Genomic DNA, 243,793 nt, shown 5'->3' with positions numbered 1-243,793 from the left:
CGCAGTGCATTCTGGGAGTGCTCTGAGCCATGATGGATATTTACTTCATGCCGCAGTGAAAAGCTGCACACTTTTTGCTCAGTGTTAGATTCACGGTGCTGAGGAAAACATGCTTTCCAAACCTGGTATGCGGTCAAGGACATTTCTTCTGGGAAAGCTAACTTTGTTATGGTTTTATGGATTGCTACTGTTCTCCGCGGAGCGTGTTTTTAGAGGAGGGAGGCACTCTGCTCCTTGGGGGTGGCTGTCGATTGACCCAGCTGGCAACCGACAGCTGCTCATCAACTGCTCAAGTGCCATTTCCAGAAGGTTCGAGAACTGCCACCCCTTTTTGGAGTGTGTATATATGCGGAAACCAGGAGGTGGTCAGGTGAGACTTCAGCTGGAGGAGGACGCTTACGTTTGGCACTCCTGTGAGCTGTGGTGCTCTCGGCCTGGCTGTTCCCGGGGTCTTCCAGCCGCTTCTGGGCGAGATGAGGAATCCAGTTACGCTCACGGTGATGTATTTCCTTTTAAATTCTTTGCTTCTTCTGTGATTTATGTCTATATTATTTCTGTGAGTTATTTCTAGGTTATCACTGGTTGCTTCTAAACTTTGAATAAATAGCCATATAAGTGCTGATTATCTTCTAAGAGTGTGTGGTTGCGAGTTATTGCGTCTTTCTGCGTTCAAAGTATTGGCTCTATAATTGCATTGGTGATTTATGTTTTTCCGTGCACTCTGGGGAGAGCAATACATTTTTTGGTGTCACAAACAGGATACTTGTGATGAGTTGTTCCGAGTATTCAAGATTCTGTTTGAACGTAGATAGGATTCGGTTATCTTGCAAGTGAAAGTGGGTAGTGAAGTTTTTTTCCTTTGCTGGTGTGTGCGTGCCTGTGGGTGTGATTGTAGTGTGGAGAGAAAAATGTATAGATATAAAGAGGTTTTGTTTTGTTTGCGATAATGAGTAGTTTGTTCAGGAAGAAGAGCGTTACCGCTGGCGGTGACTGTTCTGATGTTGTTATTCCAGGCTGGACTAAGAGTCCATATGATAAATTGGCCCAGGCGTGGGCATGTGGTGCAGGTCTAAGTGAAACATGGGATGAAGGATTGGGAGATGCCGATCGGTCTGATGTAATGGCAAGCTTGCAACAAGTTCCAGTAGAACGTGGCAGAGAATGTGCGGCATTGGGTAGGCGAGGTTTGGTTCTTTTGCATGCTTATAGGAAAATATATCAAATGAAGGTGGAAATGAAAAATGAGGTTTCGCGATTAGAGAGAGAGCTGGCTGCAGAAAGGCAGACTGCGTTAATGGAGCAGATTCAAATGCAACAGTTTAAAGATAAGGCTGACACATATCAGGCTGTGGCCGAGAGATAAGCAATCAGAGGAGCCCTGTATAAGTACAGGAAAAGACGGGGAGGGGTCAACAAAAGAAAGGTGGCAGCTGTAATCGCTACCGCTGGTGTGGACTGGGATCCAGATAAGCGGGATGGTGATATTTTTGATTCAACCAGTCTAGAAAGTAGTTCCGCAAATGAGTCTGACCCTAAAATGGTAGTGAAACAGAAAACAGTGGCGGCTAAGCCCGTTAGAAAACGGCGAGCCGGACCCCACCCGCAAAATCCTGCTGGCCGAATGGTGGATTTAACCACGCTGGAGGATTACACACAGAAGGAGGTTGCAGAAATTATTACCCGTTTGAGGCAAAAATCAGGGGAAGCTTTATTGACATGGATGGTGAGATTGCTAGATGGGGGTGCTGCAGGGTTGTTGGTAGATTCTACGGATTCACCACGTTTTTTACCCCTGTCAATTGACACCAATGTACAGGAGGTCTTAAGGGCAGGACCACCCCCCTGACGCAAATGGTCAAGATACACAACTGTCTTTGTTGCACCTGGTAGCCCAGGCATGTAACCGTAAATACCCCATTACACAGATTGGCCTAGCGAAGAAACGAAGTGGTATATGTTGAGAGAAGCAATTCAAAAAGTCAGAGAGCATCCTATGAAAGAGGCTATTCACATAGATGCTCCTGATCCCATGGGAGCCGTGCCGATCTCAGTTTTAACTCGAAACATGGTGATTAGAACCACGCCACCCGCATACAAAAGTGTCATTATGACTTTGCTCGTAGGTATGACGGGCAAAGCTACTGATGAGGTAGCGGATGCCATTGGCAACTTGCAGATTTAAGGGAGTGGGATAAGAGCAATAACAAGCCATGGGAGAGAGAGGGGCGTAGTGAGAGAAGAACCGAAGGCAGGCGGCAAGATAGCAGAGACCCCTGAGTGTGCCGAAAAGACATGTTTTTGGCTTTGTTAAAAGGTGGTGTGCCACATGAAGAAATTGATGGCATTGAAACCAGAGTAATGTATGAATTATACAAAAAACGAGGACTTGCAGCCAAAGAGCGCTATAAACAGGTTAAGAAACAGGTAGTTACCACGCCACAGGGGGACACCTCACCTTCTGCTCCCCCTGCGGAAGAACAAGACGAAGGGTCCATGGGGACACCTTCCTCGTACCAGTCAACATAAGCTGATTTGAGAAAGGTGGTGAGTGCAATGTTAGAGGTGGAGTCGAGTCACACTCATTTGAAGTTTGACTAGGGCTTCGGCCAAGCTCCGGCAGCGTCTTCCCGCATAAAAGTTGATAGGCGGCCTCATGTTCATTTTAAGATTTTTTGGGGGCCAGGAAATACACAAGGGGTGCGGGCATTGATAGACACCGGGGCGGAGGCCTCTTTGATTCATGGCAATCCAACACGATTTAAAGGCAAACAGTTTACTATTACAGGTCTATGGGGAAAGGAGACCCCCGCAGTACAAACGAAAGTGGAGATGAAAATAGGCAATTTGAATAGGCAGAAATACCAAGTGTTAATTGTCCCGATACCTGAATATATAATTGGCTTTGATATTTTGGAAGGGTTAACCTTGCGACTTGGCGGTAAAACGTACCAGTTTGGGGTGAGTGTATTGATCTGTACACCCATTACCGTAGGCAAATTGAAGATGCCCCCAGTGCAAGTGCCGGTGGCAACCAAGCGGGTAGCAATGAAACAATACCGCATTCCTGGGGCGCACAAGGAAATTTCAGACGCCATCAAAGAGTACGTGGAGGCGGGTGTATTACACCCTATTACCACCGCATGGAACAATCCTCTCTGGTCTATTAAAAAGGGATGGGTCGTGGAGATGACGGTGGATTACCGGGAGTTGAATAAACACACTCCTCCCTTAGTGCCCGCAGTGCCAGATGCCATTACCTTCATTGAGAATGTCCAAAAGTTTGAGGGGACTTGGTATGCAGTGATCGATTTAGCCAATGCATTTTTCTCTGTGCCAATTGCAGAAGAGTGTCAAGAGCAGTTTGCATTTTCGTGGAGTGGACGTCAGTACACTTTCACAAGGCTTCCTATGGGATACATACATAGCCCGACTATCTGTCACAGGCTGGTGGCAGAGCACTTAGACAAGATACAGTGTAAACCTGACATACAAATCTCTCATTACATTGATGATATTTTGATTCAGGGTAAGGATGAGCACAGTGTGCAAAGCCAGTTAGATGTCATTATGGAAGGATTGAAGGAGGAAGGGTGGGAGATTAACCCGAGTAAAATTCAAAGTCCAGCTGAAACAGTGATATTCCTAGGGATTCAGTGGCATCATGAGCATCGAGAAATGGTGCCAAAAGCCTGACAGAAAATACTTGAATTCACCACTCCAATGAACAAAAAGCAAGCTCAGCAGTTTATAGGGCTGTTTGGGTTTTGGAGACAGCACATTCCCCATTTAGGGCTGATATTGGCCCCCCTCTACAAGGTGACACGAAAGAAATATGAGTTTCAGTGGGGGAGGAGCAACAGAAAGCCTTTGGGCTGGCGAAAGACACAGTGCAGCAGGTGCTTGATTTATGGCCATTGAAGGAAGGCGAAGTGGAATTAAATGTGTCTGTACAAGACAATTATGCTAACTGGAGTGTGTGGCAGAAACAAGACAGGAAACGTGTGCCATTGGGGTTTTGGAGTCGTAAGTTGCCCGATGCTGGTAACTCATACACTCCGTTTGAGAAGCAATTGCTGGCGTGTTATTGGGCCCTTGTTGATACCGAGCAAATGACGGTGGGCCATGATGTATTAATGAGACCAGAAATACCAATCATGCAATGGGTACTGAGCTCTCCTAAAACGCATAGAATAGGACATGCTCAAGAAGCCAGCATAATTAAGTGGAAATGGTACATTCAAGACAGAGCCAAATCAGGGAAGGGTGGAGTTGCAAAATTACATGAGCAAGTAGCCAACATACCGCCCTCAGATTACATACCACCGCAAGTGCCTGAAAAACATGAGTCTCCCGTGAAATGGGGAGTACCTTACAGCGATTTGACCGTGGAGCAAACAGAGCATGCTTGGTTCACGGATGGCTCAGCTCGATATGTGGGAACTGAGCGGTACTGGAAAGCAGTGTCGTACAATCCCAAGACAAAAAAGATGTTGACAACGTCAGGGAAAGGGAAGAGCAGTCAGTTTGCAGAGCTTTACGCAGTTTACCAAGCATTGAAACAAGAGACCCCTGGTCAATGTTAAGTGTACACAGATTCATGGTCAGTGGCGAATAGATTGGCAGTATGGTTGCCAACTTGGAAAAAGAATGGGTGGAAGATTCATTCAAAAGAGTTGTGGGGAAAAGAACTGTGGCAAGATATTGTAGAAATGTTGTCACAAAGTGAAGTCACTGTATATCATGTGGACACGCATTGTGCCACAGACTCATTAGAACGTTGGTTTAATTCTGTTGCAGACGAACACACCAATATTTCATCTGTGGATGCAGAGGCTCAGGAAGACGATTTGGAGGGTTTGGCCAAATGGGCCCATCAGAAATGTGGGCACCTTGGAGAAAAGGCTACTATCAGGTGGGCACAAGCTCGAGGAATCAGTCTTCCTTTAGAAGTAGTGAAAACAATCATTTTGCAATGTCCAGTGTGCCAACACCAACTGCATAGACCTATCCCTCAGATTGTTCGAGGTACATTGCGAAGAGGAAAATTACCAGGTCAACATTTGGCAATGTTGATTATATCGGTCCCATGCCAATCAGTAGAGGTTGTCAGTATGCATGCACTATTGTGGATACATACTCAGGATATTTGATGGTTTTGCCGTGCAAACGTGCAACACAACTGAACACCATCAGGTTGTTAGATCAGATCATACTACATTATGGAGTGCCTTTGCAGATTCAAAGTGACAATGGGTCACATTTCAAAGGCAAACTCATTCAGGAGTATTGTCAGGAAAAGAGCATTGAGTGGTTGTATCACGTACCTTATTATCCCACTGCTTCAGGGTTAATTGAACGAATGAATGGGCTATTGAAAGAACAATTGCGCAAATCTGGAGACGGCAATCTGGCAGGCTGGCGTGATCGTGTGTTTGATGTGGTGCAAGTATTAAACAATAGACCTGTGAATGAGCATGAAACTCCTTTAATGCGATTAACGACTCCTACTTTACAGCTTCAACCCAATTCAGTCAGAGAAACACTATTGTACTGGGAATTTACTCCGGGTTCTTTAGCTCCCTATCGAGCAACTCCAGAGTCAGCAGGGGTAGACTTGCATTCCCATGAAGAAATCAGAGTAGGCCCGAGAGGGATGGTTGTAATTGAAACAGAGATTGGAGTACAAATTCCCCCAGAGCATATGGGATGGATTGCCCCTAGATCTGGCCTAGCATTGAAGGGAGTTCAAGTGTTGGGAGAGGTAATTGATGCTGATTACCAAGGCGAGATTAAAGTCATCATAATGAATAGTGGGACCAATTTTTATCAATCCACAAGGGTGATCGAGTGGCCCAATTGATCATTATTCCCGTTCAGTTGTCCATGATTAAGAAGGGGGAGCCTCCTACAGTGTTAACTACCCGTGGGGATCGCGGTTTTGGCTCTTCAGACAGTATGGTACCGGGTGCAAAGGTGTGGGTGGAAAAGCCAAGTGGCCCACAAGTGCCCGCAGATGTCATTGCATCAGGCAAATATCAAGTAGTTTTAGTCATGGAGCCGGGTAGAAAGAAATGGCAATATGTGCCCGCAGACAAATGTTACCTGAGAGAGTGATGTGCAACACTGATATCTCTTTTCTGGGTTTGCCTTGTAGATCCTGTGTATTGCTGGTGTAATTGTGGTACTAAATGGACTCCTTTTGGGAGAGTTAAACAGCCTACTGCTACCCGGAAAATGTCACATCTGTGCCAGTGACCAAGGGGATACTGATAGTGATGAATAATGTTGTCCCAAAGCAGCCTTATGCCGATGCCGAAAAGCCAGCCAGACCGAAGACATGGATTTGTGAAATGCGGCAAACAGGACAGGAGCAAGTGATAACAACCTTGATGTCAGTCATGCGAGAAGCATTTTCAGGACGGCGAAAACATTCTCCTCTGATCACCCAGACGGAGAATATGTGGATATATCTGGCACAGCAGGTGCTCAACATATCGCACTTCTGTCTTACTGATGTGCCCAATGCTGAAGCTTTATTGACTACGTGTTTAGTAGCAGTGCCGATGCCTGTTCTGGTTTTAAAGCATATCTTCGGCGTCACACACAATGATTCGGTGGTTCAAGATTCGGATATTAGGCAACCTTTTTTCGTTTATGAGTACTGTAGGTTTTGCCAAGAAACCGATCGCAAATGGAGAAATTTGACACGTGTTATTACTTATAATATAACCCAAGGTGATGTATGTTATTTTATGACCTGCAATGCACAAGAAATTGGCAAATGCCAACAGATCGATTTAACCAAACAACACAATCATACAAGGTTTGAGCAGCGACTGTGTTCGCGAGTGCCACGCACATGCACCAGTGTAAATAATACTATGTCTTGTAATCATACAGTGATAGCTGCCAGTCATTTGAATCATGTGAAACTTCCAACAGGATGGCTCTTTTCATGTGGCAACATCACATACACTTATATTCCAGCTAATATTTCCGGAGGTCCATGTGCTTTAACTCGATTAGGACTAATGAAGTTTCCTTTACACCCAGCGATAACTCGAGGTAAACGGTCAACTTTCGAATCTGTGGGTCTATCTCCTGATTGTGATTCACATGTACACTTGTTATCAGAAGCTGAGGTTCTAGCATTAACCCTTTCATTAGTGGGAGTTTGGGGTTTAGCTGCTGGGGGTTACAAATCTATGATGAAATTAGCATGTTTAGTAGTTAAAAGTCTGAATCATACTTCTCAGGCATTAGAAGAATTACTCCTTGATAGTCAAGTTATTAGAAAAGGAACTTTGCAGAACAGAGCTGCTGTTGATTATCTATTGCTAAAGCATAATTTAGGGTGTAACGCATTTGAAGGTATGTGTTGTCTCAATTTAAGTGACCATTCACAATCCATTGAAAGTCATATTCGAAGTTTGAGGGATCTCATTTCTCAAGTGTCTCAAGATCGTACTGGGAATTGGTGGGATTGGTTATTTTCATGGATACCTGATATTGGGGGTACACTATGTTACGCTTTTGCTTGCATTTTCATTATATTAGCTACCATAATAGCTTGTTGTTGTTGTATTCAATGTATTCCCAATTTAGTTTTAATGTTTCGTAGGTTTCAGAGATTGGCTCCTTTGCCACCGGGCTATGGAAGGTAAATATCCAAGGGTGGAATTGTTATGCTTGAACTGAAATGGCGCTGGTGCGCAGTGCATTCTGGGAGCGCTCGGTGCCATGATGGATATTTACTTCATGCCGCAGTGAAAAGCTGCACACATTTTGCTGAGTGTTAAATTCACGGTGCTGAGGAAAACATGCTTTCCAAACCTGGTATGCGGTCAAGGACATTTCTGCTGGGAAAGCTAACTTTGTTCTGGTTTGCTACTGTCCTCCGCGGAGCGTGTTTTTAGAGGAGGGAGGCACTCTGCTCCTTGGGGGTGGCTGTCGATTGACCCAGCTGGCAACCGACGGCTGCTCATCAACTGCGCAAGTGCCATTTCCAGAATGTTCGAGAACTGCCACCCCTTTTCGGAGTGTGTATATATGCGGAAACAAGGAGGTGGTCAGGTGAGACTTCAGCCGGAGGAGGACGCTTACGTCCGGCACTCCTGTGAGCTGTGGTGCTCTCGGCCTGGCTGTTCCAGGGGTCTTCCAGCCGCTTCCGGGCGAGATGAGGAATCCAGTTACGCTCACGGTGATGTATTTCCTTATAAATTCTTTGCTTCTTCTGTGATTTATGTCTATATTATTTCTGTGAGTTATTTCTATGTTATAACTGGTTGCTTCTAAACTTTGAATAAATAGCCGTATAAGTGCTGATTATCTTCTAAGAGTGTGTGGTTGCGAGTTATTGCGTCTTTCTGCGTTCAAAGTATTGGCTCTATAATTGCATTGGTGATTTATGTTTTTACTTGCACTCAGGGGAGAGCAATACAGCGTGACTTTGCAAGATATTCAGAAAGCAGCTGATTGGGCTAGTGATACTATGTTTAGAACGTTTTATTTTAAACCAATTAACACGTTAGCAGAAGCAATGGTAAGAATCTTTGAACAAACATAATGCTCGCCTCCGTCTTGACATAGAATCAAGATTCCCCCTGCTAATAGCGCAGTGAGCTCTTGATTCTATTAAAGACAAGGAGGCGGGCATTACTTTCCCACCATAGATACACAGGAGAGCTAATGTACTAATGACAAATGTATTGTGATATGTAGCAAATAACTCACATGTTTTTGTCCCAGAATAGGGTGTGTATCCGCCGCCCTAACATGTACTGTTATTTCTGCCACTAGGAAAAGAGCAGAAGAATAGCTGCAACCGTACGAGAAAGGAACAAGACAAGTTGTCCGGAATCGCAAGTTGGAACGCGAGGGATTGTCTCAGCAAAGCTCTACAGTTCAGAGACTAGGTTGATCAAGCTGACAGTTCAGCTTACGTTGGAGATTGCAGTTGGAAGCAGTCAAGAAGAGGAGGGTTACAGGAAGAGGAAGGACTAGGTCACATGACCAGGACACTGGGGTTACAGGGACCCAAGACTGATGGAATATGAAGTTTTTTTTAAAAAAAAAAGGAAGAAAAAAGGAAAAAAAAAGTTATTTCAATGAAAAGATTGAAAATGTTAATATTTGGTTGAAACTGCTGAGAGTAATAAATAAGAAGATGAAGCATAATGCTCGCCTCCTTGTCTTTAATAGAATCAAGAGCTCCCTGCACTATTAGCGGGGGGAATCTTCGTTAGCATCTTTGTGGAATGAAAAAGCCTCTGAATTGGGTTGAAAGATGCATCTAACGTACAAAAGGAAGTCATAGCTCTCAACTCACACGCTTTTGGCGGGTGTTACCCGCCTTGTAAAGAGCTGACTCACCCACCAAGCCTCCTGCACGCCCATTCATTTCAAGGGGCTCTCACCCGCCAAAAACAAAATCCAGTGTTTTAACCTGCCTGTGACAGAAATGATTGAGAGCTATGGGAAGGTGTAATAGCAATTCAGCCTCCTAAACTCAGACAAAAGGGGAAAGGCAACAGCGCAGAGGGTTTAATGGCACCACTCACTACCAGCTTTCGAAAACTGCCATCAAGCCCTTCAAAATGTGGCTCGCTCCACTCCTGTTTAGGTTTTCCAAATGTTGCTAATTGCTCCTTATAAAGATTTTCAAATAGCCGTGATTGTGTGAAACCAGTTGGTCAAAGGGGGGGTTTTAGTAGCTGTTGTTGTCAAGTGAAACCAGCGGTTCTATGCTACAGGCCTGAAGCTGAAGCGCTCCAAGTAATTTCCAACCCTGTGTTGACTTTGCATGGTAAGGTGTCCCTGGCTCAACCGAGCAGCCACCCCGTGAACGGCTTGTGCTTTCTCTCTTCCGGGTGCCCTACGCTCTCGACTCCTCCTCTGCTGCTCCCCGGTGTTCAAGGCAGCTGCCTGCTGAGCTGCACAGGTTACAACATGAGCGTGGCTCAGGGCGTCTCATAAAAGGGGTGCCGACGACTTCTTGTCTCAGGGGCGCGTATCAGGGGATGAATGGTGTTTATGGGGAATGTGTGCACCGTCCTGCAAACGTGTCCACTACTTCTGGGGCAGCGTATGGGTCTCACTAGTGTCGAAATGTCTCCACGCGCGACAGGGGCGCCGACTACATTATAGTAGCAACTAGTTGAAGGACATGCTGTGGAGTAAGAAACGTCACCGGCGATGTTGGTACGGTGCACTCACTGCGCAGCCTCTGGAGTGCCGGGTCTCTGCTTTGCGCAGGCGCGGTGATTTCTCCTAGCAATGCTCGTAGCTCTCACAATAGAGCCGCGGCAGCTTTAGACCATCCTTGGTTGTCGTTACTCAGGGGGTAGCCTTGCCTCTGGACAAGCTGCGGACCCACTCACGCGGGTCACTGAGAGACCCGGACTCTCACTGGCAGCCATGGGGCGGGAGCAGGCGGCGCCGGTGAGTAGTTAACAACTGCCCCTGTTGGTAGTCATCTTCATTCAGTTCTGCATTTTAGCCGATAGACCCTGTATGCTGGCCCTTGCAGCTTCGTGTATTGACCCCAGCTAAGGAAAAACAGGACTGGATAAGTAAATCTTGAATCGCGTAGGGTGTTATTGACATGTGTGACTTGTGAGTGCCACCTGAACCAGGTGAATGAGTACCTGCTCTGTGAGCATCACCTTGGTAAGCACTACCTGAGTGATTTTCACCCTGGTGAGTACAAAAAGCGAATGACGCTGGCGAGTGGTGATTAGCCTGTGAATAAACCCTCATCCAAAGATGCCTTCGCCTAAATGTACAAATCCAAATTGTTCCGCTTTGCTAAACGTGCCGGCTGTGATTAGCCTCTGATGCCCCAAAGGAACTTCTATCCTATGCAAAGCCTGACGAGAGCGCAATGAAACTAAAGTGGCGCTAATCTCTAATTTGACCACATTTTGTGAACCATTATGCGAATCAACCTTGGTCTCACCCCAAAAGCCTGAACTGCTAGGTCACACATCTTCTGTATGGAAACAAAAAGTCCCATGTTCCTTTCCCCTGCCCCATTTGTTCCCTGTCACCACCGCCGATAAGATATCCTAATTTAAATAAATGATTATTGGACATGTGCTTTAAAAGGTGGCATTATTTAAAGCGTGTGTGTAATCTATATATATCTTTTCACTTTTTTATTTATTATTTTTTTTTTTATGTTAACTGAGTTTCAGTTTTTACAAAGTCTTGTTTCCACTATTGTTTTATAGGTGTTTTCCATTTAAAGTTTTCCAGATGAAGTGGTTTGGGCTAAGTCCTTTAAGGTTGTGTTTGTTGGAAAGGGGAGGCCAGGTCCAGACTATGCAGGAAGTTTACCAACGCGATGACTGGTCTTCGATTTAGCCCGTTCATCAAGAAGGACCACCAGTAGTCTTCGTCCATTCTTGAAAATTTGGAGTACAAATGATCTAGATGAATTTCCCTTTTGCCAATGGTGGCAGGACAGTGGAGGATCAGATGTTTTAAGCTTTACTTCGTGTCTTGTTCCAAACAAAAGCGTTAGGAGTCCGTCCTAGTTTTACCTCGGATTTTCAAGACCTCGTTTGTTTTTAAAATGTTCAATCTAGCTCGCAAGAACGTCGAACGAAAGGTCTTGTTGGGAAACTTCAATAAGTAACTGATGGGCTCATTTATTTTTTGAGCGAAGAGCGGAAGGTGGGCCGCTGCTTTGAAGTTCAGTGCTTTCAGCTGGGTGTCGCACCAGTCATTTTCTTTCAGTTTTTTTGACGTCTTTGTCGGATTAAATGCGATCTCCTCCTCAGTACTTCCTATGGTTTTTAGAAGAGTTTGGTTTTTGTGTACCCAGGCTTTGAGCATTTTGTTGTGACCTTTCTCAATTTCTTCTTGAATTAATACGTAGGTTTTTTCTTTAGATAGTCTCACTTCCCTGTAGAACATCAGGCTGTTGAGGGATACCGTGCCTTCAAGTGAGATTAAACAGAGTTCTCTTCTTATAAGAATTAATGGTGTGGAGATTGGAAGTCAAAGTACTTTTTCCCAAAGAAAACCTTCCAATTTAGGCCAAATTGAGTGTGGAATATTTGTCATGGCTGCCACACCGTAAGAGAGCGCAGGGACCGCTTTCATCCTATAAAAGTTTATTGCAGCCTTAACTGAAAAGTGACCATATTTTTTTGTCCATGATGATTAGTTGGTTTGTTAAGGTTTTGTTTTTTTGGACCAAGAAATCTTGCGTTGGTGATTCGTTCTTCTTGTTGCTAAACATGGTGCCCAGATATCTGAATGTTTCAACTTCTTCGAGACGTGCATTGTTGAAAAACCATGCCTTTTGATGTTTTTCTTTTAGCCGGATTTATAAGGCACATCACTTTGTTTTCAGGCTGTTATGTTCCAGATCGTTTTCTTTTAGGTGTTCGTTCAAATTGTCCAATTTTCTGTGGAGCCCTATCATTGTTTGATCAATCAGAATGTCATCTGCGTAAAGCAGTCTACTGATCTTTTCGGAGCCCAGCGAAGGTGGGAAGGCTTTTACATTTCTTTCAGATTGTTGATAGTCGCCCGTGTAGGCATTGTACAGTACCGGTGCCAGGGGGCATCCTTGTTTTACTCCGCAGCTTGTACGAATTGACGAAGAGAGAAGACCTGTGACATTGAGTCTAACTCTCATTGATGTTTCGGAGTAAAGGTCTTGTATTGGATCTAGCAAGGCGGGGGGACATTTCCAGTTGGCGAGTTTGCTCCATAGCTTCTCTCGATTTACTTTGTCAAACGCTTTAGACAAGTCGATGAAAGCCAGACAAAGCGGGAAGCCCCCTTCCTGTACTCTTGCCTTGAGGATGTCAAGAGTAAATATATAGGCCATGGTGCTTAGGTTTTTCCTAAAACCTGTTTGGAAATTGTCCCACCCTCTGAAGATGGTATCCACGTCTTAAAGCTGTCAAGGAGGAAGGAGCCAAAGAGTTTCCCGATGCAATCAAGGAGTGCTATTGGTCAGTAGTTGTTTGGATCGCTTTTATCTCATGATTTGTAAATTGGCACAACTTTAGCTGTCTTCCAGGACAATGGAATGGATCTGGATACCCTGCAGGATTCAAATATTTCCGCTATCAGGATGGACCAGCTTGTAGGGTCAGATTTTAAATCCATGTTTGACAAGCCGTCTGGCCCAGGTGCTCGAGATGATTTTAGTTTTTTGATTTTGGATTCGATGCAGACCGGATCGAGTTCGATGTCCCAGTGTGTACTTCGATCTTTGTAAAGTTCAGTCTTTTTTGAAGATGGATCGAAAAGAGCTGAAAAGTGAGAGATTCAAGTTTCTTCAGGGACACTAGATGTTAAAGTGTCTTCACTTAGTGCCTCTTTTGAAGTAATCAGTGACCAGAACGCATTTGTTTGTTTCCCACTTAATACTCTCAGCATTTGCTCAGAATCATCTTGGTAGAGCTGGAGTTTGAAGTCTTTTAACCAGTTCTTGTAGCTATTGGTTGCAATCCGAGCTGCTTCGCTGTTAATGGTAGAAGGGAAACATCTGGCTTTTCTTTGGGCTCATCTCATCGTGAGTCTTTTGAATCTGAGTGTTGGATTGTTATAGTGGTTCGTCTTCACTTTCATACGGCTACCCAGATTTGGGACTTGGTATGGCTGTAGTAGTGGACAGTAGTCCGTGAGGCTGGATGAAGTTTTTGAAGTTTCCAGAACTTTGGCTTGACGGTACTTTGTTGTTAATGTCGTGATGGTTGAGGTTTTCAATCTCAGGCGTGTGGAGTTAGCATAAGTCTCGACATTAGTTGTTCTGAGGGCACTCAGAATCTTGCGGACTGGTAAACGGGGGGCTGACCACTTCAGTTGCAGGAGATTATGGTCACTGTTAAGAGCGCGAATAACCTCGAAACCTGTGACCTGCGTCAGAAGATCTCTGGAAAGGTAGATATCTTTTCATTATTGAGTTACTTTTGGAGGGGAGTGGTATCAAATTTCATCCTCTATGGCAAGATGGATGAAGCACAATGACTTTTGTTTTTACAATTTAATAGTGCATATGTCAATACCTAATAATACTGCACTTTAACTGTCCTTTGATGATTGCATTCCCAGCTAGCCTTGTTTGTTCTATATCCCTTGGTTCCAGTAACGTCAACTTCACGTGGACGGGATGACGTGTTCTGTGACAGAGTTCAGTTTTGTGCGAATTATATGAATAACCATGGATAGTGGAAGACTGGTCCTGAATGATTGCTGAGGCACATTTAAACATTTGATGGCTGCTGTGACCAGTCAATCATCTAGCTTTGACATTTTTAAGAAGCCCATAAATAAGTTTCTCCTGCCACATAGGGAGTATGATTGTGGCATTATATTACACCCGGCTGTTGAAGTGCTCTATGATCACATGTATAGATCATCAGAGAACGAGAAGGACTACTTTTGTGAGGATGTTTTAAAATCCCATCAAAATCTCCTCCTGGGGCATCTTTGTTTTCCGTGACAAATAAGGACATTGAATTTCAACCATGTATGGACTACAGGGTTCCATGTCAAAAATTCAGATTTTTAATTGCGAATCCCAGTGTTCATCTGCCTAACAGTCAACTTTCTCTATAATGAAATGCCCTTCATATTGCTTTTTGAAAGTCGACCCTGCCATGCGTCGACCATAAGAGCCTCTTGAACCTCTCCCATATTCCATGTTCTTTTCTGTTGGAAAGCTTCTACTTGCACAATTAAACAATTATACTTTTTACTATGGATATTAATTTGATTATTATTACAATAACACAATGCTGTCATTGTTATAAGTCTTTTAATATTAAAATTGTTGTAAACAAAAAATGCAGATTTTTAATATTTATTAAAAACTAGCTGGGTTACCCAGCAGTGCCTGTGTACTGATCGAGTGATGTCTCATGTGCCCTGGATGATGTTGCTCTTGTCCTCATATCAGCAAGTCTTGCTTAAGTTTTCTCTGGCATCTCATTTTCCCCTGGAGAATGTTGCTCTTGTCCTCTGGTCGGCAAGTGATGCTGCTGTTTGTTGTTGTGTTTCTGAAGCTGTTGATATTGATTTTCTCTCTGCATCAGATGGAGCTTCTCCAAGTGATATTCGTTTTTTGCGCAGTATGTTTCAGCCACTCAATGGCTTCAGCACATTTGAGAAAATGTCCAAGAAAGATGGATTGATTGTTTTCCTCGTGAATGAACTTAAGTAAACTGTAACCTTGCCATTTCCCATATTTGCAGTGGCGTAATAAAAAATATAAATTCTTTATTTTTTAATTCCCTTTAAAAATGCTTTAATAAAGGGTTTTGAGACTGGAGTTGCTTCTGGAGTCAGAAATGGAAGTCGGACACAAAGTTGCTATGTTTTTGGATAAATACTTTTATTAACATAAAACGGGTTGGGAAAAAGCCTCTCTGACCCTGATCTAAGAGGAATTGCCGTACCTAAAACTAAGGATCTGTCAGTGTCAGGATGTCCAAATCAAAACAGTCCTTGTTTCCAGATGTTCTATCCTGACCCTCACCCTACAAACCAAATTATAAGGTGAAAAGGGAAATCTTGAACGTGGTGATTGCAAAAAGAGTTCATAAAGGAAAAATAGAACAGCTCCAGCATAAAAGTTCTCCAAAGGTAAAATACCCTTGGTTACAGAGGGTGATTCCCTTCCCCTGGATTCTTCAACACTATGCCAACAATTCTTGGTTTAACATCTCTTTTGTGTTTTACTTGACGCACAACAATCCTTTTTGTTCCAAAGCTCCTTAGCCTTATAGTTCCTTCTTTCAAAAGTTCCTTTTTTCAGAAGTTCCTTCTTTTATTCAACAAACACAGCCCTTTTTTGTAACTTCCTGTAGATTTGCAACTGCATGCTTACTCCCCTATCAAGACTTCTCATGCACTTGTAGCTGCCTGGTTTACTCGCCTGCCAGGTCTTCTTACATTCATAGGTAACAGTTCCTCTTTTAATTCCACAATTACACAGAACCAAAGAAGATATATGTATCTGTTTCAACATTCACCCTTTGTTCCCCCCCATATCTGCATTCCATACACCTCTTATATTTTATTTATTTAATTTATAGTTTTATAAGACGCTGAAGCCTGCGGTCATCATGGCGCCAACATGGAGACAATAGACAAAACAAAAGTGACACAGGACACACAGAAAGAGGAAGAACCAACCGTCTATCCTAGTGATTACTTAAAGACAGCATTTTTTAAGCACGGCAGAAGTTCAGGTTATTTTTTATTTTTGTATTATTCGTGGTTTAAACAAAGTCAAACCTTATACTATATACACATACAATTTCATTCCAATTCAAATAAAATATATTTAAAAAAGAAGAGAGACACATCCTTTGTGATATTTCTTACCAGGGGGACGATCCCAACCTAGTCCTGCTCAAATGAACTGCACTTAATATAAAATTATTCCTCTGTTTTCCTTTAGAGTGGGACCACCTTATCCAGCATACAAAAGGCATCCTTCAAGTATGCAAGCAAAGCAAGTGTGATAGAGACTCGTTCTCATGTTAGAATAAGGCCTCACCAATCCTCTGCTGACAAAGTTGTCAGGAACCATCCTAACCACCTACTTCTTTGTTCGCACAAAGACAGATATAGGACATATTAATGTCAGATGGTACAGTGTTTCACTGGACGCATTGCAAAGTCTACATTCATGTTTCTTCATACAAAATCTCATTAATTGATATCTAAGCGGGCGGCTTGGAAATCTTTCAAGGTATTTAGGAAGTGTTCCTCTAGATCTGCACTCCAAGTTTAGATGGCCATAAAGGTTCTTTATGGTCTTATTTTCACAAATGTCTATCTAGTCTTGGTCGTAAAGTTTGCACTTCTTTTCCTGGTGAAGATTTCAACGAGTCTTCAGACGAAACCAGGTGGTGGAGTATTGCGAGACAAATCTGTTTCCAATCATGTAACACTGATTCCGTGGTCGACCAAAGTGCACTGTTCAGGACTTAAAACCCACCTTCTGGGTCGCCCAATAGGCATTTCCTGTAAAAGGCCAAAGTTTTCCATACTGTGATGGCATATAGAGATGTGAGGCCTAATTCCCGCCATATTATTTGGATAGGTATGCACTGCGGGAAGAGGAGAACCCTTCTCCAGAAAATGGCCTCCAGTTTAGGCCAAGCAGAGGCGGATAATGTGAATGAGGTCTCTGCTCTATATGTGAGAATTGGAGTGACCTTGAGACGGTAGAATTCAATGATAGGCTTCAGTGAAAACGTACAGTATTGAACTGCTAGAAGAGAAGCCTGTGAGGCCAAGTTACGGGTCTTAATTCTGAGAGTGACCTCCTTTTGAGCGTGTACTGCGCTGTTGTTAATAGTCATTCCCAGATAGGGAATAGATGAAACTTTGCTTAGTTTTTCTCCTTTCAAGAACCAAGCCGCGATCCGCAAAGATTTGTTTTGGGTTGTTTTACCTCCCAGCGTCAATATTCTTGATTTAGACACATTGATCTTCAGCCCATTATCCTCTACATATAGCTCCAGAGCCTTCAATTGTCTTTGTAGACCGACCTTTGTTTGATCTAGCAGAATGACGTTGTCTGCATTTAGCAGACGACTGATTGGTGCACCTGCTATTCGCGGAGGAAAACAGCTAATGCCTTTAAAGGCATTACCCATGTCAGAGATGAATAAATTAAATATTGAAGGCACTAAGGAACAGCCATGCTTCAGGCCCTTTGATGTGTTGATAGGCATAGACCGAGAGCCTTTTCTATCGAGACTGACCTGCAAAGTGGTGTTCGATTGGAGGGCAATCAGAGCTTCCGTAATATCCTCGGGGCAGTCCCATGATTTTCATTTCTTCCAGAGATGTTGTCGTTCGATAGTATCGAACGCCTGGACCAGATCTATTGACGCAAGATAAATCTTGTCCATACCTTTCCGTTTTATTGTTGATTTAAAGAGATTGATCAAGAAGAGGTTAAGGGCTGTCCCTATTCCCTTGACAAAGCCCGCCTGCCACTTATCATAGCAGACCCGTGTTTGTGCTCCAAGATGTAATAGCCTTCAGTAGTAAGGCTCTGAATATCTTGCCTGAGACATGCAAGAGGGCAATGGGCCTGTAGCTTGCAGGGTCTGACCTATCGCCCTTCTTTAAAATAGGAACTACAATCGAGGAGCACAAAGAGATCAGAATAGTCCCTGATCTTTTAATCTCGACGGAACGGGGATGCAAAATATGGGCCCATTTATCAGTGTATTTCTTCAATGTGATGTTGTTTATTCCATCAGGGCCTGCCGCCCTAGAATTACTTGCTGCTTTAATTAGTGACTCTATGGCCTCTCTATCAGTTGGAAATGACCAGCCTCCTTTCATCTTCCCCGCGTCGGATGTTCTCTCTTTGTCTGATGTAAAAATGACACTAAAGTGTTTTATCCATGCACCCTCAGTAACAGCACTAGAAATGATAGATTCCCGGGGAACAATTTGATTGTAAAATAATCTCCACATTTCTGATGTATTCTTTGCTGCTACTATTTTCAACATTTGTTCCACGTCCCGCTGCTGCATTATCCACTTGTGTCCTTTCAGACAATTTTTGTATCGATGGGTTGATGGTTTCCTAGCAAGTAAGTTGTTAGGGTCCTTTATCACTCCTTTTATTTGCGTTTTCAGTTCTTTCTTCTTGAGAAGAACCGCCATATCAAGAGTGTTGTTTTACAAAAGATGAGTGTGGGCCCTCGGCCCCCCTTCTTTAAACATGAGTGTTTGACTGGACTTTTAGATTGCGATTGAGTGGGTCCTCGTGTTGAGTGCTAATAGGCACAGTCTGAGAGATTTGAAGTCTGTTGCCCCCTTGATTTACAGTAAGCTTAGACTGTGTCTTCTTTAGATGGGTGTTCCTCCATCCCTTACTAACACATACCATGCCATGGTCACTAGCTTTGGACTGCTTCACTGTCAAAGAGGTCAAGCCAGAGAACATGTTCTCGGATGTAATCTAGAGTTTTTTTGTCCTCCCCTCTCCTCCACATACTCGCAGCAGGGATATCTCCTTTCATCTGGCCATTGGCCATATAAATATTCCTATCCTCCAAGTCGCCCCTCCAGGTCATGCCCCTGATTTCCTGCAGAGTAGAGGAGTCGGAACAGTATGATATAGGCTTGGCGCTCGTATCGAAACAGTGAATATTTAGGTCACCACAGATTAGAATATACAAGGTCGCCCAGAACCCCATTGCCCCTTCAATTAGAGACAGTACAGAACTAACAAATCTCTCTGCGGCTGGAGAGGCAGTGTTCCAGTAGAGATTTAATAAGAGAAGTGGTCGTACAAATCTTCCTTCAGTCACCCCTGTAATTATTACGAGGGCTTGAATCAGGGGGCAGGGACACTTTTCCATAATAACTCTCATCGCAGAAGTATTTTTCAATGCCGTAAGAAGGCCTGCCATGGGACGGCCAGAAGATCCCTCGATGGCAGGGTTTATGCAGACAGTAAAGTCCTCTTATCGGTGGTTTGTCTCTAAGCCAGGTCTCCCGAAGACGGACAATATCATGATCGTCGAAGTTCAACTCGCACCCATTAAAGAGGTGGGAGAAGCCTCTTGTGTTCCTGAAGACTAGAGGAAATATCATTGGGCGGTTCTTCCCAGGAGATGTCAGCATCGCCAGGTGGCGGCTATGCTGATCATTAATTATCTAAAAGAGTAGGAACAAACAGCTTCCGTTCCTGGATGAGCTCAATCACAAGACCCTTTCCGGGGTTCCAAACAATATTCAAATCCATTAACTCGCTTTCATATATTAAATTTGCTTCTAAATCATTCACGATTCCTTGTGTGATTTTTCCAAATATCGTTATTTATTCCCGACTCGTCAGTGTCACATAATATCAGCCAATGCACTTCGGACATCCGTCCATCATCAGGGCTATTAACACTGCTGCTTTTTCATCAATATGGATCCCATCATCACAACATTATACGTTGATGTAATTCATTCCCAATTCATCATTTTTGAGTAAAATTCAACAGAAATCAAAATAAGTAAATTGCACATACCCAATGATTGTTGCAGTCCAAGGTAATATTTAGAATAAAACGAAAAAAAGAGAGGAATTCATTGTAACACATTATCTCATCATCTGACCACTGTATTAAACTATATAAATATGGCATCAGTTCACAGACAAGTAATCAAAGATTTAAAGAAAGTTTCATTTAAACAACCAAGGCATGGTAATCTGAAACCTAATGAATTCAATTTGCTTAAAGGTTTGTTCGGAGATGAAAACATAACGATACGACCAGCGGACAAAGGGGAAGCACTTGTTATTATGAACAGTCAAGATTACCACAACAAATGCATGGACCAATTGAAGAACACTGACGTATATTCAGAACTCGACAATGACCCTACAGTAGAGATACTTAAAAATCTAGAGGAACTATTGCAGAAAGCTGAGGAACTAGGTTGGATAAGCGAAAAAACAAGATCTTTTCTCACCAACAAGCATCCGAGAATGCCTAACTTTTATACTCTGCCCAAGATACACAAACATTTAACCAAACCACCAGGTAGACCGATAGTCTCCGGTGTCGATAGCTTATTACAACCGCTAGGGCAGTATATAGCTCAATTCTTGAAACCACTTATCCAGAAAACTGATACCTACATCAAGGACACCACCCATTTTTTGGAGAAATTGAGAAGCAACAAGTATACAGCGCACTCGATTATGTTTACCATTGACGTAAAGATCTTATACACATCTATCCCACAAAACCTGGGCATGGAAGCAATAGAATGGCTACTCCTTAAGGAAGGTGATCTGAAGGCAATCAAGGTATTCATTTTGGTATTACAATTTATTTTGGAAAACTCTTACTTTCAATACAGGAACACATTTTTCATACAAACATCTGGCACAGCCATGGGGGCCTCTATGGCGCCCACATGTGCAAACACTTTTATGCATAAATTCGAAAAGGATCACGTTCTGGATCATGCGGTGTGGGTGAGGTTTATTGATGGTATTTTTGGGATATGGATCGGTACCGAGGAAACCCTAAATGATTTTTTCATTTATCTAAATAGCATTGACCAACGGATACAATTCACGCATGAAATCTTTAAAACACAAATACATTTTTTGGATGTGGATATTCGAATTCAGAATAAGTTTTTCAACCAATATCTACAGAAAAGAGACTGACCGTAATAATCTGCTACACCGCTTAAGCTTCCACCAGCCGAGTCTTATCAGAAACTTACCATTCAGCCAGATGAGTGAAACGAATTGTTAATGATCAAACAACATTTGAAAAAGAAATTGAGAACATGGGTGAAAGATTTGAAGCAAGAGGGTACAAACCCTTAGAGATAGAGGCAGCAAAATAACGCTTGATGAAACCCCAGAGTAGGGTAATACAGAAGAACAAGAAGGAACCTAATATAGTCTACGTTTCATGTTACTCTATACAAAGTAACAGGATCAAAAATGCGATTTTAAAAGAACTGGTGTAAGTTGACAAACAACATGCGAGTGGAAAATCTGTTTAGAGAAATGCCCACCTTAGCCTATGAAAGAAGTGCGAATCTAAGAGAGAGACTGGTGAAAACAAGTCCTGGAAAGAAACCGCCAGAGACAACAAGAAAAGGGACATATCCATGCTTGCATTGCAGTAACTGCAATTTTGTAACAAAAGGAGATGCCATAAACCACCCACGTACGGGTGAAAAGATCGGACTAAAGCATTATGCGACATGTGACACACCAAATATAATTTATGGAATCCAATTCCCATGTGGCATGTACTATTTAGGCCAATCTAAGAGACCAGGAAAGCTACGCTGGAATTGGCACAGGTCATGCATTCGGAACAACAATATAAACTCAGCAGTGGCAAGACATTGGAATTCAATGAAACGCAACATCAGCCAGATGAGGATACAAGTTCTGGAAGTTATTAAACAATATAATGCTCATGAAGACCTGGGGAGAAAACTGAATCAACGTGAGTCGTTTTGGATAGATCGACTTGACTCCCTGAGACCAGGGGGTATGAATGAAGAGATCAACTGTATGTGTTTTTTGTAGTCACCTGTTGAAAATGAGTAACACACCTGATGGAACACCTTTAACAATTTTGCAAGCCTAATGTACTACCAACATAGGGTCTACGTGATGTCCCGCAGGGAATCAACCCCCTGTGGGACGTAAGGCAGTGCCCTTGACTGCCAACCAGTGGATCCGTGATGTTGGAACAATTGAAATGTGATTCGAGTTGATGGACAATCGGAATGTGATTGTATATACATGCATACACGGTATATATAGTTTAAATGTAAGAGGTACACGGGTAAAAAAGAGATTGTAACACGATTAAAGAGAAACATAGTAACACTTAAGACAAACCCATAATATCCGATTGGGGAATGAGATAGATCAGAGATAATATTTATGTGAAAAAACATGAAGCAATGCATTAATTTCCACGATTAGAAACACTACCATGTGGGTCTACATGCATGCACGGTACCCGTAATGTAGTGTTTTCCCAACACGCATGCACGGTAGAGATTTACATCCTCAGCACACATATGACCTTTAGAACATCTTTTTTGTCACCAGTAACATTAAAATTAAAGAAATAAAATGCCCGCAAGTGCTTATAAACGTAAGGACTGAGGGAGGCCCTCTAGAGAATAGAATGGTGATAAAACACGAGATAGAAGCTTACGCGCATGCACGGAAAAGATTAGCGTTTTATAAACGCCACCAGTGACGGCGGCAGCTCCTTTTGAGCAGCCAGCGCGTCGGCACAGCACGTAGAGTAAGAGGTAAGGACCGAATGAGGGTGATGGAAGTAGATCTTTTGAGGATAAGTAGAATACAATAACATGAGGTCCTAAACCCGAGCTTTTTAACCAACAGAGAAGCGTGGTGCTTAAGAGGAAACATAGCAGAGTGGGAACACACTCTGGATGATAAAGGCGACCAGGTAGTGAACTGATGCCATATTTATATACTTTACTACAGTGGTCAGATGATGAGATAATGTGTTACAATGAATTCCTCTCTTTTTTTCGTTTTATTCTAAATATTACCTTGGACTGCAACAATCATTGGGTATGTGCAATTTACTTATTTTGATTTCTGTTGTATTTTACTCAAAAATGATGAATTGGGAATGAATTACATTAACGTATAATGTTGTGATGATGGGATCCATATTCATGAAAAAGCAGCAGTGTTAATAGCCCTGATGATGGACGGATGTCCGAAATGCATTGGCTGATATTATGTGACACTGACGAGTCGGGAATAAATAACGATATTTGGAAAAATCACACAAGGAATCGTGAATGATTTAGAAGGAAATTTAATATATGAAAGCGAGTTAATTGATTTGAATATTGTTTGGAACCCCGGAAAGGGTCTTGTGATTGAGCTCATCCAGGAACGGAAGCTGTTCGTTCCTACTCTTTTGGATTATGCTATAACCTTTTGCCTAGGCTAGAGGTTGAGCTCCCATACAAGTGTGAGAGATAACTGAATCGGTGAACTACCTAAAAGACTTAGCGGTGCCCACCCTACCCCAAAATCCTGATCATTATCTGCCAGCGCCCCTGGTAACCAGGCCCAAAAGGGTTCTTGAGAGCCTCTCCTTAAGTTTTCCCTGCCGTTATGTGGATGCCTCAAGGGCCGAGTATTTTCAACTGTAATCTGCAGGTTCCCTTTCTGGGCCCTGTGGGTTTGGTTCCACTGATCTTCACTGCTCGTCGATTTCTGGGCCACCGGCATCCGGTTTGGCATGCTGCGCTTGTTCGCTCTTTTCCATCTATGATCTTGGAAATTGTCTTGTATTCAGGCAAGTCATTCCCCCCCCCCTATCGTAATTTGATAGGGCAAATCCCAAAGGCAGTGATCTTTTTCCCTCTCGCATTAGAAGATTTTTGTTCTGTAGTGTAGAAACGTACAGAACGACTTTGTCTAGTCGTTCCTCCTCTGGGAACTCGATCAGGTGAAAGTCTGATGATTTTTAAGATTTGAAAGGATATACGCAATGCAGGAAGCGTAGTGTATTCTCCCAGTTTAGAATCGGTTCATTCTTAAATAGCATAATTCTTTGAAGGAGCAGGTGGCGGTTGACAGTATGATCTTTGAGTTCTTCCTCTTGAATTCTCTGCCTTCTACTGTACGTCTTATGGCCTTTTTGGGCCGACCAAGTCTCCCGATTTCCACTAGAACCTTTGATGCTGTTTCTTTTTTGTTCTAATGTTTGAAAGCAGCGAGGGGGTGTTCTGGCAGGCCTTCGGCACTTTAACGGAATAAAAAGGGATGGTGGTTCATCGACATCTTCTTCCGTGGCCGACGGCAGATGCCTCCTTTTTTTTTTACCATGTGTTGCAGGGGAATGATCAAACTCAATGATTTTCCTTTTAGGGGTGCCCCTCCTGGAGGCGACCCCTTGGACTGGTGATGGCTCTTCCTCTTCCACAAAACTCTCCTCCACTCCCACATATTCGGTTTGTTCATCTTTATGGGAGGTGATAGTCGTTTTGCAAATATCTACATCCACAATACTTGCATCACTTTCCGTAATGGTATATGTCGAAAGATTGGTCAAGTCTTCCATATCGTCTCCAGCATTAGTGTGGTCAGTCGGGAGCTGTTGGTTGAGATGAAGGACCTCCCGGGTTCCTGCCTGTTCGGGAGGACCTTTATCCAAGACTCTAGCTTGCTTTAACAGTCCACCTGTGTTGGTATCCATGATATTTCTGATTGCTAATCTGGGCCTGCATGCACTTTTCGGCTGCCCCCTTTTACAAGGCGGTTTTTGTGGTTTTTGTTACTTAGAGTACTTGGTCAAAGCCCCTTTTAGAAGCGTTCTTTTGGTTTGAGGTGAATGTCCCTTGTTTGCCTCCGGTCCTAGTTTGGAGAAAAACTTGTATTTCTTCTGAGGAACACATGAGCCTGTGACCTTATTACTCCCGACCTGCTCCATTTCATTATGTTTAGGGACAGATGAGGGCAGGGCCGGCATGAAAGTATTCTTATATACACCGTTCCCCTCCTGGGGCACGGTATCCAAGATCAGTGGCAGTATGACTTCTCCCCCATCTGGTGCATCGATGGACAATTGCCCTTTCTCTTCATTGTGGATCCTTGTTCCTTTGATGTTTAATTGCTCCTTCACCTGCATAACCAGGTCCCAAAAAGGACATGCTGCTGCGTCTACTTCTTTTGCCACTTCTCACAGCTTTTCCAAGTCAGCCCATCTCTTTATTTTATCTTCAATGATCGGGCCTATGATGCTATGAAGGATCTCTGTAATATGTTCTGTATTTTTGTCTAAATTGGATTGTATAGCAGTTAAAAAGCCTTCTAGGAACACCATCTTGGAGTTAATCATCGCGAGGAGTGTTGATTGGTCCCTGATCTGTTCGTTTAGGGACTCGTGAAATTTCATATATGGGGCGAGTGTTAAAGTAAGAGTCGCTATTAGGCTAGTATCAACCTGCACCTTACTAGATGCCTGGTCCTCCATTTGTGACGCAACCATGTCCATTAAGAGATCTTCATCAGCTAAAGAGTTTTCCCGCTGTTGGTTTAAAGATGGGTTCTTGGGATTTCACAGATTTACATTTGTCTTTGGACACATCAAGTTCACTGGCTGCTCTTGTTGTGGGCTCTCGTCTTCCCCTGTCAATATTTCTCATGGCCCTCCCACTTTGAATAGTTACTTTTCCCTCCTTCCTACCGTCATTGATCTATCCGAATCCCTCCCCGTTGTCCTACCGGTTGACACTTGTCTCTCAGTCGTGGGAACTCGGTGGGAAGGTATCATCTGTCCTCCGATAAAATAACCTTTGTTTGGAGACCAAGGATGCTGGAGTGAGGCCTGAGGGTTTCCAGATTGATTTAAAGGAGGGTTGGTTCGACTTTTTTGTGGACAGATCATCATGGGGTTTGCCAAACCTATAGATCGTGTGAGGAGGGTATTCAACCCCCCTAATTGAGAGATTTTCTCCCCCAATACCTCTTCCCTCCACTTCTTTTCCCACATCGATCCCTGTGTCTTCGATAGGTGTGGGGCAGGGCGGCAGCTGATCTTGCCCATACACCCCATTGAAGATTGCAGTGTCAGTTGGAACCTCGAGAGGGGTAGAGCTGTGGGACGGGTTGAGGATATTAACCGACTGCAGTATGTGGTAGGAGGAGGTCGTTTTGTGACCTATTTTCACCACTATAGCAATATTAGGAATCGCAGCCTCTGTCACGTCCAACGGCATCCCAACCGCCACAGCTCCCTCTATAATACAGTCCGAGCCTAAGAGCTCATAATTTGTATCTGCCTCCTGCCCCCATGTGATGTGGTATCTATGTCGTCTCCCTCCGCTAGTGACATTTCCTTAATACTTACGTCAATTTTACCATGATTGTAAGCCAAGGCTTCTCGTGGCACTTGGTTACCGTGGCGGAAATGGAGGTTCCAAGCAGCGATTGAAGATGCCAATTAACACCACGGTCTTTCTGTCTGTGATGATGATCCCGGGTTGATTTAGTATCCTGTGTGAGTGTACGCTTCTTTTCCGACCCCAAAGTCGGGAGCGCTACCGCTAGAATCAAAGGAGCTAACTCCTGTAGTCTTCCAGGAGCGTGTCTTTCGCCAACAGTATCATGTATTTCAGACACTTACTTGTATGACAATGAGCCAGAGGCAGGCGCTCCAAAGGTTCGTAGGCGCAGAATGGCTCCCTGGATGGCTCCTCACACCGACGCCTGTACGCCTGTTGGTATTGACCTGGAGGACCCTTGAAGGCTCCCAAACTCGTTCTCCCGCGAAGTCCAACAAGAGCCTTGCATGAGGCGGGTGCCTTAAAAGGAATATCGCCCTTTGTGTACAGGTCTTTGATTTTACTGCTTAAACTGCAGTAATTGCTCCTACTTAGCCAGCCATTTCGTTATTTCATTCCAGTCTTAGAGTAGTTGGGAGTTTGTTCCCGATTTTGGCCGCTCTAAGAGAGCAGGATCTACCCACTCCATTGGACCGTTTGTGGTTAATACTGTTGATCTGGCCCTGGTTTCCTGAACGCAGGGATCTACTAGGCATGTATGGACAGATTATTGTTTTCAGATACAGAGGAGCTGTACCATCGAGACAATGGTGTACAAGTGTGCTAGATTTGAAAGCAATCCGGTCTTCCACCTTCAGCCAGTGTAGATCCCTTCTACTGGCCAAGATATGCTCTCCTCTCTGTATGTTTTTAATAATGCGCACAGTGCTGTTCTGGATTGTCTGACATTTAGTCATGCAGTGTTTGTCCCTATTAAGAGCGCATTGCCATAGCCCTTGAAAGTATAGTGGCTCGAGCAATACTAGCGCAATTCTCTTAGTTGATCAAATGCCTGATGTGTTTCAGCAGGCGTAGATGATATTGACAATTTTTGTTTATTTGATTGACATGGGCTTCAGCACTCTTTGAGGATTTCAAAGTGATGCCTGGAGTTTTTACTTTGCCTAGGACCGGGATGGCATTGTTCTTGTTATTAAAGGTGGTGAAATCTTCGCTCAGCTTAGCGTGAGCCTGCCCGGAGCTGAAAATAAGGAGTTCGGTTTAACTGCCATTTAGGCACATCCAGTTCATAGTCATCCATGCTTTGATGATGTCCTAAATGCCTGAGACTTAACGAGAGTCCTCAGAGTAGTTGCCGCTCAGTTCTAGGACTAGCTGAGTGGCATAAGCGTAGTAAGTGAATACTGTGCCGGAGTTCTCCAACAGGGTGCGGAGGGGTCAGAGGTAAAGCTTAAAATGCACGGATGACAAACTGGCACCCTGTGGTACTCCACAACTAATGGGAGCTAGAGACGAGAAAGCATCTCCAGAATTGATTTTTGACATTACGTTGGCAAAGAAGGCGTGAATACATTTGACTGCCCCCTTTGAGCAGTTTCCTGCCTGTTCGAGAGCTTGCAGTAACCTGTCGTGGTCCAGCAAATCAATAGCAGCAGACACGTCAAACAAAATCAGTACACCAGCTTTTCCTTCATCCATTATCGTCCACGTATTATCCTGGAAGCCCCATGGCAGATGAGTGCTGTGCGATTTTTCAGTTCCCCGCCCCCCAGACCTCCCAGCCAACGTGATTGGTGTCCTGCACCAACAGTAAACGCAGGTCTACTGACCTGGTGTGTGCACGCCTCACCAGCGCCATTATCCTGGAAGCCCCATGGCAGGGGAGTGCTGCGCGACCCCCTCCAGCTCCCCATTTTGAAAAAAAAGAAGGAAAAAATGTGTGCTCTAAAAAGCATGTGGCGGGAGGCCGTAGCGGGCTCTCCCCCATGGCCCTGTGGCTTCCTGGGCCTCCGTTCCCCGCCCCCAGACCTCCTAGCCAACGTGATTGGTGCCCTGCACCCTCATTAAGGTCACCCCAGGGCAGCCTCTGCCCGGCAGCCCCCAGCGGCTAAGGGCCCCAAGGCCAAGGGCGGCTCCTACATTGGCTTCAGGTGTCCGCAGGGGAAGCCAGCAGTCAACAGACACCAACGAAACCTGTGAGTGTGGCATGGGTGGGGAGTGGAGCAATTACTCTGCTCCAGAAAACCCCTGCCACTCTCTCTTACCTCCCATTAACATAGACTGCCATAGACTCACACCAGGTGCACTCAGTAAGTTTTGTGACCACTAGACTGAACTTATTCATGACAGGATTGTCGAAGTTACCTTGCATTACATACTAACATACTTGTCAAGGTCAACAAGCGCCACACTTAGATGAAACTTCAATATTAGCATGCCCACACTCAGAATTGTGAATATTAGCCTGCGTCACATCTAGATAGGACTTTGAATGTTAGCATGTCCACACTTAGATAGAATGTCCAGACTTGGATAGAATTGTGAATGGTAGCCTGCGTCACATCTAGATAGGACTTTGAATGTTAGCATGTCCACACTTAAATAGAATTGTGAATACTAGCATGTCCATACTTGGATAGAATTGTGAATATTGGCATGTCCAGACTTAGATAGAATTGTGAATACTAGCATGTCACACTTAGCATTGTGAATATTGGCATGTCCAGACTGAGATAGAATTGTGAATATTGGCATGTCCAGACCTGGATAGCATTGTGAATATTGGCATGTCCAGACTTGGATAGAATTGTGAATACTAGCATGTCCATCTTTAGATAGAATTGTGAATACTAGCATGTCCGCACTTAGATAGAATTGTGAATGTTAGCCTGCGTCACATCTATATAGGACTTTGAATGTTAGCATGTCCACACTTAGATACAATTGTGAATATTGGTATGTCCACACTTAGATAGAATTGTGAATATTAGCCTGCGTTGCATCTAGATAGGACTTTGAATATTAGCATGTCCAGACTTGGATAGAATTGTGAACATTAGCATGTCCACACTTAGATAGAATGTCCAGACTTGGATAGAATTGTGAATGTTAGTCTGCGTCACATCTAGATAGGACTTTGAATGTTAGCATGTCCACACTTAGAGATAGAATTGTGAATATTGGCATGTCCAGACTTAGATAGAATTGTGAATACTAGCATGTCACACTTAGAATTGTGAATATTGGCATGTCCAGACTTGGATAGAATTGTGAATATTAGCATGTCCAGACTTGGATCGAATTGTGAATATTGGCATGTCCACACTTAGATAGAATTGTGAATACTAACATGTCCACACTTAGATAGAATTGTGAATATTGGCATGTCCAGACTTAGATAGAATTGTGAATACTAGCATGTCCACACTTAGATAGAATTGTGAATATTGGCATGTCCACACTTAGATAGAATTGTGAATATTAGCCTGTGTCGCATCTAGATAGGACTTTGAATATTAGCATGTCCAGACTTGGATAGAATTGTGAATATTAGCATGTCCACACTTAGATAGAATTGTGAATGGTAGCCTGTGTCACATCTAGATAGGACATTGAATGTTAGCATGTCCCAACTTAGAATTGTGAATATTGGCATGTCCAGACTTGGATAGAATTGTGAATATAAGCATGTCCACACTTAGATAGAATTGTGAATATTGGCATGTCCACACTTAGATAGAATTGTGAATGGTAGCCTGTGTCACATCTAGATAGGACTTTGAATGTTAGCATGTCCACACTTAGAACTGTGAATATTGGCATGTCCAGACTTAGATAGAATTGTGAATACTAGCATGTCCACACTTAGATAGAATTGTGAATATTGGCATGGCCAGACTTAGATAGAATTGTGAATACTAGCATGTCCACACTTAGAATTGTGAATATTGGCATGTCCAAACTTAGATAGAATTGTGAATGTTAGCCTGCATCACATCTAGATAGGACTTTGAATGTTAGCATGTCCAGACATGGATAAATTGTGAATATTAGCATGTCCACACTTAGATAGAATTGTGAATGTTAGCCTGCATCACATCTAGATAGGACTTTGAATGTTAGCATGTCCACACTTAGAATTGTGAATATTGGCATGTCCAGACTTAGATAGAATTGTAAATACTAGCATGTCCACACTTAGAATTGTGAATATTGGCATGCCCAGATTTAGATAGAATTGTGAATACTAGCATGTCCACACTCAGATAGAATTGTGAATACTAGCATGTCCCCACTTAGATAGAATTGTGAATATTAGCCTGTGTCGCATCTAGATAGGACTTTGAATATTTGCATGTCCAGACTTGGATAGAATTGTGAATACTAGCATGTCCACACTTAGAATTGTGAATATTGGCATGTCCAGACTTAGATAGAATTGTAAATACTAGCATGTCCACACTTAGAATTGTAAATACTAGCATGTCCACACTTAGATAGAATTGTGAATTTTGGCATGTCCAGACTTAGATAGAATTGTGAATACTAGCATGTCCACACTCAGATAGAATTGTGAATACTAGCATGTCCCCACTCAGATAGAATTGTGAATATTAGCCTGTGTCGCATCTAGATAGGACTTTGAATATTTGCATGTCCAGACTTGGATAGAATTGTGAATACTAGCATGTCCACACTTAGAATTGTGAATATTGGCATGTCCAGACTTAGATAGAATTGTAAATACTAGCATGTCCACACTTAGAATTGTAAATATTGGCATGTCCACACTTAGATAGAATTGTGAATACTAGCATGTCCACACTTAGATAGAATTGTGAACATTGGCATGTCCACACTTAGATAGAATTGTGAATGGTAGCCTGCGTAACATCTAGATAGGACTTTGAATGTTAGCATGTCCACACTTAGATAGAATTGTGAACATTGGCATGTCCAGACTTGGATAGGACTTTGAATATTAGCATGTCCGCACTTAGATGAAAACTGAATGTTAGCATGCCCGCACTTAGATAGAATTGTGAACATTGGCATGTCCACACTTAGATAGAATTGTTAATGTTAGCCTGCTTTGCATCTAGATAGGACTTTGAATGTTGGCATGCCTGCAACTGGGTAAAACTTGAAAGTTGGCATATGCCACACTTAGAGTTGTGGATATCGGCCTGCACCGCATCTGGAGGGGACTGTGAATGTTGGCATGCCCACACCTAGAAGGAATCCTAAGCATTGGCCTGCGCCACATCCAGATAGAGTTGTGAGGGTCAACAGGTGCCACACTTGGACAGAACTGTGAATGTTTGGATGCTAAAGGTCAGGTACCCCACTAACCAATAGAAGCTCAAACTCAGCATACTTATCTCACTCAAAAACTCGCACAACCATCTCTCGCACAACAAGCTGCACGCACATCACAACACTGCAACAACACATAAGCTGGAGAAACAGCACATGCGGACTGACACCGATCCAATACCCGCACCAAAGCTCAGAATCTGGTGTAAACCGAGTTGAAGCTGCCAACAGAACGCCAACAGAACACCACTCCTCTCACTATCCTACTCCCTCTTCATCTTACTAACCCATCCCACCTTATCATTTACAGATCCGCCAGAGCGCCTGGGGACCAGTTCCGTTGGTGACGGTGCGCGGTACTTATACCATTAACGTTTAACATATGGGTGTGCAAGTTGATAAGTGATGTCTCTGTGCTATGGGCTTGCCTAAAGCCTGATTGTTGTTTGTGTAGAATGTTTTTATCCTCCACGAATCGTTGGAGTTGCCCTGTAGCACACTTATCAAGGATTTTCAACAAAAAGTGGCAGTTTGTGATTGGTCTGAGGTTACTTCGATCTTTCGGGTCCAGACCAGGTTTTTTTTAGCAATGGGGAGACTGTTATGATTTTAATAGCTTTGGGGATGTAGCAATCTCTAAAAGAGGCATTGACCATGCGGGTAAAGAACTGAACAAACAGTTCTTGGTGATCCAATATATGGCTGAGGCTCGTATTTGCAATATGCCTTCTTAGTTTGCAAACAATCCCTTTAATGTCTCTGTAGCTTTCAAGTTTATATATCTTTTTGGCGCGGTCACTGAAATGCCCTGTGGTGCCCACTTTGCTTGGGTTGACTCACCGGCTCTGTAAGGCGTCTTCGGTCCAGTTCGTGCTTAAACCGCACAGCTTTGCTTCCTGCTTTCCACTCTTGACAGCTTCCATGTCGTTCCTGTTCCTAACGTGGCTTCCCATCAGCACGCCTGCCTTGCTTCAGGTCCTGGTTGGTGAAACGGTGCTTTCTCTGGTTTCCGAACGCCAGGAATCTTCCCTCAGTTCCTGACATGTCTACGGCACGTCATACTCGTACAACGTTTCTTCACCTCCTTGCTGGTGAGCCCTTTGGCTCTGCCCCACCAGTCCATGCTTCCAGGGACAACACGCCTCGCCGAGAGGTACAACAACTTCTCCCAAACAGCAGACCTCTTCCTATAAACTTAAGTGGGCTTCACACCAGTTTGGCAAATAGACAGTCCTTCTCTAGTTTCCCCCTTCAGTGAGTGAAACTGCAGTCACTTCTGGGTTCTGGCACTCTGCTGATGCCCAGAGGTTACCCTCCTTCCTGGAGGCGTTAGGCTGGCTTCCTTGCCAACCCCAGTGCTTTCCAGCTCCCCACAGGTAGTGGGGAGGTAAGGGTTCCCCCTTGCTTCTTTCGGCACAGCAGTAAAAAGCCTTTCTCTCTCCAGCACAGGATTCCTGAAGCCAGGTCCTCCACGGAGAACCTCTCTCACACTTCCTGAGGCTTTCCTCCTTTTTTATATTGACTCTGGCCAATAGGATTTAGGGATGGTCCAGACTGCTGACAGCGGGAAGTGATCATCATTACTCCTCGCCTCTTCCTCGTCCCAGTTTTGTGGGGATTGTGGGAATAGTCCCTTTTTGAGAATACTGTATGCATGTTTGCAATAGGTTTGAAAGGCAAACTGTGTTTGGAAGAAAAGTCTGTGGAACTGACAAAAGTGTCTTTCATAATTTTACAAGGCCGGTTAGTTGAGAGTTGGCCTTTGGGATGTGACCAAAACTTTTCACTACTCTCCATGGGTGGAAGAGCAAAGACACCATAATGGGACATAAGATTGTTTCAAATGGGGGATTCACCCTGTAAGGGGAAAGGGGGATACCGCGTCCCACTCGATGTCAGGATATTTCCCCGGAGGTTGTCACCCCCCATGTGATCCTCCCTTATACAGCCGACTCCAGGGTCAGGCTCAGGTAGCGGCTGCCATCCCCTGGCCACATGGGAGGAGGTCACAGCCAGAAAAATAGTGATGACTCCATCGGATTCATCACAATTCCTTCAGCACCATCTGGCGCACCTACCAACTTTGTGACTTGGTGTATTTCCTCAGGTTGACTCATAGAAAAACGATTCACCATGCAATTCAAAACACAAAATGAAAGGGAAATCCCATCTACATCTTCTTCCTTGCCCTGTAAGCAGAGATGCCTCCTGGTCAAGAGAGGGTTGATAAATCATGAACAACCTAGACATTACGGCCCTTATTGGAAAAATAGTCTTTACGTCTACTAGTCTTTACGTCCCTCAACATGGTCCAGGCCACAATCCTCCTGAAAAAGAATTTACCATATCATTCATCACTTACTCGAACGAGCTGTGGTGTTTCACTTGACTTCGGCACTATGAGGAAACATTTAATCTCCTTTCTCTGATTTTGATGCCATCAAACTTCATTTCCATTGCGATTCTGCTCCTCTAATGCCTTAGTACTGACCCATATTTAATTTTAGTGATGTTGGCACCGAGTTCATCATTTTTCACAACCTCAAACCTTTCCGTCACTGTCCATTTGAGCTCACCATTGGTGGCTTCGACATTGTGCCCTAATTTCTAGGATGATCTCAGCCACATCTGACTGGGTCGAAGGTGTCACCTGTCGGGTGATTCTCCCGGGGCCGGCAGAGCCGTCCACAGGTCTCCGGGATGGGGAGGCCTCAACTCCTCCCGTGTACCCAAAAGGAGTATGACACACACACAAGAAGCAAGATGGTTCTGCTGTTTATTAGAACAACGGCAGGGATGGGTCTCGGATCGTACGCGTCCGATGAGACTCTCAATCTTAGTGGGGCTCGCAGGCCCTTTTTACGGCAGTATGACGCGCTACTCGCATCACCTGGGAAAGTTAGCACAAAACCTATCGCCACTCTGGATTGGTTCCCCGAATGGTAGGGTTAGTATAGGTAACATATGGAAAGAAATATTAGTGGATGAGGATGGGTCAGGTGGTACACTTGGGTTGTCCCTTGCAGTTGTTACTTTAGAATTGTTACAGGGGGACCCTTGGTGATTGGTTAAGGGTAATGGCGTCAGTAATCAGCCCCCCCCTGGATTCTGATTGGTTCTCCCGCAAGCCCCCAGGCCTGGGACCATCGTCGTTCCCAGCTCGCGGTGTACCTGTAATTAGCAACAATGTGCAACTATGTGTTTGTGCAGGCAACGGACAGGTCTGCTCATGGCATGTGAGAGTGTCTTTCCCATCGCTGTAGGTGTCCATCTTGCCGCTTCGTTGTTCCCACATGTGTCCCAGACGTGGGACCCTGGCGACTTTGTCTCGTGAGCTTGGCACTTTGTCAGTCCGGCTTGGTGACGTGTGGAGAGACCGTAGCTAGAGCAGAGTTAGGAGCATTAGATTTGTATTTTGTTTCTGTGGGCTTGGCATTTTACAGGTATAACCTTGGTGCTGGGCTTGCGGCGTGCGGGTTGCAACATTGTGGCCTTGGCTGTGAGCTCTCGCCGGGGACTTGTTCTGCATGGTCAGCACTTGTACTCTTGTTCTGGGAGGATTTTCATTGCTAGGCTCCTGCCTGGGGACTCTTGCTTGTGGCCTACTCGGGCCTAGTTCATGGGTGGCGGTACATAATCCATAGTATGGAGGTCACTAGTTAGCAGGGTGTCACAAGCAGCATTAGATATACATGATGGTGTCGTCATAGGGGTGGGTGGCGGGAGAAGCGCCAGCAAGCATATACACAAGCTCTTCAGGCGTCTTGCATTTCTGCGGTACTGTAAAAAGGCCTATGTGAAAAATAACAACGATGCACGTCAGTGGGTGTGTCAGTCACCTACGTCATAGCACTGTGTATGTTCTTCGTGTAGGTTGGTGTGTGAGTGACCAGTGTGCATGGTGGCACGTGTGTTCTTGGCAGTTGGCTATGTCGTTATGGCATCTTTAAACGATGTGGATACTTGTGGCTGTTCTAGTCGTGTTTTGTTATCTGGTAAGTAGACAAACTCGTCTCGCGGGGAGTGTCTGGGTCATGATCCTCTAGGCCATGGTCTGGATGAGATTGGGGGAGGGTATTGTCCCATTCTCCCACTTCAGTCCCCCTTCTGGTCGACTTGTCAACCACAAACTCATCCTTTTCTCCTTTCACTCTCCATACTTTAGTTATTCCAGCCAAGTGCCCATAATGGTTGACATGATCTTCAAATGACCCGTACATGTAAACGCTGCCGCCGCCGCCGGGTTTGCAGTATACCCATCTTCCGATATAGCTTCTCGGGTTTCTTGGGTTCCTCACCTTCACAGATGGTGGATCCATGTGGTTGTCAAGAATCTGTTTGCACAACCTCTCTTTCCTGTATTATCATGTCGGTGTGCTTGCCATCATCGGCCGGCAGTAAGGCTTGCATGCCGACCATCTCCATCATTTCGTCCATTGTGCGTGCTTTTCTAGCTTTCCAGAACTTTATTACAATCAACACAGCTGCAGCTAATATTATACATCCTACTCTAACAGCCATGATGGCATCCATGACCATATGAACGAGAACCAGCTGGCATCTTTCTTTACTTCTTTACTTTCATCCACTATTTTGGAGTGCATTAGGGCCAGTTGTGATACTGCTTCAGTAAGTGTTCCATTGTCTGCGTCGTTAGCAGGGTTAAATGTGCAACATCATTGTCCTATTTTGGCACAAACTCCCCCTTCCATCACCGTGAGGAGGTCTAGCACATACATTTTTTGTAGTGCTACCATTCGCAACGCTCTCAGTTCTTCTTTTATTGCGTTGAATCCATTTACTGTCGAATTTATTGTCATCATCAGCTCCCATCTGGTTATCTGTAACCATTTTGCATTTGCATATGCTTGTAGTCCTGGGTGTATTATGGATGAGAAGAACATTGTTGCTCTGCTGAATAGTCTGTGTTCTGGTGGGATTGAGGTGAGGGCTGTTTCTGATCTTCCCCACAGGTAGTTTTCTGTTAGTGGTTCCCCTTGTCTTTTCGCTCTTGGCAAAACGTTATTGTTGTTATTCTTGTTGCCTTCTTATGATTGTGCAGATCTTTTCCTCCTCTTGTTCCATTCGTCCATCTTGGGGGAAGTTGGCTATGTTGACATGTTTTTGAGGCACAACCAGGGATGGCACATTGACGTGCACCATAGTGCATATTCCATTCCATGATGGAGTCAAGGTGTGGTACACCTTATCGCCGCAGGCCCAATAGTGGTCCATTAGAACTGCTGTGCCAGCACCCCCCTCGGGTATCTCTACCGTTCTTCCACAGTTAGTGTTGTATCCCACATCACCTTTGTGTTGATAGCACAGTGTGGGTGCAGTTAGTGATAGTATGCTTATTGGATCTTCGTCCTTCTCCATCCACGTCAGCATCGGTACATATTTACCCCACGTCGGCCAGCATCTGTCATTGTGCTCTTTCATGGTGGTAATATTTTCTCTTCTTATGTTGCTCCCAACCACTCCTATTTCCCATTCATTGTTCATATATATTTTCCCAGTTATTGTTATTAGCGGTCTTTCCCAGCACCCTTGTTCACCAGCAACTTCAGTTGCATACCAATCACACGGCAGGTATTCTAGCGTTACTTTCTTTGTTTCTCCTTTGTCGGGGCCATCCGTCATGTATCTGAAAGCTTCAGCATGTAGGCTTCTTTTATGGTAGCTCAAATATGTTTTGAGGAAATTGTTTTCGTATGGATATGTGTCCCTTGTTTTCCATTGAAGTGTCACCACCGTCCCTTGGAATCGTCCTTTTTGTTTGGAATAGCGCCAAATATATCAGGCATTGCACTGTTTTGCTGGCACTTCGGTAGCTACAAATGTTCTTGATGCGCTCATAGCGTACGGGATCAACGAGCACACATAGCAGTTGTCTGCTTACCAATTTTGGTCATGTGCTGATACCACATGTTGTTCGAGACGTGTGCTGAATCTGTGAGATATGTGTCAATTCCCTTCTCGTCTCCATATGTGCTGCGTTTAACCCCATGTCCCTTACCTCTAGGGTTGCTTGTACCACCTGACATCATACCTGTGGCAGCTGTGGGGGGAGGTAAGTTAGTTGTGGGTGCAGCCATAATCTTTAAAGCATAGTTTTTCTGCCAGACAGAGGCAGCCAATAGACCAGTGACAACCAACACGCCTATGATCTTTATTACAGTAGCTAATCTCACTGGCATTTTTGCTCTTACCTTTGCTGCGGTCCAGCAGCTTATTCCTGCGATGATAAAGATGCCTGCCTGAAAATTCTGAAGGTATGCGTTATTTCGGTTAGTGTTCTTAGTCAAGCTCTGCCTATCAGATAGTCGTTTAGTGCCCAGGCGAAAAGCTGTTTCCACGCTAATCTCAGTGACCTATCCCTTAGAGCTGGCAAATGCTCGTGGAGATGGGGAAATGATTGTTCTATGGCAAAAACAAACGCGGTGTAGTACACGCGTATTCTTCTCCTTTTCAGATATTTTGGCGTCTTTATATGGTATACAAATTGGTGTGATAGGGCCGCAGGGGTTTTATCATCTGTGTGTAGCATTTACTTCTGGGCAGAACAAAACCTTTGTTACTTCACCTTGTAACTAACACAGTGATATGCGGTACCTGCATGTGCGAGACAAAAAGGAAAGAGAACATACAAGTGTTTTATATGTGTGTGTACCATTCAAGTTTTTATACAATGTCCTTTATTCAGTGATGGCAGGGATGGGGCTGAGTGGGGCGGAGGTTTGTTTGCTTCGGGATCTCATGACCATGGGGTGAGCTACGGGCGATTGTCCTAAGTCTATGGCGGTGTTTGTGGCCGGGGAGGGGTCAGGGGCAGTGTCACAATTGTCCCTTTTTGCGGTTGCTGTGTCTTTATCTGTCGCTGGCGTTGCTGATGCTGTTGTTTTTACGGTGACCCTGCCGTCGACGCTAGGGCTGGTCTGGCCTTTGTAGGGCTTGACGTCATGCAGGTGATTCCAAGCTGGTTTGTCTTGTAGTTTAACGGCTCTAGGAGCTACTGCTTCTTCCAAGTGGGGCCCCGTAAATCTGGGGCTTTTCCACTTCCTGTTGAAATTGCAGAGGAGAACGTCATCTCCTTCCGCAATAGTCCACTCTTTTTGCTGCTCTAGTTGGTCTTTTGTGTCTTCTAGTTGGGTGATCTTCGACCCGCCCCGCGTGCGCTCGAGCTGTTGGGAGATAAAGGTGACACTAGTAATCAAGGAAGACACATATTGATATATTTCATCACCAAAGACATTTGCAGTACTTTCATAATCTGTGAGGGCCCTTGATGTTGGCGTGAGTGGAAGGCACATCTGGCGTCCAGTCACCACCTCGTCGGGAGTGCGGTGGTGACCAGACCCTTGCCTATTCCTCAGCTCGATTAGGGCCAAGGGAAGGCAGTACAACCAGCTTCTCTTAGTTGTCTGCTGTATTTTAGCTATCTCTTCCTTTAGCAGGCCATTCAGGCGTTCACAGATACCGTTAGCCTGTGGATGATATGCACATGCAAACTTGTGCTTAATGCCCAGCAGCGCTGTGATGTGCTCAAACATTTCGTTTGCAAAGTGCGGGCCATTATCTGACCGCAGCACTTCACAAACATCCCACCTGGGGAAGACCTCCCTCACTAAAAATTTAGCTGCTCTGAAAGCATATGCGTGTGAGCAGGGTCCAGCCTCAATCCACCTTGAAAATGGGCACACCACTACAATCATGAATCTTTGTCCTTGACATACGTTGATCATTTCAACGTAGTCAATATGCAAGTGTGGAATGGTCCTTCCGGCCGGGGTATAGTACCTTTTATCACTTACACCGTGTGACCGGCTGGAAACTGTTGGCACGTTAGAAAATTGCTGATAAAGTTTGCAACATGGGAATTTAACTCGGGACAGAAGCATGCTTCTTTAATTTGCGCTGCAATCACTTCCTTCCCTGTATGTGCCGGATGATGTAGCTGAGCCAGAGCTGTGTTCAACTCTGCTAGTGGCATAACCACCTTCCCTGTATTATTTTGACACCACAGCGCATCCGTGGGAGACATTGTACACCCTCTTTTTACCCATAGCTCCTTTTCTGCCATTGGTGCAGCTGCCTGCAACTCCATTATCTGGGCTGCAGGGAGATGGGTGTACCCATCCTTCATCAACCTCTGTCTTGCTACCAACCTCCTTCTGCCTCTCTCGGATTCTGGGGGGGATCCACATTTCGCCAAAATATGCAGCATGTTTGGCGTGTGCGTCTGCTGTTTCATTACTTCGAGATAGGGTCATCTCCATTAGTGTGGGCCTGACACTTAACCAAAGCTATTTCTTGAGGATCGTTAATTACTTCAATTAATTCAGCCAATAAAAGGGCATGTTGCACCGGTGTGCCATCAGCTCTTCTAAATCCCCTTCTTTGCCATTTTATTCATCCTGAGTGCACCGTTGATGTTACATATGCACTGTCACAGTATATAGTCACTCTCTTGTCAAAGCTTTCTTTTAGTGCCAAAATCAGTGCTACCAATTCTGCTGCCTGAGCCGAATAATGCTGTGGTAGTTGGACACACTTCACTGGGACATACATCAAATCCTCCGCCATTCTAACCACTGCTGCTCCCATTCTCCTTATCCCATCACTCTGATCAATAGTTGATGACCCATCAATGTACATTATCTCACCCCCTTTTAGGGCATCCTCCTCAACCTTCCTTGTGCTGGAATACATTTCAATAGCCTGTGTGCAATCATGGGTGTAATCACCTTCCTCAACTACTTCTGCTCTGAACCTAGCTGGGTTTACATTACTGCACCTGACGATTGTCAACTCCGCTCTGGATAGGATGATCTCATAACCCGATGCCCTCTGTGTGGTCAGGGTGGACTTGGGCTTGTTCAAAATTGCGAACAGTGCATGTTCCACAAATAGTGTGGTGGGGCACCCCATTGTTATTGATGATGGTTTTTCCACTGCAAATGCTGCGGCAATGAGACTCTGTGCGCAAGGGAAGTGACCTAACATTACAGGGTCCAAGTGGCCACTGTAGAAAGCTATTGGCTTGTGGCCCATGCTTGTTTTTCGGAGTCAGTACTGCCTTCATCACTGCGGAGTCGCAATGTGAAAAAATGAAAAATTGGTGCTCATAGTTTTGAGTGGCTAGCACGGGCGCAGTGGATATGGCGTGTTTCAACTCATCAAATGCCTCTTTCATTTGTCTTGTCCACCCCAACCTTTTGTCCCCTTTTTGTGCTTCTCTTAGTTCTTCGAGCAGGGGTCCTATGTATGAACTGTAATCAAAAACCCATGCTCTGCAGTAGTTGCATAGGCCCAGGAACTGCTGCAGTTCCCACACTGTTTGTGGTTGTGGTGTGTTAGTTATTGCTTGTGCTCTCTGTTGGGCAATGTTTCTTCCATGCTGGGAAATTAGTTGGCCAATGTATAGTACCTGTTCTTGACAGTACTGTAACTTTTCCTTGTCCACCTTGTACCCCTTCTCAGCCAACACTGTCAGCATCTTTACTGAGTCTTCCCTGCACCTTTCTTCACTGGTGCTGAAAATTATGTCATCAACATATTGCAGCACCATGCTCTCCATTTCAATGTTTCCTAAATCCATTTGTAATACTCTGTTGAAGATGGAGGGTGACTCACAGTACCCTTGAGGCAACCTTGTGTGCTTCTATTTTGTGTTCCTGTATGTGAAGCTTGTGATGTCTTGTGAATCTGGGTGCAGAGGTATCGAGAAAAAGGCATTTTTGAGGTCAATTACGGTAAACCGTGATGCCTCTGCTGGTATTCCACACAGTATTGTGGCTGGGTTTGCGGCTATGGGGTACTCTGCCTCTACAATGTAGTTCAAGGGCCTAAGGTCCTGAATGAAACGCCAAGACCGTCCCTTCGCTTTGCGCACCGGGTACACGGCCGTGTTGCATGTTGATTCGATTGGTACCAATATGCCATTGTTTATCAGGGCTGTTATTGTTTCGTATATGCCCTCATCTGCCTCTTTTGATAGTGGGTACTGCTTCACCCTAGGTAATATTGCTCCCTTTTTCAACTTTATTTTTACTCCTCCAATGCTCTTTATGCAGTCCACGTCGTATGGACTGGTGGTCCACAGTGATGCTGGAACTTTTGCCATGTCTTCCTCATAAAATGGTACTGGGGTAGGGGCAGGTGCCTCTAGTGCCACTGCCATTTTTAGGGCCACTTGCTTGTATGTCACTCTTAACCATATGTCAACACTCATCATAAACACCATCTCCTCTCCTTCTTTATCATCTGAGAAGAGCTCCTTATCTGATACCTGTGTGAGCCTGCACCCCTCAGCCAGTGCTATTACTGCTCTCCATGCCCTCCCCTCCCTGTCTTGGGCATGAACTGCGATGTAATCTGCAGTGGCCATGCTGCTCTCAATGCTCACTGAAATCACCTTCCCCTCTGGTTCGTTTGCTGGTGTCTCTGGCCTGAACAAATATGCTGCTGGCCTCCTCCAAATCTTGCCCTCGATCCCTGGCATCCATGCAAATGCCATGTCTGTTCCATATTGGAACATCTCTCCGTCTACTGGCTCAGCCCAAGCTACTGTTTGGCCACAGTAAGCTTGCAGTATTTGTCGTGCTGTGAGCATGTTTATTCCTGGTGTGGAGCAAATTATGCCATTCTCCGTGAAGGAGATTGTCATGTTTAACCTGCTCATTATGTCCCTCCCAAGTATGTTTACTGGCGACTCCTTCGAGTACAGGAGCGAGACAGACATATCCTTATCTCCTATAGATAAGGAGATGTTATCAGTAAAGGGAACCAACCCTTGAGCCCCAGAGAATCCTTGAGTGTGCATGGCCTCGCCTTACATCTTAAATTTACCCTCCCTTATGCAGGACTTAGTTGCCCCGGTGTCAACAAGAAAGGACCTTTTTTTTTTTTGTCACCTATCGCTACCTGTATGCGTGGTTCCTCCGCACTATTAGGTGTTACCGATAGGATGGGACACGTCAAGGACATCTGTGGGCTGTCCTATTGCGAGTACAGTGACTGGCCAACCCCTGTATAAGGGTTGTGCCCCAATATTGTCACCCTCCCCAATTGTGTCTGTTGTAGGGGTGCATCAGTTGTTGATACTGCATTGTCCTGTATCTGTGTGAGCTGCTGGACTGGTTGCATATGATGTTGTTGTGGTAGTGCATATGTTTGTACCTGTGTCGCTTGTTGCTGTGGTGGTACGTACGTTTGTATCTGTTGCTGCTGTGGCGAGGGTGTTTGCACTTGTATCTGCGGCTGCAGTTGTTGCAGTGGCACTTGTTGTTGTCGGGTGCACTGTTATGTTCCTTGCTGTTGCTGGTATACTTGTTGCTCCCCCATATGCCCTTGTTACCCCTGTTCCTCCCAAGCTGGTGGGGGTGGGTCTCATCCTACATGTGCGCGACATGTGTCCCACCATTCCACAAACCCAACATGTTGGTGGTTCTCTTGCCTGGCATGGAAACTTCCCCGTGTCATCCTGATACCCTTGTTGCCCGTTTGAGTAGTAGCCCCGGAACTTGTTGTTGTGCATGCTGGCCATACCCTCTCCCTCTCATCACCCCCCCCCCTAGCTCTGTAGCTGTTATAATATCCATTTCCCATTGGCATATATCCCCCCTGCGGTTGCTGTGGATGGTGGGGATGGGGGCATTTGCTGTGTCATCATTTGTGCTGGCTGCTGAAGTTGTGCTGCATGTTGTTGTGCCGTGCCTTGTGCAACTATGGCCTGAGCAGGTGCTGGTGTTGCTACCACGGGTGCTGTCAATAATGCTCCTTCCATGGCGTATTTGGATAGTTTTCTCTGTACCAATTTTGCCTCCTCTGCCTTCCTGTCTTCCTCCTTTTGCTTCATCTTTTCCTGCCACATCCTACAGTGATGTACTATAGTTAGTTGTATTTCTGGCCAAGGCTTTACCTCCATCCCCACAATTTTCTTCAGCTGTCTCTGCACTGGTTCGGGGAGACCTTGTATCAGTATGTGGTAGAAGATGGCTAGTGTTTTATCCCACAGTTCCCTAGTTTCCAAGCGCCACTTCTCCTGAATCTCCTGGATGTAATCGACAGGATCTTCATTCTCATGCATTTTGCGTGACGTAATTGCCCCTATGTCTGACGTGTCTGGGTACTGGACCCTTCATGCCTGCCATAGTGCATGCTTGTTATTGTGACCCCTGGGAAACATGCCCTTTTCCAGATGTCATCTGCAGCATCCCCTAGTATTGATATTAGGAGCCCTTTCACATCCCCTACCGCTAGTTTTTGTCCTGCAGTAGGTTTCTCCATCTCATATATCCAATTCCCTCCTCCACCACTTAGAGATGGGAGCCTGCACTTTGTTTTTTTTATCGGCATGCTTACATGGGACGTATTGTGGTCTGACCCCTCCCCTTTCTAGAAGTGGCATTAAGTTCCCCCTTCACTTCCCCTAATGCTCGTGGGGCTATGTCAGTGTATTCGTCCTTTTCCTCCGTGTCATGTGATCATATCATTATATCATTATGGTTATCTGTTCTGTTGTCCCCTTCACTCCTCCTCCCTCCCTCTTATGTTACCCTCGTGTTTCACTGCAGGCGTGCTCGTCCTGTCCTCCTGTCTGCGCCCCGGGAGATCTGAGTCTGTCGACATATGGAGTGTGTGCAGGGGTGGGTGTCTGAGGGCGTGGTGTTGGTGTCACTGGTTGTGGCGCTCTCCCTGCTACTGCTCTTACCTGTTCTTCGCTCGTCTTTTCCGCCTCCCTTTTCCTGCATGCCCAGGGTGATTTGCAATTCACCCGTGTAAGGTACAGTTTGTCTAAGCTTTCCCTGTTGTCATCTCCTCCATTCCTTCCCGAACATCCTTCCTCCTCGCTACAAAATTCATCAAGGAAAGACGATCTCTAGTCTGTTCGTTTTCCCCCCACTGTAACTGTCTTCAGATCGATCTAGTTTGCCTCCTTGTGTTCTCCTCCTTTAATGGTTGCCCCCGAGGTTGTAGGCACCTTTGAGTCCTGGCGAGTGTGTGTTCTTACTTCATTCTCTGTTCTCCTATCCCTCCTCGCTTTCCCTCATTTCCCAATATTTCACCCCCTATTTCCTCTCTCCTTTTGCGTAATTCTTCCATTACTTCGGCACTTACCTTCGCCAGTATCCTTTTGTCTTCTTCCCGTCTTCCCCATTTTGCCCCTCCTCTTTTCAATATGCTCTCTATTACTTTACCTTCTTCATACTTCCGCGTGCTTTCAGACAATATTTTCTTTTTCCACATTTCCATTTCTTTTTCCTTTTCCTCCTCCTTCCTTTTCATTTCCCGCTGCTCCATACGTGACACACTCTCTATCGCTTTCATTCTTTCCGCTTCTTTCTTTCTCTCCTCCAGTCTCTCCCTCATCCTCTCCTGCTCCTCCCTACTCTCCTTTCTTTCCTTCTTTCTCCCCCGCGTTGCTTGCTCGTACTGTCTAATCAGGTTGCTTCGTACTTCTCTTAGTTCAGCCAACCTTTCCTCCAGCATCTCTTCCTCCACCTGTGACAGCCGTCCTTCCTCTGTGTTACTCACCTCAGTCCCTGTCAGTGCATGTTCCTTTCCCTCCTCTTTCGCTCTCCGCACCGCTTCCTCTTCTTCCTCTGTTAGTGTCCCTCAGAGTCTTAGGAGTACCTGTGCTGCTATCCACTCATCTGGTCCTATGCTTGCAACTAGTTCTCCACTTTTCTTCCCTCCCCCCGTACCGGCCTGTGTTGTGTTGAACTCTGGCACACCCGTTGCTGCCGCCGCCCCCCTCTGGTAGCTATCCTTAGGGGCGTAGGGTGGAGGGCTGTACGCTTGCTGGGTTTGAATACCCCTCAGCAGCTGTTAATTGTGGCCTAGCGGCTTCTCTTAATTCCGTCACTGGGTATAATTCTCCCTCCCCTTTTTTTACTACCTTTGCTCGAGGCATATCATCTGTCCCTTCCTTCTCCATCTTTACTTCTGATACTGCAACTGGTCCTCCTTCCTCCTTCGTGCCCTCCTCCATACATGGGGCATTGCTGCTCGCCGTGCTCATGTCCCCATCTTCTTCCTTCACCTCCTTACCCCCCTTTGTTTCTTTGCTCCCCTTCTCCTCTGTTTCCCCTCCCATAGTAAACATCCCTGTTGCCCCTGGCCTGGATCCCTGGAACATCCTCCATAAGTTGAATATCTCTACATGATGAGCTAATTTCTTCCCTTTGTATGTGTTCTGTATGTACGTCAGCAGCGAGTGTTGGACGTATGGGTTAAAGCTGCCGTTAGGCGGCCATGGTGTCGTCATTTTGTTGTCTGTTCCTTGTGTCCAATCTATACTATACTTGATAAGCTTCTCCTTGTGGGGTGATAGTGTCTCACAGATGTGTTGGAGGGGGGTAGTAGAGTGTTTCCCCACCCTCCGGATCCTGACCCGTGAGACATTGCTATGTTATATTTCAACTTCTTCAGTAACCACCTTCTTTACCTGGCCCCGTAATTGGGGACTTCCGACCGTCCGCTGAAAGGTAAGGCAGTGCAAATGTACAGTTCTTTTCCTCTATTTGTTTTTCCTCGTGTTTTTTTTTTTCCTTTGATATCACTCGTATGGCCCCCTGCGGCTGCGTGCCCTGTGAGACGTGCTAGTACAGCTGCCCCACCTTTCCCCTCCCCTTTTCAACCACCTTGCTCACATGACCAGCGTTCTCCATGCGCGGCCACCTTTCCCCTTTTTGCCCTCCCCGTATCGAGGGGTGCCGGCGTTCTCCGTGCGCGGCCTCCCCACCTCTTCTACGCCGCCCCCTCCCCGATACTTATTCCCTGGCCATCCCTTTTATCAATACGGTGTGGCTGCGGTGTCCTATGGAAGCCCTACGGGTGACGAGACCAACTTCTTCAACCTACTACCGGTAAGAACCTTTTAAAACACCAGTGGAGCACGCAATATGTTTTACTCTGTCCCCCTCAACCCCACAGCTGTCCTCTTGCTTCGCCCGGAGCAAGGTATTCACCAAAATTCTTATAATCGTATTGCACACGTTGCGTCGCCTCGCGTGTGATGCGCCCCTCGCCAGGGAAGCTTAACCAGCCAATTATCTTCCGCACTTGGCAACAATCTGGCTACCTCCTACGGGAAAACATCATCTACCCAACGAGCTTCAACACTCAATTAGTAGGGATCCTCATCTACTCACTGATCTAAAAAGCCAATTCATAGGAAAGCCACACCCCTTCCCTACAGGTGCTCACGATCTAGACAAATCCGTGCCTTCGAGCAACCGTACCTGGTGCCTTTTTGGCTCCACCCACCCTGCTTCTGTGACGCGGTAGAAGACGGCCCTCGTGCCTGTCCCGCTACCGCTCACTCGTCTGTCAACATTTGTTAATCAAATCTTTGCAACACACTGTAAAAACACCTCCCGCTGCCCTTATTACAATTCCTCCCCCCTCCCTTACAATGTCACATTGCTTGTTGGGTATGTCATACTCACCAAGTTCCCTTGATGCGGGGCCGCTCAACTGCGTGCACCCCTCCAAGCGGCTCGCCACCTCCCCTAGTCTCGACCACATTTGGACACTTGCCAACCGCGGGCGGGATACTTCTCAATCGGCTCCCGAGGGCCAATATCCAGATTGCGCTGTCCGGTCTTCTCGCAGTTCCGCGATGGTCCTGTAGTCCTCAAAGGGGGCAACGGCAGAGGGGGCCGCGCTGCTGGGTCGCCTCGCTGAAAGGGCCTTGGAATGAAGTTCCCAGGAGATAGACCTCAAACAGATCTCAGCAGTGCCTCCAACTTGTCGGGGTGATTCTCCCGGGGCCGGCAGAGCCGTCCACAGGCCTCCGGGCTGGGGAGGCCCCAACTCCTCCTGCTTACCCAAAAGGAGTATGAGACACACACACAAGAAGCAAGGCGGTTCTGCTGTTTATTAGAACAACGGCAGGGATGGGTCTCGGATCGTATGCGTCCGATGAGACTCTCAATCTTAGTGAGGTCTGCTCATGGCTTGTGAGCGGGTCTTTTCCATCGCTGTAGGTGTCCATTTTACCGCTTTGTTGTTGCAACCTGTGTCCCAGACGTGGGACCCTGGCAACTTTCTGTCTTGTGAGCTTGGCACTTTGTCAGTTTGGCTTGGTTACGTGTGGAGAGACAGTAGCCTGAGCAGAGTTATGAGCATTAGATTTGTATTTCGTTTCTGTGGGCTTGGCATTTTACAGGTATAACCTTGGTGCTGGGCTTGCGGTGTGCGGGTTGCAACATTGTGACCTTGGCTGTGAGCTCTCGCCCGGGACTTGTTCTGCATGGTCAGCACTTGTACTCTTGTTCTGGGAGGATTTTCATTGCTAGGCTCCTGCCTGGGGACTCTTGCTTGCGGCCTACTCGGGCCTAGTTCACGGGTGACGGTACATAATCCATAGTATGGAGGTCGCGGGTTAACAGGGTGTCACAAGCAGCATTAGATATACATGATGGTGTCGTCATAGGGATGGGTGGCTGGAGAAGCGTCCGCAAGCATATACACGAGCTCTTCAGGCGTCTTGCATTTCTGTGGTGCTGTAAAAAGGCCTATGTGAAAAATAACAACGATGCACGTCAGTGGGTGTGTCAGTCACCTACGTCATAGCACTGTGTATGTTCTTCGTGTAGGTTGGTGTGTGAGTGACCAGTGTGCATGGTGGCACGTGTGTTCTTGGCAGTTGGCTATGTCGTTATGGCATCTCTAACGATGTGGATACTTGTGGCTGTTGTTCTAGTCGAGCTCATCCATGTCGCAGGCGTTGGCTTGAGCCAGGCAGGCTGGTGCCGGGCGTGCTGGTGGGCATACTCCTCTTATGTATAAGTTTCTGAACCAGGGTATTTTGTCATCTGGTAAGTAGACAAACTCGTCTCGTGGGGGGTGTCTGGGTCGTGATCCTCTAGGCCATGGTCTGGATGAGATTGGGGGGGAGGGTATTGTCCCATTCACCCACTTCACACCTCATTGGGATGATTGTGAGGCTCCATTTTAGCGAGAACCAGAAACTGAAATGCTGGGCACCTTTAAAGCCTACGGCTGTGAACGGCACTAAAGAAGAGCTGCTTTTATCATGATCATGAACAGGAGGACTCTGGTTTGATGCTGGGAATCCCAAAACCCCAGCAGAGGCTTAAACCAATGATTGCCAGGTACGGGGACCGTTCCGATGCCTCATAGTAGACCAACGCACCAATGGGGGAAAGAACTATATTCCCTCACAAGGCCCCTGCATTATCTGACTTCAGGCCACTCGATGCAGCTCCAAGCCCTTGCCAAGCCATCAGCCATGGCTCTTGATCTTCAGCTCTTCCTGGCTCTATGCAGGCTCCAGATGGTGAATGAACAATCTTGTCTCAATGGTGTGTCCAGGGAAGGGGGTGAAGCCACAAACCCAGTCTCGCACACTACAAGACTCCACTTGTACAGATGGATGTCTCATCCTCCTTCTGCATGTGCCCGGTGGTGCAGGCAAGATCATTTGCCCTCTGCAGGACCCCACTTCGAGACTCAATGGCACTGCTGAGTTCTGTAACCCATCCAATGGGCCCAATGAAGGTGCTTGATTCTCCTGCAGAAACCTTTTCTGGGTGTGGGTGGCAGGGAAGGCAGAGCTCTGAAGACTCTTCAGGGATCCGATCATGTCCTCCTTCCATGGCATTGCAGCCCTGAGCACTCCCCCCCTGCCCCCACCCCACCCTGATGATCTGCTCACCATTGGTGCTACACTATCTCTGGCTCTAGATTGGGAGCAGTGCAGATTAGGTACAGAAGTCTCCTCTGTCTCCCTTCAGCGCGGTCTCTGCGCTAGCACCAGCAAACCTCATCTCTCCACCATGGCGCCAGGACCCAGGCCTGTCCCAATCAAATGTCTCTTCTTGGGGAGGGAAGGACAGCAGGAAGCAAATGATGATAATGACAGGTAGTGGCGAGGCTAATGTGTCGCATTGTTCTTTCTCGCTCTAAGTCTGCATGCTACATCATGCAAGGCGTGGCAGTGTGTGAGATAAGACATGCGTGCAAAGGAGGAAGACCAAATGCGCAGATGGAGAGAAAATAGTACGGAGATAAGCTCTGGCATGTGAGAAAGGGTGTTTCGCTTCATAACGTTAAGCTGCCTCCTATAAGAATGATACTAAATAAAGAGTCTAGAAGAAGTGCAAGTCTTGTATGAGCAAGTTTCATTTGAAGTGGGTTCTCGTGACATGTACTTGAGAAGGCTCAGAATACTAGTGACGGAGGACTGGATTATCTGGCTGCTGCCATTTCAGAAATCCAATTCCTGAATCAACTCAGTCTGTGGAACATACTCTCAGGAATGGAAGTTCTGTGTTCAAACTCGCTCTCAAGTCTAGGGATTTCGTGGTCCGACTCCTCACCTGGACCTCCAGGAGTGCTCCTTCGAATCCGGTCCTCCTTCCTTTGTTCACAAGCAGTCTGTCTTTCGGTGAAGAGGTAAGGACAGTCTCTGCTGGAGGCCACCAGGCTTGGTTGAAACACAAGCCAAGCAGGATGGGCTCCCCGGAAACTGCCCGACATAGGGAAAAAGCCTTGCGGCACAAAAACTCCTGCGTGGGCTCAGATGATCTTCCGGTATTCTCCTTTAAGAGTTATTGAGGTCTGCAGGTATTTGAGAGAACTAACTAGGCATGTAGTCAGAAAGCAGGCTTGTAGATGGAAGGGTTGCCGGCACCGGAAGGGATACAGGGACTCAACAAAGGCATAAAAAAAGAAAAGCAAAGAGGGGTGAGTGGGGTTGGAAGGAGAGCACAAGTAGGCGAGGGCAGGAGCCCCTTTAGAAAGGCAAAGGCTCAGAGAGGAGAGAAACTAACGCAGCATATGACCAAAATGACAGGCAAGGGTTGCAACGCACGGAAGATGATTCTAGCGCCGTTGATAAGTGCTGCTCCGACCATCTTGGAATAAACTAGACCGCTCAGAATACATTATAGTGAACGTGACGTAATGGTCTTAGTGAAACCGCCAGCGTTTCCAAACACACCATCGGTTTCACATGAGACATTGATGGTACTTCCATGAAAGAAACAAAGCCCCCTACAGCATTTCCGAGCTGTCCAGGGACACCTCTTCTAACATGGAACAGCTGGATCAATCTATTTGATATACACAGAAGCATTACATGGTTCATAGTGAGCTGCTGCCAGAAAGAGAGCCATGCTACTGAACATTTGGTGGGTTGAAGGGCACCACATTTTCGAAAGTCTACTTGTACATCTGCCAACGACAGCTGATGCTGCATCTGTTGCATTCACAGAGGCCAGACTGTGAATGCAGAGAAGGTTTGCAGATGCCCAGAAGATGATTGTACACTAGGTGATCACCCGCTTAAGACGCCATCCACGACTTTGTAGTCGTTCTTAGAGAATTGGCTATTCCATGTATTTTTAGTATCACTGATGAAGATGGGATTACAGACATGCTGGTGACCAACTAAGGTATCGCACAATTCATGAAAAAAATGATTCACGCTAAAATAAAACCTAAACTAGACAAAGCTATTATGATTGCTCAAACATCAGAGGAGACAGCAGTTTCACATTGAGAAAAGCGAGCAAGCAGACGTCAAGGCGATAAAAAGACAGATAAGTGCCAATAAATACCTCCAAAATGACAAGAGAAGGACTCCAACATTTCCCAAATCAAGCGAGCGCATAGTAACTAGCCAATGATCCCAAATGTCCTGCGAGAGCGGAGGAGTGTTCCAACTGAAGAAAGGTGGACATTTAATGAGCAGCTGCACCTTAAAGAAAAATCTGAAATTCTGCATGATTGCGGGTGCTTCAAATGTTCTCGCATTGAGCAAAAAAGCCAGAAGCCCCAAACCCAAAGTATACTGCAATGTACTAATACATTAAACCAATGTGTCTATGTTGGTGGACTCGGGGTCTGATCATACTATACTTGGATGCTACTTCATCTTTTTTGTGGGGTTTTCCCTAAAGCACAAACTTTAATGGGATCAAAATGCAGCATATAGACCTGGAAGGTCCCAGCTGGACATACTATGGGCCTGATTCATGGAACGTTTTCCTATAGGATTGCACCATTATAAAACACTTCCATGAATCGGGCCCTATATCTTTTTATGCTTGCCTTTCCTGCACTGGATTTCTGTTGGAAAGGGGAGCATATAAAAACCTTTTTTTAATCATGTGGATTGTGTAAAGGTTCCCATAGAAAATCCATTGACCAAAGGGGGAAGGTTTAAAGCATTAAAAACCAAAGAAAAAACATCAGGAAAGAGTGGTGAGGAGGAATGTATAGGGTGGGTTGGGGAAAAGAGAAATAAACCAGATTGAAACAATCATTTTGTGGCAGCCTTGTTACCAAAGATGAATGTGAGTGTGGAAGTTGCAAAACCTGGGATTGTGATGGGGGAGTATGTGTCTATCACACCTGTTTTGGCAGGCATTTGTTAGCATTCGCTCTTGTGGGGTGCACCTGCAAAGCTGTTGCAGACTGCCATGGGGAGCTGCTGTAGGCTGACCTTGGTTCGAGCATAGGCACGTTCTGCATACAAATGCCACTGAGCTAGTTGTCATTGTGGCCTAGATCTGGATGTTTGTATTGACCCTGTTGCTGCCATATCGTGGGAGAGGGGGATGTGAGGACAAAGGAGTGCAGGTAGGTCTAAAGATGGATTTCCCAAATCAGCCCGGGTGGGAGGATTCTGGGAGACCACCCTGTTTATGGTAAACAGGGAACACACTCCAAGATTATCCAAAACCCAATCAATGTTAAGGTAGGCGTGCAGTCAAGGCTTAGGGCCTCATTACGAGTCAGGCAGAATGGGTTAATGGGTGCCGCTAATGGATGCAGACCTGTTAAACCCATTCCGCCTGATTACGAGGTCCCCTCGCGGGACTCGGTAAGGACGCCTGGTAAAACCAGGCGTTGTTACCCGGTCCCGCGAGTGGACCAGGGAGCTAACAACGGGCCGGTCATAATTGGCCCGTTGTTGGCTCCCTGCACCCATTCCCATTGAGCCCTGTGGGGGCTCAAATGGGAATGGGGAAGGTCTGGGCCCGGGTTCCCTGTACGGGGAATTACCGGGCCCTCCAAACTCGGAATGGCCCGGTAATACCCCATTCAGGGAACCCGGACCCAGTTTTGGTGGCAGCCATGCCGCCAATAGCGGCATGGCTACTGCCAAAGCTGTAATTAGGCCCTTAGTCTCAGAAAATGTGTGAGTGTGGTCTGGGTTATGAGTCCACACAGAGCAACACCAATAATTCAAGTTAGACAGTAAGTATGTCAGAAAACAGTTGTTTTTATTTTTTTACTTGTATATGCATTTTTATAGTAATAACCTATACATTAATACTTAATTCTCATAACTACATATTGTTAAAACATTTCCATATACACAAACCTATCCTATTTCACATTGACTTTTTTCCATTTTCGTTCTTTAAAAAAACCCAGTATCTCAAATCAATACCCGATAAAGTGCATTCTTCAGGCAGGATTACATCATCCTTTAGTACAGGCAATTTTAGGAAGCAGGCAACACTGAATCTATTAGTACTATGTTGCGAATTTCTGAATCTTTTTCACAGATTTTTAATATTTAAAATATAAAGAGGTACCACGAAGTAATGCCATATAAAATGCGGTTCTTCTAGAAAAATGACATAGTGCTCAAGTGCAAAGAATTTAGAAAACCAGACACGGCTAACCCGTTGAATGTTATATCACTGGTCAGGCACCGTTTCCACAAGTTTTCATTACGGCCCAATTCATGTTGATAAACAGTTTCTTAAAATATGCCAGTCTTTTCAACTTCATTTATTAATAGTAAATGTCTTGTAATTTCGATACTTTCTTAGTTCTCACAGAATCTATACAACGCATCCACAATACAAATCTTTACCCTCCTTGTCAGCAACAAGTTTAATCGAAATCGCATTAGAATTGCTCTATAAAAATGATTAGGGAACCAGTGCAAGTATGGAGCAACAATACCTCTTCTTTTTTTTTTTTTTTTTTTTTTTTTTCTGTTCCTCAGCGAGGTGCTTCAAGGACAGATATCCATGGAAAGAATCTATTGTGTTGATCCAATCCCTATTATAAAGTTCATTTTTTACATTTTCGGGGGTTAGCAATTAAGGCCTCCATACCAAGGTTGAGTTCGCTCAGCATACTTTCAGAGTGTTCCTTTACATTTCCAACGTACTCCGACCTGCCCCCCAAAGCATGCTTCATTTCCATGCAGATTTTAATTTCAGCATACAGTGACTCACTAATCGGGCATCTTATTTTGAGAAACAAGGACAGTAGTTGCCACTGAACTCGTGCCCAAGCGATAATAACCTCAATTCGAAGCGAATTGCCGCCAGTGGGACGGCACTAGGTACATTCAACACTCATCTCCACATAGCACCTTCTATTGTGCCCAACCAGCGGTAGGCAACTTTGGGCCAAAGTTCTATCCCATAGATCCATTTCTGGATGTTTCCTTCATAGATGTTGATCACAAGTTTTATTGAGAAGAGACCACATTTTCTATCAACTTTCAACAATTGGTTGGCCAAAGATGCAGCCTTCTGGGCAAGGGTAAGACAAATGTTAAGTAGTGACAGCTGTGCAGAGATGTGAAAACCGAGATATACAACACTTGTGGTATACGTTACCCCAGGGTTTTTAAATGACCATTTATAAAAGCCATGCATCTTGCCCCTCAACAACGCAGGAATTATTGTTCTACTTGGATTTATCATGAGCCCATCATCTTTAGCGTATTTTGAAAAGGCCAACAAGAGCCTCTGCAGCCCCATTCTCACATTGTCGAAAAGCAAGAAGCCGTCAGCATAGGAAATTCAGGGTGTCTTTAAAGAGCCAACTTTGGGAAAAATGAATGTGGAAGGTGTCAAGTGTTCTCAATATCCACTACGTATAGATTAAAGAGACAGGGGGACAAGACGCACCCCTGCCTCAAGCCAGATTTAGTTGGAATCCTTCTGGATAGACCACCTTATTTGTTCAGTCTCAACCATATTCTGAACGCCTCGTCGAAACCAATAAGCAAGCTCAACAGGCTACCCGGCAGCCCCAACTTGTCTAGTTTCGACCAGAGTCTAGCAAGTTTAACTCTGTTGACTGCTGCAGAGCGGTCTATTGAGGGTCTTATCTGCCCAGGCTCTCTCCTGGATAGCTCTTAAGATTAACCTGTTTTATATTAGTCGTATGGCCCTTTCGAAATCCCGCCTGTTGCCTGTTCAGCCTTTCAACAGCGCATTCCCAGATCTCCAAGTGCTGCAACAAGAGGGACGCAAATACCTTGCTATCCACGTCAATCAATGTCGTCGGTAGTTCTTAGCATCAGTCTTTGCGCCCCTCTTGTAAATTGGAACCACAAAAGAAGTCCACCACGAGTCTGGGAAGTAGCTTTTATCTACAAAACTCCTAAACAGTACTGTCAATTCTGTAGCCCAGGTAAAGGGATCCTCCTTTAAAATATTGTTGATTAAGCCATTTGGCCCAGTGGCTCTGAGACCTTTGCAGTTATTTATTAGGCATTTAGTTACACACTAAGCATATAAAACTCACAGCTAACTATTGTCACTCAAAACCATATATAACATGTATAAACATTCACCATTTGAAGAATAGAGTTTCATATGAATTAGTTCCCAGTGTTGAGGACTCGGATGCAAAACAATTGGTAGAAAATAGTAAAATAGGCACAAGTACAGCTTCACCCAATCTTATGAAGTCCAACCCTAACATGGTATGGGGACTTTTGCCCAAAAGTCACAAGTTCCAATATATAGCTCTCCTAAGGTAAGGTATTCGGAAAGGATGTAGTGGGCTGGTGGTGGTGCTTCATAAAGGTTTTAAAAGTTAGATAAATATTTACCACAAGACAGGCAAGATCCCCACCCTTTTCTATTCAGCAGGTATAACATAGGAACGGATCCATAGCCCAGGTTGGACGACCAGGGGCCAGGCCAGAGGAAGTTAGAGACAAGGACATGGCACCCAGTGTTACGCTATGGAGGACAGTGGGGACAGAAACATGTTTGTTAACTCACCCCCATTACTCTGATTCTTCCTGATACACTGCAGATGATACACTGCAGATCTTCTGGAATCTGCTGGGGATACAATCTTCTGCACTTGGTTTTGGTGGGGAAGGCAGAGGGGATTGCATGTGCAGAGGTCACTTTCCGTGTCGGGAGATGGCTGCGTTGCTCAGCAAATGGTTCCAGTCAGCTTCCAGAAGGAGACCCCAGATAAAGAAAGAGGCAGATTTATGCACCCATCCCGGACACCTCAGGAGATTGAAGAAAAATTGTTCCACCACGATCAGGTGGCGACGGGTGATCGTATATCAGCTTACCCAGAATCAGCCCCAGCAAAGCTTCCCTTTGAGTAAGATGGCTGAAAATGCAGGAGCAGGTGACTTGTGGCATAAGCTGAAGTTACGACACTGTCAAGGTTGAAATTATCAACCGTGTTCCCATTGTTTGACTGTTTTCCACTGTGTTACGAAAGTAACATGAATACCATCTACTGATGTGATAGAAAACATGTTAAACATTAAGTGAAGTAGTTCAGTCACTCGTTACTAAACCCTAGACACTTTAAGATTGTTAACATTTATACAGTTGTAATTGAAATATGTGAATTTTGACACATTTATTGATGAATACATTGTTTTTTATATAAGAAATTCTTCTGTTTGACTCATAGCTTCATGAAAAATACAGCTTTGGATGGTACATTTACTTATGTGATGGATAGGGAGGGGTAACCAGTTTCCATTTATATTTACATAAGCTAAAAATCTGCAAAGTACCAAGGCTCAACTTGGAACGACGACGGCTGCAGCGAGGTAGCCCAGGAGAGAACTGGCCACTCTGGCGGGTGAGCAAAGGGACCCTTCTGAAGGCCCTCAACGCATGGTTCCCAGAGCAGGGGTTGTGACTGGTTGTTCCCACTGGTCCAAGGGTTGAAGCACCAATGAGGGTCTTTTGAGATCAGACAGAGGAACATGGCTTCAGTTGGCCAATCACTTGAGTCCATGCTGGCCAGCTTCAAGGGTTGTCCTCTGGTTGTCAATGTGCTGCTCGTATTCGCAGAAGTCTTGACTCTCAAGAACAGCTGCAGGAGTCTTCCTTTTATTCAAGATTCAAGCACACCAATGGTAAGGATCTGCACCATGCAAACAACGCTGGGTTGTCCAATCCTGGACAACCACTGATCACCACATCCGTCCAATGTACCAATTGTGAACTCACCCACGCCTGCAATTTGTTACTGCAGTTGTTCGGGACACAACCCTTGGGAGGGTGGGAAAAGTCAGGGTGTTTTCAGATAGCTTAGAGTTGGAGTATTGGGGGTCAGTGCCACATATCCACGAGAGCCCCACACTGTGCCACTCCAATTCTTAGGGCCTCATTACATGGTAGGCGGTAACCATGGCGCTATTCGCGCCATGGTTCCCGCCTTTATTTTACCGTGTCCGCCTTGGTGGATGGCGGAATTACCACCCTACTCCAAGGTGAGCGGGGGGCGGTAATTCCCCATTCACCAAGGCTCTTCCCCATTCCCATTTTTTCCCCCATAGGGCATAATGAGAATGGGGAAGGCGCTAACTACGGTACCGCAAATTGCGGTAACGTAATTAGCACCAAGGTCCCTTCGCGGGTTTGTTAAAGCAGGCGTTAAAGTACCAACCCGCAAAGGGACCTCGTAATAAGGCGGTAAGGGTTAACGGTCACCGGTAGAATTACCGGTGACCGTTAACCCTTACTGCCTTCCGTTTAATGAGGCCCTTAGTCCCTGTTATGATTGACCTTTTGACTTGGTCCAGCAACTGGTCTCACCTTTCCGTGGATGCTAGATCCTGTCGGATTTGTATTCACAGGTCTAGTTATAGACCTTCTCGTATGTCAATAGAGTGGTGAACGATATCAAGGGAGATGGTATGAGGTGAGGACCTGGCAAGCCACCCCTTGCTCTCAAAAGCCCTTGACATGCGTGCCTCACTTTTTGCACATCCATATATCTCATGAGGTGATGGAAAGGAGGTGTCATGCCCTGCTTCCACTGGGATTACCCAGGCTGTGGGATGTCATGGCATTTTCTTCTGTTTCTGGATGACTGGAGGGCCCCATTGTCCACACCCTCCTGTTTATCCTGATGATCTGTTACTCCTTTGCCAGTGATATAACCAACCCCGACCATGAGGAACAATTGCTTCGTTTATGACCAGGTTTGAGACCAACACAGTCGTGTATTTGAGACCAAGGAAGAAACCGAGGAAAACTGATGCTGCAGATGCCATGAAAGTGTGGCAAACAGGATTCAGTAGCCTGACATTGCCCGGGTTGCACCGTCATGGATGCTCCAGGCATGCTAGTCTTATGGTCATTACTTTGTCATGAATACTCACCTATTGAGGGGCTTAAAGGCAAGAAGGATGAGCAGGTCTGTGGGCAGGTGAGCAAGAGAAGTACAGTTTACAGAAGAGTTCGTAGGAAGGCTGGCATCCCCTGTCTGGGGGCGGGGTGGGTTTCTTCCCACATTTTTCCTCTCCCATTGACATTTCTGCCATGGTTTGAATGTGTCTACTAGCCAAGCCTATGTCTCCAGAAAGCTAAACCGTCAGCCGGCAACACCTTGAATAGTCCAGCTTTTGTCCGCACACCCATCTGTTCCAAGAATTGTACCTTTTCCTTGGGCTGTTGCACCCCTTCTTAGATCGGCCATACCTCAGGGTTGGACTTTAAGATCTGATAAGCAGGAGCTGAAATAAACTTCTGGGTTTCTGGCATCAACCAGGAAGCAGGAGCTACCTTTTGGGAACCTGGAGTGAGTACCAAATCTAACTTCCACATGAAATGCACACTGGAACTGTTTTTCCATTACATAAAATACATGTTGCTCCAAATGTCTTCTAGATGTATTTGAATGTGTCTTTGTACACATTCTAAAACGTACAAACTTAATGTGACATAGGTAGCGCACATTGACCTGGGGAGCGAAACGTAGCTCCTGGTATCTGTTGGTGGCACGTTAACCAGGCTCTCTTGGGGTAGAAACAGGAGAAAATAGCTTCTGTGTAATTTTGAATCCTGACACCTGCTGTTGGAATGAGTGTACCCCCCTTTCCTTTTGGTTTTGGTGCTTTTTGGTGGTGTAACAATCCTAAAATGCTAGGAAAATATGCAGAGTGCTTCTGTTGACTCCATGAGCAGCAGCACAGCAGAAGCTGAATGGAAATGAACCATTCCTTGTAACCGGGTGTGCAGTTTCTTTTTTGAAAGACTTCTGAGAAATACATTCTGTTTCAGAGGCTTTTATCCATGGCTTGCAATTACATCCATGTAGGTAAAAAGAAGCCTTCTGGTTTCTGTCAAGTAACCTGACCTTTGCACTGCCCTCTGCTCTACACTTGTGTGTAAATATACACAGGAAAATAATAAAGCTGTCATATTTACAAGATTTTCATGCATAAAAAGGCCTAGTATGCATCTTATCTGGAGGCCCGCTAACGCTGGGATTCCATTTGCTTTGTACAGCTGAGCATGCTGGCATTTATTAACAGATACTTCATGCCTTACCCAATCCAAACCGTGTGATGTACAATGGCCGTCCTGAGCAGTATAGTTGCATTTACTGCTCCGAGAAGAGAGAATAGATCAGGAAGACACCTTTATTTTTACATCGCCAGAGACTCACTCAGCTTTAAACAAAGAACGTAATACAAGCATGACAGCTGCTTTACTCTGCTTTTAAAACGCTGGTTACAACACAGAAACAGGGATTGCAGGCACTTTTCAGCAGAGAGCAACCACAAATGTAATGGGTAATCCCTTCCCTTCTTGTGAAGCCTAATATAAATGTATATAATCACTCCCCAACACAGCTGCCATAATCCTAATGAGGCAAAACCGGCACTTATCAGTAGGTCTGCAAAAGTTGTGATAACATGATAAAAGTCCTTCTTAGAAGGACTGTTAGCTGCGATCTGTTTAATGGTACAATACTGCAGTTTTGCAGTAAAGCAAATATACTCATTTGATGGGACATCCATTGTCATTCTGTGCATGCTAGTGAAGTGCAGTAGTTGTCAGCAGTTCTGTCACACTTTTTGATACAGTACCAGAACTTCCAAGCAAAGCATGACTTCCCCACTTTGGATGGCCCAGTACCAGCCCTAACCTTCGGACATGCAATGCATTTTAGAACAGTGTTACAGTACCAGCAGTGCATTCTTAATGGGACACCGGGCTAAGCAGGGCTTCTATTTGCTTAAAGGCACGGTGTGGTCACTTCTTAGCAGGTCTACTTTACTTGTATATGCACCACTAGAATATCCGAGGAGGACTATACTCTTGGTATGTTTAGTTTAAGGGTTAGTGAGCATTTATTTTAACCACCACCAACCTTATCCCCACTCTCTCTACACCACCCTCTCCCCCCCCCCCAAAACCCCACTCTGTCTCTACCCATGCCCACCCACCCTGGCTGTGCTCTCTCTACCGAAGGCCGCGCTCTGTCTACCGACACCGACCCTCCCTAGCCGCGCTCTGCCTACAAGCCGCGCTCTGTCTACCATGGCCGGCTCACTCTTTCCCCACCCACCCTATCCCTGCTCTCTCTACCCCCACCCACCCTACCCTTGCTCTCTCCATGAACACTCTATCCCTGCTCTCTACTCCCACCCACCCTACCTCCACTCTCTCTACCCCGACCCACCAACCCTACCCCCCTCTCTACCCCTATCCACCCTACCCCAGCACCTTCTACCATCCCCCGGCTCTCTCTACCGCCCTAACTCTCTTTCTGTCCCCACCATCTTACCCCACCCTGCCCCCTCTATTACTCCACCCACATTACCTTCTAATCTCTATCATCCTACCTCTCGCACTCTCTTTATTTCTTACCCTATCTCTACCCCTGCACACCCACCCTAACCCCACTCTCTCTACCCCACCCACCCTAACCCCACTCTCTCTACCCCACCCACCCTAACCCCACTCTCTCTACACCCACCCACCCACCCTAACCCCACTCTCTCTACACCCACCCACCCACCCTAACCCCACTCTCTCTACACCCACCCACCCACCCTAACCCCACTCTCTCTACACCCACCCACCCACCCTAACCCCACTCTCTCTACACCCACCCACCCACCCTAACCCCACTCTCTCTACACCCACCCACCCACCCTAACCCCACTCTCTCTACACCCACCCTAACCCCACTCTCTCTACAGCCACCCACCCACCCTAACCCCACTCTCTCTACAAAACCCCCCACCCAAACCCCACTCTCTCTACACCCACCCTAACCCCACTCTCTCTACACCCACCCACCCACCCTAACCCCACTCTCTCTACACCCACCCACCCACCCTAACCCCACTCTCTCTACACCCACCCACCCACCCACCCACCCTAACCCCACTCTCTCTACACCCACCCCAGTCAATCCTCAGTCCTCCACTTTTCCTTGTGATTACGAGGGGGCCCTATCGCTGAAACCAGTGCTCCAGATAACATTTGGAGGTGGGAGTATTTTGTTCCTTATTTTTGGGAAACTCCCTAAATTGGGAGTACAATTATTTTTTAGGGATTAAAAATGCAAGTCCAATTTCCAGTAGGATTATTTTATAAACTGGTAAAAATATGTGTAAACTTGAAAACGGAAATGTTTTTTTAATAATGATTTCTCTGCAACTAGTTATTCATGCACATTACAAGGTACATGTTTACTTCTTCTGATGAGGCAGTAATAACAGAAGTATCTTCCTGTGATGCTACGTGCACTACTGGTCCAAACATATCCATGCAGCTGCCTGGGTGAAAGCAGGGGGACCATGTCCTACATGTCTGTTTCCTATTTTTCTGTTGGGAGTATATTTGTACTCCCTATAGTATTTGCATATTTTAGGGAGTGTAGGGCTGACTGAAACCAATGGCTTCTTCTCTTCCTTTTGCATGGGTGCTTTCAGTGCGAAGATTCCAGCAGAGGTAAACGTGTACTCACTCGACTTGGAAAGGTTTGTTGCTTGTGTGTTCACCTACTATGACGTCCTCTCCCGCTTTGTTGCATTTGACCGCCGTGGTGTCCATTGATTGGGGTGGTGAGGAACAACGTATTTCAACAAAAACAAACCTTTTGAAATGGTTTATTGGCTTCACAGAGTTCCATTTGGTGAATGCTGCTGCTCAGTTTGTCATATGTTTTCTTTCCCAGGAGCCGCATACGTTCCTTGATGTAGCTGCCTACTTTAATGAAGTGGAGTGGCGGTTGCTGCATGAATGGCAGAATGAACTTTACAACAACGTGATGAAGGAAATTCACCAGGCCTTGATTTCATTAGGTAAAGACATGCTTTATTCAAAAGTTACATCCGCCATAAAAAGCTAGGCATGTGTGTTTCAAGCCTGGGAACTTGTAATCCGTCTCCAGTTCTTCCGGTGTGTGTATAAACCAGTTATCCCTCTCCTCCTCTCTCTCTCTCTCTCTCTCTCTCTCTTTCCCTCTCTCTTCCTCTTTCTCCCTCTCCTCCGCTCTCTGTATGGGGTACATTTGCCACCAAAGCCTTTGTTGACAGCAGCCCAGTCAGAGAAGCAAAGGTTATCTGATGGGATACGTGGTGCTTTCTTTTATATGGTTAACATAGACATTCCCTTCAGTGGGGACAGGCCTGGTATTTAAAGACTGTGACAAAGTCCCCTGCCTCACTGTGAGGACATTAGTTGGGGTGACTGAGGGCGACAGTTACCTCTGCAAGCTGGAGGATGATGTGCTGGGGATAGTATGGGTCGGATCATCTTGCCGCCACCACTTAGTTCCCATCTCAGAACAGGACACACTCGCATGAAACTATCCAGAAACAGAGAAGCAGCACTCACACCTGGGCAATGAAGACCATGTGGGATAAGGGAAAGGAGACCCTCTGAGACCCTGAAGCACAGTGCTTTCGCTTCCACTGAAGCTGGGAACTCTGTAAATTCTGTACTTTTATGGGAATCAAAGATTGGTGGCCTGCAGAGCCCCCAGTCACTGCTTGCTCTGCTCCATTTGCACAGGTGTAGGAGTCTCATCTACACCTACAGAAAGAAAGAGGGTGCCCTGAATTGGGAAAGGAAACCTTACAGCCAACCAGTTCTCTATCATACAAGGCCTTCACTCGTATACATTCAAGAACAAATAAGTTCACCCTGGGGAGTCGGGGGTAGAGCCTAACCATCTGAGAGAGGACTGCTGAATAGGAGAGGCTAGCCAGTCCCAAGTCCCACTTCAGAACAGGAAGCCATCAAGGGTGCAGCCTACCAGCCAATCTGTCCATCAGCTGCCTGAAGTGACACAACTGGGTTTCCTTTCCCCAAAACAGGCCTGAAGGCGGAGCACTGTATGGCAGGCAGAGAGGGGACCATCTAAGGGGATGGACAAGCCAACCTCAAGTTCTACATCAGGGCTGTAAGCCATTCCAGGGTGCAGAGCCACACAGCCCATCCCAGCTAACACACGCAAGACCCATTTTACAAGAGAGCAGCTGGGAGGTGGGTTCAAGGCCCTTTTTAAAAGTCCACAAGCTCAGTCTGCCAAAGTAGGTGTTTGGAATTGGTGCTGGAAACTGGAAAGTGGAGACAGGCAGCTGTTTTGGAGAAGACTGGAGTTGAGGTCAAGAAGGCTGAGCCCTTTCATCTCCAAACCTACCACCCCACTCTCTGGGACCCTGGAGCTGTAGGAGAAACCCAAGAGACCAGAGACCAAACAGAGGAGCCATGAGAACTGAACCAGAGCTGAGAGAGAGAGAGCTGAGAGAGAGCAGAGAGAGAGGAGAGAAAGAGAGAAAGAGAGAGAGAAAGAGAGAGAGAGAGAGAGAGAGAAAGAGAGAGAGAGAAAGAGAGAGAGAGAGAGAGAGAAAGAGAAAGAGAGAAAGAGAGAAAGAGAAAGAGAGAAAGAGAAAGAGAGAGAGAGAAAGAGAGAAAAGAAAAAAAAAAAACAGATATGACCACAGAGAGAGATATGACCACAGATAGAAGGGGCAAGAAACATTTGCGAATTGGAGAAGATCATCTAAGAGGGGAGTGATAAATGTGTCCAATGGGCGATGATTAATTTGGAGAGTACCAAGAATAGTACTCGCAGTGGCAAAAGAGACTCAAGAGTTTGGAAACGATTACACTGATCAGGGTGGTTAAAGAACGAGAGGGCACTAGGTAAGAGACAGGAATGTTGTGGAAATAATAGAAGTAGAAGGTTTTGGAGTGTGGAAGAGGCACGCTGCCCAAGTGGGTGCTGGAGTGATAGCAAGAGAGAGAAGAAAAGGCAGTTGAATATACAGACCAGAGGTGGTCACAAAAAAAGTGTGAGCGTGTGAGAAAAGATAGGCTAGTGACGGAGATGGGCATCGTGCACAGGTATGTGCAGGTGAAGCCAAGCTAGTAGAAGACTCAAGGTGGGGGTGGGGGGCAGGGCGGAAGGAAGAAGGTGTCTTATGATATGATGGGTTATTTATAATGCACTTAATACCCAGAGGTTTCTAAGCATGGACCCAGAGATCGAACCTGTGTTGCTCCGTGTCTTCTTGCTTCCAAGGCAAGCATGTTGCCCCTGAGCTATCCTCTCAAGACGAGGAGAAAGAGGATAGGGAAGGGGGAGGGAGGAAGAGTAGGAGTGTTGAGCCTAAGGATGAAGGGTTTGAGCGGAAGAATTCTGTGAAGAATAGTTTTCACCCTCTCATTGTGCCAAGCCTCTCTGTTCCCTGTCGAAAACTCTGAAAAGTGGCACTTGTGACAGCTTGGCTCCTTCTCCCTTTAGCATCAAACCCAGATGATCCCGCAGAGGATTTGTGCCCCAAAAAAGACCACCAACCACAGACCAGTAAGGGGGAAGACAAGTATGAAAAGAAATTAATTGGGGTGGGGATCCCAGAGACAATAGCACTTGGTTGGGCTTTGCTTATTAGACTAGTCCTTAACAATGGAAATGATGACCCCAGGAACAATCTAAGACAGGAGAGATACAATATGTTCCTTGTGGTTTCACAAAATCTTTGGTTGCTAAGGCCAGCCGACTAATTCTGACACTGTAGTTACACTTTATACCTACTCTGTTTATTATTTTACCTGAGCGTGTAAAGGTTCCCTAATAAAACACATTAAATGTATGTTCTGGAGTGCCTAGTCTTTTGCAGGTGTGCAAATTATTTCACAATCAGGAAACCAGGTTCACTGTAAACTTCACACACTGTGGGAAATATTTTGCACATTCTGGCAAAAATTGAACTGTCATCATGGGAGTAGCAAAAGCCTTTGGCATATAAGTGACCCGAAGCATTGGAAGACCGTGCTCTGACCAACATGAAACCACTTTGTAACATAGGAAAGCACTGATTTGTATTTGTACTTTATTTATTTGTAATGCGTGGCCGATCCCTGGGGCAACTGGGCGCTGAATCTTACAAGTTACACAGGCATACAAGCAATATTACAAATTACACATACATAAAATATACAAACAATCCAGGCAGTTATAATACAATTTGAATATAAATACATATATACATAAGGAATGGCAATTGAATATGGAATTGATTAGATTGTTTTATGAAGCGGAAGGATTATGGTCCTGCTCATGGAACCAAGCTTCAACCTTGCTGCGGAATAGTGTAAAGGACGGTTCCTCGATTATGGAGATAGGTAGAGCATTCCATTTCTTTGCGGCCAGGACTGGGAAGCTGACTCCACCTGCACGTTGTTGGTTGAATCGAGGGATGACAACGCAGTGCGATTGCGCTGATCTGGTGGGTTGCGTCGATGTATGATGTGGGAAGGTGTTAGATAGATATGTGGGGGGGCCTAGTTGTGGAGGCACTTGTGGGTAAGTGAGAGTGACTTTAAGTCTATTCTCTGCTTAATATTAATCCAATTTATGTTCTGTCTAGTTGCGGTGATGTGCTGTTTCCTGGGGATGTTGCATGCTGATCTGATTGCGTTGTTTTGCATAACTTGTATGTTATTTGTGTTTTGTTGGGATGTACCCAGGTAGAGCGCATTGCAATAGTCAAGCTTAGAAAGGACTAATGCTCTTGCTACTGTGATGCAGTTAGTTGTGGTCAGGTACGGTCGGCACGCTGTAATGAGCTTGCATGTATAGGCTGTGGCGGATGCCAGGGCGTTAATCTGTCGCGTAAGTGTGAGTGCTGAGTCAATATAAATTCCTAAAGTTTTCACATTGTTGGCTACTTTGATAATGTTACCATTGATGTTGAAGGAGTTGAAGAGGGTCCCTAATTTGTTCAGTTTAGATGGAGAGCCCAGGAGGAGTAATTCGGTTTTGTCGTCGTTTAGACATAAACCATGCTTAGCCATCCAAATTTGTATGGTCACCAGTGATGGGGATGAGTATCTGGGTGTCATCCGCATAATTAGTGTATGTGACACCCAGATAATCAAGTATATCAAAGAGAGGTTTGGTGAACACATTGTAGAGAGTTGGGGATACTCAGGATCCTTGAGGGACTCCACAGGTGACTGTTGATGGTGAGGCAGATGCAGAGGGTGCAAAGACCCTCATTGATCTATTGCTAAGGAAGGATTTAATCCAGGTGTTAGCTTGGTCCGAGAAGTGTGCAGCAGATGACAGATGTTTACATACATTTTCATGATTCACGAAGTCAAATGCCGATGATAAGTCAAGTAGTAAGAGTAAAGCGGATTTACCCTTGTCTTTAAGGATCTGAATTTGTGTCTTTAAGTCAATGAGCGCCGTCTCAGTCCCATGTCTAGGTCTGAATCCTGACTGTCTTAGTCCTAGCAGATTGTCAGCTTTTAGATAATGCTGTATCTGGAGGTAGGCTGCACGGTCCAGTATTTGTTTTAGCAAGAACGGGACAGTAGTTATAGGCCTGTAGTTAGAGGGGCTGTTTGGGTCTAATGAAGGTTTTTTAACACTGGGAGTACCCAGGCAGCCTTCAGATTGGTGGGTACAGTGCTAGAGTCAAATGATGGATTAATAAATTAAGTAATGAAGGGGGCGCGTGCATTGACCGCCTCCATAATAAGCATGGCGGGGCAGATGTCACCCATGTAATTAGATAGTTTAAGTATAAACATCTCCACTTCTTTAATGGAGAGAATCTTGAAGTTGAATTGTGGTATATTAGGTAAGGGTGGAGAGGGCAAGTCCTGTGGTATAGCATTGTCAATGAGGTCTTTTTTAGTTTTTATTGTGTTTAATAGCAGGATGATTTTATCTTGGAGAGCATTCTATATGTTGGTACACCATAAGGGGTCTTTGGTACAGGAGTCAGGTACGGGGGCAGGAGATTCAAGTTCTTTCAATATGTTAAATAATTCCTTTGTACTGGAATTAGCTTTGGCTATGCGATCATTGAAGCTGTCTGGTTTTGCCTGGACGATGGCTAACTTGTAATTGAGTGAGGCTGCAGTGAAATTATCCTTGTTGGATTCTAGGGGGGTGTTTTTCCATGCAGTTTCTGCAGTTCATTTCACTTTCCTAAGAGTCTTAAGAAGGGGCGTGTACCATTTGTTGATGTGGGCGCGGGGTTTGGATTTCTGCATTTTAAGAGGTGCTATGATGATAGCCTTGAGGATAGTTTTGTTGTATAAGTCCACAAATTCAGATGGGTCCGAGTGCAATGTACCTGGATGTGTAATTGGTCGTAATAAAGGTAGTAGGTTCTCTACTGTGAGCTTCCATTTGCTTCTCATCATCATGGCCGGGGCTTGAGTTTGGGGAGTGAGGGGTGGGTGCTGCCTTGTCAATGGTAAATGTGATTAGGTGATGGTCGGTCCATGCGCATGGAGTATTGGAAAGAACATTGATACTGCAGTTAAGGTCTGCTAACCAGTCTAGCGTTCGTCCTTTGTTGTGGGTAGGGTTGTTTATGCGATGAGTGAACCCTAGCTCATTGATGGTATCCTTAAGGGCAGATACTTTAGAATCTTTGGGATCATGGAGGCCTAAGTTAAAGTCTCCCAGAATAATAATTTGGGATTTGCTTTTGGTGTTAGTGGACAATGAGTGTGCTACATCATTTTAAAAGGTAGAGGATGTACCGGGGGTCGGCAAATCAAGTGCATAGTAATAGTGGATAAAAATGGTTCAATTTCAAAGTGGGCAACCTGCCTATTCACTTTATCTCCTCATTTCCGTTCTTCACTTTCTTTATTTTTTATCAAAACTATTGCCTTTCTTTATAAGATAAAATAACAGCAAACTAGAAACTCCCCAAACTTAGAACTCCCCAAAACAAGTGGGAAAGACGTCCTCGTTCTTTTCCATCACATATCCCCCCTGCCTCATACCTCAGTATATCTCAAGGCTAAGATAATCCTATATCCAAATCAAATACATCAAGTGCTCTGAGTCTCAGCGGACAGGTAAGGTCTCAAAAACCTTTTTTTAATATATATTTAAGGCATGGCAACCAATTTCTTTAACAGTTTCTCCTCTTTTTCTCTTAAAGTCGTTGCTAATTTGTGCAATGATTTACCTTATAGTCCTTGACTAAACAGATAAGGAATGCACACAGTGCTGCCTCCAAAATAGACAGCAACACCAACCCTGTGGCTACCAGCAGTTGTGTTTCTAAATACTCTTGACCCAAATCTAATGGATGCCTTGCCTCATCTGCAGCCACCAACAAAGTGAGAAGATGCTCATTCAGGATGCCCAGATTAGTTGTCCATTTTATCTTTTCTCCTAATCTTGAGGCTGAAACTCAGAAGCCTCGGCTTTCTAACCACATGTATCCTAGGCCATAGGATATGTAACCATGTGCCTTTATGCCCATACCCCCCTCAAACATTTATCTGAGATCTTGTGATCGATATTATGTAACTGGTTTGGGGTCAAGTACCATCTATATAGAGTTTTAGTTTGCAGTTCTACATGAGTAGAACAGTTAGACATCTTCCACAGTCTCCTATGCCCCCATGGTCTTTCCCTAGCCCAAGTCCTAGCTCTTCTTGCCACTTCTTATGATGTGTCCATACTCCTACATTCTCTGTTTCAACTAGTACCTTGTATAGGTCTGAAATGAATCCTATAGTTTTAGCTGCCATTCAGAGGAATTATTCCAGTGGGGAGATTTTCCCCCGCCCTGTCCAATGCCCGGTTGAAGGGCACAATGTCTCACTGACCAATATCTAAACCAATCCTCTTCCTCCAGATTAAAGTTTCACTTGCACATTTGCACTTTCCAAGGGATTTATTCTCTGAAGTCTCCAAGCTTTCTACAACCTCCTGTGTGCCGTGTCTCAAATCCTTTATGTCTCAACCCCAGTAAAAACTCATAGCCTTCTTAGGGGCGTAAATAGAAACAGGAATTAAATCAGACACTCTATCCTGAATACTGAGTCCCATGCCTCCACGATTCCCTATACTATTCTGTTAATGTACAGATTAGGGGCTTGGTTGTTTTTAGGTAGAGGGGCTTGGTCCAAAAATGTTTCCCGAACAATGCTTGCTCTATAAACAGCCATTGCTTCACAGACCATATCTGCAATCATTATGCATTTGGTTTGAGTTGGGCCACAAGATATTTATAAATATTCTGAACTCCCAGAATCCATTGGGCTTTGATAGTGAAGAGATTTGAGGCTTGTTATCCACCTATATGTAGCCTATAGTGATGGTCTGCCATTGTCTGAGCATTTTCTTCGGGCTCAGAATAGGTTGGAATAGCTAAAGTAGCCTAAGCGGGATGTTCATTTTAATGACAGCACGTTTGCTGAACTATGACATGTATAGAATTGTAAGGTCCTGTTTTGTAGCCAGCAGTAAGGGAAAATAGTTTGCCCTATACAATCTTGAAATGTGTGTATGGGGGTGAGATAAACACGTTGTTACTTTACGGTATTGTCCACCCACTTAAATGCTGCTTTCTCTGATAAAACCCTTTTAATCTTTCCCACTACAGATAGTTAAGTATGGATTATTTAATATTGTTAATTGTGAACCCTGAAGCAACTCCCTGCCCTTCGAACTCCTCCTGGTGCTTCATAAATTGTGTGAGGGAGGGGAACGGGGTAATGTCATCCCTGGTGGAGTTAATAACCGTGTTGGTGCATGCACTGGTTGACCAACGGCACATGGCCATGCCTCTTGCACCCTCCACAAGTTCGGCTACTGGAAGTTCCCTTGCAAGCAGGCCAAGGCGTAGATCGGAGCGGCTGATTCGCCCAGCCTAAGGGCGCACCCCTCAGCCTAAAAGGGGATTTAAATAGGACACAGATTGGGTGTGTGTGGGGAGGGATCGTTGGGGAGGTGGTGTGGGGAGGGATAGGTGGGTGGTATAGTAGAGGGAGTTTAGGGCTTTCACTATTGTAAATATTTCATATCACAATATATTTGGTGTTGGCAAGAAAATCATGATTGGACATTGATCTTTCAGTGTGAGTGCATTTATTCATGTAAAGTGCCCAGTGTGCTCAATGTCTTGTGCCGTGTGTGTAACAGGTGTTCAAAAGTAGTAATCAATAAGGTCCCCATGTGTGGCACATCCATCCCTGCCATCGCAGCACTGTGCAATAGCCTCCTCATCATCAGTGTCGTCCTCAGCCTCTGGTGGCAGCATGCCCATGTCAGGGGGCAGGGGCACATGATATGATATGGCATTTATAATGCGTCCATACACAAGCGTTTCATGGCGCGACATGCAGCACAATCTTTCCAACCTTTTCTGGGATGTACATCAGCGCTCCCCCCGATCTGCTGATGCGGTAGAACCTGGCCTTAAACAGGCCAAATGTCTGCTCAATGGTGCAGCAAGTACATACATGGGCACAGTTGCACGCCTGCTTGTGCATGTTGTGGGGTTGCCTGATGGGGGGTCATTAACCATGGCATCAGGGGATACCCAGCCTCACCTGCACAGAAGCAACAAAGTGTACATGTCAATTGCATGTCTGCACTCTTTATCATACGTGTCTGAAAACCACTCTTGACATAGCCCCACTCGCCTCCAAAATATCACACAAACCCAAGCGAGGGAATTTCTGGTTTGATGAAGAACACATACTCTTACGCCATAACAAAGAGCAATGGAGCACCTTCACAAAAAGAAACCCTCCATCCATACCACTAATGCGCTTACCCTAGCTAATAAAACGTACAAATCGTGGTAGCTCACAAAGTTAACTCCCTTACACCTGCATTATTAATGATCTTCAAGTACTAAAGAACAATTTACCAAACTGAGGGAATTGGAATCACCTATCTCCACAGTAGCACATGTCCACACAGACAAATCCTGGCGCACTACAATTCAAAATGCACTGGCACACAAAATCTCCACCCTACAAGAGAAAATAAATAACAAGAGAAAATTACTATCTGGCAAAAGTATGCCCTCACACTTACCTGGCGCTAGTGAGGATACCACTGCGTCCCAATTCAAATTCAGTAAAGTATCCCAAGATCATGTCCTGGCCACCATCACTACCCTTAAACCTTCCAACTGCAAAGGTGACAGCTTCCCCGCCTGGCTGGTCAAACTCTGTGGACCAGCCCAAGTGCCCCTTATCACCGACTTTATCAATGCCTCCTTTACTTCTAACTCAGTCCTGTCCTGCATCAAATCGGCCTGGGTAATCCCACTAGTCGAGAAACCCTCCCTTGATCCCACCATTCCTACCAACTATCACCCTATCATTACCGTTCCATTCCTACTGAAGATAGTTGACTGAGTAGCCTACACACAAATCCAATACTACTTGGAAAGTAACCACCTGCTAGGAGCCAGACAATCAGGTTTCCGCCCCAAGCATAGCACTGAAACAGCGTCACTAGATTTAAAAATCAAGATGGACAGCATCCGAGATTCTGGTAAAATAGGTATCTTACTATTACTTGACCGATCAGCTGCATTTGACCTAGCAGATCATGACAAGCTATGCCTTGCCCTGCCCGAAAACTTCCACTTTCCACCCCAGAAGCTACCCTATGGATCAAATCATTCATGTCGGAACACATCTCCAGAGTCTTTAATGGAAATTAGGCGGCTGACCCCATCACAGTTCCTCTCGGTGTCCCCTAAGGTTCCTGCCTCTCACCTACACTTTCAAACACATACACTAAACTACTATTTGAAGCACTCAACACCATGGGCGTCATCTACATGACTTTTGCAGATGACACCCATATATTGATTCGTATCACTGGGGACTGCAAACAAGATACTGCCACTATCAACAAGATTTATGCAATCATCCAAAATTAGATGGCCACCCTTAGCCTATGACTGAACGTTGAGAAAACGGAGATCCTCATTGTAGGCTCCCCCGTCCGCCTACAATCTCTAGATAATAGCTACACCACTATAAATATTGATGGGACATCCATGCCAGTCTTGAAACAAGTCAAAATACTAGACGTCCACCTAGATGCTAGTCTCCATGACCAAGCACATCAACACCCTTTCATCTTCCACTGCCTATACTACTAAACTTATCTCCGCTCAGCCAACAATCTTCTCACCCCAGAACTGCCTCACACTAGCACGTGCCCTCATCCTCTCAAAACTAGACTACTGCAACATCCTTTTACTGGGTACCACAACAACAAATATTGCCAAACTGCAACTACTCCAGAATAAAGCCCTACGTTCTGCCTTTGGCTTAAAACGGAATGATCACATCTCCCATATTAGAGGAGTGTGTTGGCTCCCTGTCAAAGTGAGAATCCTCTTCAAGACGCTGATCACTGCGCACAAATGCATCCTCAATGACACCCCTTCCTATTTGAACAACAGCATAACCCAAAAGGTTTCAACCTGATCCCTAAGATCATGTACCAGCACACACCTGATTGTTCCCCTTTACAAGACTAAAAAGGCAGGAGGTTCTAGCTTCCCAGTAGCTGCTCCAATGCTCTGGAACACTCTACCGGCTCACATTAGAAATGAGCAATCGCACCAGCGATTGAACACAATTATTAAAACCTGGCTTTTTGACAAGTCCGATTAAAACCGTAACTAAATCTGTCAATTCTCTTAATATGTTGTAACTGAATGTATGTATGTAACCTGTATCCTAAACCTGTAATGAAGCAAAGTTTCTAAGTAACCAACGTCGTGATACTCTTGGGTTTGGGCGTGTAACAAATGCAATAAATAAATGTTAAGAAGTGCTAAAGCCACAACCCGTACCATGCGGTGGAGCCACAAACCTTACCATGCGGTGGAACATTCTCTCACCACTATACTGGTTATGAGTTATCTAAAGGTGATTAGGGCTTCACAGTGCCTTTTTGATGACTTGTGAGAGTCCATTTCTTGGTTTCTGTGATCCACGGTCTGGTCATCCTCACTTTGCTGGGCATGTTAGCGAGTTACGTCCCGACAGTCAGGTGTAATCTGAAGCCATAGTAGCTTTGTCAAAGAGGGTGGGTGGTGTAAGGAAGGCATGTTATCGAACAGTAAGACAGACACAAGTGACCACAGTTCAAGGGTTTTTGAAAAACGCCTATCTAGTAGGTAATCTAAAGATAGGAGCAAGCTATGACCATCAAATAATAACGCAGTCCTAGCCGAGTCTATCAAAATTCAAGGGTCTATACTAATAAACGGTGTCCGGTCAAAGGGTCGACAACAAAAGGATTGAATGCAATCTTGCATCTTGTACTCGTGGTGGCCCTGAATCATGCTGTTCCCACCTTCATATTGTAGCCTGGCTTGCAACGTTATGTGTTACTACTGACTTCTGCAATTGTATTCACTCTCCCCTCTTGCTTCTCAACTCTTTTGACTGCTAACTCTCTGTTCTCTCCTCCTTTCCCTTCTCCCTTTTCCTATCTCCTCCCCTTACTTTCTTCTATGCACTTACTCTATCTGAATTGTCCCTGGACCTAGTATGATAGAACCTTGTCTGTCTCCTCCTCCCTCCCCTTACTGTTTTTTTCCTCCCCAACCCCCCTTCAGCACGATCTGAAATGCCGTCAGGCCTAATATGATAGTCGCTTGTTTTGTTCCTCACCTACCTTTCGGCACCCTTCTCCCTCACCACTTATTTTTTTTTCCGGCTCTACCAGAAATGTCGTCAGGCCTAGTACGGTAGTCGCCTGTCTGTTTCCATTTCCTTCCCACCCCCCCCCCCTCCCTTCCTTATCTATGTTTTAGCTCTTGCACTATCTGAAATGTCATCAGGCCGAGTACGATAGTTAATTTCACATCCTTACTGTTCATGGCCTGTAAGAATGTCATTGTTTTTTCCCTTGTTCCCTCCCTTGCCTTGAAGCGCTTTGAAACACATTGTGTATAGGCGCTATATAAATAAACTATCATATCATATCAATAGGGTCGACACAATAGGGCCGAAAACAAAAGGATCAATTTTTTTTAAAATTATATATATTTTTTTCGGTTTTCGTATATGTAAAAAAAGTGGTTTTTACCACAAAAACAGGGGTTGGGGGGGGGGAACCCCCCCCCAAAAAATAAAAAAAATGTTTTCGATCCTTTGACCTATAACTCTAATAAACCTATTGCCAATCCTTACTTCTAAATACAAGTAGCGTGGGAAACAATGTTATGCAAAAAGAAAGATGATGATATGTCAGAATATTAAAGCTGTTGGCCTTCCTTCCCCACGTTTTCAGCACGGGACAAGGCGGCACACTCCAGGTTAGCACAGTCTCTGGCTTCTCTAGCACGAGGATGCAGTTCAGATCTAAGTATCAGGGCCTTCTATGTCAAAGTCTCTGCCATTCAAAGTCTCTTACTTCAGAGGACATGTTGCGACAAACCAAAAAAAGTTCCTTTCTCCTCAGGACTCTCATATACAACTTCGTGGGTGATTTTCGACTCACCCTGGGCCCCTTTCCACCGGGCTCAGACCCACTTTAACACAAAGCTTTCACTTGATCTCCCTCTGTTGAGCTCGAACCAAATCCATGTACTTTTCCAAACATTTATCTACTTCATCGAAATCAAAGACTTTTGACTGTGCGCAGGATTTGAATTGACCTATCGGGGACCACTTTGATTCACATTTATTCATTCTCTCTCAATTGATCTCCCTCTGCCGGGCTTGGACCAACTTTATCTACTTTTCTCACTTCTTAGCTGGCTACCTTACAGAGACCTTAGATTGAGCAGCCATGCGGTGCCGTACCACTCTGTCAAAGGTATTGAAGTTTGCTCTAAAGTTCAGTCACTCATCAGCAGTTTAAGTCCACTCGCGTCTCTTATTACATGCGTTTTAACAATGCTTATTCCAGTGCTCACCATACAATGTCGCTGCTTGCAAGCTTGGCTTCAACACAGACCGGTCCTGTATCGGTCTCCCCAACTTGTTCCAGGGTCGTCTTACTTCTGAAACCTGGCTGCAGCATAAACAAGATATCTAAATGAATTCGAAATTCTACAGTGATCAGGAAGCGATGAGAGGTCACTCCTCAAATATTTTATGCAAGACATGCAGAACAGGGCTTTTGCTGTAACTGCTTCATCCTCAGAAGTGGCAAATCGTTGTTGACATGCAACCTGAATAAAGACACATTTGTGCTTTTGCCTACTTTCTGGCCCCGGAGGCAGATTATGACAGATCCGCCCCCCCCTAAGGGCCTCCATCCTATCCCCACCCTCGCAAATCATGCCTCTTGAACTGTACCCAGAAATATGTCTCAGAGCCAGATTTCCCGAACAGCCCGAAGAGCTGCATTTGGATCTAAGACATATGACCAGTATTCAATAGGGAAAGACCTAGACATCTCAATCGCACTTGAAAGCCCACACAATGCATCTTATCAGAGTCAAGTATCGGGTAGCTGCGAGGAACCAGCATGCAGTGAAAGCTTGCCAACAGCACTGTGAGCTGAGCCTGCTGCAAATGGTTGGAGCTTGCGGTCTGCTTGAGAAAGCAAATCATGGCATGGGGGCACATGGGCTTGAACACACCCAGGCAGAGCCAGTGTGGAGCTAAAAATATGAACGAAAACTGCTAATAACCTAATCTCTGTGCATTCACAGGATGGAATTATAGACCACACAGACTTGGACCAGTCACATTAACTTTTCAGACCCTGCACAGAGCTGCTGCACATTTCACACTCAGGTAGCTAGTCCAAGCAGAAGACCGGCATGGAAGGTTGGAAACTGCAGGTGATCACAGAGAGAGGCAAACCTTGTGAGGGGTGAAGGCGAGTCGGGGAAGACATTGAACCCAAAAAAGGGAGCGAAATAGCAGAGCTGATGAGAAGCAGCAGATAGAAAAGGCGAAGAGGAGACAAAGAGGAGAGAGAGAAGTGAAGAGGAGCAGAGTGAGGTAGAGAAAGGATTATCAAATGGGTTGGAGTGCAGCAGGAAAAAGAGAGCAGGCTGAAGGAGCAACCTCACAGGAAAAAGAAAGTGAAAAAGGAGAAGAATTGCTATCAGAAAGGGGGGTGAAGAGAAGCAGAGCCTGAGTCAAAAGAGGGAGATATTGAGAGAAGGTGGCAAACCAAGAAGAGGAGGTGGAGGATAAATACTAACAATAAGAAAAAGATGAGGTAGAAGAGAGGAAGAATAGTTGAAGAAGAGAGCACTAAAGCAGAGGGTGAACGGGGGATGACACATGAAGTTCAAACGATGCAGGGGAAACCTCAGAAAAGGGAGTTCAAGGAGCAGGCAGGGTTAGATAGAAGATTTGCCAAGAGTTGAAGAAAGGTTGCTTCTAAGCTGATGGAGAAGGGCCAAAAAAACCAAAGGGCAAAGAAAGAATATTCAGGATGCTATAACAGTCTAGTTATAACTTGCACCACTGGAATGCAGTTGTCAACTAAGGAAGAAAGGGTAGGACTGGTGGGCTGCCAGCATTCCTGTTATACTGTTTACATTCCCATCAATGCTGTTTCAACCAACCTTAATTCCTTTTTGTGATCAAAATAAAACAACGATAGAACCTGGTCTTTAGTTATCTGTTAATCCCTTTGTTACAGGTTCCAACAGTACCAACCCTTTTGCCTAGGCTGTTTGATGCTTATATATAGCTTTATGCTGGAATTCATGAGCACCCACCTCTTTCCAAGTTTAGAAAATTGATACCTAATTGATTCTTAAGCTTGTTCCGGACCCTAACAATCCACACATCACCTTTGTGCCTGACAACAACCCAAGTCCAGATGAAGGGTAGCAATAATCTTTTTTTGATTGGAACATCCTAGAACCTTCCTATTCATCTGGCCCAGACCTCTAGGTCACCACCCACCCCTTAATGAGAGCACCCCTAAGTTAAGATGCCTACTCTGTACGCCGAGGTGCATCCTACTAAGGCTGGTCTTGCCAAATAAGGTTAACTTTGTGAGAGTGCTTATTCTATCCTGGCTTGACTATTGTACTAGCCTGTTTTAACCTTTTGAGGACCACCCCTCAGGTTCAGCATAATGGCCTGAAAAGTGCAACAAGTTAATGTTTCTGAACATTCACAAATCTGAGATTATACAAAGTTCCTTTGGCATTTGCTGTGCTATAAGATGCCAACTTCCAGTGTACTTTGTCCACATCACCCTCATCTTTTTCAAAGTGCTGAATGTCCAGAAATCTACACTTGGAAAACCACCACTTGCGACGATTATTACAACGGTCCTATGTTTAGATACTTGGGGTGAAGATTGCCAAACTTGCAAGGTTTTTCGTTTGGAGGAATTTGCTGTAAGAATAATGAGCATGGTTCTTAGTAGAATTGTGCTTTAAGCCGGGGTTGGATGTATTCCAGTCTGTGAAACAATTTTGTTTGTTATCCATACCTCTCATTTGTGTACGACTTTGCCATTAGCTGCCATTGTATATTTATATCCATATTTCTCTCATCCCTGTCCACCCCATACTCTGCATAGTATTTCTTAAACCCTTTTTAACTTAGTAGTCTCTTTTTTTTTAAATAATTTTATTTTAATGCTACCGATTTGTGCTGCATTTATCTCTTTTATTACTACTCTTCCTAATCGGAAGCTTTTTATTCAGCTCAGTGACTGGATATATAACAGCTTGTTGTCTTCAAGACATTACTACTTTATCAATTTAGAACAATCTGAACCTTCCTTTGGAGTCTCCGTGAGCATCGTCTGAAACCCGAAGTCGATTTTATGACTCGCATGTTATGGTGAATTCAGTTCATCACATGCTTTTCCGTGCTGCAGAATAAACTTGATGGTGCAGTTGTTAATAAGCAAGAGGCAATAGTGTGCTCATTGATTTCTGTTTACCTTTTATCCCAGGTCCTCTTATTGCCACCTCTGTATTTTCATTAAGAACAAAAGAAAAGGAAGATGTGTATCCCATGGACAGCCAGGACTCTGGAAGCGGGAATATCAGTAATCATTCTCTAAGTGAGTGTGTGCTGCATTTGCTTTATGAATTTGTTGAACAAGTGTATATGAAGGGCTTTTTATCATGACAACAACGAGAACCAAGAATTCAGTTCTATGTGATTTAATCTCTACTGTAATCAAGAAGAACCCTCTTGTCAAGTTATGCAACATGGATTAATGGCAATCATTTTAATGCCACTATGGTCCCATAGTACCAGTACTCAGCCAGACCCTTAATGTTTCTTTTGTGTTCAAAGGATATGCACTGATGTTTAATGCTCCTGTTATACAGTATGCAAGTAGTCGCTACAATTAAGCTGTCTGATGTTGGACAAAAAGTAGAGACAAACATCCATGAGAGGAAGACACAAAACATGTGTGAGCCATATTGACCTTGTAATACAAATTGTGGAACAGAAAGATCACATGATTCATATATGAAAAAAAACTAGCAGTGAGGGGTGTCCCTCTGCCAAGAAACGGCAGCACTCGCTCCAGAGAAAGTAAAAACTAAAAGGGAAAAATTAGACTTCAGTTCCTTCAAGTGTGGTTAGTCTTGGCTTTATTTATTCCATTGTGAAAACAAAAACAGACAACAAACACAACAACGCGTTTCACCCTGCACGGGCTTCATCAGATTGTACAGTCTTCATTTGCAAAAGACACCTTTTTTATGCTTTAAACGTCCTTCTTTGGTTTCTTGCTTGTGTTCGGTACATACCTATGTTTAACATGGGACAGTGCAATGCGCCATGTAACATGCCTAGAGGAGTGTATGGCTTAAACTGGACTAGCTTGATATTACTCTGATAAATAATGCAGTATATATATGCAGCACTTTGAATCCATAACAATGGCAGTAAGCCCTATACCAATATCAAATAACATTATATATATATATATATATATATATATATATATATATATATATATATATATATATATATATATATATATATATATATATATATATATATATATATATATATATATATATATATATATAGTTGTGCAAGGGCTTAATGAACAAATGCCTATTTATATGTTTTGCGTTTTCCCAACATGTTTCAGTAAACTATAAACAGTTTATGAATTCTTCAGGGACAGATCCTGTGATGACATTTGTCACATCAGTGGTAACATCTGTGACGTACAGCCTGTTAAGCACGCTAATTAATAAGAGAGTGTCAGTTATATTGTGCAAAAAATAATTCTACTCTTCCTTTCACTTGAGACCATGTCAAAAATACGTGGTGGTTAGTGTGGGAATTCCGGTACTTGCATGGATCAGTGGTGATGCTACAGATGAAAGGGCTCACTATTTAAGTGTTATTGCCTGCGCCATAGGCCAATATGGCTTCTTATGACCCATCGCAAAGTGAGGGTGCATAAGGAGGGCAGAGGGGTCAAAAAGGAGGCCATATTTCCCACTAATGCATTTGCACCCAGGCACTACGCGTACGCGACCTGGATGGGATCCGCTTTCTCCTTGGCTTTCCTGGGGCTCCATCTCAAAGCCATGGAAATGGAGAACCGACTTCACTTGCTCGAGCACAGAAGAAGTGACGTCAATTTTCTCTATGGCATGTGTTCTGGGCTACAGAGAAGCCAGGGAGAAAGGAGACCCACCGGAGTAGCGATGGGGCAGCTGGCTTCTTCGCCCATGTCTGATTCTTCAGTCAATACTGGAACGGGGACGTCTGCCACTTCCACATGTTCCTCTAAACATATATGCGGACACCCTGAGTCGACACCCCTATCTGCAACAATACTTTGAGATTGTGGAGTTGCTGCAGAAGAGGCTCTTCAGCCATTACACCACTAGTAGACACAAATACTGACTGACTGGCTGACTTGCTGAAGAACCTTTGCTGTCTGCTGCTGCTTTGCAAGGCTCAAACTCCCCAGTCTGCAAAAGATAACATTTGTCCCCACAGAGAATGATGCCTGGAGTAGTGGCCCAAAGGACATAAAGGGGAAAATGGTTGTTGGACTTGGCAGACAGTATCTCAATATCTAATGACTCCTCCAACTTGCAAGGAGACTAGAAGAGACTCCATAAGGAACTGGAAAAACATTGTTTGTTCAAAATCGTTCTGGTTTTCTTTTTACAGTTGTGCTGTTGGATTATTTCTATTGATAAGCAGTCTGTTAATCCTAATGCGAATGTATGGCCACGTGTAGCCATACCAAACTCAACTGGAGCCTATCTTAAAAAAAAAAAAAAAGAAAATGAAAATATTTTTATATTCATTTTCAAGAACTTAACAAACCATGTCTCATCAACATACACAATCGAGCTGTCAACAGTTACAGTGAGAAGCAAATCATGTTCCTCCTTGCAATACCAATAATCATTCAAAAACGTGTCCCTTCCCACTCTCCCCCTTTTCTCCCCTCTCCCATCTCCTAATTTCCGGCATCCCAGCCTCTTCCATCATCTTTTCACTTTTATCATATAACCCTATTTCCCCTTTCAAATGTCCACCTTCCCAGTTTAGCCATTCTAGTGCAAATTTCTCCCCTTCATGTAGTGTCCCTTCTTGTTCCTCTCGTTCTTTATCGCGTCTGTCTACAGAGGTTTTAAGTTTGGGAACAAATTAAGGTAATTCAACTCTTGAACCCAATCCAACTCCACCCCTTTTCCATCTCCGAGTTCCTGTTTTTCCTTAAGATCTCTACTTTTGCTAGTCCCCACCAAAATATATCCTTAATCCAGTTCTGTATTATCGATCCATTTGGACATTTCCACGATTTCGTTACACGTTTCTTGGCAAATGGCATCTTAAACTGTGCTATCCTTTTTTCAGGATTTATCTTTCTTTTTGCCCAGGACTAATCCCCATAAACACCCAGATAACATATATTCATAGTTGCTCCATAATAATGCTTTTGTTCGAGAGACCACTGCCCTCCAGTATGTTGTTATAATCGGACATGCCCACACAATGTTCCAAAGGCCTAAGGGACCCTCTCTGCAGCATGAGCAATTATATTTTATAGGGCCTCATTACACGGAAGGCGGCAAGGGTTAACGGTCACCGGTAATGGTACCGGTGACCGTTAACCCTTACCGCCTTACTACGAGGTCCCTTTGCGGGTAGGTACTTTAACGCCTGCTGTTTAGCAGGTGTTAAAAACCAACCCGCAAAGGGACCAGGGTGCTAATTATGGTACCGCAATTTGCGGCACCGTAATTAGCACCTTCCCCATAGAGCCCTATGGGGCAAAAATGGGAATGGGGAAGGACAATGGGGGAAGGGGGAATTACCGCCTCGCCAACCTTGGAATAGGGCAGTAATTCCCCTTTCCACCAAGGCGGTGCCAGTATTTTACCGGCGTGGACCAAGGTGCTAATAGCACCTTGGTCCTCCGCCTACCATGTAATGAGGCCCATAGTGTCATTCATGGCATGCAGGCTCTCCAGGGTCATATACACCCTGTGTAATAAATTGAATTGGATTAATTGGAATCTCGCATTTCACAAGACCTTCACTTGCTCCCATATCTTAGTCCACCCCCCTCCAAAATCGGAAAGCCTACATCCCTTTACCATGTGTCCCTTATGGCTATCTCCTTCTGTACTCTTGCTGCCTGCAGGGCGCTACTTAATCGTGAAACTCTCCTTTTCCCTTCTCCCAAATACCTCCTGCATCACTAGCCTGCCTTCTGGTTTCTCTGGAAATAACTTCCCATGTGTCCGCTAGTCGCTGAACTACTTTTGCATATAATAGAAAATAGCCGGTTGAGGCTTCATATGTTCATCTCCATTGTTCAAAGGACATTAATTTATCGTCTGTGAATAAGTCTTCCAGCACCCTACAGTTCCTTTCATCGAGCAAGGCCAGCCCTATCCCTCTCATTGCTGTATGGATGACTTTATTGAACCCCCATGGTAAATCCAAACTATACAAACCCTTTACCTTCAATTTGGTTAATAATGTCTTCCACACTACTTGCACCACCTGAAATACATTTGTTACCTTTCGTTTCCATGGAGTTCTATAATAACTCAATTCCCCTCCTATATTTCATGATGCGGCCCGACAACCTAGAGATTTTGGCCTCTGCGGAAGCATCCCAATCCGCACTGCCTGTAGTTGCGCTACAATGAAATATAGTTCAAACTCTGGTAAACGTAATCATCCATCCTGATATGACCGCTTCAACGTCGCTTGCCCACTCTGGATCTCCCGTTTTACACAATAATTCACCTATTTTCTCATCTAACATTTTGAAAGACTTTTTTTATCACATTTGTAAAATATAGCAGGTGAGGGAGGATCATCATTTTACACAGTGCAACTATCCCCATAAGCTTAAACGTAGTGGCTTCCAAAAGTGAACCGCTTCCCCAATTCCCAACAATGCCCGTCCAGTATTGTATACAAAGGTTTCCTACATCTCATGAGAAACCTGAATACCCAAATATTTAAAGGACTCCGACTCCCATTTCACTTCCCAGTTAGGAATATTGCGTATCCATACCTTTTTATATTTGCTGCTTTGAACAGAATCCCTCAACTGCATTCTGACCTCATTTGGTTCTTCTCCCCTAGACTCCAGAACACAGACTATCTGTTGAATTTCAATGAAATGGAACTACATCTGAGAAGAGATTTAAAGAACTGTGGACTTAAATACTGACACTCAAGCAGACTACAAATTCATGATAAAGTTTTTGCATTTTTTTATTCTGTCTTTCAGCATTCATGTCCCTACATTCAATACCTCCTGCCACAAAATGCAAGCTCCTGATGCACAACCGTGGAAACGCATCCTTTCATACAACTTGGCAATACGCCTGCATTCAGATGGTCTCTTGATTACTGGGTCAGCTCTCCTACATGATCTGGCTTTGGGGTTTCCTATAGGTCCTGTTCCTTTTAACTGTGGTGATGTCTGTCATGATTTTAGATTGGTTTCTGGAACCATGAGGTCCTAAGCCCTGTGTTGGTTGTTATTCTCAAATGGGATTTTCAGGTTCTCAGAATGTTTCCCTCCCCAGACCAGCTTACAAGGAAACCTGCCTCAATACATCTATCCACTCCTGCTACAAGTCTTCTCTGTTATACAAATTAAGGTTCTGTATTTATCGGCATACAGATACTATCTATCCACCAGTACTAGTATGTGTTAGGAAAGATTTCGTTATTGTAGGGAACTTTCCTTCCATGTGGCAACCCCTAAACTTTTTGCTATTGTTTTCAACCTGTTTTCTTGACTTTGCCAGAGAAGTACAGCCTTCTGCCGCACTTCTCTGGGCTTTCGCTCCTTTCTTATGGGGAAACTGACATGCCCTTAAGACAGTCAGTACCGGGGAGCGTGGTTTCCCGTAGTTTCTTTAATCGTGTCGCCATTTTAGTGCAACACGACACAAGAGGGCACTGTAAGCTAAGTTACAGCTCTCTTGGGTCTCTAGCCTTCTACAGACCCTAGACACTCTTGTAGGATGGTTTTTGGATCGGTGCAAGTCATTCAGGGACTGGGCTGGTGGCAGCGATCATTTGGTTTATTTTGAGCTCCTTTTGCCGTTCTGAGCACCTTTTTGCCGCGAACACAAAAGGGTGGCCCGGCTACCCAAAATGGCCGGACCACGAGGCTCCTTTGTCTCGTCCACTGTCCGTCTTGCTCCCTTTACCTTCCCCCGGGTCAGGCGACCCGGGGCCTTCCTTATTTGGGCATGTAGTTTCCCGCGAAACACGATTGCTTTTGCGGGCTTCTACATGTCGTTTGAGTGCCCCCAGGATGTGGGCTGGGCTGTCTGGTCCCAATACACATCCTGGGTGCCAGAGAGTCTAGGGTGGTGTGAATGCCTGGGACCACTGTGGTCCGTGATTGGTCCACGTATGGTATGTGTGTTGATGAGCGGATCTCCCATTGGCTCCCCTCCGTTTTGGCGCGAAGGGAACCGTGGATAAGAGGGAGCTGGAAACACCACTACCATGTCGATCTCCTGAGTTCTTACGAACCCAGGGATACAGGAGCCAAGTATCCTGCGAACACGAGGCTGGACCGAGGAATCGCTGGTGACCCCCTGAAGAACTTCTGCTCCTCATTGCTGTCGTCCGGTGAAGCCCTTTCCACCTAAGATCGAACAAGAAGGCCTGTACTGGCGCTTCGACCTATTGGAATAGCAGGACCAGCTATTCCCGGCACCTTCATCAACTCCTGCCGTAAGCCTTCGGAAGTGTCTCTGGGCCATCCAGTTGACTGACCAGCTTACTAAGGAGTCCTGCTCTGTAATCGCCGACAGGTTGGGTGGTATTCTGAGTCCGGGGCACGCTCACACGCTTCGTTTGCTTAGCAACCCTAAGCTAGAGGTGAACGGTGCTCGTTTGGCTTGAATACACCCGGCCGTTCCGTTGCCCTGCCGTGGCGACAAAACTGTGCAGGATTCTTCGATCGGGACGTCTTTTTACTCTGCACGACGACGAGACGTTCCCTGCTCTTCAGAACCTGCCAGAAGCTGCATCTATCGAGGAGAAGCTCGGGCCTGCTTGCTTCGGGGACCGGTGAGTAGATTAGCTAGGATCTGGTCGCCCTCCTGCAGTGCCCCTTGCTTTTCCCCGCTGTAAATACAGCTCCCCTTGTCCGTACTCGCGCCCTACTTCTGCCTCACAGTGGAGGCTGCGCTAGAGTCGCGGACCGTGTTCTCCTTCATTAGGGCACCCTACAGAGCTGTCCAACGTCCTCCGAAGAGCTTCACCTTCTGCCCATTGGCACCGGCGTGTGCAGGTACTTTTGAGCGCTAGGCTCCACTCTTCGTAGGGATTGGACTACCATCCAGTTAGGGGCCTCAGAAGGCGGACATATCACCCGCATTGGTTCGCACTGCCTGTTTTCCTTCCCCTGCAGGTGGATAACATATTTCGTGCTGCTAATGCTGTGAAACTGTGTATTCTGTATATATATTGGGTGGATAGTGTATGTGTGGGTTTAATATCGTTGTATATTGCTGCTTTTACTGTGGTTATTAGTTTCAAGGCCTTATAATAAATGTGTATCTATTTTTGATATAAACAACTGTTTGGAGTAGTTTGTAAGCGCTCTTGCTTTGTGTGCTCACTGCGGGCTTTCAGTCACCCTCACCCCTCTTGAGACCTAGTCTTGACCGCCGCGATCGCTACCTTGATTGGTCTGGCTTGTCCAGAGGTTACCCTGTTCCAAGTAATTAGGTTGGCCTTCTGAACTTCTGCGCCACCAGGACAGAGTTCAGAAATCCGTCTTAACAAATTGGTGTACAGCGGTGGGATACGACTGAAGGTATCCAGTGTTGCGCACGAGCCAAGGCGTTTTCAGGTTATTCCAACCAGGACACGCAGTAAAGTATTGAATATAACGTTAAAAAGGCCATAGTCCTATCAACAGTATGGAAACGAATACTTTATTAACCTTAAATGCTTCGAAATCTGAAACATTGAAGAAGATGTGTGCGGAGAGAGGGGTTTCCTCTCAAGGCACTAAATTGGAAATGATCCAGAGAATCGTGGCGTGGCAAGAAGCGCAGCTTGACGCTATAACTTCCGAGGACAGTGCAGAAGGTGGTGGGGCTGCTCTCACTGGCAGAACCGACGGTTCTGCCGCTGCACTGATCCATCACGACCACGAGGACAGGGAGGATGTAATGTCTAACGTTTCCTCTGCCAGTGTTGATGGGGAGGCTATGCTTGAATTCAAGAAGCAAGAGCTGCGGTTTAGGCAGCAGGAGCTTGAATTCAGCATAGCCAAACTGAAAATCGACCAGGCAGAAAAACAAAAAGACAGGGATCACCAGTTGGAACTGGCCAAGCTTCAGTTCGCAAATGGGTCCAAGGGTCCTGGACATGGTTCTGGGGCTTCCTCTCATCCACGGTTTCCAAAAGATCTGCTCAGTGTGTATGAGGAACGAAATGACATTATGGACTGGTTGAATGCGTTTGAGTATGCATGCGAGGTTCAAGAGGTTGATAATGCGGATAAGATTGCATGGTTACTCAGCAGACTGCCCCATTCTGGTTGCAGTGCCATTATGGAAATGTCGAAGGCTGAGCGCGCTGATTTTGCAATGTTGAAGCAGACTCTCATTTTAAAGTTTGGGAAGACTCCGACCCAATATTTGAAAAGGTTTAGAGAGTATAAGAAAAAGGAAGGTGGTACTTGGGTGTCGTATGTAGCTGAGTCCCTGAAAAACTTGACTGGCTGGGTTGAAGGTTATAAGGTTTCTACCTTCGAAGGCATGATCAATCTGGTCATGCTGGAACACATTTTTGCTTCTTCTTCCCCGGAGCTTAAGCAGCATTTGGCCGATTCGAAGGAGATAGATCCTAAGAAGCTGGCCATTGCAGCAGACTTATGGGTGTCACATCGAGTGTCCCATAAGGACAAAACTCATCCTGATAAGCAGGAGGAAGGGAAAAAGTACAAGGATGTGGTGGGTGGGGAATCTGCTAAATCTTCTTCCCAAAAGGGCCACAAAAAGAAAAATAAGGGTAAGCCATACGAGAACTCACAGGGTAGCGGAGGTTCGCCTCCGAAACAGAACTCTGGTTATAATAAGCCTCCCTACGTAAACAGACCCAATGGGGCTTGTTTTTCTTGTGGAGCAACTGACCATGTGAAGGGGGATCCCCGGTGTAAGGTTAAACCTTTGGGGGTCCACTCCGCTAATCTGGCCTTCTCCTCCTACGAGGAAGAAGAGATTACAGGAGCATCCTTCTCCTCAGACTCGTTTCCCAGCGGGATCGAGGCTGAGGTAGTTTTAGTGTCCCTGGGTTCCTGGGAGCCTAAAGTCGCAGAGGCTTATGCTAGGATTCCGGATAATACCAAGCACTACTTTAAAGACAGTGTGCTGATCAATGGAGTGGATACTCCAGCTCTTAGGGATAGTGGGTGCAGTCGAACTGTAGTGGATTCTACCTTGGTAGACTCAGAGGAAGTTGCCAGAGCTCCTCTGATGCCCACTAAGTTGGCTGACGGCCCCCTCCGTATGTTTCCCGTGATCCCTGTTAATCTAACTTTAAATGGTACAGCAGTTAGGATTCCAGTGAGCATTCAGAGAAACGTCCCGGGAAAGGTCTTGTTGGGCAATGATCTCAGAGCTCTAGGGCTCGTAGGAGACACTGCCGAAAGACCCTACACACGGTCTCAAGCACGGGCAGCATTGGCCAAGTCCAATACGCCGCCCCAGCCGAAGGGGAAACCCAAGGCGAAAGGAGTCAACAAGTCCCGACGGGGGAAAGAGAATATTCCCCCGAGCTCGCCTACCACTGCGGTGGAGGGAGTTGGTCAATCGCCCGAGCCTGACGAGGAGGTGGCGATGCCTGAAGTGTTCGACCCCAACGACCATCCTGAACTAAAAGACTTATTAGTTGAAGGAGGTCCTGATAGGGACGACTTCAGTAAGGGCCAACGTGAGTGCCCATCTCTGGAAGGCCTAAGGAGACAGGCCTGCTCCCAGCTTGAGGGTGAACCTCCTGGGAAGCATCGGATTTATTGGGAAGGTGGACTCCTGTACAGTGAGCCCACAGAGTCTACAGAAGGAGACCATAGGAGGTTGGTGGTTCCCCTTGCTGTTAGACCCTTCCTCCTGCAGTTGGCGCATGAAGTTCCCCTTGCTGGTCACCTTGGAATGAAGAGGACCAAGCAAAGGTTATCTATGCACTTCTACTGGCCCAAGATGGGGGTGCAAGTAGAAAGTCACTGCAGGAGTTGTGCCTCCTGCCAGTTGTCTGGTAAGGTTGGCGCGACAATCCAAGCTCCGTTGGTACCGCTCCCAGTTGTGGGGGTACCATTTGAAAGGGCAGGGATCGACATCGTTGGTCCCCTTGACCCGCAAACATCCTCAGGCAATAGGTTTATCCTGGTGCTGGTCGACCATGCAACCAGGTATCCTGAGGCCATCCCATTAAAGACTGTAACTGCCAAGTCAGTTGCAAAAGCTTTACTCGGCATATTTACTAGGGTTGGCTTCCCTAAAGAAGTTGTGTCAGATCGTGGCAGCAACTTTATGTCGAAGTATATGCAGGCTATGTGGAAAGAATGTGGGGTCACCTACAAGTTCTCTTCTGCATATCACCCCCAGACCAATGGTCTGGTGGAACGTTTCAACAGAACGTTAAAGAGCATGATTGGGGCTCTGGAGGAGCCCCAGAGAAGAAAATGGGATCTTCTTTTACCATGCTTGCTGTTTGCCTACAGAGAGGTACCACAGGAGGGTGTTGGCTTCAGCCCCTTCGAACTTCTGTTCGGTCATCCCGTACGGGGACCCTTAGCCATCGTCAAAGAGGGATGGGAGATGCCCACTCCCCCTGTTACTACCAATGTAGTTGACTATGTGCTAGGGCTCAGAAAACGGATGGTACTCCTGATGGGCTTGGCTAGTGAAAAGTTGAAGGCAGGACAAGCGCTGGTGAAACATTGGTACGACCAGAAAGCTTCCTTAATTCACTTTACCCCTGGTCAGCAAGTCCTGATCATGAACCCTATAAGGCCTCGCGCTTTACAGGACAAATGGTCAGGCCCTTACACAGTGGTGGAGCCCCTGGGTGAGGTGAACTATTTAGTGGACCTTGGAAGGCCTAGACAGGCTCCAAAAGTGTTCCACGTAAATAGGCTGAAGGCTTTCGTCCCAAGAGTCGAAATCGCAGCACTGCTACTGGCGTCAGACGTTGAGGAAGAGGAGTCAGAACCTCTTCCCGACCTGTTCCAAAGCGGTCCTTCAGATAGCTCCGTTGAGGGTGTCCGAGTGGCCCCTCACCTGACTTCTGATCAGCAGGCTGAGGTGAAAAGTTTGCTTAGGCAGTTTTCCCCCCTGTTTTCACAGTCGCCTGGTTTGACACCTTGGTGCAAACATAACATTGACACAGGAGACAGTGTACCTACCAAAAGTAGGGGATACAGGATGTCGGATAAAGTACGGTCTTATATTAAGACCGAGGTCAACAAGATGTTAGACCTTGGGGTGATTGAACCCTCTAGTAGTCCTTGGTCCAGTCCTGTGGTATTGGTTCCAAAGGCAGGCACCTCTGAATTGAGGTTCTGCGTGGATTACAGGGCTCTGAATGCTGTCACCAAGACAGACGCTCACCCCTTGCCTCGAACTGACGAGCTGGTGGATACCTTGGGTGCCTCCAAGTACCTCAGCACGTTTGACCTGACTGCGGGCTATTGGCAAATAGCTTTAGCAGAACATGCCAAGGAGAAGACAGCATTTTCAACTCCCGACGGGCTTTACCAATTTCGGGTAATGCCGTTCGGATTGAAGAATGCACCTGCCACTTTCCAGAGGCTTGTGAATCATGTGTTGAATGGGTTGGACGAATTCTGTCTTGCATATCTGGACGATATAGCAGTTTTCAGTGCCACCTGGGAAGACCATGTGAAACACCTCGGGATTGTGCTCCAGGCTCTTCAGAAAGCCCACTTGACCATCAAGGCGAGTAAATGCCAGATTGGACAAGGCTCAGTGGTTTACCTTGGGCATGAAGTAGGTGGAGGAAGGATACAGCCTCTCCCCAGTAAAGTACAAGCAGTACAAGACTGGCCTACCCCCACTACACAAACCCAAGTGAGAGCCTTCTTAGGACTCACGGGTTATTACCGCAATTTTATGGCAGACTATGGCACCATAGCTGCTCCGCTGACTGCCCTCACAACTCCGAAGAAACCCAAGAAGATAACTTGGACTGACGAGTGTGAGAAGGCCTTCAATGGTTTGAAAGACTCCTTGTGCCAGGCCCCTGTGCTCAGGGCCCCTGATTATCAAAGACCTTTTATCGTGCAGACGGATGCCTCTGACACTGGGATAGGAGCTGTACTATCACAAGTAGATGAGAAGGGTAAGGAACACCCTTTCGGTTTTATTAGTCGCCAGCTTAAGGACAGAGAGCTCAGATGGTCCACGGTAGAGAAAGAATGTTTCTCTGTTGTGTGGGCCCTAAGGAAGCTGCGGCCCTACCTCTATGGGACCCACTTCACTGTGCAGACTGACCATAAGCCGTTAAAGTGGCTAATGAACATGAAGGGGGAGAATCCAAAGTTGCTTAGGTGGTCCATAAGTCTACAAGGCTTCGACTTCACTATTGAGCATAGGCCAAGTGTCCAACATAGCAATGCTGATGGGTTGTCCAGAATGTTTTACCGACCTGAACAAGAGACTCATCCAGGGGTGGATTAGTTCCCCCTGTCCATAGTCTGGGAGGGGCGAGTGTTAGGAAAGATTTCGTTATTGTAGGGAACTTTCCTTCCATGTGGCAACCCCTAAACTTTTTGCTATTGTTTTCAACCTGTTTTCTTGACTTTGCCAGAGAAGTACAGCCTTCTGTCGCACTTCTCTGGGCTTTCGCTCCTTTCTTATGGGGAAACTGACATGCCCTTAAGACAGTCAGTACCGGGGAACGTGGTTTCCCGTAGTTTCTTTAATCGTGTCGCCATTTTAGTGCAACACGACACAAGAGGGCACTGTAAGCTAAGTTACAGCTCTCTTGGGTCTCTAGCCTTCTACAGACCCTAGACACTCTTGTAGGATGGTTTTTGGATCGGTGCAAGTCATTCAGGGACTGGGCTGGTGGCAGCGATCATTTGGTTTATTTTGAGCTCCTTTTGCCGTTCTGAGCACCTTTTTGCCGCGAACACAAAAGGGTGGCCCGGCTACCCAAAATGGCCGGACCACGAGGCTCCTTTGTCTCGTCCACTGTCCGTCTTGCTCCCTTTACCTTCCCCCGGGTCAGGCGACCCGGGGCCTTCCTTATTTGGGCATGTAGTTTCCCGCGAAACACGGTTGCTTTCGCGGGCTTCTACATGTCGTTTGAGTGCCCCCAGGATGTGGGCTGGGCTGTCTGGTCCCAATACACATCCTGGGTGCCAGAGAGTCTAGGGTGGTGTGAATGCCTGGGACCACTGTGGTCCGTGATTGGTCCACGTATGGTATGTGTGTTGATGAGCGGATCTCCCATTGGCTCCCCTCCGTTTTGGCGCGAAGGGAACCGTGGATAAGAGGGAGCTGGAGACACCACTACCATGTCGATCTCCTGAGTTCTTACGAACCCAGGGATACAGGAGCCAAGTATCCTGCGAACACGAGGCTGGACCGAGGAATCGCTGGTGACCCCCTGAAGAACATCTGCTCCTCATTGCTGTCGTCCGGTGAAGCCCTTTCCACCTAAGATCGAACAAGAAGGCCTGTACTGGCGCTTCGACCTATTGGAATAGCAGGACCAGCTATTCCCGGCACCTTCATCAACTCCTGCCGTAAGCCTTCGGAAGTGTCTCTGGGCCATCCAGTTGACTGACCAGCTTACTAAGGAGTCCTGCTCTGTAATCGCCGACAGGTTGGGTGGTATTCTGAGTCCGGGGCACGCTCACACGCTTCGTTTGCTTAGCAACCCTAAGCTAGAGGTGAACGGTGCTCGTTTGGCTTGAATACACCCGGCCGTTCCGTTGCCCTGCCGTGGCGGCAAAACTGTGCAGGATTCTTCGATCGGGACGTCTTTTTACTCTGCACGACGACGAGACGTTCCCTGCTCTTCAGAACCTGCCAGAAGCTGCATCTATCGAGGAGAAGCTCGGGCCTGCTTGCTTCGGGGACCGGTGAGTAGATTAGCTAGGATCTGGTCGCCCTCCTGCAGTGCCCCTTGCTTTTCCCCGCTGTAAATACAGCTCCCCTTGTCCGTACTCGCGCCCTACTTCTGCCTCACAGTGGAGGCTGCGCTAGAGTCGCGGACCGTGTTCTCCTTCATTAGGGCACCCTACAGAGCTGTCCAACGTCCTCCGAAGAGCTTCACCTTCTGCCCATTGGCACCGGCGTGTGCAGGTACTTTTGAGCGCTAGGCTCCACTCTTCGTAGGGATTGGACTACCATCCAGTTAGGGGCCTCAGAAGGCGGACATATCACCCGCATTGGTTCGCACTGCCTGTTTTCCTTCCCCTGCAGGTGGATAACATATTTCGTGCTGCTAATGCTGTGAAACTGTGTATTCTGTATATATATTGGGTGGATAGTGTATGTGTGGGTTTAATATCGTTGTATATTGCTGCTTTTACTGTGGTTATTAGTTTCAAGGCCTTATAATAAATGTGTATCTATTTTTGATATAAACAACTGTTTGGAGTAGTTTGTAAGCGCTCTTGCTTTGTGTGCTCACTGTGGGCTTTCAGTCACCCTCACCCCTCTTGAGACCTAGTCTTGACCGCCGCGATCGCTACCTTGATTGGTCTGGCTTGTCCAGAGGTTACCCTGTTCCAAGTAATTAGGTTGGCCTTCTGAACTTCTGCGCCACCAGGACAGAGTTCAGAAATCCGTCTTAACAGTATGGTCATTAAACATTTTCCTTTTTTTAACAAAGACTTCACCTTTGTCAATTCTGGTTATATCTCCTGTCGTGGAACCTATTTCAAACGCAGGGTCAGTCCTTACTTTATATTTCGCCTGCTATCAAAACATTTTCACAAATGTTCTCAGCTCTAAGAAGAAAAAGAAAATCAATTTGGGAGACTCATCGATTGCATGGGATACCTAATTCCTGAGCTGGGTGCAAAACTGAATCGAGATAAACTGACCTAGTTATCCCTATTGCTGAAGAGAATAACTAATGACACCACATGTCCCTTTCACTGATCACACATGAGTAAGTGGCTATTCGTACAGTAGTGATTATTTTGGTTATTTTGCTTATTTCTAACGCGCACCAGGCAGACCGAAATGCATTCAGGCGCAGTTGTTTACTAAAGATCGGCATTTAGCTGTGAGGAACTGTACTTGCCCTATTGTTGGATTCACTTAAATAAGGTTTTCAATTCTTTCCTGAAGCCTTCTAGGGACATGCATGATCGTATAGCAACGGGTAACTGGTTCCATAACTTTGGGCCAGATACAGAGAACCTCCTGTCACCTTTCGAGGTGCATTTGGTCCGTGGAACATCCACCAAAAGTTTATCTCCTGACCAGAGGTCTCTGGTTGGTTGATAATGGTGGATTCTAGTGGTCAGGTATCTGGGTGCAATTTTATAGTTTTTTATAGATTGCATTAAGGATCAAGTTCAGATACATGCCCACCAGGACTGGAGGGGACGATTATTGTAGAATTTCAAGAAGAGCTACCCCAGATGAATGTCAGACATCTAAGAGTCAACAGACAGAAACATGTTGGGTTATATATAGAATGCAACAAATGAATTTTGCACTGATGTTTGTATGTTAAATGTTGTTTTTTTAGTTACTGTGGTATGGTTGCGTTTTCATTTTACATTGATGTTGTGTATGTAATCGTCCTGTACAACCTGGTTTTAGGTTTGTTCCTTAATCTGTGTATTATTTAACACAGTTTTAATGAGAATCATGTCTTTTTTTTATAATAAAAATATTTGTCTTAATGATATAGCTTTTGTGTGTTACTCCTTGCCTTCCCATTAAAATGTGAATTTGAACTGTTTTCTTCTATACTATAAAATATTGTCTCGGTGTCCCCAGACAATGAAAACAGTAGGTTTATGTAACGGACCTTGCTGTGGGGATTGTATTGCTTTGATTTGACCTCATTTGTACTGCTGCAATTTTATAGTAGCATTTATACATAAGGCATGCCACTTTGAATTTTATTCGGTCCTCCACCATGAGCCAGTGGAGTGCTCTCTGGGATGTTGAGACGTGATTGCTTTTCTTTAAATGAGCAATAAGCCTGACTGCTGCATTCTGAGCCCTCTGTAGTCTCAATATCTGTTTCGCTGGAATCCCTGTCATCAGACTATTACAGTAGTCAAGGTGTGAGTTTACCAGCGCTCCTACAACCACAGAGTGATCTTGGGGTGCTATAAAGGGGAGTATGTTCCTAAGCATACGCAAGGAGTAGTATGCAGCTTTTACTTTAGCCCCTACCTGTGCCTCACTGGCCAGGTTCTCTTGCCATATACACCCAAGGTTTTTCACTTTCTTCGCAAACGGAATTTCTTCACCCAGAATCTGCAGTATTATATTTAGTTCTGTGCTTCTGTTCTTTTTCTCTGATCTAAACAATATCACCTCTGTTTTCGCTGCGTTAAGATGCAGCTGGTTACATGCCATCCTATTTTTTATATCTTGCATACACCTATTAATCCCTTCAAATGCTTCGGGCAGGTTGACTGTCTCCACATAGATCTGCGTGCCGTCGGCATAAGAATGGAATCGTAAGCTTTGTTTCCTCAAGATGTCAAACAGCGGTCGAATATACAAGTTAAAAATCAGAGGTGAGAGCGCTGACCCTTATTAGTTCCGAGAGAAAGGCTCCCAGGGTCACCTTTTGGGTTCTATCCTGCAAGAAGGAATCAAACCAGTCCACCACTACTTTAGCGGCTCTCCCTATTTTTCCAATCCTACGAAGGATGATCTTATGGTTGATCGTATCAAATGCCGCAAACGGGTCAAGCATCAAAAGTATAGTGGAGCTTCCCCTGTCTGCAGCTTCCAATGCTTGATGCAAAATCGAATGGCATTAGACACCATCTTGGCCTCTAAACAGGGCGTTTGCCCTCTTGTTGGATCTGAATGCCGTACTTATATTCCAAATTAAGGTGAAAATATCCCCAATATCTTCTATCACATCAAGAAAGTTGTGCCTATACTATACCAAGATAACCCTTGTGCCAAATGTTCCTTATGGTTTTGGTTAAAAGGTTCAATTGGTTGACTAGGAGTCTCTATATTGCATGGGATGTTGCTAGTACGTGTAGTCCTGCTAGTGGTATAGTGTCTATTCCTTTTAGCCACATGCTTTGTTACCTGCTTGGGAAATAAAACCGAGAATGACCTGAAAGTATGCGAAAGTTTGCTGTTAATGAAGACCTCTGAAGAGTTGAAGGAACGAGATATGAGAATAGTTGAGTTGCTTGCCCAAAAGATTTGACGGTATGAGACTTGTGTCATTGGGCCTTATTAAGAGCATGGCCATGCATACCGCCATGCTCGCCACCGGCACCGCCTCCCACGATTGGACAATAACCGGCCCATTTCGAGATGAATAGGCCCATGTTTTGGGCATGGGACAAGGTAGGACCTTGTAGCACAGCACACGCTCAAGCTTTCCTAGCACGAGCAGACAGTTCCGTTACAGTTATCAGGTTCTTCGATGGTTAATTCTCTTTTCAACAAAAAGTCTCTTGCCTTCGAGGGCCTGATGTATTCAACAACAAACAAAAGGTTCCCTTGCAAAATGACTTTGGTTGAGGACTTTTCACCTCTGGATTTCCCTCGACCGGGCTTGGACCCACTTGACAAGGGGGGATCATTCACTTCCCCTGGTCTTCCAATGCTTCTTACTTTCACAAGTCTTAATGTCTTTTTTTTTTTTTAAATTGGTTTTATTGATTTTAAACTAAAATAATACACATTACATAGTGTCTGAATATTAGCGCATGGTTACATCAGAAGAGCAAAGGTTTAGTTCCTTTTATACTTTAAATCGTCGTCATATTCTTCTCTGTACTTTAGTTGTAACAGGTAACAAAACATAACCCTTACCCATCACCCATCCCCCACCCCCTGTTGGTTGGGCGGACATCATAAAGTCATCTTTCCGTTTTTAATGTGTTTGGAAAAGGTAGTTGTAGATCTGCTGCTGTGGGACATCCTTGAATGCTGGGTCCAAATCATCTTGCTATGTCGAATTTGTAAGATCTCTGGCTTGCATTAAGATCCTGGGGCTTCCTCAGGTTGGGGGTCTATGGCCACTGAAAGATGTTTGTCTCGAAAGTCTAACCATAGGATCTCACCTTGCGATGCTTTGTTGTGTAGGGAGGCGGTGATCATTTCCATTGCTGTAACGCTCACCTGACTCCCACGGAGGCGCTGGCCTGGTTTGGATTGCTGTGGCCTCTTCTAGGGTGATGCGCAGGACTCGGAAGATGGAATGGACCGGACCCCCAAATCTGGCTTGTCTGGCTCGTAGAAATATCCTTCTGTGTGTGAAAAGGGAGTATTAACAATCTGCGGGATAATGCGTAGGCCTCCCACTCCCCTTCTCACCCTCCACGAAACCCTTCTGCGATTCCCCGTGAAGTCTCACCTTAGGGTCTGAAAGGACGAGCTCTCCATCCTGCTTCTGATGCAGGGGCGCGTTGTTATCCAGTTACTTCACTGGATCTCGGATTGGTGAGAGTTCAAGTTCGCTTGACTTTTCCGGTAAGGTAAGGTACACTAAGAATTCTGTTGCAAGTTCAAGCTTTAAATAACCATTGTCTGTTTTCTCTATTTCAGGTGCTGAGTGAAGATTCCGAGTTAGAGTAATGGAACCGTCGAAGGAAAATTCTGGTGAGTTTTTGATGAGTGGTTCCTCTAGTGTTCTTGCGTTAATGCACTAATGCTTGTCTTTTTCCCCTTGGGGGCCGAGGTTCGGAAATGCCGAAGATACGGCGCCGACCCGAAGTGAGAAGAGATGTCCCAATAGGTGTGCAGTCATAATGTCGACATCAATAATGTCGACAGTCAAAATGTTGACAAAATAATGTCGAAAATGTATAATGTCGACATACAAAAATGTCGACACAATACATTTTCGACATTATTTAGTCGACATTTAATAAAAGCATAAATACATTCTCTATATATATTTTGTTGATGGTAAGTTCGATATATCAGTATGTTTATTAAATTGAATGTAGTATATATAAGCAAATGTAACTGTACAACATAATAAATAAATAAAATTAACAATACTTTTAATTTAATAAATATATAATTAAATACAACACCTTTTTGTAATTCATTCTAACTTGTTATATAATAAACAACCAGTAGATGGCGCTTGAGAGCTAAAAATGTATGTTTATAATTATTAACTTATAATTGTTTTGACTTTCTACGTAAGGTACGTAGCACAACGTAAACGTGAGCGCCATTTTTAAAGCTCACTTTCGACTTGTTTTTACCGCGGTCGCGTCCTCGTCCCTTCGCTCCTTGGATTTGTTTTTTTTTTGGGCATTTCATCATTTTTTTCATGGTTTTTCATCTGACGGACCGGGTCTATGTGGATTTCAAGGATTTTGTCGTACGGATGGTGGATTTTTTTTTCGGATATGGCCTTTTTGGAAGTTTTTATTTTCATGGAGTAGCGAGATTACCCGGAACAGATTATTGGACTTTCGAGTAATATGGATTTTGGACACTTTTCGGTGAGTTTGGATACCTTTTTTTACTGAAGCTGTGGATTTCAACAAGGAAACGGTACTTTTTCACGGTTAATGCAACGTCATTTTGCACCTGGATTCATGGATTTTATGGGGGATTCTTCACCTTTTTAACACGGAATCTTGGCCACCATGAACTGTAAGTACTCTTTTTAGCATTTTAAGTTAAAAGCTATGGAATCTAAGTAAATGTCCATGTTCTCTACTGTGAATGCTTGTACTAATTGCACTAATTTACTATCATAGTCTCTGTATTTTTTGGTTTTCGGTGCCTGATTTGCCAAAGAAATTGTTTGCGAAATTCTCATTTCTTGGTGGTGTTCTTCTAACTTTAAGTCTCGCAAGAAATGCCACAAACTTGGATTTTGGGTATTGAAATTTTTACTTATGCGGCTATGCCAGCCTTCCAATGCGTTATTTGTTCAGGGTTTGTTCTCCATGGTGTTGCGGTAGCAGTTCCATAACTCAATTGTGTATTTTGGTCGGCGTCTGTTGCCACTCCGTGTTAACTGGCCTATCCATGTATTTTCGAAGTAGTCTAGTAAATTTGTTAATTCATCCTCATGATTTTTATAGTATTCACTGTCAATTAAATGTTCGTAATAATGAATAACATGATTCTCCGGTACAAAAGCCAATGCAAAAAGTTTTTTTATGTTAATCTGAAAGTAACTGTCCTCCGTATATTTTGCTGACAAACCTAATTTCTGTATTTTTCTCCAAACACTTTGAGTGAAATGAAAAAAACAACCCTTTATTGTAGTGTCTTTGTACACGCATGAAAAACCCTTGATTTGTGCTGTTTCAAAATCCATGATTATTGTCTCTGGTTGTGAATCTGGTGTAGTTTCCTTAATTTTATTGTATACGATTTTGTAAGCGTCCTCTGTTTTTTTTGGCATCAAAAAGTAAATCAGTGGTAATGTTTTGTCATTGATTGTTCCATGGACAGTATAAAATTGAAAAAACGGGTGGGGGCATACCTTAAACGTGGCGTCACTTTGCCAATATTTGCTTTGGCTTAGATGGCGAAAGTTTTCAGAGGTAGCGAACACCAAGATTTTTTCATTGTTTATTCCCATTTCGCCACAATAAAAATTTTCTCCTCTCGCTGTAATTTTAAAAATATCCGGAATACTTATATGTTCAAAGGATGTAGGTGGAGGGGGTAGGTTTTCATTGGTATGTTTTGCTCGGTTCATAGTGCGGTGCATCAACTTTTCAGCTGGTAATTGCGCTGTTACATGCGTTGGTAATTGGCCACAAACTTCCCTGAGTACCGATCCACTAGTTTCCCCCTCATGTTCTACTGCTTTTCTTTTAAGTTCCGTTAATGTTTTCCTGATGATTATATTTGTTTGATCAGGCATATGATTGTGTTCAGCGTTTCCCTTTACATCTGTTCCCACTGTTACTGCGCGGGCTGAACATTTATTTTTTGCATATTCTGTGCAGCGCCAGTATATTCTCTCTTTTCGCTGAAGTTCTTTACAGAATATGTGTCCATTCCATACCAGCTGCTTACTTCCCTTTTGGCTTTCTATAAACTCTATTTTGTTTTCCATTTTATCACCTGAAACGACACGTAAAAATAATTTTTTTGAGGTACTGTATATTATTTCTTTTATTGTAGACGTAATTTTTCATAATGGTAGTGCGTCTTACCTTTTCGCTAGTAAAAAGTACGAAAAAAATGCTGTCAATTGCCCGAAGTAACCTCTCAAGAGATGTTCTGTCAGGTAATGACGGTTTTTTCACAGCCGTTACCGGTTTCCTGCTATCAAAAACAAGGTGCTTTACTCAGGAATGTCATCTAGCGTGTTAACCATTTCGTAACCTATCTTTATCCAGTGTCACAGACAAGTGGGTGATTACGGACGAAGGGAAGGGGAGGGGGTGCTGGGATGGTTCGTGATGGAGGGTGAGGTTGGGGGGTTGGGGGGGGGACCCCCCCCCAATGATTATTTCTGGTTATTGTCTGATAATCGACCATTTTTTTTGTCGACATTTTTTTTTCGATAAAATGACTTCTTCCCTTGTATGTATAGGATGTCGACATTATTGTTTTCGACATTTTTTTTCGACTTTTTTGCATGTCGACATTTTTTTGTCGACATTTTGACTATAAACCGTCCCAATAAATATCAGGTAAGTCTTTGATGAGCGATCCGCTAATGTCCTTGCATTCGCTCACTAATGCTAATGTCTTTTTCCCCTTAGGGGCCAGGGTTCGGAAATGCCGAAGATACGGCGCCGACCCGAAGTGAACAGGGATTGACCCAACAGGTAAGTCTTATGGTGGAAATTAAGCCTTTCTTATTCTCTTCCCTAGCTCACCTTTGTTCTTGTCTTTTTCTCCTTTAGGCGCTGAAATGCGGCGGAAGATCCAGATGGTCGCTGATGGGCAAGAAGGCGCCTAGTAAAGGTGAGTGGAATGCTGCGCTGCAGCGAGCTATGCGATGTGCTTTTAAAAATGAATGTCTTCCCCGGATAAGCAGGTAATGTCTCTTCTTTCTCCTGTTCTCCTCTCTTCTCCCTTTACAGGTGTTCCAGGATGCTGTCGGGCGTGGCTGGAGTCCGGATGCAGGAGCAGACACGGTGAGCGTCCAGCTGCTAGGTGCAGAACAACGCGAAGCGTGAGTTGCTGCTTGGGCGTGGCTTAAATAGCCTCCAAAGTAGTTCCAGTTATGTATTCTTCCTCTAAGGTATGTATTCTTCCTCCGGCCACACCCGTGTGGTAAAGTAGTCCCATAGGTAAAATGGTCCCATTCAGGCCTCTAGGTGGCCTGGATGTTGCAGCACGGTCTGCATCAGGTAAATTCACACCAAGAACTTCTTAACACAAAGTCATCCTTTATGAGCCTGGCGCCTATGGCGCCTGGACTGTTGTCCAACATGAGCCTGGCGCCAAAGGCGCCAGGACTGAGTCCAAAGGGCCCCGACCTGGGGCCGCTGGGACTTCCCTCGGGAACATGTCTGCCTCTGGGGTTGCTGGGCCCGGTCTGGCTCCTTGGGGGTAGGCATCATGACAGTTGCAAAGATGTTAGTTGCCAAGTTGATCCATTCCTTTTTACTCGGTACTGTTTTGGATTTCCATTTTATTACCAGCAGCGCGCGGGCCGCTAGCAGTAGCTGTGGGACCAGTCCTTTGGTCCAGTCGTCCTCGTCCTTTTCCAGGCCGAACAGAATCAAGAGGGGGTTGGTGTCCCTTTGTATGCCATCAATTTCCTTAATCCCCCCCCAGGACCTCCTCCCAGAATACCTTTATGTGTGGGCAGGTCCACCACATATGCCAATAGTCGGCTACCTCGCCACATTCCCTCCAGCATCTCAGGCTCGTTGTCTCGAACATTTTAGACAGCCTGAGTGGATCGTATTGCCATCTGTGTAGGAGTTTAGTGGCGTGTAATTTATATTGGCTGGATATAGACATTTTGGATGCAGCTTTACACATTGTTTCCCATTGGTCGGGACTTACCTCATCTCCTATGTCTCTTTCCCATCTGCTTTTAAGTTGCTCCGTGGACCCGTACCCGGTCTCAATTAGCTCTTTATACATTACAGATATCAAACCTTTCATCTCGGACTTGGAGTCTAGGAGTTTTTCGAACGGAGTGAGATTCCTTATCAATTTGGCTTTCCATTCGGGTTTTGTAAGGACACCTTTTATCTGGATATATTGATAGGTGGATAGTGGGCCTATTCCTAGGGCTTCAGTTGGTTCCGGTAGTGGGATGAAGGCGTCTTTTTTTCTGCAGCTGCCCCACCCTTTCTATGCCTGCTTCGTACCAGGATTGGAATCTTCCTACATTGGGTATGTGGTCGTTAATGCCAGGGGACCATAAGTGGCTGAGTGGGGATGGCCAAGAGGTGATCTTATGCATCTTTTAACCTGGTCGCCATATATTCCAGATGGTATTCATATTGGGTGGTCTCTGATTCTGCGTTGGACTCTTTTGAGTGGAGTCCACAGCCATTCTGATACGGTGGCTGGGGAGAGGTAGTGATTATCCATGTGAGTCCAATGAAGGTGTTTATGATCACGTAAGTGTGGGATGAGGATACGTAATTGGGAGGCTTTATAATATCTTCGTAGATCAGGGAGGCCTACCCCTCCTTTGTCTTTAGGGAGTGTCAAAGTGTTGTACGCGGTCCTCACCCTCCTCCCCTGCAAGAGGAACCTTATCATAATGTTTTTAGCTTCTTGAAAGAACCCATTTGGTCTCTTGACAGGTGGCATCTGGAAGGGGTACAGGAACCGGGGAAGGCATACCATTTTAATGGCGTTGACCCGTCCCAACCATGAGATCGTAAGCTTATTCCACCTTTTTAGGTCAGCTGAGAAGCTCTGGAGGAGGGGAGGGAAGTTAGCCTCGTATAGGTCGGTCAGGGTTTTGGTGATCTGTATGCCTAAGTATTTCAGTGTAGAATGCTCAAGCTTGAGGCCTCGGGGTAGGAATTTGGTTTCGTTTTCCTCTTTTGTTTCTTGTAAAGGGAACAATATCGATTTGGTCTTGTTCACTTTGAACCCAGAAAGTTGGCCATATTCCTCTAATAAGTGGAGGGCACAGGGGACAGATTCAGAGGGGTTGGTTATGTGTAACAATGTCATCTGCGTAAAGTGCTATCTTGTATTCTGTCGTTCCCAACTGCATACCTTCTGTCCTGTGGTCAGTTCTCATGTTTTGGGCCAGGGGTTCCAGGGAGAGCGCAAATAGGATTGCAGAAAGGGGGCATTCGTGTCTAGTTCTGCGTTCCATTTTGAACCATCTGGAGTATTCTATGTTTACAAATATTGATGCCTTCAGAGCTGTGCATACTGCCTGTATTCCTTTCCTAAATTTCGGCCCTATTCCCACCTTTCGCAGAACCGCCCTCAGGAATTCCCACTCTACTCTGTCAAAGGCTTTTTCTGCGTCTATTGACAGTAGGGTGGGGTCACCAGGTAGTGTGTGCGCTGAGTGGACAAGATGGGAGTGTGTTGCGCATAGTGTCCGCCCCTTGCCTACCCAATATAAATCCGACCTGGTCATTATGTATGAGGTGAGGCACCAATACCTCCAATCGGGCGGCTAGTACCCTGGTGTAGATTTTAGCGTAGAGGTTGAGTAGGGAGATGGGGCAGTATGATCCACAGTATTTAGGGATTCTCCTTTCTTTAGGAATCACCGAAAGAGTTGGGGGCCTCTCCTGTTTCTATTATTTCATTAAATAGTTCTGTCAAGAACGGCGTTAGTAGTACGCTGAAGGTTCTGTAAAAAACGGCGGTGTAGCCATCTTCTCCGGGGGATTTACCCATGGTTAATCTTTTAATTGCATCTTGGACCTCAGTTTTCGATATTAGGGATTCTAAAAGTTCAGATTCAGGGTGTGATATTTTGGGCATATCAATCGAGAATAGATAGTGATCTGTATTTGTTTGCCCAAGATTCACTTCCTAGATGTATAGTGACTCAAAGAAGTTAGCAAAGCTCTCGGGGATGGTGTGGAGGGTATGTGCTATTGAAGGATTTTCTTCAATTATCTCCTTCACTTTTCGCTCTGCCCTTTGCTCTCTGAGTCTGGCAGCAAGTAGTGCATCGGCTTTGTCCCCCTTTTCGTAAAATTTTTGTTTGAGGAATCGGAGTTTGCGTACTATTTGCTTGTGCTCTAATAATCATAGCTCCTCCCTTTTGTACTGTGATGCATTTATTTTATCTTGATCTATGTCTGGGTTTCTCCTTATTACACTCTCCAATTGACATATTTCAGATCTGAGTTTATGTTCTATGATGTTTCGCTCTCTCTTCTTGGAAGACCCTTCGCGTATTAGGAGGCCTCTCCAGGTGGCTTTACCCGCTTCACATATTGTTTGTTTGGACACTTCGCCATTGTCGTTCAATTTGAAGTATTCACTCCATTTCACTCTTAAAGACCGCATCTTTCCATAGACTCTCATTACATCGCCACTTCCCTCCAGAGACGGGTAGGTCTATCCATTCTATGTCTATCATGACCATGTCATGGGTACAATTTCTGAGAGTGTTGTGGTATCGAGGAGTTCCTTAGTGAGGGATATATAGTCAATTCGGGTAAATGTTTTGTGCAGGTTGGAGTGGAATGTATAACCCCTTTCATTAGGGTGTTTGATTCTCCACACGTCTTTCACATCATACATCTCCATTATGTCAAATAGTGCGGTCACCTCTAATTTGATTTATCGTTTCGGGTTTGCCTGGGTTCCAGTCTTTGGTTGGATCTGCCCATTGGTTAAAGTCTCCTCCCAGAACAATATGGCCTGCGGCTTCCAACATTATTTTGGGTATTGTTTTCTCTAAGAACTTGACCTGCCCAGTGTTAGGGGAATATATCACTGCAATCGTTACTTTTACCTTTGCAATGTTCCCAGTTATCAAGAGGGCGCGCCCACTTACGTCAGACCATGTTTTGTCTACCTGTAGATTGATTCCCTTCTTGATCAGGATACCTATACCTCCCTTCCTGAGTGGCCCGGAGTCCCAAAGCTCCATTCCCCCTCTTTTCCCGATAATGCATCGTTCTTCGCCTTTAGCAAACTTTGTCTTTTATAGGAGAAGAATGTCAATTTGAGATCTACGAAATTCCTTGGCCACCAGCGACCTCTTGGTTGGCAAATTTAGTCCTTTCGCATTGTGTTCCTATCCTAAGGGAGTTCTTCCCCTTCTGCCCTTTATTCGGTGCCATTTTTAGAGTTTGTTAGGTGTGAGTTTGTGACCCATGCTAGGTAAGTAAAATGTACATAAAGTCCCACATTGTCATGAATGATCTGAAATATCACCGATGTTGCTACAACCTTAGCCCATTTCCCGTCCGCCCAGCCCTCCCTCCCCCCATCCTTCCTAAATTGGTGGCGTTCGATCGAACCAGATAGAAACACGGGTCCTGCATCGAACCACCCGTGGGGACTGTTACGTCACGTCCCCTTACTTAATGTAACATCTTACTCTTGGTTGAGCCCCATTTCAACACCCCCCCCCCCCTCATGTCCATGCTCTAACTTTATTTGAAGCCTACACATCTTTATCCATTCAAGTCATTGACATGTGTAATGGAATAAGAGTCTTCTTACCAAAGCTGTGGGGTCATCGGTTCTCTCCCCCCGGAGGGGTGTTAACTCTCTGAAATTTCCTCGAGCCCTTCACTCATTTCCTTCTGGGACCTTGTATTTGCCATCCTCGATCTCCTCGCAGTGGTTCGTCTCGATTATTTCCTTCAGTACATGGTCCAAGGAGGTCCGAGATACATGCCTTGATTTCTCTTTCTGACCTTAACTTGATTTTGTTGCCGTCGTATTCGAAGGAGAGGGAGAAGGGGTAGCCCCACCTGTATCTTCTGTCCTTTTCCTTCAAGTGTTTGGTACGGGGTCCACACATCCGTCGGAGTGCCAGCGTCGGGGACGATAGGTCTTGGTATATTGAGATCTGAGCACCTCCCAGAGTGATCGAATCATTGCCCGTCGCCCTTTTCGAGGATCCTGGTCTTGTCCTGAAAGCGATGGAACCGGGCGAGCACAGATCTCGGTCCACCTGGGGGACCTCCAGCTGTATGTATCCTCTCCATTTTGGGCTTGTCAATCGCGTCGTCAGCCACTAGGAGTTTGATGATATCGTGTAAGGTATTCCTCAATTCGCTTTCCGTCTCCCCTTCTCGTTCTGGGATGCCGTAAATTCTCAGGTTGTTCCGTCTTTCCCTGTTTTCTAAATCGTCAAGTTTAGTTTGAAATTCTCTTCCTGTTGTTCCAGTTCCGTCATCTGGAGATCAAGCTGTGCTTCCAGGGTGTCTATGGACGCTTGGTTGTTTTCGACACCTTTGAGTCTTTCTTCCATGGTGTCTAAGCGCTGCGTGATTTTGTCTATTTTAGAGCCGATGCTGGCACCCATATTTTTTATTTCACCTAGTACGGCGGCAATGTCTCCTTTGGTAGCTGCAGATTCACTCGCCAGGTTGTCTTTGTTTGCCATGTTAGAGTCACCGTTCTTTGTGGACGTCGAGACGTAGGAGAATGGGGCCAGTTTCTCTTTTATGTCCATGGGGCCTGTAAGGCTTCTGTGATAGCGCTGATGGTGTCCGGCGAGGAGATGGGGACCAGGGCAGAGGAGGCACATGCCCCTGAGACGGGGGCCCAACCCTCTGCACTATACGGCTTGCAGTCGTGACCAGTTTGTTGCACGTTCGGAGACGGGTTCCTGTAGCGTTTGGTGATGGGCAGAGGGTGCGAAAGGTGCAGAAGTATAGACGGGTCTCCAAGAGTCCTTTCAATTAGGTCTCGGGTCTGCAGGGGTCCCGGGTGTGTTTCCCTGTCTTGGGTGGTTCGGGGGTCAGTGTCCATAAGTCGTGACCTTGTGTTCCTTGTGGGGTAGAGCCTTGTGTGTCAGGGTTATGTCGTTTGGCGATTGTGGAGTGTGGTAGCACGGTGGAACACTTTCTCCCACGGTTGTGCGTATCCGCAGTATAGTCTCCAGGCAGATGTGTGGATGAGGGGGCTGTCTTTGAATTCCCTTCCGGGTACAGCAAGTATCCTCTTAGTGGGCAGCTTCAGTATATTATGTATGGTGGCATTCAGTCCAGCATGGGCACACGGGGCCTCTGGAAATTTGGGTATGCTTAGGTATGGCTGGGCATACCGGGGCGTTTGTTGGCTGTCTGTTGAACACACCCTCAATTTTGGTTATGTTATGATTAGGTGCGGGGTGCGCACCTGGGTGTCTGTAAATCCGACCTTTATTTACTGTGTTCTTCTGTGTCCTCCTCTCCTCTTTTTATTTCTCTTTTTTTCTCCCTTTTCATCGTTTAGTTTTTTATGTCTTTCCTTCTCATGCATGCACTGATTTCAAGTGTTGGAGGGTGTTTGGTGTTCGGGGCCTCCAGGGCGTGCACCCCCCTTTGGACACGGGCCACCGGTCCCGTGGCGGCAAGGCTTCGTGCTGGGAAGGCCGTCCGTGCCTCGCACAGGTCACAGCGAGGGGAGAGGAGGGGGAGGCTTCGGCTCGCGGCCGCGTACGCTGCAGAGGAGGGTGCTGTGAATGTGCTGGGGATGTATCGGGGGGGGTGCGGAGCGGGTGTGCGTTAGGCCAATCCCTGCGTCGGCCACGGAGGGAAGCACCAGGGGCTCGGTGGAAGCGCAGTGAGATTGCGGTCCATGCACGGCCTTACGGATGGCGAATGGGGGGTAGCCGCCTACCGTCTTCTAATGGAGGCATATTCTCCGCTATCTCTCGTGGAGGGCGCATCCGTCGCAGTGCCGATGGCTGTTTCAATGTGTGCAGTGGAAGGGATAAAGATGGTCACGCGGGAGACAAGGTGTTTCCGGATTCCCTTTGTTCCGCGAGCCCGGGATCCTCCTGTGATTGTTGCGCAGGCCTCTTCATATGCAAGGGGGCCGCAGAGCAGCTGTACGTAGGGTCTATCTCAGAGACGAGTTTTTAGGGCTTTCCCGGAACCGATTTCGATCGTGTTTTTTATCAAGTTGGGGGGGGGGGGAGAAATCTTCTGCCAGCACCACAGCTGGTTTGGGTCTCGTGGACAGGGGTGGGGGGTCAAAAGAAGGGGGCTCACACCATCTTAGGGACCCAGAGTCACGGACCTCACACGGAGTCAAGACACATCCGTGCACCCCCTGGTGGCCAGTCCCACAAATTCCCTTAATGTCTTTTAAACAGTTTTTCAGGCTTCGCCACTGATTGTCTGCTTCCCTCTGCTGGGTTCACTCTCGCCAACCTTTACACAAACAGTTCACTATGGGACTTTAGACTTCGCCCCATCTCTTTGGCATGCCGCCACCGGGTTCACTCTTGCCAACTTCTGCAACATTCTGTTCAAGCGCTCAATTCACCAATCGGGATTCATTTCCCTTTCTTTCACAATCATCTGTCGGTCAAAGACTTTCGATGGTACTGAGGATTTTACAAGATCCCTGTATGACCACTTTGACCTCTCTTCGCCTCTTCCCAGGGCCTTCAGGTTATGGTAGTCTCTTATCTTCGGGTAATCGCCCAGAGTTTCCTGTGTGAGCACCCGCGTGGTGCCAGACGCCTATGTTGTGGGTTTTATCCCTCTTTCTCAACAGTTCCTTTTAATCCTTTCAAAGTCGAAAATTTAGCTGCTTGCTACTTTTCGTTCAACACAGTTCGGTTTCTTATCGACTCTCCCCTCGACTCACCGGCTGTGATGAACCACTTGGCTTTCTTCTCCTTCGAGTCAAGGTTTTTACCACAGAGACCAGCGTCTCTCCCCGGCTTGGTAATCAGCAGAGGAGGGTCTCATGTACCATTGACATCTGCTGCAACACACGATGGCCTTTATTCACGGTCTCCTGTTTCCGTCTGCAGATGTTTCACGGGCCTGGATCGGAAAGTGCAAGATCACTTCTCTCCTTGTCATCCTCTCGGTATTCGCTGTGCGGTATGCCTTGCTCATCCTGTGCTCTCGTGCTCCACGTTTTATCCCTGTGGGGAAGGAAAAGGACCATCAGGTGTGTGTGTGATTCTGGTAAATTGCCTGACTTTGCCTGACCCTTCTATTGGGACATGTCAGGTAAACGGCTCCGGTGTTAGTCCGTTGTCTTTCGTGTTTGTGTCGGAAAAGGGTGGGGGCACTGTTTTAGAATATCCTACGCGGTAGGATGGGGAAATGGTGTTGAAAGAAGGGCGATACCGCAACTCGCCCGCCGGTGTCCCACTCCGCCAGGACCCCCCATCTAGGTGATCCTCCCTCACTGGCTCCCCCCAGGAACTGGATCCAATATCGATGGCTGTGTCCTAACCACAGATCCTCCTGGACCAGCTAGGGATACACCTTCAGGTTTCTCACACAGCTCATTTAGGTAGAGGAATCCATCTTGAAATAATGAATGCTTGCCTACAAGATGTGTTTCCGCTTGGCATGCTAAAGTGAGAATATTTGTTTTGCATTACTAGGTGTGGCGTTCAAGGAAGCAGGATACTGACCAAGAGAATGCATGTTCTACAATATTTTATTGTTACACAAATAGAAAATGCCTATATATGCCTATTCTAAGGTGGTTTCACTTCCTAGCAAAATACAAACTGGGACGGTCAGGCCAGTTGAGTTCTTAAACTAAACAGTCCTGGTCATAACTCTGCTATGCCTAATGCTACAGCAAAACATAACATAAATATAAGATCCCCTGTGCTCTAATGGGGATGACTATCTACCCCTTAGCAAAATTGACAGTTTTTTGGGATAGAGGTAAAGTGTCAGAATACAGTTCTGATAAACACAGGAGGATGACTCCCTCCTCCCAGCTGACTCCTCGTAGAGACAAAAGGGGCTCCTTGTGACGAAACAAAAAGTTCCAACGAAAAGTAAGGTTCAAAGTGTTCTGATGTAGAAAACAAAGTATAATGAAAATCTTCCAAATCAAACAAACTCAAACGTCTATGTGGTCCCGTCTGAGACAATAAGGATTTTAGTAGTAGTGGATCTTCCTCCAGTCCCTCAAGTACTACCTCCTTGTGATATTGGCCCGGTACTTGAGACTGAAAGTGATCTACACTGGAGGGTATTTGCTGGTTATTAGGTTCCCGGTCCCATCTGGACTTAGCATCTCCCCAAATACCTTGGTTCAGGGAGTTCTTCCTCGGGTCTTGGAACCGTAAGACTTGATAATGTTATTCTTCTCCGTCTTCAAGTACTCGGTTCTTGTATTCTGGAGGCCAAGGCTGTACTGAGACAAAGAAGAGTGTGAGAATACCTTTTGAGTTGCGGTTTGTTTGGTGTACACTCAAGGTATCGGGAGGTGGGGGGGTTCCCCAGCTTCTTAGTTGGTCTGTTTTGTAAGGAGTCTGAAGCAGGGCGCGGACATAATGGTGGCATTTTAATGGCTTAAAGCCTTTTTATTAAACCGCAAATGAAAATCCTAGCTTTCCCTAAATCTAAGAGGGGTTCCCTGCATTGAACAAAACTAAGGAAACTGTCAGAATGTCCATCAAAACAATAGTCCACTGTCCTGTATCCACAATGCCTATTTCCGGCCCTTACACTTAAACAAATATACAAAGGGGAAACTGGGACTCCTAACTGCAGAGAAATTACTCCATTCCTCTGAGTAATGTCCAGTGTTCATGCCACTGCTCGAGATGCAGAGAAAAGTAAAGTTCACAGTTTCAAAACAAAAAGGCACTTCAACAAGTAGCAGAAGAAAGGGCTGCTCTCCTTTTGTCACAATGTTAAAAATAAAACAAGAGGTAGTTTCTCCTTCTCTTGGCTTTTCCAACTCCCAGTCAACATCAAGGTACTACCACCCTTTCCCTAGTTACAATAGGCACAAATGTTCACAAAGTCAAGAGGTTGTCTTGTCGCTCTTAATGTTACAAAACTCCCAGTCAATATCCGGATACTGGCTCCCTTTCTCTGAATACTAAATGCACACATTTTCACAAGGCCAAGAGGTAGTTCCTCTTCTCCTGGCCTTTCCACGTTCTCCACAGGACCAGGGGGAATTACTCCCTTTCCCTGTTTTTTATATGATCAAGAGAATAAAGATTTCTTGTGGTATCTTTCTCAGTGCGCCAGCTTATTGCATAATTTATTATTTAGACAGGCTTATATCATGTAAGGGTTTTTCAAATGTCACAATTCCACTTAACTTTCTTTTTTGTTTGTTTATTTTAATTTTTGTTTCATGTATTTCATCTCTTTTCGGCATTGTACATCTTTCACACTTTAATTTATTAGAATTGTATACACATTTTTCTTATCTTTCTCTCTACACGTGTTTCTCCATTTTTCTATAATGGGTCATCAGGAGAGAATCTACAGAAAAAATCATGGTTATAAGCATTAGCATTATTTATTCTGTTAATACATTTAGCCCTTATTCCTGAATAGTTCCTCTGATAGTTCCCTGTTACTCTTGCTTATTCTTACTGTCCAGGGTTGTAAACCTTTTTTAAAGTTTAACACCTCACTGTATTGGAGCACAGTGGGAATGAGCTTCATCTTGATGTCACCATGAATATGACATTTCAAACAAAAATGGGTGTGAGTCCCAGACTCGCAATCTTCCTGCCTGCTATATATTCCTGCCAGGACTTTGGCTACTCTCTTTCATACGTTTGGGTGCGGGCCCACGACTTGCAATCTTCCTGGCTGTTATACTCTCCTACCAGGCCTTTATCAAGATTTACAGTGTATTGAAATGTGAATATCTTGCCTCTGCCGGCTTTCAGTACATTTGCTTCCTCATGTATTTAATGCCACAAAGAAGATATCTCCTTTTCTGGGATCGGGATTGGGTTTTCAACCCAGTTTCTCAACACATGCGGTTCCCCATACAGCACCCTGTTGTCTCACCTTTCTTCGATGGGCTCACCAGCTTCTCGTGGCGGCTTCCAGGTCTCCCATGGTCTCCGTCCGGCTCTGCGGTTTTGCTCTGTACTCTCGTAGCATTTCTCCCCCTTCCCAGTCCGTTCAATCCGTCGGAAGGCTCAGTCCTTCCTTCCGCTTTGACTGTCACACAGCGGAACCCTTTCGGAAGTGACCCTCGTGGGGACTCTGTCTCGCTGAGACTTTCTGCTCCACGGTTCTGCCTGCAGATCTCTGGTTCCTCGACCTGCGTCAAGAGGAAGAAGACTCCATGTTTCTCTACGCTCAGTGGATTTGAATGTCCCAGCACCAATAGGATTGGTACAAAAACTAGAGCGCATAGCTTGGTTCCTCCAGGTATTCTTCATCGCTCTGGGCCTCATCCCAGCACTTTGAGTCAGTGTCAAAGGGGTGTATTTAGGAACTACCCTATTTGTCATAAAAGGATGATCTTTTTCAACATGAAAATAGGATACGGAGGATTGGGGGAGTTGGGTCCTGGGTGTCAACCTCAGATGGGTAAGGGAGATACCATGTTCTCTCTGGAATATCATCCCTGAGTCCATAGGGAACTCCCTCCCCATGAGATCCTCCCTCATATTGACCCCCAAGGGGGTCTCCTGGACTGTGGCCACACCACTCATGCCACATGAGGGGATATTTTCCCCAGGAAAGTAGTGATAACATTGCCAGATTTGTCACAGTTTATAATCGGCTGTCTGGGGGGCACGTGCCTTGTTATGATGTGAACAGAATGTTGGTGTCACTGTGCTCCCACCTTGTGTATAATTTTGGAGGGGCTATCCCGTCTTGGGATGTGGCGATGCTTCCAACTCTTAGGGTCCCTTTGTATGGATTTCTGTATCAGAGGGGACCCTGGCGGTTCTTTGTTAACACCTTTTAAAGACACAAGTCCAGATGGGTTGTAACCCTTTTGAGGTACCCCTTTTTGTTCCAGGCGTCTCGGAGAAAAAAGGAAGATAACCCCTCCCACAGTGTTGTGGAGAGGGGCGACCAAACATGTTGCTGTCACCTTGGATTTCACGATCGGTAAGTGTTCGGTGGCTCTGCAGGGCGGCCTTCATTTCTTTTGGGTCACCTCTCCCTTTAGTTGCGGTAGGCCTCTCTTCCGAGGTCCCACTTTGACCAAAGTGCTCTCTTATTACAACTGTTTACCCACAAGGTCGGTGGGATTGGTCGCCGTACCTCACGTCTACTGGCTGTCGCCTCCTGGACAGACCTCCTGTCTCGGGTCGGGTAGTATTGTGGTTCAAGTCGATACCAGGTCTATGGTATCCTGCTGCTGAATCCCAGGTCTGGTCTGTGGCTTCGGGATAGAGAAGGGAAGGCAGTCTCTCTCTCCCTGCATCCCTGTCCTCTCCTTTGCCAACTGTCGGTCAGCTACCTGGACCCACATTTCCCTTTTGGATCATTTTCACACCTTTGCTGGCCTGGGTTGGCTTACCAGGCCAGGATCTAGTGGTTGTATTTCCCCATTGCTGGTCTCTCCGTAACCCTTCGTTGGGTATTGGCTCGCCTGCCAGATTGCGGTATTGGACCTTGCGATATTCCATATGCGTCTCTGCTGCTACTGCGACTTCCACTCATCATCTTCTCCTTTGGTGCCGTCGTCCCTTCCTGTTGAGCTTATATAGTGAGCTTGCCCAGGCATATCATTACCTTCTTGACCATTGGTTTGTAAATGTTCTCTCATGAATCTTGTACTTTTCCCCCATGAGCGGTTGTTAATATGAAGGGGAAGACATGACCACCCAAAGCATTATCATGGTTATCGGCTAAGGAATGTTACTGGACGTTTTTACAACAGGGAACTATCAAGTGACCCGGGTTCTTGAAGGGCCCATACACTAGTTTCGCGTCACTCCCTTTAACAGGGGTGCTCCCTCCCATGGGATCCTCCCGCGTTGCACTGCACCCAGGTGGATTCTTGGTTAGCAGCCACTCTACCCTGGCCCCATGTGAAACTCTTCCCCCGTAAGGAACTCATGGTGGAAATAGTAAAGACAGGCACAAGTGATCACAGTCAAAGGGTGTTTTTTGAATAATGAATGTAGGGTGGAAAAGCGCCTAAGCTAAACCTAAATCTAAGATGGAAGCAAGCGTTGACTATCAAATGAAAACTAAGGCAGTACTAGTGGCATTGTGTCAAAATGAAAGGGCCTATACTAAAAAAAACTATTACCAATTCTTTACAACTAATTACATAAAGAGTGTGGGATAGGGGATCGAAATAAAGGAAACAGTGTTCATATGATAAGTCAGGATATGATTGCCTTGAGGTCTCCCTTCCCCACGTTTTTAGCACGGGACAAGGTGGTACTGTGGAGCACAGCACACACTCGAGCTTTCCCAGCACCAGCTAACAGTCCCGTACCAGCTGGCACAGTACCCGCTCGAGCTTTCTCCGCACGAGCCAACAGTTCCCTTCCTGCTATTAGGTTCTTCGATAGGAAAGTCTTTTTACATTAAAAAGTCTCTTGCCTTTGAGGCCTGATGTATCCAACAAGCCAACACAAAGTTTTGCTTCACATATACTTTGGGTGATGGCTTCACCCCTGGTTCCCCCTCTTCTGGGTACAAACCCCTCAGTAATTGTATACAGCAAATTCATAAGACAGTTCCTGTTGCAGTGAACTTTGGGTGATGGCTTTCCACCCCTGGATCTCCCTCGGCCGGGCTCGCATCCCATATGACAAGGGGGCATTCCCTTCCCCTTGTCTTACAATACTTCTTGCTTCACAAATCTTAATGTCTTTTTAAACAGGCTTTCTTGCTTTTCCTCTCATTGTCAGTTTCCCTCTACCGGGTTCACTCTCGCCGACATTTCCGATTTACAGCTCATGTATTAACTTTTCACCATGTAGGATTCACTTCCCGTAGCTTTCTCAATCGTTTGCCGATGAAGACTTTCGACGGTACAGAGGATTTGACAAGACCCCTGTAGGACCACTTTGACCTATCTTCACCTCTTCCTAAGGCCTTCTGGTTATCGTAGTCTTTCTACCATCGGTTAATTGCCCAGAGTTTCCTGATTGAGCCCCCATGTGGTGCTGGCCTCCTCCTATCGCTGGTTTTCCCCCTCGTTTCTCAATCATATCGTTAAAGGTTCACATTAGCCTTTGTCTACCTTTTCTTCAACACAGCTCAGTGCCTTATCGACACTCACCGGCTGTGATGAACCGCTTGACTTTGGAGTCAAGGTTGGTACCACTGAGACAAGCGTTTCTCCCCGGCTTGGTTATCTGTGGAGGAGGGTCTCGCGTACCGTCGACATCTACTGCAACACACGCTGGCCTTTGTTCACGGTCTTAGGTTGCCATCTGCAGAGGTTTCACGGGCCTGTACCAGAAAGGGCTTCTCTCCTGGTCACCCTCTCGGGATTTGCCGTCTTTCGCCTGCTCTTGAACTGCTGTGCTGAGTTAGCCTTCACTTTGTGTGGCCTGCCTCGCTTTCGTGCTCCACCTTTTATCCCTGTGGGGAAGGGAAAGGGCCTTCAGGTGTGTGTGATTCTGGTCAATTGCCTGACCCTTGTATTGGGACACGTCAGGTAAACGGCCCTGATGTGTTCGTCCGTGTAAGTCTGTTGTCTTTCGTGTGGTGCGAAAGTGTTTGTGTGGAAAAGGGGGCGGGAGCTGTGCTTTGCAATGTCCTATATAGTAGGATAGGGAAAAGGTGTTGAAAGAAGAAGGGGGATACCGCATCTCACCCGTCAATGTCCCACTCCCCCAAAGACACCCCCTCCAGGTGATCCTCCCTCACAGGTCCACCCCCAGGAACTGGATCCAATAGCGATGGCCTTGTCCTGGCCACCTGGTTGACAGATCCCCGGGGATTAGCTAGGGAGACCCCCCTACCCAAAGAAGTGAAGCTATCTGTAAAACCGTCACATAGGCCACTGCTCAGTGTTTATTGTCGAACTCTGTCCACTCTTTAATTGTAGTCATTACTGGCTGACACGGTTTCTGTCCAAAACTTGATAAACAATTATAAATCCACTATAATGAGCTTTGAAATGTGGAGCACAGTAGAGTATGCCTATGTTTTGGCTAAATGACATGAGTTTGTTGCCCTGGGGCCCTAAAAGTAATGATTGCACATTATAACTGCATCCATCGGGCTGTTACTGCAATCCTACTGCCTTATGAGCTGGCAACATAGCACACTCGAGCATAACTTTCTGTGTAACCCCTGCCAAAGAAGATAAGGAGCTATTCCCTGGATGCAAGAAATTGATCAGAGGTGAGTCGGGCACCCCTTTTAATCTTGTCACGTGGTAGTTAAGCATTGACCTAGGTTGTCTACTACAGTGCAGTACGATCTATTTTATCTGCCTTTTTCTGTGATTCATTTTAGCTTGTTCAGTACCTCATTGAGTTAAGCGCTAGTTGCGGAGTTCTGTAACTACATGTCACATGTTCTAAACCCAGCATGGCAAATGTATCCGTTCATTCTTCCAAGGCTGTACACTCCCCAACATTTCACTCTTCGGCACCCCTGGGACATATGTTCATTGGAAATAAATGTCCCTGTTTTGCCCCAAGTCCACTGTCCGTGAACCACAGCTTCCCTTTTTGGCTGCAGTTGTCTTTCCCTCAGAGGCAGTGTAGCTAGGAAGGCACATGCTATACCTGTTACTTACAGCATTAAGAAATGTTAATAACCGTGATAGCAAGGACTATTTTTCATAGTAGTAGAATCCATTTTTTCCATAGGCATACCATTTTCATTTATTATTTGTAAAGGTGTATAGTTTTTGTTATTTGAATAATATTCATCCCTGCAAACCCCTTTTGATGGTTGTGGTTTTAGCAAAGCAAACGTCTTTTTTTCCCTTGAGAATTCAGTAAATTCCTAAGTACCCCTGTTTTTTTAACAACTCTGGTGACCCTCTTAAAGGAAAAGAACATTTTATTGGATCATAGGTTGATGATTATCTTCCTAAAATGGATCTCCTGCAAGAAAGGAATGCAATGATGGTACAAGTTAGGAATGGTCATTATAGATTGTATGGTGAAGATATTATGAGTGAGAGGAGAGTGATAGTGTGACAGTGGTAAAAAGAGCAGCCTGTGGAACGTGGCTGCAGGATTTTATTATGTCTGCCAATGTTTTCTTAGGGCAGTTTCAGAATGGAGGTCTAATTTCTACATATGCCAAACCATTTGGAAAGGACAATGTGACACAATAAATTCCAAGTGATATGTAAGAAGTATGCAGGTGAGCGTGTCGGGAGGTATGACAAATCCTGTGGAGTCATCACTGATCCCCCAGCTTAAAATCCCCTCCCATTTGGCGAGGGGAAGGCAGCCGCTACCTGATCCTGACTCTGGGGTTTTCATTATGAGGGAGGATCCCATGGTAGGAGATGGCTGTTGAGAAGTGCTGACTACCTTGGGAGGGATGCAGTATTCTTTTTATGAGGAGGAAGATCCTATAATTCCCAAATACCTAATGGCATGCTGTCACTGCGCAAGTCCCTCCCATGTTTTAAACCCAAAGAATATTATATGAGACCACCCTAAACAGAATAAGTTTTACACCTTAGGAATTCATGAGTCACATGTGACGTCCCCTGATTATAATGATTCTTTCATGGGTAAAAGTCCTGAACATAATATACCTGCACATCATTTTCACATAACATCCTCTGTTTGTCATAAACTTAAGTGCAACCAGCAATTGAAACAATATAGCCTTGAAAAGAGTAAAAACATTATGGACTTCAATTTCCATAATACCCATGGTACTCGGTCAAGAAAGAGGAGAGAAGAGTCAATGTGAAACAGGACCAACCTTAAACCAAAGGTGCAGGCTTCTTGTTCTAATCATTGTCAGCTGTGCGGGAGATTTAAAAATGATGCACCTTACTATGCATAAGGGAGTGGCAGGAGAGGAGGAGACGGTCATAGCCTGAAGGAAGAAGGAACAGAAAGTCATGGTGGATGCAGAGCAGAAGACGAGCTCTGAGGCAGAGCAGCCAGAATGAGCCACGGCGGAGGAGAGAGATGCTCACAGGCACCTGCTTGGAGGCGGCGCATGCTGGAGGATAGAGGCTGGTAGGCAGCAACTGCAAGACCCGACAAGATGCGGCCTTGCAGCACGGTCGAGGTTTTACTGGTGGCCGCAAAGAAAACCGACATGGGAACCACAAGAGGCTTTATGCAACTGGGGCAAACGGCCCAGTAACGGTGCTCCGTTACAGCCCCACGTTCACCCGGTGAGTCAACCAGAAGGAGTTGGGGGCCCGGAACATGTTGTAAAGCTAAAGGACACTTGGAGAGGCAATTTAAACACCAAGTAGAACAGAAGGGCAACAAGGGTACAGTTCCCCTCACATGAGATGTCAGTCTAGGGAAACCTGGAACCTGCATAGCCACCAGCCAAGAGAGATTGAAGAGACGGAAGCGCTAAAAGACTACAATTCTTCACACATGAGATGTCAGTTTGGGGAAACCTGGAACTCACTTTGCCGCAAGCACAGCAACATTAACTGTTGTGTGAAGTAGAAATCAATCCTGGCAGGCTAGTGAACCGGGAAGCTAACAAGTTTTGTGAACTAGAAAACATTGCTGGCAGGCAAGTAATCCAGGAAAGGAACAGTTGCTCTAAAGAAGAAAAACTGTTTTACAAAGAGTGTGAAGATATTTGCTTTATTATTGTGACAAACTATTGTACAACAAGAGAGACTTGCTTTGCCATTCCGACGGGAGTATTCTATGAGTAAGATTATTATTAAATCCTTCAGAGCAATCATTTTGGCATCTTAAAAGGAACACTTTGTGAGAGAAACAGTTGCTTTGTTTTCTAAAATGTATTCTATGGGAAAGACTATTATTGCATCCTTCTGAGCAACCATTTGGACATTTTGAAAGGTTTTCTGTGATATTACGCATTTAAAAGACTGAACACAAAACAGACTGTTGAGTTACAATTTTGAACTGTTGCACATTTTAGTTGAACTGAAAACAGAGACATTTTCCTTGCACACTGTAATTGTATATGTTAGTGTCAGGGTCAGATATACTGTGGAGACAATGTTGAGTATCTTTAGTTTTAGTTTGCCAGGTAGGGACATTCTTGTTAGGATAGGGACAGATGGGCCTTTATTCTAACCCCTTTTATTTTTAACAAACATGGCAAATGTTGAGAAAAGTGAATTTCAGAAATACAAAATCCCAATTGTGAGAGCTAATTTACATATTTCTTTAACAGATGATACAATTGTCAATTCAGATTTGACATATGGAATGAAGAGGAATGAAAAACAGTATCTTGGGGACCTTCCAGACACTGGCAGAAGAAAAAGTAGCGACTGCCTCAGTACAGGTCAGGAAAAGTTCATGGAACATTTTTACCTGTAAATATGAAATACTTATGATAGCAAAGTAGATGACCTACAGAGCAGACCCTGAAACATAATATCTGCATGAATAGGATATACTCCTAGTTGTTATTCTATACTTATAGGTGCTAAATCGTGTAGGTTCTGTTTATTCTTTTGAGTGTCTTTATGGTAATGTGTATATACAGTCACATACAAATAATCACATTGGGTTCTTCTGGAGTGTGTGGAACCTGCACCATATGTCCTCATGCCTCGAAAGCTAAGTCTATCTACTTCAGTGAAACGCAATGTCACAAAATCAATCAGTTCATTAATTGTAAGTCTAAATTTGTCATCTGTGATCATCTGCACCTGCAATTTGAAGTATATCGGGACCACCATCGGGGCACTGAGAACTAGGATAAGAAAACATCTGTCTCTCTTAAATTTGCAAGATATCCACTGGCATTACATTGACAAGGAAATCATCAACTTGAAAAAAAAGAGGACATCAGATTTGTGGGACTTGAACTCATTAAATGTGATACCAGGAGGTGACAGGGAGCTAAGACTCTGACAACATGAGGCAAAACTCATCTGTAAATACTGAAGCGTGAGCCAAGGCCTCAACTCTGATCATGAATGTTTTTCTATGAAACTATGAACAGATTTATCAATTCATCCAAGTTCGCGCCCCCCCCACTCCTAGCGTCTCCACCAGGACATGCTGCCTTCTCTATCCCCGGCCCCTATTCACATCAACCACCCCTCCCTGTATACTTCACCACCCCCACTCCTGTGCCCTAACTGCTGCCAGGAACCACCATAGCATGCCTATATGCAACAAGCCACATTGTTGGTGACTTGACATATATATATATATATATATATATATATATATATATGTTCCCCCCCCTCCATGGAGATATCTACCATGCAGCACCACCACATCACACACTCAAGTAACAAATACTGCTTTATTAACTCCATATATACGTGTCTCCACCTGGAGCCAACCACCTCGCTGTGCCACATCATCGCGGACCTTGACAACAATTTGTCTCCATACACATACATGCGTCTCCATCAAGTGCTACATGCCATTCTACCATTGGGCAGTCTCCAACAAGTCTTACATTACATTCTACCAATGGGCAGACCACTTTATCGCCCCTTTTCCTAATGACCACCAGCCCCTAGACCACGGTCACCACATCAAGAACAGACATGGTGCTCTACCATGAGGCGCACACTTGTGCGCGCCAACATACACGTTAACTTTAAATTGCCACCTGCAACCAGTGAAACACCCCCTTACCACTTGCCTTGGCCCTAGGGCCATCCCTTTATTCCATTTTGCCAGCGATTCTGCTACAATATCATCATCCAATTTCTTATGCGGAATATACATTAGCCAATCCCCCCATTTAGGGGTGTTTCCCTCCAATTTCAGCAACTGTTAAACTTGCCACCTATCAGAGCGCATCTCCCATATCGCTCCGGCCAACCAGCATTCACATGTTATATATAAATACATCAGAGATGGCGGCCGGGATCAAAGGATTACTGTGACCGCTCATTGTTTCTCCGGAGGCCTCGCAGGCCTGAAAGGTAAGCCTGTCCAGTCCTGAGCATTGCCCCAGCACTCTTATCCACCCACACTAGCATCCCCACACCAACACTGCCACTACACCTGTATCCATACATGGGTTCCTGCAACTAGGCACGGTGGCCCGTGGCAGACACAAACAGTCCTATCACTCTGCCCCTCCAGCGTCCAACTAAGACAGGCACACCACTCCTGCTGCCACGCTAACCAGACATTAACCAGACACGCTCCAACTTTCACCTGAGACTCGCCGGCATCTCCCCCGCCACCCCCCCAGCTACATCCATCACTCTCGAGTGACCATGCGCTCCTGACACACTCCATGCTCCCACGTAACCTCAGACTCACCTCTGCCCACAGCACAATGTTGAACACACGTTGCTCATCACCACAACGATAACGCTATCCATTCACGCCTCACACCTAGACCCGGGTTCCAACCAGTGCTCCAAGCAGACCTTACTACCCACTTGCAACAAGCCCACAGGGGCGATCCATCCCATTACCCTGCCAGCAAAACACCCCCCTCCTGACCAGCCAACATTGCACAAACTGCCATATCACTCAACTCTGCTTGCTCATCCTTACTCTCGCCAGCACACAGGCTACAGCCTCGAGCCTGCACACCACCAGGCCACTACCAGCCTACTAACACTCCCCTGACCCTTCCTAGCATTATAGTCACGTGCTCGCCTTAAGCAGCATCCTTGCCCCCTCTGTCTACATGACTCTGTATTCATTCTCTCCTCCAGTTTGCTATCCAGCATCTAATTCAATCAGTAACTTCTATCAAGATTTTAAACTAAGCACTATTCTCACCTGCTAAGTTCAAACCCACTTACCTTAATACGTTAAACTCCCCCTCTGCTCAACCCAATCTAACATTTTCTCTCCTCTTTTCTCTCTCCCTGTTCGCTGCTTGGTGCATTCTCTCTGCTACCTATTGTTACCAACCTCCATTCCTCTACCATGGGCGCTAACCACTATGTTAAAGGAAATTGTCCATTGTGAACAATGTGTTCTATCTATGATCGACTCACTATCACTTGCACTCCACCTCACACACTGTCACCTTATACCCTAATGCATTCATGTCACCTGGCAATGAACACTGTCACAGTTCTCCTTTTTGATTACAGTTGGTTGCCACTCACCACACCACTGCAATGTACACTATACTACTTTGTTGTAGCACACCCTTGACAAAGACCTTCTGGTCGAAACACATGTCGGCACTCTATATGTGATCGGGCACTACATGTGCTCAAAGATCATGGCAACTATATGCCAATAAAGTTACACCCTTCAAATCAACTGAAATGACAAGATGTATCATTTACTCGCTCTTGACATACTACCCAACTGGTCATAATACTCAAGATCCAGCGCTGCAGCAGACAGGGCTCTTACTAACCCTTCTTACCTCCCAATACGGGACATTAAAGCATTGTCCCGCAAGAACCCAGTAACCGGAAGAAGGACACACACATCATATATAATGTGATCAGCGCAGTGATCCATCTTTCCTAAATGCTCTCATCTTTACCCTGATTACAAGGTTGGTACAGGGCTGCAGATAGAGCCTAGTTTACAATATGAGGGTGACAAAATAAGCCAACATGTTTGTTGGACTTGATTTGTAAACAAAGCTAGGAGTTATAATTTGTAAAAGTTGTTTTTTCTTCAACAGGTTTTCCTTTTCTCAATTCAGATGATCTTTTCACTGGCGAGAAAAAAATGGAGTCTTGTTTAATGGATCGTCCTAATACAGAAGAAAAAGAAAAACACACAGATCTCAGTTTAGGTACGTTCTTTAGAAATGTTTCTGCTTTGTTACATGAATAGTAACGGGCAATGATGGGTGACTTCTTCAGAGCATAACTGCGTCTAATTTATTTTATTTATTTTATTGTGCATTTGTAAGGCGCTTATACATCAAGAAATTGTGTTTCAAAGCGCCCACAGGGCAAAGGGGAGGGAACAAAGGAACAAAAGCGAAATAAAATAACAATGATGAACAAAGACAGAGGCGGTCCTACTAGGCCTTGTGTACATTCGGAACATGCAAGTGCAGGGAGAGAGAGGGGACAAGGGAAGGGGCGTAAGTGCTAGAGGTTCCACAGAGGGGGAGTGCCAGAGAGTCAGTTGCAAAGCGAGACCACTTGGAAAAGGGTGGTCACCTGCCAATACAATAAATGCAGGCCTGTGGGACAGCAGAGGCCAGTGGGTGCCCAAAGGTAAGTGCAGGGGCAGGGCGAAGGCTGAAGGTGATTGGATGGGAGGCCAGGACCCAGAAGGACACATAAGGCCCAGGCCACCAATCCCAACGAATGTGGGGTTTAGCACAGGAGGGAGAGGGAGAGGGGGAAGGAGGAGGAGAAGAGTAAATTTGAGGAGATCTGGCTCAAGATAGAGAGGAAGGGAGAGGCTGTTCCAGAGGAGGGAGCCAGCGAGGAAAGAGATTAGCCATACACTTGCTGCTTAGAGAAGCGCTTGACACGCAGAGAGTTGGATACGGAAAATCGGAGAGATATGGAGGGAGAATATTTGGTGAGAGCAAGTTGTAGATAGCGTGGTCCCCGGCCCCAGACAGCCTTATGGATGATGCAGAGGGATCTGAATTTGATCCTTGCATCAACCGGGAGCCAGTGGAGAGATTTTAGGGCTGGAGAGATACGGTCCCTCGGCTTGAGGTGAAGGATACGTCTTGCAGCCCTATTCTGGATTAGCTGGAGGGGGCGGAGAGAGGAAGAGGGTAGAGTGAGGAAGAGGCTGTTGCAGTAGTCCAGCCTAGAGAGTACCTGAGCTTCTGGGGAAAAGTGAGGAAAGGGTGGATACCTCTGAGGAGGTGGGGTTGGAAATGGGCCTTCTCTGCAAGGTCCAGGGTATGAGGAAGGAAAGGGAGAGACAAGACTAACATGACTCAGAGTTTTCTGGCTTCAGATGAAGCAGAGGGGGGCGAGCCCATAGGGGGGGCATGGTATCACAAGTATGACACTGACTCAAAAGCTACAAGTTTCAAAACCTTTAATACATTCTTGAGGTTTGGAAAACTCCTACTTTGCCCTATAGTTACGATGGGAGTAGTCTCTACCATCAAATAATAAAGAAAACACAGTCCTAGTCAGTCTGTCGGATCAAAATGGCCTATACTAAAAAAAAAAAAGAAAAAAAAAAATCCTGCCCTATCTCTTATACATAAATTGTTTAAAGGGGAATGTGTATGCAAAGGAAAGTCAGTGTGAAAACATAAAGGATCAAGGTGGCTGAGTCAGTTCTCCTCCCTATCCTGGATAGAACAGAGTAAGGCGGCCTCCATAGACAGGATGACACACTCTGGCTCAAGTTATAAAAAAAAAAGGCAGTTCAAAACCTAGTTTGAGGGCCGCTTGGCCTTTCACTTTAAAGTCACTTATTTTAAGTTCACCAAAAGTTCTTTCACAGTTCAACAAAAATTCACGTAGGTCTCCCTCTGTCTACCTCGGAGCTCCCAAGGCAGCATCAACAGTTCATGTAGGTCTCCCTCAGTCAGGCTCAGACCTCTGAATAAAAAATACCTGATTCAACGTAAATCTCCCTCAGCTGGTCTCAGACCTTGCAACCTTCATTCACATTCGTTTGGGGTTCCCTTCCCCTAACTTATTTCACATTTGAGGTCTCCTTCAGTCGGGTTGGGACCTTTCACTGATGTCGACTATGTTGAAATGTGCAAGGTTTTTCCATAGACCTCTGCAGGATCACTTTGACTTCAGCTCTCCCTTATGTTATTTGCCCCAGTGTCTCTTGGTCTCGGTAGGTCCATAACACAATCAGAAAAGCTCAAAGAAATCCTTCTCGTAAAGCATTCACCTTTTACCTTCCTCTTTCGACAGGATTAATCTTGACCATTGCGCATTTCACAGTTTGTTCACTTTGTCGCTTTATTACAAGACCTCAGATATTTCACTGAGACTTTCGAGTGGGCTATTTCCTTTCACCTGACCACTCTGCTACTTTGTATCATTGGCTTCACAGTTATCGATAAGTTTAAAGTTCACTACTGTTTTGCTTTCTTTCGCGGCTCATCAGCACGTGCACAACCTTCAATTGTGAGATAACACTGTTGCGGCTTTAATCTTTCCTTGACACAAATCGCCCTTTCATGGCTTTCACTAACTCACAGGTTGTGTGCATTCCTTTCTTTTCTCTGCAGTTTTGATTCACATGTCAAGGTTGATACCACAGGCTTGGCCTTGCCTACCCAACTCTGCCGTTGACCCGCGAGGGTCGCATGCATCCTTGAAATACAACGCAGGCTTCTTGTCTGGGATTTGCCTTTCTCCAAGTATCCCTCACAGTTTCCTGGAGGCAACAACCTCCTGCAGCAATCTTTAGGGTTTCCCTACCCCTTGCTCTGGTCCCTCGATTGGGCGTCCTGCTCCAGTGGGTTTGCCTTAGCCTCGGAGGATCGGCTCCTACTCATGTCTCACCTTGGTCTGAGTATGTGCCACTGTTCTGCTTTTTATCCGTATGGAGGCAGCTAATGGGTATCAGATGTATGTAATTAAGGTGAAGTGCCTGACTTTGCCTGGCCTTATTAACGGGACATGTCCAATGAGATATGCAAGTGTTAGCCTTTTACTCTGTCCTCCTCTTTCTCGGTTCAGTGTTTGTGTAGAAATGGGGGGGGTTGAAACATTGGAGAATCCTATAAAATAGGATGGGGTATGGGCATGGGAAAGGGGGTGATACCGTGTCTCACTCCCACTCCCTGAATCTCTCTCACCCAGGAGATCCTCCCGTACTAGTCCACCCTCAGGACCTGGATCCAAAGGCGATGGCCATGCCCTGGCCACATGAGAGAGAGATCCCCCGGGAACTAGCAAGTGAGACACCCTTTGGTTTCTCACATTGGGCAGAGTGAAGGGAGGAAAGAAGGAGCAGGAGTCCCAATAGGAAGGATCTCTGTCTTGCTGGCATTGAGACAGAGATCATTAGCGGCACACCAGGACTGCTGGATAGCAGATAGGCAGTCAGGAATGGTAGAGGAAGTAGGAAGAGGTTCAGAGGGAAGTTTGAAGAAGAGTTGGGTGTTGTCTGCATACCACTGGACGTGCGAGAGAAAGTGGAGATTAGGTGAGCAAGTGGGGCGAAATAGATGTTAAAGAGCCAGGGTGATCTTCATGATCTAACATGTTCTTCAGTTACTTAGGTACTAGAAGTCAGTAGCTAGGGCCAGATCACAAACATTTTGCGCTGGTTAACTTTGGACGCACAGAAGGGTCCAACCACCAGAGCACTGGATTAAAGCTGGTAGTAGTGTCTTGAGTCCACACTGCAGGCCTAGCCCACAGCAGGTGCCCGTCTCCCCTTCACTTTCTATCTGTCTCTTGCTTCCCTTTTTCACATCTTTAAGAAAGGGGAAGGAGGGAAGTGAACAGAAGAAGCGATGGGTGATTACAACGTGGACAAGACGGTATAGTGTTGTAAAGAAGGGGAGAGACATGCAAATGGAAAGAAAGGAATGACTCGAACCAGCTTCAGACCCAGGGCTAACCTAATCTTGGAGTGCAAGCACCACATACTCATTCAAAAAGTAACCCTGTTTGGCCAATGATAAACCCATCCCACCACCTTACACTAACACTGCTTATAGTGCAAAAAGGACGCTGCTTAAGATTCTGCCCAGACAAACACTTTAAATGATGTGAAATGGTGCTTATCCACATGAAAATGATGTACTGAATACCTAGACAGTGTATGTGATCCGACTCCAGTGTCTCCTGCTTCTGCAAATCACACATGTTACTGTTAAGGCAGTTTTTTACCACCCTCTATTGAGGGCACTAAAAACAGAGCTTAATGGGGCGAACACACCTGACCAGAAAGGAAAACCAAACCTCTCTATAAGGGAGCTATTGTGGACACAGCGACAAAGCATAACTCTGAGGCAGGGGTATCAGGTCGACACAAGGGTACATTTAGTCCACACCACACACATGAAAACCTATCAGGTGAAAGTAAGTACATATTGTATAATAAAAACGATCTTGGGCTATTACCAGTTTGATATGTTAATGTTAAAGGACATTTGTACCGCGCACTGTCACCAGTGGTCCCCTGGCGCACTGGCGGCTCTGAAAGAGGAACGGAGGGTGAGTTAGTGGGAGAAAGCAGGAAAAGTGCAAGAGATCAGTGATGTGCTGTTGGCGGTCTCATCCCGGTAGGTCCGTTGGCTGGGCCTTGGGTGTTTGCGGCCGGTAGTCGTTGTGTACTATTGTGGAAGTCTGTGTGTTTTTGTTGTGTTGTTGAAATATAGTGAAGTTTGTGCGGTTTGTGTGCTGTCGGTTTGTGGTTGTGTTTGTTTGGAGTTTGAGAGGTGTGTGCAGAGGAGGGGAATTGTTAGTGGAATTGGTTTGTTGGCATCTCTATCCTGAATTGAGGCGCTGGGCTTGTGTAGTCTCTCCTGATGCGCCACTGATCTGATCTGGGCCCATCTTGCATCCAATGTCCCTTTCACATCTGTCCCCCACCTCAACCAGCCTCCCTCACCACCCCACCTGTCCTCCCTTCCTACTTCTGGGGCCAGAGCACCTGCAAATATCCACCACTCAGCTAGTGTGGTGTTTGTCAGTGTCTCGACAATTCAATTGATACTTGGTACCTGGTGGCAACTAAGGCGGGGGTGAGGTTTTTGGTGGGATTGTATGGGGTAGTTGACTCTGTCTCCATGTGTTTGTCTATCTGGTGTCATCCATCCCGGTACTGCGGGAGCTTCCCTGTCAGTTCTGGGGCTGTCAGTATCCTTTCCAGTATAGTCATCCTTTTTCTCTGTTTCGGTTTGAGGCTGTGGTCTTGAAGAGCCAGGTTTTTAGTAATTTTCTGAATTTGTGGTGATCTTCCGTGTTTCTTATCTCTTTTGGGATGTTAGATTTTTGCAGCTAAATGGTAGAAGGAGGTGCCTCCAAGTTTTTTATTAAGGTATGGTTTTAGTTCCAGGTGGATTTCGTTGCTGGATCGGAGGGGCCTCTTTGGTTTGTAGACTGTGATTTTATTTTTGAGGAATTCTGCTCCTTGTCCTCTGATTGCCCTGTGCGTTATGCACATGGTTTGGAAGGTGATGCGATGTTTTACTGGGAGCCAGTGTAGTGTTTTTAGGGCAGGAGTGATGTGGTCTCTTCTGGATAGTTTGAGGAGTAGTCTGGCTGCCGCATTTTGGATTCGTTGTAGTTTCTTCAGGAGGTATTCTGGTATTCCGAGGTAGAGGCTGTTTGCATAGTCGATTCTTGATATGATGAGGGCTACAATAGTGAGTGTTTTGTGCGTGAAGGAGAGGAAAGGTAGGATTCTTCTTGCCGTGTGGAGGAGGAAGAAACATTTCTTCACTGTTGCGTTTATTTGTGGTTCTGAGGTTAGGGTGTTGTCCATCAGAACTCTCAGATTCTTTACTACCTTAGATGGTGTTGGTGCGGTTCCCATTTCCGTTGGCCATGGGATGGCGGTTTCATTGCCTTGGTCTTTGGATATGATCATGATTTTGGTCTTTCCTGGGTTGATTTTTAGGTTTTTGGCATTCATCCAGCAGAAGACTTCTTTCAGACAGTCGATTAGAGTTGAGTGATCCGCTTAGTTGTCTTTGATTTTGTAGATGATTTGAGTGTCATCTGCGTAGTTGTAGCATTTAATGTTGTATTTCTTGAAGATTCTGATGACCAGAGTCTGGTAGATGATGAAATATAGTGGTGATAGTGAGGATCCTTGTGGTATTCCACAAGCGTTAACTCGTGGAGTGGATTTGAAGGGTTTAATCCATACAGTTTCTGTTCTGTCTGCTAGGAATGATTTAGTTCAGTATAGTGCTGTCTGTTATGCCTATGTCTTCTAGTCTTTTGGTCAGGGTGTCATGGCTAACTGTGTCAAAGGCTGCGGAGAGGTCGAGTAGAATAAGGGCTGAGGTTGTGTTTGAGTCTGCGTTAGTTTTAAGTTCGTCCCAGATGGAGAGTAGTGCTGTTTACGTTCCTCTTGCTGGTCTGAAACCTGTATATATAACTCCCACAACTAGTAGATTCAAGGTTGACTCTTCACAGGTAATTTGTATATATTTTTTTCCGGGGTGGGCCTGCAATGTCCTGAGCTGGTCCAAGACTTAAACCCAAAGTCACACAAAAAAAATGTATCAAGGTTGTTGAATTTTCTGAGTAACAGATGAACATATAAACATTTGTTTAAAAACTAAAACACAAGAGTTTTGGACTATCTATTACATTTGCATATTGATCTAAGTGCTATTAGGAGGGGTACATGGGCACAGGTATCCCTGGGTCTACTTTGATAGATATTGTATAATACACAGTATTAAAAAGATAGCCAGTATGTTAATAAAAGCAGCAAATGTGTATGAAGGACTCTCCCTCCTCTCCTATCTAGATGCGAGTCTACTGCCACAAGTAGGCTCACAACCTAAATTAACAGGGGAGGAGGAGAATATGGGAACCACAAAACCGAACGACCTGGTAAAGCCACTATGGGCTTGCACTATTTTGAACAGACACAATCCACCCCTGGTATATGCGGCAGACCCTACACCTAGTGCTCTGTACCTAACACAAATATGTAGGGGATGGGAGAAAAAGGGATGCAGGCATTCCTGGCAGTGAGGAAAAATACTGTAAACAAATGTATAAGGTCTACAGCAATATTCAACTTTAGTTTGGAGCAATAGGACCAAATAGTGCGAATGCACACTTTATAATAATTCATGTGTAGGAACCAGTTCCTAAACATGCACAAAGACTTGCGAGAATTTTAAAGATATTTTAGCAAGTTACCTTTGCAAAACATTTCAAGGAAAAATATTTAAAGCATAACCAAGATTAGTGAGGGGGGGTGGTGAAGAATTTGCACCAGAGACTACAGTGAGTGTTGCATGCTAAGTGGGATTTCTACTGAGACATAAAGACGTAAAGCGCTCATCAAACCTTGGCCACAGAAAGATGACTGTAGCTGCCATTTGGGAATAGTTATAGGAACCACAGCAATATAATCTGTGGATTAGATAGATACAAATTACAGTGCATGCAGCATCTAAGTACCTGAATGAGCTAACAGTGGGAATATGCACTTATAGACTCTCATGCTTAGCATATATCCCAGCCTCAGGTAAGAGAGCCCATGGTGCATTAAAAAATAGTATATCCCTAGAATGAATGATGAAATAAACGACATATTAGTAGCCTATCACCCTCATTAGGAAGGCCCATAATGTGGTGTGAGGGGTCAGTAATGCAATGCTGACAACTGCTTGTAGTTTTCTCAAAGTAAGACATTTTATTAAAGGAAAGGTTTGCAAATAAAGCCTCGCTTGCCCTACTCTACCGAGGAATTACCTACCTAGTCTTAAAGCTAAGGGAACAATCTCTAGCTTGGGTAAACGGCCCCTCACTCTAAACAACACACATTTAAAGAAAATGATAAAGCAACACAAGGTAATAAACAATAATTGAACAATATTTGGATGACCGTCACCTGTCCTGGGTAAAATCATGTCCCCAGGGTTTTAATGTCAGCTTCAAAATGTTCAAAGGAAAATAAATCTTGAATCAGTTCTTATCAGTTCCAAGTCAAAACAAAAGTTCATCAAACAAAAATCTACTGGTAACAGTTCTCTGGTTTTGGTTAAAAAGATCCCCTTCCAATTCCAGCCAAGACAATAGCACCAATGGTAATCCTGGATATCTTCTCTTCAAGATGATTTGCCACAGTACAAAAGAAATAGGTATACAACTTCTCCATCTACAACTTTACAATTGGTTAGGACTTCTGCAGTGCATTTGGTGTATTTGTCAGGATGCTTCTCCTTGGGTTGCTGCTTCCGTTTTAGCAACCACCCTTCTACTGTTGTTACTATGAGAACAGTCACCTTTATCCCACAGTATGCGACTACTTCAAACCACTCCAATGTGAAATTCACTGACAACTCTATATACCACCACAGTTCAGATACTCCTACCACTATTTTGTACTTCTGAAAAATCAGGCAAAGTCTGACAAGACACTTCAAACACTTCAGGTAGGCAAGGCACTCTTCCCTTCAATTACCTTTTGGAAGGGGGCAGCCTCTTTGCCTCTTCCGTCTGTCTAACTGCCACAAGAATATCATTACAACTGTTCAGTACTTTAGAATCAATAGGCGTGTATTGACAAGACACTTTGACCTTTGCAGGTATGCAAGGCACTCTTCCTTTTCATTAATTCCTAAAAAGGGGCAGCCTCTTTGCCTCTTCCATCTGTCTCACTGCCACAAGAATCACCTGCTTCTGCCCACAAGACTGACTTTATTTCAGTTTCAGCATTACAGGTTAACTTCTTTAATATTCTTTACAAGCACCCAGCTTCCCGACCCCAGCTTTACTCACACCTTTTCTGTCCAAGTAATTACCCAAAAGCTGTAGTGCTACTCTTTCAGCTTCAGGTAACAATACCACACATGTATCTGAGGCCACTGGACTATTGACATCTTCACAGATTAGGTGGATGGATTTAAACAAGAATTGTTTCACTATGAAAAGGGGTTGCCTCTTGGCTTGGATAATGCTTGTTCTCGTCAGTATCAGTATAGTAACTTCTTGAAATAAAGAATGTCAGTTCTGGATAATACAAGGTTCAGTCTTCAAAGTGAAAACATAATTAGGCACATGCAACCACTCTTTAAGGTAGATTTATAAACTTAGTGTTGATTGTAATTGTATTCCCGTGTAGTATCAAGGAAGCCACTTCTGACTTCCCTCTAGAAACACAATTTCTCACACGTGACCTTCCTTTGATGCAGTTTTCCCTTGTAACTCTTGTCACACTTTAATGTTGGGTTTTTGGAATGGATTGAGGAAGTGTTCCTTCGACACAATTAAGGACACACAACTACTCCGGTAATATGAAAGAGTTCAACAATGGGTGTAAAGGTTTTTATTTCTCACACAAACACTTCAGCTTTCAGAACAAGCACGAGTGCTACATTTCCATTGTTAAAAGTCAGTTCAGGACTAACAAACAACTTCTACTCGTTTTTAACTATACGTGGGTCACTTCAGAGCTGGTTACAGTTACCAGCAAGGCTTGTTTAGTGAATCTGAACACCGTGCTAAACTCACCGGCTTCTGTGACACTGTGGTTGCGGGTTTCTTTGCTTACCTGACTTCCTCGACCTCTGCAACTACTTCATGCTCACTTGGGACACACACCCTTCTCCAGCACGGGTGCCTCCGGTCCAGCCACTTTAGTTGGGAGTCTCTTTCACTCTCGAGACCCTCGTCTTGCCTTCTGCTTCTGGTCCCGGGCTCCTGCACAGTCCCAACTCTGCAATCACAGCAACTCGGCTCAGATGGGCAAAACCTCACTTCCAGCACATTTTCCTCTGCGCAGCCTGTTCAGTACAGGTTTTGAGAACACAGCACCCGCTCTGAACTTGCAGGCGAAATCTGCGGTCTCCATATTCCGGCGTCTCTTCTGTGCGCTCGCTTCCTCGTGAATTGCCAGCCTTGTGCTTCTCCTCTTCTACTGCTACTGCCAGCCTTCCAACTCCTGCTCCAGCTCCTTCTTCCTCTCCTTTCCTGCTGGGACCTTTTATGCCTCACAGGTTTGACCATTGGCATCAGGTTTGCGCCATTAGTTTAGATTGCATGACTCCTGCAATGGCTATTAGGCTTAATTACCTGACTACTACATCTACATGCCTCTTCAGCCCTCTTCCTCGTCTCAGTTCATCTAGGATTCTGGGACATGCAGTTTCTTTCAACGAAGTTAGGTTTTTCTGCTTGATTACTTTTACGGGTAGATTGAATTCCCTTAATTTTAACAGAGGGGCTGTGGGTTTTCAGTTTTATAGAGGAAGATGATTTAGAGAAGACAACATTTTCACAATCCTTTGTAGTGCACCCTTGGAATGAAGGAGGGCATTTAGTTGTAGATACCTTTTGGTATATTAGGCTTTAATGTTACAGCCTTAGGGTTCACAACCTTAGATTTAATAGAAGGTTGAGAGACATTAAAATTACAATAAGCCATAACATCTTTTGCGACAGTGGTAAGAATCTCCCTGTCGGAGGAAGAATACTGTCTCACTCCAGGGAATCTCCTCACTACCCTGGGCCCTGCCTCCACCCATGTGATTCTCCCACAGTACACCACCCCCAGGGTTGGGATCAGGAAGCGTCTGCCTTCCCATGGCCACCTGGGAGGAGACTTTAGGCAGGATTTTAGTGAGGGATCGGCATGATTCTTCACAGTGGACAATGAAGATATTATCTAGCCAGTGTCCCCAACTGTAGTATTTTAAAATAGTATGTTTGCTGTCCATAAACACACTCATAGAATATACTAGTCGTTGCGTCCCACTTCTTTGATATCGTGGGCCTGTTTCGTAAGGGGAAGAAACAGTATATTCTAGAGTGAAAAAGGAAACCGGCAACCCCTCCTTTTTCCACATCTACTAATAAGCTTGAACTATACTCTGTGCTATTGTTGAAATAATCTACTGCTCCTCTGCCAGAAATCTGTTAAAAACTGTTTAATATTGCATAACTCTTGGTAAAAAACAGTTCATATTACAAAACGTATTACACAAAACATGGGTAACGTCACTTTGCCAAAATACTTGGACGCCCCAAGACATGTTTAAAACCAAACACCTTATCACACTGTGAGGTTAGTATACAATTGTGACAATGTTACTATTTTTATACCTCACAACCCTCAGAGAGACTATAGGAAATATTTATGAAGACCACTTATGAACAGCCCTCCATAAATAACAGTACAATATAATTTGTTCATAGGCTCACTTCGCCGAGACCATTCGTGTCTGCCCAGTCATATGTGTTAGTATTTATTAAATCATAACATACGATTCCAATTAATATCAAAAATATCAGTTTATTTGTTTTTTATACAACACATTTCAGTAAAAAAATATACATGATCTATCATATGTATTATACATTTTTCTACAAGATTCTAAAATACTTTTCAGTTTAAGCACAATCGTACTGTATATCAACAATATTTTTTCGTACCTAAATTCATCAACACTTAATTTTATACATAGAATAAATTCTCAATAAGGATCTGTTGTTAGCTACCATCTCCTATTCAGGAAGCACACTCGAGTCCATACAACTTCTAACTATCCCTGCGACCGTCACTCATTCCATAAATCATACAACACTCAACACACCCAACATATTTCTTTCCTTATAATTTCACGCTTTCAGGGTATGTACCACACTGATTTACAATGTACATGCTAATCTTGTCTTCTTGGATTCGTTGGGGGTAAATCATCTGATAACCTCCCTTTGATCCTTTCTCCGGGCATGACCACCAAGTGGATATCTGTGGGAAGTAAGTAAAGGAAAATCGGTTTTAGTACTCGACAACTCCTAGTTGTTGTTTTTATTAAATACAACATGTGTTTAACGTCACAGCGAAAGGGAATCATTGACTTGCAACTCCTTCCTTTCTTCTATCTTAGACTCATTTCTCTTGGGACAGTATACAGGTTTCACATAACTCATTTGTTGGACACCTATTATTTTAGGATAGCCATATCTAGGTGCTAGAATACATTGACAACAATACTCTCTACCCAACTTGTTTGGGAACATTATCAGCGTAATAAAGAGCTTTTTTGAGGAGCATTTTACCTCATTACCTCAAATCTGACACTCTATCTTTTATTTCTTGTCTGGTCTCTTAATGTTGCAGCTACAACTCAACAGTTGACAATAGGCAATGCAGCTTCCCATTCTCTGTCCATCCGTGGTCACCGCCCCTAAGCGAATAATGGGTGCAAATAGGCACTTGATCAATTATGCTTGTCTATCATATGTATTTCTCGGCACACTAGTACATCTAGTTTCCTTACCCCAACTACACGGCTGTCAGTCACCCGAAATTCCAGGATCCATTCAGTGTTGGATCATTTGATTCCGCTCTGGATTGTGGACAGTATACCATGCACAATTCTGTTTTAAATTCTTCAGCCTTTCTTTAGCTGATTATAGGGTGCTCTAGGACTGGAAACTACATCAAACGCAACAAAAACCGGGAATAAGTGCACAAGTAATACCGCCCGTTAACTTAATCAATTGTGCTTATCTTTCATCTACATTTTTAGACACACAAGTATATCTGGTTTCCTTACCAAAAATACACGGATGTTAGCCACCCGTACTTCCAGGGGCCTGTCGGTACCAGATATCTTGGTTCCGCTCTAGGTAGGGGACTGCATGTGATACACAAACAGATGTTAAAGTCTCTTCAGCCTTCCTTTAGCTAGTTATGGGGCGCTTTAAGGCTAAAGGAAACACAAACATAAACAAACATAAAGGAAAAGAGCCGGGGATAAGTGCACAAATAGTGCCGCCCGTGATGTCTATTACATCTTCTAATTACCTCTCTCATTATAGTTCACCCGTTTTGAACAAATTCCCGTTCTCTTCTTACCTGGGCATTCTATTGGGGATGAATCCCTTCGATGGTCAAAACCGCCGACTCTCCAGCTTCCGTCAGGGCAACGCTCTTTCCGCTACCTTCCAGTGGGTCCATGTATCGCCTGGCTGGTTGCTTCCATTTCTCCCTTTTTGGTTTCTTTTTATTCTATTGGTACTTGGCTTCACGTGACCACATCATCACGTGATCATCTCTACCTACCAAGGTTCCTTTCTCTAAAGTGTGTACCCAGCCGTCACTGCCTTCGGCCCCCACCCAACTAGCCAGCTTCTGGAGTGGGTCAGCCGCGCACGTGGCACCAAGATATCTCATGTCACCACTATCCACTCACGCCCCCAGCTCTCCCACACGCATGAGTAACTGGGCTACTCTGTCCAGTATAGTAAAGATCGAGATAGCCCTGCGCGGCTCCAGTGGGCATGAAATCGGAAATATAGTTTGTAATGCAGTGAGGGCATCAGAAGCTCATGTCTTCAGAAAAATTTGTTTTTAATTTATTGCTAAATTACATGGCCAAGCCTGCTACCCTACAGTTTTGTTCTCCATATAGCGTTGCCAATATTTACCCTTCATTTATCTGCATACCTTAGTTTTTTTTATCTAGTCACGTTGTTTATTATTTTAAGTCTGGGTATAAGTCATTGATGGTGCACTAATGTTCTCTCCATATATACATTTGTCTTGGCCTGTTCATGACAGGCGCTGCCAAATTTTTTACAAACTGTGTATGTTAAGAGCTGTGTGTGGTGGGTCTCTATTTAATAAATCATAGGTATATTTTACCATGGGTCTGATAGCCCTTGTCCCGTCTATAGTACAACATCCAACTATGGATGTTGGGTAGATGAACCAAGTCACCTCTTTCCGTCCAGACTTGATACTAGCCAGGAATCATGGTGTATGTTACTTACCATCCATTTGTGTTTATAGATATCGTGTTCTACTCACCCAATTAGTGCTCCGGATTTTCAAGTCCTCCATATAGATGCACATGTTATTTAAAATGTCGAAAGTGGCTTCAGGATTGTTAGTGCTCTGTTCTTTCATTCAATCTCAGTTCTATGCTTTTGGTTAGAAAAATACATTCTTTTTCTTTCAGTATTTATCTTTTTCTGTCCATGTTGGTATTGTTACTGGTTTTAACCTGATAGACAATAGACCACCTTAGGTCCTCAACTTTGTGTATTTTTTCTATAATATTTCCCACTAAGGGAGCTGAATGAATGTACTTTTTTTTTTTTTTTTTTTTTTTTTTTTAATACAACTTTTTTGCTCCGTAATGCAGATCTTAATTTTTCTTTCCGTCTTCCCTATATAGATTTTCTTACAGGGGCACCAAATGACATATACCACAAACTTAGAGTTGCAGTTCGTCAGCACTTTTTGTTTCCATAGGCTCTTTAGGCCTAAATCTATCTGTGTAGAGTTTTTAGTTTGTCGTCAACAAGCGCAGCTACCACATGTGTAATGCCCCTCTGGTGCCCGCATTCCCCATGTTTCTGTTAGTGTTGGTTGTGCCTGCATTTTATTTGTGATGTCATTACGCATGATCTGATCTTTAATTGATCTGCTCCTTCTGAATGCAATCAGAGGTCTTTCTATAGGGACTTTCCCTTTCTCTAGGATTCTCCAATTATGATGTACAATTTTCCGGATCCGAATAGAGAGGTTACTATATGCGTTTACAAAGACTAAATTCTCTTTATTTTTCTCTCTGGGCATTTCTTCAAGGATTGCTTCTCTATTTTTATACCACAACAGGAACTACAAGGTTCTGGTAAAAGCACAACCTAGACACCCAACCACACGTTGCACCTTTCATGTACTTCAGAGTAATACAAACAAGTATCTATGCAGTACAATTCACTCTGGATTGTATATACAAATCTATTTCGTACAGAGAGGTGACACATTGTTGGAAAGACCTAATCAGACGACTCATATAACTACTTAGTCAGACTTTGCATCGATACATTGTGTTTCTAGCCCTTACTCTGAGATCTCTGTCCTAGATATTCCCATCTGATCGTCAAAGGGGCCTTCATCAGGACACAGAGAAACCTTATAATAGGTGTGGTTTATTGTGGATTTCTAAGGCACTTTTTCATGTGAAGAACTGTAAAAGACATAACAAATACCAAATAACCCATTAAAAACTGATCTCTTGCACACTGGTTGCATTCCTTGTACTAACAAGCGAGCACAGCTCAACACCAGAAGGCATTTCGTTGAGAAATCCTGAAGACCACTCTTTGTAAGTGAAAAATATTAAGGTCTCACACCAGAAAGGGGTCAAGACCGCACACCTGTACTAAACAGAAATTCTGTTCCACTTTCTTTTGTATGCCAGCCTGGTGGAAGGGGCTTGTGTGATCAAGACGTCTCTTCACTCCTTAGGTAGATGTAGATTCTGGCATGTACGCTGCCCAATAACCAGGTGTTCACTTTAGAGAAGGTAGATGTTGGTAAAGAACTTGGTCTCCATTCAGTGGCAGGAGGGGAGGCATGTGGGAAAAGGGGAAATGTGCTGGTGAGCAGTGAGATCGAGAAGCTCAGTAAACCAGGGCCTCTGCTGCCACCTTGGTGTGATTAGGATCTTAGTTGTTGGCTAGCACTTGAGCTTCCACAGCACCCTCTGTATCAATGGCTTGCAGGGAAGAAAACAAACATGTTGGCCCATTACATTGTGAATGCCTCCCCTATTGCACCCTTGTCTGGGTACCTGGAGACATACAGAGCATATATGTGTAATATCCTGCTGTCGCGAAACAATCTATATTTGGAGTGCAGACTCTAGAAAGATTATGCAAAGGGTATCTGTGCTCAACTCTCATTCATGTTCGGAGTTTAGCTTCATGCTGAGCCTGTCTGCCAGCTGGTTCGAGAATCCTGGGAAATGGGTAAGGCATGAGCTTGATAATGTGACTGATAGCCCACCCCCAAATTCCTTGCACCAAAAGAGACAGAGACCTAGATTTCATTCCTCCTTTGTTCATTGTTAAATAATCTATAAGTACTCTCACCTCTTTCCCATTGATGAGCAGGTGAAGTGACAGCAAAGTGAAGTGGACCTCCTTCAATTATAGGTGGTTAATGTGCATATGGGTGAAAATCATAGAGCACCCGGAAGAACTCTAACAGTTTGTGTCCAGAATGTAGAATGCCTTTGCACAGCCAAATCCTAGGTAAGCTAAAAGATTGGAAGGTCGGACCTAGAAGGAACATCATCAATTTGCTACTTATATAAAAGGGCACAAAGACTATCAATGTTGAAGCGGTCCTAGAATAAATCTTACCATGTAAGGATCCTGACTCCCTACCTGGTAATGTAGTTCACAGCACTCATGGAACCTCCACACAGAAACCTGTACCAGGTTCAAGTCTGATGACCATGATGATTCTGATGCTGAATTATCCAAATAAATTCAAGATCCTTAGTGTCCAGGAAGCAAACCGAAGTCCGCTGGAATGGGGTCAAGTTATCCTTCTACCCCATTTATATAGTACAGCCATACGCTGAATCAGACATTCAATTGACACTGTGATAAAAAAATTGAGGAAGAAGAACATTAAATACACCTTAATACCACCAATTACACTTCAAATTGATAATGACAGGAGGAGGTTATGTTGTACTCATGACAAAGATGCAATGCATTACATTAAGTCCATCACTTAAAATGCAGATCTTGCTGCAGTACTGTGCTGTAATCCGTTCAATAATAGCTTCCTTCTTTTTTTGTTCTTTCCTTTTGTTTTTTTTGTTTTTGGGGATGGCTGTACTTATGATGTGGTGGTACCGTTCTCATGTGCATTAATGTCTAGGTTGCTGCTTGATTGGCTGCCCTGCCCGCTTGACAAGCCATGGTCATTTTCCACACTGATTTGGTTCTCGCTCCATGAGCCGTTAGGAGGTACGTTTGTGAAGCCACACTCTGTAATGCTGTTATCAGTTTTATTAGGGGTTGTGGAAAGCAAGGCATACAATAGGTACTATCGCATATCAATTTGCTATATAATTCTGTAGGTTTACCAATTAAATTGACACTTGTGTAGCAAAGCTTGTGATTTAAATGACCCTGTTCAATGAAAGCAGAGCTCACCCTGCATTCCTCTCTTGCGCTCCAGGCTTTCCCCACCCTCTTGTCTCTGTTCACCGTCAGTTCAAAGAGGATAATAGAGAGAGAGTCCAGCAGTAATCATCATCTTCACTCTTAAAAGTGCCCAGGGCATGTGTGGATATGCTAGCCAAGAAACGATCTTTCTATTTCAAATAATTGCAGAGCAGAAGTAGAAGTAACCAAGGTGATCATTTTTGTTGAGCTAACTACATTCTGTTTGGCAAAGACCAGTACGTGCAATTCCATTCCTAGAAAATGAAGTTGTAAATTAACGCATGTTTACAGTATTGCTACTGTAAAAAAATGGATTGTCTCAATTTTTTCAGTAAAGGTTAGGTTAGTGTATCTAAATCTCATAGTGTCAACTATATTTTTATTTTGCAGGGGAAGGTACATGATATTGGTGAGTGAACACTTTTGAAAATGTACATGATCACACTGCCAAATGGTTTTGATGGATAGCCTAGTTCTGTGACCGGGTGGTTGCATTCTTCTGTGCAATTGGTGCTCAGCCCATGAGCTGATACCAAACTCCTTGACATTCTATCATTATCACCCTGTGGCTTTATACCAGCTGCCCTGAAAGCGAGGTGACTGCAGACTACAATTTTATTTTAATTTTATTTGTATAGCGCTATATGTCAAAATGTACAATACACCACCTATTTTTCACCCAGTTTTCTCTCTGCTACTTTACCCGCTCTAACGTAATTTATACACAAAACTAACTAGATATTTCCGTAAAGTAGCATCAAAAGTCCCATCCATTTTGCAAATCTATAGACCTACTGCAATTCCATACACTGTAGTTCGTCTCCAGAGCTCGCTTTCCTCTACAAATAGGATTGCATTATATGTTAGCACCTGGGGGCGAGAAGTGGGCAATCATGAGGCCAGTAACGCAAGTGAAATTTGCAAGCAGCTGCATGCATATCATGGCGCCCCACTGCACCTCTACCCAGCCTTCGCTTTGTCCTTGGATGCGGGGCTCCAGGCCGAGTATCCACTAGAGGGCCTCACCTTGACCCCCTCCCCTCCTGCCCCACCAGAGAGCCTCAGCCAAACCCCTGTCTACTCAACTACGCACCTCCTGGCCCACCTCCAGGCCCTGGAAAGGGTTATTTCCAATAGCGGACATATGTGTAATTTCTTTTTAAGTGAAGAATGAATTGCGCAAAGCCTGGTTCTCTTAAAAAGAAGGAGGTGGCACAGAGTGCAAATTTTATTTATTTATATATAGAACGTCGCTCGCAAGCATCAGGGCGCTAACATATAGACAGTTGGTACAAAACATGTAATCATGGGACAATTTGCTCAAGTGTGTGGTTGGGGTTTTTGCCTAATAGCAATATGTTCCACTTTCATGGATGTTTGTGGCTGCAATGCAATTCTTGTGCTTTCCCGGCTCGAGCTGGAGAGCCATTACCAGCTCTGCCCTTCCCCCGAAAGTGCTATTTAATTCTATATTGAAAACAGTTGATATCAATGAAAGACAAGGGCCATCTTCTCTATCTGAAGTTGATGATTGCCCTGCCTGCAGCAACACCGTGCTATGTACATAGTCTCCTGCTACGACTTTCCTTTAACATTCGGAACATTATGATTTAAGATCTTCTAGACTTCTCCTTACACAGCAAATGATGAAGCAAGCACACAGTATATGGGACACTGCCCTGTTCAACATGGACTGCATCTGGCTGCACATAGCTTTGCACTGAAAACTTTATCTTTGTGTCCCTTCATGCAGATAACCTTTGCATTTCACAAACAATCTTCTCACTAATTTCTTACTTCAGAGGTACACAAAAATGCCATATTGTTGCTAAATTCATGTCTTGGGTACAGATAACTTGTGCTGACATTACAAATTTTAGTACTAAATTGCTAATCCAATAGTTAGATTGCTAATCAATACAATTGTATTGAGCAAACTCTGCTAATCAATTTTTGAAATCTATTTCGTGCCTTGGAAAGGGAATTCCATGGTGTGGGGGTTTTCCATACATTAATCTGGGGCGTACAGTTGGAGGATTTGGGAAAATCTGGTTTGTAGGTGAGATATTAAAGGGCGGAAAAATTGGTTCAGCAGTTATCATTTTCAATGAACACCAGCAGTACTATCGCAGTGTGTTAGACCAACACATAAGGGTAGGGCAACTGGAAGTAACGTGCCAAGCTAAGCTGGTTATGACTTTCCACATCTGCTGAATTTTAAGGGTTTTGGTGTGTTAAATCTGGTCAACTTAACTGCAGTTTTTGGCAGTGAATTTTAAGGGTTTTGTTATACCAGAGTTTTTTTTTACGGGCCACTAGACATGGCCTTCGGCCGTGTCCACTGTATATTTTAAAACACTACCGGACTACTAGCCATGGCCTTCGCCATGTCTTCTGTACATATGTTTCTTTTGGACCCACTAGGTGGCCACGGCCTTTGGGTTTTGAGCCCACTATCCATGGCCTTTGGCCCTGGCCAGTGAGCATGGCTTTCGGCAGACTTGACTCCGATACGAAGAAAGCCAAGCGGTTCATCAAAGCAGGTGAGTCGAGGGGAGAACCGATAAAGAAAACCGAACTGTGTTGAACCAAAGTAGCAAACGGCTGATGGCAGAAAGTACAAAGAACTGTTAATGTGAAAGGGGAAAGCCAGCTGCAGATGAGCCAGCCAACATGGTGTTGCTCACTTGGGAAACTCTGGGCGATTACCCGATTGTTGAAACTATGAGTACCAGAAGGCCTTGGGAAAGGCGAGAAGAGGGGCAAAGTGGTCATATGGGGGTCTAGTAAAATCCTCTGTACAGTAGAAAGTTTTTGACCGGCAGATGATCGTGAAACTAAGGGAAGTGAATCCCACATCGTATGAAAGTAGAAGGAACTGTGTGATTGTCGAGAGTGAACCTGACGGAGGGATGCCGATAGAAGGGGGTGAAGGCTAACGTTCCAAGGAACAGTGTATTGACAAGAGTGTGCCACGCAGAGCGTTGTCCACATTGAACTGTTTAAAAAGACATTAAGATTCGTGAATGTCACAGAGGGAATTGTGTTGAAAGCCATAGTGAACGTGACCGAGGGAGGCAAACAGCTGAGAAGGATCTGCCCCCGGAAGAGGTGAATCCAGGGGTGAGAACCCATCACCCCCAATACCACATAAAAGAAACCGAGAGACTTTTTTTAAATACAAGCCAGAGTGAACTCGACGGAGGGAGGTGGATATCCAAGAGGGGTCTGAGGCCCAGAAGAGAGGGTCCCAAGGGTGAAGAATTATCACCTCAAGTGCAATCCGAAAGGCTCTTTTTTTTGTTTGATAATCTTGAACCTATCAGGCCATCGGAAGCAGGAAAAAGAACCCCTGAAGGTCCTGATATCGCTAAGAACTGGCATCACCCAACATACAAGCAGAAAGGAACTTTTGTTGTTATTTTGAATACATCGGGTCCTCAAAGGCAAGAAACTACAGAGCCAGAGACTTGGCCATCGACGGTCCTGATAGCTGAGAAATAGAACTGTGTTCTCGTGCTGGGGAAAGCTCGAGCATGTGCTCCACAGTCCCGCCTTGTCCCGTGCTCAAAACGTGTGGAAGGGAGACCATGACTAACGGATCCCGACTTATTATTTGTGAACACTTCTTTATTTCTTGTGAACCCTATCCCACACTGTTTTGTTTTTAGCGTAAGGATTGGCAATAGGTTTTTCTTAGTGTAGGCCCCTTTTATTTGACAAGACTCCACTAGGACTGCCTTATTTTGATTTAATGGTCGTAACTTGCTCCGATTTTAGAATCGGGTTTAGATTGGGCGTTTTTCAACCCATAAAATACAGTTTATTAAACACCCTTGAACTGTGGTCACTTGTGTCTGTCTATTCTTGATACCATGTCATCCTTACATTATGCACAAACTTCGAGCTACAATTTGCCCTTGTAATCCAAGTAACGAGTAAGTTCATCCTATATATGTTTTGTATTTCACGACCGAAACGGCTAACATAATATGTTGTTCCTCTACATCACTATAACTTCGAAGGACCACTGACGAAATAATCTTTCTGTAAATTGAATAAATTACTCATTGTAGTCTGAAACCAAAGTGTTCATCTTTAGATTTATTGTCCGAACAATTACGTTTCTTTGACCACTTGGAAGTATCTCCCAAACTATTTTTGCTGGAATGTGCGTTCACATTTTTAATTGCTCCCTATTTGAAATCAAAAGTACTGTCAGTACTTTGCACAAAAAGATACTTTTTAAAGAAGCATAACCGTGCCTTACATTTCACAAGGTTGTGGAAACAACAACAATCCAATTAATGGGTTGATTAAAGTAAACTATTTATGTATCTCTTACACAGGTGGTACAGACTTGTGGCCTATCGTGCCTTTACATGGTGAATTCATGGAAGATTGGAATTTTGTGTTCGACGAGTAATACCTGCCTGTGTTGTTCGAGCCATTCGTGGTGAATTCTCCAGTGACTACAGACAATACAGTGGATCTATACAGACAGTACTTTGACCTCAGCAGTATAATTTGTAGTGTCATTGCCATCCACTTTTCCAAACTAAATAAAAAAAGTAAAAAATTAGTTGGTATGAACAGTTGTTAGACATTTTATGTAAGTCCACAACATGTCCAAACATCTAAGAGTATCATAAAATACTGGTGTGCTTTAACAGTTTTACTGGCCTATTGCGGTCCCCTCATCATCTCGGGAGGATAGCTCAATGGCAATATGCTCGCCTTGGAAGCAAGACAACACAGAGCAACACAGGTTCGATCCCTGGGTCCGCGTTTAGAAACCTCTAGGTATTAAGCACGTTATAAATAATCTATCATATATTGTATCTACATCCATCCCCTCTCCGCTATCAATGGCTGTTCGCACCTGTGGGCTTGCGCTTGCAAGGGGGCTGGGAGGATGTGAACGCTCAAGGTGCCGAATACCATGTACACCACAAAGGGTTCTTTCAAATGGGCACTCATATCAACATGGCCACCCCAGACCCGGTGTCTCCAGACTCCCCTTTGAAGACCCTGTCCCTGCAATCAACATATGTCTGTGTCCTTTGACTGTGTTCCGTGCCAATTGTGCTTGCTTCATCCACATCCATCCCCCTGTGCTATCAATGACAGTTCGCACCTGTGGGCGCGCGCTCGCAAGGTGACAGGGAGGATAGGAACTCTCAAAGTGCTGAATATCATGTACACCACAAAGAATTATTTCGAATTGCACCCATATTCACATGGCCACCTCAGACCCAGTGTCTCCAGACTCCCCTTTGAAGACCCTGCCCTTGCAATCAACATATGGCTGCGTCCTTTGACTGTTTTCCGTATCTTTTGCGCTCGCTTCATCCACATCCAGCCCCCTGTGCTATCAATGACAGTTCGCACCTGTGGGCGCGCGCTCGCAAGGGGGCTGCACTGGCAGGATTGATGAGGTCAAACATTGTGACAGAGGCCAGGTGGGTGTGAACGAATTTGTCAGACCTTCACATACACACCCACTTCTGTAATCCTTTATAAACAATGTGGGGGTTATCAAGAAAACATCAGCGAGATCGACAGCGGATATCGCCAGCTCTTTTTTTTTTTACCTTGCTTGCTGAATCGGCTCATCTGTTTTTCTAAGTAACGGTTTGTCAACTTTTACTATTGTTTTCTGTAGTGTCAACGTTTCCTGCTAGATCACTTTCTATTGCTTTATACTCCACCTACACCCTATTCTCATTTGATTTCATTCAAAAAGTCTACACCGTTATGAACCGTCCTATGCATTTTTATCTCCGTAATTAACACTTAACATTACATAGCATTGTTTCCAAATGTAATCTTTCGTAGTGCATGTTTTCAATGCATGTTTGCTTTAGGTGCCATTTTTTTATAAAGTAATTTTTTTATTATCAAAGGAATATGATTTTTGATTTACTCACTGTGAAACTTTGTTAATAGTAATATTTATTTATATTTCTTTAACAGATCATAGGGACAATCCAAAAATGCCTTCTTGTATCGTTTTGGGTTGCATTAATAACACCCATGCTAAAATTCAGACTACAGTCCTGCATGTATTGCCAAAGGATTTAAATTTAATAAGAAAATGGCTCTTAAGCTGCAGATTTCCAATGTCTGAAATTGAAAGCAGAGCCAAGGATGTCTTGACTAACATGAGGGGCCATCAATTCCACTTCTGCAGCATGCACTTCTCAGTAGATATGTATGAACTATCATGGGTACACTAAAAAAAAAGCCTCCCCAGACTCCTTTGCAAATGACTTCCCAATGCAGTTCCAACTGAATTTCAGCACACGCTGACCCAGGTGAGTACTGGACAGTGAATTTTTAAATGTATTTTACCATTTTCGAAATTTGCCTGTACAATATGTCTTATAAATGACCACTTAATATATTGAAATAGTCTTTGAACAGGTAACCTAATGAACGGTTTTCCGTTTTTGGGGAATATTTACATTGATATTTTATTAGACAAGTTTCCTACATGACACGATTTACTGTTGTTTGTACATTTTGAACTTAAATTACTTGTGTATCCCTACTTTGGAGATACTCTAATAGTTCAGTGCAATGGGAGCCTTTCCAAACAAACACTGACATTGGGTCTCATTACGAGTCCGGCGGTAACCGCGGCGGTAAAACCGCCTGGTTACCGCCGGACTCGTATTACCATTCCGCCTCAGTGATTCCCGAAATTACCGGGGCATTACAACCCCGGTTTTCCGGGAATCACGGAGGCGGAATGGTGTTCATCCCCATTCCCATCGAGTCCTATGGGACTCGATGGGAATGGGGATCATGGAAACACCGGCAGCATCTCGTAATGCTGCCGGTGTTTCCTCGTCCGCCTACAGGCGGGCGGTGTTAAACCCGCCAGGTCAGACCTGGCGGGAACATCACCTCCCGCCTGCAGGAGTGGGGATCAGGCCGTCCGGAAACAATAGTGGCGGCGGGTTTACCGCCACCGTTATTTCCGGACCGCCTGAGTTATAATGAGGCCCATTGTGTCCTTTTAAAAATAGGCCTTTTCTTTTTTTAATTACCAGGTCTGTCTTTACGTAGACCACACTGATGGAATTAGACCTTACCATGGAGGAAACCACACACATCCAACATTCTAATGGTGAAGCCAGGCAACTTGCACACAATCTTTGTTTTATTCGTTTTTTATGTGATCTAAATCATAATACTAATGTTCATTTTCTATTGAACAATGGCATAAATATATAAATCGATTAAAGGAATGTGATGCTACATCGACCACTATTCCAGAGTCAACGGCAACCTCACTCACCTTTCAATTAATTTTATTAGAATATTCCTTCAGATGCGACTATACAAAATATGTATTTGTGATCATTTATTATTTACACTAATAGTTATTAACAATATCTTTTTATATGTAAAAAAACTTACTTTTTTGATAATTTGCAATACTGTCAGCAAATTGCAAAGCATTACATCAACAACCTTGATGTATTTATCTCAGAAACGCATGCAACAATGAAAGTAGACCTTCAGAAAAATGCACTTTGTCACTGAATAACATATACCATTTCACTATATGAATGGTATATGTTTTTGTTTATAAACATTTAGCTGTTTAGCAAAAAATGGAATCAGTGAAACAAAAAAACATTACAACGCATTGAAGGGGCCACAGTGTAATCAATATGTTTTGCAGGATGATCTCACACCAACTCCCTGCAACATCTCTGAAGGTTATCATGTACAGTTTTCAAAAGCTGATTTTTTTTGCATGTTAAATGTACACAGTGTTCAACTTCATGTCGATACTAATTTCTAAATTTGAATCAGATGATTATCCATATCTTTTTACATAGTTTAACTGATATTGTAAGGTCGACAATCATATCAACCTTCTCAAGATCAAAAATTTAAACATGAAATTGTTTAACAATTTAATCAATGTTCTTTGAATTTGTTATGTACAAGCGATGTACTACAGAAGCGGCTGAACTGTGATGTAATATTTAATGTTTTAATGGTTTCCATAATGACATTTTTTTATATATCATTCTTTAAGTGGAAGAGCAAATTTCAAGGTTAATACAATTTGCAAATGCTGTATTTTCAGCCTGATCTGGTGGTCGGCAAATCCAACTTGACTGTTTCAAGGAAAATTCGGAAAACAAGGGTATATAACAAAGTTTAAAAAAAGAAATTGTTTATCAATTATTTCATAGATGATATTAAATTTTCATGTTGTAATTCATATATTTTGTATGTGTGCTATAAATTAAGCATGTTTCTTTCTCTTCGTTTAGAGCCGTAGGACGAAAAGGAGCATAAAAAGCAACTAGACAAACCAATGATGTTGCTTGCCAAACCGTTGTCACTTGGGAGCAGCTAGATTCTGAGGCTCAGCATGGTCCTCGCAAGATTCAGTGTGATGATGCAGATGTCCAGTGCCCGGAATTTGCAGTGACCCATGGAAAGTAATCCTGGATCATTGTTACAGCAAACAACGTCACGCAGAAGAAACAGACAAAACAGAAGATGTTTCAGAATTGCTTGCAGAACCACTCACACAATCCAAACCCTCTAAAGCAGTGGTCTTCAAACTTTTTAGGCCTGCCCCCCACCCCCCCAAGCAAAATGTGGGCAGGCCGGGCCCCCCCAAAAATGTCAAATGGACAGTAAGTCCAAATGGCTATAAACTATCTTGCGCCATCACCGCACCACCCTACTCCCAGTATAGTCCCTGGGCTCCCCCACCTGCTCGCATCATAGTCTCTGGTCTCCATCCCACTCCTACCCAGTCCTTAGGCTCTCCCCAGCCTACCACAGACCGTGGGCTCTCCACAGCCTGTTCTTACCACTATCCCATGGCTTCCGCCCACCCTGCTCCCACCACCGTCCCTGGGCTCCCCCACCCTGCTCCCAGCACAGTTCCAGGGACAGTGGCAGCGGGTGACATTTTTAAGTTGAGGTGCATAAATATTTCCCTCAGATATGCCATAGCGACCGAGCGTAGTGAGGGAGCCCACATCAATCAAGGGGGGGTTCGGTGGGTTTCCCCCCCATTAATTTAAATAATGGGTTAAAATGTTGCATTTTAGAGTATACTTAAAAAAAAAATTGGGTAAAAAGCCGAACAGTTTGAAATTGGAACTGGGGAGTCCAGCGGGCAGGCATGATATTTTTTACTGGACATCTATGATAATGTCCAATAAAAAGATTCCATCCCTGTCCCCCACAGTGCCTAACACAATCAACATGTTTGTGTGTATGCAAGGTGCTGGGGGGCACAAGGGGAAAGCATGGTATTTTTGACTGGAGATCTATGATCGATGTCCAGTAAAAGAAAATACTATCCCTGTCCCTTTGGTTCTACAGCGCTTCAGAAGGAGTGTGGATTTTGACAGGTGGGTAGGGGGATTGTGCAACAAAGGCATTTTTAAGATGCCTTTGTTCTACAACCCCCCCCCCCTCCACTCGCCAGAATCTGTTCCACGGACCAACACACACACATTCACACAGCAATCACCTTATCATTCATGCAAGCACCCATCATCATACACTCACTCATAACACAAGCATGCATGCATCCACACAAATATTTAAATAAAAAATAAATGAACATAAACTTAGCTTCTGCCCGGTCCTGAAGTTTCCTCCTCAGCGCTCTAGCTCCTGCATCATGAACAGGAATCGGGAAGAAAGAGCTTCCTGGTTCCTACACATGCGTGCAGAGGCCTGCGTGTGGGTGCTGTATTCGCCCCGCTCCAGGCTGCTCTGTCCATATGTGCGAGGAGGCACAGGAGCTCCCCCTCGGACATACAGAAATGCAGTTCCCCAGCCAGCATTTCCAATAAACTATGTAAGGTTTGCAAAGCAAAACGCCATCCAGCCTTGCGTGGTCAGTGAGCATGTGCCGTTGGGGAACTGAACTATCAAAGGGGAACAGTGTTTCCCTTTGACAGTTCAGCCAGCCCAGGACCACTCCCTCAGCTGGGAAAGGCAGCTGAGGAAGTGCTCAGTGTTTCACTGGGTGAGCTCCTCAGCTCTTCCATAATGGGTGAGAGGGCCACTGGGTCCACACCCCCTTGCCCATTATGGATGAGCCGCCAGGCTCGGACTGGCATATAGGGCAATGCCTGAACCAAAAATGCAAAATGCTAGTGTGGGCCAGTTTTTTGCATCTAAATTGGAAGTTTGTTGGCCAATGTGGGCCAGTTTGAGTTAACTTCACTATGCAGCTAGTAGTTTTGACAATTGTTGCTGAATAAATATTCCTTAAATGTCACAATTTGCTTACATTTTAACAAAAAAAAACCTTGGGTACTATTCAAACAGTCTGTCACTAAAGGAATGAATTGCCATTTGCAACTGTGGGCCACTTTTTCATTGGTGCCCGAGACAGTTTTATGCTTTATTCCGACCCTGCAAGCTGCCCTTACCCATTTCCCCACAGTTTGAAGACCTGTGCTCTAAAGAAATGCCATCTTAGTAACATACAGTGTTCCCTGTTTCCACAATACATGTGGATACATCGGAAATATCACAGACAGAAATAACCGAAGCATCTTCACTACTAACTGACGATTGTGCTAGTGTTGAGGACTTATCCACCACCATGGAATCGCAAACCACTATACTTCTGGACGATTGGATACCAAAGGAACAAAATTACATTGTATTCGACTGCTGCCCGATTAAGATTATGAAAATGATTAAATGTGATCATAAATTGCGCCGGAGGATTTGTGGGGAGCCATTGCTGAAGTTTACGATTGTGGTCAAACGCACCAACCTGAAGATCAAGGGTAGCTGTGTACACCACCATAACTCATTTTCATGGTCTGCTTAACCTATACTTGCAAAGGTGCCTGCTGGAAATGTACTTTGTTCATCTGTTTTATTTAGCAGATCAATGTACACTACAATTTCAAATTTTTATAGTAGAAACGTTATTGTGGCATTGTGCTCTCTAAGAGGGAGGTATTTAGGGAAAGAGTCGGATATGGTGGGGTCCCTGGCCCCAGAAAGCCTTGTGGATGATGCAGAGGGTCTTGAACTCGTTCCTCGCAGCCACCCGGGAGCCAGTGGAGAGATTTTAGGGCTGGAGACATGCAGTCCCTAGGCTTGAGGCCAAGGATAAGCATCACAGCCCTATTCTGGATTAGTTGAAGGGGGCGAAGGGAGGATTTAGGCAGATTGAGAAAGAGGCTTTTGTAGTAGTCCAGCCTGGAGAGGACCAGAGCTCTGGAGACATTTAGTTTCTGTATGTCTGCTGCTCCAATTTTCTTCTTAGATTCTTCAAGTTCTTCAGTTCATTGCAAACGGGGCTCGAAATTCTATTGGATAAACTGGAATTACAAGCAGTGGTTTGGTATCCAGCCGTAACCGGTCACGAAGAAGGTGAACCAGAATGCTAAGACTAGGATTAGGGAGGCACGTTATCACAAGTAGACACTGACACAAGAGCTGCAAGTTTCAAAACCGTTGTTGATGGTTTAAAAGAGGCTGGAAAACTCCCATCTTGCCCTATAACTAAGATTGAGTATTCTTGGCCATCAAACAAAATGAAAATACAGTCCTAGTCATTCTTTAGTCAAAATAAAATGTCCTTTACTAATAAACCCAATGCCTGCCCTCATTCTAATACAATAAACGTGTAAAGGGAATGTGTAATGCAAAAAGGAAAATCGGTGTTCAGAAGAAATGTCAGTATGGCTGAGCAAACTCACTTACCCACATTTTGTACCACGGGGTAAGTTGGCACACTTGGACCTTGCGACACACACTTGCTTCTAACACAAGGATGCAGTTTGTTTTGTTTACCAGGGCCCACTTGGCCTTGCATGAAAAGTCACTAGTTCATCCTCTGGACCTCTCGGCTTTCTCTCACTCTTTCCAGGTCACTTTTTAGCTTTCAGTACAGTTCAACAAAAGTTTGTTTCCTTCTGCTTACCACAATTCAGTACAGGTTTCCCTCTGCCAGGTTCAAACCCTTCAATCACAATTTGTAGGGGTTCCCTTCCCCAAGCCTCATTCACACATTCATAGGCTTCCCTCCATCGGGCTCAAGCCTTCTTTGACTTTCCTTCCCCTGTCGAAGACTTTCGACAATGCAAGGCTTTTGCTCTTACCTCAACATGACCACTTTGACCTTCTTTCTCAAACGTCACTTTTTCTCTCCTACGCCAAGGCCTCTTGGTAAACGCAGTTTCGAGAACAGTACTTATTTCAAAGTTCAACGATATCTCTCACATCCAGGTTTCCTTCTGCCGGGATCAAACCTAATAGTTCAGATCTTGCATCTCAGTTTCTTTCTCTTCCCGCCACTTCTACGGCACCAGACATTTCACAGAGATTTAGGATTGGGCAATCGTCTTTCACTGGACCACTCTTTTACTTTGTAGCTTTAATTTACAGTTCTTTACAATACTTTGCTTTCTCTCACATCTTATCGGCACACACACAACCTTCATTCGCCAGATACAGTTGCCATCAAGTTTCATTAACACAGACCAGACTTTCATTGCTTTCATCAACTCACCGGCTGTGTTAATTAATTTTCTTCTTTCGTGGCTTTGATCCTGAAGTCAAGGCTGATACCACAAGTGCTGCTGCACCTCCCCAACTCTGCCGTTCACCCGGGAGGGTGGCTGGTATGCTTGAAACACAAAATAGGTTTGCATCTTCTCACTAGTTGGGCTTCATTGCGCAACCTTCAAGGCTCTTCGGAGGTAACAATCTCTCGCCAGGGTGTCCAAAGTTTGTCTGCACCTCGGTTCCATCCTTCAGCCTGTCGCTCTGCTCTACCTGGTTCACCGTCCCCCTGGAAGAACTGTTCCTTCTCGTGCACCGCCTTGTAAGAGTGTGTCTCAGTGTTCCACCTTTTAACCATGTGGGGAGAGCCAATCTGTACCAGGTGCATGTAATTAAGGTCAAGTGCCTGACCCTGCCTGATCTTATTAGTGGGACATCTCCAATGTATTGCATGGGTGGTACTGCTTTCAGCCTCAGACCTCCTCTTCCTCAGCTCAGTGTTTGTGTAGGAATGCAGCGGGGGGAGGGGGGGCTCTGGGAGGTTGGAATATCCTATAAAATAGGATGGGACAGGGGTATTTGGAAAGGGGGGATACCATGTCTCGCCATCGGGCGCTTCGCCCCCACTCCCCGAGGACCCCTCACACAGGTGATCCTCCCGCACTTGTCCACCACCAGGGTCTAGATCCAAAGGCGATGGCCGTGCCCTGGCCACCTGACTAAGGGATACCCGGGGTTTAGGCAGTGAAACACCCTTTTATTCACAAGTGGCACTGCCAAAGCTGTGGGCACTGGCACTAGCTGGTTAGTTTTGTAATCTAATCAGAGATGCCATCAGTGATGTCACCAGTGATGCCATCAGTGATGTCGTCATTCTGGTCATAGGCTGGACAACATGGGGCATGAAGTTAAGGTGGCTTTAGCTTAATTTTATGGTTTTTGCTGCGTTAAGTTCTCGCCTTAACATCCCTGCAACTAAAGTGTTTTCTTTGGAGAAAAGAAATTATATATGTGTATATATATATATATATATATGTTATGTTACTTGGCATTTATATAGCACCTTGTATCATTGGTATGATCTCAAAGCGCTGGTATATAGAAACCAACAAACTCTTGCAGTAAGCACGAGCATCCTCACATTTGACAAGGAGAAATTACGGTTACAGCACACCACTGGTCGGTGTAAAAGTTGTTCTTTAATTAAACTCTAAAAACATAGAGAAATTAAAACATGGCAGGGAAAAAAGCATCTCTTAGCACTATATATTAAAATCAAAACACAATGCGCTACGCTTGTAGTATCATGAAATCAGATGGTACTTACAAACTGTAGACGAAAATGGTCGGTGGTCGGGCACTCGACTGGAAATGTGCAGTCGAGTGCCCGAGCATTTTTGCCATCGGTTTGTAAGCACCATTTGATTTCATGATACTGCAAGCATAGCACATTGTGTTTTTACATGTTTAATGGATGGTTTCCCCACACAGCTTGAGAGCATCGGCTGCATTAGAGACAGAGCGACCATTGGAAGCCATTGGTTGGTTTTTCCCAAAAATAGACACTTTGAAATGTCATGGACCACTCTCGTGCTCATCCAATAAAGCCAAGAACTTTGAACTATTCATTGAATATAGAAAACACTGTTTTATTCCATAAACACTGTTTAAAAAAAAAGGCAAAAAAATATATAATTTTGACTTTGTTTAGCCCCAAAATCATTTGTTATTAGTAGGTAAAATCAGACTTGTTACATCCTTAAAGGAATATAAGATCACAACTAACCCTAACATGAGAAACACTCCCGCTTCCTTCAACATAGTATGTACTCACAAGTTCTACTTTTACAGCATCTGAAATGTAGAGCTTTACATCATAATCTGTTTCAAGCTTCTTGACAAATAACCCAAAATGAGGTGTGGAAGGGGCAGTAGATAAGGAGCGGGGCAGCAGGAACAATTAACACCACAAGTAGATTATAGCTTGAATCCATACCCTGCTTATGTTTCACCAGCCAGGACGAGACTAAAATTGTGCAGAGTCTCGGTCACCAGAAGAAAAAAAAAAAAAAGCCAGCAGCTTTCAAACTGTGCACGTGGCATCCAATTATGTAGCCCTCTTACACCCTGAAGTTTTCTAGAGAAGTTCAGGCACCTACTTGTCTTGTGTGAATGTGTACCTCAGAGGCGTTGCTAGGGGGGGCTGAGGGGGCAATAGCCCCGGGTGTTTTGGTTGTAGTCCCAGATAGAAGCTTAGGGGCTACAACCAAAAGGCTATAGCTAGCCCCGGGTCCCGCCAGTCCCGACGTTAGCTTAGCCCCTAGTCTTTTCCACACCTAGCAACACCCCTGGTGTACCTCGTTCCTCTATCCCCCACACAATTATGTCTGATACAGCAATAAATCCTCAGGCTCCACCCCATATTAGCTCCTTTTAATGTCCTGTCACTCGCACCTCATTTTTCTTGCTAACTAAGGAAAACCAAGAATCTTCATTCTGGAAATGGGGATTTCCTCTTCCTCAGGGTCCTCTCTGAATATGGGTTGTCCAAGACTATAATTACTGTTCCTTCAGTATATTGCGGACCTCCAGGACCTCAAGTGAGCAGCTGAAAGATCCTTTTGATCCACACCACCCTGTACTCGGCTATTCGTATGCAAAAATGTATATTAATCACATTGTAATTTTATGTAACTGCTTTTGGTTTTATGTGATTTCAGTGATCATTAAAGTAGAGGAAGAGCGGTATCCGAAGATGCTTCAGAAGTTAGAAAGTGTTGAAGGTATTGCAAGTCCTGCATGTGAGTAGAGCCTTATTTCATGCTGCAATCACAGATTCAAAAGTGTGTGTGTGTGTGTGTGTGTGTGTGTGTGTGTGTGTGTGTGTGTGTGTGTGTGTGTGTGTGTGTGTGTGTGTGTGTGTGTGTGTGTGTGTGTGTTAGTTAAGAAAAATAAAAATACTTGCTATGCCATTTCGCCTGCACATTATATCATTATTAAATTATCATTGGAGTCATCTTCGACTCCTCCCTCACATCTTAGAACTTGCCAAGAAGGGCCATTTCCAACTCCACCTCCTCAGAGGTATCCTTCCTCTCCTCCCTTTCCCCCAGAACACATGTCTCTAGAGCCCTGGTACTCTCTAGGCTGGACTACTGCACCAGCCTCCTCCTTAATCTACCCTTCTCCTCTCTCTACCCCTTTCAGCTTGTCCAGAATAGGACTGCAAGACTTATCTTCAGCCTCAAGCCCAGGGGCCGTATCTCTCCAGCCCTAAAATCCCTCCACTGGCTCCCGGTTGCTGCAAGGATTAAATTCAAATCCCTCTGCATCCTCCACAAGGCTATCTGGGGCCGAGGACCAATCTATCTACAACTTGCTCTCACCAAATACCTTCCTTCCAGATCTCTACGATCCTCCAGCCCCAAATCTCTGCATGTCAGGCGCTTTTCTAAGCAGAGAGCTGGTGGCAGATCTCTCTGCTCGGCTGGCTCCGTCCTCTGGAACAGACTCCCCTTCCCCTACGTCTTGAGCCAGATCTCCTCATATTCCGGAACCTCCTCAAGACTTTCCTCTTCAGCTCCTCCTTCCCCCTCTCACTTCTGTGCTAATACCCCACAGTCACTGAGATTGGTGACCTGGGACCTTATGTGATCCTTTCTGTTTCCCGGCCTCCCACCCAACCGTCCTCAGCCTTCCACCCCATCCCAGCACTTGCCTTCTGGCACCCACTGGCTTATGTTTTCACAGGCCTGCACTTAATATTGGCAGGTGATCACTCTGTACCAAGCGATCTCTGCCAGACACTTACTCTTGCACATAACTGACTCCTTGGCACTTTCTTCTGTGGAACTCCTAGCTCTTACCCCCTTCGCTATCACTCTCTGTCCCTGCACTTGAACGCTCTGAATGCTCACAAGGCCTAGTAGGACCACCCCTCTCCTGTTCATCAGTTCTTTTTTGCCTTTGTTCCCATGTGTCTTCCTTTTTGCCCTATGGGCGCTTTGAAACACAATTTCTTGATGTATAAGCACCTTACAAATGCACAATGAATAAATACATAAATACATTTATACTTATAATTTTAATGTGTTGCATGTCACGGGACCTCAACATGCAAGATGGCAGAGCATTTGGCTCCAGAAGGGACTACAACAGTTGGCACAGAGATTGGCATTGCATCAGTTTGTTTTATTTCAGATTTGTGTGGCTGAATGCTGGGTCTTGACCAGTAATGCCTTTGTGTAGAACTCAGGGTGTCTTAAATTGGGTTATTTTTTACTGCTGGCAGCATAAGCAGGGCAGACAGGGTCAGTTAGATGTGCTCCTTGTATCTAAAACAGAGGAATCAAGCAGCTGTATTTAGATATGTTGAAATTAGTTGTATTTGGCCAGGTTGAAGACCCGGATGGACTTGTTGCATAGTAAAGTCGAGGCCATGTTAACACATTTCTGAGAGTGAGAGAATCAAAGGGTGTATCAACAGCATCTAACAAGCCCACTGACGATGCACCTTCAGACTCCTCTGCAGTTCCCCAAACTGACGATGCACCTTCAGACTCCTCTGCAGTTCCCCAAACTGACGATGCACCTTCAGACTCCTCTGCAGTTCCCCAAACTGACGATGCACCTTCAGACTCCTCTGCAGTTCCCCTCACTGACGATGCACCTCCAGACTCCTCTGCAGTTCCCCTCACTCATGATGCACCTCCAGACTCCTCTGCAGTTCCCCAAACTGACGCTGCACTTTCAGACTCCTCTGCAGTTCCCCGAACTGACGATGCACCTCCAGACTCCTCTGCAGTTCCCCGAAATGACGATGCACCTCCAGACTCCTCTGCAGTTCCCCTAACTGACGATGCACCTCCAGACTCCTCTGCAGTTCCCCGAACTGACGATGCACCTCCAGACTCCTCTGCAGTTCCCCGAACTGACGATGCACCTCCAGACTCCTCTGCAGTTCCCCGAACTGACGATGCACCTCCAGATTCCTCTGCAGTTTCCCTCACTGACGATGCACCTCCAGACTCCTCTGCAGTTTCCCTCACTGACGATGCACCTCAGACTCCCCTGCAGTTCCCCTCACTGTCGATGCACCTTCAGACTCCTCTGCAGTTCCCCTCACTGTCGATGCACCTTCAGACTCCTCTGCAGTTCCCCTCACTGTCGATGCACCTTCAGACTCCTCTGCAGTTCCCCTCACTGTTGATGCACCTTCAGACTCCTCTGCAGTTCCCCTCAAGAAAACAATCCCGCACAATGCCTTTTCTCAATGAAGAATATGTCATGTTATGTTATTAAGTAAAGTGCAGAAAATGATAAGAGATACAGGCTTACCAAGAAAATACACTTACTAATTGACCAAAGTCAAGAGAAATGTTGCTGCACTGGGAGGCTGCGTAACTGCACCAAGCAAATGGCCATGAAGTTTCATTCATGCAAGACTAAAGAAAAGGTGGCACAGATGGCAAGAAAGTTGAACATCGTTTTTTCTTCAGGGGGAACAAAAGATCCTCTAGGACATCACAGCGGCTTCACTGCAAAAGCAGTTCCATTTTTAGCATGTGTTTGTATTCAGTTTGCTCGCCCTTTTTTCAAATTCCTGCTTGGTTGATCTGTAATATTTCATTTTCTTGGGCCTCCTCTGATCCCCAGAGCTTAGCATGGAAGAGATTATGTGTGCCCCGGGCAGGGGATCCTATGATCTTATAGCAGGGATTACACCATATCCCCCATGTTTGCCTTACCCAAGTATAGAACTTACCCAGGGTAATTGTCAGGAATCCCTGTTCTTGATGACAGTTCTGACATTTTCAGGGAGGAAATCACAGCTGTACCACAGGGGTGCAGCTACTGCCCCTTTAATATCCAGTGGCAAAAGTCCAGAAATGTTTCCCTTGGCAGTCTGTGTTCAGGGATTTGTGGCCATTTATGGTCAGTTTGTCTCAGATTTTCTGTGGGAGAGTAAGCTAATATCTGTGCTGTTCAGAAGTCAGACAGTGTGCATATCCTGGGACAATGCATTTGAGCGGGAAAACCTGCCTAGTTTGAATTGGTAGTGTCCACTGTTAGTGGCCGCCTAGGTGCTTGAATGGATTAAACCCTTTGTTAAGGGCTTATACTATCCCCAAATCTCCATAAGAAAGGTTTACTCCTGTTACTTGAGGTACTCAGGAAGACAATCTGGCTTGAAGAGGATGTGCAGAATCCTGCTGTAGAAACCTTGCAGACTCCCAAGACCCTCTGACGGCATACCTCTGTTTAGTACCATGGAAACTGAATTCCAGTCTTACGAGAAAAAAAAAGACCTATATCCAGGGCTTTCTTACCATGCCTTGGTGTGACCAGCCCTTACAAAGTCATGCCCTTCCCTGCTCACCAAGTGACCAACCATGCTGTTAGAAGAAAGGACCCGCAAAATATGAGGCACCGTACGGCTGGCATCCAGTGACCTTCATTTGTAACTCAAGAACAAGGTCAAGCCTGGTGCCCTCCTCTCACCTGCTAAGATTACCTTTGCGACTGGCTGTCGTCTCCCCAGAATACCTCTGTACCTGTTCCCCATCATCAGGCGGTGCCCATACAACAGTCAGAACACCCAGTATCTCATGACCCCATTGGACTGGGAGGCATGATCCTCACGCAAAATCTGTGAACAGAACTCCTTAGGAGCTGCTAACATGTCAACATGTCGGCTATTTGTATGCCAAAATGTATATTAATCACGTTGTAATTTTATGTAACTGCTTTTGGTTTTATGTTTTTTCTATTTTTGAAATCAACAATTAGAACGGATGGAAAATATTTTTATAGCCTTTGACAAATTCTCCTTCAGTTACGGGGCATAACCTGACAAACTTGATCTCTGTAGAGGTCCACCCTTTGTCTGGATTCCAGAAAGTCATTTAGGTCATCACAGACCTTTACCATTTACATTGACCCTTACTTGAGTAAGCGGACCTCTGAAATGTGCATCACTAATTGCATGTTTCTTTCTGCGAGGAAGGCCATTTGCTGTGTGGTGTAGACATTTCTTGTTTGCACATTCTGGGCTAGTTCAACATAGTGGCTTTTCACCAACATGTTCCTCTTGGAGTGATCCACAAACCAGCTATGTACACAGCACCCCATTATTCTTTACAAAACCTTGCGTTTAATGTAAGTAGTGAGGCCATGTACACCATTGGCAAGCCTTAGAAAGGAATATGTTCAACTGAGTGTTTCAAAATTTGTCATTGTCTTGTGCCTCTCCGATTGTGTCTTACATGCTTAGAAATATTCCCCTTTGTTTAACAGAAAGGTTAATACTGGGATGTAGTTGTAAGTACAAATGAATCCTCAATAGTGACTCGGCCTGGAAGCCAAATTTCTCTAGATGACCAAGCTGCCAACTCCACCCTCTAGTCAGTGGTGTATACCATCTGTGTAGGTGATGAGAGGATAGCAAATGAGTTTAAAGGAAGCCAGTGGGCATGGAGGGTGGAGCAGGGGCATCAGTGGGGTTCTGATGCACTCGGTGACAGGTCCCTGTGCTTTCAAAGATAGTTTTATAGATATGCAAAAAGAAAATCCGAAATTCTCCCAGAATGGGTAGCTGTTGGACTTCGAATAACTAACTAGAATCTCTTCAGATAGAAAATGTTAGAGTGAAAGTGTGGGTTAATAATTAGTCCCCAGGGTGAAAAGAAGAACCTTAAACTATTGAACACACTGTAAAGGTTGATTTGATTACAGCATAAATGGAGGCTCTTATGTTAAGGCTTCTTTGAAAGAGCCCTCCAAAGCTATGGACCTTTGGACAGAAGGAGTGTGTGTGGTTCCCACTTATTACTGGCAAGATCCACTAAATTCAGAAAGTGGAACTCACAATTTTCACTGTGGTCATGTCTGGATTCTGCTTCAATCAGCTCTCCATCCAGCCTGACACTTCCTTTAGGCAGCAGCGGGGTCCAGTCAATGCATCAGCTGCATATGAAGAAAGGAGGGGGAAGAGCACTGGGACTGTGACTGAGACTGCAGCCTGCATTTATGGATGGGGAGAGAATGTATGTTTTCATGTCCGATGCTATCAGCAAATAACCTTGTGCTCCAGAGGCGTTCTGCAATCATATTTGGATGTTTATTCATTACAGCACCTCTAGCCTTTGGGCCAAGCATTTCAGTGATCATTAAAGAAGAGGAAGAGCGGTATTCGAAGATGCTTAAGAAGTCAGAAAGTGTTGAAGGTATTACAAGTCCTGCATGTGAGTAGAGCCTTATTTTATGCTGAAATCACAGATTCAAAGACCTATCTCCTCGTGTGTGTGGTGTGTACCATTATAAGAAAAATAAAAAAAACTTGCTATGCCATTTCAGCTGCTCTGCCTGCACATTATATCATTATTAAATTATCATTGGAGTTATCTTCGACTCCTCCCTCACATCTTAGACCTTGCCAAGAAGGGCCATTTCCAACTCCACCTCCTCAGAGGTATCCTTTCTTTCCTCCCTTTCCCCCAGAACACATGTCTCTAGAGCCGTGGTACTCTCTAGGCTGGACTACTGCACCAGCCTCCTCCTTAATCTACCCTTCTCCTCTCTCTACCCCTTTCAGCTTGTCCAGAATAGGACTGCAAGACTTATCTTCAGCCTCAAGCCCAGGGGCCGTATCTCTCCAGCCCTAAAATCCCTCCACTGGCTCCCGGTTGCTGCAAGGATTAAATTCAAATCCCTCTGCATCATCCACAAGGCTGTCTGGGGCCGAGGACCAATCTATCTACAACTTGCTCTCACCAAATACCTTCCTTCCAGATCTCTACGATCCTCCGGCCCCAAATCTCTGCATGTCAGGCGCTTTTCTAAGCAGAGAGCTGGTGGCAGATCTCTATGCTCGGCTGGCTCCGTCCTCTGGAGCAGACTCCCCTTCCTCTACGTCTTTAGCCAGATCTCCTCATATTCCGGAACCTCCTCAAGACTTTCCTCTTCAGCTCCTCCTTCCCCCTCTCACTTCTGTGCTAATACCCCACAGTCACTGAGAATGGTGACCTGGGACCTTATGTGTTCCTTTCTGTTTCCCGGCCTCCCACCCTACCGCCCTCCACCCCATCCCAGCACTTGCCTTCTGGCACCCACTGGCTTATGTTTTCACAGGCCTGCACTTAATATTGGCAGGTGATCACTCTGTACCAAGCGATCTCTGCCAGACACTTACTCTTGCACATAACTGACTCCTTGGCACTTTCTTCTGTGGAACTCCTAGCTCTTACCCCCTTCGCTATCACTCTCTGTCCCTGCACTTGAACGCTCTGAATGCTCACAAGGCCTAGTAGGACCACCCCTCTCCTGTTCATCAGTTCTTTTTTGCCTTTGTTCCCATGTGTCTTCCTTTTTGCCCTATGGGCGCTTTGAAACACAATTTCATGATGTATAAGCACCTTACAAATGCACAATGAATAAATACATAAATACATTTATTCTTATAATTTTAATGTGTTGCATGTCACGAGACCTCAACACGCAAGATGGCAGAGCATTTGGCTCCAGAAGGGACTACCACAGTTGGCACAGAGATTGGCATTGCATTAGTTTGTTTTATTTCAGATTTGTGTGGCTGAATGCTGGGCCTTGACGAGTAATGCTTTTGTGTAGAACTCAGGGTGTCTTAAATTGGGTTATTTTTTACTGCTGGCAGCATGAGCAGGGCAGACAGGGTCAGTTAGATGTGCTCCTTGTATCTAAAACAGAGGAATCAAGCAGCTGTATTTAGATATGTTGAAATAGTTGTATTTGGCCAGGTTGAAGACCCGGATGGACTTGTTGCATAGTCCAGTCAAGGCCATGTTAACACATTTCTGAGAGTGAGAGAATCAAAGGATGTTTCAACAGCATCTAACAAGCCCACTGACGATGCACCTCCAGACTCTGCTGCAGTTCCCCTCACTCACGATGCATCTCCAGACTCCTCTGCAGTTCCCCTCACTGACGATGCACCTCCAGACTCCTCTGCAGTTCCCCGAACTGACGATGCACCTCCAGACTCCTCTGCAGTTCCCCGAACTGACGATGCACCTCCCAGATTCCTCTGCAGTTCCCCTCACTGACGATGCACCTCAGACTCCTCTGCAGTTCCCCTCACTGTCGATGTACCTTCAGACTCCTCTGCAGTTCCCCTCACTGTCGATGCACCTTCAGGCTCCTCTGTAGTTCCCGTCAAGAAAACAATCCCGCACAATGCCTTTTCTCACTGAAGAATGTTATGTTATTAAGTAAAGTGCAGAAAATGATAAGAAATACAGGCTTACCAAGAAAATGCACTTACTAATTGACCAAAGTCAAGAGAAATGTTGCTGCACTGGGAGGCTGCGTAACTGCACCAAGCAAATGGCCATGAAGTTTCATTCATGCGAGACTAAAGAAAAGGTGGCACAGATGGCAAGAAAGTTGAACTTCGTTTTTTCTTCAGGGGGAACAAAAGATCCTCTAGGACATCACAGCGGCTTCACTGCAAAAGCAGTTCCATTTTTAGCATGTGTTTGTATTCAGTTTGCTCGCCCTTTTTTCAAATTACTGCCTGGTTGATCTGTAATATTTCATTTTCTTGGGCCTCCTCTGATCCCCAGAGCTTAGCATGGAAGAGATTATGTGTGCCCCGGGCAGGGGATCCTATGATCTTATAGCAGGGATTACACCATATCCCCCATGTTTGCCTTCCCCAGGCTAATTGTCAGGAATCCTTGTTCTTGATGAAATCACAGCTGTACCACAAGGGTGCAGCTACTGGCCCTTTAATATCCAGTGGCAAAAGTCCGGAAATGTTTCCCTTGGCAGCCTGTGTGCAGGGATTTGTGGCCATTTATGGTCAGTTTGTCTCAGATTTTCTGCGGGAGAGTAAGCTAATATCTGTGCTGTTCAGAATTCAGACAGTGTGCATATCCTGGGACAATGCATTTGAGGGGGAAAGCCTGCCTAGTTTGAATTGGTAGTGTCCACTGTTAGTGGCCGCCTAGGTGCTTGAATGGATTAAACCCTTTAAGGGCTTATACTATCCCCAAATCTCCATAAGAAAGGTTTGCTCCTGCTACTTGAGGTACTCAGGAAGAACAATCTGGCTTGAAGAGGATGTGCAGAATCCTGCTGTAGAAACCATGCAGACTCCCTAGACCCTCTAACAGCATACCTCTGTTTAGTACCATGGAAACTGAATTCCACAGTCATCTGAGAAAAAAAAGACCTATATCAAGGGCTTTCTTACCATGCCTTGGTGTGACAAGCCCTTACAAAGTCATGCCCTTCCCAGCTCACCAAGTGACCAACCATGCGGTTAGAAGAAAGGAACCGCAAAATATGAGGCACTGTACGGCTTGGATCCAGTGACCTTCATTTGTAACTCAAGAATAGGGTCAAGCCTGGTGCCCTCCTCTCACCTGCTAAGATTACCTTTGCGACTGACTGTCGTCTCCCCAGAATACCTCTGTACCTGTTCCCCATCATCAGGCGGTGCCCATAAAACAGCCAGAACACCCAGTATCTCATAACCCCATTGGACTGGGAGGCATGAGCCTCACCCAAAATCTGTGAACAGAACTCCTTAGGAACTGCTAACATGTCAACAGGCTCTTGCACAGGCATTATGCTAGCGCCATCTTCAAAGAGCCGTGTGTGGCAAAGGTCCAAGTTCCAGATGAGAGGAATTGGAATGTGGTGGCAGCTGGGGACATCCACCCAGTCCATGATATAGGCCTGGAGGAGGTAAATGGTGGTTCAACATGGTCCCCCAGTCCATCCTTAGCCCCATTAGTTCCAGGGATCCTAGCACCCACCCACCCACCCCCCACAACTTATTCATGTGAAGACCCGTAGTTCTAGTCTGGAGGTTGCTGTTTCCTATTTTTAGAGATAAGCAGTTTACATTGGAAGTTCATCCCTTCCGGAAATGTGCCTGTAGAAGCTGTTAATTACACCTTGCAACAAAGGAGGACACGCTTCAGCAGAGTTAAGAAAGTTTTTAGTCAACACAGTGGTTCCCCAACCGCATGTTTCCGTCTCCTGCGACATTCCTTGTGAACAAGACAGCAGTGCTTTCAGGACCTAGTTTGCACGGACACTTTATTACTCTCCCGATGCTACCTCGTTGGAATTTGTGGAAATCATTGCAGCACAAGGAAGCAGACATTTGTTCCAGTACATCTGTAACAATGTATAACCAATACATTAAAGGACTCAATGGAGGAGGATTCATGCAACAAATTGATCGCAAACTTCTTACACAATGCCAACTTAATGGTGGAACAAAAAGCCCCTCTAAAAACGGGGCCAGTTAGACCGAACTGCAAACACCAGAAATGGTTTAAAACACATTAACTGCCTTAAAAAAGGAAAAGAGGAGAAGGGAGGAGAGATGGAGAAAAAATCCCTCAAGAGAAGGACAGGTAGAAAGAGAACGAGAAAACGCAAAGCAAAAGCATATGTGACCCCAAAAGAAATGTTGACAATGAACAAATAAACAAAGCCAAAAACTCTACGCGCAGATTGTTCGAGATATTAAAATCAATAGAAAAACCTAAAGCATTAGCTCCTCCATTCCTGCCTTCCAAGGAGGATTGTGATAAGGTACAATCAGCTTTCACTGCCGAAGTTAATTAAGCCAGGACTCTGCTTCAGAAGGCTCAACAAGAGCAGTCAGGCCAAATAGATCACTCATTGGGTGCCTCGATCTCATTCCAACAGGGGCCGTTCCAATTCGAAAATGTCACCACAGAAGACGTACTGAGAACCCTGAGTCAAATGAGACCCACCACATGTGCAGAAAATGCCACCCCCCTCCCCAAACTCATCTTGGAAAACACTAAAATCTTTGCTCCCCTTTTAACCAAGATGGTGAACGCATCCTTCTGTGATGGACATGGCCCAGAAAGCATCAAATCAGTCACTGTCACACCATTAGCAAAAAAAAAAACTGATCTAGACCAAAGAGACCCTAGCAACCTAAGACTGATAACAAATTGCCACTTTTTGCTTAAAGTACTCACAGGGTAGCCACCGCCCAACTTCAAACGTATGTCGAAGCCAACAATGTACTGCATGGTCAGCAGTCCGGATTACATACAGCCCATAGTACCGACTGCAATGCTGGACCTGCAGTCACACATGCTAAGCATTGTGGAAAAGGGAAACAACGGTCTCCCCATGCTGCTCGACCTCAGAGCTGCTTTCGATCTCTTAGACCACAATCAACTCAAAACTGCGCTAGCAAAGGTCACAAATTGCTCCTCAGAAGCAGTTAGCTGACTAGCTTCTTTCCTATTGGAAAGAAAATCCAAGGTTCACTGGGGCAACAACTTTTCATTCGAGGAGACCATTACCTGTGGCGTGCCTCAAGGAGCCAGCCTATCCCAACTGCTCTTTATTCTGTACATAAGATTCTTATGCCTGGTCCTAGACAAACTGGGAGCCTTTTTCACCAACTACGCTGACGACACTCAGCTAGTGGTGGAATTGAACGGGGACTACAAACAGGACAGCTAAAGGGTGGTCGAATTCTATAAATCCATCGAGAATTGGATGAATAATAACTGGCTTTGTCTAAATGCAAATAAGACAGAGCTGATGTTCTTTGGCTCTAACCACGCCAAGGCTAAACTAAATAGCTCATATCAATCCTTTCTCATTAACAACACCCAAATCATGGTGGTATACAAAGTAAAAACGTTGGGAATGTACATGGATTCAACCTTGAGCGCAGAAGCCCATGTCCTTCAACAAAAAAAGAACTGCTCATACCACCTCCGGCTGCTCAGTAAAATCCGCCCCTACCTAAATGAAGCTAACTGCGCAACAATAGCTAAGGCTACCATTTTATCAAGGTTCGATTATGGCAATGCCCTCATGTTGGGAGTAAATAGGGGCTGTATTGCCAAATGCCAAACCATCCAAAATAATGCGGTCAGGATCATAAAAAGAAATTCAAAAAGGACCATATTAGTGACGACAGAAGGAATCTTCACTGGCAAGCTGTCCAGGAAAGAATTACATTCAAGGCCTTGACGTTGACTCAGATGCATTCATGGAAACGCCCCATCCTACCTCGAATGCAAACTGGTCACCTATGCACCAAGACGGGCCCTTAGGTCTGACTCAAAAGGCCAAATTGGAATAGCCAGATTTAAGAAAGCCAACAGACTTGGTAAAGCATTCCACATCAAATCAGCTATGATGGGGAATAATCTGCCCATCTCCCTAAGGTTTGAACAGAAATACACAAGTTTTCCGAAAAAACTCAAGACACACCTCTTCAAATAATAATCCAGACCAAAGAGAGATATGCCCCTAAATGACTACACCGAGCACCTTGTCCTGTGATTTTATTGTTATGTCTTACCGTCTGTATGTCAGCGCCCTGATGCTTGCGAGCTGTCGGTGCTATATAAATAAATAAATATTCAATGCAATCCTCAACAGAGCCAGCCCAGTTGCAAACGTTTGATCCAAGATAACGCCCCACCTACATTCAAATACAGCTCTGTATTTCATAGTCCTGCATAAAGTCAACCAATCACAAGGCTTGCATGAACAAACTCAGGCTTAATGCAATTAAGATGTCAACAGGCTGACCTGTTGGTTTATGAAAAGGGCCAATCGTTTTGGAGATGCGTGGGAGTTAGGAGTCAAATACAATCCAACTCCAGCAAACATTCTTGTTTATCCTGTGGGCTCTGGCCCTTCAAGTCGTGGCTTCAACCGTACCCCTTCCTTGGGCACTGCATGCCCTCTCATACCTTTCTCTTCTCGCTAGCTCAGCTCTCACTAGTCTTCTCCTCTTCCTGCTTCCCAATTACTGTTGCCTGATATTCTCTGCCTCACGTAAGGTTCTTCTACTTCCTCTACCTTTGGCTTCCCTCCTCCCAATCTCTGTTCTTCACCACCTACCTCCACCTGTTGCTCTGCAACTTCCACCCTGTGATGTTTCCTCACCTTCCTTCACCTGCTCCCATCTCCATGTCCCCTCGTAGCTCTTAATGCTAATTTGTACCACACTGTGCCCTTTTCCTGCTCTTCATTCCCGCACTGCCCAATTTCCTGTGTTCACTTTATCACCCGTGCATACCTCCTCTGGGGTTGGGCTAAACGTTTTCAGGTGTGTGTGTGTGTGTGTGTGTGATTATTTTTGTTGTTTTTCATTGGTTCCTTTTCAAAATTTGTTGAAGCCCCTTGTTTGGTGAGTGGGTGAAATTAACAAGTGTGCATGTAGGTGGATCCGGCTAGTGACCATATTGCAGTTATCTCGTGGATGGCAGGAAATAGAAAGACCCAAAAACTGTGACCCATATAAGGATAGTGGAGTTGTTGCTAACCTGCATATAAGAGAAGTTCCCTAGGGAACATTTGATATGGGACAGAGAGATGTTACAGCCATACTACATCATAATCCTGCATTAAGATAGAGAAGAGAGGAATAGGAAACGCAAGAATTCCTGAAGAGATTGGGAAGCTGCAGCTAATAACAGAACAGGCCCACGATTCATTAGTGGGAAGAAAGGGTCCTCCCATAAAGAAGAATTTTTTAACACAGCACAAGATAATTTCCCCTGAAGAATGTCCTACATTATTGTATATCAAGGACAGAAACTTGTACAAGTCGGGTTGTTGGTATTGCATCTATAGGAATACCCATGAGTGGTGTGGCATAGGAATCAGAGTGTGATATGTACACACAGTGCATGATCCTAATGAAGTTATTGCAACAGTACTCACTTACGGTGTATTCTACTTGTGTGGTTTTAACATAATGTATATGTTTTATGTACTATGATCATTTTTATGATGAAATGTATTGAATCTTAATAACATTTTGTGATATTGTGCTTCCACTTTTGATGTGGGAAGAGTGTTGAGTGACACCTGTGGAATGCCGGACTTTCTTTTTGTAGATAGAAGTGCATGTAGGGGGTACCATTTTGAAAGTGGCTCAAATATTTTACTGTGCATAAACTGGTAGACGCTGACTCAAAATCGGAGCCACATCTGCTTGCTTTGTACAGGTAAGCATTTGTGAAGTGCTGGGTCTCTGCAACGTGTGACAGTCAGTGGCGTCCTCTCTCCCACTGAAAAGCATTTTTGCGCGCTAGCATGACAAGTGCATTTGTGCCAATAGCTTGCTGCATAGGGTCTACATACATTGAAGAGGACATCTTTTTGTCTCCTTCCATCCAGTTTTTAAACTGTCAGAAACCTTGCAAAGGCACAAGTGACAGCCCTCTGAGGGAGCTAAGTGGGGGTGACTAGGGGATCCCCATCCTCTCATCCCAGGACCATTATCCACTTGCTTGGAGGGGCACTTGGCCTCCTCCGTTACCCCACTAAGAGTCTTCAAAACATGGCAGGGGACTTTGTCAGAGTATGCAGTATAACTCATGTTGATATTGTAAGAGAGGAGCATGGGGCTTAATCAAAATTGTATCTAGAAAAGTGTGGACATTCCCAATAGAAAGAGGGAGGATGGCTTGTCCAGATAGTGTACTGCTATCTCTGCCATACAGTTACCTTCCCCAGGTAGAAAGATTAAATGTTGTGCCTAGTACCCATTGGTTATTAGGGTTGGACATATGAACTTCTGGCACTGAGCATCTGAGAAATCTAATTTCTCCCCATAATTTGTGACCTGGATTTTGATTGGTGATAAAAACGGACCTGAAGAAAGTTGAGAAATTGAATCATTTACCCAAAGTTAGGTTAGACTTTGACAAGGGGAATCCAAACGTATGTGCTGCCCTCAAAGCTGCCACTGGCTCATGATGTTGCATCTCATTATGGGTGATGGTCATGGTGGCGCTCTGGTAGGCACCGGTATACTATTGCATTTGCCCAACCTAAGATGGCTTCGAGCTCCACGCACGCGCTGTCGCCAGGGACGCCTTTACATTAACGACGGCACCCAGCGCCCGAGCCACTACTGACAGCGCTTGGATGCGTTCAACGCCAGTCGGCCAGCACGCTCGCTCTGCACAAGACGGACTATTTGAGTCCCCCGATCAGGTACGGAGACCCCTTGTTCTATGTACTCTTGGTCGTGCACTAAATACACATCGGGTGACGTATTTCAAACAAGTGGTCACGCAGGTTACTTGGATTGCAGCCCTTACAACTCCCCTTTAGAATCGCTGCACACGGCAGCGGACCAAATGCCTGTACACGCATAATGAGCATGCGAGGATACACTACAATTCCTTGCCACTTACACTGGTATTGTTAGTGTTATAGTGTAATTCACTGACTCGGACTAGATTATAACAGCATCCCCGGCGAGTTCCCCCCTCTTTTTTTCTCACATTCATTTTCACTTGGCACATTTTGGAAAATTAATGTAATGAAGTCTTTTAATTATAATCTCTATGGCTACCCTTGGTCGTCCACTTTACCCTGGGTTTTCCCTTTTAGTGATCCTGACCTATCCAGGACTCGTTTCAGCAAATAGTCAGCTGACTAGAAGAGATATCACTGAACCACCCACCACTCAGTGGACCACAATCACCCGACCAGCAGGTACCTCTTTCAATAATCCCTCTGTCTACGACGGTAGTCTTGCTATGTTTTTGCACTGCCCCCACCGGATGACTTTGTAAGCAGAGCGGGCCTTTCAGAAGCTCCTCTTATACTACCTCTTTTGTCTTTCTGTTCTCCACACAGAAGGATCGTGTAAACCACTATTACTGTCCGGGTCCGCATATATCTCTGCAGGACCAAGTCTGGGGACCTCCAATGCTCAGCCACTGGCCTCTTGGTGAATGAAAACCGAGAACTTGGGATACACAGCACCGGCAGGTAAGCTGCCAGCACGGTGCTCTGAGACCTTGTGTATTATTATTCATGCCTGATTATTGGCATTCCACAAATATACTCACTGGAGTTCTCTATATACATTGCAGGGTCGCCCCCACAGAGCCCTGATGAAGGCGGACGTAATTTACTGAAAATCCGCCGAAAACGTGATACGAACTGGGAACACCTGTTTTAACTGTTCCCTGTTGCAACAGACTCTGTACATTCAGTCTCTGCCACGTTGGCTAAAAAAAGATATCTTGTTTTCCTTATGACCCTGGAACATTTATTGTTACAATTAGAAGGAATACCTAAACATAAATAGGAAATCATCCACTAATTAGGACACGTTTGAAATTTGGGCGACTTTATATCCCCTCCTGTTTCTATTTTTTCTTTGGGTTTATTACCAAATACCTATGTATTCACATAAGCATGTGTATTGTTATATAATAATGTTACAACCATTGAGATTTATCTGCATATTAATCACACAGCATTTTATGTTTACCTTGTTGTATATATTACACCCCCCCTTTTTTTGTCAATTGATGTCATTGTTAATTGTTATTATTTTTGCATATGTATGTTGCATTTCCCAGCATTTCCCTAAATTTTATGAACTGTTTGTTTGGACTATTAGCAAATAAATCATTGCTTCCATATCTTTGTATTCTTTAACACAGTGAGCGGTTTGTACTTCTTGACCCCATGTTTGGATCTGCTACTTAGCAGACCAACCTCCATGTCAAACTTGTGGACAGGCCTACATTCCTGTATCTGTCCAACCAAAACAATTGCTTTGAACATTGTACACTAGTAAGGGTACATTCATTCGTTTACATGTTACAACCTAAGATTGCGGCCTGGAAGTCCTGCTCCTGCAATGCTGAACTGCCTGCTCCAGATTCTCCCGTGGCTCTGACTCCCCGTAGTCACGTTCCTGTGTTCCAGTGCGTTGCTACTCTTATTCAAGACAATTCGTAAGTGTGCCAGCTACAGAATATTCGTTCCAGTTCCTGTTTGTTACCCATCTAATCTCTGTCATTCTTAGATCGAAATCTTTAGCAGTTACATCCGCCCTTCGCTATCATCCGTGGCTCCTTCCAGATTCGAATGGCATATCCTTGCCGCCACATTCGGAAGCTTCCTTCAGCGTTACTCGACTCTGTGGTTCGCATCGGATAACCCCGTTGATATACCTTGTAGTCATTCTTTCTCTTATCGCCTACAGTTTCCCTGAAATAGTCACGGCACAACAGGATTCTCTCGGCACCAAGTACGCCATCACAGACCGCAGAACTTCCATCATTAGACCACACACTTTTTCAAAGTAGGTTACGAAAGAACATAGTGGTTTCTGTTTTCCTTAATAGGAATCTTTGTACTTGCTCTTCCTTCTATCCTCAACTCGCAGTACTTACCAGAACTTCCTGGAAACCCAGCAGAGACTTCTCCAAACGATCACAGGTGGAGATCGCTATCTCTGCTTTCTTTCTCTACGATTTCTCTCTTCACTGATACTTACCAGTGTGACTTTCTCTATTAGACTTCACAAGGACGTCACTGCCAGAAGGTGTCCAGCCGAAAAATCCAGTCCTGGAATCACAGAGTTGAGAACCACAGCAGACCTACGCTCTCAATCCTGCACAGGCTTTTCTACCCCAGAGGATTTCCCTGGGGAGGGGGGGGGGGGCTTGCCTTTCTCCGTCCCCTGTTATTACCAGGTGGAGGGCAGCAAAGTTCCCAGGGGGGGGGTTTCCTTTCTTCAAGGATTTGCCATCTGATCAGGTTAGTAGTTCTCTTCATCATATACCTTGTGTACTTTACAGATGGGAATGCCCATAGAGCAGAAGCCCTGGAACAATAGATGCAGCAGTTTATGGCTGCTATACAGTCCTTGTCACACGAGGTACAAAACCTCAAACAGGAAAACGCCCACCTACATCAGCAAGTAGCCAGAGTAAATCCTGTGTTACCCCCTTCCTCACTGCCTACAGGCAAATATGAAGGTAGTCCTCATAAACTCGGGGAATTTCAAGATAGCTACACTGTGCAGTTCACATTTAACGCAAACTATTTCACAACAGATAAGGATAAGGCAGGGTTTCTTGTTTCACATATGTCCTGTGCGGCCCATGCTTGGGCGACCCCATTGGTGACCACAGGCAACCCTGTATTTGATTCATATCCGGCCTTTGTCAACCGCCTCAAAACTATGTTTAGCAGGCAAGTCCTCTTAATAACATCTCAGGAAAGACTCCTTGCTCTCAGACAAGGAACACAAGATCTGATAACCTATGTCACATGGTTCAAACAATTGTCTCCGGAAACCGCTTGCAGGATGATTCTTTATTGACTTTATTTTGAAGGGGCTTAACAGAAGAACTTAAGGATGAGGTGTCAAGAGTACCCAGGCCCACCAATCTAGCAGACATGATCACATTGACAATGCAAATGGACTATCGGCTCCAAGAACGACTGAATGAACGAAGAAAGGGGTGTCCTAGACCCAGACCCAACTGTCCAAGTAGTATCCCTAAAAGTGTGCCACCCGAAGAGCCAATGTAACTTGGTACAGCTAGAGGACCTCTATCCCCCGAAGAAAGAGATTGTAGGCGCACACAGTCTGTGTATGTATTGTGGTTCTTCCTCACACCATGTCAGGGATTGTCCTGTGGCCCCTCGTAGACGTCATGAGGCTAGGAGGTCGGGGAAACTCCCAAGCTCAGTCGTAAGGGGAACTGTGGCTCTGGTGTGTCCGGATGGTTCGTCAGACTTACCAGTATTATCGCAAATCGCCAGTATCACTGAAAATCCGATTGGTGATTGTTCTTTTGAAATTGTGCTTTGAAGGCCATGAAGTCCATTATGTACCTGCCTTGGTGGACTGTTTGGGCTGCTGGCAATTTTGTTGATAAGTGGGCCCAGAGTTAAGGTATCGGATGCATACTTAAACCGGTCTCCATACCCATACAAGGGGTTGATGGCAGTCCCTTCGTTTCTGGTCCGATCCGGGAGCAGACTCTACCCATCACTTGCCTTATTTCTTCTCATAAGGAGGAATTATGTTTTGACTTAATTAGGGCTGCCCACTTTCCTATTCTACTTGGTTTACCCAGGCTTCGCTTGCACACCCCGTTTATCAACTGGACCGCAGGCACTCTCTTTCTGGGATCTGAATACTGTGTAACTCATTGGGCCTCGTTATAACAGTGGCGGTACAGTGATAACGGCACTGGTAGTGCTACCAGCGCCGTTATTACTGTACCGCCACATTACAAATTCTGCTGGCGGGTGCCACTCCACCCGCGAGCAGAACTGGATGGTAGCAAAGGTACCGTTATGAACGGTACCGCTGCTACCATCCTCCCCATTCCCATTGAGCCCTATGGGGGCTCAAATGGGAATGGGGACATACCGGGTTGCGCGAAAGGGGAATTACCGGTCCCGCCAAGGTCATAATGGCCCGGTAATTCCCCTTTCGTGGGACCTGGAGCCGGCCCCGAGTTTGGGGGAGGCCATGCTGGTATAACATCATGGCTACCTCCAACCTCGTAATGAGGCCCATTGTCTTTCCAACAATTCGGTAGGCATTCATACCACCCCGTGTATCGATTATAGAGGATTAAACAAGATCACTGTGGCTGAAAAATATCCCATGCCTTTGATACCAGACATCCTCGAGGCTGTTACAGGAGCCACAGTCTACACCAAGTTGGACCTCCAAGGGGCTTATCATCTCATACGAATTGCCCCTGGTGATGAATGGAAGATCGCATTCAGAACACCATTCGGACACTTCGAATATCATGTAATGCTGTTTGATCTCTCCAACGCCCCAGCAATATTCCAGCGCTTTATGGACCACCTCGCAGATGTGTTACTACATTTTGTACTAGTATATTTACTTGATATTCTAATTTTCTCTCTGAATACCACGGAACACATACAACACGTCAAGATTGTATTAGAATGACTACAGTCCAACCAACTCTATTGAAAAATTGAAAAGTGTGAATTCCATCATTCCCATGTCACTTACGTTCATATTGTCCGCACAAGGGGTATCGATGGACCCTCAAAAGGTAGCGGCAGTGGTGGATTGGCCTCCTCCTACCAACATTAAGCAAATTCAACGTTTCATCGGGTGTGCACATTTTTACAGTAAATTCATCCCATGTTTCTCCGAGATCATCTTACTATTCACTAGACTTTTTTAAAGAAAGGGTTTCCATTTATATGGGACTCACAAGTTCAGAAGTCTTTTGTTGACCTGAAGAGACTGTTCACCACCACTTCTACTCTTGTAGCTCCTGACAAAAGTAAGAGATTAATTCTGGAAACAGATGCCTCCCACTATGCCTTTGGCGCAGTATTACTTCAGGAAGTGGCGGATGGAATGGAGTTGCCCGTTGCTTATTTATCCAAAACCTTCAACCCATCCGAAGTTAATTACTCTGTATTAGAAAAATAACTTTTGGCTATTAAACGATCCTTTGAGGAGTGTGGAGGCATCTTCTTTTGGGTTCTCCCGATCCTATTGATCATACGGATCATCAGAACATAAAGGTCCTTCAATATGCGCAAACAGCTAACAGTCGGCAAGCCCGTTGGGCACATTTACTCTCTCCATAAAACATCCTGTTCAGTTTTGCCTGGATGTCAGAATCTTTGCGCCGACACTCTCTCCCGCAAAGACAATCCCACAGCCAGATGTAATTCAGAGAAAGTGTTCCCACTTTCTACGTTTGTATATGCCATTACAGACTTCTTACAGAAGATAAAAACAGTCTACCTTGGAACACCAAGACCAGTGTTTGAAGCTACTACAATCCCACGATCTCACTCAACAACGAGGATTCTTTTTCTATGGGCAACGCGTATTGGTTCCCTCCGAGGAGTTACAGCAGGAAGCCCTGCACATGTCCCATGACTCCCGGGCTGCAGGCCATCGTGGGGTATCTGCAATGTTTGAACTAATCACGAGACATTTCTGGTGGCCTTCTTTAAGATTAGACGTTAAAAGACTGTTTAGGCCTGTCCCAATTGTCTTCAGTCAAAGACCCACAGACATTTCCTCTCTGGTCACTTTCTCGTATGCCAATCCCTGTCAGACCATTGCAGATAATATCCAGTGATTTCATTGTGGATCTTCCATCTTCTGACAATCACATGGCCATCGTAGTCACTATCGATTACTTCACGAAGATGGCCCATTTTTCATCTCTGCCAGAAGTTCCAACTGCAGCCCAAATGTCTCGGATATTCATTTCTGAAATCTTCTCTCGTCACAGAGAACAGAGCGATTGAACCAGACGCTGGAAGGATACCTACGGTGTTTTGTGTCTGCAGCACAAGATGACCGGCTGTAATTATTACCTCTCGCAGAGTTTGCAGATAATAATGCCCCCTCACTGCATTAAAGACAAGCCCATTCTTCTGTTCTTATGGATTCCATCCTTCCTTTCTCCCCTCTACAGTACCTTCGACTACTCGGTTTGCCGGTGTTGATGCACTATTCACAAACATTCAACAAGGTCATCGGACGGCCAGACAGGCCCTTCAGGAAGCTCAAGACCGCAGCAAGCGCTACGCCGATGGGAGCACACCCATTCCGGTGCTTGCTGTCGGCGACTCAGTATGGTTGGCTTTGCGATAATTACCATGCCATCTGGTTCCTTCCAAGCTGTCCTCCCCTCCCCCCCCCCTTTCTTTGGTCCTTTCCGTATTGTAGAGCTAGTGGGTCAAGGATTCACCCGGTGTTTAACTCGTCTCAGATCAAACTGGATGTCTCTGTACCGTTTTCGTAGAGGTTCTTCTGTCCGTCCTCCACCAGTGGCTACTCCTTCGGGAGCGGAATTTGAGGTGTCCGGCATCTGCGATTCCCGATACTTCAGGGGTCGTTTGCAATTTTTTGGTTGACTGGAAGGGATATACACCTGCAGAAAGATCTTGGGAGCCAGCTTCCGGGGTTCATGCTCCTCAGTTGATCAGACGGTTTTATCGGCTCCATCCCGGAAACCGAGTTGTCCGCCTCAGCAAGGGGGGCATACTGTTGCATCTCATTATGGGCGATGGTCATGGTGGCTCCGTGGTGGGCACTGGTATACTATTGCATTCACCCAACCTAAAATGGCCACCTGGAAGTCCTGCTCCTGAAATGCAGAACTGCCTGCTCCAGATTCTCCCATGGCTCTGACTCCCCGTTGTCACGTGACGGAATATAGACAGGCTGTTCCAGTGTTCCAGTGCGTCGCTACTCCTATTCAAGACGCCTCATAAGCGCTCCAGCTAGGGAATATTCTTTCCAGTTCCTGTTTGTTACCCATCTAATCTTTCTGTCATTCTTAGATCGAAATCTTTAGCGGTTATGTCCGCTCTTCGATATCATTCGTGGCTCCTGCTAGATTCGAACGGCATATCCTTGCCGCCACATTCGAAAGCTTCCTTCAGCGTTACTCGACTCCGTGGTTCACAGTAGGAACTCTCACAAGTGCTGTTCGCATCAGATTACCCCGTTGATATACCTTGTAGTCATTCTTTCTCTTATCGCCTACAGTTTCCCTGAAAGCATAGTCGTGGCAGAACAGCATTCTCTCGTCACCAAGTACGTGATCACAGACCTCCGAACTTCCATCATTAGACCACACACTTTTTCCAAGTAGGTTACGAAAGAACATAGCTGTTTCTGTTTTCCTTAATATGAATCTTTGTACTTACTCTTCCTTCTATCCTTCAACTCGCAGTACTTACCAGAACTTCCTGGAAACCCAGCAGAGACTTCTCCCCACGATCACAGGTGCAGATCGCTATCTCTGCTTTCTTTCTCTACAATTTTTATCTTCACCGATACTTACCAGTGTGACTTTCTCTGTTAGACTTCACGAGGACGTCACTGTCAGAAGGTGTCCAGCCTGAATAATCCAGTCCTGGAATCACAGAGTTGAGAACCACAGCAGACCTACGCACTCAATCCTGCAAAGGGTTTTCTAACCCAGAGGGTTTCCCTGGGAGGTTTACCTTTCTCCGTCCCCTGTTATTACCAGGCAGAGGGCAGCAAAGTTCCGGGGGGGGGGGGAATTCCTGTCTTCAAGGACTTGCCATCTGATCAGGTTAGTGGTTCTCTGCATCATATACCTTGTGTACATGACACATGAGCAAAGTGTGAAGATGGGAACTCTGTGTGGTCTTACTCAATGTGATAAACATATTTTCTGCTGATGATTCTAGAGGCCTACTATCAGCACTCTTCATAGTATTACAGTATATCCAAATAAACGGTAAAGGGTCTGTGAAAGTCCTAACCCATCCCTAACACCTGTAGAATGACAGATGCAATCAAACACAATCCTGTCTAATTTGCAAGGCCCTGTAGGAGTGAATTGCAGTGATTTACCTTCCTAAAATGCATCCAGAATAATAGGAATGTTTTGAAAATTCAAGGATAGTTTTAGAAAACACCGGGACCCTAAGGAGATCAAAGGAACATTTGTAGTTTGTTGGCAAGTTAATCTGAATGTCGCTTTTATGGCGATTTAGACGTTCGAGAAAGTGTATCCAAAGGGATTAATGGGACACACCCAAAAGTTAGCTTGCAATTATGATGAACAGGTTATCTACTGGTCATAGGTGCGGAGACGGCTCCAACCATCAAGCTGAATCATGAGATGGATGGGTTTTCAGTGTTTGCACTGTTTGTATTTTAACTGGTTATTTATATCTTCTATTTTTTGTATTTTATGTTAGCACCTTGAAACTGGTTGTTCCGTTGATAGGTTTGCTCTTAATAAATATTTTATCCATCTGAACAGTCTGAAGGTTTCTGTGTGAAACTGTTCCCAGGAAAATGTAGTCATGTGAAAATTGTAGTCAGCAAACAGTTGTTTTAAAAAATGTAGTCATTCAATACAAGCAATGCAAAGTATGAAAAGGATGCCAGTAATAAGGTCGCCAAAAAGCTAAGTTTAAATACACAAATGTACAAGGCTGCAACCCTAAATATGACCCAAACGTCTAACGAAACCTCCACAATTACCCTAACTTCATTTCTTAACCTTGCCCTAACTAATTGCAACCCTTACCCTACCCTGAACTATCACAGAACACTAACCCTTTAGCTTGCTAATGCATTTATTTGCATATTACTAACTGCAAAATAAATAGAAAATGAACAGTGAACCTATTTCCAACCCCATCACAAGCTCACCACAAATTGCACAGCCCTTGCGTTAACCCAAATACTTGCTGTAATACTAACCTAACCCTTACTGCAATTCTAACATTTAATCTAATGCTTACTTAACCCTAACAAGTGGGTGTATTTTAGCGGCTTCCCTACGCCAACATCACAGCCCTTTCCAACCTCCATATCCCTTTCTTTAACACTTACCCAAACTCAGATCCTAACACTTATCCTGACACTTAAACTACCCTACCACTAACCAAACCCCAACATATTAACTGTAACCCTAACCCCTATCTTACCCTAAAACCTATCGTAACCCTAAACTAGGCAATCACAAGCCCACTAAACCCTCCTTAACCCTAACAATTACCCTAGCAGCATTGCATTTTCTGCTACTTTTCAGCTGCATTTTTGACAACTTTTTGCTTGGCAACTTTTTCACTGCAGAGGTATTTTCACCACAACGTTTTCACAGAGCACATTTTTGTTGGTCACATTTTTACTGGATAGCATCTTGAGGACCACACGGGAAGCGCTCTGGGCCCATGTTTGACTATAAGAAGGCCGGACAAGGATGACTGCAGAGTGGAACTCAAGCCTACAGAAGAATGTTGTGGTCAGCGGGGAGCAGTAGACACCAACACCCAGATCCCAGAATCCCTGGAGGCAAGGACAGTATTTAAATCATGGTCAGATGACCCGAGGCAGTGACCCAAGGTAATGAATGCTTCAGAAACGTCAGTTTCGATGTCTAGATTGGGTCCGCAAAGTCAATGTTTGGGATCTGCGGTCAGTGTGAGCAGAGTTCCAGGAACAAGTGGAGCCAAGACAACAGGATTTCGATGGTGAAGGGCCCTTTGTAGATGACAAGCAAAGCAGGCACCGGAGCAACAAAACCAGCAGAATGAGCACAGACTGGAACCAGCAAGTAGGTTCGAGGTGGCTCGGGCAGGGACAAAGGATCATCAAAAGCAGCAGGAACAGTTTTACAATGGAGACCAGTTGCAGGAGGTGAACCAAGACATTCCACAGTGAAGCAGAGATGAGGCAGAGAAGCAGCAAGTCACTCGGTTCAACCAGGCAGCAGATAAGCTCACACCTCCGGTATAGCAAATGTTAAAATAAGGAGGAAAGCTTGTGGAAGAGCATCAATGGCCGCTGGCATGGAGTTTCCAGTATGCAATTCCACAGGAAAGTAGAAGCATTTGCTGAAAGTTTCTTCCAGCTTGGAGAGGCAGAGAGATATCCACAAGGACCCACCAGCACAGCAGAGCCGGGATACTCGGATGCCTACCTTTCTCTCCAGCAGTGTTCTAGGTATGTTTTGGGAAAATAATCGCTCAAATAGTCGGGGGGTATCTGTAGAAACACACTACCACATGGAGAGGGGGTTACCCCGCCAACTATAATAAAGCCAAGCAGGATATACATGAGGCTGACAAGAGAAATGTTTAAACTAAGGTTTATTAGAGGTAGTAACAAGGGTGAGCATAATCAAAGGAAAAGCAAAGTAAAGACAACAGGAATGCTCCTTCTTTACGTGTCAAGTTACAAGCCTGACTCCATGTTCACTCTGTGACATGGAAGTGCAGTGTTCATCTACTCACAGTACTGAGGACTCTAAGTGTCCCTCACATTTCTTTCTTGTCGGCACGGTTCACCAACTCTAATCCTCTGCTTCTCATCCCCTCCTGCGGGGTCTCTGGCTCCCAAGTGCCAGCATGTTAAGCCAGGTTACAGGTGGAGTTTAGGATCGAGCTGTATTGAAGGGAACTCAAACCTATCACCAAGTGGTAGTCAATCTAGAAGACTCTAGAGGATTTATGGCTATTCTCTCTTCACCTTGCTGCCTTGGGGTAATCACTTTCCCCAACCCCCCGCCCCTCTGCCCCTCTCTCGACCATCTTGTGCTTGGGCAACTCATTTCTACACCACCTGTCCTCTTGTACTCCTGCTCCTGGCTCTCTTTCTCCACCCACTCGACAGTGTGCCACACTTTTGTACCTCCACTGCTCTCAGACTCACTCCTTTCAGTTGTTTAGTGGACCTGCACCTGAGCTCTCCTCCCAAGAAAAGGTTAACCTTCTTCTCTTTTCTGCCTCCTTCCTCTGCTTAGTGTCTTCTGTACCCTCTTCCTGGTATCACATTCCAGCCTCCATTTGATGTTTCTCTCAAACCTCCCTTTCCCTGTCACCAATTTCTACTCTCCCCACATCTCTCTCTCGGGTCTTCGTCAATCTCCTCATTTCTTCCTCCAACCCCCTCCTTTCTTCTTGTTAGGCATCCGCCAATTTGCTATCTTCTCACTCTTGACGGTCTTCCCACCTTCTTCTTTCCCTCTCTCAAGTCTTTTTCTCGCTCTGGTGTTCTCTAACCTCCTCACCTCTCTCTCCCAGACCTTCTCCAGCCTCCGCCCCCTGCTCTGCCTCTACTGCCTTACTCCCTGTGACCTCGTCTCCACCGCCATGCCTCTATCTTGCTTCGCCACCAGCTGTATCAGCTGCTTGACCTCTGACTTTTTATATCCCCACCCTTCTCCAGATGGCTGCCTCCACCCGTGTTTAATAATGAATCTTTATCAGATTGGTGCAGTGATATTTGAGAACTCACATATTTGTGTACACGGAGGATGCCGTGCTGATCCATCCCAGCTTCCACTCTGATGTTTTGTTAAGTTCAAGGTTCCTTTCACGCACCCTGGCTACCTCGGTGGGGAGTGGGTACCTCATCAAGCACTGGGGTACTGTTACTGCTCAAAGTCAGGGAACCTTTAAAGGAGCCAAGCTTATAACGTGGAGGTTTCCTGTGTCAATTCCCTTCCACGCCCTAGGAAGAAGTAGGATGTTTCTGGGGATTCCTTCATACACAGATTCAGGGCCAGCATCACTGCATAAGTTGCAAAACCCATGGACCGTGACCGCCCCATCCACCACCCCATGCATAGGGAGAGGGCACTTTGTTACACCACCAACCCACAACCGTACACCTTTCAAAGGTTTAGTAGTCCTCCTATAAGGATTGGCCTTCCAAAAGCCAAACACAAGGGCACATTCACATAGACATGTATTGATGTGTCTGGGAGAACCCCCATCCAGTTTAATCTGGATACCATACAAACCTGTGGGCTCTACAAAGAGCCTCCATAGGCAAAATAATTTTTTTTAAAAAAATAGCGTAGCCAACAACAAAATGGGTAGATGCCACCAGGTTATTCCCCAATACACTTTCTGGGCAAGATAACTCACCCAGCGACAAATGGGGTGCTCAAGGAGCACGCCTGCTGCAGCAGCAATATGGGTTATCAAGGGCAGCACCCCAAAAAGGAGTTGCTGCAGTGGAAGTTCTTTTGACAGAGTGTGCCAGTAGGATAACACAACATAACACCAAGATTGGTGTTAGGGTAAGAAATGTATTAAACGTTTTTTATTGGAGATAATGTGATTTGGGACAGGTTAAGTGTTGGAATAACTAAAAGTATGAGGATAATCAATAAGACAACTAAAATCATTTTGCTTCGTGCCACTCTGCACCAAACCGCTTCCTCCAACTCTTACTCAAACAGCCAACACTTCTAGACTGACCTAGTTCCTGTTTGTAGGACGGTCGCTCCTGCCCTTGGGTGGTGGTTAATGATATTGCGGACACCTGTGCATTGAGAGGTGTATGTTTTGGGATTGGGTCATGGGTGGGAGGTCATGTAGCCTGAGGTTAATTGAAGGAAGGCTGTCATCCTAGATTGTAGTAGTGCCATGGTCATGTTTGGGTCTATTTGACCGAAAACATTTGACCTAATCACATTTGATCTAATTTATTTGGACTGTTTTTCCCTCTAAAATGCGGAGACCCCCCGCAAATCCCCCCACTTCTCCTCAACCTAATCTATACCCTTACCCACCCTTATATATATATTTAATAATATTTAACAAAAAAAAGGTCGTCAAGAAAATTCGATCAAATGTTTTACGTCAAATGTTTTGAGGTCAATTATGCTAATACCATGTATGGAGTCTCGTTCCTGCAAGCCACCCCCTCAGCAAGGCCCTGATTTCATTGCCCACTTGAGTCTGCGTTCACCTGTTTTCCTGGCGAAGCGGAAGCGGAGTCTGAAAATCATCTGGTAAGCATTTTCATTTATACACTTATAAAGCACAGGAATCGGGCCGCATCACATAAAACGACACTACACACAACACAATCACCTAATAATTTCGGCAAGCTTCAACACCCACTGCTCAGCATCAATGTCTATTTGAAAATTAATGTTAGGTTCTTTCTAAAGGCCATGTAATTAGGCTCAAGCCTGAGAGCAAGAGGGACTAGATGACTAGGTCACCCTCCCGCCTGGCAATTCTGATCATCTAATGTTCTAAATATTACAAAAAGGAAAAAGAAAGATACACTAACACAAATCTTTGAATATAAGTGTTTTTGTGTTTAGCACTGAAGTGCCTTTTTACTATATTGAATATAACAATGTATGTACAACTGAATGTATAGGCAAAGAAGGTGCATTGAAATTGGTTAGACCCCCTAATTATCGATTGTATTTATGTATATCTTTGCTTTTGTTCGTCTATTGTGATATGTATCAAATATGTTTTGTTTTATAATCTACAAAAAGGGAGTATAAGAAGAATGCAGAACTTATTTATCACCCAAAGAAAAAAAACCCTCTTCTTTTCAAAAAATGTTTTACAGAAAGTAATGCTTTGGGCCTTAACTGCATCTTTACACTAGCTAAATAATAAAAATCTATGTGAATTCGATAACTGTCTTTGCTCTTCTATCTTTTCAATTGGTTTAACGTTAGCAAAAAGCAGGTTTCTTTGCAACAGTATAAACCATGAAAAAATAGGCGCTCTTTATAGAAACTACAGGTAAAGAGAAAAAATGCATGTGGTAGGACGCCACCCCTTTGTTTCCTTGAGAGCAAGAGGGAGGCTGTTTCATTTCCCTGCTGTACGAGTGGGGAAGGATCTGCCTAAAGCTTTAGCGTGTCTATGAGCTGGCATTTTGATCCTTACCATTGCCTCTGATCTCAATGCACGACTGGGATGATATGGCATCAGTTTTTCCTTAAGATAGGTAGAAGCCTGGCAAAAAAGGCATTTGTGGGCTAACGTCATAGCCTTGAACTGGATCTGATCTTCGATCCTGAGCCAGTGCAGAGCAATCCTATCCTTAGAAATATGTTTTCTCTTTGTTTTGCCTTTGAGGATTCTAATGGCATTATTCTCAATGACCTGACATTTTTCCAAGCAGATCTTATTTGCACCTAACATAAGGGCATTGCCATAGTCCAGGCGTGACAGGATAATAGCTCTTGCTATGGTGGCAGTATTTGTTTCACTCGGGAGCGGCCGAATGGCTCTAAGTAGGCAGAGATAGTAGGAACTACAATTGCTCAAGTATTGCTTCTGAGCCTCAGAGCCCAGTGAGGCCTCCATAACCATCCCTAGGGTTTTTACTTGCCCTGTCACCTGAATATAGGTGTCTTTGATGAGAAAGGATTTATACTCTTGACTCAGTTGCGCTCTGGCTTGTTGGGAGCCAAAAATCATTAGCTCGGTCTTCTTACTATTAAGACACATCGGGCCTCATTACGAGTTTGGAGGTAGCCATGGTGCTATTAGCGCCATGGCTGTCTCCAAAATCGTGTCCGGGGTCTGTGAATGAGAAATTACCGGGTCATTCCAACCTTGGAGGACCTGGTAATTCCTCATTCACAAAACCAATCCCCATTGCCATTTGAGCCCCATAGGGCTCAATGGGAATGGGGATGGAGATAATAACTGGCCCGTTGATACAGGCCTGTTATTAGCTCCTTTCCGGGTCTCGCGAGGGGACCAAGGACGTCTGGTTGTATCAGACGTCTGTTCCGGGTCCCGTGAGGGAACCTTGTAATAGGGCGGAATGGGTTTTACGGCACCGGCACAATTACTGGTGCCGGTAAACCCATTCCGCCAGCCTCGTAATGAGGCCCATCCAGTTTCTCATCCATTTCTCGATGATGTTGTACAGTGGTGAGAGTTTTGTGCTATCCTTTATATAGCTACCCTCCAGCTCTACCACTAACTCCGTATCATTATCGTAATTTGTAAAAAAAAAAATACACTGGGCCTCATTACGAGATGGGTGGTAGCCATGGTGCTATTAGCACTATGGCTGCCTCTCATACCTTGTCCGAGTCCGGTCTTGTTCAATGGGGACTTACCGGTGCAGTCCGACCCTGGCGGGACTGGTAAGTCCCCATTGAATAAACCATTCCCCATTCCCATTTGAGCCCCCATAGGGCTCAATGGGAATTGGGAGGGCGCTAATAACAGGCTTGCGACTAGCAAGCCCGTTATTAGCACCCTGGTCCCTTAGCGGGACCCGTAAGGGACGTGTGGTCAGACCACACGTTCCTTACGGTTCCCTCCAAGAGACCTCGGAATTGGGACCTCGGAATCTCCTTACCGGTGCCCATTATCCCTTACCGCCCGACTTGGAATGAGGCCCACTGACTCCTTCCAGCACCTCACATAGACATCTCATGAATAGATTAAATAGGAGTGGAAACAGACTCACCCCTGTGGGACTCATACTAAGGGCTGCCATGGAGAAATTTCTCCCCCCCAATTAATTTTTGCTTCCCTATCCGCCAAAAAGGAGGCCAGCCAAGTGGCTGCTTCCGTGGAACAATTGGCTACTTTTTCCAAGACCTGGTGAAGAAGTTGGTGATCCACCATGTCAAAAGCAGCACTCGGGTCAAGCAACATAAGCATCCCTATCTTACCTTTTATCCATTAAATCTAACATATGGGTCTGAAGATCCAGCATCGCTGTCTCCGTACTGTGTGCAGTACGGAACCCGTATTGTTGATCATGCAGGATATGATTCCTTTCAACAAATTTCTGTAATTGTCCTGTCGCTATTTTATCTAGAACCTTCAGGATTAAATTATAGTTCATTATAAAATGTAAATTCCCTGTGTCTTTGGGGTCTAAACTGGGGTTTTTATAAGTGGAGTAATCGTAACAGCTTTGATGCTTTTAAGCACCATGCCTTCAGTTACCTTGCAGAGATCTTTATTCACTTGTGTGGGATTCTCAAGCCATTTACTCTCCATCCATTTTTTTCCTTTTTTAGTTTTTCCAAGTCACTATGAAACCATTTTTGATGGTTCTAATTTTTTCTCACCATCTTGAGTTTCGAAGGGGCCAGTTGTTCAAGTAGCTCATGTGTTGCAGTAGTATATTTACCTAACATTGTTTCACAGGAATCCTCTATATGACAATTGTCCAGGATCTTACTCATAAACTGTTTCAGATGGGCAGGTTTCAAATTATTATAATTTCTTTAGGACTTTTTCTTGTTTATTAAACATTTGCTTACGCGGGTGGCTCATATGTGCCTTAAAATGGTCCGACCAAATACAAGGAATTGTTTTCACCTCCTGCACTACCAAATTCTGTGCTACCACCCAGTCCAGCTGGTTACCCTTTGCTGTCGTGGGTGCTTGGTTTATGACTTTGTAGTCAATGATGTTCAAAGGTTTTTCCAAAATCAGCGCCTCCTTATCTACTGGATTCTCGCACCCTCTATTAAAATCCCCCACCAACAGAGTTGCGGTGTTAGATGACCTTTGAGTATTTAAATGCGAAGTGAGCTCATTGGTGAAAACCGGTGCTCAATGAAGTGGGTCTATAAACCACTATGGTATTTATGCAATCATGATTGGTGGGGGTGAATTTCAAATGAATGATTTCACAACCCACACACGTAATAATCGCCGGGAACAGATGGATATGATCCCGTGCTATCACTGCCACCCCACCTCCAGCATGGGGAAATATCTATAACATTTGTTCCCCCTTTGTCATGGGGAATTTGTAAATATGAAATCACTGCAATGCTGCAAGGATGGGGATTATTTGGTTTGGCATTCATTTGTTCAACACCGATCATTTCTTTATTGTTTTTCAACGTGTGAATCACAATGGGAAAGGAATTCTCCAGTTTTAGTTAGTACCAATGGAACAAGTGTATGTTCCTGCTCGTCGATATGTTTGGAGAAGTGTGACATTATTGTCTTAAAGGAATAGGCTTCAATTCCCTTACCTAGATGTTTGGGTCCAGCTAGGAAGCTTCAATGACTTTCCCAAGGTGTTCTCCTTTTAGAGCACAGTCTCCTAAGGGTTGGATCCATTCCTCTTCTCCCTCTGATGGACAATATTGAGGGTAGGGATCCTGTGACTCCTTCTTTCATGGATCTTTATATTGGCTAGTGCAATTGTGGTATAAGTGTCCTTATCCCCGTGATTGTTCTGCACATGGGTCGGAGGGTTGGCCACATCCCTGTTATTGTCATCATAGGCTCCCAGTCTTTCTCTAGGGCTGGTAGTGGGGCGAGTACTCCTGTATTTGCTCTCGGCCTTAGCGTGGTGACCCAGTTGGGGTAGTCTGGGGATCCGCTCTATATCGCGGCTCAGGGGTAAACATGTCAAGCTGCAATCTACTAGCCAGGCATAAAATGTACTTGCCACCTCAATGATCCATGTACACACAGTACACCATTTCTTACTAGCAAATAGTCCATTATCACTGGCCAATGGCTAGAGGGAAGAACACATTTTGAGGCCATCCTTTGCTGACTCCAACATCCCTAGTTCGGGAGATCTCCCTGCCCGTTTAACCACCACACACTCTTTGGCCCTAAGGCTAGGCAGGGCACTTGATCAAAGGAAAAAAGTTACACTCAAAAATGGAATTCCGACCTAACAAGTGTGTACACCAGAATTAAATCATTGGTGCCAAAGGATCTGAAAAACATTCATGTGTGAGAAGCTGTCCTGCTCATTATAGTGCAACAAGGCAATGTGAGTTGAACTAATAGAGGACTGGGTGCGTAACCATAAACTAGAGATCAGAAGAGGCAGATTTAGAAACCCGAGCAAGATCAGGTATGTAATCAAAAGAAGAGACTAAGGAAACCACCCCCAGTGCTGTCTGTTCCCTTGTGGAAATACCCCGATTCTATGGTATATCCATGATACAGTTGCAATAGACATTCCTTTGGTAAATCCCATATTCCAAGACATTCTTTAATTATCGGAAGTGTAAATAAAGTTGGATACGGAAGCATCAATCCAATGCATTTCAGGCTTCCAAAGTCTTTTGAGTAGCAACATCCATAAAGCGCAAATTATAACGAAAGATAATCCATCTTTGGCCCACAAGAAAAGTAAACCTAAATAGAAAAAATGTATTCAACAGAACAGTATTCTACTGTACTGTCTCCTTTCGAGTGTGTCTTTAAACATACAAAAAAATCTAGAAAATACGCATACAAGAGAATGAATCATAGGTACAACTTGTAGACGTATAAAACAGTACTAAAATGCCTGACCTTACTGTAGAGCTCCTAAAAAGACTTTATATAAAGGCCAAAAGTACCTGTCTTCCCAGGAGTACTATATGTATGTTTGAGCCCTGAAGTTACACTAAAAAAGGAAAAATTACGAAAAATAAAGTGTGTAGAATGTGTACCATGATCTGAAAAATAGGGTTAGGCCAAAATGACTGAGGTTAAAAGGTCCAAGCACCAAATGTCCGACCCCCATTTCTTCGCATAGATATATGTGGGGGGTGTAAAGGTGATATAAAATATATAGGCATAAGGTGCGGGGGGGGCTCTCATATATAACCGGGGGGAAAAGAAAAATCAGACTTTTGGTGGTCGAACTTTTAAACTCTGTCATTTCACGCAAATCCGAAAAATACTTATATAAAGAATACAGTGGGCCTCATTACAACGAGTGCGGACCCGTAATGAACGGTGCCAGCAAAGGACCGGCACCGTTCATTACGGGCCGCATCATTACGAGGTCTGCAGCGGTCCCGCTCAGGACACCTGGCTAGACCAGGCGTCCTGAGCGGGACCCGTTATCAGACCAGGATGCTAACAACGGGCCTATCATTAACGGGCCCGTTGTTAGCATCCTCCCCATTCCCATTGAGCCCTATGGGGGCTCGAATGGGAATGGGGAAGTACCGGGCCCGGGTCCCGAGAATGGGAATTACCGGGCCTGCCAAAGTCAGCATGGCCCGGTAATTTCATATTCCTGGAACCCGGACCCGGTACCCAGTATGGGGGTAGCCACTCGTAATGAGCTACCTCCATACTCGTAATGAGGGCCACGTGTGTCCCTCAATAAAAACAAGCACACACAAAACATTGTTATAGAAGGGCGGCAAAAATGAAGAAAACGCGTTCACGTTGTGAATACCGGCATCGTGACATCATCTCGCACGTTATGTAACCAGTGCAACAGGGACTTATTCGGAACGCTATTCTTTGGTCATTGCAAATGATACAATGACACGAGGCACTGTACAGACATACCAAAAATAGACGATAACATATGATTGGGAGAAACTTTGTGATGTCATTAAAGGCAGCAGAATTCCATGCAGTATTAGGTCCACAAAAGCCCAAAGCCATGGATGACATTAAAGCCTTAGCTGAGTGTATACACAAGTGCAAGCAAATCATGTGCCATTGTCTTTGTTATTTGTGTTATTTGATATTTGTACAGCGCCTCTTGCCATTGTTGTGAGTTCGAAGAGCTGTAACCTTTGTGAGATGGATGTCCAACAGACATACGAGGGAAAACTCTGTATATCCCAGCGTTGGCATTATTTAAGTCCCAGCTTTGGCAAAGCTTCTATATTAAGGCATGTATGTTTTGTACAACGTTGTAAACTCGCGCCTTGAAACACTTGTGTATAGGCGCGTTACAAATGCCATATCATATAAACAAAGGAGGGGTTGACAAAGCAAGGAGTTAATATGATAAATAGTTTGTACATCTGTACCCTGATTCTTTAGTATATGCGTGGGATAATTTCCAGGAATATTTAAGCTCTACCTTTGGAGGGGGCTTTTGTGAATGCCTGTCAACTTCGTTGTCACTTAGCTACAGTGTGTTCAACACTTCTTTGTGTTTGGATGGGGTTAGGGTGGTTTCCCTTTTTCTGAGCACGTAAGAAGTAAGGTCCTGTGCTTTGCTGGTGGGCATTTTGGCACCAATATATCTGCGTGCTTTCAACAAATCGTTTACATCATGAAAAATTAGAAATTAAGAACAACGGTTCACTTTTTACATCAAAAACGCTTTGATGTTATGCATTTGCTTTTCAAAATGAATCATGCAGCAACCCATTACTTTGGCTCTCATTAGGAGTCTGGCAGTAAGTGGTAAAATTGGCGGTAAATCCTTTACCACCACTTTTACCTCGCTGCTGAATTACAGGACACCGAAAGTGGGCGCTCATTACGCCGGCTGAATTGGCCCAGGCGGTAATTCTGCCGGGGGTAATTCCGCCAACAATGGGCAGAAACGCAAATGTTAATTCTGCCAAATTACATGTCAAATTATCGTCAAAATCAAGCACAAGCACAAATAATAGCCTCCTAAAGTATATTTAAGGCCCACACTCTCTCCAAACATACTTCCAAACACACTTCCAAACAACATGCAGCCACAACCAGAAGTGAATTACAAAATCCACAACCAGCTGGATTCAGCATCAGCTGGAATCGGCTCCAGCAGCATGCAGGGCAACCACATGGAAGGATACATGCTGTTCAAAGACGGAGGAGACGTGTGTTGAGGAGGCTGCCCATACCACCACGTGTCTGTATGTCCCCATGGGCTCTGACTAATGACCAATTGGTCTCAGTGAATCGCTTGGACAGGAACATCATAGGATAGCTGCTGACCCTCATAGAAGCAGATCTCCAGAGTGCCATACACATCAGAACTGAAATCCCACCACTGCATAAGCTTGTCTGTCCTCCACTTCTGTGCCACAGATGTATTCCATCAGACTGTGGGGATGCTACATGGCATGTCCCAGCCAATGTTATCAATCGTGCTTGCGCAAGTGTTGGACGTGCTCGTGAGGAATGCCCATCGACACATTTAGCTGCCCACCACCCATGCCCAAGTGAATGCAGCAAAGGCAAGATTCTATGCCATTGCCCATTTCCCTAATGTCATAGCAGCACTTGACTGCACACATGTGGCATTGGTGCCCCCCCAGACCACCACAGTGGAGCCTCCATACAGGAATTGTAAACCGTACCATTTCATGAACCTCCAGATGACATGTGATGTAGATCTGACCATCAGCCACTGCTGCACATGATTCCCAGGTTCCACAAATGATTACATGGTCCTGAGGAACAGCACCCTCCCTGCATATATGGACACACACTGAGAACAGCGAACCTGGCTCTTGGGTAAGTATGACATCTGATGATGATGATGCAGAACAGAGGCACACATGGAGACAGGCATGAGACCACATGGGAGGAAACTACATGTCTCATGAACCGTATCCCACGTGTCACTCAGTAACCCGTGACCCTAAATCCAACTAATGCTGGGCACAGAGACACCTGAGAACATACTGCATGCTCCTGCATGTGCCCACACAGCCACTACAACCCCTCCAGCCCAAGTGCAGTACAGGGAGTCAGCCCCACATGCATTTCCTCACACAAAGGCCACCAGGACAACAGTGAATGCAATTAACATGAAGAAGCTAATTGTAATGCTAAACACTCTTCTCCCTACTTGCTGTAGGCGACTCAAGCTGCTACCGTGGTTGTTGACACCAGTGAGGAACCCTGGTAGACGGCAGGGGACAGACTACAATGAGACACACATAAGGAACCAGGACATGCATAGAAAGCACATTTGGACTCCTCAAGGGTAGGCTCAGGTGCCTCCACAAGACAGGTGTGGCACTAATGTACACGCCAAAAAAAGTGTATGAGATTGTTGTCACTTGCGCTGTGCTGCACAACATGAGCATATGCTGGAATATATCCATGCCTCCAGATGAGAACATTGCATGCCACAACTCAGATGGTGAAGAAGATGCAGGTGACGACAGGGCACCTCACAATAGATGTGAGGAATTGAGGAAAGGAAGTATTGTCTGCAAGGACATAATTAACAACTATTTCTGAAAGCACAAATGCACACCTTTCGGAGCACATTTGACTTCAACTACATTCATATGTATTACTCTAATGAAATTACCACTGGATCAAATGACTGTAGTTAAGTGATTTAATTGTACAACTGAGCACCTAATCCCCAATAATATGTCCCTCCCCACACCTTCATCCCAAACACCATCCCCCTCCCCACATCCTCATCCCCAACACCAACACCATCCCCCTTGCCACACCCTCATCCCTACCCTCTCCCCAACCCCTCACCCCCAACACCATCCCCTCCCCACACCCTCATCCCCAACACCACCCCCCTCCACACACCCTCATCCCCAACACCATTTCCCTCCCCACATCTTCATCCCCAACAGCATCCCCCTCCCCACACCCTCATCCCCTCTCCCTCCTAACCCCCTCATCCCCAACGCCAACCCCCTTCTCACACCCTCATTCGCAACACCACCCCCTCCCTGCATTATGATGCCCAACACCATCTCCCCCACCCCCCACACCTCTGTAGTCTCCAGTCTGTTCCATGAAAGTGTCCACTACCTCCTCCTCTTGTCCCCTTTCTGTGTAGGCATGCTTGCATGATTTGTGCGGAGCAGGGAGTGCCTTGGTGGCGTGCTTGCCACTGATTCCTCAATAGGGGTGGCCGACATGGAATTAGCTGGTTCACTGCCCGGAGGTGCTGCATCATAAGGGTGATGGCCCTGGCCATTGCCTCATGTGAGGTCGACATTTGCTCAGCCATCTCTCGAATCCTCTGACTCATTAGAGTGTTGCTGGCACTGGATTCTGCTACACGCCGACATAGACAGTCCAGGGAAGTGGGCACCCACCTGAGGGCAGCCAGCACTGCATCACGCATTGCCTGGGAGTCTCCCAGTTGCTCCTGAGCTATTTGCTGGATTGCCTCCTGCTGCTACTCGATCTGGGTTTAGCCTCTTCCAGGTGGCATTTAGGGTGTGGCCCTGCACTGGCCGGTAGCCGGATGAGGGCGCCTTGCCTCAATGCCTGATGCCCAGCCTTTTTGCTCCTCGTAATCCGGCACAAAATCCAAAGTAGGACAAAGTGGGCCACTCAACCTGAACCAAAGGCCCATAGGCTAAATACACACAAATGTCCAGGTATCAATATCATACTTGGGATTCATTCTAAAAGCCGTTTTATTTGGCTAAACATTTCCTCCAACCAGAACTAACTATCTCTCATGGAGTTACTGGCCCTAGTTGGAGCTGATGTGCTGCCTATCTAGGTTTAAGGGATAAACAGAGAGGACTGGCCCTAGACTGTTCTGAACCGGAATCTCAAAAGAGGTGCAACAACAAAACAATGGGGTTATTTGACTAGTCCCACAAAGTTATAAAATCTGAGAATAACGGAACAAGGAGCACAGTAGGGAGTTTGGACTACTTTAATGCCCCCCCTACTCATCTGTTCACTTGTGACAACATAAAAAAAGGTAGTTCTTCCAGGATATTTGGTTGGTAGTCTGACATTTGAATACTTGAATGGTCGACCGGTTTCAGTGGGGTGTCAACGACGTGAGCCACACTTTAGTTGGAGATGAGGGTGTAGACTCAGGCTTTGAGGTCATTCCACCTCTTCGCCTGTCCTCAGTGTCCCGTGGGACATGTCCTACGGCCACCACCTGGTCCCTGATTTCAGGCCAGATGGCCTTCTTCTGCTGCTGGGATGTTTTGCAGTTTTGTGACCCATACAGCCCCTCTGCATGGGCCACCACCTGCTCCGCAATCACACTGACCTCCTGCTCACTGAACCTCTGCTTGCGCTGCCACATTTCATGCACCTTTCCTTTTCTTTTCCTTTGCCTCCTGGCATGTTGTTTGTGTCTTCAGGGGTGGATGGCATTTCTTTAATAGTGATTTTAAGTGGATTGCGTTGTTAAAGATGGCCGCCATTGAGTAATCACATCAATATACGCTGGTAACCGTAATTCCCTATAAATATTGCCAGAATTATCGTTGGTGTTCTGTTTTCTGTGGTACCGTCACCGCTGATAGGTGGTGCGCACCCCCACCAGACATTCTGCCTTTGCCACTCTATAAAAGTGTATTTTCCCCTCTGCAAACGGTGGGGTGGTGGAGGACAAGCCCCTCCTACTTACTTTGCTCATCACTATCTTATCTTTACTTCTCACATTTAAAATAAACTATATCTCCCATGTTTGCATATCCTCTGCACCTTTATTAACCTTTGCAGTCTCCTTCCCCCTTTACAGTACTTGCCTTCGATCATTTATAATCGCAACAGAGATACGATCACCCTTTGCTCAGATACAATTGCTGCATATGGATCACAGCACGATAACCTTTGTTAATTCCCTGCTCTGCTAAAACCAGAAAGAAAATAAACTAGCACAGTGACGCATATGTAATGGTATTTACTGTATCCATTCTTGAATCCCTCGACCCAAGTGCATGTGTAACTCTTTTTATATTTTGTTTGTGTTGTTGGAAAAAGCAGCTCCCATTTTTTAAAAAAGTTTTTACATTGCGTAGAAAAATGTTACAAAGTACCATGGTGTATATTGGTAGAAGATGGGGTGAGGTGGAGATGCGCTAGATATTACAACAGTAATACACTCAAATAATATAATTGATGTTTTAATAGTAACAGAAACAGCCGACACGTGTTTCGACACGCTGGTCGTTCTCAAGGCTGAGTAGTTTGTAGAACATGATATAACAACAACAAAAAAGAAAAGAGAAGGAATTACAAATCAGAATTGATACACACATTAACAACATCATCGCATACACAGAAAAAATAGCAATTGAATTTAGAACGAGACAGATATATCACAACATTTTGTATAATACAAAAAGAAAAAAATATTTTTGTTGGCATACCGTGAACCAGGGTTGAAGAGTGGAGTACACGAGGTGGAAGCAGTTGCAAGAATTAAAAACAGATCAAAAATTGTATGATGAGTATAGTCATTTTTGAAAATGTTCAGCCTGTGAGTACAATACTGGAATGGTGATCCTATTTAAGGTATATAGCAGTCAGAGTATGTTATTGAGACTTTGGTCAACTTGGACCATGAGGTCTGTTCGCAATCTCCCAATGTCGCCCAAGATTTAAGTATTAATACACTTCATTTGAATCTTAAAGAACTTAAATCCAAGTCTAAATTCACCCCTCAACTTTCTGCAGACAATGTCATTGAAACCTTTAATCAGGCACTTACACAAGATATTCATGCGTATTTGGACAAACAGACTAATCCACACAAGAGAAGTAACCTTACTACCAATCAAAGGAAAGCCTTAAAACACTTAGCAGAAGATCCCACCATTGTTATCAAAGAGGCAGATAAAGGGGGTAATATTGTTATTCTTAATACCTCTGATTATATCTCTATGGGCTGTAAACATTTACATACCCCTGGCTGCTATGAAGTTCTCAAATCTAACCCGACCAAACGTGTGGTTTCAGAGCTTCTTGAATTAATTGAAATGTGGTATCGCAGAGGCTTTCTAACTGATGATGAGAAACATTTTTTATCTAATACTGACCCTACTACACGGACTATGTACTTCCTTCCTAAGATACATAAAACTTTTCGTACCTTACCAGAGGTACGTCCGATCATGAGTGGTATCGATTGGGCTACTGAAGGTCTTTCAAAATATTTGGATGAGGCTTTTAAACCTTTTGTTGTACAAATGTCATCGTATATTCGTGATAGTACTCACATTTTACAATCCTTGCAAACTATTACTTGGGAACCAGAGTATTTGTTGGCAACAATTGATGTTGTGGCGCTCTATACTAATATCAGTCATGATTTAGCTCTGCAGACCATTGATTATGTTTTCAGGAACACCTCAGCTTCCTATTCTGATCATGTTCTTATGCTTAAACAATTTTTGCAATTTGTGCTTGCGAACAACATGTTCACTTTCAATGACCAATTCTATTTGCAGGTGAGGGGTGTGGCCATGGGTGCCAAGTTTGCACCCTCTTTGGCTAACCTATTCATGGCCTTCTATGAAGAGACGCATATACTCAATCAAGTGCAATTTGTGCCAAATATTGTGATGTGGCGCCGTTATATTGATGACATTTTTCTGATTTGAAAGGGTTCTGTAGACTCTTTTACTGCTTTTCTATGCCATGCTAACGCCAATGGATTTGGAATCAGCCTCACTGGCCTTTGTAACTCATGCCAAATTGACTTTCTTGATTTACATATTTTTCTAGAAAATAATAATATACGCACTAGTACTTTCAGAAAACCTACTGAAGTGAACTCAATTTTGGCTGCTCAAAGCAACCATCAACGCGCCACTATTAATAATATTCCAATGGGCGAATTTCATAGGGCTAGACGCAACTGTTCTTTACCAAGAGATTTTGACAGAGAATGTAACATCCTCAATCAGCGATTCCTCAATCGAGGGTATAAAAGTACTGTTATTCATAAAGCGTATTCGAAATTTACCCTAATTGACCAACATGACCTCCTGACCAATGTGACCAGGTCAAAAGAACATCCCCCTTTTATTTCTCTAATTACACCATTCACGGATGATTCTTCTCTTTTGTATAAAATGGTTGCCAAACATTGGCACATTCTAAGACTCGATAAAGATTTACAGCCTTACTTGACACCCAAACCAAAGTTTACTTTCACTAAAGCTCCCACGATTAAAAATCTAGTGAGTCCTTCCTTTTTCACTAAACAACTAACTACTTCTACTTGGCTACAACAGCCGGTTGGTTTTCACAAATGTGGCCATTGTAATCAATGTCCTTGGGCTTTCACCAAATGTAAAATTTTCTGTGACAAATTTGGAACTCAAATTGACATACGTGATTTCATCAACTGTAAAACTACTCATGTAGTTTATGCTATCGTTTGTACCTGTGAGAAACTGTATGTGGGCAGCACTATTCGCCAACTACGTATCCGAATTAGGGAACACCTGTCCAGTTTAAAGATGCCTGAACCTAAATCACCTTTGGCTGTTCATTGGCAATTGGAGCACCAGCTGGATAATATTGAAGATTTACGTTTTATTGGCTTGATGAAGGCACATAGGGGGAAAAGGGGTGGCAATCTTCAATTGAAACTACGCCAAATGGAGGCCAAACTTATTTGTCTATTACGGTGCACCACGCGGGGGTCTCAATACTGATAATGAGATGTCTGTCTTGTTATAACATTTTATTGTTTATTTCATATTGAGCTCTATGTCCCAAACTGGTGAATGGGGTTGCACTACGCCGGAGCCACTAAACATTGCATGACGGCACCAGCACCATATATCTCTAGCTTGTGTTGTTTTATCTTCCATATTGACTAATATGTCTTACTTTTGTACAACAACAGTTCTACCTGTTAGTAAACACCGAGTACGCTAGCACACATTATGTGTTTACATCTGACGTCATTCACGCGACGCCCGATCCTTGCGACGCAGCCGACGTCACCGCCGTGACGTCGGCTGCTTTCTCGTATTTCTTTCCTTTCTTTCCCCCGGACAGCTGCTTTCGGGGATTTCCGTGTTATCTGTTCGCTCGATTTACGAGTAAGTACTTTGTTAGCCACGCACTAGCATTATTGCATTTTTGCTTTACAACCAGTATCCTTACGGTTCTGTTAATTTTTGTTTCGAAGGTAATATACATGTGCGGCCATTACGGCAGGGATTGCTTTCTGTATGCGATGTCCGATTGAGTTTCACATCGCCTCCTTCTTTCGAGGTATGGCAATTTGTTATTTTTCACCTGTAGTGTTGGTTCTTTGCACAATTATTGGTTCCGCTTACTGAGTGTTTCCTTCATACTTACTCATGGTTATTTTGGTTTAGGGATCACCCCATCTTGATTTATCAACATATTCATTCTTCGTACGGTAAGCCTAGATTGTTTACTAATGTGTTCAGTTTGGACTCTAGTCTCATTCTATTAGAACTTCCTTTTGATCTTTCAAGGGCCACTGATGACCTTTTATATGTTACCTCAAGGCATTCTCTCTATACAATTATTGAGTGATTGGTGTTTTCAGTGCATGGCTGGTGGCTCCGGTGTCTCTGCGCACTATTCAAGGGAACTGTCCCGTTTTATCTGTATATTTTTCATACTCTGACTGCGATATACCTTAAATAGGATCACCATTCCAGTATTGTACTCACAGGCTGAACATTTTCAAAAATGACTATACTCATCATACAATTTTTGATCTGTTTTTAATTCTTGCAACTGCTTCCACCTCGTGTACTCCACTCTTCAACCCTGGTTCACGGTATGCCAACAAAAATATTTTTTTCTTTTTGTATTATACAAAATGTTGTGATATATCTGTCTCGTTCTAAATTCAATTGCTATTTTTTCTGTGTATGCGATGATGTTGTTAATGTGTGTATCAATTCTGATTTGTAATTCCTTCTCTTTTCTTTTTTGTTGTTGTTATATCATGTTCTACAAACTACTCAGCCTTGAGAACGACCAGCGTGTCGAAACACGTGTCGGCTGTTTCTGTTACTATTAAAACATCAATTATATTATTTGAGTGTATTACTGTTGTAATATCTAGCGCATCTCCACCTCACCCCATCTTCTACCAATTTTCATTTCCAGCCAGGGTGGTCTGGCTGCGTGGGTGGTAATGCTGCTGATATTCTAGAAACAATTCCTTGATGGAACTCCTATTCTAATCAGTGATAACTAGCGCACAGACTGTTTTTGCGAACCCACAGCTTGTCTTCAACTACCATGGTGTATATCTTGTTAGTTAAAATGTGTCTGCACTATGTTTGGATTCACAAAGTGTTCCTTTGCGTGTGTGACTAAACACGGGGATGCAGGATTGTTAACCAGAAATTGAGGAAGTGGGCCTCATTATAAGCTTGCCGGTCCCGTAACAACAGTACCCATAAGCTCGCCGGTACCATTGTTACCGGACCGGCAAACTACGAGGTCTGCTCATGGGTGCCTTTCTGCCTGCCAGGTCTGACCTGGAGGGCGTACCGGCACCCGCGAGCAGACCATTTTGGATGCACTGGCACCATTCACAAATGGTGCCGGTGCATAAGGCCTCCCCATTCCCATTGAGTCCAATGGAACTCATATGGGAATGGGGAGCAATATTTTCCGGAGCCCGGGAATGGGCAATTACTGGGTTTGCCGGGCCGTAATTCCCCGGTAATTACCCATTCCTGGGTTCCGGGAAAAAAAAATGATTCCGGCCAGCACAGCTACCACCGGTCTCATAATGAGGCCCAGTGTTTTACTTTTCCAGTTGCTCAAGCTGATTATTCAGTCAGAAGCCATCTTGCTGAGCGGCTCTGCAGATCTGCATTTCAAAGCCTAGTCAAGGTTGGCAAGTTTCTTGTTCCTTTTCCTCGATGAAACAAGCATTTACGCATCTAAAAAAGAGTGATCTGACAATATGACAAGCACGGTGCCTTTTTTCCACGCAGAACAATGCTGTAAAAGGTTAATCTTGCTTTGCATTGCAACTGGACTTATCTTGGTAACAGCACTTACCTCATGTTTTTTATTTGTTTGAATTAAATACCTGAATTTATTCTTAAAAATGGGAATTGATTGACATTTTGTTTTTTTCCCCATTTTTGTAACATTTTATTTTTTGTAAAATAAAAGTGAAAACTACCTAATAAATAAATTGTTAAATCTCTTTAGTTCGAAAACAAAACTATGGGACTCATTCCGAGGTTGGTGGTAATCCACTTGTGCCACCGGCAGGTTGGTGCCGGTCCAGAAACACTGACTCCGCCGCCTCACTTCCCGGTGCCACCAAGACAGTCCCGGCGGCGTGAGAAGTCAGGCGGCGGGTTTAGTAACTCCCCATTCCCGTGGAGTCCCATAGGACTCCGTGGGAGTGGGGAGACGGAAGCATCGGCACCGGTATGAAGGGACTCTTTCATCCGGAAAGTGGCACTGTAGCACTGCAGTACAGCAAGGGAGATTTGGAAGCTGTAAGGAAGGCATGGAATCACAAATATGACACTGACACAATGGATACAATTTGTAAAACCTTTATTGAAAATGTGGGGGTCGGAGAAACTCCTACTTTGGCCTATAACTAAGATGCGAGTAGCCATCAAACGATAAACAAAACAGCTGTAGTGAAGTCCGTCAAATTAAAATGGCCTATGCCTACAAAAACCTAACGTGTGCCCTATCTCTTGTATAAGAAGGAGAAGTGTACCTTTCACTTTGACTTTTGAATGGGCTACTTCCTTTCGCCGGACCACTCAGTTACTTAGTATCGCTGATCTCACAGCTGCCTTTTACTTCAAAGTTCATTCACAGGTCTCATTTCTTCGCGTCTCATTCACACCCGTGCAGCCTTCACTTGTGATATAATATTGCTACTTCATTCGCTTTAACACAAGCTGGTCTCTCAGGTCGCTTGCCAACTCACCAGCTGTGTGTGCGCTTCTTTCTTGTTTTGCTAGTTACAATTCACGAGTCCAGGCTAGTACCACAGGCTTGGCCTTGCCTCCCCAACTCTACCATTCACCCGGGAGGGTCGCTGGCATCCTTGAAACACAATGCAATCTTCACTTGTGGGATCTGGTCTTCACCACATGTCTTTCGCTGTCTGTCGGAGGCAACAACCTCCAGTAGGGAACCCTTGGGGTTTTCGGCCCGTTGCTCTGCGCCAGTAGGTGTGCCTTTGTCCCAGAAGTTCTGCTCGTACTTGTGTTCCGCCTTGCTCAGAGTTTATCTTTTATTTGTGGTATCAGGTGTATGCACTTAGCGTAAAGTGCTTGACCCGATTGACGGGACATGTCCAGTACGATGTGGGAGAGTCTGATAACTCTGTCACCCTCTTCCTCATCCCAGTGTTTGTGGAACAAAGCAGGTAGGGGGTTGGGACTCCTACAAAATAGCCTGGGGTAGATGAACAAAAAATGTGAGAATACGACGTCGCACCATCAGCTGTCTCACCCCCACTCCCTGAAGACCCCTCACCCAGGTGATCCTCCCACACTGTTCCACCCCCAGGAACTGGATCCAAAAGCGATGGCTGTGTCCTGGCCACCTGGATGACGAGTCCTTGAAGACTAGCGGGTGAGACACCCTTTGGTTTCTCACAAAGCCTTGTGTGAAGAAACGTTAACACTGCACCCAAGTTGACTGATCTGGGGGGGTTGCTGCAGAGAAGGGGCAGTGTGTGCATTGCAGAGTGGTGAATATTTCAATGTAATCTTCAGAAGGTAGGAGGTTGCAGAAGGTACCACTTTTATAACACCCCTAAGCCCCCACATCCCTACCCACAGGACAAAAGTTATCAGCTTCATTTTGCAACTTGTCACAAAGCAAGTGGAGGTATTTTTTTGTCTTTCATCCAGGGACCCCTAGGGGCCTGCCCCATGGGATCTGCCCTCGAGTGTAGGAAGATGCCAGAGGGAAAAAAAGAACAATGTCCTGCAGCACCTATGAGCAGGAGAAGCTGTGCGAGCAGCTTCTCAGGGGCTGTGGTTGTTTCCAGTGCTGGGCAGAGGATACACACACTTGCTCCCTTGTTCAGTCACCAGAGCTTTCCTGGAATGGTCATTGTCTACTGCATTTACGGTCACCAACATCTCACAGCTTCCAAGAGGAAGGGAAGGTCTGTGCTTAAACATTTCACCTCTGCATCCATCTTCTCCACCAAAATTTCAGAGGTCTTCTCAATTGCTTTTGCAAAAGATTCAAAATCTTGGTACCAGAGATTAAAAAAGGCCAGGGACTCTACTCTTGCTACTTTGCAGAAGACGGGTGGAATCAGACCAATTTTAGGCCTCTATAGCTGACCAAGTTCCTCCCCTGGAGATGCTTTGCATAACAACTCTGGTACAAATGTTGGAGGCTTTCCAGGTAGGGCATTGGCTAACATCAATGGATCTTCAGGATGCTTATTTTCACATCCTCATCAAGAAAGAACACTGTCCGTACCTTGGGTTCACTTTGGACCATCATCACTACCAATACAAGTGCCTTACATTTGGTTTGAATACAACCCCCCAAGGTGTTCACGAAAGTACTTTAGGTGGCGGTTGCTCATCTTCGGCTCCTTTATGTACCCCTATCTGGACAATTGGTTGATTAGGACTGCCCCACGGGAGGAACATCTAAACAGCCTTACAGTCCCTTGCACCAATCTACACAATCTGAGGTTTTCACTCAGCATAAAAAAGATCTTCCTTTTCCTAGCCCAGAAGATGTTGTTCATAGTGGCGGTTCTGGATACCTCTATGGGAATTTCATTTCCCCGATCAGTCATTTTTACTAGAAAACTGCCACCAACTGTCTTACCATCAGCCCATGAAGTCCATCATTTCCACAATGGAAATGTAATTCTCTCAAGCAGTGAATTTTGGATGAGAAACTTCTCAAGGGTTCTCTGTTCCCTTCTCCTCTTCCTCAAAATTCCTTGATGACAGACTCCTCCCTCTCGGGTTGGGAAGGTCACTGGCAAAATGACCAAGCTCACGGTTTTCAGAATCTTCAGGAAGAGTCTCTGCAAAAAGTACTTGGAACTGAGAGCCAAGTTAATTTCCTTCCTCCCTCTGATCCAGAGGAAGGTGCTTGAGGTGCTCAGAGACAACTCAACTGCACTGTTCTACCTGAACAAGCAGGGAGGAACAAAACCCCCCTCCTTAGCCTACGAGCTGTGGGGGTGGTGCCTCCTGAATCACGTTCACCCTGTTTCATCCCATCTCCAGGGGGAAAAATACCCTGAAAGCTTACTCCTTGAGCAGATTGTTTCATGCTATTCAGGAATGGGAGCTCAACATGTCGCCCATCATTCCATTTTTTTTGGAAGTGTGGACATACCTTGGTTGACTTCTTTGAGACGAAGAGCTATATCTAGGTCAACAGAATGCCTCTCATCAGGGGTTGGACCTCCGCTCCTTAGGAGATGCCTTCAGCCTGGATTGGTGGGGGACATTTCTCTATGCCTCCCCTGCCCTTTTCCTGCAATCCCCCGGACTCCACATACCTTCATGGGCCACATCAGATTTGGTTCTTGCACCTCATTCAGCTCTCAATGGGAGTGTTCCATCTCCTGCCCATGACCAGAGATCTCCTATTACAGAAGGGAAGGGCAGTCCTTCATGCTTGTCTACCATTGCTGAATGGCAAAGGAATGCAAAACCTCTTTAACAAATATGAGTAAGCTGGTGACAAAAGAAAAATAATCATCAAACAAGAGAAGTCCATAGCATCTACAGGAAAGAGACCAATGTGAGTTTGTGAAGAGAACATGGATCTATGTGATCACCGCATGCCCGAAAATACTGCACTCGGAAAAATGCAGGCACGCAGTGATCACATATAGATCGGTTCCAGTGTCTGAATGACACGATGCCTGTCCTGCAAGTGCGGGGGACACCCCTGCAACCTTCAAACCAGTTATACCGCTGGACAAGGGAAATGGGAAGGGGGGGGGGGAACACCCCCACAACCCCCCCCCGATCCCCTTGTGCGATATAATGGGGATTAGGCATTTTCATCTACTGCAAATAAGCAGTAAACGATCATGCATATTTTCGTCCTCTGTATTTTCGCATGATATCGATAATTTTATGTAGTTCACAGATAGTTACACATATGAAATGAAAAAACAAACCACAAAAGCCAAGGCTTAACACACAGAATATCATGGGTAATACAAAGGATTAAACAAATATGTTTTGTGGTGGTTACATTTACGTGCCAATAAGACAAGTGAAATACATTGGTGTTTACAAAAATACGAAGTATATCTAGAGTCAATCTGAGGTACAAGTGATGTGGTTTTAGAAGATAGAGTCTCGGTTTATCGTCAAACCTGTGAACACAGGCTTGAGCTCTGGGGGCCTTTGGAGCCAAGTTGGCCCAGCCTTCTTCAGCACAAGAAAGAAGTTCTCAACTGGGAATCCCTCTGGTTAGTTGTAATGCAATTCATGTTTTCTAAAGGAAAGGATAACAGTTGAATATCAATGTGTGTTCTTAATGGTTTTACAAAGTTCAAAGAAGACTAAAATAGGCGGACACTTACTGTAGTCTTCTGTGTTCAAAGTGTTCGGGCATATGATATGCCTTCTAATTATAAAGCCTCAGGGTGTGTCACAATACTGGTGGAATTGGGGCAAGGAGGGAAAGGTATGAGGGAACCGATTAATATTTGAAAATGACAAGTCGGTGTGTGGTATGTAGATGGGTCTAAAATAGCACCCCAGTGGATACTTACCCCCATTTGGTGGTCTCCATGTTGCCCAGTCTAAAGTGGCAATACGTCGCTTAAATTGGTACTGTTATGTATCTGAAATATGAGCAGAGGCAATTGTACTAATACAATTTTATAAGGGAGATACACAAGTATTGCCTAAAAAAAGCATCTATTAGTGTTTTTCAAGGGGCTCACATTATGGGTGATTGTAGTCATAAAAACAGGACTATTGTGTGGATACATTGGTGTTCAAGGATCCAGGTGGATGCTGTATGGATGCTCATGCCCACATAAAGGAGCTTGGAAGGACAAGAGATGATATAAATAACATATTTGGTTTGGCATGTAGGGAGGTGTTTGTGTTTAGCATAAGTAAAAGTTGATGGATAGAAGGTTTTGAATCAATCCCAACCACTAACACAGCTATGGGCAACTGCCCAGACCATCGTTTTTTTAGCCTGTCAAACCATTACAGAAAGGGAAAGAAGATATGCTAATCCGTTTTGGTCCCACCCCAAAAGGGGCCGCCCATCCCAAACTGTTAGGTGACATACTTTCTGCACGAAACCACAAGCATCCCCAGACATGTTTCGGCCTCCTTGGGCATCATCAGTGAGGAGTAGCTTGGGTCACTGGGCACAGCAGCCTCAAGACCCACGTCGGGGCATACCCGTTCCACTCGGGGTGACTTTAGCAACACCAAAAGGTGATGGCTGGAAGGTTTTGAATCAATCATAACCACTTGCACAGCTCTGGGCAACCCCCCAGACCAATGTTTTTCACCCTGCCACGCCAATACAGAATGACAAATCGATGTGTGGTATGTAGGTGGGCCTAAAATAGAACCTTAGGGGATACTTAGCCCAATTTAGCAGTCTCCATGTTGGCCAGTCTAAAGTGGTGATAAGTCGCTTAAATGGCAGACTTGGTACTGTTATGTATCTGAAATATGAGCATAGGCAATTGCACTAACGTAGATACATAAGTATTGGCTAAAAGTAAATGTCATGGAAAATGAATCATACTTACTAAATCTGTATATTTGCCAATGTGGACACAGAGTTGTGGCTCCCGAAGTTAGCGAGGTGTAGGTATGTGCCTTTGTACCCTATAAGCATCTTTTACAGTGTGTTAAGGGGCTCGCATCATGGGTAATTGTAGACATAGAAACATGACTATTGTGCGGATACATGTACGGCCGTGGAGCATGAAGGACGCCATATTTGAATGGAGCCCGCTGTAAATGAGGCATTTAAAGTCATCTGCACTGTGGTGAGAATCAAGAAAATGGTCCTCATTATGAGTTTGGCGTTAAAATTGTGTTAATTCCTCCCCAGCGTTATTACCGTTTTACAGCCGGGATGGCCGGTGAAATTACTGCTGTATCATGACCTGGTGGGCCCAGGCGCACCCCCCCCCCCTCCCTAACCCTCTGGGCACAAAGGGTAATACATGACTTCACGAATAGGTGAGCACCACACTTGAGTTAATTCACTTTACAATGGTATTGCAAAATTGGTTTCTCTTAAACTGGTATCTGAATTTTAGAGGAGCTGACTGTGAAAGAGTCCAGAGACACCCGGACTAGAGATACAGCAATACAGAAAGCTAGATGAAGAAATCTAGCTAAACAGTCGCTCTCAAACTGTTCCCCTGAGTGGTTACGAAATAATTATTGTTAGAAAGTGAAAGAAGATTAAAATAATTTCCAATATGAATTTCAACTTCAAAAGTAAGCAGGTTGTAGTCATCTGCTTGGTCAGAATATAATTTTTATCATGTTCAATAATAACGTCTTATTGGAACATAGGTCAGCATTTCATCAATAAATCATGGGTTCAAATGCCAATGCTTTTCGGAGACAGTGTGCTCCTTCATCAGGGCGAACCCTTAATGTTCACCAAATGGTTCGATCATACATCACAAAGTGTAAGTGTATATAACAGATCATACAACGCATATCAGAAAAGGTAAAGGTATAGAAAGTAATGACACATACCAAGGTCATTTCATGTAGCACAGCGTGGTCATAAAAAAAATAGAGAGAAAACAAAATAATGAGCAGATGTACAATGAATATTAAATTAGTTCTGGTCACAAACGTGTATAAGTAACAATGGAGAGCAGTAGTGCTCTCATTACCTTTATGCTGTCTTAAAAACGAAAATCGGTTTATTGACCACATTGTTTGTAATGGTACTGTGGAACAGGAAATCATCCACTTAAAATAACTGGATGGTTCTGCAGAAATACGCGTAATTCAACAGCAGAAAACTGCTCTTACCCAAGTTTCCTAGTGCTTGTCTGAGCCACTGCAGCAAGCGATATGTTGCTAGTGTTCAAGATGAGTTACTGCATGAACGGTCACAGGACAGAATATGCAATTTTTTGTAAAAAAAACAACCAGAATGAGTGCAATATTCAGGGTCATAGCGTGCTGTGGCTAACAGCATGACAGTTCACTGTGATTACCTGTGGCGTCTGCTGCGAGTGAAGCAAAGAGAGCGTGTGTGTGCTTGTGACGATAGTTCAACTCGTTGCTGCGGTAATGATGTGGCATAATCTGAAGGCGAGGGCCCACAGCCTCATTGCTCACCACAACACAGGAGGGAGAGGGCTGCCACAGGAGGTGGCACAGTGGAACCCCCTCAAACTCATGCCTTGGGAGGAGACAGCCAGCTCCATCCTCCACAAGGAGGGCATAGAGGGGATTGGGAGCACGATGGCCAGAGCAGGGTCCCACAGCGATGGTGGTAAATCCATCTGACCCCATGTATATGTGAATGCAGTGTCCAAAAGCATGCGTCCCCCAGCAGAGATGTCCAAAATGGGAAAGGGAATGGGTCAACACATGGCAATCACAGCAAATGCACAGTGAGTACACAAATGTGCCAGGGGAGGTGGGGAAATGTAGCAATGCACATACACTGTAGGTGAAACGTGAATTCGGTGAGAAACCTGATGATATTCTCCCAGGAAGACCTCGGGAATCCCTTATTCAGGTGACCAGGGACAGGCTGGCGCTCTTAGATCCCAATCCCAGGGGTGGACAAGCGAGGGAGGATCAACTGGGTAGGGCGAGCCCAGAGTTATGCCTGGGGTAATATCCAAGTTGAGACGCAGTATTAAGCCTAAGAAAGGGACGGAGAAGATGAGCTTCCTGAGCTTTTATAGGTTACACCAACTCAACCTCCTTTTCTCCTAAAGGATCTCCCTTGTTGAAATCCAACAAACCCCCTGTATCTGATAGATACCCTAGGAGCCCAAACCCTGTTGCACTCAAAACCCACAACTCTCAAAATCCTTGTTTTCCTGCTTTCTACCCAAATACTTCCCATCCTTCGTCTCCACGTCCGACTAGTTATCCTTTTTACGAACACCCAGTCTTCTAGGATAAAACACTACAGTTCGCACAATCCCTATTGTTTATTTCAAGATAGTAATCCCGGTCATTCCCGTCTGTCTCACAAATCATATCAATCTCACTCTTCTAAGTTTATCAAACCCACTGGTACAAAAGCTATAATTCACTCAAAACATTTAGAAACTCTACTCTTACCTGACATGTCCCAACCTAAGGGTCAGGCAGAGTCAGGCAATTGACCAGAATTGCATACATCTGACAGGCCTTTCGTTTCCCCACAGGGATAAATGTTGGAGCACTAGAGCACAGGACGAGCAAGGCAGACCGCACAACGTAAGAGCCAAGTCAAGCTAAGTCAACACAGCAGTTCAAGAGGATGAGAAAGACGGTGCACCCCGAGAGGGTGACAAGGGGAGAGTTGGCTTTGCCCTCTCTGACTAAGTCCCGTGGAACCTCCGCAGAGGGAACGATAAGTCAGCGAACAATAGCCAACGTGTATTGCAACAGATGTGCCTGGTACGCGAGGCCCTCCTCCGCTAATTACCAAGCTTGGGAGAGACGCTGGTCTCAGTGGCACAAACCTTGACTCCAAGACATCAGAAAGCCAAGCAGTTCATCACAGCCGTTGAGTCGAGGGGAGTGTCCATAAGAAACCAAACTGTGCTTAATGAAAAGTAGCCAAAGGCTAAATTGAACTTTGAAAATCAAAATGATACTATTAAAGGAAGAGGGGGGAAAACCAGATACAGAGAGGTCCGGCACCAAGTGGGTGCTCATGCAGGAAACTCTTGGCGATTACCAAACTGTAAAGACTACCGTAACCAGAAGGCCTTGGGAAGAGGTGAAGAACAGTCAAAGTGGTCATACAGGGGTCTCGTAAAATCCTTTGTAACATTGAAAGTCTTTGACCGACAGAGAACTGTGAAAGCTAAGGGAAGTGAATCCCAAAAGTTGAAAATTAGTACATGAACTGTGTTTCATGGAAATTAGCAAAAGTGAACCTGGTCGAGGGATGCTAATGAAAAGGGGCAGAGTCTAAAAGTCCCATGAGGAGTTGTTGGTAAATGATGGCAAGTGTGAGCCCAGCAGAGGGAAGAAGACAACCCAAAATGATGTGTGAAGCGAAGGGAACCCAACAAAGAGGAGTATATGAACAGTGTGTTACAAAAGTTGACGAGAGTGAACCCGGCAGAGAGAAACCGACAACCAGGGGCAAAGGCCAAAAACCTGTTTAAAAAGACATTAAGATTTGTGAAAGCGTTAACATTGCAAGAAAAGGGGAAGGGAAGTGTCCCCCTTGTCTTCAGGAGTCTGAGTCCAGCTGGGGGAGATTCTGGGGTGGAAAGTTACACCCAAAGTTCGTTGAAAAAGGGACTGTCTTGTTAATTTGTTGAATAAGTCTGAGGGCTCAGCGCCCAGAAGAGGGGGACCCAGGAGTGAAGCCATCACCCAAAGTGTTCATAGAACAGAACTTTGTAATGAAAAGTTTCTTACCTTCGAGCCCTGATACTCCCAACAAACAAACAAAAAGAGACTTAACCATTGAAGAACCTGATAGCTGATATGGAACTGTTAGCTCGTGCTGGGAAGGCTCGAGTGTGTGCTGTGCTCCAAAGTCCCACCTAGTCCCGTGCTAAAAATGTGGGGAAGGGAGACCTCGAGGCAATCGCATCCCGACTTATTATTTGTGAACACTTTCTTCCTTATTTTGATACCCTATGATATGATATCGCATTTATAAACGCGCCTATACACAAGTGTTTAGAGGTGCGACGAAGCAAAGGAGGTGGAACAAAGGGAAGACAGACAACGATCTTACTAGGCCAGGTGTCATTCAGATCGCGCAAGTGCATGGGAAGGGAAAGGGGAGGGTAAAGTGCAGTACATGGGAGCGGTGAAAGTGCAGTACATGGGATAGTATCCCACATTCTTTCTGTAATTAGTTGTAAGGAACTGGCAATAGGTTTTTCTTAGTATAGGCCATTTTATTTTGACACAACGCCACTAGGACTGCCTTATTTTTCATTTGATGGTCAACGCTTGCTCCCATCTTAGATTTCAGTTTAGTTTAGCCATTTTTCCACCCAGCATTTATAGTTCAATAAATACCCTTGAACTGTGATCACTTGCGTCTGTCTACTGTTGTCACCATGAGTTCCTTACAATTCCAATGTATGGATACATGAGAAGCACCCATGTGTGTCATGATAGTCCATGTTGGCAAGTGATGCCCCACCGCACCCACAACAACAAGCCACCTTGGCAGGCCAACAGGCAATGTGCACATGCATGCGCCGTGTGCACCCTAGCAGGCACAACGACCAACCAGTAGTAGCAGCACTAATTGGACCAATGCCACCCATGCCAATCATATGAAATGTGCATCTTTGGAACACACACAATGTTTCATGAGTGTCTTGCAAGCACGCAGACATGTCTGCAAGATGACTGGCAGCATGTCATTCTATTCCCAAAAGGTACACAGTCCACGGACAGTGATGAGGCAGGACCGTTCAATGCTGGCACATCACTTGCCTCCACTCCTGCACAAGCCAGGCTCCTTAGGAGCAGGAGCAAGCCGCAGAGAAGAGCAGCAGAGCAGGGCAGCAAGCTCTCCACCACCTCCACCTAAAACCACAGTGGAAATGCCAGCAAGTCTGGAGGAAGTCGCCATCTCCATGGCGGCCCCTTCCACCGGCCAGGGAGGTGGCACAGCTGTCTCTGAAGCCACCACTGCCATACCACAGCCAGCACCTGCCATGGGACACACTGCTACTGTCCATGCTCTAGCTGGAAGTCACCAGGGTTACAGCACACAGTCCTCTCCATCAAGGGCAGTGGAGCCACCGATTATGAGGGGGATGAGGAGGAGCATGACATGGGCTTTGCATTACTACCTCTGCTCGTGCCCACTAGTTCGGCTGTTTGGGCGAGGCTAGATGCCATAGAGCAGCCGCAGGCATCCATTGAGGCACTGGCAGGCCAGCAGCTCCAGGAAATGCAGGCCATGTGTGACTGCCTTCAGGGGTGTAGCTGCAGGATGTCCCGTTCACTTGGCCATGCCATCACGGCCATGACCTCAGTGGACCAGAGAGTACAGGAGCGCACAGAGGCATCCGCAGCCTCCACCAAGACACTTAAGCAGTGCATGCATCTCACCCTGCAGTTTATCTGGGCTGTGGAGTCGGAGCCCTCCAATTCTGTGACCCACACAGAGGGCTCCCAACCGCACCACCTCACTAGCAAGGAGCCAGAGCAGGCCCCCATGCCCAAGAGGCACAGAAAGTAAATGTTGGACACTGCAAAGGTGTTATTGGGGAGGGTGTTTTGACAGGGTGTTTGGGGGAGGAGAGAGGGTGTTTCAGGGAAGGTCATTTCACATTTCTACATTAAATAGTTTTTCACTTAAAGCAATAATTCCTTACTGTGTGCAAGTGTTTAATGATGTGTCTATGTACATAGGTGTGTGGGAAGTGCATATCAATGGTGATCAAAAGAAATTGTCAATCAGTTCTTGCTGAACCAGGCTTCCACCCCTATGAATGAAACTCAGACACAAGTTAGCCATGTTTTTGGTTAAAGACTTTTATTGATAATAAAAGGGGTTTGGAAAATGCCTCTCTGACCCTGCTCTAAGAGGAATTTCCCTACTAAACCAAAACTAATGATCTCTCTGTCAGAAAGTCGAAAATAAAAACTCCTAAGCTCTATTCAAACCCTCACACTATCAACTAAATTCTAAGGTGAAGATGGAAATGTCTTTAACCTTGGGTGGTTTAGAAATGTGTTAATAAAAGAAGAATAAATGGCTCCAGCACAAACGTTCTTCAAGGATAAAGGTCCTTCCTCCAAAGGGTGGTTCCCTTCCCCTGGATTCCTCTTTACTCGCTGATGTTTCACAAACAACAGTTCATTGTGCCTTTCTTGGCCAACAACATGGACACACAAAACTGTCTGCCTTTTTGTAATTCTGTCTCTTTCAGAACACCTGGTCTACATTTCTGCTAGGATTGTGTTCCTTCTCTCCTGATTAACAAAATCCTTTTCCTAGTCCTGATGTTTCTTCTCGGGGCTTCTTTAACTCTTGTACCTTTCTTATAACTGCCTTGTTGCTCTTTGGCCAGCGCTTTGTACTCACACACTTGTAATTGCCTGGTACACATTGCACATATACTTTGCTTGATAATGTATCTTCTTGATTTATTATCCTATTCAGGTTTCGCATACTTGCACTGTATACGTTCACATATTTGTAAGGGTTTTGCTAGTAGTTCAATTCCCCCTTTAACAATAAGTCCTTTTGTTCTTTCTCGCCTGGTGGCTTTATTTACAATTACTTGCATTCGGTGTGGTCGCTGATACGCCCTGGTGTCCCCGCTGTCCATGGGTGGACTCACCGGCTCTTGTTGGCGTTCCTGGATTTTTTGGCGGTTAGCTTCCTTCTCGCGACTGCTTCCTCTTGGTTTTTCCATCTCTCGTGGCTTTCACATAACACGTCTGCTTCGTTCCAGGCTCCGGGAAGTGAAGGGCTGCTCTCTGTCACCTGGGAACGCCCAGGAGTCTCTCGTCGGCTCCTGGCATTCCCACAGTGTGCTTTTCTCATGCAGCAGCTTCTTCTCCTTGGTCGGTGAGCCACCGGGCTCCACCACGCCGGTCTCAGCCTTTCGTTCTCTCGATCTTCATTGAGGGACGCAGCTCTATCCCGCCAGCAGCAGATATCGACTGCTCTTTAAGTTTCCCAGGCATAGGTGTATGCGAGTGTGAAACTGGGTAACACAAACAGACCAGAGACAGCTATTGGATTAGAGAATGCTGTGTATTATTGCCATTCATCAAAGCACAATTGGCTTCATTGTAGTATCTTCCTTTATACTGAGCTGCCGAAAGTCAGTCTTCTTCTACGACCCTGTTGGGTTTCTCTTCTTCCAATCCTGCAATAGTTCCTTTCTTAATATGCCTCGGTGAAGTGCTGCTCGTCCCACACCACCTCCTCCGTCAAAGGGTGGCAAAAGAATGAATGAACAACACTGTTCCTTTGAACCACCTCCCCTCCCATGATTGGCCATTGGTCCTGGAAGTTCCCATCCCCTCTGTGCATAGATAAGTGCAGCTTCTGGACCCCATCCTCCTTTACAACCTGCCTGTATGGTTTGGCTGTGGTTCTACACTTTTCAGGTAAATTGGCATGGTTTTTAGTATTCTTTTGATCTCTAGCAGCATCCTATTGTAACAGGGTTGTTTCCTTGACTTTAACTCCTGGCTGTTGAACATGTGTGGCCAGTCCAATCTGCTGTTTATAGCCACTGCCTTGACACTCCCTGGTTGGGTGCGATGTCACGCAGGGAGCCGCGTACAGCCCATGTTGGTCCCCAACTGTCGTAGTCCTTCCCGCTGTAGTCCCTGGGTCAGTGGTTTGTGTTGCCTCTGCAACCCCGTTAAGTGATCCTGCCCGTTTTGTTCTGACGATGGTGGTTGCTCCGTCATCTGTGCCAACAAGGAAGTCTATTCCTGTCCTGCTAGGCGGTCCAACTCCTGCGGCTGTGGCAGTTTCTTAGGCACTGGCAGGGGTGCCGATAACAGCGACTCCTATTCCGACAACTGCCCCCGCCCCGTCGGCTGCCGTTCCCCGAGGACAATGTTACAGCGAGCAACAACTAGAGTGGTCACTGGGCTTCTGGTCTCCTTTGCCCTGCATTGCTCGATCCTTCTTCATCGTCCCAGTATTTTAGTAAATCTGGGTAGTCATTTTTGACAATTGGCTTGAAAAAATTGGATGCACATTCTCAATGGTTTTCAAAGGCATGATTGATAGGTGGAACTGGAGAAGCAGGTTTCATACGTTTGACAAGGCAGACCAAAGTTGGAAGGTTGGCCTATTGGTCTCGGGGAAAGGCTTTCCCTATTCTTCATAGGAGCAGGAGTAGATGTATGACAATAGGCCATGAGGGTATTAGATATGGGAGGGTGATCTTCAAAGGGAAATGGGGGATACCATGTCTCACCCGATGAAGCCATTACGTCTCCACGGAGGTTGTCTCCCCTCCATGTGATCCTCCCTCATAGAGCCGTCCTCAGGGTCAAAATCAGGTAGCGGCTGCCGCCCATTGCCCCATTGGAAGGAGGTCACTGCTGGAGAATCAGTGATGACTCCACCAGATTCATCACACTTCCCTCTTCCCACTCCCTGTGTCGCAGCACAACTCCTGCAGGTACTGAGTCCTCCTCGTCTGGGGGTAGCATGTCCTCATCAAGGGGCAGGGGGACATTCTGCCTGATGCAAATGCTTTGCAGGATTACAGGCAAGAACAATTTGTCAAACTTTCTGACCTGTACATCAGGACCCCTCCAGAACGTTGTAGGTATCATAAACTAGCCTTCAACAGGCCAAAGGTCTGCTTAATACAGAGCCTAGTCTGGATGTGTGCCACATTGTAAGCGATCTCTTGTGCCATCTGTGGATTCCGCACTGGTGACATAAGCCATGCAAGCTGGGGGTGTCCAGAGTCACCTGGAAAGTCAAAGGTCATAGGTGGCAGTCGCAGTGCATTGTGGATGTGTTGCCCGTTACAACCGCATGTTATTAGACAGTCTGTGCATGCATTTCACACAATATGATTTTGCATTCCAGTCTTTGCATATGGAGACATTCACTCGGGGTGCATTTGCTCTGTCGTGGTACATCATGCACACAGCTAACAGCCAGCACTCATTGCTTTCAGGGTCTTTGATGGACAGGGCTGTATGCCATGGTGTGTGTGGTGGGCCTGTGTGTTGCTCCCATGCATGTGCCCTGATGGGTGTTTGGTCTTACTTGTGCAGGATGTCTGCGTCTATTCCATGAGGGATTATCATCCATGGTCACCTGAGTACATGGCATGACATCTGCCAGTGGCAAATTCTTATTTGCAGATTAGAAGCATGTTGTTCCATGTATAGCAGTAGTCTTTCAACCTTTTCAGACCGAACCCTCCAAACCCCTGGAGTTCATATGGCTCTTCATAAAATGCTAACATTTTGTACTGCTTATATATTCTGTATAACTCGGTCACGTTAATCCCTTTTCATATTATAGAACAGTCACCTTGATACTTTTTTTTAATATTGACAACATCCTTTTTAACAGACTGTGGGGGCCCTTTGGACACACCTAGGGGGGGGCGTCAGCCCCCCCATTTTGAAGACCAATTTTGTAATGTTGCTGTGTGTGTGTGTGTGTGTGTGTGTCTGTCTGTCTGTCTGTCTGTCTGTCTGTCTGTCTGTCTGTCTGTCTGTCTACCATGTTGGGCAAATATGCATTGACCATTTACTTCAGCATTATCACTCATGTCCTAGTCCTGTGGGTTGTAGTCTGTCATGTGCAGGGTGTGCGGGCAGATCCTGCATGTACAGGACATGCAATCTACATTTCTGGTAACACCCCACTCCCTTCACATAGCATGTCAATTGTTCTGCAAGAATATTCTAATGATGCTTGTACTCACCCAATATCCAGATCCGTTGCCCTCTGTGCCTCTCCATGTATCCCAGCGGTGTGCTTTTCTGCAGGACCATGGCATCATGGGTGGAACCAGGGAAGCGGGCAGAGCAGCCTGTGATGATGAGGCCAGGATGCTCGCCTTGCATGGAGTCTACTTCTCCCCCTTTTCTCTGCTTCGTGTAGCCTAAGTTGCTTTTCCAGTCCCTGCAGCTCAATGTGGAGGTGCACAGAAACCAGTGGCAGCATGATGGTGTTGGAAAGTGTGTCTGGGGAAGATGTGGCCCTTATGTACCCTTCATGAGTGCATTGGGTGCACCTATGGCCTAATTTCCATCACCTGTATGCATTTACCGCCACATTTCAGGTGGAGGTAGATCTGCTGTGTTTTTGGCAGTATTACCACCCGATGCTGGGGGTATTACAGCCATTTTCCCAACTTGTAATATGACAGTGGGCCTCATTACACCGTAGGCGGTAAGGGTTTACCGGTACCGGTAAGCCCTTACCATCTTACTACGAGGTCCCTTTGCGGGACCCGACCTTAACGGCTGGTTTTACCAGCCGTTAAGGAACGGGGCCGCAAAGGAACCTTGGTGCTAATTACGGTACCGCAATTTGTGGTACCGTAATTACCTCCTTCCCCATTCCCATTGAGCCCTATGGGGGCAAAATTGGGAATGGGAAGTGCCTTGTTGAATGGGGAATTACCGCCCTCGCTCACCTTGGAGTAGGGCGGTAATTCCACCATCCACCAAGGCGGACACAGTAAAATACTGGCGGCAACCATGGCGCTAATAGCGCCATGGTTACCGCCTACCGTGTAATGAGGCCCACTACCGTTTTGATACCATCAGTGGTAATACAGTCAGCAGATTTTCCACCAACTATATTACCATCAATGGTATGCACAGTAAAAGTGGCAGTAACTCGGTTACCAACACTTTTAACATATACCAATGCACTCATAACAACCCCAATATCTTACCAGAGGGTCATGCACGTTAGCTGTTCTAATCCGCGATTGCTGTTGAAGGATCCATATAGATGCTGAACGGGTGCTCATGCCCACATAAAGGTGCTCACAAGGACAAGAAATGATATAAATAAAAATACATTGGTTTGGCATGTACTGAGGTGTTTGCATTGCCATTTGATGGTTTTGTATGTGAAGGGTTACTTTTTGTTGATAAAGCGACAAGCTGTGCAATGGCCAAATGGTAAATCGCCTTGTGTTTGTGTAGTACCTTCCATTGCTGAGCATAAGTGTTTGGTTCCTGAAGGACTAGTCTACCCCAATGCTAGTATCTCGAACGTACCTGCAGAACATATAATAGAGACTAGAGGGTATTCTTAATGACTACACCAAACAATCCCTCTTTTTCGATTCTCACACTACTCAAGTGTTTGGATGGTCATATGTCGTTTAAGGTTTACACTACATTTTTATAACTTCTATTTCCTTTTTAATAAGTAGATTAACATGCCTACATCATACACATTAGCCACATTTCTACAAACAGTCCATTCAGTATTTATAGTAGAAAAATGTTTTAATTATTACAATAAATATTTTCCCAAGTACAATTCATGTATATTCTGAGGGTTAAGTGAATTTTCTCTCTGTAGTGCACTTCAGAATTTTTCTTGGCTTTTAAAAAAAAAAACAAATTCACTCCATAGAAAAACTCTACAGTTATTAAGACTGTTTAATTTCTCATCTAAGTTCATACAAACTCCTTACATTCATTCCATTCTACCCAACATGTTTAATTCCTACTCTCAGTTCTCTAAAAACACATTTACTAGGAAATTCTTCAGAGGGGCACTACCCGCTTATCCACTATCCCTATTTTTCAACAGTTTTACTCAATGTATTGTGCCATTTGTTTTCTGATTTTTCTTTAGAATCGTGTTTCTTTTACTTCAGAAATTGTGCTCGAGTATTCTAAGCTTCTATTTTTCAATAATTCTTCTTCTTCAACACAGTTTAGTCAACCAGTGTTTACCAGCTTATGGTGACTGCATACGGTGCAGTATTTACGGCAGCTTTTTATTCTGTTTTTCTTCTTTCCAGAGCCCCTGGACCTAACAAACTTACTAACAATGTTCTGAAGCATTCTTCCCATTTATGGGCCAAGATCTTATACATCCAATTTCAAGATATAATAGAGTCTCAAACTATTCCTGAATCATGGAAACTAGCATATATGGTGCCAATCTTTAAAAGGGGCGCAAGGGATGTACCAGAAAATTACGGAACCTTAAGTATAATGGATGCAGATTATAAAATATTTGCTTCCATTATACTGGAAAGAATGAATGACTGGATTGAAGAAATTAACATCTTAGATCCTAGAATAATAGGATTCCGCAAAAATATTGGGACGGACTGTGGAGGTCTCCTGATAAAGTACCTACAGACCTCAGCCTGGAAATCCATGGATGCACCAATGTACGTAGCATCCATGGATTTAAGCAAAGCTTTTGACTGTGATTTGGAACTTACTGTGGCAGAGGCTGGATAGTTATGGAATACCAAAGGGACTGTTAAGCATGATAATATTTCTACATAACGATTCCCGAATACAGATAAGATTAGATTCAGATGGTCTTCTTTCCAGAGAGTGTATTACTGAGAATGGAATCGGGCAAGGCTGTATTCTCAGACCCAATTTACGTTGCAGGAATAGGAATAGCACTGGATGCATCTGCACTGGTTTCTCCTAAGATTGGTAAATTGAAAATTAGTTGGGTAAGCTATGCTGATGATTTCCTTCTTATAGACACAACGCCGGTGGGTCTACAAAGACTGATTAGAACTTTTGGCAAGTATATGTTGGAAATGGAACTAAAGATCAATCCAGGAAAATCTGTTGTTACCAAACTTACAAAAGGGGGGGATAAATGTATAAAGACCAAGTTTGTATGGAACTGGGATGGTAAGAAATTGACAGTCAAAGATAACTTTCAATTCCTGGGGTATCCCGTAGTAGCTAAGTACAGTAAGACCTTTTTGGTAAATTACCTCAACTCAAAAGTCAACTGCATGCTAAATCAAATGAAGAAAGTTGACAACAAGTATGGTAAATTCTCCCTTGAACCATGCAGAGAATTTTATAAAAGTAAGCTACTGCCTACAATCATGTACGGAACAGAATTTTGGCCAAAAACAATGGAGACAGAATATAGAGCTGTTGAAAGCAGAATTTGGAGATCGATATTATTTTTTCTGCCCAAATGCATTCCCATTAAGGTTATAAGATACAAACTGGGTATACAATCACTTGTGAGTTTGATTCAGTGGAAGAAACTTTGCCTCATGAGTAAATGCAAATTTTCTAAAGAAAGAACGCTATACTCTCAGCTTAGAGTGAATGACACAGATGGATATATAACAATCTAAGATTGGAATGGGAAGCATTGCTTCAAGAAATAGGTGTTACAATGGATTTACTGGGGAAAAACCCCAATATGGTAAAGGAAATACTCAAGGTGAATGATTGGGAAAAAACTTGCTTGATAATTTGTGATACAAAGCTATATACACATGTATTAACAGCTGGGAAAAGAGTCACTGAAATGGAACTTTAAATAAAGAAATTTCCTAGTAAAAAGAATGAAAATAGTTTTTATGAGATTTCCTATGAATGTGCTGTCGACTAATTAAATAAAGAGCATAAGAGCAAGACAAGTTGGGGTCGACGGGTGTTGTAGATTTTGCAAAGATAAGGGCGAGCTAGAAACACTGTGCCATCTTATGTCCGAATGCCCAGAGTTAACAGCTAAACGAGAAATGTATTTTTAAGAATTTGTTTACAATGTATGGTTACTGAGAGACCTTTTATGGGAAAAAATGCTACATGGAGAATCAATGTCCATGACGCTAAGAGTATTAGCATTTATAGTACAGGTGTGTGAAATAGAGTAAAGTCTGTTTGAATAGTACTATGTTATATTAGAATTTTCATGAACTGATGTTGTAAACTTACTATGTATTACATGATCATGAATTGCAAATTAGGTAATTGAAAGATTTTAACTATGAATTTTAAATTTTTGTAAAAGTTTGTAAAAACTAAAACAAATAAAGAAAAACAAATATTCTGTTTTTCTTTTGCTCGTTTTTTTTTCTTCTTCTTCCTGGTCCCTTTGTTCAGTGGGTTCTATCCGGATGGGAGATGGTGGTTTGCATCCGCTCTTATTTATCAGCATTCATAAATACGGCAGTCATTTGCACAAGAGCTAGGCTGCTTGGTTGGTAATGGTCTAGAGTGTTAAACCAGAGTTTACGCGTCCATGTGCAATGTTGGTCCGCACTGTATTCGGTGTGTTTGGGCTCCTGACTCCGTCTCTTTGGGTTCGGCAATCTATCTCTGACGAAAACATTTTAGTCATGCATGCAGCAAGGACACCACAAGCAGCCAATAGAAGAACAAACGGCTAAAGTTCTGTTACTGGTCTTTAAGAAATGATATCAATCCACTTAAATCTTCATAAGACAATGTTTTGTCTTTTATTACTTTTTTAGCAGACAAGGGCACTCAGGCCCAATCCTGCAAGCATTATTTGTCTGCCATAGCGGCATTCCTTGATTCTCCTGAAGAGGTATTTTCTTTGAAAACTGAAATTTTGAAGCAGCATTTTCAGGGGCTTCTTCATCTTCATCCCCCTTTCAGAGTACTCCCTCCTTGATAGGACCTTAATGTAGTTCTGACCTCCATTATGCGCAGACCCTTTGAACCTCTAAATTCTTGCGACTTGGACCTTATCGCTTGGAAAATGTTCTTTTTGATGGCTGTGCCATCTGCGAGAAGGGTGAGCAAACGTCATGCTCTTTCTTCAGAAGACTTTTATGTTGTCTTCCACAGGGACATGTAGCCCTTCTGACTGCCATCTTTTATTCCTAAAATCTTATCTGACTTTCATAAAAATCAGGAGATTGTTCTGTCAGTCTTCCACGCAAGACCTCACACTTCCTCATCAGAGGAAACTTTGCACAATGTTAACGTGGCAAGAACTTTAACATTCTATCTGCTGTTGTTTTAACAAAGCAAATTACTTTGAGGTAATTTACTTGATTGTAATTACTTCAAATTACCTTGTGAGAAGTAATTGCGTAGATGTTTTTAAGGGATAACGAGCACAAGGCGGAGGTGTTGGGTGGTAGAGAACAGGGGCATGTGGGGGAACCCCCATACAAAAATTGAAAATATATGGCAATTACAACAAAGTAAATTACCACAAAGTAATTTAATTTGTAATAATATAGTAGAACTATCTGGAAAGAACTGTGCCTTTCAGGAAATGAAACCACCTGATCATTAGAGAAAATAAAGATACCATCTCTAGATGGATAGTTTCAAAGGCTTATGAACTTTCTGGTCTCCAGTGTCTTGAAAAGATTACATGGCCATTCTACCGGAGCTAAGGCAACATCAATGGACTTCCAGAAACATGCCCCATCAGTGGGGCGGCTAACTGGGCTACACTGCATGCCTTTGTAAGGAACTATTCTTTGGATGCTTCCTTCAGGAGGAACGCTCTTGGGCGAGCAAGTACTTTGCAACCTTTTTTTGCTTGGACCCTGGCCAGGCATATGCCGTCTCCGCCACTCATTTGATGGATTTGCAGAGTCAGGATTCCCAATGATTTGGGAAGGAAGGAGAGTTGGATACTGGAGTACGAAAAAATGACCTTCATGGTGATTCCGGTACTTCCAGTCCTAGTTCACAATTAGCTCCCAGCAGTCCCTCTTTTCGCATATGCCATACCACAACCTCCACAGAGGAGGGCTGCTTGCGTGTGCCGAGCCCAAGTCTAAAAGCCTTAAAGTGACAGTACCTTCTTTTGGAGAAGCTTTTTCCCATCTAGCCAGGGTATCCCAACCAATTGTGAAGGAGGAAGATCAAGGACTAGGATTCCCAGAATCACCATGAAGGTAATTGTTTGGAGCTGAAGGTGGTACAGAGGAAGAGGGCGGGTTAACATCAGCTAGTTGTGGAGCTACTGAGAAGGTGCTAGGGATAACCTCAGGTGGTGAAGCTCGTGCAGAAGAGGAAGTGGTACTATCAAGAAAAGAGTAAGTGAGATGATCACAAGGAGTGGTTGGAACTGAGAGAGACAATTGACCGCAGTACTGTAGCCAGCTAGTGCAGGAAGGCTGCAGTTAGTCCGGTCAGTTCTAAGAAGAACCAGGGGTAGAAGGAAGAATGAGAATTGGAGGTTACAACAGGATCAGACAGATGCGAGTGCAAGAAGAGCATCTGTTTAGAACAGCCCTAAAGGGATACCACTCGAGCTCTGACTACTGGCTGTTCCTGCTCACTCGTCTGCTGGCAAGACTATGCTCTAAAGTCAGTCTTGGGTTGCAGGACCTCAGAAAGCCTGCACCATGGTCCATCACTAGAAGAAGGTTTTGGAAAACCCTTAAGTCTGCAACTCCTGCGGAAATGAGAAACGGCGACGGGACCCCTTTTGAACTGTAAGTACTGGGAATGGCATTCATGGGGCCTGAAATGCCCATGCACCCATTATGTGGGGCACCTCCCAGAGGCAGAGAGTCTCAGTAAAACTTGAGGTGAGCCATTATGACTTTTTTGTTGGGAAGATCCTGTTTCTACTTTACGTCTGCTCGTTTTGTAATTATTCCTCCAAATGAAAGGTTGGAACTACAATCTATGTTCTTGGCATATTTCCTGGTGTCAAGCAGTTCTGTCACATTCCCTGGTTATTTTGTTTTCTGAGACAACATACATCAACGAGGGATTATTTCTTTTTCTCTCCTTCCCCCAGAAGCCCACTGTCTCCAGAGCTCTGGTTCTCTCTAGGCTGGACTATTACAACAGCCTCTTTCTATATCTACCTGCTTCTACTCTCCGCCCTCTGCAACTTATCCAAAACAGGACTGCGAGACTTGTCCTTAGCCTCAAGCCCAGGGATCGTATCTCTCCAGGACTGAAATCTCTGCACTGGTTCCCAGTGGCTGCGAGGATTAAGTTCAAAACCCTCTGCATCGTCCACAAGGCCTTCTGGGGCCTGGGTCCTCAAAATCCTCAACTCTCCCTTCCTAAAAACCTTCCTTCTCGAGCTCTCAGTTCATCTGCCTCCAATTCCCTCAGGGTCAGTCACTTCTCCAAGCAACGAGTTGGTGGTAGATCTCTTTCTTCGGCTGGTGCCTCCCTCTGGAACAGCCTCCCTGCCTCCCATAAAGTTGAGGGGAACCATCTCTGGTTCCGGAAGCACCTCAAAACCTTTCTCTTTGCTTCTGCTTTCTCTCCTCCTCACCTCTGCTGACCTCCTGGCTGAAACCTGAACCACACTGGCTACCTGGACACCCTCTGATCTCGGGCCCAAGTCCCTCCCCAGCCATTGTCCCACACCTGCACTGCCCACCTGGCAAACCCTGCACTCGGGGACTGTTTCTGTATCCCTACAGTCCCCCCTACCAGCCCCTGACACCCGCTGTCTGCACTTACCCTTGCACTTGCCACGTCCTGGCCGCTACTTACTTATTGTTATCATCTTGTACTGCACTGTCCCTGCCCCCTTCCCACGCACTTGCGCGATCTGAATGACACCTGGCCTAGTACGATCGTTGTCTGTCCTCCCTCTGTTCCCCTCCCTTGCCTCGTCACGCCTTGAAGCACTTGTGCATAGGCGCGTTATAAATGCCATATCATATCACCTCCAATTGTTGTGCTGGGCTTTGTAGTCTGAGTGAAATCAGGAACTGTCTTACACAGTCCACCCACCTACCTTCCCATATGTATTCTATCTACATAGAAGAAATGAAATTCAGGATGGAAAGCCAGATGAGTAGGGGATGTGGCCTGGGCACTGACAGCCATGTTTCTCCATATTCTATGGAAAAGGGCCCTATTCCTTTTCCTCCTGAAAACACGCCCCAAGCATATGTAAAATAGGTGAGGCTGATTGGCTGGAGAAAAACGTACCTTTTGTGAGTAGCTTCTACTTTTTCTGTCAAGCCTCTCATAAAACATCTCCTGTCACATGAAGACCCAAGCCAGACCCATATCCTCAAGGGTAGGTCTTTAAACCCCCCTTGCAGCTTGCAGTGTAGATTAGTCTGGTACATCTGGAGATGATTCGGGTTCTATCATGTGCTATATATCCCTGCAAATAAATTGCTATATAAGTACTTTTTTAAAGTGTTCCTACAGCGCAACTTTAAAGATGGATTTTTTGAGCATGTGGGATACTATACTTAATTGTTGTAGCTCTGGCGCTGTCCATCTCATCTGAATTTGCAACTACATATTCATGGTCTTAATCTTGAATTTTATTGGGTTACTAAATGTCAGTGTTTATTAAATCGTGATTATTCTTTTTTGGTCTGTGTTTAAGGTATCAATGAATCGGTGACTCCTGCAGAGCAACAACCAAATGACTGCAAGAACGCATATTCTATCAGTAAATTTGGAAGAAATTTCAGTCGGAAATGTGATATTGCTACCGGCCCTAAGGTCCGTCCAGATGAAGAAGTATGTGCAAGTATTGAACAATGCAACAGCTTAAACAGGAGGGTGAACTCTTTCCAGGAGACTCAATTTACCTGGAACAAACAAGTGAAGAGTTTCAGTGACTCAGCAACCCTGAGTTCAGATCAAAAAACTGATGCTCTGTTGAAACTGTTGATATGCAGCCAGTGTGGAAAATCCTTTAACCAATCAGCTACTGAGATTCAGCACCGGCGAGTCAGCAATGGGAAGCAACAAAATACATGTACTGAATGTCAGAAAATCTTTCAACACTCCGTGGATTTGAACAAACAGCAGCAAAATTTAATGGGTGAAAAATGCCCTGACTCAAGAAAGAGACTTGCACCCCTTTTGGAATCTATGCCAAAAGAAGCCAACCTGGCAACAGTAACATCAAGAGAGAAACCATATGTGTGCACTGAATGTGGGAAGGGTTTCAGGTACTCTCAAGCACTAATAATTCACCTTCGAATACACACTGGAGAGAAGCCACATATATGCAATGAATGTGGGAGATGTTTTAGTGACCTGGGAAACTTAAAAAGGCACCAGAGAATACACAGTGGTGAGAAACCTTACACATGTAGTCAATGTGGGAAGAATTTTCGCCAGGTGCCGCACCTTATCAAACATCAGCGAATGCACACGGGTGAGAAACCGTACATTTGTAATGTTTGTGAAAGGCGGTTCATTGACTCCTCATCCTTAAGGAGGCATCAACAAATACATGCCAGAGAAAACCCATAAATCCATCAAACAAGGGAATGCACAGTGAGAACGTTTAGCAAATTTGTGCAACTTGATATAACTCTGCAAGATGAACACATTGAAGCAAAGACCTAGGCATAATACTAAGTCATCAGCCTACAATATTGACCCAATCGGACACTGGCTGTCTTTGGTAAAGATCTCTCCCCATAACACTGAGGACGTAAGGCAGATACATACACATACTACAAGGCCACAGAACATTCGTCCATTGAGAAAGCAGACTTAAAGTGAAACTACAAGTTTTCAGCTGCCACAAACATCTTCTCTCCGACCAATTTGAACTCGCCTGAGCTTTGCTTCTGATCACACACTTCATCGGACTTCCACCCCCTCACCCTTAAGGTAGTATTCCAAACTACACCTCCCTCCAAAACAAAACTGAAATTGACATTTCTGACAAATCCAGCTTCTATTTTATCTTCACCCTTTTCCCATTTTCCTAATTAATTGAAAGCCTCATCTAGCCACACACGCCTTCTTTTACTTTATTCTGTGCCACTTCGGTTTGCCATTACATGGATGTAATGAAATGGAGAGCCTCCTTCTATGCCATGTATGATCTCGGGTACCTGTGGATTGACAGGGACAGTGATGCTAATACTGCTCGGCAGCTCCACAGTATTCAACATCATTGACAGACTTGTCCTTTCTTCATTCCATTCACTGAGCATCACCTTCGAATTTACTGGTGCACACCATGTGGCTTCCTCCAAGGATCTACAATGTCAGCCATCTAATGCAACAACTCCTTACATCCACTAAAGGTCACATAACACTAATTTCCAAAGCCCTGTCAACATCCAAAAATACCTAGACCTCTTTAAAAAAAAAATGAATTATTCTTGACTTGATGTACACTGAAGCATGAATGTCATGATTATGGAAGGAATGATTCTTTCATTAAAAAAAATTAAAGTGATGGTTTGGCTTCTATTAGTGGAATCTGTCTTCAGAAAACACATGCTTCGGGTAATAATCTCAGGCATTGTATTCACCCAACAGTAAGAAACAACATTTGTGGGGAGCCTTGGAGCTGGCAGCTGAAACTGCTGTTAGATGACATTTTCTGTCGATATCAAATTCATAACTATCCATGGACTTGGCTTTTCCTGATAACACTAACAGTGCCCACTGGCAGGGAGGCCAGAACAGCCATTTGGATGGCAGCTGGTAGTTCAGATCTTGCAGCTAGGCATATTACAGGGCAGCGAACACGCAGCACCTGCCCTACCTCAAAAAGGCTGACAATGGATCATTGAGCTAGATCACTCCATTTGGCAGAACAAAATGATCTGACCTTGCCATTATTTGGCACAGATTGGCTTTGTCCTTGGAAGGACTTCGTTTCTGGAACATCTTCACCAGGCCCTTCAGCTTCTGCTCTTTTCCCCACTGTTTAAATGGTCCACCAATTCAACCAACAATTATTGCCTAGCTCTTACTCCAACTCCCTCTTACACTCATGCCTGCCTTGTCCGAGCTTGACTCTGTGAATAATTTCTGATATACTGTTCTAAAACCCTCCCCTTACGTGAGACAACAATAGAATAATATAATAACGCTTGCCTACTTATGTGAGAGACGTGTCCCTGTTGTAGCATGTGCATATGCATTCTGTTCTGATCCCCTGCCTTCATGTAGAGGCAGGAAAGAGATGAACTCAGAGACATGCAGAATATCACAATTAACACACTACAACAACACCATTTTAGGGTATGTCTTCTATAATATCCATTGGGCACTTATCACCAGAGTGGCCTTTGTGGTCCTCTCCTGATAAAAAATTAGCACTATATTACCTGCAAAATTTCAGACACTTCATTCAAGCAGGGTGCTCTATTTTAGTGTCACCTGTTGTCTCCTATACCTTCTTTAGTGATCCCAGGAAAACATACCTTCTGCCAGCATTTGGGCATCAATGTAACTTAATGTTAAAGGCACGTGGGGGGGCATGTTCTCCTCGATCCCTACAGCTTGCCTCACATTCGCGTTTTATCCAGATTGATTTCAGTGCAATTCTTTTCCTTGCAAGATCACCTAAATCTTTGAAATCTGAGGTATCTGGCTAGAAGCCTGCAAACCACATTGAGTTCTGTTGGATAACCTTCATTGCCATGAAACGCTGTTCAGCTGCAAAACTGGCCCAACCTTGAAAAAATAGTTCCTCGATATTATATATCAAAAAAGGGGGAGAAAAGAGACCACACTCCATGGAATCCATGCTGTAAAAATCACAGGATGTAATGGATTGACACAGCATTTTGTTGTGCAATCTTTATCTGAAGATAATTGAAAGATTGTAATGTAATTGTTTACATTGCAATACAACCATCATCTGTAAAGAAGACTGCTGTCTTACAATCTTACACAAGACTCATAGTTGGATAGCTCAGGGTACTAGTTAAACTTCTATACCTGTTCATACATAGTAGGTCGTGGGTAGAACCTATATTACCAATAATGACATATACATCCTTTATTGCCAATAACAGATATAGTGCGCTGATAATGTGCGTCATCATGTTTACATTGATGATGTCACGCGTTACATATACGCGTGATGTCATCACGTTAAGGGCGCCATTTTGTGTGGCGCATTAGCCGCGATCGCGGCCGAAAAAGCATTGCTGAAGGAGATGAAAGGGACTGCTCAGGAACCAGGGATTTATCCCCGCAAATAGAAGGTATAGAATTTTGTGATGCAATTATTTGAATTGGGTTTTTTTATCTCGATGGGTCTCCTTGGGGGAACAAAGTGCTGTTCATGGGTATATGGGGCCACATTTCAATTTATCATTTTCAATGTTATCTTTCACTCATCCAATTCTCACCAACAAGACATTACATTTAAGGGCACAATATTATTCTTGCTAAATGGAGCATTGTGCACACATACATTAGGAGTAAAAATTACTTTTATGGGTATTGATTTAAATCTAAGGGCTATATCATATGACCATAACAAATTTTACATGTATTTTTCACAGGCCACATTAAGATACTCATGCCAGAAATGGCCCCTTGAAACTCAGTTTGCTTGTAAATCCGCCATTCTATAATAAGGTAAAAAAAGTATTGTATTATCACTTCACAGTCCATGCCAGCAAACAGTTCATCATAGATTGATACATATATGTTCATTCACTGCAGAATTACCAATAATCACTTCTTTGGGAAATACATTTGATGTCCAAGTGGTGTCATGAGAGAATTATAATTACTAGTCGTTAATGACATTGGATCTAACTTCATGATGAGTAGGCTTCATTTTAATTATTTCAGTATATACAGGATACACTATTTAGATTTCTAAATTCTTGTTATATTTTTGTCATATCGGGTACTGATAAATGGAATACCTCATAAACCGTGCATGAGCTTGGTGTCAAGGATACATTTCTTAAGACCATATATCCGTGCATATTGAATACAATGGAAGGACAACAATTGCCAATTTGCTTATTGCAACTTTATATTTTCTTTCTATCATTTCGTATTGAATTCTCATCCTGCTCTGACTCCTACCATCAAATCCTGACCTGGTACATGATACAATATGGTATGACTTATCTCCTTTTTTTATGTTTTTATGTTTAACTCTATGATCTAATGATAATTTTACTGTCATGTACATTGTCACCAATGTTGTTATGTTTTACATATGATGTATACAGCCTTGACAACGACCAGGGGTCGAAACACGTGTCGGCTGTTGTTCTTTTGGAAAATAAACATCATTCAAAATCTCACATGATTTGGACATATTCTAAGTTTGTTTGAAATATTTTTTGCATTGAAAGGACTGACCTAGAGCGCAAGACACTCCCCTGAAGCTTAATTCTCAATTTAGAACCTATATTAACTAGCACTGCAGCTTACCAACACAGCCCATTATTCCAAATCGGGTACAAAAGCTAGAGGCCAAGCGCACGCAATATCGGATTACCATAACCACAGTATTTCATTGGTTTTGAGGCACACTTATAAAGTAAGGTAAAAATAGTGTCACTGATGTGATTAAAATGCTTAGTGCATTCAAAAAAAATAGTGCTAGATGGATTTTCAAAATCAAACAATTTCTCTTTAAAATACATAGTGTATAAAAACAAAATGACTATTCTAATTAAAAGCACAGTGCACATAACCCATTCAATAAAAACAAAGGCTAGTTGAACTCTGCATCAAAATCAGAAAATACTGTATGAAGTGCATAGTGCAAAGGTGCAAATGCAATCAATAAAACCAATGCTGGAAGGACTTTCAGCAACCAATTTAGATAATTGCTGTATAAAGTGCATAATGCGAAAGTACAAGCGCGCAATAACCATATGAAGTACATAATGCGAAATTACAAATACACTCAATAACATTCATTCTAAATGGACTTTCAGCATCAACAAAGGACAATTACTGCATAACGTGCCTGGTGTAAGAGTGCTAATGCTAATTACTGATCACTATTGTAAGCACCCGTCAAGACATGGGGAATTTTTAAAATATGAATACATAATTGGGGCTTAACCCTAAATAAACTTGCAAGAAAGGAAAATGTTAATGAAGTACATAATGTAGTTCGCAAGTAGGTTACAAACTAAACCACTTCTCACTAATCAAAATTACAAATCTTGTCCCAAAAAGTCAAGACAGGTGTGCTAAAATCAAAAACCATCAGTCCCCACCAGATAATAATCACGACAATATTGCACTGTGAAGGAACTGAAATATAAAAACTAAAGTTGATTAAAACCATTCAAGAAAACCAGTAATACAAAGACTGATGATTTCATGTGCCCATGAAGATGTATAACTCTTCATGAATATTATGTCCTTTGAGAACCTTTGTTTCGAAATCCAAAATCATCTTTGTTTCCAATTGATGTAATTTCAAAGTTCTTTTCCCACCACAAGGATGTTTAGGAACATGGATGATGCCAAAGAAACTAAAACCATCAAGGAGACCACCATGTTGATCAAGAAAATGTTTAGCCATGGGATGCGTATGGTCATCATTTTTAATGGCTCGAATATGCTGTAAAATTCTGACTTTTAATTTGCAGTTTGTGCTGCCGACATACCATTTCTTGCAAGGGCAGGAAAGCATATACATCACTAACTCGGTGTTACACGTGATGTTATACTGTATGGTCCTCGTTAAACCTGGATGAATGTAGATTTGAAAAGACATAGGTGTTGATTCATGGAATTAATGTGCACCGAAAATTCCTGCGCAGAGGTGCCAAAACGTGCGATTCGCAGTGCAAGTGCGAAAATCGTAGGGAAACCAGCGCACATCGATTCATGGAAGGCCGTGCGGGAGAAAAATATCGGATGTGCGCTGAAAAAGTGCGCGGCGCACGCCGGCGCACAGGATATCTAACGGCGTGCGCCACGGCCACAGCGAAATCGCACATAGCGCGGCGCACACAACAAAAGTAGGCGGAATACGGGCGTAACACTCGGAATGGGGAACAACTCGTCAAAATGTGGACGTCACGGGGGAAGTACAGGAGGCAAGTGCGCGGAATGCCCACACGCTCACCTACAACACGTATTCATGGAATCCAATAGGGCAAACCAGCGCACGGTCAAACCAGCGCACAGGCCCAAACACGTCCGCCACAAGAAAGCAGGCGGTAGTGTCCCTGCCCCTGAAATAAATGTGCGCCAACAAAAAGCACCTATACACAGCTATGATGAATGTCACATACTGTGGTCCTCTAAGACAAATGACGTGCAAAGGGGTACGCGACAAACACGGACATCCGCTGTGTGAAAAATAGCGTGTGCGTGTATTCTGTGCTGCGCGGAAAGTCCCACATGCGATTTGCCTGGGTACGTGTATTCTGGGGTACGCGGAAAGTCCCACACGCGATTTGCCTGGGTACGTGTATTCCGGGGTGCGCGGGAAGTCCCACACGCGATTGGCTGGGTAGTGTATTCCGGGTGCGTGGGAAGTTCCACACGCAAATTGCCTGGGTCCGTGTATTCCGGGGTGCCCGGGGAGTCCCACACGCGATTGGCCTGGGTACGTGTTTTCCGGGCTGTGCATGAAGTTCCACACGCGATTGGCCTGGGTACGTGTATTCCGGGGTGCGCGGGAAGTTGCACACGCAATTTCAGCAGGGTACGTGGATTCCGGGGTGCGCGTGAAGTCCCACATGCTAATTCTGCAGGGTACGTGTATTCCGGGGTGCGCAGGAAGTTCCACACACTAATTCTGCAGGGTACGTGTATTCCGGGGTGCGCGGGAAGTTCCACGGGCTAATTCTGCAGGGTACGTGTATTTCGGGGGTGCCGGGTAGTACTACACGTGAATTGACTGTGTGGGTCCTCCCAGGTGTTCCCTCTACACCTTCCACGGCCCCTGCAGGTAGCCCACACCACAGGGGGACTACCCTGCACCCCTGCTCATGTCCCGCAGGCAGCCCATCCACCATGGCCATGCCCCCCAGCCAACCCACATGTCACCTTGCACTACTGATCACCAACGCATGTCTCCCAGCACCCCCACCCACCAGCATCCAGGGGAACCCTCCACCAGGCCCCCACACATGTCTCCCACCACCCCCACCCCCCAGCAGGCCCACACATATGTCTCCCACCACCCCCACCCCCCAGCAGTCAGGGGCACCCTCCACCAGGCCCCCACTCATGTCCCCCTGTACCCCCAGCCCCCAGCAGCCAGGGGCACCCCCAGCAGCCAGGGGCACCCTCCACCAGGCCCCCACTCATGTCCCCCTGCACCCCCAACCACCAGCATCCGGGGGACCCTCCACCAGGCCCCCACACATGTCTCCCACCATCCCCACCAGTCAGGGGCAGCCTCCACCAGGCCCCCACTCATGTCCAACTCATGTCCCCCTGCAGCCCCACCCCCCAGCAGTCAGGGGCAGCCTCCACCAGGCCCCCACTCATGTCCAACTCATGTCCCCCTGCACCCCCACCCCCCAGCAGACAGGGGCACCCTCCACCAGGCCCCCACTCATGTCCCCCTGCACCCCCACCCCCCAGCAGTCAGGGGCACCCTCCACCAGGCCCCCACTCATGTCCCCCTGCACCCCCACCCCCCAGCAGTCAGGGGCACCCTCCACCAGGCTCCCCACTCATGTCCCCCTGCAACCCCAACCCCCAGCAGCCAGGGGCACCCTCCACCAGGCCCCCACTTATGTCCCTCTGCATTCCCACCCCCAGCAGTCAGGGGCACCCTCCACCAGGCCCAAACTCATGTCCCCCTGCACCCCCAACCCCCAGCAGCCAGGGGCACCCTCCACCAGGCCCCCACTTATGTCCCCCTGCATCCCCACCCCCAGCAGTCAGGGGCACCCTCCACCAGGCCCCCACTCATGTCCCCCTGCACCCCCACCCCACAGCAGTCGGGGGCACCCTCCACCAGGCCCCCACTCATGTCCCCCTGCACCCACACCCTCCAGCAGCCAGGGGCACCCTCCTCCATGCCCCCGATCATGTCCCCCTGCACCCCCACCCCCAGCAGTCAGGGGCACCCACCACCAGGCCCCCACTCATGTCCCCCTGCACCCCCACCCCACAGCAGTCAGGGGCACCCTCCACCAGGCCCCCACTCATGTCCCCCTGCACCCACACCCTCCAGCAGCCGGGGCACCCTCCTCCATGCCCCCACTCATGTCCCCCTGCACCCCCACCCCCCAGCAGTCAGGGGCACCCTCCACCAGGCCCCCACTCATGTCCCCCTGCACCCCCACCCCCCAGCAGTCAGGGGCACCCTCCACCAGGCTCCCCACTCATGTCCCCCTGCACCCCCACCCCCCAGCAGTCAGGGGCACCCTCCACCAGGCTCCCCACTCATGTCCCCCTGCAACCCCAACCCCCAGCAGCCAGGGGCACCCTCCACCAGGCCCCCACTTATGTCCCTCTGCATCCCCACCCCCAGCAGTCAGGGGCACCCTCCACCAGGCCCCCACTCATGTCCCCCTGCACCCCCAACCCCCAGCAGCCAGGGGCACCCTCCACCAGGCCCCCACTTATGTCCCCCTGCATCCCCACCCCCAGCAGTCAGGGGCACCCTCCACCAGGCCCCCACTCATGTCCCCCTGCACCCCCACCCCACAGCAGTCAGGGGCACCCTCCACCAGGCCCCCACTCATGTCCCCATGCACCCACACCCTCCAGCAGCCAGGGGCACCCTCCTCCATGCCCCCGATCATGTCCCCCTGCACCCCCACCCCCAGCAGTCAGGGGCACCCACCACCAGGCCCCCACTCATGTCCCCCTGCACCCCCACCCCACAGCAGTCAGGGGCACCCTCCACCAGGCCCCCACTCATGTCCCCCTGCACCCACACCCTCCAGCCGGCGCACCCTCCTCCATGCCCCCACTCATGTCCCCCTGCACCCCCACCCCCCAGCAGTCAGGGGCACCCTCCACCAGGCCCCCACTCATGTCCCCCTGCACCCCCACCCCACAGCAGTCAGGGGCACCATCCACCAGGCCCCCACTCATGTTCCCCTGCACCCCCACCCCCCAGCAGCCAGGGGCACCCTCCCCCAGGCCCCCACTCATGTCCCCCTGCACCCCACCCCCCAGCAGTCAGGGGCACCCTCCACCAGGCCCCCACTCATGTCCCCTTGCACCCCCAGCATCCAGGGGCACCCTCCACCAGGTCCCCACACATGTCTCCCACCACCCCCACACCCCAGCAGTCAGGGGCACCTGCCAGCAGGCCCACACACATGTCTCCCACCACCCCCGCCCCCAGCAGTCAGGGGCAGCCTCCACCAGGCCCCCACTCATGTCCAACTCATGTCCCCCTGCACCCCCACCCCCCAGCAGTCAGGGGCACCCTCCACCAGATCCCCACTCATGTCCCCCTGCACCCCCACCCCCCAGCAGTCAGGGGCACCCTCCACCAGGCCCCCACTCATGTCCCCCTGCACCCACACCCTCCAGCAGCCAGGGGCACCCTCCTCCATGCCCCCACTCATGTCCCCCTGCACCCCCACCCCCCAGCAGTCAGGGGCACCCTCCACCAGGCCCCCACTCATGTCCCCCTGCACCCCCACCCCACAGCAGTCAGGGGCACCCTCCACCAGGCCCCCACTCATGTTCCCCTGCACCCCCACCCCCCAGCAGCCAGGGGCACCCTCCACCAGGCCCCCACTCATGTCCCCTTACACCCCCACCGCCCAGCAGTGCAGGCCCCCACACATGTCCCCCAGCCAACACATCATCACAATACAGATCCCAGGCTCCTATGCCCACCCAAAACCCACTCCACGCCACCCCAGTCCAAACACCCAACCAAGCTTTACATCCATTCAAAATGGTAATACCCATTACATGATAGATAACAAATAAGCAGTATGCGCATGAGTACAAGTCCGTCAGACCCGCACAATGGCAACACATGACTGTGAAAACCCACATTCTGACAGGCATGAAACCAATGAGAGAAGTCCACACATTGAAGTAAGAAACAAAAATGTATTACAGTGTAAATGAAGTGAATGAAATCTAAACAAACAATAATGACAACAAATATCAAAATGCAGCATGTCCACAAAAATAATAAATAACGAAAATGGGACTCCAAAATAACCGTAAAGAAATTGTGTCCAAAGTCACTGCCAAACAAAGCAAATCCAAAGGGAAAGTAAAGTGAAAATCCATTGCTCGATGGTGAAAAAAATAATAAAAGATGAAGGCCACAAATCCACTGTCAAACTATGTACAAAGAGCAAATCCATGTTCCATGATCCCAACGATGTAAATGAAACCTACAATAAAACCTAAAATAACTATATACAAAAAAGTGGGGCATAGTCCAAGCGCCCCAAATTAAAAAAAAAAAAGAAATAAAACCTAACACTAATTAACTATATAGAAAGGCGGCGGGCTAGTCCAGCGGCTCACTCCGTGGTGTCACGGGCCAGGGCATCATCGAACTCCTGTTCGATGTCCCAGAGGCGGTCCTGTTCCATGGCCCCGAGTGTCCGCAGGGACGCCGACATGTCCTCCTCCAACTCCCTGCGGATTCCCTCGAGGCACTCGGCCCGCCTCAAGGCCCTCCGCATGGAGTTCTCCGCCCTGACCATTGTGAGACGTGCCTCTTCCGCCTGCCGCCGCTCCGCACCTATCTGCTGGCCCGACCGCTGCCACACTGCCCTCTGGCCGATGCCTGCCCCTCCGGTGTAGATTGCCCCGAGCCATGATGCCTCCCACGTTGACTCCGCTGCTGCCTCCGACGCAACTGCCTCTGCTGCCAGCACAACGATATCCAGGCTGATGGAATCCACTGACGCCGTTGTGCACGTGCCATGCCCAATGATGCCGGCACATCCTCCATCTGCCGGGGTCCAGTTGCTGTGGTGTCCACCCCTGCTGGACGTCCGACTCCCGACTGTGGCAGGGATGGGATCCCCACCAAGCTGGCTGCGTTGGTCAGGGCAGGTCCACAGGGGGCCCTGGTGGCATCTGGGCCGGAAGACGGCATGGAGAACGACTGCCGTGTAGTCTCCACAGAGGAGGAGAGGGCCGCCAGATTGGTCGACACATGTATGAAACCCCCGACCACGGCCGATCCCAACTCGACCATGTTGGCACGGTGCTCTTCCTGATGACGTGCAAGCTCCTCCCGGGAAGCATGCACGTCATCACGAATGACACCCGTGCGCAACGCGACACCAATCAGGACCTTCTCCATACGGCCACGGGTCCCCTCGTCCGCAAGTGGAGGGGAGTCAGATGACATGGACATCCCCCCTACCTGCGGACGGGCCTGGGATGGGGCATCCCTGCTGGTGCATGGTGGTGCAGTCACAGTGTCGGGGACAGTGACATGCACAGGCCCCTCCAGGGCGACCTCTGCTGCCTCCTGCCCCTGGACTGCACCACTTGCACCAGCAGGGATGCCCCCACCAGGCCCCATGTGCGCCTCAGTAGCGGCCTCCTCCTCCTCCTGTGGAAACCACCAACCTGGATGGCTCCACACCATCTTCCGCCGTTGCAAGCCCCTGTGGGGACTCACCCACCCCTTCCGCTGCAGCCGTGGGGCCATCCCCGCCGCTTTGCTCCACAGCGCCGTCTCCGCCCTCTTCTTCACTTGCCGCTGTGTAGAGGGAGACATAGAACACAAGCATCAGGGTACTGTACAATGGTCCCCTAGACAGGAAGCAATAGCAGATGAGTGGCACTGTCAAAGATCACTTCCATCATGTCCCTCCGCAACACATGGGTCAGTGCAGGCAAAACACATGCAGTAACAGGCATGGCACATGCTATGGACATTTGCATACATGTCCAAGGGACTCTCCAAACATACAATGTTATGGAACTCACAGGCACACACATCAACGTAATTTCATCCATCTGGCTTTGTACACCCCAGACACAGTGGATACAAGGATAACTAGGCTGCATCTGTGAATCTGTACATTGTCACAGACATGTGTCATGCATCCATGGCATTCACAAGTCAGACACGCAGGTCAGACACGCAGACATGGATACCATACATGTACATGGCATCAGCACCCATCCCTCACCCCCACCCATGTCCAGGAACAGAGACTGGCATGCTCTCATGTGTCCAATCCGCATAGGGCTCCCCATGTTGCATTTAAACACATGCACCAACCGTGTGGTTCACACATTACTGGTCTCACATGCATGACCATGATGTCCCTGCAGACATACATGCGTACATGGCCTATGTCACACATACAGGCAAGCATCAGACAACCAGCACACTGCAACATGCCCTGTCTCACACAGCAATGCTTGCCCACTTACCGCTCAACTCCAGGCGGGTCTGCCTCGCAAGGATCTGGGCGTGGAGCGCTGGGTCTACACGTTCCAGGACCCTCAGCTGGATGGTACTCATGCGGCCCCGGCCCCCCTCCACGAGGCGCCGGGCCTTCAAGAGGGTCCTGGACCTCAAGTCCTCCGAGCACTTCTTGACTTTCTGGATGTTGCGGGTTGATGGCAACCACCAAGTGGTCCCAGATCCTGTCCCGTCCTTCCTTGGTGGCGCGTGACGATCCGAAGAGGGCATCATACTGCCCCAGGACTTGCTCCACCAGGACACCAACTTCGGTGGCAGTGACGCTGGTGCCCCTCTGCCTCTCTGGCCGGGGGTTGCCACTGGTGCCAGATGTTGCAGAGCCCGACATGGCAACCCCAGAGGCAGGAGTGGGTGGGCAACTGGGTCCTGGGGCTGGGCTGTGGAGCGATGGTATACCAGTCGGGAGTCTTCTGTTCCAGCAGGGGTGGACACCGCAACTGGACCCCTGCAGATGGCAGATGTGCAGGCACAAAATGGCAGGGCACGGTGGCAGCAGGCAGGCAGCAGCAGATGGCTCGTGGGAGGCTGCTCAGGGCTCTGGGGGGCAGTAATTCGGCGTTCTGGGCAGGAGCGTGGTCTTCTCTGTGCTTACGCGTGGCCAGCTTGATACGGAGTGAATTGGCACGTGAAAATCCTGCACGTCAACGTGAAATTCGAGGAAAGGGCCTTAGCGCGTAAGCGCGTCAGCACGCATACGCGATTCCATTGGACCAAAGGCCCTCAGCGCGTAAGCGCGTCTGTGACGTGACGCGCGCGGGTGTTTCCCTCATAGCACGTGATGACAGAGCACACGTGGAAACACTGCACGTCAGAGTATCATTGCGTGTAATTGGATGAAAGTGCGCGTACACGCAATTGGCCTGGGTACGTGTATTGCAGAGGTGCGCTGGAATTCTCAGACGCGATTTGCTTGGGTACGTGTATTACAGGGGTGCGCGGGAATTCTCACACGCGATTTGCTTGGGTACGTGTATTACAGCGGTGCGCAGGAATTCTTACACGCGATTTGCTTGGGTACGTGTATTGCAGGGGTGCGCAGGAATTCTCGCACACGATTTGCTTGGGTACGTGTATTAGAGGGGTGCGCGGGAATTCTCTCACGCAATTTGCTTGGGTACATGTATTACAGGGGTGTGCGGGAATTCTCACACGCGATTTGCTTGGGTACATGTATTACAGGGGTGCGTGGGAAGTTTTACACGCTCGCAACCAACACTTATCCATGGAATTGAACGGGGCTAAGGCGTGCGCACAAAAAAAGTGCTAATCCGGAAACATGTACGCCAGCAGGAAGCAGGCATACGTCGACCCGCGCAGCATAAATGTGCGCGCAAACAACAAACAAGCTCAGACGCCAGGATGAATATACCATTCCTAGCAGCAGTGGCCGTGAGTTACCAAAGGAGGGGGAGGAGGATAGTGAGGGCCCAAATTTTCACACCCAGAACCAGCCTTTTTGGGATGCCTGATGACCAGGTGTATGGGAGGTACAGGTTTCCACCTCACATAATACTGGACCTGGTGAGTGAGTGGGAGGATGACCTCACATCACCCACCCTGTGCTCACAAGCACTCAGCCCCATTGGAGAAGGTCCTTAATGTACTGCACTTCTTGGCCACTGGATCATTTCAGCAGACAAGTGCCATAGTGGGTGGGGTGTCACAGGCCACGCAGTCACGCTGCCTACACCAGGTCTTGAACATCATCACTGCACGCCCATCAGTCTGAAGGCACATATACCTGCCCAAGACACCTGCAGAAAGGCAGGCTGCCGCACTGGATTTCTACGGTGTGGCACAATTCCCCAAAGTGCTAGGTGCCATTGACTGCACCCATGTGGCACTACGTCCCCCCCAGGGCATCTGAGCACATCTATAGGAACCGCAAGCACTGGCATTCCATCAAAGTGCAGGTAGTATGTAATGCCAAGGGAATCATCACCTCACTATATGCCAACTATCCAGGGTCCACCCACGACAGCTTCATTTACCGAATGTCTACCCTAAGCAGGGACCTAGAAGCTGGGCGGCATGGCGATACATGGCTGCTTGGTGAGTATGAATGCCACTGCACATGCATGCATGTCAGATGCAGAGTTATGTCACTACCCCACTAATGATGCCCATCACCTCCTCACCAGGGGACAGTGCCTACCCTCTGAGCACCCACATGATGACGCCAATTCGGAACCCCATCACGCCTCCCGAGGTAAGATACAACACTGCCCATATTGCAACCCGGGGCATAGTGGAGCGCACATTCGGAGTGCTCAAGTCACGCTTTCGCTCCCTTGACCGTTCTGGCGGGCAGCTGTTATATGCGTCCCAGTAGTGTGCAGGATCACAGTGGCAGCATGTGTCCTGCACAATGTTGCAACACGCCGGGGCCTGGCTGTGGACATGGTCCTGCCCCCACATCCTCAACCACATGCACGCCCGCTGCGCATGGGAGGGGAAAGGGCACGGGGTGAGGCAGCCCGTACGCAGCTGGTGGCTAATTACTTCACATAGAAATCACACCCCTGTGGAGTGCACACAGCCGTGGCACATACCATCTGATAAGCAATGATGACTCAACCTGACAATTATGACTAACAAAGGGACAGTCAACTGTCAGAACCATAGCAGCCTGAGATTGTTCATGTGGAAGTGTCACAATGTGTGCATCCCTACCTACACAAACACCACCAATGCAGTGTCATCAAAAGACACTTCCATGCAGCAGAAATCAATACCCACTTGCAAAATACTACATTAGAACAGTGCCATGTCACCCAACCCCTCCCAGGCACGGCCACACAACACACCATGGCATGTCATGCAATGTGAGAGCAAACAAATTAATCCCCACAACATGCCCCAAGTGTCACCAACTACAGTGTCCCTAGTAGAAACTGGCCACACATGAAATGTTCACAGTAATGCAGGACCAACAACACACGTTACCAAATACTTACCAAGAATAACAATCGCCTACACAACCTCCAACCTACCATAAACATGACAGTACAGACTTAAAAAATTGGTAGCCTCACTACCTGATAATGCCAGCACTTCGAACACTTCCAAGTATACAGTGTTAGCGCCACGCAAGAGTGTAGGTGCACTGCTTACAACATGGACTCCAGTTCCAAAGTAGACCACCTTGTGAAGACATGAGAAATGGACCTGCAAATTAGGAGGATGAGATGGATGCAGAGGCACATATCAATACACCATGCAGTGTACAATACAACAACAATATGCACTAGGAATGTATACACAGTATTGACTACAGACTGCCCACACATCAAATGGGAGTCCAACGTCCCTGTGTAAGTCAATGTCACTTGGGCACACCCTTTGCAAGCCCATGGAAACGGGAAGCAGGAGGGGTGTGCGTCACACAAACCCAAGCATCTGACCCAAATTCAGGACAAGCCTGCATGTGCCCAGCCACAATACAGCGTATGCCCACGGGAGCCACACAAGGCAACACACTGTCCAAAAAAAAAAAACAATAAAAAAATGGCCATTAATGGGCCCGGTGGGGGGTGGGGGAGGCCACCCAGGAGATCCGAGGACAGGGTGCACACCAAAACCCACCTGTGTGGATCTTGCGAAAAAAAACACCTCCATGGGCTCATGGCCTGCACGGCTACCCTATTGTGAGAGAATCACTGCTGTCGCTCTCCCCAGACTCTGCAGCTGCCTCAGGAGGTGGTGGCACTATGGGAGGCAGCCCACGCAAAGCCCTAGTCTGGTCCTCCATGGCAGCAAGCATGCGGGTCTGGAAGGTCTGGTTCTGGAGGATAATCGTGCGGAGGTCCCCATGCAGTAATTCACGGGATGACCGGACCTCCTCACGAGTTGCCTGCATCTCAGCTGAGAGCATACGTGTGAGACGCTCCAGCTGCTGTTCTGTCCTTGTGTTTGTTGAAGCCTCAAGCTCAACAAGAGTCGTCCTGAGGTGACAGAGTTCCACCCTCATGGCTTCCCTGTGGCCCTGGGACTCCATGGAAATGGCTTCCCGCAGAGTCGCCAGTGCCACCCGCCTGTCCCTGTCGGACGCCAACATGTCCTCCCTGTGTGACTGGCAGATGGAGTCTGTTGCCTGCTGTAGTCGCTCCATCAGCCTTTCTGGGGGGACAATGGAAGTGGCCACTCTATCCATGGCCTGAGCCATCATCTCTGATGATGCTGCCTGTTGGGTTGCCATACCGTATATGGATTGCTCCCATGCGGTATTGCCAGGTGGCATACGGCCACCATGTCGGTGGGCACCACACCTGTCTGGGGCAAGGCGAACTGCGCCTTGCTGTGCTGGCACTGCCTGAGGCTGCAGGACTGCATTCCCCCTCTGATCTGCTGGCCCAGGAACAGGATCAGATGTTGCGGAGTGTGACCCTGCATCCATAACCACCAAAGGCGTACCTGCCAACACTGACATCCCCATTGAGGGTTCTACCCCTGGTGCAGGTGGGTCGGACAGAACAGAATCCATCCCAGGAACACTCACCTGTGACGCCACATAGGTCTCATCATCCGAATCGACACCTGAATACAGCTCGGGGGAGGTGCACCCAGAGACACCCCTTGAAAGCACGACCTGCAGCAGTTGTGGGTTCTCACCCACCACCACACCACGTCCCTCACTGGTGGTCGGTCGGCCCTGAGACCCCTCCTGGATCTGCACCATCTCCACAACCCCAGCAGTATCAAGTGCGTCATCCCCTGCAAAGACATAAAAGAAAAGAAATGGAAACCGGCATTAGCACTATGGCACACAATTAGGGCTGAGAAGCTACAGAACCAGTACTTGATTGACACATGTCCCACATGACTAAAACCCTCCCATGCATGCACCGTCACTGCGTATGAAGGGGAGGCAAATGGCACACATTAATGACACCAAGATGGAAGATCAACACATTTGCTGCATGCTGCCTAGCAGTGGCATCACACATTGGCCTGTGATTGGCAGGTCAAATACACATGCCATCACACAGATGGCATGTACCCTAGCCATAAAGTGAAGAGGGAGAGGGGGGCACCAATTGTTCATTCAGTCTAGTTTGCTCATGAAATTGCTTTTTTAATTGAAATAGTTCAAATGTTTAACCTGGAGCTGCCAGTCCAAAATGGTCCTATAGCACAGGGACATGTCTAAACAAATGATATCCAGGAAACAAAGTCAGTCCACGGTACCATAGCCATGTCAGACATGTGACAAAAGGACTAAGAAATGCCTAGTAAAAGTGGTGGAATGCAAACAATCTGCCTGAATAAACAGAGAAAAATAAGCAACAATGTTGTGGCAAGATGACACTTCAAGGGCAACTGGCGTGGTGTTGGGCTAGATGTCTACTGTTGGCAGAAGGGATACTGCTATGCCCAAATGCTGTTGCGCAGAATGTATTGGATGAGGCACATGGGTGACCCAAACCACTCGGGCACACACACCCTCACCTGGCACCCAAACAGAAGCCCTCACACACAAATAGAAGCCCTCACACACACACCATGCACATGGATGACACACACATGCATGTGCACTCACCGGACAATGCCTCGTAATCTGCCAGTTCTCCCACGCCTTGGATCTGTTCCTCCATGACGTAGGTCCCAGCAACATGCTCATGTGGAGTGAGTTCTATGTCCTCTGCTGGAGACCCACCTCCAGTCACTAGAGTAGCGGCATGACTTGAGGCCAGCTTATTCTTTGCCCTGCGCTTCAGGTCATTCCAGCGCTTGTAGCATTCAGTAGCTGTGCGCCTCACGATTCCAAGGGCACTTATGATGTCCGCGATGGTCTGCCAGTGTGCCAGACGTTGTGCAGGTGTGGTCTTGGATCCTGCAATAATCACCATTTCGCGGTCATATGCGGACACAAGTGCATTCAGTTCGGCCTCATTGAAGCTGGGCTTCCTTGATGGGCCGGACTTTGTAGCCGGGTCTGGGGCATCAGCCTCTACTGGACGAGCACTCTTCCTCTTCCGCTTGGAAGGTGGTGGGGATCCTGAGTGTCCTACGCCGCTCTGGACACTAGGGGCAGGAGCCCCAGTGGACTCTGTACTAGGAGTGTGGGATTGCACGCTCAGCATGGGAGTTGGTGCAGGCATTAGCTCAAGTGTGATGGTGTCAGGGGGAATGTCAGTAGGATGGACTTGGACCGACACTGTCCTGGCTGGGTTTGTGAGAGGTGGGGTGGATGGAGCCGCAGCTGCCCCTGCAGCCTCCTCACCCTGCCTACTCGGGGTAGCAGATGACCTAGCTGCCCCTGATCCACGTGGCCTGATGACACCAACGTGCACTGGGTCACATGGCCTAGACCTGCTGACCTGGAAGTCAGCCATGGAGTCACCCTGTGCCAGGTCTGGTGCCACAGTGGGCTGGTCCAACAAGGGCTGAGCATGGATGGTGTCAGCCACGTTACCCTCAACCGGGGGGGGCATGGGTGTCCCTGACTGGTCCTCCACACATGGGGGGCTAGGGGCACCCTGCAAGTCACAGCCACGTCCCCTACCGGATCCACCACGGCCACCACTTGGGGCTCGGCCACCTTTGCCACCCTTACGGCTTGTTCGCCTCCCAGCCATGGCACTGATGTTATTGTGCGTATGGGAGTCGCTGTGAACTATTGTCCTGGGCAATTGGGGGTCAAAGGGGTTGGGTACCAGATGGTAATCATACCCTAGTGCTCTAGCAAGGCTGTATGTCACCCCTGGGGAAAGATGACGGGTCACGCAACGCACAGGCACCCCAAAAAAAGGGAAGTAAGGTGCACGCAACCCCTCCTAGACCACGTGTGTGGAAAAATAAACCTGCACTACGCTGTGGCAGCCAGAAACACAAGAATGAAGGTATGCGTGTCACACGCAGCCTAGAATGACCTCTGAAGGGGTACGCGACACACGGGGCAAGCACAGATGTTAAATACGTGCGTGACTCACCGTCTGCCAGGAAAAAAAGCGTGAAAAAGACACGCGTGTGCATGTTGGCAACACCCCCGCCAAAAGAAGAATTGTACGCTGTCTGAGGAGACAACAGTAGAAGGGAACGCTGTTTGAGGAAACAGGCCCAGGAAAAAGAGGAAAAGAGAAAATGCTGTCAGAGGTAGCAGGGAGTACGAACTTGAAACGCTGTGAAGTAAATCGCATGTGAACCGACAAGAAGTACAGATTTCACCCACTCGCTCTCCACGAAAAGCACGTACAAGGAAATGGTGTTCTACACATACCTTTTATACACCCGTCACAGACGCGCATACGTGCTGAGGCCATTTCCACCAATTACACGCTTTGACACTCGGACGTGTATTTTATTTTTTTACACGCGCCATTCTCAACGGCCATGCGCGTGATGTCATAGACGCGCCTGGGGGCCTTTGGACCAATGAATTAACGTACGTGTGCTGACGCGCTTTCTCGCTAAGGGCCTTTCCTCGAATTACACGCAGACGTGCAGGATTTTCACGTGCCAAATCACTCCGTATCAAGCTGGCCACGCGTAAGCACATGGAAGACCACGCTCCTGCCCAGAAGGCCGAATTACTGCCCCCCAGATCCCCGAGCACGCTCCCACCTGCCATCTGCTGCTGCCTGCTGCCCATGTGTCCTGCCATTTGCTGCCTGCACATCAGCCAGGGGTGCTGTTGCTGTGACCACCCCTGCTGGAACCGAAGACTCCCGACTGGGATACCATCGCTCCACAGCCCAGCCCCAGGACCCAGTTGCCCACCCACTCCTGCCTCTGGGGTTGCCATGTCGGGCACTGCAACATCTGGCACCAGTGGCAACCCCCGGCCAGAGAGGCAGAGGGGCACCAGCTTCACTGCCACCAAAGTTGGTGTCCTGGTGGAGCATGTCCTGGGGCAGTATGATGCCCTCTTTGGAAGGTTGCGCGCCGACAAGGAAGGACGGATTCGGATCTGGATGGACATCGTGACTGCCATCAACGCGGAGGGGGTGGCAGTCCGACTATTCCATCATGTGAAGAAGCGCTGGGAGGACTTCAGGTCCAGGACCCTCAAGAAGGCCCGGCACCTCCTGAAAGCAGCAGATAAGGGGTGCCGGGGCCACTTGTCGGAAGATCAGATGAGGGTCCTGGAACACATATCCCCAGGGCTCCACGTCCAGGTCCTTGAGAGGCAGACCCGTCTGGAGTCGAGCGGTAAGTGTACATGCATACTGATTGTAAGCTGTGCGTGTGGTGGTGTGGCAGGAGTGTGCAGGTTGCACATGTGGTTTTATGTGGCCAAGTATGGGGGGGGGGGGTACAGGGCCGTGAGGCTGACACATGCGAGGGCTCTCATGTGTGACACATGGATGGTGCTTGTGTGTGTAGGCTTGCATGGCAAAGGATGTGGAAGAATGATTGGCAGGTGTGACATGGATGCCGATCTGAACACTGCGACAGTTGGCGGAGGTGTACACATGCATACAAGTGTGGTGGTGTGTGTGCATGTGTAGTGCACTCCCTGTGTTGCATGTGATGTCTGGCTCACCTTTGCCTGCTCATGCTGTTGTATGTGTATGGATGGTGCTGGCTGTTGCGATATGGCTGTGGTATAGCTCATGTGTGCAAGTTGAAATGACATGTGTGTTGGGGATTGTGATGCCATGTCTGAGGTTTGCCAATGCCTCTCATGTACAACTGTCATGTGTTTGAGTCCATTATACAGTGCCCTGATGCCTGTGTTTTATTTCTCCCTGTCTGCAGCGTCAACTGATGAAGAGGGCGGGGTGGCGTTGCGTCAACGGGCCATGCGAGCTGACCTGCAGTCTTTCCATGATGAGACTGCACGTCTTCTTGCATGGCTCGTTGACCGCGTTGACCCACTGGGACAGCTCACCATGGCCGGATTCCTCAGTTTCCTGGACCTTGTTCCGACCCCCTCCTCAACGGAACCCCCTATGCCCCAGTCGTCCTCCATGCCATCTTCCCTCCCATGTATCACCTGGGTGCCCTGTGGAGCTGCCTCTGACCGTGCGGCCAGGCTGGTGGACAACAGATCCCTGCCACAGTCGGGAGTCGGACGTCCAGCAGGGGTGGCCACATCAACAACTGCACCCCAGCTGGAGGAGGATGTGCAGGCACCATCGGACAGGGCACATGGACAGCAGCAGCAGGAGGCTGTAGGTGGGAGCCACAATGGCACGGGGCCTTCGACATCAGAGGGGCAGGCATCGGCCGGAGGGCAGCAGGACCCAGGACGGGAAGTGTCTTCCGTGTGGCAGTGGTTGGGCCACGCCATAGATGCGGAGCGGCAGCGGGCAGAAGAGGCACGGCTCACGATGGTCGGGGTGGAGAACTCCATGCGGAGGGCCCTGATGCGGGCCGAGTGCCTCGAGGCAATCCGCTGGGAGTTGGAGGAGAACATGTCGTCCCTGCGGACCCTCGGACATTGAGCAGGAGTTTGATGATGCCCTGGCCCGCAACATCCAGAAGTGAGCCGTTGGACTAGCCCGCTGCCATTGTATATAGTTAATTAGTGTTATGTTTTATTTTTAATTTTTAATTTGGGGCGCTTGGACTATGCCCCACTTTTTTGTATATGGTTATTAGTTAGGTGGGTTTTATTGTAGGTTTCATTTACATCGTTGGGATCATGGACCCTGGATTTGCTCTTTTGTACATAGATTGACAGTGGATTTGTGGCCTTGATCTTTTATTATTTTTTCACCATGGAGCAATGGATTTTCACTTTACTTTCCCTTTGGATTTGCTTTGTTGGACGGTGACTTTGGACACAATTTCATTACGGTTATTTTGGATTCCCATTTTCATTATTTATTATTTTGGTGGACATGCTGCATTTTGATATTTGTTGCCATTGTTTCTTTTGATTTCATTCACTTCATTTACACTGTAATACATTTTTGTTTCTTACTTCAATGTGTGGACTTCTCTCATTGGTTTCATGCCTGTCAGAATGTGGGTTTTCACAGTCATGTGTTGCCATTGTGTGGGTCTGACGGACTTGTACTCATGCGCATACTGCTTATTTGTTAACTATCATGTAATGGGTATTTCCATTTTGAATGGATGTAAAGCTTGGTTGGGTGTCTGGACTGGACTGGACTGGACTGGACTGGACTGGACTGGACTGGACTGGACTGGACTGGACTGGACTGGACTGGACTGGACTGGACTGGACTGGACTGGACTGGACTGGACTGGACTGGACTGGACTGG

General features: G+C 45.6%; 1 protein-coding gene across 6 annotated transcripts; it reads left to right on the top strand.

The window, feature by feature from the left end:
- The first annotated feature begins 10,272 nt into the window (after positions 1–10,272).
- Positions 10,273–222,713, top strand: LOC138487942 (zinc finger protein 354A-like). 6 transcript variants are annotated; one of them, XM_069614592.1, is made up of 10 exons: positions 10,273–10,440; positions 61,855–61,981; positions 77,833–77,943; positions 117,640–117,753; positions 121,051–121,164; positions 153,211–153,273; positions 158,623–158,733; positions 167,903–168,007; positions 168,152–168,286; positions 220,895–222,713. In XM_069614592.1, the coding sequence occupies exons 1-9, from the start codon at positions 10,417–10,419 to the stop codon at positions 168,247–168,249; spliced, it is 867 nt and encodes a 288-aa protein (XP_069470693.1). In that variant the 5' UTR covers positions 10,273–10,416; the 3' UTR covers positions 168,250–168,286; positions 220,895–222,713. The 6 variants fall into 6 exon arrangements, with proteins under 6 accessions (XP_069470693.1, XP_069470692.1, XP_069470691.1 ...); XM_069614591.1 differs by having other exon boundaries at positions 153,211–153,291; positions 220,895–221,018; XM_069614590.1 differs by lacking the exon at positions 220,895–222,713 and adding an exon at positions 168,391–168,517 and having other exon boundaries at positions 153,211–153,291.
- Positions 222,714–243,793: the final 21,080 nt, after the last annotated feature.

The sequence above is a fragment of the Ambystoma mexicanum genome, chromosome 9 (genome assembly GCF_040938575.1).
Source record: "Ambystoma mexicanum isolate Mex_15411 chromosome 9, UKY_AmexF1_1, whole genome shotgun sequence".
NCBI lineage: Eukaryota > Metazoa > Chordata > Amphibia > Caudata > Ambystomatidae > Ambystoma > Ambystoma mexicanum.
Note: the sequence above shows the minus strand (reverse complement) of the source record. Positions and strands in the feature narration are given on the sequence as shown.

What these genes read in the sequence shown, in the direction of transcription:
- LOC138487942 (XM_069614587.1), top strand. Translation starts at nt 10,417, where the DNA reads ATGGGGCGGGAGCAGGCGGCGCCG. An exon ending in CCAGGCCTTGATTTCATTAG is followed by an intron (nt 61,982 to 77,832) that starts GTAAAGACATGC and finishes CTTTTATCCCAG; the next exon opens with GTCCTCTTATTGCCACCTCT. An exon ending in TATCAGTAATCATTCTCTAA is followed by an intron (nt 77,944 to 117,639) that starts GTGAGTGTGTGC and finishes TTTCTTTAACAG; the next exon opens with ATGATACAATTGTCAATTCA.